Below are 239,937 nucleotides of genomic sequence, written 5' to 3'. Positions count from 1 at the left end.
AGTATTTTATTTTGGAAAATACACATTGATCAGAATATTGGATATGTATATATTTTATTATCAACAAGTTGGGCCCCAGGCTGTTTAAAGAAAACAGAGATAACGGAAAGTCATCTTGACTTGTGCTTCTATATGTTCTGATCTGTACTGGTTGGATGTACACAGAAATAATAACTAAAGGTTGTCATAGCAACACTGACCCCAAAGACTTGTGTTGTTTACCGCCGCCTCTCTTTTCTCTTTACAGTTCAAACGTCGATGTTTCTATCACAGCTGACTTTTATACAGCGCCTGCTTTTTCCTTCCCTTATGTCAGAGTGCACACAAAGATGTATACACTCAGTATTAATGGACTGATGCATGTACCTCAGATACTATAAAAGGCCCTCGTACTCTGTTAGCATGATTACAGTTGTATCATAAGACATTTGCTTTCACACCTAAAGCAGAGGACCTGCAGAGCTAATTTAATATCTGGGGTTGCCAGATGGTTGTGGGAGAAAAAGAATAAACTGACTTTTTAAAAATGACTTGGTTGATTGATGACATCACCTCTCCAAGTGGCTTTATTTGTCATAGCGCTGTCAGACTGGCATTACACGCCGTGTTTGTCAGTGTGAGATACTGCTGGTAGCCTGTCTTTGATTTCCCTTTGATTAAGGCCATCACGGTCAATTAAGACATTTTCTTTGCTGTTTAGCGTTCCTGTACAGGGTGGTTTTGAGGTTAAGCTTTTAAAAAAACAATTGTATTTACATCCCTAATGTACATCCAGTACAGATAGAGACAGACGGAGAGAGAGGAGGGCATCACAGTGGAAGAAATATCTCCTGTGAGCTGATGACGATTACGGTAATGTTAAAAGAGAATCATGGCTCAGAGGATCCACTCGATTACCTCTAAACCAAAAGGTCGGGGGTTCAATCCCGAGCCACATGCAATGTGTCCACTTAAACCAAAGTTGCTCCCGCTGCTTCAGTTGCAGAGTATGAATGTGTATGAATGGGATCAGTTCCTTCTGATGGTCATTTTACACAGACGACGCTATACAAGTCCATTTACCTTAAAGCCCTACATCGTTTATGAATTCTATTTCTGCACGTTATTTTGCAGTGTCTCGGGATGCTAAAGATAGTTGTACAGATTTTTAGGGTTTAGGTTGTCAGAATATATTATGTGAAAACGGGTGTGTTATTTGCAATCATACACCAAAACAACTGAATGCAAAGATGCAACGAATACACAAAGCCGGATACAAACCAGGTCATATTTTTCTCAATTACTTTTACATGCACACACCTCCATGCCACTCCCATAGTTACAGAGCAATAAAGGCTAGAGACAAGCAGTAAAATCTTTGTTTAGTTATAGAACCAAATAAACGTACATGTACACTCATCGGCCACTTCAGTAGGTACACCTTGCTCGCATGGTGTTGGAGACCTTTTGCCTTCAGAACTGCCTACTTCTTCATGGCATGGATTTAACAAGGTGCTGCAACTTTCCCCTGAGACTTCGGTCCATATTGGCGGGATGACGTCACACAGTTGCTGCAGATTTGTCGGCTGCACATCCATGAGATGAATCTCCCGTTCCACCACGTCCCAAAGGAGCTCTATTGGACTGAGATCTGGTGACTGTGGAGGCCATTTGAGTACAGTGAAATCATTGTAATGTTCAAGAAAGCAGTTTGAGATGATGAGCTTTGTGACGTGGTGTGTTATCCTGCTGGAAGTAGCCATCAGAAGATGGATACACCGTAGCCATCAAGTGAGGGACTACTCAGGCAGGCTTTGGCGTTTAGACGATGTTCAATTTGGCCCAAAGTGTGCCAAGAAAGCATCCCTCTCACCGTTACACCACCAGCAGTCTGAACAGTTGATACAGGGCAGGATGGTTTCATGCTTTTGTGTTGTTTACGCCAAATTCTGACCCTGCCATCAGAATGCAGCAGGAGAAATCGAGACTCATCAGACCAGACTGTACAAACCACCCTGATTCAAAAGTCGTATGAAAGACTGTGGAAAATATAACTGGGTTTTTTTTTTTAATTAATTGCCAGCTCTATCTGCTCCAGCACATTCACAGAGCATGTTGCATAAACCCTTTTTATTCAGTTGCTTTTTTTTTCTGCACCCCCTCTCAATGCTTCAGAAGCTGCTCTGAGCTGAGCTCTATTCAGTCCACATACTCTGGAAGAAGACAAGGGCCATCATACTGTAATTGTCCAGATGATTATTATTCAAAACGACAGGATGCACATTCAAATGAATAAACTGAAGAAGTCCAGACAAATGTAATAACAGGAACACATCGCAAATAAGAAAAAAAATAAAACACTCCTTTAACATGAAATGACTGGTGATGTTGTTCTCTTTAGCAAGATGCTCTTTGTTTCATAAACTGATCTCCCATACACTGGATGCATGATAATACATGTATCATAAACGGTCTGTTCCTGGTGTTTCTGAGGTTGGAGCTGTATGGTTAGGCAGTGTGAGAGAGAGAGAGAGTGGGTGGATGAGTGGGTGTAAAGTGGATAAAATAGGCAGGTTGAGGAAGAAGTGTCTTCCGCATTGCTTTTATGAGTGCAAATGTAGGTGAGATGCCAAAAATTCAAAATAGACAGAGAGATGGATAAAAAAAATCTCTCTCCTATTTCCCAGTCTTCAGACTGCTAAAAGCTGCTATTACATTGTATGTCACACTCCCCATACAGACAGTGATGGAAAAGGCTGCTCAGTTTAGAGCCTGGAAGCGTGTACTTGTAAATGATGGGGAGAAAAAAAAACATTTTTCTCAGAGTTGTTAAATGAGTTTAATTTAAAACCATATGAAATGTTTCTATGTATAAAAAAAAAATGTTAAGACATGTAATTGCTATAATAATGCTGCTATCGTATATGAAGTCCTAACCAATCAAATCAGAGCACTGAACACTGCCCAGGCTTGTAGAACAAGCGCAGGTGCACAGCCATGTTGCTCAGCAGCTGATGGATTCATGCAGGTCGCAGGGTTCTGTTGATTTGGAGAATGATGCTTCACCCAGCAATAAAATTCAGTCCATTTATCAAAGATTCATGTTCATCTTTCTGTTAGCGACAGTGAACGCTCCTGCTTCTAGTGAGTCATGCCTAATTCATTACAGCTGACTAAAGAAACTAGAAAAAGGTGGGTCTGTTTGTTGTGATCTGATATTTGTTATATATTTCATGTCTTCACAGAGTGCTGAAGTTAGAAATGGAAACATTTTTAACTTCTGTGTTGCATGCTACACATTTAGGAGCTACAGATCCTCCCTACCTGCCAAAAGAGGTGGACATCTTTTACAGAAAAGTCCTAAAGAGAAATATTTTGCGACACCTCAGAGGAAGCGTACCGCTCTGTGACGGGGGAAAGTTGTATTGCATTGCCACTGATGTATCTGTAATGTGTTTGGCCAGTAGTATTGTTATTCCTATATTAGCCACTACAGGAAGTGGGGCAGCTCCAGAAGGGAAGTAGTGAAATGTAAGAAAATAGAGATTTATTATACAGTACACTTCATTCACACACCTATTACTACCTCCCTCATGCCTCATTGTTTTTAATGGTCTTAGTGCTTCTTTGGATGCTGGGGGCCTTTTTAACAGTAGTGCAATTAAACGTATGGCCAGTTAAAGGTCATTCCCATTTAAAAATGCAGAAAAGAGTATCAGTAATGTATATATTCACTTCAGATCATAAAAAAAGGGATGCTACCTTCAGCTGTTTGGCAAGAATGTTTAACTCTCTTTTTAACATTTTCTTGGATGACTGTATTTCAAAGTTTTCATGAATCAATAAATCCACTGGCTGTTTCACATGTTCCTTCATTTGATTCTCATCTTATAACAAACTTTAAAATCACAATTAAAGAAATACCCTGGATGAGAGAGTTTAGGTAAGGAGGAGCATTTTTGGGATCTGAACAGCAGAGATACATGTGCAGGGTAAAGACCACTCACACTGATGCATATTTGGATCAGCAGACGTTTGATTGTGCATGCTGGCAGATCCCTCTATAAGGAGATGCAATTGTCAATGTGTACAAGAGTCTGTAGCAGGAGCTGTGCAGCATGCTCTGACGGGTAAGGTCTGCTCTTCCTCATGTTGTACAGGGCAATCCAGCCATATATTAAGCTTTTTTTTTTTCCTCAGCTGCCCTCAGCTGGTCCCTTTGCTCTCAGACGACCTCAGTAAGCCATGGACTACAGCTGTAACGAGTACTGTAAATATATACTCCCCTTTCCAGAACCCCTCACCTGTTATCAGCCTCCATCCAGAACGGACGGGTTGGAGTATAGGTCTCTTTCATTTGGGGAATGATCAAGGATCATTTTTCAGATCCAAGTACACACTTTCTCACAATCCTAAGTAAAACCATATCTCAGGCTTTAGCTGCTTGATTAAGGCTCAATTCTACTTCTCACTTCTCTCTAGTACTATAGCGTTGCTTGTAAAAAATAATAATAATTTGACTTGTTTGAATGAATATGAAAAGGAATAGAGAGGTTGAGAGGCAAAGCCAGGTTGTGGATAGCTGTTGAGGGTAAAGAAGAGGAGGGGATGGTTGAACTAATAGAAGGATGGTGAATAGTGTGATGTGGTGCATTGTGGGCCTGCAGTTCCAGCTGCCCTGCTATGTGTGATGCTTGGCTCACCCAGTGTCTGGCAGGCAACCAATAGCAGCTCAAGGAAGCAGTGCCACTTCAGTTCAGTGTGTCAGAGTAAACAGGGAGGGAAAGACAGAGAGGGAGGAGAAACAAAGATCTAAGGATGAGAGGGAGGAGGGAGGGCGTCTTGAAGAACCAGATGGGGGGGAGGATGAGAAGTGGAGATAGATATGGGTGGAGGCAGGAGGAGAAAAGGGAGGGAGAGGCACACACAGATGCATCCTAACCTGCAGAACCTAGCTCACGGCGTGCACCATCAATTCAAGTTCTTCGTTGTTATCTGGAGACAAAACAACCACTTTTCATATTCCTAGTTTAAGGGTAGAAGAATAATTAGTCAAATGAAGAATACAAGGAGGACCGAAGGCTGGTGTTGTTAGCAGTGCTCACATTAGCCACGCTGGGCAAACCGATTATACATTTATTGTTTATTCTGAAGTATCTGTCCAATTCAACCAACAGTAGTTGTAGTGCAGTTTCTTCAAAAAAAAGGAGAAAAGAGGAGAAAAGGGAGGGAGAGGCACACACAGATGCATCCTAACCTGCAGAACCTAGCGCACGGCATGCACCCTCAATTCAACTTCTTCATTGTTATCTGGAGATGCTTTACAAACGAGCATATGGGAGAATATGCAGGAAGGATTACTCTTTTGTATTCCTCGTTCTGGTTGTCAACACTTCCATGTTTTCCATCCCTTTGTCGTCTGGTAACCTCAAATCAGAAAGAAACCAACATGCATCTGTTTTGTTGACTTGTTTTAATATTTGATTCTGCTGGCTCTTCATCAAATTTTTTTTTTAAATATGTTATTTTTATTTGCTGCATTTCGTGAAAAAATCATTATGTATATTTTCGCATAAAGTTGCTTCCTTTATTGGAAATGTGGGGCTTTCAGCTGATTGCATCAGAAATGTAGAAACCTCTAAAGAAAAACAAAATTCTGGATGCTTGTGGTGCCAACTGTACGTAATGTAATTTTGTTTCATGTTTTGTTTTTAATCTGAGTGATGGCATTGTAATTATTCAGTGTACTTGTGACCTGTTACGTGATTTTATCCCATATCAGGGTTTTTGTCTTTTTTGTCACAATGCTGGCGAATAAGGAAAAAGACAAATACATGAAATCTACATTGAATACCTTTAATAAAAGTAGCCAAAGTTGTGTCTCCTATTTGGTGTCTCAGTGATGAAAATGAAGCTGAGACATTTGGCTGCCGTCATGTTGTTTGTCAGGAAACATTTGGAGGAGAGTGCAAGTGGAGAGGAGTGAGTGGTTGTACGAAAATAATTTATCCATGCTAAACATTCAACACCCGCAGCTAATTCATTAGCTGGTGAATGAGTTGGTTTATCATCAGTGTTACGCACAGAATGAGACTCTTTTTCTGGGGCTGGCAGCCTGCAGCTGTTTATTCGTCATTTTTAAGGAGCTCACAGACAACTGCGAGCTCTCAGGGGAAAATTCAAACAGAGAAACAAGCCAGATATGCTGAGCACACTAACTTTCTTACAAGTACAAACATACAAACAATACTAGAATTTGGCTCACTGAAAAGGCTCGAGTCCAGACTTCTTGGACTCTTGGCTCTGATGATACCACAAACAACACAAACACAAAGAGGTCAGGTTCAGTGACTTACATGTCTATGTTGATGTCAAACAGAAAACAACCTGTCACTCAAAGCAAGCCACAAGTAACAGGACCTCAAGCGTCTGTAGACACTGTACCACAGTTAGCAGGTAACAACATTACGTTATTAAACGTGTATTTCAAGCAGTTTGGATGTTTGAGAAAAACTAATGTACATTCTCTTCACTTGTAGCTTATGGCTAACGTTACAGCTACTACAACAATACTTCATTTCTCTCCTGTCATAATGTAGGGCTACTGGGATTACAGCAGTATCATCCTGTGATTGTACTGTGATCACACACACAAATCCTTCATTGTTTTAATCTCCATAATGCATGTTTTGTCACATACAGCACAAAGTAGAGCTGTAAAGCTTCTTTATGCTAAGTGGACTTGAGCTTTAAAGTGCTTTTCTAGTCAAAGTGCTTTTACATCGCATGTCACACCTAAACATTCTCACCTTGAGGGTAGAGGCTGCGGTGTAGTAAGATCATCAGAAGTAACTAATCCCATTCATACACATTCAAACACCAGCAACAAAGCAGCGCGAGCAATTCGGGGTTAAGTGTCTTGCCCTAGAACAAACCGGACATTATGGCTCTCTGGTTGAGAGTCGACCTACAACAGAGCCATAGCTGCCCAATGAGTGAAGAATGGCCCCCCCGGGGACAAATAAAGTTTTTTGACTTGAATTGATATTTGGGAAGCATGGCTTGGGAATTTTCATCTATTTATGACAGCGGATGGTGGCAAAATGTTGTCGAGTGAAATGGTCATCAGGATGGCTGAGTGAAAAAGGGAGAGGAGAAGTGTATGCATGGGGGTTTTATAGGGACGGGCTGTGAGTAGATAAAAACTGTCTCAGGGGGCCGAGGCAGAGTCTTGAAGGTTAAACCAGCAAAGCCCATTACAGAGCGGAGCACGCACGAAATAGAAGGTCTAAGAGGAATAAATAAATAAAAAAAACAATCCTCAAAAACTTCAAAAAATAAAGATGTTGAAAATCTTTATTTTGAATTGACAAAGACAGGAAATTTGTTTGTGAATGTCGATAAAACTTTTAAGAATCTTAAATACAATCTTTTTTTTAAAGGTGTGACAAACATGGGGGGAGGGGATATTTTATGTTTTTTTCAGAGGGACACACTTCCTCACTATGTAAAAACCTTGTAAACAACCCTGAGATGCAGCAAGATAACTGTGTAGTATGTATGTTGTTGTGTGGGCTATATGAGGTCAGAGTGTAGCAGAACAGTGTGCAGACAGGCTTCTCTGTATCCTGTGACCTGCTGTTGACTGTGACCCAGTGTCTGTCGGCAGCCCTGCAGCTACAGTGCTGGCAGAGCAATCACTAAGCCCTGTCTGTCTCCGTTGCTCTCTGGGTTAGACAAGGCTAAGCTTTTCTTCCTCTCATTAAAAGGCATGCGGGTAATCGCCTCTAAGCAGCTGGCTCACGCCTAATACAAAACAACAAACATCAGCAATAAGGCGGCAAACGGCGTCTATCTCGGCTTAAGATAGAGCACAGGGCCACACTCCGGGCCTCTGCTATGCCACTGGAAGTCTTTCAATACAATCAAATGGACATGTTTGATCATGGGTGGAGCAGTGAACTGGAAATACTCAAACAGGCACTAAATATTTTATATTTTTAAAAACGTCTTCAGTTGTACGTCATTTCCTCTTAGCCACTCTGATCGGACTGGACAATCAAGGAAGCAGTCGTTTAACGTATGTGGAATTATTACTTCTGAACAGGCTGCACTACAGCTTCAATAAACTGTGCTTAAGTAGGATATGGTGGTGTGACTCAAACCTGGGGAATGGGTCTAAAGATGGCTCCTATTCAGTCTTGATGGAATTGCTTGCCTGACAAATAAACCCATAGATGTGTTGGTAAAGCCAACCAGAGTTTTAAAAACATGAGACATGCATTGTGATGGGCCTTGAAGTGGCTGTGAAAAACGGGCTAAAGTAACAGCTAAATATGAGCTAAGTTGTGTAAAAGGGGCTGCCAGAAATGTTGGATTATATTCAGGAAAACAGTCAGCAGGAAAACACTGCAGTTACCTTTTTATCTTGAGTCGTAGAAAATGAGCTCAAAGGTCATGGACACGAGGTCCACCAGGTGTTTACCTCGAAGCAGACAAGAACAAGCAAGAGACAGTATGGGACAACAAGGACAGTCTTGAAAGGCAGATACTTTCTCTGAACTTATGACTGCTCAAACACAGACAACTGGGTCATTGTCAGCTGGTGTAAAAGCCCAAATATTTTAGTGTTTCTCACAGAAACTGCATGACTGACTGACCTTTGGTTAGAAAAGTACAACAGAGGAAAAAAAGCTATTTTATGTGGCTGGCATGAAACTTGTTTTATTTTCTGAAAACAGTTGTAGTTTTTTTATGATTTTTCATTTTGGTTTAATCTGTAAAACAGAAATCACATATATGCCTGGGACAGGCTGTAGGGCACACAACAGGCAACAAAGCATTTCACTATTGAAAAAGATGTTGGGGGTTTGCTGGCAGATAAGACCTGATGGTCCAATTCCATCACTTCCTTAGAGCCGTTCCTCATTTGCATTGGCTTTGTGCTCTTGGAGTGAGATGACGAAGCAGTGCTTCTGTTCTCAACGGCTTTGAATTGGCATGAAATCTCCTTTGTGTTTCATCCCATTCACACACACAAACATCCACACAAGCCACTCCATTACACCCCCACCCTGCCCAATCATTCTGCCTCTCTGGTCTAAGACAGGCCACAAATGCCATCAACACTGCAGGGTCAGAAGTGTTCTTCATGTTGTTTTTTTCCAAACAGGCTGTAAGGTTTGTCACAGTTTTAACCTCAGTGTTAGTGCCTCTGCAACACACACAAAAAGCATCCCATAATAAAATGAATAATATACAGTATTATCCTGAAGATCATTAAATAAATAATCACTTTCAGAGGTCTCTTCATTGAAAGTCAGTAACAATACTTATCCAATAACTGGACATATAGGCAAAAGGAACATTTTACAAAAGGACTAAAAAAATATTTAAAGCAAGACTTTCCAAAACATTCAACTAAGTCTCATTCTCTTGTTTGGCCATTGTATCAGTGCTTGAATCACTCGAAACAACTCTTTCATATAATAATTAAAATTAGATATTTGCAATAGACAATACAACTAAAGGGTGCACATGAATAAAAGTGTTTCATTTTGCATGTTGCACACATGCATGCGTATCTAAGAGCCGGTGCACTTCTTCATAATCGTAATGTTCTGTGCTGAAGTGAGTTAAAAAGCTGGATGTGTTATTTTATGTTCAAGGAACCTCTACACTTATCTCTTTAGCCTCCCATTAGCTGTGTGGTGAAACACAGCTTTAATGACACATTCTGGCATTACCGTTCCCTTTCCAGAGGAACAGGGAGGTCTTATTTTGTAAATTGTTAAAGCTGCACGATGTAATGAAATTTGAAAGTTGGAGAAGTGGAACAATTTTTTTGTTATATTTTATGAACTAAATACACAAATTTTACTCAAAGAAGAAATTGGGTCCTTTAAACACTGTTTGGAGCTAAAAAGCTACCAAGAGAGTTCCTGTTATAACTTCAGTGTTACAGAGACCGAATGCTCCTCAGAGGACAGTTTGTGTAAAAAGTTATGAACATATACCACAGAATCTGTCCAACTTTTTCATTTCTCTCCTCAGACTCCATAGTGCAGCTTTGAGTTGCTGGTTTCAGACACATGGTTTTGAAGGATAATTTGATGTGGGTAAGTCAACTGGTGATTTTCAGCTGATGATTATAGCTTTAATATTTACTTGTTTTGTCACTTAACAGCACTGAAGTAAGCCACACATCATCATCAGTGTCTATAAGTGTTTGAATTAAAAGCATACTGCAAAATAAAAACACAGAGAGAATGAGAGCACAAGGATCCAGCCTCGCCCGATCAACCACCGCTCAGCCAATCAGCTCTCGGATATGCAAATGACCTCGCTGCACCGCATCTTCCCTACCCTGGAGGTGACGTCACCCGAACATATCACGGTCTGGCTCTGCAAGGAGGACTCAGACAGAAGCAACAGAAAACCTGAAGGAAGTCAGCCGGGGAGGGGCCTTTTGTCTGGAAAAAAAAATATGATAATTATTTCATTGCCGGCCCTGCGATAATCCGCGTTTTTCTTCGCAGCTTTTCTTTCCGTGTGACGGAAAAGCCTGGATCGGCACATATACATTTTCCCTCTGGAGACAAAGGAGTGAATGTTTTTTTGTTGTTGGAGCTCCTGTAGTCTACGGGTTTTCTCTTCCCTCTCAGCTGCACTGGCTCATATGCTCTGACCAGTTGTTGAGTGCCTCTCCCATTCTTCCTCCCCTGACCTTTCTTCAGGCTTTCACCACCTCCCTTCACTCAACCCTTTGTCACTGCAAAGATGCCCAGCTCTGTCTTCACGGATAACAGCGTCCAGGGAGGCACTCTGGACGACCAGAGAGCCCTGCAGATCGCCCTAGATCAGCTGTCCCTGCTCGGCTTGGACAACGAGGAGAACCCCCTGTTCGACCACCAGGACTCCCGGAGGAAGAGCGTCAACATGACCGAATGCGTCCCGGTGCCCAGCTCCGAGCATGTGGCGGAGATTGTGGGCAGACAGGGTGTGTGTTTTACAATTCTTCAATTCATGTCATGCAAGAGAACAGTAGCCTAGAGGTCGACCATTCACCCAATCCCTCCAGGTAGCACACCACTGTGTGGGACTGTTTATTAAAGGTAGACTAGTCTGTCGTTGTTGTTTTCCTATAACTGTAAACAGGTGGGTGGTAGAGAACAGCATATAACCAGATAGAAGAATATTAGTAAAGTGGGCGTAATTGAAGTGTCGGATCAGGAGTTTCTGCCAAGTGTGAATGCTTGAAACCTAAAACAGCCTTTGTTCACATTAATCTCATGTGAATAAGTCTGTAATACAAGAACGACATAAATAAACAAAGGAGAGTTAGGCCTGCATGGAGGAAGAGAACATGCACCATGTCAAACCCGATTCTGAACATGACGAGTGGGTTTCAAATAGAAAGATCTCAGTTTATCACATGCAGCAAACGTCGATAGCTTACAGACCTTTTTTAAAACAACTTCCAGCTGCAGGGCGGTTCATGCATGCGGACTCGTTCTCCTCACTGCAACACTGCTGCTGCTGCTGTCCCCATGAAAACAAAGGAACCGCTCCCCCAGCTTTTCACTGCAAGTCGGGCATTTGTAAAGAAGATATATCTTCACCACTTAGGTCTACCACAGCCTCTCACACATTTTCTCAGGTTATGGGCAAGCAATTAAATAATGTAGATGGAACCTGGCCTAAATATGCAATGACAGGGATCCTCATAAAGCCAGTATCCTCATTTGACCTACATATGATGACTTTAATTATACACAAGATCCTTTAACAGTCATGCTCGTTCTATGATTATTCTAATGCTTCATCCTGATTATGATTGTAATGTGTGGGTGCATCAACTTCATAACTAAAGCCATTTATTATTGGTTTCATAATCCTAAAAAATGTGCAATCAGAATCAAGAGTCTTACAGCAAGTGTTGGGGTGTATTATTGTCAGTGAAAAATGTTTAAAACACACCAATAAGGGATTTCTCTTTTGCTGTTTTTTCAAAGGTCAAAGGCCTTTTGAGAGACCGGCTGTTTTGAATAGACCCAAAGTGATGATTTAATGTGTGACACATTTCAAACTCTGTTATTTTAGAACATCCATGACCTTTCTGTTTGCCTCCTCAGGTTGCAAGATCAAAGCCCTGCGAGCAAAGACCAACACCTACATCAAGACCCCGGTTCGAGGTGAAGAGCCTTTGTTTCTGGTGACGGGCAGGAGAGAGGACGTCGCTATGGCCAGGAGGGAAATCATCTCTGCTGCCGAGCACTTCTCCATGATTCGAGCCTCTAGGAACAAAAACACCAGCCCAAACCAGAGTGGTACCCCAGTCCCCGGACCTCCAAACCTGCCAGGACAGACCACCATCCAGGTTCGGGTGCCCTACCGGGTGGTTGGACTCGTTGTAGGCCCAAAAGGTGCCACCATCAAGCGCATTCAGCAGCAGACCCATACCTACATAGTCACACCCAGTCGAGACAAAGAGCCGGTGTTCGAGGTGACGGGGATGCCAGAAAATGTCGATAGAGCACGTGAAGAGATTGAAGCCCACATTACCATGAGAACAGGAGGACTTATTGAGGTCCAAGATGACAATGACTTCCATGCAAATGGGACAGATGTTGGTTTTGATCTGCACGGGCATGCCACCCTGTGGTCTAAGTCAAGCACTGGAATGAACCAAACGTCTGTACGTAAACCTTTCTCAAACTACCGTAATGACTCGTCCTCCTCTCTCGGCAGTGCCTCCACTGACTCATACTTTGGTAACAGCAGCTCTCGCATGACAGACTACAGCCCCCCGAGCCCGGCCCTAAGCTACACCACCTCAAACAACAACAACAGCAACAACAACAACAATATCACCAATGGCAACACAAACACCAACTCTTTTGTTTACGGGAGTGAAGTGATTTCACCCGACTGCTGCGATCAGGCGTTCGACTCGTCACCGGGGTTTGAAGCGACACAAACCGCAGCAGGCCTCCTGTGGTCCCATTACGATGGTCACATGACCCCGTCCTCCACTGAAGGCAGCTCCCCCTCTTCCGCATCGGCTATGTTTCCCGACAACACCCTCGGCAACGGCGTAGCTGCCAATCAGATGGGAGTTAATGGATGCACCCCACAGCTAAGAATGTCGCCGCCCATCCACAGCCACACTCGAGTCTCTGCTGAGCACCCACTCGCCCGAAGGGTGCGCAGTGACCCAGGAGGAGGCCCACTCAGCTTCATCGGTTACTCCATGGCCATCGCCTCCCCACCTGGCTCTCACCTCCATGGGGCCGCATTCGACTCCTCTGCCTCCTCTTCATCCTCCTCTACATCCTCCAGCACCAGCCGAAAAGGCAGTCGTGATTGTTCAGTGTGCTTTGAGAGTGAAGTCATCGCAGCCCTCGTTCCCTGCGGACACAATCTTTTCTGTATGGAATGTGCCAACCGTATCTGTGAGAGGAGTGAGCCCAAATGTCCTGTCTGCCACACCGGCGTTACTCAGGCTATACGTATATTTTCATAAGAAGTTTTTCTCTTGGATTGTTTCACAAGTAAGACTGGCTGCAATAGCGCCAAAAGACTCTTCATACTGCTTTAATAGGCTCAGCCAATCATCACTTCGGTGTGTTCATAGGTGTACGCATGTAAAGAAGAGGACACAGTGGCCGGGAGAAGCGGACATCCTGAAGTAGCTCATAATATCCTGTATGGATGGAGAAATATTATCAACATCTAAGTGCATGTTTAAGATATAACGGCATAGTAACCAATAGTTCTAATACATTTGTAAGACAACACTGTGGGGTCAAGATGGAAGTACTCTGAACAAACTTGAGACCGTCAGCAGGCTCGGCCTTGACGCCTTGCTGGGAAACATGAACGGTTCCAGCAAACATGACTATTGAACCGACAGAGATACTGCAGCCAGGATTCAGAAACCACAAGAAGGAGTACGACAACATATCCTTACATACTGCATATGTATCATATATATCCATTTCTGCAATTTGAACGTTTTAAATGGAATTGATACAGATTGAAGTATTTTATTCTCTTTTTTTTTTTTACTTGAAAGATTATATTTCTTATTGCAAAAAAAATTGTTTACAGATATAATTTAAGTTCAGTGAACTTTTTGTAGCTGGGATGAAATATTTATATTTTTTTTAGTATGGTGTAATGGCAATGATCACTGCATTATTTTAATACCCCATGACCGTGGAAGGAAATTGATTTCCGCAAAATGTGATTGCATTTGACAATATTCTGTCTGGATGGAGTTTTTAAAGGTCTGGCGAAAAATGTCTTTTGAAACCGCTTCACCCAGCATATTTTTATTCAGTAACAGAAAGCATATTTTATTCTATATTATCGTAAACATTGAAATGAGTGACATATGTGAGTTGAACATGCAGAAAGCATTTTGGGCTTTCTTAAATTTGTATGAATTAGATTCTAGTTGGATTTACAGGCTTTTGTTGTGCCACTACAGTTTTAGTATTTCTATTTTAATAAGTTTGTTTACCACTTGTTTATGTATATGTTGATTAAGTTGACTTCAGTGTAAATGTACTTTATGAAGCAAAGTTTAAGAACAAAGTATATTTTATTTTATGATAAAGGGCCTTTCACCTCATGATCAAATTTGAATATTATATTTGCTGAAACAAGATTTGAAATGTATGGAGAGTTATATTTTTTTGACATTTAAAGTTACACATAAAAAAGTAAGACTTTGTTTATGGTGCTACTTCACATTTTTTAAAGTGTTTCTTTATAAGTCCAATAAAAAAGGAATGTTCAGGAAGGTCTGCCTCTTGTGTTTTTTACTGACCGGTTTTTCTTCTACTGCCGATCTCAGCAGACTGATGCGAGCGTGTTGCATGTTAAGAACTGTTCATATGGTGTGATAGTTTTCTTCACATTTGACCCCTTTCTCTTCCTTAGGTAAGCCTGGAGGTGGCAGGATTATCACAGTGGCCTCATTTTGAAGTGTAGGCTGCGACGGTCCGACAGACAGGGACTTAGAAATGTGTTATTCTTAAACAGTCTGGTTCAGAGACCATAACCTGAATCTTCTGTGGAGTGATGGACAAACAAATGGGTCCTTATGTAATGTCTGATTGCCATGATGTCATTCCTTGCTGGTTTGAAAGAAAGGCTGGTTCTCACATTGTGATTAAATGATCACGAGAAAAAAATCTTTAAAGATTTTAATCAATCCTTTTTTTTCTATTTAGAAAAGATGAAGAAATATCCTAAGCAGCAACTCCCCACATTCCTGAGTGTAAGATTTGATTCTAATTCATTTTGTGGAGTTCCTCTCTTCATTTTTAATGGTGCCCTGAAGCCACGCCCCCAGAACCTCTGATTATCAAAATAAAAGTGTGCGTCCAATCTGCTAGTTCTCTTTCCTACGTTGTTCTTTTTGGTAACAGCAATCCTACAGTTAAATAATTACCAATAGATAGATAAATATTAATTTTGTTTCAATGACATTTTTTTATTTGATTAATGCAAACAATAACTACCGAGGATGTATTGCAGTAATAAGAGCTACAGCTAAAAAAAACATTAAAAAAAAGAAAACGATTGTAAGTTTAATTTGCAAATTACCCAGTGTTCAACAAACATCTCTATCATCACCTTGTTTATGACCAACAGACTCAGTGACCATCAACTGAGCACAGAGTTACCCCCCTGAGGGTAAATCAACACAGAGCTAAGGGTTTGCTCTTTCTCAAACGAGCCCGTCTCACTATACTGCAATAATAATAACAGTACAATGAAAGCAAATTCAACAAAAAACTGGACTAACATGACAATAGTATAAACATTAGCTATTCCGTTAAACATCACACAAACTGCAGAGGAACAGAAGGAGACATGATTCTCATGACTGCAAAGGCAACTTTAATTACTTCTGCACCAGTGGACACAAACAAAGAAGCATGACGATACAAGAAGAGTAAATAACTGTGAAGTTATTTACACTGTAACTGTAATTACAGGAAGTCTTCTTCAATGTTGTCCTGGAGGTGACAGAGAGGGACTTTGTCCACAACCTCTGCAGATCTGATGCATCCGTCTTGTTTTAATTGTCTTAACCCTACCAACGCTTCACTGAGCTCTGGGTCACCCTCGCTTTGCAATGAATGTCTTATTGATACATGCTACTCAGGCTGAAACACACACACACACACACACACACACACACACACACACAAAACAGGATCCTTTAGACAGGCCCAATAAAGAGACGTCAGAGTGAGGGGCTGCACATGACAGTACACTGAACAGTAGGAGGCAGCCTCTGCCATCACTGGGAGAATTTTCTCTGGTGTTGACACAAGTCAAAGCTCAATATGTCACGGATATGGATATTATTTATGCTATGCACCACTATCCCCACTTTTTAAAACTAAAAAAACCCTGAATTGCTGTTGATTGCTGCAGCTGACAGTGAACAGTGAATATACTTTTTCAAAAATGGCAGGTGGGCAGACAAGGACGACTTCACACCACATGTGCACAGAGTTGTTTTTAAACACACAGGATGCACAACAGTACACCTCCACCGTTTTTTCCAGTGCATTCAAATGGAGTTTTTAATGGGACAGAGAGACGGAGAGCTTTTGTTTCCATTTGTCTCCAAGCTCTCCTCCACACTCACACTGGAGCTGTCGAATACACACATAAAATACATACAGAAGCAGACACAATCGCCCTCTCTAATGCAACAGAGAGTTGGATTTATAATTCATTAATGACCTTGTGAAGATTAGAAAGCAATTAGTCTTTTGGAAACAGAGACACAGCGAGGCTTCCTTTGTGTCTTGCCACAGAAGGACCCAGGGATCTCTACTAAGATAAGATAGGCACGCTCATTCAGGCTGGTTATGTCAAAAAGCTCCAACCTGGAGATGGGTCAGTCTGAGGAGGCATGGTATATTCTCCATAACCTTGTGTGTCACAATAACAAGTCACAGCTAGTTTATTATTTATCTAATTCAGGTACTTAGGTGACTCAATCAACTCTTACTTAGATTCCCACGGGAACCATCATTGCTGGTTGTGCAGCAGTGATATCCTGTCTTCTGCTTCAAGATAGATTGCTCCTCTGGGTCATCTTGAGAGAACTGTGCTGCAAAGATCTACCAGATGTGTACAACGTGTGCCAAAGTGCCAATGTTTTAAATGTAAGGCGAGATGATCCAACAGCTCGGGTCCAAACAGAGGGCTGGGATGATCCCAATTCTACAATCCATTTAGCAGACACTTTCATCCAAAGCAACAAAGATTAGAGAGTAATTACAACACAAGCAGGCTCTAGAAAAGATGAAAAAACGTCAGTAAGTGAAAAAATAAAAAGCTTTAAGTCAGTTCAGACACACAGGATGCTGACAGGCAAGGCATAAAGGCAAAACACAACATCGACAGCCGTTTACGTCTTCAAGGTCTTCAACCAGTCCAGCTGCCTTTGGATCAATCTTCAGATGACTGTTTACAGCTGGACCGATCACAACCTACCTCAAGCTGTCCAGCAAGCCTGGGAGGATGAGCTACAACACCTCAGCAAAGTATCCACTCCTCACTGTTATTCACCAGTATCCACTGAAGGCACACGCCCTGACTATGGCCTACACATCTTTTGCGATGCCTCTGAACTAACGGATGCAGTGGCTTGTCTCACAGCTGGCAGAATCAAAATGGACTTTCAATTATTTTTTGTCCACAATGACAAGAAAACTAACCCACTTGGTTTGCTCATTACTTTTCAAATATTTCATCCAGTCTAACTCACTGCATGGAGTTTGTTGAGCACCAAGCATCGTGTTTTTTTGATGTTGCACATTTGGCCATCTGCTGGGTATTTTTTTGGAGGATGCCATCACCCACATGTTCTTGCAGGTCCATCGTTTTTCTATTCTTTTGTACCTTAAACCTTTTTTTTTTGCCTCAGGAGTAAGGTTCCACTTATTGACAGCAATGTTTCTCATATATGCATCAAACTTCTGTGATTTTTTTCCCACAACTTTTCAAATAAAGTTCAATCCTTTATCACCAATGGCATGATATGAAGGAAGGTTTTCTTACCTTCTGTGCATGAACACAAGCACATAAAGTCACTGCCTCTAAAGCTGAATGAGGAGTCCACCTACACGTTTGCCTGACTCATTTGTACTATTACTCCTTGAGAGCAGCACTGAGAGGCACCAAGTGGGCTGCAGCTTTGTGTGTATCCACTGATTTAGTGCTGAAACCTATGCCTGTCTATGTGTGTGTGCAAGTATGCTTTTGGCAAATGTAGACAGGTGCTTGTCTAGTGTCAGCTCAAGCAGAAAATACAAAAAGAAAACAAAAAACTGAGGGTGCAAAAAGTAGGTCATGCCTCTAATACTAAATACTACAGATGTAAACATGTTGTGCAATGTCTGTCAGCCCCTGTGTGTGTCAGATCGGACTTAAAGCTCTTTGTTTGCACTTACTGACATTGTTTTCTTTTTTTTCCTAGATCCTTGCTTGTGTTGAACGTACTCTCTGATGTACATTGCTTTGGATAAAAGTGTGTGCTCAATGAAATGTAGAGCTAGAAGCTGTCTAAAGAGAAAGTTATATCACGAAAATGTCAAATGTCATACACAATAAAACTCCTCCCAAAGAAATATACCATAAATATACAATCAATTGGAATCATTGACCAGTCAGGGTCCGGGAGGCAGAAACGCGCTGTACTTTTAAAAACAGGCTTAAACACTGTCCTTTTTGATAAAGCTCATGTATGAAATCCTAGTCATGCTGCTATAGGCTTAGACTGCCAAAGGAATCTGGCATCTTGAGCTCCTATTTTTCTTTCTCTCTGTGCATTCACACCATATTGCTGCATGTCACTATCTGTACATCTTTATGGACTATGTAAGTTAATTACCACATATTTATGGGGGCTTCTTAGCTCTCTAGTCTCGTATCTGTTCCTCAGGATCGTTGGTGGGGAAGGCCTGCTGCTATGGACCCTTCCATGTCACGGTCACATTATGCCATTAGCAAGCTTGCTCGTTTGTAGAGGTGTGCAATCTGTTCGGACATAGGGCCCTTTATGAAACCATTTGAAAGCATGGTGATCATTGTTGCCCAAGCATCAGAGATTACAAAAAATAGAAGTAAAACTATTGTTGATCAATAGAAAACAGCATGTGCACTAAAGATAGCAAATGTGAGGACGTCATCTGTAACTTGTCTTTCATTAATAAATAGAATTTTGGGGGAGGGCTTTAATCGCTGGGTTGCAAAACCACAGATGTAATAAAAGGCCTGTATTAATTTCTGTGCACAAGTTATGTTATGCAAATGTTAATTCCACTAATTGCCATAATTTGTCATTGTCTATTTTCCAGTAATTTGTTTCTTAAACTGTGATGCTGTTTGTAATTCTTCGCTTTATGATTAGACTGGTAGTTTGTGTGTAACATGAGTGCCCTCTGCTGGAGCACCAACAGATTTTCTGTATGATAGGCTCCTCTTAGATGTGTTGAAATAATGTATGTTCGTTTTTCTCCAAAGTGCTCTTTATATGGTATATATGAAATCATATCCACATTTAATATCAAAAACTTGACATTTATTTTCTGTAGAGTGATTTTGGTGCCCTGTGTTTACTTCATTGCTATAATGGCTACATCATTAATCAGCTTGCTATCCGCTCTAACCCACACTGTGTTGTAACTTGTATGTTCTTCGTTTTTTTTCTTGTACACACAGGTTTTTTTTTTTGTAGGCTAAACACAAGGTAAGAATTTCTGGGAACACGATTTCCTGCTACTGCAGGACGTTCAGGGGCTTCATAAACAAACTTACTTGACTGGCTGGGTCACAAGAATGCTGCATCCCTGCAATTCTTGGGCCTGCCTGGAACAGATAACTTTAGTAAGGCAGAATTCTCAGTTGGCGTCAGCTTGTCAGGAGAACAAAAATTACAGCAGTCTAGAGCCTGAGCTTTGAAAGCCTGAGGTAGCCCATAATTTAAAGGGAATTTAAGGCCAGCATTCCTGATGGTGGGGTCGCATTGGTCCACAAGACACGTGCAACCTGCACATTTGTGAAGGCACCATTATTAAGGTTTTGAAGCAGGGGTCTCCAACGGGCAACTCTGGAGCAAACAGTAACTTGCCTATAGGTTGACCGACTACATATGGTATACATTATGCACATTTAGCTACATTTTCAGTAACATACTATTTGGCACAATAAGAAGTATAACATTTTTATGTTTTTTCTTGGACCTTGATGTGAATTTAGGATTATTGATATGCATTGGAATTGTAATTTGTGTACAAACAGCAGTTTAATGCTGCTGATGTGTGCTGTGTGAATGTGGTAAGTAGCTCTTTGCCCCTTTAATTTTGTTAAATTAGCTCTCAGATGAAGAAAGGTTGGAGAACCCTGTTTTGGAGCAACATATGCTGCAAAAACAACTTAAACACATGAATTGAACTTGAGGTACATTTGGGTACAAAGCTCATGAAAGGAGGCAATAACAAAACATGATTATTTGAAAACCTAAAATTACTACAATTTACATGTATCTAAAAACCACCCTGAAAGGTAACTACCCTCATTCTTTGTCCTTGCAACTAAGACCATGTTTTACATTCTCTGACTCCAGAAAGAGCCACCCAGTGAGGCGGTGATCAACATATGCAAAGCCCCTCAATCACTGTGTCACCTGCAGTTTCTAGGCACCCCCTTCAACTTCAATGGCCTGGTGGTTATAAAACAATGGAGTGTGGAGATGCTTGATTGAGACTGTCATGAGTCAGACTGCAGGGATGCTGCGTCATGCTTGCTGAAAGTTAAGAGCGCGGTGGAAAGGTTCACGCAAACAGCCACCTTCATCAAAGTGAGAGCTTAAGTCTGCACTAGTGTTAAAGATGAACACCGCCACCTACCGTACTGGATGCGTAACGCATTATGCCAAGGAGCTGAAGTCTGACGTCACTTTCCTGTGCTGTCCACTTTGCCCAGCACAGTTTGTTTGAATTCTTAAGTATTTTACACGACCAGTTGGAAAAAAGCCTAGGACTTTTTCATAGAAATTTTTATCTATGCCACACAATATGCATACATAGAGAGCTACATTTATAATGCACATTGGATAACTGAATATTACATTTTCAATATAGGCCAAATAATGTAGCTATAAAAAGCATTTTGATTTCAAAGTCAGCGGTTTTATTTGAATTATGATACAAATTTAGCAGGGCATTTTTTTGAAAATTAAAAAAAAGCACTTGTCATTTTCTTTTTCATGTTCATTAGGCTAAGTCAAAGATTTTTAAAGTTGAAAACTGAAATGCAAAATCTCTAAATTGATCAGGTTATGAAAGTATAAAACGTTCTTGTCAAATAATACACCCATATTCTGAAAATTAAAAAAGTGTTGAATTACCCTTTTCACATATATTTTGATCACCAGTCGCTTCCTTACTCCGTTGTATGCAGACATATTTATCACCCCTGGTATAATTAAATTGCATGAAGCCCGTAACAGTGGAGAATCAGTGAAACAACTCTTGACCCATCCATAAAACTGACATGCAGGAAGTAGAAGACAAATAGAGACATGGATTGATGATTGATTGTTATAATAAAATCCTTTATTTGATATTAATCATGTAGGCTAACATTTCTTTCATTCTCTATCTGTCTCAAGGTCTGCTTGTCAGATCAATCTGAGGAACATCAAATATAACAAGACCAAGCAGATGAAACGTAAAACACAAAATCAGTCAGGAAGACAAGAAGACATATATTTTAATAGAGTTTGCTCATTTCATACTTCATTTATAGAATAAATACTTGTCATCTTGCTCATCTTATCACCCACATAAAACACCTTTATTCAATATCGCTTAGATTTCCAGCATGAGTATGTGGAAAGCTGTTTATTTCTGGTATACACAAAAAATGGGTTTACTGCTTAGTACAGTTCTTAAGACATTAAGTGCTTGCTGCATTATGGGTAAAAGGAATCTCGGAAAAAACAAGCAACAGAGTTCTTGGCGAGTTTAAGACATACAGTATTTCCATATACCTACTTACACATCGACGAGCATGACTGTAAAAGAAAGGTTGTTTGAAGAGAGGGAGGCTTCCAAAGTAATCGTTAAAAAAAGGCGCGATTCATCCTCGACTGCTGTGAGAGCAACACGGTCATATGAGGAAGGCATTTCACCCATGGATGTCTGTCGTGTGTCATGTCTGGCATTTTTTTTAATAACAGCATCAATAGTCAGCAACACATTCCAGGTGGTTTGCATGAACATAGTCAAAGTAGGCATTTTGAGATTTCAACACCCTTGCTTCAGTCCTACATTAAATAAAAAATCCAGAATGTGATCGCTCCATTGTGTTTCAAAAAGAAGAAGAAATGTAGCACAAATTGGTCTCCTTTGTTATAGCTATTAAAATGTTCTGGGTTTTATTTTTCCACTCCTATCTTTTATTTTTGTGTTCGGTCTGTTTGTCATATTTGTAACTTGTTTTACATGCTGATAATCACGAGGTCTTAATGTGACGTGTAGTTAGAAGCACATACAGTATGTTGCTCTGTAAGCGGATCTGTTAAAAACTGGGTGATTCCAAGACACACGGATCAATCAGATTTAAACATTCAACCATAAAAATTCTTCCCAAACACTTGGAAGTGTACACTTGATCAGGCAGACACTCACAATCCACGCTTGTGCACCTCAAACATCTAAGAGGAGGAGTACTGATGTCGGGCCTGTGATTAGGCCAATAGTTAACATGAACCTTGAATCTATTCATGACACACACCAAATAAGAGAGGGATAAAAGCTCGACTCTTTACGTCAAAGCTTTGAACAGACTGGTACAGCTGACAGCAGAAAAGGAAATTCAACAAATATATTTGGCAGACATTATTTCCAGGTCAAGAAGCACAAATGTTCTCATAATGTTGTACGTTTTGGAAACACTGAGGAATCTCTACACTCATTATTTAATTCCATCTACCAATAGAGAGTTACAATTCAGAGGCCAATGTGTCATTATTTAAAGTGATAGCAACTTATAAGTTTACTCCCAAGCTATCATTTAGCATCAGCTAATGTTTGTGTCCAACCACTTCCCAGGTAACATTACCAAAGGAGCTACAAGTCATTCTTTTTTTTTAAATGGTAAATTCCTTGCTAACTGGTTGTAAATGCTAATTTAGCTGTTCTAACTTATTTTCCTGTCATGCAATTTGTCTGAAATCTTTCAGGTTTTTAATATCTAATAACTTGTTAGGTTCGGATCATTTAGAAAGCAATGACATAACCCCAACTTCAGCACATGGAGAACACCAAGCATTATAGAGCTTTTGACGTTCCCACCCTCAAAGTGGCATCAGAGGGAAATGAATTATTATTTGATAAAAGTTCTGGGGTTGGTTTGTTTAGTGAGTCATTGCAGCATCTCATCACAACTTCAACTCTGTAACATCAGTAAAGTTGTGCTTAGCTTGAATGAGTTCTCAATCCAGGCTTTTTGAAAGCGTCTCTTCCTCGAGTTAAATAAAAACAGAGTTAAGCCAAAGACTCTGTTCACACCTAAATGTTACGTTGATACATGCGTCCGTCTATTTCAGATAACTGAAAGCCAACATATCCATCTTAATATGATAGTAGGGGTCGATTGATAAAAAAGGGCTGATATATGTTTTATCAAGTCCATTTGTTCAATAAAGGGAAGTGTAAATCTATTACCAAGTATTGTAATTGTTTGTTATTGTCATGTTGTAAATATTATTTAAATGAATTGAAAGCTTTGAAAGAAATGTGGTAAACTGATATGGTATGAATTAAATCAATTCTTGTTGAAGCAAACGGTCTATTCAGGATATAAGACACATGATGTACTGAAACTGTACATGCTCATATACACTGGTTTATACTAAACCATCAGACAGAAAGTATTTGGTCCTCCCAGTACAGACAACAATGCTACTTGTTCTCTCCTCGCATTTTCCATAGCAACTCCTATTGACATATCTACACGGAGGAGGAGAATGTAGGTACATGGGGACATTGTCAATAGAGGACAGAATATTTTTTTCTAGAAAATGTTTTTTTCCTCTTAAAATAAGGATCTTCAAATGAAAAATGGCATATGAAAAGAAATCAATCTGTGGGGTAGTCTGTGGGTAAAGAAGATCAGTCTGTTTTACAGTACAAACATCAAAAATCAGTCTGAAGGAGCACCGCCTTTGTGTGCCTCTGTTGAAGACCACCTCCTGCACACAAGGGAGCAGAATTTAAACTAGAACTCAAACATGTCGTTCTGCTTCTTCGCCAGCTTGGCCACCTCCTGCCTGATAGCCTGCACCAGTGCAGAGGTGGAGAGGCTGCTCAGGGGCATGCTGTCCATGTCCTTCACCACCTGCTTCAGGCTTTGCTTCGATGCTGTGCTAGGGGCAGCGGGTGGCGGCTCCAGTGCTGGGTTAAACTCCAGGGGCAGCCTGTTGGGACTCCCCTGCGGGTATCGAGGATGAGGAAAAGCCTCTACATACCCAGGCAGGGGCAACTGGAAAAAAAGAGGGTGCAGGAAATCAGATGAGTATGTCGTATGTCGCTACTGCAATGCAAGGATGGCTGCAATATTTTGAGTGTGGGGAAAAGCTTTTATGTTGTGCTGCAAACTTTCCTCTTGCATGTTTTGAGGAGACATAAACAAATGATGAGTGAAATGTCAGGGAAAGTAATGAGTATGGAGAGCTACTGTCACAGTCTATGACACTAAAATGAGGTCGGTTCAAACTGTATTTGAACTCTAAAATGAACTACCTTTGAATTCTGGTTAAAAAAAAAAGAAATTAAAAAAAAAATCTTTGTTGGCGTCGAATTAACACGATATAATGAAAAACAAAAAAAAGGAAAACAGGTATTCTTTTAGTAAATGTGCTCTACCCCGGTGTTTTGTTGTGTCCACTCAACAGCAGCCATAAATTCGGATCAGCAAAAGGTTTCTATATGACACTGGCTCTGCAAAAAGACACTGCGTGAAGACAACTGGTTGAAACAGTCAAACAGACAAGCAAAAAGAGAACATCCCCAACAAACAAGGTGAGCACTGTGTGCGGGAGGGGAGGGAGGGGCTGCATGGGTAACAACAGACGTGACAAGACAAATGAAACCCATCTTATTTTATTGAAAAAGAGGAGAAAGTCGGTGGATGCTTAATGAGGCCTGTTCAAGGGTAGATAAGGACATTTGCATGAAACAACCAGAATCAATGTCAGTCAGTGATGCTCTGCAGAAAACACTGTTTTAACACAGAATCACATGAACAACATTACAGGTATGTTCAACCACTGATCTTCCTATTCAACTTTTCATCCATTTTCCATTTTAAGTCAATTTAAATCTTTTTTTTTTGTTTTTTTCTAAGCTTTCCATCAGTGGACGGCCCAGAAATAGAGACAGAAACGTCCTGAAAACATGATTCATAACTGGGGTAGAGCAATCACACTCCATAACATTTTACAGTTTTTTTTTTTTTATCAGTATAAAAAATTATTAGTTTTTTAATTAAAAACTTTGAACTTCAATTGCCTTGGCTTGTTCTAATCCAGAAACTGGCCTTTTTAGTCTCTGCAATAAAATTTGATTGCGTTTGACCATGCAACTCTTTACAGTCGAGAGACATAAAAACTTGTTTGTTTCCCAGATAGAGGCGTCATTTCTGCAAGACACCATATTTAATATCCACTGTTATTTTCTCAAAATTAAAGATCTAACTAATCATAAAAAAAGCAAATTCACCAAAACAGGGAGTGACCTCGTCCCAGTTAAATAACCCCGCTCATGTTTTAAGTAAATGAGTGTATGTATCCTTACAGAGTCAGCCCATTGTGGCGGCACATCCTCAGGCTCTGGTGGATAGGACATCCAGGAGGGACTGTGGTAGGAGGTGGGTGGGGTAGAGACAAAGTATTCTGAGTAGCCGGGCCTGCTGGCTGGGATGGCGTAGACGGCTGTTATTGGGTTTCCTAACGAGAACAGAAGAGGGGAGAGGCAGACGTTCGATAACGACATGTATCCATGTGGTGATCACATTAAAAAATCCGGGAGTTTTATTTTATGTTTGAGAATAAAAATGTATGGCAGCATACCAGCGAAGCAAATGAACTGCAAAGACATAATCCCATCATTTGTTACCTGAGTAGTTAGACACAGGCTGCTCTGCAGTAATAGATGGAAGTGCTGCTCTGGTCGTTGGCCCATATGGGTTGTTGTCATGTTGACTCTGCATTTCAGTGACAGATGTCTCTGAGCTCCTTCCCTTAGGCCCCAGGTCAGAAGTGGAACTGTTGGATACAGATTGGGGAGAAAATAAAAAAGAGTGTGACTGATAAACCTGTTCAGCACCGCTAGATGGCAGTGACAGTACATGTGGGGAAGTGAGCACCTGATTAACATTCCTCCCATCTCCCAATGCACTCGTTCAACATTCAAATTTATACAAGGCCTAAAATCACCCTGGCCACAGCACATTACCTAGTGAATACCCAGTCCCTGCATATGAATGTGAATAAATGTGGAATATCTGATGGGCTTTGGGATTCTCCAGACAGTGGGTGTATGTCTGTGACTTATCAGGCCTTACCGCCTTAAGGAGGTCCCAGGAGGAGGACCAGTGCGAGGAGGTAAAGGTGGAGGAGAATGCATGGCCATCTCAGGGAGCTGGGTGAAGTGAAAGGCCTACACCAGGTAGAGAAAACATGTGAGGTTATATAAACTCCTCCATCACATTGTTTTAGAAGGGACCGATAAATTGAATTTTACCGGTTTAGGCAGGCTGCATTGATACACGTCCGAGCCATAAGACGGCACCCACTGGAGGCCTCCCCGTCCACCGGTCATTGTACCAGGGGCGCTGGTCACCACTTCCGTGTAGGGGAGGGGAGGTGGTCCAGGGCTGTAGTGGTCCGGAGGTTGGTGATGATGCTGATGGGAGTGTCGTCCGGATGTGGACTGGCCCCCTGAAGCGAGGCTGAATGCCTCCTCCAACAGCAGGTGCATCTGCTGCCTCACTTCGTCAATGGACGGCTGTGAGCTCAGAGTGGAGGTCTCTGAGTGGCCTTTCAAGCCTCGGCCGTACATGTACCCACGAGGACCCATCAAGCGGTCCACATTCGTCTCCTCGATCAACTCAGGCTCAGTCTAGAACAGAGACAATACAAAAACGCCGATTTGAACTGAATTCTCGACATACAGCTGCAGCACGTATCGTCAAACTTTGACCTGAAAATCCACATGGAGACAGTGTTAAAGAATCAAACATAGATACACTGAAATACTATGAGCTATTTTACAACTGTATGAGCAATATATCTGCTTGATAATGTGTGAACTACATAAATATTAAGCATCTAAACTGATACTGTGAACTCAGTTTTTATCTGTATTGTTTGGTCTTCTTTTGTTATATTGTTCACCTTCATAACAACCTGTAATATTTTAATTGTTACATGTTGTGCTTGCAGAGGCTGAGGCTCTCAGGTTGGCAATCTTTGGGATGCGGGATTGCACGTGTTTAACGACGTCTAAAAGTAGTGAGAGAACCTGGGGGGATTATATCAGGAATTTTTCAATCTTAGATTTCAGAGTTTGAAGTGCGATACTTCACTAAAAGCTAATGAGGAAGTCAGTCTGTGGGCTGCTTGTATGTTAGCAGACACTTTATGTTTCATGACAAAATGAATTAAAAAAAAGATCTCTGTGATATCCAAACATGCAGAGCTGAACTGGTTGTGTTTCTGTAAAAACACAGGAAATGGCTGAATTCCCAGAAGTCCCTTTTTTGGTGCCCGGTTGTTTCACGGTAAGGAAACAACAGAGAATCTATCCTGCATACTTTGACAGACAAAGACTGAGGAGGAAAGGGAGGGAGGGATTTTTAAATGTTTGATTTTGAAAGTTTATTTATAGCTCATTGTCTGATTGATACAGTCATTCTATTAAACCACTGAAAACACTTTAGTCAAGAGCACAAGTGTCAGTGCCGTTATACTGAGGGTTTGTGTGGCTGAATCTGTAGGCACCCCAGGAGGCATGTTCTGATTTACACCTGAATTCAAATAGTAGAAAATGAAGCGTTTCCTTATTGAAAAAGCAGGATATCAACAGAGACACCCCAAGGAAGCTCGAAAGTTACAAGTTCAATAATGTCACCTGTCACTCTCTCAGTGGGTTGTTGACTTCGTGCCAGCTGAGCTTGAAGAAGCTGTTTAATGTTTTTTTCTTTTTTTTCCCTGAGTGTTGGAGACGTCTCAGCAGGAAGGCTTTGAACCAGCAGTGTCACTGCTTGGACACGGTGCGTTCAGCAGCAGCAGCCAGTGTGTATAAGAGCTACGCTGCACTCTTCCATATACAGTACTATCTTTTCTAATCTACATTATAGTATATTGAATCATCTTGGACAACCTGTATAACCATTGTCACTTCATCCTACAGTTGTAATTATTTCCCTGCTGCCTCACTCCATCTTTTCCATCATCTTTCCCACATTTTTTGAAAGTCCCTTCATCTTTTCATACCCTCTGCACTCTCCCCAAGTCTCTGTTTCAATCTATCCCCTCCTTATATTCAGTGATAAATGATCAAGAGTTGAGCCTGCTCTACTTCCTATGTGGATTGAAGGAAAAAATATGAGACAAAGGAGACCTGGCGTGGCACAGCTCATAAATCAACCAGAAGAAGAATCAGTTTCTTTTTGGGTTCATCCCGATGAAGTAATCCGGAGTGGAGCCGCTGTATAACTCATGACTCTAATGCTGATCTGAGAAGCAACAGAAAAACACGCCGCCCTTTGGGATGTTATAAGGATGTTTACGTGGCAGACGTTGTCCCTGCAAGGAAAAGTCTTTGCTGGAAGTCGTTTTATGCTAACTGCTAGCTTCCATAGAATTACGGAAATCATACATCTGATACAGAGATCATAAATCGTCTTTTAGATGTTAAAAGACAATGATGGGTTCCCAGATAGGTTGACAAACAGAGGATGTGTACACACCGAGATGTGCCACCAACATGCAGCTCTGTGCAGCATTATCGAGAAAGGATTCTTCTTAAATATTAAATAAACGTTTTTACTGACATCTTACACAACAGCACCAAAACACTCTCTCCGTATGAACTTTGATTACTTGAACTTGAATTAACCTTGGCTGATGTTTCGCATTATGGTAGCACCGGCTAAGATATCAATCACCGGCTAAGATATCAATCACCTTTCACACAACGACAGAGACACACACACGCACACACACACATGCACACGCACACACATTCATAGATCATTCATCCCTCTTTCATTCTTTCTCGCCCTCTTCCTGTAAAAAACAATTCTTCCTTGCTCGTTTGTTTTTCCCTTTTGGTGTCTTTGTGCTTGTTTTTTCCTTTGTAATATTTTTGCTCATTTGTTTTATCATTGCTGTCTGATTAACGACGCACTATCTTTACTCTCCTTCCCCTCGATGTGTTTTATATTTTACATTTTACACTTGAAACGCTTTCACCTTTTTTCACAATAAAAGAAAATGAAAAACATTTTAAAGTCTATTCTGGCACTTAGCAACACGAGCCCTATGTATAGAAATAAATGCACAAGACGCTATTTTATTTAACATTACACTATCAATTGTAGCAAAAGCACGGGTTCATGAAACATTTATTTTCCATCTCTGTGAGCCGGCACGACAATACGAGCACCAAATACACCTGCCTGTTTCCACACTGTGACTGGTCAAAGTGGCTGGCAGAGAAATATTTCTCTCACTGCTCATATATTTTACAAAAGGACAGCTCTAAATGAAAAACACCCTTTTAGGATTGGTCAGCTCCATTACTCTGGGAGGCTCACATGCTAGTATTCTGACCTCAAGACAGAAAGAGTTGTACACAGAGCCATAATGGAACAATAAAAGAGCCCAGGCATAAAGCAGAAAGCCCGAGACACATCCTATATCAAGACGACAGGAGCTTATAAATCTATACTCTTAATTATGAATGAGACATTTTTCTTCCTTCAGCTTTGGGTAGTGGAATGGGTCAGATCTTTAGCTCAGTGAGTCGACTTTCAAAAGAGGCAAGGAGGCACAGATTTAGGACACTGCCAAGCTCAGATGGAAACATTTTTTTTCTGCTTTTATATTCCACCTAAGAAGGATTGAAAACGTGTCATAAATCACAGCAATTTAATGTATTTAATATGAATTTGGTATCAAGCATTTAAGCATGTAAATTATTTATATTTGCTTTATAAAAGTGACACCTCTGAGACATCATGAATACAATTCAATTAGTACACATGTATTGAAAATTACCAAACATGATCAACACAATGATCTGTAAATCAATATGCTAAAGGAGGTGCTATTTGTTCTACATAGTAAATATTATGTAAGTTGCCCTCTGGTTGGCCGACAGGGTCAGTCGGTGATGACATGTGACTCACATCGTAGCCGCTGTTGCGAATGCCTCTCCGAGGTCTCTCCCTCATAACAAGCAGGTCCATCTCTGTTCCTCCAGGACTGGGACTGCTCAGACTCTGTCTGCTGCGGTAGGCTGTCTGCCCTACCTGGGAGTGCCTGCCAATAAGAGAGGGAAACAGCTTAAGTTCACATCATCACACCTGGGGTAAAGGTATTTGAAACTGAAGTTCTTTGTGGTCGGCTGCTGTCAAGCGGCTTGGGCTGGGACGTGGAGGTTTCGTGGGAACCCAGAGGGGGGAAAGGATTTGATTCCCATTTAAAATGTAAGTTAAAATACATACAATATGCTCAGAGACCTCATAAGATCCTCATGTAAAAGAGCTGAATCAGCAGATTACATAATAATGTCACCATGTATGATGATGTCCTTGGAGTGATACACAGCGATACACAATGCTAATAAAGCCTCCGGTAAAAAGAAAAGAATGATTTACAATTCCAAGGCAAAGATGTATATCAGCAGGAGGCTGGTGTGACGGATTAGCCTCACATTAACGCTACACTAAAAACTGTGGTTAAAAGCCTTATCTTACTCATCGTGGCAGGACATAAAAATAGAAAGTCCATTCAACCCTTCACTAAGTCAACACACAAGCCAAAATTAAAATGTCGCTTTCCGCTCTAAATGCAACATCTGATGTTTATCTCATGTGGAAAAGGTTGTTTCTCCTCTTGACCTGAGTCCCCTCTTTCCTCCTCCTCCTCTTTTCCTCTTCGGAGCTCAGGACAAAAAACTGATTAAACATCATTGACGGGTCTGTCACTGCCTACTGGGACGCGTTATTGGGAACATCAGGAGGGGATATCTAGATACATTTATTTTTTGTATAAGAGGCAAAGCCACACATCTCTATCCTGGTTGAGTAATTGCTGGGGGGGGGAGGGGGGGGTAGGTGTGTGTGTGTGTGTGTGTGTGTGTGTGTGTGTGTGTGTGTGGTAATGTAGATTTACGGTTGAAAATAATTTTTAAAGGTTTACTTTTAAAAAATGTGGACTACATAATATTTTAAACTGCTACTCCATCATTTTTACAGATTTATGTTACGAGTGTCTTGCCTTCATTTGATTGTGTGTAGAGTCTGACACCAGAGAGAGAGAGAGTAGGGAGCCACAGACCGCCCGCTTGGAGGACCATAACCTTCGTATACGGAGCTGCACACTGAGCCATCTGCACCCCGACTCCATGTAATTTATGTAAAGCTTAACTCTAATATTGATTGGAGATTTTTTGCATTTTTCTTCACAAATTTGTTCCCTTCCATGTACAAACATGCTCTGGATGTTTAATCCTCCTTTAATCCTTGAAAAACAAATCCATTAAATAAGACTAACAATTAGTAATTGAGTCTGTAAACTCATTAGGAAATTATTTCTGAGGTCTACTGAGATGTGGTGTAACAATGACCTCATGTGATTTCAAACGATCAAACTTCTGTTTGCAACCAGTTGCCCCCTGCTGGCCATCTAAAAGAATGCAGGTTCAAAGCACCACATTTGTTTGGCTCTCATAACCAGATGAGGTACAGACTTTTAAAAACAGTCTATGTGTCTTTATATGCTAATTGAGAAATGCTAAGGTCACCATAAATGAATGAGAGTCACCTGTGAACTCTGTGGCCTTTGTTGTATCATCCCCTTATATAAGCATGAATTTCCACTTAAAACCCAGGTTCCACTTGCTTTTTCTTCTCTCCCCTCACCTCCTGTGAGACTTGACAAAAGTGGAACCTCGCTCATCGTCAGGCTCCAGTGGTCTGCCATGCTCACCGGCTGCCCTCTCATGGCCGTGCCGCTGTCTCTGCACCACAGCGGGGCCGCTGCTGCTGCCATCATTGGAGGGGAAGTCATAATAACCCTTCCTCTTAGCTTTCAGCCTCAGCTTGTTTCTGTAATGCTCGATATCTGACTTCTGCTTCAGAGCCAAGTTCACCTGCAGAGAAGAGAGCGCAGGGTGCAAAGACACATGTAGAGATCAGAATGTAAACAGACATAAAGATGTTACTGCCGTATGTGCACGATACAACTTTTTCAATAAATGTGTGGGTAAACGATCACCGAGTTCATGGGATTAAGAGGCTTTGAAAAGGACATTGCTATGCAATAGGCATTAGAAAGACATCACACACACTATGTATGTCACTCAAAGCCACAAAGAAAACAAAAAAGACAGAACACTGAGATAAAAAAATCAAAGGTGTGTTGCATCACATTATTAAACCCAGTTCTTTCAAGCTTTCTTTGATCTGATGATACCAAGTAGCTTGCTGCAGTGATTGTATTTCATCCATTTTATGTCAAATAAACTTGGCAAAACAAACAATAAATGAAGAAAATCACAAATTCAAAGAGTTAAAAATTTTGCAGGAATGTATTAAACTGAAAATCTACAAGAAAAAGCCCTTTCATGCAGTACTTTGTTAACATCATTAAACCAATGGTTTTATAATGGGGTCATCAGAGGTCAAAGCTGTATCAGGATAAATCACACAATTCCATAAATCATATCACTTATTTAAAAGGACTGGGAATTTTCTTCTATTAAAAAAAAAAAAAAAAAAAAAAAAAGAAGATTTTTCTCCACCTAATTGGCATCAGAGTGGAACATCTTTTAAAGTATTTCTTTGTAACATTAAATATTTAATTCATGATGGGCAGCTGGGATAAAAGTCTTTGGTCATTTTTTATTCAGCGTTCGCCTCATCAGGCCTGTGTGGCTGTAGTTTAATCAGATGTGATTGACAGTCTTTGTAACGAAAGCACAAAATCACTATATTGTCTTGATTTCTTTTTTTTTTCTCGCAAAACTCTGATGGATGAAAAGAAGTATGAAACCATTGTTTCACGTTAGAGCTGTCTAGAAAATGGATCAAAATACCACAAAGACAACAAGTATTACTAACGTGAAATGATCTAAATAAGCCTTGTTGTAGAGTGGGGAACTATGTAAATAAACCGTAGTTTAAGTTAACTTGTAAAACTATGCTTGTATTTATAGTCATTCAATTATTAACATTGCTTTTCTATAAGTTTAGAAAAAGAAATCACTAACAAATATTGCTAAAAAGATGAAAAGCTAAAAAGCTGAGGAAGACAATATTTTCTGAGAATCCTTTTTGGACAGATATTTTCTTTTTGAAAGTTTAAGCTCAAACAAGGCAGCAAAGGAAACTGATCAACAAATATGGCAGACATGTAGCTTTGCTTTAGTAGTTTTCTTTTTTTCAACATTTTGTTTAATGATAGATAAACTTGTATAATTGCGTGAATACCTTTCACATATTGTCTGATCATTTAAAAAAAAAAAAAAGCTTTGGCATGGTAGGAGATTTTTGAAAACTAGCATGATTTTAAGAGTAGCATTTCCTCAGTCTGCACCCACCCCCTCCCCTCTGTGCTTTCTCAAAAGCCACGCCCCCTCCTTTGTTCCTTTTTCAGAGCACATGAGTTATTCATTTCTGTCAGAACCTAAAGACAATTTCCACGAAAATCTTAAAAAGTGTATCTGGAGACCAATGACCAAACCTGCCTTTAACTAAACTTTAATTCTTCATAGACTAGCATACTTTAGTTAAACTGATCCCACTGTGAAGTCATTGGTAGCATGCAAAGTAAGTTTTCCAGAGAGCTGATAATTAGTGAGCGCGAGTTTGTGGCTCACAAAATATCTGTCAGAAGTTACACAGTTAGTTAGACAATAAATAATTGTGTATCTGTGCTCATTCATGTGTTTCTCCATAATGACATAAGTGTGTGTATCACCTCTCCGTTGACGATGGCTGACTCGCGGTTGCGGTCAAAAGATGCAGGGTGAGAGTAGTTGGGATTTGCCGCCATAGGCTTTATGGAAATGAGCTGCAGGGAGCCAGAGGAGGTGTCATATGGATCTGAAGAAAAGAGAGGACGTTTATATTCACAAAGAGAATACAAATACCTCTCATCATCCCACTGTCAATCACTCTGTGTCTCTGTCTCATCAGCTCGTCTCTCAGTGGCTGTTGGATTATGTCAAACATCAGTCGCTTGTGTCAGCAAATTAAGTGGTGGATGGAGACAATCGATCATAAAGATAATGTTAGCTTCAAAGCTTGTGCCTACACATCTCTGTGACAGATGAAAGATACTGACTTTGCACTTTGATTCCTTATCAGACATCAGACAAACTTGATTCAGTCCTCGTCTCCTTTAACTCAGCTGATGAATTATTCAAATCCAACCATTAAGAAAATCATCATCTAGAGAGCTGGATGCAATTTGCAGGCGGAGAATCTGAATTAGATTAATTTTACTCACATCCTCACATGTGGAACATTTAGCTTGATGGAACAAGAATGGTAGAGGAAATACTTCACCGTTAAAGCAGCTTTTACTATAACCGCTCTGCATCAAAATGTGTGATAATGGGTTCTTTTTTTTTTTTTTTAGTGACTGTGTGTGTATGTGCATCTGTCAGTGTGTCACAGCTTCCACTAGTCTGACATACTGTATCATGTCAGTGGAGTGTCTCTCATGCATATTCATCTAGTCAATCTGTGCTTACTGCTGAGTGGCTGCTTTTCTGGCTGTTAAAAAAAAAAAAAAAAAAAAAAATCTGCAGTGGCAGAGCGTTTCTCTCACGATACCTGTGTGCACCCAGAGGTGTTTCACACAGGAGAGAAAGGGGGAATGATTCCCTGCATGTGTGACATGGTCTGAAAAGGAGCCGCAGAATGAATGATTTGTGTTTTGCATCGGAGTGTGACCCTCACCATCTCTCTTGCGCGTCTCCTCCTTTGTCAGTTTCTGCTGCGCTGTGACTTTTAGCACCGTCAGGGCCCGGCTGGAATTCAGCTTCTCTGATTCGTTGCTGATGACGGAACCGTCCTCGCTCGGCAACTTACTGCAAGTAACCATAGCAACAGGAAAGGCGGTGAGATCTCCGGAAGCTGGGCTCGTAGCCAGGTTATGTCATCCCTCCTTTCAACAACTCCACCTGCCTCTTCCCTTCTCCAGAGTAAGCATAATGTGTCATTTTTATGTTTTTATTTTTGCTCAACAAAAAATGCATAATCAGTACTAAAACCATCAGTGCATCCTGCCTGTTTGTGAAGAATATAGTCGAAAGACTAATGAGTCCTTTGGGGCTACATTGTTTGCGAAATTATAGCAAATGGAAAAATGATAAATGATTGTCCCAACATGTGGAGATTTTTTGGATAATATCATGCAAACCTTGGTGTATGTGTTTTTTATCTGCATGCTTTCATGAATAAACATGTCTCTACTATGTGCACATAATGGCAGTGCCACACGTTACGTTTACAATCTTATGTTCATTTGTGACCAGAGTGAGAGTGAGGTGAAGTACTGCTTCTTCCATTAATAAGAAAAAACATTTGCTTTATCCAATTCTGGTTTCACTGGCCTGAAATACCGAACTGTGGTTGGAATTAGAGCTGATCAAGCCGTGGCACTGAGGACCACAAGGCTGACAGTGACATCAAAGCTCTTTGGTCTATCCCCTAATTGTCTGGTAAAAATGATAACAGCGGAGAGACGGAGGAACAGTGGCTGCTATGCTGCAGAGAGCGCGCTCCATGCAACAGTCGCAGGCTCAACAAAGACGTGTTATGTGTATTAATTAAATGAGGTGTAAAGACAACATTTGCTTCAGAAAGGATTGTGTTTTTGATCCTGTCGAGCTTACACTGTGACCTTGGTTCAAATAAGAAGATGACAACAATAAGAGGTAATTGTCTTCAGTGTGCCAGTGTGCATGCTTTTACATTTCTTTATATCAAACATGCACACCAGCATCTTAGTCTGGAAATATTAACTTGTAATAATCTAGCCTAATAGCGTTGACCAACAAGTTATGGCAAGTATTATGGGAAGTTCTCACTGGGTTGTCAAATTCACCAAATACTGTCCAAAAGCACTCAGAACATGTTCCACTTACAGAACAGCTGGTTTTATTCTGGCTATATGTTGCAGAGAGGAGAAGTTATCCCCATACTCAGTATGGGGAGACCAGGATACAGTATGGCATACTGTATCCTGGTCTTGCATATCTTCCTCTACACACTATGTTTCAGAGGAAAACGTTTGAGAATAAAATCCCTCAAATCACAGACGAAACATCAAATACCAAGCACAGCACTCCTGACACATCATTTCTTTAACTTCACTGCAGCTACTGTCATGTCATATTTTCATTTTTTTCCCTTGTGTGTTTCCCTTCTATGTTGTCTGTAAGTTTGTTTCCTGTTACTTGTGTTTTAAGGTTCCTAATATGGTGTTTAGTGTTTCTTTGTCTAGTCTGAAGTGTTTCCTGTTTTTTTTTTTGGTAATATCTTGTTTCGGTTGTGTTTGCAGTGTCAGGTTTTACTTTGTAGTTGTCCTCAGTGTTTCTGGTCTTGTGTTCTTTGCTCCTTGTGTGTTTCCCGCCTGTCTGATTTCCCTGATTGTCCTCACGTGTGTTTGATTACTATTTAGTCTGTGTTCATTCCCTTCGGTGTTTGTTGTATGTGTTTTGGTAACCTGTCTCATGTTCCCTGCTCTGGTGTCTTTTCGTTTTTGGATTTTGTTTGATTACGTCTTTGAATAGTAAGTTTTGTTTTGCCTCTTGTCTTGTAGTACAGGCATGTCGAGGTGTTTCACACCTTAACATAGGTTCCTAATTTTGACATGTAAAAATGTCACTTCCTCATAAGACACCGCAGGCTTAACTGCAGGACCTCCAGTCTGAAGATCCCCTCTTCTGTAACATGCAGTGTTGAAAACCTGAAGCTTTTTGCTCTCCTCGATTGAATAATTTAGCATTATTCAAAAGGGGAATTAGTAAGTGTCGGGAAAAGAAAACGGTCAGTTTCACCTGCTCATACAGAGATCTTTGTTAATGACCAATTCTATTATTCAGCGTCCGAGTCTAAATAGGGAGAAAATAGGGCTGCAGGGTTATAATTCCAGTCTTTGAATATGTGAACCAGGAGATTTCTCAACACAGCGGGGGAGGGGGGGGGATTATTGGGAAAGCACAAATATACTGTAAGCAGATGCATTCTTCATATCCTCTGTTTTAGTTAAAAAGGAAGATTTGAAAACGATACTGATTGAGCAGATTATCACCTGTTGGAGGAAGAAGCATGTTTATTTTGAACATGTTCACTAATGGGTTTTTTTCTGCCACAGTCAAAATCGCTGCTTGATTTTTAAAAAAAAATTTCTGAACAGTTTCGTGAGAAGTCGTCCAGCCCCAGCTGGTGAAAGTTTAGGTCTTATGAAGTACACGTCTGTGGATGTGGAGTAACAGAGACAGCATTAAGCCCTCGGAGCTGTCACTGTCTTCGTGTTTGTCTGATAGCACTGTCCATGGTGTTGATGTCACTGTCATGATGTCAGGCTGTGACTGACTTTGTCACGCACTAATAAGTCACTGAGGTCTCAGACTGTTTGTGTATGATCCGTATGAACTGCGCTGTTAGATGACTCGACTTTTTGCAGGGGACACTAAAGATTTGTGTCCAACACATTTCAGTGAAAAAGCTCCAAATATGAACGTCGTTGAGTTCACATTGATGAGTCTGAGCAGTCGCCACTTTCTTCTCAAAAAAAGTCTTTGAACCGCAATGCATGATAGTATTGTTTGGATAGTGACAGTTGAACACCACTTTTGAAAATGCATTGTCTGACACTCAGGACACTATTACAAAATAGCACGATTACCATATAGTGCATTTTATAGTGAATAGTGAGAGTTTTCGAATTCATATAACATATACTGTTCCTGCACAGTGGTGATTCTTGAGTCTGTTGGGGCCCTCAGCTAAAATTATTATTATAGGGGGCTAGGTCCTCTCTGCTCAGGTTGCTGTGGTTTAAAGGTTTTGAGGCCTCAGGGGCCCCTTCTGGTCCTGGTCCTCGAGCGGTTACCCACTTTGCCTGTTGACAAGCAGCGCCTCTGTTCCTTGTGGCTCCCAGAGATCTGTTTTTCCCTTGTTGGGAATTTTTGTTGGACTTTGTTGTTTAATTAAATATTTTTGTGTTTACATAATTTTTTATAAGCGGTAAACGCATCAATCTAAATCGAGTCTCCCTGTGTTTTAATAGTTGATCTGTCCTCTGGAAGTTTGTAATGAAGGCTGTAATTAATGTTTTGTCAAAACTGTTTTGTAAACAGGTTTTTAATTAAATCTGACATTTAAATGATTGCAAACACAAACCATGCACAGTGTTTAATCTCACTCTCAAGATTAAATAAACCAAATCCTCTGTGATTGCAACTGGATATTAATAAATTGCTTTACCTAATAACTCACAGGGAAACTGGAATAAAAGGCCGATATGATAAAAGAAATGGTTAACTTTGTGATTCAATCGCCAAAGACATGTTTTGTACTTCAACTAAAATAAATGTCATCCAAGGTGGGGCGAAGAAATCTTTGACAAAATTAGAAAACAAAGGGGGCGCTGGTGGCGCAGTGCGCGCGTCGCCTTGTATCGAGGCTATCAAGAGTTCATGTCCGGCCTGTCGCTCCTTTCCCACACTCTCTCTCTCCCTGAGTTCCATGTCTATCCACTGTCCCTCCTCTATCATAAAGGCCCCAAAATACCCCAAAATAAGAATAATTAGAAAACAAAATAACTGAGTGTGATTTTAGCAGAAGAGGGCGAGTACATGCACATCTATTCATACCTTTTGTGTTTATCAGAGGTGAGGCTCTTCTTGCTGACCGTTCCATCCTGCTGTAGGGTCTTTTCCAGTGAGAGTGGTGTGTCCCGAATTTGCAGAGACATCACTAAAGTATCCTGGCTGGCTGGCAGGGTCTCTTCATCCCCTCCCTGTTGGCCCAGGTGCTGCTTAGCATAGTCAAAGCCCTGGACTGGCTGATGGACAGGTTTGGAAAGTAGAGTAAGAGAAAGAGAGACAGCTTTATTTAAGGCTGTTTGTTTCAAATACCTCACTATAAACGACCCTTATCCACCGGAGATCTAAAGGGATATACATTCGCCATACATTAAAGGTGTTGCATGGACGTACATCTCTAAAAAGCTCAGTGGAGTATTCTGTATAAGAGATGTCCAGAGGATTAAGGGAGCAGGAGTGGGATTACTGCGCTGTGGTGCCTTGAAATAGATAAGCACAGATTTAACTGAGGCCCTTTCTCATCTTCTTCCAAATTCTTGTCAAAGAAATAACTGGCAGTGGGCGGTGACAAGATGAGATCTGGAGACTTTTAGAGAAATACAGAAGTGAAGTTAAGCCTCAAGATAGATCAGTGGAAAAGAGGGAGGAAGTAATTCAAACCCACACATGTATACACTGAAATATTAAGGGCTGCTCTCATAGGAGTGTCATAAATTGTGAGACACACGTTGTTGCCTCAGTGCAGCCAAGCCATAGAGCAAAATCAATATGTGATACTCCCCCGACTGAGAAACATGCATCGCTCTCTCTACAGCGCACACACACCCACACACAGGAACATAAAGATTTTCTTCTACTTTTCTCACTAACTAAAAGTGTGAGTGTAAAAATCTCCAACAAGTGTATGTGTGAAAAGTGTTTGTTTTACAGTACAGGAGAGGAGCAAAGGGACTTATTTACATTTTCAGAGATCAGTCCATCTTTAACCATTTTAAAATGTTTGTTCTTTTTTTAACTTATTAGGAAGAGTTGACTAAACTATGTGATTTTTGAAAGTTTCTGAAAGCAGCCCAAAAAATAATTTATATCTGATGGAATTGAGCTTTTGGAGGTTTTCTTAAAGAAGACTTTTCAAGACCTTGGATGTTACGTAATAATGACTGCTCTGAAAGTAGCACTAAAGTAGCTCCCACAGTTTAATATTAAAGATTTTATTACTTTCTCTCTCTCTATGCAATTCCATAAATAAAGCAGAGGGGCACGCTGAGTCGTCTGCTCTGCATTTGCATTTACACATCAGCAAAAGAAATACTGAACAAAAAACTTCAACGTGCAACCATGTACTCAAAAATACTTTCAAATCTTTTTTTAGAGGAAGTACACACATGCTCATTCTGCTCAAGCCATTATCATACTTACCATTCTCTTTAAAGGGGACAGACTACGAAAGATCCACTTTTACAGTGTTTTTGAACATATATTTGGGTATTATTATTTGAGTGTCTACCGGCCCCCAAAATGTGAAATAAATCCATCCAGTTGTTTGTTTGTGGTCTGCATAAGTCTTATGACACAGAGAAAAAAAAGCTCAGTTTCAAATCTGCTCTCCTTGTGATGTCACAGTGGGATTCTGGTAAAAAAAAAAAAAATCTCATTTCCTCAGGTATCTCCACCCATGGACTCCAACCCCTGCTTAGAGCAAAACTTTTGTGGAGGTCTCGCTAGAAGGAGTGATGTCTACTGGGAAAACTCGGGGGGGGGGGGGGGGGGGGGGGGGGGGGGGGACACACACACACACACCAAAACGGGCTCACAAACCTCCTCTGGTGCTTGATTCATGTTATATTTGGACCAAAGAACAGCAAAGGGTTTTATTGTGTTATATTGTGTTTTATATGTCCTCTTTAAAGCTTAGTCTTCCAAATGTGCCATCAGGAGAATAAGAAGCAGGCCTAAACCAGTTTTTCATCACAGATAATCTCATTGTAAAAGGGTTGTCGCTCTAAAGTGTAATTGTGTTGGTGGTTGTAATCAGCACAGCAGGATTTACACAAATGTATCACAGGTGACGTTTCCTCAGTATTCATTTAAATCCTTCTGTTGGCACAGTTGAGCCCTGCAGATGAAGACATGGATCAGTAATGAGGAGGAAAACAAAGAGACAGGTACCTGGTGATAGTAGCCCACATCTCGCCGGTACGCCATCTGATAACAAAGGCAGAGGAAAATCAACGTGTGTGTTAAAGTTTAACATTCTGATTGGTATCTTTAAATGCAGTGAGAAGGTCACTCAGATCTTACAGCATAAAACAGGAAACTTTCTGTTAAACTGAAGTTACCAAAAGACAAGATTTATTCAGTGTCTTCTCTACTCACTGACTCTTATTGCATCTCTTCATCTGCTAACTGCAGCTTTAAAGCCATTAATTCTGTTGCTATGGGCTGCAGATAAAGCGATTAATTCACTGATAAGTTTCCAAACAAATTAATTAAACCTGCAGTGCAAAGGTTTTGCATCCATCTCCGGCAGTGAGAGGTGACACAAACACTGCTGAATCATGATCATGTTTATTCCTTTCCTTGACTTTTCAGTGATCCCCACAGAAAGGGTTACACCAGCTGTCCACGTTCGTCATTGCTATGTATTACTTATTTTTGCTTTGATCTTTGTCTCCAAACATCAAGTTTCTTTTTTATTTAGACATCAGAAACGTTCCTCTGAGCTGCTTAGGTTTTTCCACATACAGACGTTGCCATATCCAAGTTGACGTGGTCTAGATCCTCTCTGTGGTTTCTCCTTTCCTCCAGTCTTGCACACCAATCATCACTGCATGACCTACATCACATGACTTCATTCCCAGTTGGAGGAATGACTCAATAGAATGACCACATTTAAAAATGTGACTCTTTTGTAAAATACGGAGAGATTGTCCTGTTCGTAATAAGCTGACTCAGCACCATGTATAAACGTATAAATGTTCATTTATATGCAGAAGGTCTTCACATAAGCTTCATGAGAGTAATGTGAATACAGATATGTGTTTAAATGTTTTGTTTCCCAACCAGAAGTAAAAACCTAATTACAGTCAATTTACAATGACATGATTGAAACGATGAATAAGTTAGAGCTGGTCTTAACTCAGTTTCAGCACAGACACAGAGAGGCAGATACCTTAGCTCGGGGATTGAGATTGCCGATGGCATCGGCTTTAAAGTCATTTTTATTCTTCCTGCACAGCACAGCTGTGATGATGATGATAATGAGTGTTACCACGGCGATGGGGGCCAACACTGCCGCGAGTATCCAAAGGTTGTTCGGAGGATTTTTCACCACAGCTGAAAACAGAAAAGCGCTTTATTAACATCGCTGCATCATTGTATATGATCAAATAGACTCTGGACACAAAATGAAAGATTGTCTAAATTTATTGGAATCACACACAGCCAAATGTACCAGCTAAAACACGCACAATCATTAGTTACACTATTCCTATGCTACTTGGCCACTAACCTGAAAGACAGTGATCTGGATTCGCCTATTGTAGGCAGAAATCTATAAGAGGATGCAGCTCTCCCTTTTCTCTCTCTCACCTCCTATCTTCTCTGAGCAGTGAGCTGCAGCCCAAACAAACACTGTCCTGCCAGGAGTGTTTCAGAGACATTAGAGAGCAAAGAGCTTTCTCTTCTCCCCATACTCCTGCTCTTCTATCTATACTCAGCAGCATGACTCATGTGTTTCAGTCTGCATGTCTGTCTGTGTCTCTGTCGGTTTGGCTGTTTGTCAAAACGATAGAAGAATGCTGTGCTCACGTTCCGCCTGCAGCTGGACAAAGTAGCCCAGGGTGAGCGCCATGGTCTGAGAGTCCACTGTGTTCAGGACCTTGGCAGCTGACGTGCCGGATAAAGGAACACCATTGTGCTGGACGTAGTAGGTCATCTCTGCTGGATTCTTCAGCCCTGAAACTCTGCGGATGCTCACCATCTAAATGGAAAAAAAAAGGAAAGGTGTGAAACATGTTTCCTTGAACTTTAGATGTTAATGAACATCTTGTAAATTGTTCAGAAACAATTTACATTACAAAGAAGAAACACAAATCAAGCCAAGCATCGAGGTGTGGAGTCTCATGTGAGGTTAAAACTGCATGGACCGATGAGAGTACTTACTTTGTAAAACATTATGCTTCTGGTTTGTTTTGAAGAGCAATTAGAAGATGATGAGCTGAGAAACTCCCTAATTATCAAGGGCTGACCGCAAGTTAGCATGCAAGCGTATGCAGGAGTGTGTTTCAAAGAGTGCATCTCATCAAATATTTATACTGCAAAAAAACGAAGCTAAAAAGCTGTTGGTTCATATTTTTAAATCTAAAATATATTACTTTTTTACTCTCTAACCCTGGGCCTTGTGGACTGTTAGTTCTTCCAGAAATAGGTCGGACCAGGCCCTGTACTGTGTTACTTCCTTACCTGAACAGTGTAGCTGTCTACAGCCGTAGCTCGTCTGAAACGATTACCCTGCTGCCCTGCCAACACAAAAAGCTCTGCCAGCCGTTGTTCCATTAGACTGGCAAAGCTTTGGTACTGTCCCTCCAGGCTGGCGTTATCCACGTCCTGGATCACTGGAAATGTAGTCAACAGAAAGGAGATGGGCAGATGGTTGTTGAAAGAGGCAAAGAATTACAGGCAAAAAAAGAGACGAGCAAAAAGACAGAGGTAAAATTAGAAATAAACACAAGTTTCAGAAAAGAACAACGGGAGATTTCTGATTTCCCATGGTGCCCCGTGCTATTATTAGCCATAGCAGCGTAAAGGCTAATAACTCTGTTTGTAAACCCTACTTCCTGGAAGCTTGGTTTGAAGTCTGCCCCCTGGTGGTAAAACATCACCTAATTCAGCTTTAACCTGGTTTCTGTTTGTTAATTGTCTAAAGGCAATAAAGCTGGTCGTACATCTTGTTGAGGTGTGAGTAAATCCATTTATGTAGGGGGAGACCTTGGACTGGCTTGGCCTCTCATGAGAGTGAGTGCAGGGTTAAAAGGCACACGGCCTAATCTGAAGGGACATCCATTAAACAGTAGCACTGTGCCTGCCCTTGAGCACTGTGAAATACATTGATTAATGAAGCCTACCGAGGAGATAAAAAAAAAAACAGCGAACAATCCAGAGGTCATATGCATCTTATTGATGCAGTGAAAGGACTGATTGTAAACATATGCTGATGCATGAAGTCCTTCATATCACATAAGTAGCACTCTGTAAAACGTTTAAGATTGTAAAGGAATTATATATATATATATATATATATATATATATATATATATATATAATTTTATTTTATTTTTTTCAAATTATTTTTTTTATTTTTTTTCATTGTAGTGTTTGTATTGTAGAATATGCACATGTGCTCAAACTGAATATGTGAAGATGCGTTAAAACATGGATGACCTTACCTGTAATTACCCATAAGTCTCTGGTAGCAGCAGAGGTGTTCAGATTGTGATACTCCAGAGCTGCAAATAAAGCAATAAAACATGATGCTGTTACCTCTCAGAGTCCATGTTAATTTACAATATAGAAATGTGAACAAACAGTGATGTTCACTTTATAATCATCACCTCACTACCATATGTTATTCATCTTTTAAATGTAATAATTACATGTTTACTTTATTAAAAAAGAATAAAAAGACCACATAAAAGCAGCCTGCATTAATGTCAAAATACATTTACAAAATAAAAATAAAAGGTCTTTGTGCCTGATATGTAGGCAAGTATATTGTCCCTGCTTCCTTGCTGCTAGCACAGCAACAAGTAGTCTGAGTTTGGTGCATTGTGTGCAATTGAAATATCAGGTTAAAGCCTCATTATCACTGCATTTTAGACAAACACTGAAGCATGGCAGGCGTTCAGCTGCCTGAGTTCTGGTTGTCTCCGTGTTCTCTTACATCTATTTCCTGCCTGATTAAACTTTTGTGGCGCAGGCTGCTGCACAGTTTTTGGGAATGCTGTATCACCAGCCAGTGAAAACAGACTTGCAACAGAAATGTACACTCAGGCATGACATGGGCGAGGAGAGAGAGGTGGAGGGGAGGGGGATGCAGGTTGAGTGGAGCAGTAAGGGCTTAGGCATTCTTAATGGATTGGGTAATCAGTAGACAATATCCATAAGTTCAAATCATGTAGAATGTAATAGTTTTACATAATGCAAGGCTTGGGGATACGACCTTAAAACTAATTTCAAGCCACTCCAAGAATTTGAAATTCACCAACAGGGAGCTATATTTAAAGCAATATTTCATTTTAACATCAGTACTTAGGCTAACTTTTTTTTATTATTATTTCCTAAAACGAGATATTTTTCGATCAGCTTCAGTCATATTCCAACTGAGAGAGACCGGGGGGATAAAGAGCCGAGCATTGGCTGTTCAGCCTGCACATGCCAAGGAGCCATGGGGTTCTCAGCGCTACAAACAGGCACACCGGAGTGGCTTGAGATCGCAGGCCTTCTCTGTCAGAGCAGAGCCCACGGTGGTACGAGAATCTCCCACTGTTAATTATTTACTGCGATAATTGGCTTTGAAGTGAGGAGGCAGCCGCTGCCAGCATATGCTCACACCTCCTGCGAACAGTGTAATATGACTAATGGCGAGCCTGCAAAACAAACAGAGTAAAATCCCTGTCACACTCTCTCGTTCTTTCTCTTACTCTCCTGTCTTACTGAGTTTTTCTCTGTGTCAGTGACTGCTCCCCCAGTGGGTTTCTAATGGCTTATCTCTTTTTCTCTGTTTCCCAACAGATTCCTCCTTCCTGTTGCTAACTTTTATCATTTAATTCAACCCTGACACATAGCTCTGTTTTATCTGAATGTAAACAGTGCGTGATCCACCCCGAACAACAATGACCTCCACATTTCAGGTCTTATATACTGTTTTTGTGTGGCGTCAGTATTGCATAAGTTGCTGCAGGCGGGTAAAGGGTTTACTGAGCTTGTCCATGTATGGCAAAAATAAATCACTAACACCAGGTCCTGGATGGAGGGAGATACACTCAACAGGAGAGACTCAAGAAACATTAAGGAGAGAACTAGTAGTTTCTTTTATTATCTAACCTTTATTTACCCAGGAAAAATCCCATTGAGGTTAAAAACCTCTTTTTCAAGGGAGCCCTGCAGAATCTGTGAATGTTTGAGGACATAGGTGCTGTTCCTGAGGAAAACAGAACAAGGACAACACTTAAGTTTATAATTTCTATTCAAGTAAAGAAGAGTCAGACAAAGGACACAGCAGCCACCCAAGATACCCTGCAGTGTTTATTTCTAAATTCTGCTAAATGCAGTTCAGTAAGGTATAGAGAATATCCATAGCTCATTAACTCGCTTGGGTCAGCAAAGGACAAAAAGTGGAAAAACTGCCTTCAGGATAAGGCCGAGATAGACGGTAACACAGGGTAGCAGGTATCTACTCTGCTGTGATCCTGAGCATGAGCCTGCATAGCCAAAGCTGAGACTTGTCAAATGTACCAATGTGAGATTCATGTACCATTAAAACTAAGCTAGGGAGACATTTCTGCATGAACAGAAACAAAACAAGGGGTGAGCCAGAAAGCGCAGGCCTCTATAATCCACAGCCACTCGTAAAGCCGTCTCCCGCTGACACTACCTACCAGGAAGGAAACTTCTGTTGATCAACAAACACTTGATGATGATTTAGCAGAAATGCTTTGTTACCTTTAAATGAAGAAATCAATCCTTGCATTCAGCAAAACAACAGATTAGCACTACATGATGTCAGAGGAATATGGATGCCTGGGAAAAGGATGAATTGTAATTGTAAACTTTCTATAAAGTTTTTAAGCAAAATGTCTCACACCAGATGTTCTGACTTTACAGAACAACATGTCAGATGCCCCTCATTGCTATAGAACCAATGCAGATAAGAGGCATCTGTATGAAACATTCATCTTTTGTTTACACTAAAAACACATGGAAACTCAAATCCAGAATATACTGTATGCTCGGCTTCTTATTAGTCCAAGGCCTTACACTGATATGTTGGTATTTTCTGGGTAAATCTGTTTGTAAAAGAAATGTAAATCCTCTGCAGGTGGCTAGTTCTTTTGCTGTACCTGCATTTAGAATTTACTGCAAATGTAAAACAGAAGAGATGTTTTTGATCCTTTGGGAAGTGCCATAAAAATGATGTGTCTTATTATATCTTAAGAGTCTTGCATTTGCTGTATCTCCCTCTGCTGAGCAGTTTACACATCATTCCCCAGCTACACTGGCGATAGAAACGGGCTGCACCCTGGAACTGTGGAAGGATTGCTGTTCAGACTCCCGCTGAGTCCTTGTCACTCTTCATTTGTTTTTGTCTAAGTACATCTCTGCCACAGATGGATCGCTAGGCTGAGTATGTCCATGAGTGTGTATGAGGCATGGGCTTTGTTGTATCTCAACTTCAGCTCGCCCTTAAGTGACTTATTCATTACTAAAGCAAAAGAACACTAAAAAAAACATCCAACTACAGACAAGCTGGACTTTAGTCAGACTTGAAGTCTTTTCAGAGACTGAAGTTCTGAGCTGAATTTGTCCAGAAAGACCACCTGTGGGGTCGGCTCACGACTCCTTCTGTTTTCACCAAAAAGTTGCACTAAATCACGCTGCAAAGACTACAGCCGACGGCCAATCACCACGTACCTTCTGTGCATGCGTGAGCGGCATTAACTGTGCCTGCCAGCAGGCGGCAGTAGTCTGTAATGTCTGATGAAAATGGCGTTGTCAGCCCTTGGTCTTTTATAACTTGGGCGGCTGTGGCTCTCTCAATCGGAAGGTCGAGGGTTCGATCCCCAGCTCCTGCGAGCAACATGTCCGATGTGTCCTTGGGCAAGACACTTAACCCTGAATTGCTCCCCCTGTTCTGTCAGGGTGTATGCAGTTCGCTGCTCCTGTGGCCGAATGCTTGGTGCACAATTGCCCCATGGGGATAAATAGAGTTTCAAAAAAAAGTAGTGGAACAAGCACAGAAGAGGCTTTTACATTTTTCTTCTTGTGTACTGGCTCTCCTGTTTCACTTAGCTGAACAGACCAATCAGAGGGAGTCCTGCACTCAACCGCGCCAGTCATTACAGACGCTGGTTCAACATGTGGAATCGGCCAAAAAAAGTCCAACTGGGGCCGACGGGAAGCGATGGAGCTGTACACACTGCAAAAACTAGGATGACCGCTCACTGATGGACCGACGGTCTCCTTGGCGTGTCAGGGCCTTTATGCCGCATTTCACACCTACACATTCACATACTGATGGTAGAGGCTGCTGTGTATTGAGACCATCAGGGAGTAACTAATCCCGTTCATACACCGTTGAATTCAGGATTGCTGCAGGAGCTGGGGATCAAACCCGTGACAATCCAGTTGACAACGACTGTACCCACTGAGCACAGCCGCCCTCATGACAGACCAAATGAATGTGTGAGGCCTCCTTTAGGCTTGTATTGAGGAAAAAGATCAGGACTGTTTTTATTTTTTCTTCATAAACCTAATTTGCATTTGGAGAACTAAATATTCCCGTTAGAATACAAGAACTACTTCTGGTGTCTCTTCTTGTACTACTTTCATCTTACCCCTGACTGACAAATGTAATTCTGAATGCAAATTGTAACTTACGCTCAGCAATGATAAGTGGTGGATAGAAGAGGAAGTAGCCCACCAGCTCAGCTGACAGCTGACCGAGGAGGTTTGAGGCAGCGGTGCCATTAAGGAAGACAGTCCCGTTCTTCAAAGTGTACACCAGCGACACAGCTGGGGAGCCTGCAGCCTGGGAGACACTCAGCATCTGGGAAATAAAAAGGCTCAGGGTAAGAAGAAGGCACTGAAGAACTTTGGTATAACCATAACTGTTCCATGCAAAAACTGAAAAGACAAGAGCACATGAACACAAATCAAATAAATAACAATCATGTAATCTTGGATTAACAAATCATCAAGAAGCAGAGCAAGAATTTGTAAAGGCGTTAAAGAATGGGGAAACTATTGTAACCCACATGTTTTTTTCATACAGGCATAAACATTAAATTGGCTCAAAATAGTTTGCACTTAGACGTGGCAGCTCATTAAAATTAATTCAAACATTGCCTCCCTAAACATAATTAATTTGCATCCCAGAAGCAGCTATGGTTTAAAAGGAAAAGCCCGATACACAGAGGCACAATTATGCACAAACAGCTATCTGTTTTCAGCTACCAAATCAACATGAGACAAACCGGAGAAGTCAAATGCTTTTCTAATATGCTGCAGATTGTATTCAATAAACTGACTTCAATACACTTTAGTTAGCTTAACTGCTGTTTGCCTGATGACTCTGCATCCATCACTATGTCCAAGAAAAGATTACAAAGGTGCAAACTACGAGACACTCGGGCAGATATTGGGCCAGATTCCCCCTCCTGACCACAGTTAGCATAAGTCTAACTGTCTGTAGATCCAAAGATTATCTCTCCAGGTTCTCCTGTGTTGTGAGGTGTGTTAAAAGTGATGTTTAACCTCCTCATGTGCTCGGATGTGTTCAATATTAACGATTAAAAATCCTGCTGTGTGAGGAGAACACTGAAAACAGCACTGACTCTGTGACTTGTCACTTGGAACTGAACAATAACCAATCAGGAAGCAAGATGACTGATGCAGAAAGCATAACAAACCTTTCCATGGTGGAAAACAGCAAACACGTATCATAAAGTCAGATGAATGTCGTACATTTAGGACCAATTTATTGATTTAAGGCAACAATACGTTTTTATTCAACGTGTCTCGTGGAGTTGGGCCAAAAGGTTTTGGATGTACCAGCTAACAGCTAGCCACATGTAGCTCGACCATCATTTTTGTTTACTCTTAAGTCAAGTTTGACTGTGTGAGATGTCACATTTTGATAGTTGAGACGCTCTCTGTGAACAACACACACTACAAGAACTGAATGGGCGTGGCCTCTCACATTTTCCAAATCATTTAAGATTTTAAAAACCTTTTAGTGTGTGCCAGGCCTTAGTCTAGCTTTGATTCAGTTTAAGACCAAGACACAAGAGCTCTACATCACACAAGTTCAAAAACCAGCATCATGTTAAAAACCCAGTACAGCCACTGTAACTGTAAGAGAAACACCTACACAGTGATCTGAGAAGCACAAGGGTTACATCACTGTACCTGAACAGAGAGCCTGCTGTTGACGTTGAGCACTTTGGCCTGCGCTTCACAAAACACCTTTTCCAGCCTCTGTTCCATCATTTGAGAAAACCGACAGGAGCGATGATCATCTCCTGCTCCCACAAACTGCAGCACTGAGACATGAAAACACAAATGAAAACACATAACGTGCGACTACTGTCATGTTTACATTTCCATAGCTAACAAAATAATATTTCTGCTATCTTTTGCAGTATGTGTTTTGGAAACAATTAGAAAATGATATATTATCATAGGTATAAAGACTTGTTTTATGTTTTGTCTCAAATGTAGCTTTCCCCTGAAATCCCACAGTGCACCATCCCAGCAGGGACAAACAACAGTAATTCTCCAGCTGATCTCTGACTTATTATTGTCTTTCATCCCGACTGAACACCAGCTGACCTGTTTTTATCTGGAAGCCAGGGGCTGGGATGGGTCTCCACGTTGTCACGGGGAGGGGCAGCGCTGTTACCATGGGGAGGTACTGTCGCAGGTCTGCAATCATCTTATCACGTCCATAAGAGTTCAAGGCTTCCAGTAAAACAGAGGGAATGTAAACCATGTCCCCTCCAGTCACGTGATAAGCCACTGTCATGTTGGGAGATCCAAATACAGTCTCCACCTGAGAGAGGAAAGAAGGCGTGAAAACAATACATCATCAGTGAAGCGGTTTTTAAGTATATTACAATGTTCACGCCCCATTGTACATTGTTTCAGTGGGCCATAATAATGAGTTACCAAACTCATAATCAGATGGGCTATAATCCCCAGTAACACACTGACGTCACAACAGTCTGAGAATACATTTTTAAAGTCACATGTTAAACCATTTAAGATCAGTGAAAACTAAGATATGAACATGCGCTTTAAGCAAACATAACAAAATGTCATATTATGATATCAGTTTAATAAAAAGTACATTTCAGATGTGACCTGAAAAACTATTTTACAAAGCAAAATAATCGAAAACAAAATGTAGTCTGTTGTCACTCATCTGAAAAGATGGAAATGACAGTGTGGGTGTGATTACTGCTGTAATGATGGCTGAATTACATTTAGATATTCACTTTCAGGGTGATGGTCCACCGTCACACCTGAGCTGACACATCAATGAAAACAAATTATATGAACCGAGATTCATTTATAGTTTTATTTTCATTGAATTCTGAAAAAAAAAAAAAAAAAAAAAAAATCCACTAAATCGTAGGATATTGTCTTAACCTTTCAGGACTCCCATTTTTATGGAGCTGTCTGACACATGACATATGACTATGAGGCATCCATAGTGTACCTTTTCTGTACAGCACACTGTCTATACTCTATAGGCTTCAAGAAACTGAGAGAGATGGATATCTCAAAGCAGTGTTCCTCATATTTCGGGTGTGTTTTCATGTCTTGTAGCCCTCTTAGTGCAGCACACAACTTCTGTTTGGTCTGTTGATCCCTGTAACCTTTAAATATAAGCCAGAACAGAAACTCACTCTGGCCAGAAAGAAACCAGTTTTCTGTCTCTGCTGAGCAGTAAATAATCTGGACCAGCCAAAGAATTGGACTTGAAAGACATTTTGTACTGCATAGAAAATGAGATGTGAACATACAACACATTGAGGTGGCAGTAGCTCAGTCTGTAGGGATTTTTGATTGGGAACCAGAGGGTCGCTGATTCAAGTTCCATTTCTAGTTCAATTCTCTGCTGGTAGCTGGAGAGGTGCCAGCCCACTTCCTGAGCACTGTCCAGGTGCCTTTGAGCAAAATGCTCTGGAGTGCAGCCTCCTCACTCTGAGACATTAAAGCATGTCCATAGGATGGCGTTTGTGCATGTGTGTGTATTTAGGCCCATTTGTGTTCATGTTCATTAAACAGAGTGTAAATTTGAATCTCCCCTCACAGGATTAATAAAGTATAAATCGTTATATAAAAAACATTGGACCTTTATGATAATAAATGAAGGGAATCGACAAAAACACATTCTCGATATGAACTTTTAAGCAGGACCGCCAGATGGAATCAATCCGTCACATAAGCAAACGAGCTGAATGACTAAATATTGAAATGTATTAAATAGATGGAGCGGTTAGAGAGTACTGCAACCACTCGCTAAAGAGGGAAACGGGACAGAGATTTATTATGATGAACAGACACGTGTAGAGATCTGTTAGTGGCCGGAGGGCTGCACGGAAGAGAGAGGAGGGAGATAAGATGAGCGAGACATGGCAAGGACTGTTAAATGGGGAGTTTGGGACAAAGAGGCTTATGTTCCTTCACTTCTTACCCAAGAGGACAGGTACCACTGTGCCCTCATTCTCACAGAAACACAGGGGGAATCTGTGTGTTTCATAAGCATGTGTGATGACGATATTACCAAATGTTGATGTGTGGGAGTTTGACTTATTGACAAACTGTTCACGTAATATGAAACAGAAAAGTCAAATGATGATGGACGTTATATGAAACTAGGTGTGTGTGTTTGTATGAGAGGTGAAACCAATCAGGTCAGTGATCTAAACCCATGTGAAAGCCTGCGCTGACAAGAGGATCCGCTGGCCCAAACACAGAGGGCCTGCAGTCTCTGTAGCACTCTGTCTCCTTACAATTCAGCCTTGTTAAAACCTCTGTGAAAAGAGCCCTTTATTATCACTTCATCCTCTCAGGCTTCAGCCATGTGAAGGTGTTATTAAGAGATTGCATTTCCAGCAAGCCAGAGAGTGAAAACACACCCACTGACTCTGTCTCATAGAGTGTGAGGACTGCCAAAAGATTAACTCCACAGATTTCAGTCATTTCGAAAAACTTTTCAGTCACTGGAGAGGCTTTGCTTCAGGAAAGACAAAAGTTGACGTATATTTCTTGTAATTCAAATGGTTTTGACATTTGGATCAACTCATTAAGTCTATATCTCATCATCTTTTTAACATCAGGACTGCTCATCGCTCTCCTCCCCACCATTTATAGCCTATAATTAAACACAGAAGCAATTTCCCTTGACAACAGCTTGCTTCCCATTGGATGAGAGCGCAGTGCTACTAAAAGGGACCCAAGCAATGTAAAAATGGGTACCAGGAGTGCACCGAAGCAAGGCCCCTCCAGAGACCACATCAGGAGAGAGACTGAACATGTGAGAGCACTGACCTTCACACAGGCAGGACAAACACAAACACAGGCCTCACTCACATTTATCTGATACTTCCACTTTGAGAAATACAATACCCACGACATTTAACAGGACTGTTGATGTGGGAAACACACACACACACACACACACACACACACACAAACATGTACTCGACACTTGCTCAAAATTACAACACTCTAAAGGCACTTCAGCCCACTGGAGAGTAACAGAAAGTATTTTTTATGCAGGAAATGAATCCCATTTGGAGTTGCAAAGTGGTGCAGTGCTTAGCGTAGTCGCCTCACAGGAAGATAGTTCCTGGTTTGAATCCCTGCCGAACAGTTGGCATGTTCATACTTTGAGTGGGTTCTCTCCTGGTTCTCCGACTTCCTCCCATAGAACAAAGACAGCTTTTTGGGTAAAATGATGGCTGTGCTCGAAACCCCTTACTGTCAATCTACTCAATGTAATGTAAGTCAAAGCTCAGCAATCAAGTGTTTTTCATACTAGTATTTAAATGTAAGATATTGGAACACATGGAGTGTGTCTTTATCTGTCTTTTTACATAGATATACAGCTTAGGAGACTCAAACCTGCCCATTTTTATTTCTTCTTACTGGCCGCATTTAAGCACAGCTTTGCATCGCCAAAAGTTGCTCCCGGTACAAAGTCACAGTGAACAGAGGTATAAGATGCTCACTGGAGAGAGAGATTGGTTTTGGCACAGCTGGAACTATGATTGGTTCCACAAACGGCTTATCCACTGACACAAAAATCGTTGTGTGCGCACTGAATGGTTTGTATCACTATGGCAGGGAAAATGTTAAGACTATTTTCCTCCTGCTTTTTTGTGAAACTAAATCTGGTGAGCCCACTGCAATGATAAGATTGTATTCTGTTAAAGTGTGGAGAGATTTTTACGGTGTAAATAAAAGCATGTATGTATGTTGTGAACATCAGGGAATTGGAGCAACACTCATCTACAGCAACTAATCTACATATTCTTTCAGTGTTGGTACAGTTACTCAAATATGTGCCATCACCTGTCATCTGGGACACATTCAGTCAACCTAATTTCTATCTTAGTCCTCATCTCTTCCCACATAGCCTACATGAGAGTCCTTGGTAAGAGTGTATTTTCACGAACACATTATACCTCCAGATTTATTTTCGGAGCTCATGGAGGAACCATTCAAAGTTCCTTAACATTGGAAAAGTGTTGATAATTAAGCCCAAGTCTAAACAGAAGCAACAGTTTGGGTCAGTAAAAAGCAATTTGTCAAACAACATGTTCTAGTAAATAGCTTGAAGGGAATAACGTTGATTTTTCTTTAAAGAGGACATACTATCCCCCTTTTCACCTTTCCAAACATTCCCCCTGGGCTGTGCTTTGGTCCAAATAAAACATGAATCAGGCAGCAGAGGAGGAAACCAGCTCTCTCAGAAGGCTCCATTTTGGTGCGTGTGTCTCTTTAAATGCAATGAATTTTCCTGGTGTACATCACTCCTTCGCAAGTGAGAATAAAAATGGTGGACCTGCACAAAAGTTGTGTTTTAGGCTGGGGGTGGAGTCCATGGGTGGAGATACCAGGAGAGAGGAGGGGATTTGTTTTTAAGCAGGAATCCCACCGTGATGTCACAAGGAGAGCAAATTTAAAAATGGAGCATTTTTCTCTGTGTTGTAAGACTTATGCTGACCACAAACAAAGGACTGGATGGGTTTATTTCACATTTTGGGGGTCGGCAGACACGCAGGTTTCCCAAATAAATGCTCAAAAAGACTGTAAGTGGATTTTTCATTATGTCCTCTTGGGCTGACTAAAACACTTAACATTATTTTGCAATATGTTCAAACATTATTTGTATTGAGTTTCAAAACACTGACTGGCTCCAAAACCTCTAAAATAAAGCTTCTTACAACAACAGTAATTTATTTATATTCGTGAAGTTAAAAAATCTCGAAGGTACCTTGAGAAGTTTTTGCTGTGGAGCATTTTTTAACGTTTTGTTGGAATAAAAATGAATAAAAAGCAATGTGATCATGAATGTGGACAGGACTGACACGTTCCACAGTTCTGCCAATAACTAAGCACAATTTCAAAAAATAAATTGTCACCAATCATCACAATATGTACCAACAAAAACAAGAACGGTGAAGTAAAAAGTGAATGTATTAGAAAAATCTTGAGCAACATTTCATCATGGTAAAGGGATACTGTACTCTATATGGTGATTAGTTTTTTTTTCATTAATAAATCCACAGGATAACAGATAATATTCTTACTTGCGCCTGGGCTGTACTGTCATTCAGAGCTTTTCGCAGGCCTTGACTGAGTCCCCTCCGTAGGTTCTGCCTCTGAATGCTGTCAAGTCTGTTTCTTCTCACATAGATGGAAACAACTAACACACAGAGGCAGACAACAAAAAGGAAAGCCAGACAGAAATGGGACAAAGCGTGTTAAAGGAATGACAAATATCTGAATATCTTTATAAGACTGTTAAAAGTATTTTTATTTTTTTTTTACCTGTTTTTACCCACAGCCTCTCGGTGATGTTGCACAGCTGCGGTGGAGCCTCTGTGGTGGTGGTGAACGGGGAAATAAAGATTGTGGGGGCTGCCCTGGGAGGGCTTGTTCTGGGGAAAGGCTGTGTGAACAGTTTCCTGCTGGTTTGAGTTCTGATACTTGTGGTTGTCGTTGTCCTCCTGGTCACAGGTGTGAGCTTTGACGTGGTCGTGGTGATGGACTGTGTGGTGACTCTAAGAATAGGTACGGTAGTAGTGGGGTCCGTTTTGGTGGTTGAAGCTACAGTTGATGTGGTAACCTCTACAGAGGCCGTATTGGTGTCCTGTTGAGGGGGCAGAGGTGATACCTGAGATGTCCTCTCGGTGGGTCCAGCAGAAAGGATGATTCTGGCTGATTGAGAGGGGGCGAGACTGGAAACTTTTTCTTTGGGGAAAGTGAGAGCAACTGCTCTAGATGTTCCAACGGTCAAGTCGTCCGTCCCTGCCTCTGTAAGAACAGCAAAGGTCTGAGTAATATCCTCCAAGTGATCAGAATCTATTGATAAGCTCAGACTTGGCGATGAGGATGAAAAAGGTGCACGTGCAGGTGCAGATGACGATGCATAGCTTGGGTACATGGTTGGACTGATGGAGAACAATGATGGTGATGATGATAGTGAAGCTTTATTGGACACTGAATTCTGCAATGAGGACGAATGAGAAGCGTTGATACTACTAGTTGAGAGAGGCAAAGTCTCTGAAGATGATGGCACGTGTTCAATTGTGTGTTTGATATTATGAATGCTGGAGATAGAGCGTTGAATGCTGTTTGAAAGTGAGGCAGTAGTGATAAAGGAAGATTCAAGAGAGTCGACACCTTCCAGAAGAAGGCTGTTTTTGTTCTTGTATACCAACGAGGGAGATGGATCATGTGAAGATAATGCAGTGCCGGCAGTTGTTTGAGTGAGTGCCAAAGAGCCATCTGAACCCTGTGCTGATGGAGCGAAAGGGTTCACAGAGGCTCCTTGCTGAATATCGTTGGCCAAAGCAGATCTAAGATCAGCTGCCAACGAATTCTGACTCTGTTCCTCATATCCTGATGTTCCTTTTATATATCCAAAAGATGTGTGTTCTCGAGCAGTTGGATGAAGTGAAAATGGATCAGGAGCGACGACAGTTGAATTAGTTGCGCTCAATACATACAAATTACTCTCTTGTCTGTCTTCCAGCTTTGGATGTTCATATGATGGGCCATCTGCTTGTGAATTAGTATTTGCCCCATCAAAGCCAATGGATGTAGTTTGAAATGTAACGGCAGCGTTTTGAAAAGACCCAGGCTTTGTGGCTTTCCACTTTCTATATGGTGCCATTTGTTTTGTGCCAATGCTGAAAATAGCACCAAATGTTTCCTTGCTGGTTTGTCCATCACTGTAAAAAGAAGCTGCAGCAGAGGAAAGAGTGGATGGGATGGTTGTTTGTCCACTGAAATACAAATTGGATTTATTACTTTTAGCACTGGTGGCTGATCCAGATTGAGAAACCGAGTTTTTTGTTGGTGTTTGGGTAAAATCTGACCAGGAGGAATTCTGATAGTGGCTCATCAGTGTTGAATTATCCTTATGGGACAGACTTGTAAGAGGTTCTAATGCAGCATCAAAAGTTACTGTAGAAGCGGGGATTTCGGTGGGATTTCCTTTGAAAGCAACTTCAGAAGCCTCATTGAACACAAATAAGTCTTTTGCAGCCTTGAAAGAAGAAAACTGTGTCGTAAGCTGCACTAATGGAGCCCCCTGCTTGTAGGACGTAGTCAGGTGTCTGATTGGAGTGAAGGGCACAACAGATATCTCTTTGTATGTCATGTGAACATCTGAGGCTGGAGATGTTTTAATGTTTCCTGCATTTATTTCAAACTCTAAAGTTGGAGGTGAACTGACTCCAGCTTGTTGAGATTCTTTGATATAAGAAAACGTTTCAGTCGTCTGGTGAGACTTATTTGGATCGTGTATTTTGTTGGGAAGGTTTAGTAAAGATCTTGTTTGAAAAGGTCTTTGTGAAGGGGTAACTGGGAGTGATATTGTGGCTCTTGGTTGGTCTGTAAAATTAGCCGGACTACGAGCAGACGGGCTCGTATGAACAGTTTTGTTGTGGTTTGCTCTGTAGCTGAGAAACAAGGGCAATAAATGTGAGGGCTGAGCGGGAGTGAGACTGTTGTTCATGGTTTTGTCAGGCACATCCTTTCCCAGGCTTGCAGGAATTGAACCAAAGAATTTTTTTCTGTCGCTGGATAAAAATGTAACGCTTGGTGTCGTCCTTCCTCTAAGCTCCTGAGTCATGCCCATTGGAGACCCCGATTGAGTTACAAAATCTTCTACATTTCTGCCACTATTACTCTGCAAATCAAGTGGATCTGACACAAATGTGGAGGAGCTCGTTCCTTTTCTGATAATCAAACTGAGGATGGAACCAGTGGTGAGCTCCGACCTCGTCTGTCTGGGTGAAAGTGAGTTATTCAGGTGAGCTGGAGTGGTAATAGATTTGAGTTCTGCTCCTGCTCTGTCTCCCAGGCCGTAATCTATATTGATGGCAGGATCTCTAGGGCTGCCGTGACCTGCTGCCATCAGTAAATCAGCAGGATTAGATGCATACTCTGAGGACACCATGCCAGAGTGGATATTTGTTAGCTTAGTGATTGCCATTTCAGTGAGAGATGTTTTACCGAGCACAGACTGGGAGAAACCTGCAAGAAATGATCCGGTGCTTCTGAAAGACACTTCTGGGAACGCAGTCGGATTTACATCATGTGAACTGAGAGGCGACGTGATTGCATCTCTCTCAATTTTCTGACCCACTGCTGCTATGTTTTCTTTCTTTCCTGCATATGCTGTTGGACTTAACATCTGCTCTGCGACTCGGCTGGCAGCTGAATAGCCTTTATGATCAGCAGACGGCGATCTGAGACTTTGTAAAGCTCCGTGTTGCATTTGAACGGCTCGAGTCTCTGGATGAAAAAGAAATGATGTGCTTAATATAGAGTTCATATTTGGGCTTTGAGTGGGTCCATTCAAAACATCTAGCTTGTGTTCATGGTTAGGACTGGTGTATGACGTATTATTTCTGGCTGCTGGTGTCTTGGAATCTTTTGTGCCTGCACTCCTTGTGTATGTGTCACTCACACCATGGATTGTTTCTGCTGATGAACTGAACAAGCGTCTCGTCACTTTATTGCTCTTTTCATTGCTGGTTTTACTCAACAAGTATGATGGTATGGTTGTTGTGCTAATAGCTGGTAGGTCAACCACTGACTGAGTGGTGGGCGGTTTGGGTGTTAGGCTGTCTGTCCAGCCCAGAGACCCTGCTGGTGATAATGTTGCTGTCTCTGTTTGATGGGCAGGGCTGGATAAAGACCTTTGTGCTTGAATTGAAGCTGGCTGGTTTGTCCATCCAGCAGAAGTGGAAAATGGAGACGGTGCGGATGATAACACAGTGGAAGTGGACAGACCTGATGATGAAAATGGAAGAGCTGATACTGTTGATGAAGACAATGGCACTTTCAGTTTTCTATTCATCATAGACACATGTAAATGGCTCGAGGCACTTGATGCCATGTTAACTGCCTGAGGTGATTTGGCATGTCGGTGAAACATTTTAGAAGTCAAACCTGAGCTGGCAGGAAAGGCCCTTTCTCCCGCAGACGACGAGGAAAAGGAGGACACGTCTGAGCCCTTGCTGGAACTATGTGAAGGCCATTGGGTGGTTTTGGGGTCAACCCTGGTGATAGTCGGCGAGGTCTGACTTTGATCAAGGCTCACTGGATGTTTGACAGTTCCTGCCATGACAGTTAAGACAGAAGAAAAGGCAGGCTGCCCTGATAAGCTTTCCACCTCAGACTCGGTGTCACCATCCGAATGAACGAGTGAGAAAGGCACCTCCTCTGCCACGGACAAGTCAGCCAATGGATGTGCAGAAGCAGCTGTGACCACAGGGTCGCTTGGTAAAGATGAAGAGCCAGAGGCATCATAGGTGGGTTTTTCTGTACAATAAATAAAAACAAGCAAAAAGATAGATTGAGAATAAATGCATGAACATTACTTACAGCTGTAGCTTTTTTCAAATGAATCTTTTAAAATGTTCCTATAAGGAACACAACTTGTTTGTATTACTATTAGTTTGCTTATTTGAGTTAAAGAGATTTTTTTTTTTTTTTTACAATAATGTACAACATTTGATGCTCTGAATGTTGGTGAAATGTGAATAAAATGCATTTGGGCTCAGACTCTCTGCAGCGCTCTTCCAAAAGTTAAATGGTCAAATCCCCATTAGGGGGTCTTCTTCAAAGCTATTTCAAAACAAAAAGGAGGATCATTAGAGGAAGAGATACACCAGCCAATTTTTTTCCACAACCTGGCAACACAAGAGCTGTTCTATGAATGACTCTGAACTGATTTATTAGGCAAACAAAACACAAAAAAAGTCTCAGATGACATGTTGTCTCTGTCCTATTAACAGGCAACATGAAAAATCTCACGGTCTAAACGGTGTGCATATTTATTTAGCCTGCATGTCGGCATAAAATTACGGTCTGTAAACATGACAGATGAAGCCATTATAAAAAGCCAGGTATGGCACACTGCCATTTGAGAAACCTCATTCCAACAGTACACGTTTGCGTTTGGCTCAGGTTTGTCAGGTTTTTAAAATAAGCTGTCAAACGATTAAATGACTTTCAAGGACAACCGCATGATTCACCATTTAGTGGTAAACATTTTTACCTGTGCTGAGGTGACAAAACAAACCTCAAAAGCTATTCACAGTTTGTTTGTTTTCTGATAGTTATAGACAGAACACTTTTATGTATTCCCAAAAGAGAGCGAGAAGAGAAAATCTTCTAAGTGGAACAAATAGAATTATTCAAGAGATGGTAGCTGTGTGCAAAAGTTTGGCCAAGATAACGTCCACTTTGAAAAGCAGACAATGGAGTCATGTTGCAGTGTTTGGAGCCTGTGCAGAAATAATGCTGCAGGAGGAAGAGCTCCTGTGTGCATGTTTACGTTCAAGTAGCCTTTAAATGATCGAGATATTATTAATGCACCAGGGGAAGTTGTCTTTCATCAATTCAAGTCCTGTCCTCTGCTTTTATTCTCCACACATCCCTAACACATCCATATAGGGGTTCTTTTATCCATTTCTAAAGCTCTGCAGTCCTGTCACACCTTCCACCCCCTCAGCATGTTTCTCCTGCTGTAGTTCATCCTGCTTCAGCGTGCAGGAGAGGAACTGAGTTTCAGGGGGAATGTTTTGTTTTCATATACAGTAGAAGGATCGCCACTCATATTTTCTTCTTTACTGCCCTCGTAGCTTACTAAAATGAAAACACACTTTGAACATGAAGCGTATCATTCTGAGATTTGTCCAGCTCATACTGTGGAAATTACAGCGGGCCCTTGAGTCCGTGTTTTCTGAATTACACACAGCACGGTTAGCCTAAGGCGCTCTGCGCTCACACAGCTGGCTCTTTAAAGCTATCTGCACACATTTTCCATCTTCAGATATTTTTCTGACCTTACGTGAGAACTGTAATAGGATTGAACACCTATCCAGTAACACTATCAGGTCACTAACCCAGTATGTATTCCTTAATGTCACCAACACCGCAGAAAATTGCATGAATGCTTTTAATAATTTGTTTTCAGATGAATCTCTGAATATCATTAACCAGCAGAATTTTTTTGAAGATGTGAATTGTGCTGTATAATTCTGCATATATGATTCTGTTCTCCAATTATTTCTCTAATGAGCTTATATGTGATTAATGAAATTGCTACGCTGCAGTTTTTAAACCAGCCATTTAAAAATGTCGATACATAAAACAATGAGTGGGAGGAAGAAAAATGTGTGCCAGTTTTTAACAGAAGAGGTTCCAGACAACAAAGGATACGTTTGCTTCAAGGCCACTAAAAGGTCAGTCAGTCAAACCGCCTTGTCATTGAAATATAAGAGAACTTTCTGGACCCCTTCCCTCCTTCTTAGCGCGCCCAGCAGATACATGAATTTGGGTGCCTGGGATTAAGGCCAGGATGAAGAGAGGTGTGGAGCCCACCCGCGGTTTGCCACCTGCTCAGACTGTGCGGAGCATATGGGAGGATTTTAACAATGGACAACAGAGGACAAGGTGTGCAGATAAAAGGACTAGTGATAGAAACGGAGAGAAAAGGTGGACTGCAAAGTGAGCGAAAAAGAAAAAAAGAGTATGTGCAGCAGTTTGGTAAAAGAGGAAATCTTTCTCCACGTCTGCAGGACTTTTACAATAAAATGAAACAATCTTTATATTCCCTCACACTACTAAGTCTTTAACCAGATTAACACAACTGTTTACTATAATAGGAAAGTTGTTTACTTGGTTGCATTGAATGAGAAAGCGAAACAAACAATAAACAACAAAAAAACATCGCTAGTTTTCAAAAACTGCCAATCCTGCCTTTAAGTGTCAAACATTTATTTGTATTTTATTTCTATGCACCATAAATTAAAAGTGTGTTGTTTTATAAGCTTTCTGTTTGGACAAAGATTTTTGAAAAGGTAACCGTGGGTTGAGAGGACATTGGGGTCGCCGTTTTGGACATTTTAAGAACTGTGAGATTAATGGATTGTGAAAATGATGATTAACTGCTGCTGCGCAAGCAAAAGCTTAAACCAACACCTTCTTCAGCCTGCTAAACCTCAGTGACACGCCGAGGGATCGCTCTTTATTTCACACTTGAGTAGTGCAGCCACAAATTGATCGTTCAAATCCACAGAACTTTGCTGGAAACAAGGCGGAGTTTAAAGGGATACTTCACCCATTTAATGATACACAGCTTCATGCAAATGGGTGAAGTATCCCTTTAAGGACACGTATACAAGGATCGTGCAGCAAACATTAAGCACATCTTAGAGTTAGATATTTTTTTATTTAGTTTTTTAATTTGCAGAAAATATGAGTTCAATCACAATGAGATAATGCATGGAAGAAATTGATACTCCGAGTATGTGTGCTTCATAACATCTTGGTATATATTTCTTTACTCAAGAGAGAGCTAGTGATTCTGATTTGCCTCCAAACCATCTGCAACCAGCTCACACACACCACAGACCTTAACTCCACACAAATCCCCCCCCCCCCCCCCCCCCCCCCCCTTACAGCCGTCACTATCTTTGAGCTACCAGGACACAGACATGACACTGCTGGGTCTCCCGCTGCTCCACACCATTATACACTGCTCCTCTTTCGCTTTGAGCTGTTTTTGTTCTCTCATGTGCGGAAAATGGTAAACAAGAGAGGATAATTCAACAGTGAGGTGGAATGAAGCCTGGGAGAAGAGAAACACATTTCAGAGGTCTGGTCAAATGCTTCTGAGGAGGAAAGCCTCACAAATTCCTCATGACTGTTTATGGAGGCAGCGGCTTTAAAAATGCTCTGAGCTATTGTTGATGTGTAAAATTATAAACGAGAGCTTCAGTGGCGAGGAGGAAAGAAGTCTGGGGGGAGTGAAGTTTGATTGCATTTGTATCTTTAATGCACAAACCCTGAGTTTCCTGTCCCTATGTGGAGGCATCATGTCTGTGCAGGGCTGGAGGAGGACGATGGAGGTGCACTGCTGTGGTTGCAGTATGGATGCCAGCATTTTGATTTTTTTCTCTAAACAGCACAGCAGGCTATGAAACGCATCAGCTGTCTGGAACACAGTCCAGCGGACACTTAACCCTGACACTACGTAGAGGCGTGTACAGGGCATTAGAGGAGATGTTCACTCATTCACTTGTTTATCTCTCCAGACAAAGAGTCAACGTTTACACCTTTCCAAAAAGGTTTAAATTCCCCCTGGTGTAAAGTGAAGCGCTTAAAGAACTCGTTTGTTTGGTGTCCCTGTATGCGTTTTTTATTTCTTTACCTTTGTTATTTCATCTCTCATGCTGTGTTTTTGCTATATGGGTAATGTACAATATATACAGTATGGTCTGTGCCTTTTTGTTTATATGTGCGTGTGGTTTTTCTATTGTTTCTATTTTATGATTTGAGCGCTAAATGTTTGGCAGCACTTTGAGTCCAAATTTCTCTCAGGGGACAAATAAAGTGTATTGCATCGTATCGCACATATTTCCGAGAGCAGGTGGAAGAAAAAGTCTTACATAAACACTGAAGACATTTTGGAGATTTTCTATCCTTGGTTAAGGAATGCACTTAGTGCACCGGGAGCTCTCTTCTTAATAACTCTCTTGTATTAAAGCTATCATCCAAAGTGCACTCCTAACAGCTTCCACATCAAAGCAGTCTTTCTTGTTTCATTGATAAAATGATAGAAAACAAATACCTGAAGGGAAAAAAACAGCTTGGAGCGTTACTCTTACTCGGGAGAAAGTAAGCATCTTTCTTTCTCTTCCCTTTTCTCTCAGTGAATCACATAAAAGTCCGCTTACTCACTGACGCTCATCTGTTCCAACACGACACATCAACACTCTGACTTCTGTCTTGACACAGCTCAGGACGCTGTAGTCATGGCTTATGTTGTTGCACTCTGTCCACTCCTGTTATTTCTCACCCACGTTGTTTTGCACTGTCCTTGTCCTTCAGCTTGAACTAGTGAGGACATGAAGAATAAATACGACGGGAGAGATTTGTTGTAAGTTTGCATAAAAAAGTCTGGTAACTAAAAATAACCAGTTCATTGAACTTAAGAGCCTGGCAGCCGTGCTCTTTCTGTATCTCTATACATAGGGGTACATTAGGATTATGTTCTTATCAAGTGTCTCTTTGTTCTCCTCTGCAGGCAATGGCTCAGTTAACACACCAGAGAGCCATTATTCAGGGCTTTTAGCGAGCGTTTTGGAAGGTGACAGAGGACAAATGCCTTTCATCGTCATATCACAGATCATATATCTGCTAGCTCAAACCTTATTGGCTCCAAACGGACAAACTGCAGCCAAACTTGATTTGTAGGCCTCATGATGTAAATTTAAAAATGAAGGTGTTGCAATGAACAAAGAATATGGACACAGCTCTGCCTATAGCAGAAAACCTCTTCCAGGATAGAGGAATATAGTTTGATGTTAACATATTCAACACTACAGAAGTGCTGTATGATGTTTAGGATGTTAAAAAGAACAAAACTGCACCCACAAATATGGTAACAAAATAATTATATATACACAGAAACAATCTATAAATGTGCAATCAAATGGGCGAAAGAGTAAAAAAAGTGTGCACATCTCTGTCCCACTCTGTAAGGTCTCTCTGCCAGTATTGTCTTCATATTTCTAATCACTGTCTCTCTCAAAAATCACACGAAAACAGGCTTATCAGTAAAACTCATTCTTTCAGTCCTGTCCTCTAACTGCCCCCAATTATTGTCTCTCTGAGCTCCAGTAAGTTGCTGATTTTGATGCAAACAAAACTGAAAGATCAACTGGCAAATACTCTCAAAAACTGTGCTAAACGCATACGTACTTCAAGATCCCCAGAAGTCACATTCACACCACAGCCGAGAGTCAAGTACAGCATAAATGATGAACATGTTTACAGCCTGATTCAGACAATATTGGTGTGATCAGTTTGCGTCCTCGTGAGCACAAACCTGTTTGGATTTTATGAACGACACGTGTTGTTCATTGTTAGGCGTGTCGCTGATATGATTGACAGGTTGACGGTTTGTCAGGAGGCTCCAGCTCTCCGCCTGTCGTTAGGTTGACTTAAAGTCAGGATTTCCAGCATGGCGGCTGCTGCAGATGATCCTGCAGAGCCTCCTGCAGGAACAGACGGTGACATCACTCAGGCTCCGTCCATTAAGATTTACTGTCTATATTTAGTGAGACTATGAAACATTAATGGGAATTGTATTTGTTCAAGGTTAGCACATAAACAATGAAACGATTCAGGAGCATGTCAGCTACAAGGGCTGTAAAATAAACCATCACATCTCAACTATTATATAAGCAGAGTTAGAAAAGTACAAGGAATAAATATGGTGTTAAAGCATGAATGACCTTTAGAGTCGGTCAAAAGCATTGTTTTCATTTTACTCCTATTCTCTCTCTGACAGAAACAGGCCCGCACTAATCCTCTACACTCGATACTGAAACGTCCAAAGAACAAAGAAAACCCTGAAGATGCTGATAAATAAATCTGAGCGTAAAACTCTCCAGGCAGTTTGAAATATCATTTCTAGCGCTGAACACACTAAATAAATTTAGCATGTTTTTGTAGCTTTGATGAAAGCTTTGAAGAAGCACAGACTTTTTGGGGATTCTAAAGGCTGGTTGGCTCAATCAGTGCAAACACTGGATAGACAGCAGCACATTAGCTTCATATGCAGAGAAGTCAAACACACTGTGCTGCTTCACTCTTGGACAGGATAGAGGTTAGATTAGATTTACCCTTTTACTTAACATGTAAAGAAAAAATACACTGAGAAAAAACCCACCAAGTTACAGAATCCTTCACACAATTCAGTAGTTATAAGTAGAGATGGTTAACAGTGATCCTATTCCATGTGTGGAGGATATAGTTCTTCAAGCGGGCGGCCCGGGTTGGAGTCCAGCCTCTTTTCCATCATCCACTTTCTCTCCCTGGTTTTCTACTCATTCAACTGTCCGATTCAATACAGGCAAAAAGCATTAAAAAAAAAACATTTAACCTCTTTATATAAGTGGTTGTACCTCTGGCCATCGTGTTGGCTCAAATCTTTAAGCTCCAGTAAACATATAGATTGTTATAAAATCTCTGTAAGAGTCTAAAACAGCAGCACAACAAATCAAATATCTGCTGGAAAATGAAGTCACCATTAGAGCACCAGGGTCCTGCTTCCATTTTCTGTTTCTTTGTTATTTGTTGCCAAAAACAGTTTGTTTGCATCGTTCACATCCTGTCACGATGATTTTCTAAATAAAACCTTGTTATAATACAAGGAGACCACTCGTCGCTCACCACTCGTAATGCAGGTTCTTCTGATCGAGAATAATGTCTGATAAAAAGTTGAAAATGGCACTGGCGTTGTCAGCCCTTGGTCTTTTATTAGTGGAATAAGCACAGAAGAGGCACTTCCCTTTTTCTTCTCGTGTACTTGCTCTCCTGTTTCCCTGAGCCAATCAGAGAGATCCCTACTGCGCTGGAGACGGCCAACGCCGATTGAACATGTGGAATCGGCTGAAAAAAAGGCAGACAGGGAGCAAAGGGTAGCGACAGAGCCACACGCCGCAAGAACTTGGGCGACGCTCAATCGCTGACGGTCCAACTACAGGGACAAGGACCGATGGTGTTCTCGGTGTTTCAGGGCTGTTACAGGTCCTTGGGGATATATCCACCATTCACAACTCTGTGATCTTTTTCTTATCTGGACAAGAAGGAAGAAGTAGAAAATATTGGTCTAATTAAATCTGCATGCTTGTTGACTGTAGACCTGAGTATCACTTTAGCTGTAGAGCAACGTGCCACAGTATTATTAAGCTTTCCCAAACAACTTTAAAGATCTACGCCGAGGTACGAAGTTACTGCCCCACATCCACATTGACTTATGCTAATTGGATATGTTGAGAGAAATCTGGTGAGTTTCATCACAAGATAACACATGAAAAGCACAGATCATTACAGATTCATGGTATATAAAACTGAAAGAATATTTTTAGGGTGAAATATTCCTTTGATTCATGGAGCGATCAGATGAAACTCGCTCACAGACAGACGCGATGACTGGGAGTCAGACAGCTCAGTCAGGCACTGCAGGCAATCACAGTCCCATTAAAACCACCAAAAGTAAGCCCTATTTGACTTCAGCACCTTACCTAGAGGCAACACCATCCTGTCAGCTGTCAAGGCTGAAAGCAGAGAGTGTGTGCCGGAGGTAGAGATAAAAGCAAAAGTAAATACACGCACTGGCTTGGCATGGGAGCATCATACAAATGAAACCTAAGGATAACGTTTGTGTTTGGTGTTTTCATGTCAAATGTTATATTCTTTTGGTCGTACAAATACAGTGCAGCATGAAAAATATGATTAATATTTGAGCTATAGGTGAGGACGTTTAGTAAATCTTAAGATATGCCTGATAAATGGCCTTGTCCTGCTTTAACCTCACACAAAATACATCAAACTGAGGCCCGTGGACATCTCCTGAGCCGTGCACATGAGCTCAGGCAGTGGAGGAGTTTAGCTGCATGCTGGGGCTGTGATGGGTCGGGGGATTACAAAGCCGTTTGACGTGGCAGACTGTGAGAGAGGACAGGTAGTGATCAAAGAAGGGCATCAGATAGTGACGTGGCCGCTGATAGGACTGCATACGTCTCGCTTGAGTTATGTATCTGCTCTGATTCATTTCAGCACATTCATTGATTGAATAAAGGGGGCGCTTTTTTTTCTCACAGACAGGCAGAATAACAAACAGGCTCGGCAGCTCCCTGTGGAGTTTTTTTTATACCCCTGCTAACAACATGAATCTGTTTTTGTGGATGTAAAGGTCCCCCAAGGATACAACTTGGTGACTCAATACACAGTTATGCCAATAGTTTCACATTAGTCGACTGATCTACAGGTGCGGGCACCTCAGGAAGATGTGCTGCAATGCACCAGCAAAGAAAGGTAAGGTGATGAAAGCAACCTCGTAAATAAACCCCCCCAAAAAACTGTAAAGAGTTCAGCTTTGAAAATGTTTTGGAAAAAGGAATCCAGTAAAATTCTTAAATATCAGGGATATTATATCATCACATTTGTGTGAGTCACCACGGATGTAAAGCTTCGTTTCATGTCATCGAAAACAACATCATTGAAATGTGGAGGATCTTCGAGTTTTTCAAAAAGATTGAAATGACTTTGTTTCACTGTCTGCAATTAGGTTTTATTATTGTTTGATCTATACAACCAGGGGAAGCTAATGATGGCAGTCGCTTTCTATTCTGCAGCATCTGTCTAAATATTGAGTCATGATAGATGAGTGTATGCTGAACAGAAATAATGAAAGTGTAGAAATATAGGCGCAGTGGTTCATGACTTTTCTTCTTATGTTTGGATTCAATATGTTCTTCAGGGAGATGCTAATAGCTAGTGAAAAGTACATAAAAATACTAGATTTTTTTTTAATTTAGATTTTTTTCCATCGACTTTAACTTTTGAAGGATCTGTTCTAAGCCATTGTGTGTGTGTTGTTCTTCTGGATGGCAGGCACTGTTTTTCACAGGATTTCCTTTTTCTATACATGCTCTCTTTGTTTGTTTTTGGGTCTAGACTCTTGTGTTTCTTTGTGTCCGTCACACACATAATGGCAATCACTACAAATCCACTTGCGACCTGATTGATTTCATCCAGACAACAGAGTCCTTCAGTGTAGGAAATCATTAAGAGGGGGCAGAAATGAATTGGATAAAAAGCTATAAAAGGTTAACCTTCGAGCAAGCCTCACATAGTACAGCACTACAATAAAACCATCACTCAAATTTCACAAAAGTATTTCTCTGTCCCTCCAGAATGACCTCTGCAGTCGGTTAAAGACAGGCCAATACATCACAGGGACAGGTAAAGTAGCTGCTGCTTGCTCACCTGTGACAGACAGCGGTGGAAAACCAGACCTAACATAAGAATTGTTATCACTGCTGGAAAAGGCTTTGCTGCAGATGTTTTAATTGGGCCATCAGAGAGACTAAAGAGGTAGTCAAAGCTCATCCTGCCAAGTGACCGACTTACATGTCCCCTTTTCTCCTGCTGCACAATGCCCACGATGTCACGTCTTAATATTGCCATAGCAACACCCTTAAATGTACATGATGGGACCTTTTCAAAATGTGCACATGACAAAGTAATAATAAGATGTACAACCTGCAGGTGCTACTTATAGGAATAGAAACCCCACCTTTTTGATACATTTCAGTTAGTTCTGTTGGAAATGACCTGTTGCCCTTCCATTACATTCCTATGTGACTGCTTTTGTTGAGCATGGAGAACAACGAAAGCATAATAATAACAATACTAATAATGAATAACGACGAGTCATTATTCAGTGAGCTGTTATTGTGCAAAACATTTTTTTTTGTACAACTTTGGTGAAAGCTCAATTGTCAAAGAAGATCATTTAAATGCAGACACATCAAATTGTTAAAACACAATTATACTAATCAGCCCCATTTACTTTAAGTTTGCATGTTTTATATCAACACCTGACTTCTTGACTACTTGATTGTTGAAATTAACGTTATTTAAAAATAAAGACAGGGTGAATAAAATGACTGATTGTGTCGCAGCGATACATAAATCACGCCTCACATGTCAAACTAAATTACACCAGCGGTAAATGAACAGCATACGAAATACGACGACAAGCCTAAAGTGACACAGCAAAGACATATTGCAGCAGTTGTTCAATTACTTTCTGCAATAATTAATAAAGGAAAACATTCTTACGTTTGACCTAGATCAAACATGCAGGATGGGGAGCAGCTCATTTCATCCCATTTGCATGGTTATGATTCTTATCATACATGTTCAGGGGCGAATTTTCTTTTTTCAGTGTTTCAAAGGAAAAAGCTAAATCGTGGTGAACAAAATATAACGAATGATAATTATTCTGCAAACTCCTCCAATAATGAGCTCCTGAGCAGTCATAACTTTACAAAAAGATACTGAACCTGTGACTGTTTGCTGGCTTCAGTGCCGCAGAGGTTAGCCAAGGCAAGAGGAGGATGGAGAGAAGGGGAGGACAATGACGGATAACAAGGTGGGATAAGCCTGTTAAGCCTGTAGGATCCCCTCTGAAATCCACACTCGAGTCAAGCACAAGAATGTCAAAATGTATGCAATGCAATCACAACGGCGTCAGTGCAAGCAGCAGGACACAAGAGGAGGTGCTCATGTTTCACCTGAGATGGTGTTTAGAGCTGAGTTTCTGGATATAATCTGAAATAGATTTGAATAATCACTGTGTCAATAACAAGTGATGCTATTTGTTAAATGACCTTGGAATAACGTTCATAATCGACAACACAAAGCTAAAACGACCATATTTGTGCCGTTCACTGCTGACTGGAAAAAGACCAAAGACTGTAAATATTAATGGACGAAGTCTGAGTGACGTCATCCATCGTCTCTCATCGGCAGCAGCCGTCATGCTGGAAATCCTGTCTGAGCCTAGCTTTCAGTCAACCTGACGACAGGCTGAGAGCTGGAGCTGAGGCGGGTTCTAAGCCTGCTGACACACCTTTACAGTACATCGTGCCCACCTGTCAATCATGTCAGCCATGTTCCTAACGAGATAACACAAATCAAAACAGCCGTTTTAAAATAATTGATACCACGAGAGTGTGCCAGTGAGGAAAACAACTATTAGACATACAGTATTTTGTTTTATGTACCAGGCGGTAAAAAAGTTAATCTATCCTATTAAAACTGATTTTTTTGATCCAGTCATGTGTCTTCCAGTCTTCCTGGAGATAGCCTCAAGCAGACACTCAACAAACTGCACTGTATTTGCAAGTCTGCATTGATTCATATTTCAAGACCGTAGGTTGCTAAGACAAATGATTTAGAAATAATTCTCTGATACAATTTCACACTTTTAACATCATAACCCCTTAATGATTCATCAAGAGAACATCAGGCAGATCATGAAGAAACATAAAGCTAAAGATTAAAGCAGTTAGTCAACATAACTTGAACACATTGGCCTATCACTATACTGTATAATATCAGGGTGTTATTGTGTAATGTAATGTGCTGATCTCTCACCTAACATGGAGAGACATCCATTCGTAGTTGGTCCAGTACATGGCATGCTAATTCCATAGTTTTCCATACTCACAGCACTGTCTGCAGTACAGGTAGCAGATTAACCTGGTTGATAGAAAGGCAATCCAAACCACAATTGTTCGACATGTGTTACAAAGATTGCAAATGAAAGGCTTTAGAGTACCTTTGCATCAACATTTCATCATAATCTGGTTTCTAATCCATTAAGAAAAGTTGCATTTTCATTCCAACTCCAATAATCTCGCTACCCGCCGTCATAAAGTTTAATGTAGTGAGTCCTTTGGCTCTAAAATTAATAACCTGCTGCTCCAGCTCTCACTTCTCCGAAAGCGCATGGAGCCCACACACTGGGAGCCACTATTCAATAAAATGACCACTGATTATGTTCTGCAAGTGTTGGCGAGAAATATTAAAAAAGCTTATAACTTGTTCATGCAGTTCAACACAATCTGCTGTCTTCACTGTTTCTCTGCAGGAGGAAGAGTCAGGCTGATCGCTCCCCTGGAAAACATTAAACATCACACCACCTCTCTTAAGGGCACGCACAGAAGAAGAAGAAGAACACAGGAAGTCGTACACATGCACACATGCAGGTGATAGTAAAAACAAGTCATGACTACTTTATGTCGTTTACTGAATACAAGGTCAAACAGGTTTGAGCCTCAACACTGTTCATGCTTCACCTCACAGCCATCGCACATCGTAGGTTGGCACTGCACAGTGCACACAGTCAAAACAAACACGGAGATCAGCACCTCCTGCAGCAGGCAGCGAGATGGATGAGCTCTCAAACAAAGGCCTCGCTACATCCTCAGTTCAACACGACACTGCGGGGCAACAAAGCTGTGACACACTGCAGCTCCTGTCATCGGTATGGCAGTGAAAGATGCTGCATTCATGTCTTTAATGAGCGTGTTTGTTTGGAAGATATCAGCACCAGGGCAAAGATAGCTTTAGATAGACAGTCACTCACATCGCACAGATTCTTTACTTCTTACGTTTCCTATCAAGCTGCAGTGTTTAAGATTATTGGTTTCATGGGCTCATATTTTTAACTATTCTCGAGGGTTGCAATAAAAATGAAGGCTGCACAATAAGGAACAAATCAACATTTCCTGCCACAATTTTAAACCTCAGTAAAAAGAGTCTAAAGATAAGATGAGATGTGTTGGGCCTTCAATGTGATGCAGGTCTGTGAAGTGCTTCACCTTATTAAAGATGCAGTAAATTGGAATCTGTAAACGGCCATGTTGAACATTAGAATACAATTTAAATGACTTGTGAGCTTTAGCATCTGACTGTGGTGAAAAATAAAAATAATTATAAACCGTTACCTTCAGGATTAATAAAGTTCTGATTATCTAACGTCTTATCTTACGTTAAAACAACTTGTGATTCGACATCTGCAGCAGCTGCAGTGGCATTCGAGGTAACGATGAACATTTGAAGCTCCTCTGCTTCCAGCTGCTGATTGTGAATATCTGAGACAGGCAGTGAACTGAAGGAGGCCAGACTGACCGAGGGTTTGCTTTATTTTGCTGAAGTAGTAAAGATGATGTAGTCGATGGTTTGAAACAGGAGTATAATGCATTTTGGATCTTTTATGATTTGGTTTTCTTTGATCGGCATAAACTGATTAAAATCTTCCAGGATTCTCTTTTTTTCTGTCTCATCTTCAACACAAGTCTATAATGTTTACTCCTTCTCAAGAGTTAACAGCTATGACAACCTTTCCAGACTCGAGCTGTCCTGACTTTAGTCCTTTTAGGGGTTCTTGCATTTCAAATTGGAAGAGCTTTTGGAGAATCTGACATGCGTCTGGACAGATGAGGTCAAAGGCTACAGAAGATTTAAGAAGTTCAACACACACGTCAAAACACAAGCTCTGATCACTTTACAATCTAAGCGGTCCACACACCTGCAGTCTCAACAACACTTTCACATCTTGTCTACAGCGTCAACCTGCTTCACTGGAAAAGCATTAAACCTACAGCTGTACTCTGTTTTGTTCACACGTGCTCACTATCAGCATTAAATGACCAAAGAAACCAAATACACCGTACAAAGCCGAAGGTCAATGTTGCAAACAGACAATTCACCAAAAAGAGCTTCATGTCCTCTGAGGTTTGTTTTACTACCATTTAAGTTCTTCACTAAATAGTCCGCTCTCCTCTTCTTCACTGGTGAAAGCGTCTTCATTTACTCTATGAGGGTTCATATAAAGAAGCAGGTAAAAAAAAAAGAACAACCTACAAGAAGACTTTCTCTGAGTGATTCTCTGAGTCAACTCTTGGACAGAGACTCAAAGTTCACCAGTATAATATATTCAATATATAATTCAGAACAAGCTCTCCCAGACTATTATGGGAAATGTTACGAGCAGAGTGGGGAGAACATTTTTAAAAGTAATAGAAACGTGTCCTCTTGTATGCATGGGGCTCGTTACACTGACATCGTTCAGGACTTGGAAGGAAAATGATGCAAACTGTTCGAAGTATCAAAGTTCACTCGAGGCCATCTGCTATCGTTCAATTAGGACTTTTTTTTGGCCCAAAAAATGTATAATTAAATACAAACCCTTACTTGTGCCCTTTTAGATTTTCAATCAAGATTTAATATCCTCTCACAGTCGTGGCTCAATGTGCTGCTGCAGATTTGATCTGCATTAGTTTTAGGACGGTCAGACAGATACTTTTAAGAGGATTTACGTCCCCACAGGACCCACCAGGAAGTGGAAGTAGCCTATTATGAAACAGGACACATCAGTACACATAAAGTTGATGTGCCACCTTTTTCTCACAGGCCTCTGCAGGTCCATAGAAATGGGAGGAATAAAAAGGCTTAAAGGTCTTTGAGGAACATGGGCAAATAAAAATTTGATTTTGTGGTGTTTGTTTTTTGTTACAACATGTGCTGCCTCTTAATTTTAGTCCTTGTTTGTTTGCAGTTTAGTTATGTCCATATTTTATCAATTTCATTCAGAAACACGTATGCCTCGTTCTCCTTTTCTCTGAAAAAGCTTTCAAATGTGCGAGGGAAAATCTAAAAGCTAAAGTTTTTCTCCTCTTGTTTGAATCCACCTCTTCAACTCTAAAGTGTGTCTGTCTCTTCCCATCGACCTAAAGCTGAACGGGTTTTTTGTCCTTCTTCCTTTTGAATATGATCTCCTGCCAGTCTTCTCATTTGCACTTCCCATCATGACTGCGTTCTGCACGCACAGCTTAATCCGTGACTCAAGATGACGTCCGCTGTCAAGGAGAGGCCGGTCTCCTCGATGACAATGTCATTACCGAGATGTACGTATATATCATGAGGTACCATGATCTAATCCTGTGGACACACGTTTGACCTTCACGTCCTCCACAGAAACACACACACTCTGAACTACAGATCTCTGACTGGAGCAGTAAAAAGATTTTTGGTTGGGTTGGTCGATAAAAAAAAAAAACAGAGGCATTCATTGCTGTAATTGAATAGCTAAGCTCTAAGCCTCCTGTGCAATAAATCAGTACAAAAATAAATAAAGATCAGACACAGCAGCTTCATAATTTCAGAACCCTCATGTTGCTGCAGCAGGTTACAAAGTGCTGAGAGAGGCGAGATGTGACACCCGACCCACACGCACAGACGGGACAGTCGCTGAGGAGACACTGTAATGAGAAGCATGAAATGAACTCTGGAGCTTATACAGACATGTGCTATAGTTGTATATGAGCTGTGGGGTCTTTAAAGGTGTGAGTGAGTTTGTGTGTTCATACAGTAAAGGGTTAATTCTCCCGACGCAGCTGATACACACACGAGGATTATCTGAGAAATAATGGATGAGTCTGTTGGGAACAGCGTCTCATTTCAAGACTTTGGAGGGGACTTGAGATCAAGGTTAGGGCATAAATCAAGCAAAAGCTACACGCTACAGAGCCATGAGTGTCTATGAAAGAGATTGAATCTTAATGTATGGTGTGTGTACGTGTAGGTGTGTGTGTGCGTGAGTGTGTGTGTGTGTGGAAGGGGTCATTTCTGACTTTTAGAAAGGGGCACTGTACATGATGAAAATGCATCCTTACATTCAGTCATCAGCTTTGTTACCCTATGTTAGCTTGTGATTCAGTGATTTAAATTACCTCCAACTGCGATTAGAGTAAAAGCACGCAGACCGGCTTCTTAATTCTGTCAGAAGAACATTTTTTGAAAGCCCTAAGACAGCTTGATTACTGATTAATAAGATAGGCTTCCAAAACTGTTGAACATTTCCTTTAATGCTCTCTGAGCGCAGCTTAGCCCTCCCTGCTCCTCTTGATGCTTCACTGACGCTGTCATCGCTGCCTCCCCTCTCAACCTGCTCCACCAAACGCCAAGAAACGAGAGAGCGAGAGAGTCCCTGGATCTGTGATGTCACCCAGATTTAAAATCAAAGGCTTCAGCACAGACTGCGAGTGGGGCCGCTGATGTCTTCGAGCCGTACTACACCAAAAACAACCTGTCTCCGTCTCGGGCTGCATGGGGGTCACTACGTGTGCTGAATCAGCTGTGAGGCTGAATTCTTGATGACGTCATTGAATCTATTTAAATGATTTTTTCGAAAGGATGAAATAGTACATTCATCATGATATGTCTCTAATATAATAGACAATGGTTTATCCCAGCCTCGCCCCAATTTCTATGCAATCCAATTAGAGCATAGAAAAGAAGGTCATACTCACATTTACATGACAACGTGTAAACGCTTTGATTGTCGTGGACGGGAACAATTCTCAGAGTGATAAAAAGAGGTCAGATCAACAATATGCCATTCATCCAGCACTTCCTGTCCTGACTCAGGTGATTACATGTAGTGTGAGAGAGTTTCAAGCACAAAAAGCAAAGAACGATCCACTAATCTCACAGCTCTACTGAACTGTTCAGCTTTTTACAACTACAGACAATTGTCCTTTTTTTAAGCCGACGGACAAATCCCTGTAAAAGGAAGAAGTAGATTAGCAGCGTGTCATTTTCTAACTTGCATGTTTCACTGAAATGTGCACAAAGGTTGACGTTTTTTAAGGGTCTTTGCAGAGGTCTAATCAGGAGATTATAAACAGCCTGTCAAAAATAAAGCCATCTAATTATCTTCAGATTAAATGTACAACAACGACATCTATTTATGTAAACAATGTCTGCAGCCGAGTGTGTTTTCTGTCCCATGAATCCACTAAACCTACAGCAACAACAACAGTGCAACAAATGACTGGAAACCAAATTCTAACAACAACTCCTACATAATCATAAACACACACACACACACACACACACACACACACATTAAACTGTCTGTCTCCTGAAAGATGTTAAGTTTCGATGATACTCCTACTGCAACAACCAAAACAGCAACAAACCTCCTCCAATGACCTTTCACACAGCAACACAAACACCATACGTAAACGAATATTTAAAAACTTCTTCTCAATTCTCTTGACTCCCTCTCAAGGTCAACGAAAGGAAATTCTGTTATCTTCTGTTTTTCTGATTCTTTGATGATTGTTTTGTTATTGTTTTGTCTTTGTTGGTTAAACCTGTTTATGTCCCGCCGACGTCTGTGTTTTAAACCTTTACTGTCCTACGCTAAGTTGGATTTATGCTTTGTTTTGTTCTGTGTAGCACTTGTAGTTTTCACACTTTTGCACAATAAAGTAAAGTATATAACGGAGTGCAACATTAACGACTATTAGTTTTTTATTTCATATTTGATTTATATGTGACACATGCAGAAGCAAATATGAAAAGAATGCGAACCCAAACAGAACCCGAACATCATCACAATTTAAGCAACATAATAACTTGTTGGTATTTAAAAAAACAGTTTTTAAAATCCACTGTCAGGGGGTTTAAAATTGTAGTTTTACCACGGCAGAGCGACGTCGTTCCCTAAGTCTTTTATGAATTCTCTTAACATCTTTGCTTAACCTCATGATGTTTTCCCCGGGGTTAAGATAAAGAGGACAGTGAAAGGAGCTCGGAGGAGCGATCCAAGTCCACCCAATGTGTTAGTGCAGTTTGTCTGTCTGCCCCCTAGTGGCCAAAAGTAACTAAATACAGGTTAACGTTCACTTTAAAGGTGCACTATGTAGTGAACAGGAAAGTTAGAGAAGTAAAACAATTCTATACTATCTTTTCTGAAATATATACACAAACTTTATAAGAAGGAAAGAATGGTCCTTGAACACAGTTCAAGTTACAGTTTCACTGTTGCGGACCCTCATCACAACTTCTCATCTTCAAACTGTGTTACAGGGAGCACATTTTTCTCTGAGGACAGTTTGTGTCGAGTTATGAACATGAACCACAGCATCCGTCGTTTCTCTACCAAAACTCCAGAGCGCACCTTTAAAGTGCTGCATCGATTGTATTGCAGAAACAAAAAAGATCAATGAGATTTACTGGGTAGCTTGTGTTTCTTGCTTGCTGGATTGTGTGAGTTAGTGTATACTCTGCTAGTTGCTCAGTATGTAACATTTTGACGGGCTCAGTGTAATTAATGTGTTTGTAGGTCTCAGTGATCTCACAGTCGCCCCTCCAGCGGTTCAAAGGGATTAGCTGAAATGCCACAGTCCACAGAGAAATCTGTGTAAAAAAACAAAAAGCCAAGCCTACAGCTACACTTGGCATTACACTTCAGCATTTTAATGTGTTTTATAAAAGTAGACAAAAGCTGAATATGATACAGTGACAGTGACGCCATTAAATGTGACTGATGACCCTGTCTGTGAAGAGCGAATCTCCCTCCCTCTTTTTCCTCTTGTCTCGCTCATTTATGCACATCACAGAACTTAATCCTGGCCTGATCCGGCCTCATTCACTTCAGCTAAAAGTCGTCTTAAATTTTTAACTTCCCTATCTTTCACTGTTGCATGAAATCCCTCAGAGTTAAGGAGAAAGACTTGACTTGTTCAAACATGACAACCACAGTCAAGGCAGCATAGAGAGCAATACATCTGCATTATGTGATCATTTAACAGACTGCCTGTTGGTACACAAAAAAGGTGCCTACATGAGCTTAGCCACACTGCTGCAGTCACACAAACATCGTCCCACCATCATTATTGCTTGTTGAGACTCCGCCCTGAAATGAAAACATTTCAATCTTCTTTGCAGACAAAAAGGAAACAGCAACAATTCTTTTGCATGTTTTGCTCTTCTCTTTGTCTTTAGCAGCACCATTGTAGCCGGCAGGTCAAAAAAACACGAATGCAAACTATACCAAACAAGTCTCATTTTGACTTTAATTTTTTAATATCTGATGTTTTGATCAACACAAATATAAGTGACGTTTAGCTGTAATTCACAATGTTCTGTCTATTTGTTGTTCTTTACATTTTACGCAACTCTGGAGGTGGTCATGCCTCTCTGATTTAATTCATTCAAGGGTAGATGATAGTTAGCTTTAGCTTCATTTCAATGCATGTGATGTCATGGCAACTAAACCCAGACTTCCACCCAAAGGCATGCATTATGCAGAAAGCATTACCTTTTTACATGAAATGATATCTTATTTCTTAAATCCAAACTTTGGTAACGTGTTATGCTTCTCCATAAAAATGAAATTGCAATTGATTGTGCAGCCAAGTGTTTACTTCGGGACAAATTATCCAAAAAGCTCTCTCCCTCTCCACAACGAACCATTTTAAAATCAGTGTTAAACACTACATCAACCATTTCTTATTCAAATCAGCTTAGAGCCACAGAGCCAAAGGTGCCTTTATGTGAACATATTAAGCTAAATTTGATTCGACTGACAAAATGCAGTCAAGCTGATTAAAGCCGCTCCGGTCACATTCAGGGACTCTATGTTTTCCTCCAGCCTACAAACCTTAAAGCCTGGATAAATAAAAACATCTATTTGGAAAGGCTGGACCTGTAAACACTAAACTATCATTGGAGACTGTGTGTCTTTCCTTGTTGAATTATTGGTGTTTAAGATGAGAAAAGCTAAAGGAATATCTATCAAATCACAGACAAACTTGACAGCATCATGGAGAGAGTAGGGCGTTTTTGTTTTTTCGCCTTCAAGGTACATTGGACTTCTTTTTGTTCGATGTCGTCTTCCCTAAAGACAAAATGTGTCCAAATGACAGACGTTGCCTCCGTGTCGTGGATTGGATGTGTCGTCACGTGACTCCGCCCTGAAAATAATTGAAATAATCAAGATGGGCAAGATTACGTCGGGTAGAGGTTCTGAATGTCGGTTTTGATTCACTGCCATTCCTTAACAAAGCGTGAATACTTAAAATGAGACATTCCTACATAGCCCAGAGATTTGGACCTCATCATGTCTTCTGCTGTGGTCCAGTGTGATGCAGTGTGCTGAGCAGTGGCCTTATGTGGAGCAGTGTGGTGTATTATACAGTGAGACCCAATATATCAGGCAGCCTGCTGTCCTGTCCTCAATCTGGCTGCAGAGCCAAGCCTTTGTCCGCCATAAACCTGCACCAGACAGCCAAAACACAGAACGAGAGAGAGAGCAGAAAGGCATGAAGGTGCAGAGAGCTAGCTTATAAAACACACATACACACTCACACACAATATTCCCTGATTGCAGATACAGGGGATAATGCGAGGCAGATGGTCCAGGATACTAATTAGAAGCCTGTTTGCCTCTGATCATTACGTCTACGTGTTGGAGATGTGCTGCCTGATTTGTGTACAGCGGCGGAGGAGAAAATGCTGCAAACCTTTCCACTTCTGTAAAGACCCGATACAAACAGATGCTCAGAACAAAAACTGATAGTAAAGATAGGTAATCAGCGGTCTAATCCATGAATCGCTTGGTAACGCTCCATTTCGGCCCTCTTAGCATTTTCCTTCCCTGGATTTGAGTTACTGCAAAAGATTAAACAGGATTCACACATTCCCCTTTGTCAAAATATCGGAAAAACATGCAAATAAATAACAGATGGAATAACTATGAGTGGTAGCCGATAGATTTTTTTAATTGGATATCTGTCTGTTCACAAGAATAAATGATGGCATCACTGTTGAAACGAATTGAAGACCACCTAAGAAAATATCTTCAAACTGATCGACTGTAGTCAGAAGAGGATTTATCTCTCTGGGAACAATGGGCGACTACTCTGTAATTCTTGTGTAGCATGTGGTGAGCATGCAACTTCCAGCCAAGACTTTCTCTAACATACGCTGCATTCTTGACGCCTCTCTCGATATGTCCGCAAAACAACTTACACAGACAGAGGCTTTCCTCTGATTTATAAAGCTGAAAAATAATTTTACAACAATTTACACCATCATGATGCAGATTTGTCTAAAGTGAAAATCTGAGCTTTTTAACTTCAAATGTGCTTGTTTGTTGGGCGGAGGTCAGTCGATCATTTCTGATGCATTCCAGGGAGACGAGAACTCGAAACATTGATTGGCTTTTGTGACACAGTGTCAAGCAGATCAGTTGCTCAGGTTAAGAGATATCATTCTTCATGCAGAAGGAAAATGACTAAAACCTAGAAATATCACTTCACTTCCATCGTGTCGGAGTCAATGGGATTTTTTTTACACGTTTTCTGTTAGATGTCTGAAATAAGATCTGTGGTAAACACACACCTCAGAGATTTTCAGGTTTTTGTCCACAACACAAAAAACCTCTAAAGCGACCCACTTGTAAATTTAGAAGCTTTTTCACATCTTAACAAAGGCGGTTGCTAACAACTGGCTCACCAGCTATACATGATGTGACGGTAACATTAAATGTCATCATGCAAAAAACAGAAACTCATCAACTGGTCGTCTCTGAAAAACCATGTTGGACAACAGCTGACACAGCCAGGACCAATGACTCGATCAGGTCATGCGTGTCATAGAAGAGCTAAGAGCGTGAAATAAAAGTTGGAAGCTTAGTGGCGGTGTCGTTGAAGTCTGTTAACCATGTTGAAGTCTCTTAATAAACCTTTAGCATTTTACTTAGCCTGATTGCAGAATGCTTGAAAATGTATGCAGTGAAGCTGAGTTAGTTTTTAAAGATTATCTTGATGAAGTGTCATTTTGGCCACAGAGCTTATTGTCCATTTAACACTGGACCCGGCACGATGCTAACTTCCATCTTTGCCTCCATAAATATGTCATCTATGCAGGACTAGACACTGTCTCCTTTTACCCTTTGCTCTCTTTTTCTTAGAGCGTGCTGAAACACAATATTCTTCAATACAAACTTACCATAAGCAGAAACATAAAGAGCCTGAGCACTGATCCTACATTGTAGGGGAAACTTTCTATTCCAGATTAAAATCCATCTTCACCCCAAACACATGCACGCACGCACACACACACATGCACACAAACACACAGACTGTGCACATTTGAAACCCCTCTGACATTGTTTCCCGTAACATAATTAACAGTTTCACACTAAATCGCTGCATCAAGGTGAAACAAGGTAAACAAACAGAGAATTAATATTAGCTGCATGCTCCTGATAAGTGAGTGTTCACACAGATGGGTTATCAGACCATGGCTGAGTCATAGCTGCTGTTTTTTGAGAGGCTATTCCTGGAAGTTATTTTAATGTTAAACGTCGTGACAGCCATGAGAAGGCTTATCTGGACAGAGAGAAAGGAAAACTGCGAGATACTGAAGACACAAGACAAAAGGAGACAAACCAAAGAGACTGCTGTGATGTGCATGTTCACAGTCATTTTGAGGAGTAAAAAGCTCCAGACTGCATCACAAATAGGAAAGCTCTTTGAATCGTACTGTCATGTCTTCTTTCCATGAATTCCTAAGTGGAAACTGATGACTCGCAGTAGCTCAAGGATAGCATAGGAGGTCCTTGAGGTTAACTCCTGTCAAAACCGAGCCGTCAGCACTCATAAGCAAAGGGGCGGGGGGTTGTAATTGTACGAGTAAACAGAGCTGACGTAAGAGGATAGTCTGTTTGAAAGTGAAAAGACCAAAGATGCCTTTGCTCTGTTGGCTCTGCTGTGTGTCCTCTAGTTGTTGCTGAGCATTGATTTCACCAGCCATGTCTTTAAAAAATAAATAAATAAACCAGACAACAGCTCCAGAGAGTGATTACAAGATAAATCTAACTGCAGCGAAAATATTCGTCGTTGCAGCCACAACACTCAGAATGACTGATCCTTACTGTCCTCTGCACCACACTGACCGATACCGGGGTTAAAGAAGGGGGAAATGGTTATTGAAGGGCAACAAAATTGTTGTTTCCATAGAAACCACATGTTGTACTGAGGCCATACATGGGGACTCGGTGAGTCAGGATATTAGCAGTTCACAGCAGACAAAGATGTTTTTCATTCAGTAAATCTCACAAAAACACAGCAGCAAAGCCTCAGCAGCACTGGATGGATTTCTGAGGACAGTTATCGATATCTGATGTTCAAAAAACATTCAACATTTGTCATTCCTGCAATAAGGTGTCTTCTTATTGGCTGATACACCGATACTATTAAATCTAGAATAAACAAAAATATATTGGTGTGACCAATGAATAGGCATAGCTCATGTGATTTAGCCTCTTTCACAGTAAACATGCGACACCAAATGTTACTTTCAATGCAATTACTTTTTATCACGTTTCACAAAAGAAATCGCTCACACTGGCTCTCCCCTTTACACTGATGCACAATCATAAAGTCACGAAACTGATAGCTGTTATTTTGTCTGCCAAAAAACACATCATGTTGATGTTCACTATGGTGAAAAGGAGCACAAGTGATGATATCGATCCTCTTGGATTTATGGGTCTGCAGCATCTAAAATATTTTAAGTATTTAAGTAAATATAATTTAGATCTGTTTATTTACTCGTATATATAAAACATCTGAATGAACTATTCACAACGATCTACACTCTGATGGCAGAGGCTGCTATGTAAAGTGCCCAGCAGTTTAACTAAACCCATTCACATGCAATGGAAGCAATCAGGGGACACATGGACATAAGGCTGCAGGAGCTGGAGAGCCAAGCACAGACCTGGAGGTTGTCGCTTCTTAAAGGTGAGTTTAACAAGTGCTTGAGTAGAGCATGTTGTAAACCCTCTGTGAGGCAACATCAGCACACATAATGTGTGATATTTGGTATATCTGAGTATACACAGGAAGTTAAGAGTATAGCTTCTTCTTTAGACACCACTGATGGTGATACCTCAGTTTAACCTATCTGGGTATCAAACATATACAACTGCTCTCTCTCTCTTACATTAGAAAATAAGGGGAAAATCTGTCTCTGAACAGGACTCATCTGAGCTCTTTAATATGCAAAGCAATATGAGACAGGGCATTACTGTGGCTCTAAAAACTCCCTGGCTGGCCAGCCTTCAGTAACAGATGGAAGAAACACAGATTTTTTTATGGTGGCATTGACAAAGACATTTATAGTTCAGTCACATCCAGGATGATGTCGGCATCGGCAGTTATACTCAGGAAGTCAGATGTGACGATATTTAGGAAATTCTGGCTTTTATAAACACCTTTTTTTTGTTATTGTGTTGTTGCTAAGGAGGGTACACTGTGTGTGTGTGTGTGTGTGTATGTGTGTGTGTGTGTGTGTGTGTGTGTGTGTGTGTGTGTGTGTGTATTCTTATGCTTAGTGGGTTTTTCAATAATCTGTTCTGTATTTAGGTGAGATTAAAGGAAAAGCATGGCCAGTAAAACAGGTATCATGGAACATTTGGGACGTGGACACAGAATCTGTTGAAAGGTTTTCTTCTTCGGGGTTCTTCAGGTCATGTGACGTGTGGATGTTGTTGCTGTCTTTTGTCTTAAATTCCACATGCTTGCACAAAAAAAAAATCAATGAATCAATAAAACGCAGGTGCTCTCTGCTCACTCAATAACTCAAACACATGACAATAACATTTGACAATAAAAAAAAGAACTATATAAAGGCACTCTATACACTATTGTTAATAGCCAATCACGGTGATAACGACTACAGAATCCACGATTCATTGTTTTATATCTCCACATAAGACTGCACAGCACTGTTTCCCTACAAAGATAAATCACTGGTGTGCACTCTTCAGCCAATATGTCCTGAATGGCTCAGGTGCTCTTGCTTCTGCTGGGCTCATGTGTTTAAGAATGGATGTGCTGACTGTCAGGAGGAGGACGAGGAGAGAGAGGGAGGGAGGAAGGAGAGGGAGGAGGAGACTGCTACTGTAGCAGTGCATCAGCAGAGGTGAGACCACAGCCACTACATCACTGTTTGCACACTGGAGAGAAGTGACAGAGCTACTGTGGGAGACACATACAACACCCTCAAACACCATGTTTTTTTTAAGGGGTCCTATCAAAGGACCTAACAAAGTGAGCAGACAGTGGTGTTGTAAACAGAAGAAAGGTGATGCAGCCAAATCAGTGCACCTGCAGAGGCAGGATAATTGAGCCTTTTTTTCCCCTTCAATATAAAGGGCAGCTATTTTTTGTCCACCTTACCTCAGCTGCCTCTTTGCCGCTAGAGACAGACAAACCCCACAGTGCATGGCTACAGTATGTGTGTCATTAGTGCTGACCCAGATGCTTTGGCTGTCCTGTGACTGCGATGCACTCTCAGAAAAACTCCCGGAGAACAATAATAAGCTCGGTGATGTAAATGCAACCACTATTCAAGTGCACAATGTAGGACAAAGGGGAATTGAGACACAAAGTTGAGGCTGAAATGGCCCATAAGGAGTTAAGATGCATGGGATCTTGGTCTGATCAGAGACAAAAGAGTAGACAGGTTTTGGTCTCAGGTGGACATATTCCTTTGGGGTAAACAGAATGATACATCACATAAAGCATAGCCGGCGCAGACCAGCATCAACACGGTCTGTCCAACAACAGATCATGTCCGTGCGGCCAGTGAGGGCATTCATCCTTATAATAGCCAGCCTGTACAGTTTGGGTATTCCCTGACTGCAATGCAAAATAGCCTGCTGCATGCAAACACCTTGCAGATGCCTTTAATGGAAATATTCAAGTTTTTCCTATCCTAAATAATGACAAAGCAGAGGCACTAAGCCAAGCACAGCTCGGTGCATACAGTCTATGAATCATGCATCCAGCAGCAAGAAATGTGCGGATTACAAAACGCTGCATGTGCGAAACAAAAGATCCATTTCCCCCCCTGTATCTTCCAACTCTGCTCAACGGATATTACAGGCAGTTTGGTCTGGACAAATGCAACACAGTAATATGTTTTCTCTGCGGTGTGCTGCTTACCCTCTGCGGCCACAGCGCACCGGACAACAAGTAAAAGCATTCCCACAGACAGCACACAGTTTCCAAGCATCCCCGCTGCTCCGGTTCGCCACCTGGTCCTCAAACACCTCCCCTCTCCTCCGGCATCCGAGCGCCCACCGGGATCCTCTCCCCCGGCTCCCACTACCGCGGTCGACACTTTGGGGTGACCTGTCCGCCGTCCACTCCTCACACAGGGAGCCATATCCAGTGGATAAGTTGCTGAAGTTTCGGCCGTAAATAATACATTTGATCGATCCTCGTGTGTGAACGGGGGAAACACCGCGGTCCCGCGGTCTCGTCGTGTTGTCCAGGGCTGGAGGGGTGTTTGTGGGTTTGGTGGTATCGTGGGGAGGGGTGGACGCGGTGTTGGAGGGGAAATTAAGAAATGCGCCCTATCGCTCCGCTGCGCTCGGTCCACCCAGCATCATCATCGCGGTGTGGCGCAGGGCGGCGCAGAGCAGAGCGCACTTTGCCAAAGGTTTGACATCATGGTGTGGACGATGAACTGGATCACACAGACCCGCCACAGACGGAGCTACAGGTTCCAGTCAAATTTGAAGGATTTAGAAGCTTGAGATGATCGATCATTTTAAGTAACCCGAGTCAAACGGTGCAAATTAGTCTCTGCTATTAATTGAAAGTCACAGCCAGCGGTCTTTAGGACGACCTCTGCTGGACAAATGAGAGCAGTAGGGCAGTTCTATTGCCAATTCAAGTCTTATTAACCAAAAGGCCTGCGGTTTAATTACTATTACTTATTAAGGGGTGTTTTTAAGGTGTTGTTGTCTGAAATAAGGCCTAACGATACAAGCAAAAACCAATGCTAGCCTTAGAGCAGAAGCAACCTGACTACCTAATTAAGCACACGCTACAAGGTCGGCTGCAGTACCCACTTTATGCCGCAAGATGTCACTACAGACCTAGAAAAAAAAATACCAGGCTGTAAAAAGCAAATGGACAAAACGACTTTGCTTTTTTTCGTTTTTCTGACACAAATTACGTATTACTATAATGGCTTTAATTATAGTATACTATATAAAATACTATAATCTTCACAAAGCATAATTATATTTCACATTGTAAGGTTATCATTGGGGTAAACATGCATTAAAAAGATATTTGACAAGGTTATATTTTTGGGTTTATTTATTTTTTTATTTAAGCCCAGCTGATCCAAAGCTTTTTAAATGTACTGAAGTTTAGGGGCTTTTTGGGTCTACATTGGAGATAGATGACGGTGGATAGAGTCAGAAATTTAGGTAGAGGGAGAGAGTGGGGAACTACACCTGGGAAAGGAGCCAAAGGTCATACTCGAACCTGAACCACCCGCCTGGAGGACCACAGCCTCCGCACAAACCGCCAGCACCCCATCATATCTGATCTTAATCAGCTAATTAAATTGAACCACAGAGTCCAAACACCCACACACTGCTTCCCTCTTTTCAGACATGAACCTCTCCTGGGTTTCATTTGAAAATGTGATGTCTCCATTACACAGTTGGCCACACATGAAGATGAATCCTTCGGCTGTAGTAAAATTTGCAGATTTTACTTTAAAAACAAAAGATTTGTTAATATCAAATATTCCATGTGCGGTAGATGACCTCATCTCATTTTGTCTTTTAAAACCAATGGATTAACATCAGTCCTTTAATGTAGTATACAAGTTGTTGGATCTCTAGCTTGACACATTTGATTGTGCATGTCACGCAACTGAAAGTATGAATTAGGAAAAAACAGACAAAGACAAAACAAGCCGCTCCAATAGATTTTTTTTAATTCAAAGTGAATCTTAACAATAATACACCATAAAGTCTTATTTTGACACTCACCAAAAGAGTCACCTGGAAAACCCGCTTAATGTGACAAAGTAGAGAAGGCTTGGTCACACCTAAATCACTGAGAACTAGAGAGGAAACACTATCGCAAACTGTAAATAGACATCACATCCATAGAGTTAGTTTTCCCAGTCCTCATACTGTAAATATTGCACAGTGCAATTGCTACATGGCAAACTAGTGTAGCACGAAATAAAAAAGCAAATAAAACAGAAAACGAACAAACGGAAGAAAACAAAGCCACGAAAAATCTACAGGTATTAAAACAGTAACAGTTCAGATTTCATGATCAAGTCCATTTGACGAGCAATCTAGACAGATGATTCCATAACTTGCAGTGTGAATTAACTCTGAAATTGATACAGATGACCAGAAAATAAGAGCTTGAGTAGAACAAACCTCATCAAATCAAATCAAAGAGCAACACATTAGAACGTTCAGACTAATACAGACCCTGAATTAATATCTCTAAAAGGATAATACCTTAGCCGAGGACTTATTTTCCTCTCTGATATCAAAGCCTTATTAACTTTAAAAGAACGTTTACAAACCAATGATTTATCGGTTAAATCTTACATGAACCCTCAAATCAAAAAAATCAAAAAAATCCATAAACCAAAAAAAGTCAATCATATGGAAACTTAAAAACAGTTTTTAAGATTTCTCTCCTCTTGCATCCATTCTTTTCCTAACATGTATAGGAGAGTTTATGCAGGCGCATTGCTGGTGAATACCTTTAGAGGAATCAAAACACAGAATTACACTTCACATGCTTATTAGTGGGGAACTGTTTCAAGCACTAATCTGCCAAGTGCATGCCTTATTATCATAAGCTTCCTTTCCCAAAAATTATGCTCGAGTATTAGCAGTAAAAGCATACAGGTAAGAAGAAGAAAAAAAGAAGCTTTTTTTAGAAAACATACAGCCACATCCATGTCAGTGTTTTAAATATGGAGTATTGCACTCATGATGGACCACAATAATCTCCTTGACGGAGCGGGTTACATCCAGAGCACAGGAGTAACGTCCACATAGACTATCTCCTGGATTCAAAGCACGGCTCTTTGGATTTTAAAGGCCAGTGTCGTCTGTGCTCCGGCTGCTCCCGCTAAGTCTTAACTTGCACGGTGAAAAAGCCGCTCTGAGAAGACAGCTTCCAGGCAAGACACAGTGAAGCAACTCAGGTGTGCATGCAAGGTAATGTAAAGCATGGAGATGATCTAAGAACACTTGGTGGTGCAATGACCGCACAATGTTAAGTATTGCATCTGCTGTTCAGCCAGAGACTATCTAGAGATCGTCAAGTGTCATATCATTCAAAGCGTGTCAATGTCTTATTGGTTTGTTATCACAGAAGGGAGAACATGAAGTCCTTTTGTAGTATTCCTGTTTTGTGGATGTTAGACTATCTGCTTTACTGGATTCTATGACTTCCTCCATGAATTAGCGGAGAGGTATCACCATCATGAATTCTAACTTTCTGAATCTCAAGGCACATACACAGTGCTGCTCACACTGTCTCAATTTCAGTAAGGAACACGTAACAATGGCCACACTTTTGCACTGACAAAACACTTTGATATGAGACACTCATAAAGGGGAGAGCGATCCGAACACAAGGCAGTTCAGAATATCAAACTGTGAAACGGATATTCCAGCCAGATATAACATTAAACAGGTAAAAGGTTGCAATAAATATCTCAAATTAAAAATCAATTGAAGTGAAAATAAGTTCTTAAAACATTACTTTGGAACAGAAACATTGGGCTTCATTTCTTTTTGGACACACAGGCTGTAATCACCTGAACCCTTCCTGTATGGGAGCTTAGTGCCGAGCGTGTTTGTGTGTAACTGGTGGAAACATTACAGAAGCTCTCCAATCAACACGATGGATTTTGTTTTCTTCTCCTGGCATCTCACAGTGCTTCTGCAACACACTTCAAAGAGTACTGCTAGTTTACCGTTTACGCACAATGAAAAAAGTTAAATCATCCTGCAAGCTACAGCTTTAGATGTGTACAAAACGTCCTTATGAAAACATACAAAAATTAAGTTACATCGATACATCATTTATATGCAGTGATGAGCCCGAAAGGTTAATAAGGATAAAATACTGATGCAAAAAACACACACCCCGAGAAACAACAAATGCAACTAATGTTCATCATCAGCAATACAGTAGTTACAATGACACTCCAAATATGAACGCAAAACACAAATTAAAACCACTTCTATTTCAGATAATTAGGGACCTATACAAAAATAGCAACGCTAGGTTTGAACTCAGAGAAATCACCTAATTTCACAGCTATTGAAGTGGCAATCATCATATAGCAGCTTATCTATGATACATTCAAGAAGAAATGATACGACTTATTAATTGCCCAATAAGCTAGACAAAACCTCGGCTGTTTTTTTTTTGTTTGTTTTTTTTTCCTCTTTTAAATACAATTTTTTTTTTTAAATTGTTTTAATTCAACCCCATTCTACGACTACAGTATAACTGAGGTCTATGCAAACAGAATAGCTACCTTGCTCAGGAAATGAATTACAGTCTTTGGTGCTGCACAAGCAACTTCATTTGAAAATAAAAGACGAAAAAATTACACACGTAACTAGTAAATGAACAAAAAATGCACACACACACACAACACACCTACACATATAAATCATATATATACATGTATATATAGACGGGTGCTACCATCTTATACATGTATATAGGTTTCTATATATGTAGATATCCTCCCTGACGGAATGTATAAAATAAGCAGTCGACACCGATAAGCCTTAAGCCTTTAACAATGGTATAATGTAAAGGGAAAAGTTAACTTTGTCACACATGCATAAATGAGAGAATTGCACACAATTAACTCACACTTTATCAAGCATCTGTACTAAATAGTCTAGCTCTATAATATATGTCCATATATGTGTGTATATCAAATACTGCATGGTTTGCTCAGGCTAAGAAGATTCCATACCGTGAATTAATTTGCAATTTTTCCTTACCTATTCAAAGCCATGCCCACCACACTTCTAAACATCTAAGAAACAAAGTGAAAACACTCAAAAAAAATTAAAATACGAAGACAAGAAAAAAAAGAAAAGAAAAAAAAAAGAATCAACGACTATTTAGATTGTATTGCAGTTTCGTCAAACAGGAAAAATGCTGTTTGTAGTAAGAGTTTCACTAAATAGAAAGTGATTATCAAATATTAAGCAATACTCAGTACTTGCACTTTGTACACTAGTCATTCGGGGGGAAGGGGAGAACGGAAAAAAACCCAAAAACGTATTTCATGAAACAGTAAGCATTCGCAACAGCAAAGCATGCTGTTCTTTAAAAGAACAGAAAAGTAACTCACTACACACTGAAATTTACACCAACTCCAAAATATAAGCACCGCTATTCGCGATACATCACATCAATGCAGGCTATGCATGGACATATACACATGTGCATATATATACTCACACATAGGATGCACCAACTGATTGGAATTTCAAGTGCTGCAGTCCAGTACATTAATATTCATGTATATAGTCATATATAAGTAGTAACATTAACAACCTCAAATATGTAAGGCACTATGGCTGGGGACAGTAATACAATGCAGCGAGTCTTGTGACACGAACAACGAGAGCAACGTCTATGCATCTTTCCGTTAACATTTTTTGCTCATGCAAGACCACATGCAGCGTGAGGAACAACCCTATTTAAATCTGTTAATTGACTTGACATTGCTAACACCAAAAGACACCGAAAAGGTACAAATACTTCAAACGCAGTACAACATACACTGTGGACAACGTGTGCATCTGTCAATCTAGAGCTAGAGACTGGGATGGCTTTACAAATATGGATGTGTCTTGCACACGTAAGAAGGCAATATAGAAAAATAGCTGGGACCAGGGGTGCAAAGTCTAACTATTCAACACCACCCCAATTATTTACCTGTTTTGAGGAGTATTCGTAGAAGATCCAATGCAAAGATATATCAAATGTGCAAAACACATTAAGTGTGAGTTTAACTACTCATTCATTCTTTCATTCAATCACTCATACACTTTTCCTTCTTAATTTTTACCCAAATCATCTCCACCATTGGAACTTTTTTTTTGTTTTTTTTTAAAGCTTGAAGTTCAATTACACCCAAGTCTACATGATTCAAAAAATAGCTTGCTTTCTCTGTGGTTGTGCCATGGTTTTGGAAATGAAAACCATGTTCTTTGTGGTTTTAGACAGAATTCGCCCTGCTCGCTTAGCCCTCAGGTGGTTTGAAGGGAGCATGGGCAGTCTTGCTCAGATGTAAGGGTACTGGTTTATTTTGGTGGGGCTGAGAGGGAAACTGGCGTAGGCAGGCGAGGCGATGTAGGAGTGCGGGGGAAAGAGAGGTTTGAATTGGCCCTGGGGGTGCAGGGTGGGCGAGGGCAGCAGCCGGGGGTTGATGCCCACTGTGACCTGATGCACAATGCCTGCCGGGTGGGAGATGCTGTAGGTGGGCTGGAGGACGGGGCGGGAGGCGACGGGGGAAGCCAGGAGGTGGGCCACGGGTGCTGCCGTGACCAGGGGGCCAGACGGGGGGTAGGACAGTAAGGTGGGCTGGGAGTGCGGGTGGCCCCCAAGGTGAGGGTGGGGGCCTGTGTTGTGGTTTGGGCTGCTGTGGGACAGGGCGAATGTGTGGCCATGCATGGTGGGCGGGATAAAGGCCTGTGGTCTCCGGTGGGCGTAGTTGCCGTTCCATTCCTGATGGCAGGAACCGAAATGCTGCACCTGAATGAGATAGGAATAATATCATTAGGTTCAACAAAAGTGGTTGAACTAAATATTGTTTGGGCAATATATCGTTGTCCTGATTTGTGTGAGCCATTTATCAATACACTTGCCTCGGGTATTGATATATTAATTTAAAAAATGTAGCGCTCTTAACAGATGGACTGAATGCTGACTCGACTCATGTCGATGCTTCATGACTCATCGTAGTGGAACATATAACATAACTGAGAGGGACATGCGCGGGACTTCATCAATCGAAGAAGGTGACAACGGGCTAGAGTTGGACAGCATTGCAAAAAAGTAAAAAGAAGCGCTTGCAGCTCTATAAAGAGCTCAAAGAAGAAAGGCCATTGGAGCTCTTTATGCTGCGATGAGAGGATAGCTGGAGGATGCACTTCAGTCAGCGGAGAGAGCCGCCCTGATCTGTGATGGGTGACAATCACTGCCTGTTTTATTGATGAGAGGCAAACGCAGTCCTATGTGCTACACAGTAGGCTGATGCACGACACTCACACTGGTGCTCAAGTTTTAAGGCATCACAGGAATGAAAGCTGATTGAAGGAGACCCGGTGATGCACCGAGTTGTCGGGCTTTGTCACAAAGTGCTATCATAGCAAAAGCTGAAAAGAGAGGCTATCAATACTCCCCGTTGAAAAACGCTCCCTGCACAGAGTCACTTCGATTTACACAACTACCCCTCTCTAAGGAATATGGAAGCATGTTTTTGCTTTATTTTCTTTGTAATTCGTTTACATAAAACGTGAATGTATTAGCGTAATGACCACAAGCACCCAGGATATTAACTGTGCACATGTGCTGCGCAGAAATATGAAGCGCTGCTTAGTAGCTCATCTCGATGGGCAGCACTATTTGATAGACCATCTATTGTTCACGTCTTCAACATCTAAAAAGGTGCCACGAGACGCTTCCCTTTCCCTCGCCTTCACAGGAAGATTTTAGGGTCACTTTTCATTCATCTTTGCTCATAGATGTTCTTTTTCACTTTTTTTTGCTATTGATGCCGTTTATATTCCCTGTTTTACTTGGGGTTTTTTTGTTTGTTTTTTGAGCTGCTGTATCACCCAAATCAATAAAGTTTATCCTTATCTTAATTTGTGTGCATAATATTACAACATGTATCTGACTGGGAGCACATTAAAGCCCCTGTCAGGCACTTTCAGCATGTGTCCATCTTGACTATCTATGTGAACAAAGCGGTACCTCTTATCCTAGCTGCTTCTTTTAGATGTACATGTAAAACCAGTTTGGAAAACACTTCCATCCTGCTGTTTATCAAGAATTTTACACAGTTCCAATGTTTATCTGCTGCCTTCAACTTAATAAGAACAGAGCTGTCAGCAAAGAGAGCAACTGTGGCAGGAAAGTTAAGTTCCATTTACCCTACTGTGTGAAGTGTGCGCTTGGCTGCTGGTCCACTATGAAAAGGAAATACTTGTACTTCCAATGTTTTTCTGACCTGAACTGACACTGTAGTCAGAACCGGATCAGTCACTCCATCAATGTCACTTTCAGGTACAACTTTCCAAAGTATTTGTTCATGCACAATACAGGAAGCAATGCAGACAAGTAGAAAAAAAAAAGTCTCCTGCTGGGGAATGTACCTTATTTCTTTTCTAAAAATAAAATATAGTCCGCGTTTTTTTCCCCCCATCATCACAAAGACTCTCTGGTCTTACCAGTGCTTCGACAATAAGGTTTAAAATGATATCCAAAAGGATTTGTTTATGTGTTTGTGATAAGTATAATACACGTTTGTGACTGCATGTTCTCACCTGCCCAAAGCCTATTGGCTGCTGCTGCTGGGGCTGGAATGCAGGTGGGATCTTCTGCGGCCTGTTGAGGAGGGGAGTGGAGTGGAGGTGTTGTCGCCCAGGGATGCCTCGCCCTCTGGTATGGCATATAGACTCTAACACTGAAGGAGGAGGCCATGTGAAGATGGAGAGAGGGAGAAACAGAGACAAAGGTTGAGGTGAAAAAGTTACAATACACAATTTGGTGTCTTGTTTTCAGTATCACAACTTTATAGAAGAGGCAAAAGGAGATGGAACAACAGATTGGATTTTACTTCAATCAGGGGAACAGCAACTTTAGTGGCAGGAGGCTCCGTCGACTTATCAGGGCTCTAAGCTGTATCTGATCAGTCCAAAACGTTCAAACTATGTGGCATCTGTCCTGTGAATATGATCTGGTGGATTATTAATAGATGTGTTTGGGGTATCTGGGAGGAGCTTGTAACTAAGCTTGTTGGTGGATCTTATAGTGGGGTCAGACCATCAGCTATTTATACACCTGGTAGCACCAGAATAGCAAGCTGTGCCCTTTTATGTTGGGCTTAAGTTGCAATAGTTTGAGAGTTTGACTTTAATATTAGAGGCTATTTGACTCATGGGATTTAGAGTTTGAAGAATTTTGAAACACCTAGCTTGAATATGAATTCTGCTGTTGAAAGAGACAACGTGTCCAGCTGACTACAGCTGTTATCAAACCTACAACATGCATAACTCCACTTTAACACCTGAAAGAAACATTCATCAGACGTTGATCTGGTTGTGACAGCCAGGCCAATGCTCTCTGGCTGATTTTGAATATTTTAGTCAGGACATTAAATGTTTGGGTGCAATTATGCATGCATATGGAGCCTGAAGAAATGCACACAGAGACAAGGGGCTCTCAGAGTCAGAGTGAGGAGTGTTGACAGCAAACAAATGTCCTCTCTAGAGAGCAGAGCAGACACTTCAGGGCAGGTCACCCATAATCACCTGTGAGAACCTCTGTGGCCTACAAAGACAGCATAATCCCAGACCATGTGACCTGTGGAGCAGACAGCAGCAGTGGTGACTGGACCTTTGAGCTAACATGACCTACTCAGCAGGTCTTCAGAGGGGATAACACCAGTAAACATGTAGCTACTGAGTCTGCAAGAGACCAGTTTTAGTCACTTGATAATCTCGATTAGAGAGTATTTGAGTTAACTACCCCCTGGAGGCTAGACACCTGAAATATATTATGAGGTCCAACTCCAAGTGAGACATACTGAGTGCATTTATGAGAGCAGTGTATTGGAGGTCTAGTTTTACCTGAGTTACCAAGCGTTTCACTGACAGTAGGATTGTTGTTGTTGCTGTTCTGCACCCTCATTGGAGGCACCACAACAGTACGAACTGTTGGCTTGCTGGGCTCGGTCTCCGGGGCAACGCACGCCACACGGGGCTCGCAGTTCTGGTTGGTGTCAGCGATGAAACGTCTCTCTGTGAAGGGACTGTTGCTAGGGCCAGAGGCGTCTGAGGCAGGCGAGCTGTCCACTGTGTCACAACCACTCTCCTGTTCGTCGTCCGACATACTGCGTGAGGGGAAGCAAATGAAGAAGGAAGTTACAGTTGCAGCTGTGTGGCAACTAGATCAAGGGAAACTTTTGCAGAAGCTGAGTTGCCTTTTGGGTACCTGTTGGGGTGTTTGCAGGGCGAGGTGCTGGACTGGGCCGAGGCTGAGGAGCTGGTACTTAACGTGCTGTCTGGACTGCTGAGGGAACAGACTCTCTCCATGCTGACGGTGCTCTGACACGCCTCACAGTCTGCACTTCCCTTACACCTGATTGCACAGAGATATCAAAAAATAAGACATTTTAAGAGCCATTGAGGAGAAAGCTTAGGAGGAAACCTCATGGTCAGTACTCACTCCCCCATCGAGTGTCTTTGGGTGCCTTCCTCTTCATCGCTGCTGATACTGATGACACTCACAGTTGGGCTGGCTAAGTCAGAGATCACCATGGCCTGACGCTGCTCCTGTGAAACTGAATGCTCCTCACACGCTGGAGCCACTTTACAGCAGTTTTCATCCGGCTGCTCTATTCTTTGCTCCTCTCCAGCAGTCTGCCCCTCCTTTGGGCATCTGGTTGCCTCCTCTCGGACCTCCTGGACATTCTTTGCTGTATCGGCCATCTTTGGGGACTGGCATACTAAATTTTGGATATTTGTGTTTTGGGAGAAGTTGCTGCCCCTGTTGAAGAAGGAAGGTCTCTCTCTAAATATGACAGTACTTTTCTTTTTGGTAACGTGTAAGAGAGCTCGATGCAAAGTGTCCTACCTGTTCACACAAGGCTTGGCTCTCTTGTTGGCAGCTGGCTGCGGCCACACCACATGTGCGATGCCGATGTTGATTGGCTGGTGGGCGGACATGGTCATTTGGTTGGTTAAGAATGGCTGAGGATGTGCAATCATGGAGCTGTAATGGTTACCATGGGGACGCACTTTCCTGCAATACGAAAACAGAACATCACAAATTGAGCCAAAAGCCTTTAACACCATTACTGACAAAACGCTCTCAGTCACCGGTCGCAAAGGACACGCATGACTCATCGATCATTAACATTCAGGGGAGCAGCCGCTCTGATTCGAAGCAGTGCAGCTATTCCCAAGAGTGAACATAGCCACTAATGAAGCACTAATATTAATTATCTAATGTGATACTATTTAATCGGATGTGATCAGCAAAGGACAGAAAAAGACGACAATCTTTATTCGAATAGCACCAAAATACAACATTTTTCACTTTATATGTACAAGTACAGAATCTTCAAGGTAAGCCTGCTTAAAACACTTATTTTTCTTCGTCGATAACCTCTTGATTAATGGCAATACATAGTTAAATATAAGCTGCACAAAAGTTGGCACCAGCAGTTAATAGTTCATTAGTCATTATTTTATAAAATATTCTTGAATTTTTATAGATTTTCTTGAAGTTTTTCACAGCAGGAATTCTCCTGTTAACCTACGTTTTTTATTATCCATATACACCGTCTGCACCAATAAAAGAAGAGAGAGTCTTTGTATGTAATTCTAATTCTGGTCCGGACATTTAAACAAATTTCTTACCCCCAGTCACCCAATCTCTGTGAGCCGGCCACAGTGTCAGATGCCAGAGTGGTTGGTGGTGGGGGTACTGATGTCACCTGCTGCCAAGTCGGCACCAAAATTTGCTGTGCACGGTTAGACCAGGCCTGTTGGAGAGAAGCATATTAATTACACGTGAAAGTCCTCTCGATGGCTCTTCAATCTGCTTACAGCTCAAAGATCAACATCCTACAAGTGCATAGACGCACCTGCTGAAAAATATATGGCCTACATACTACAATCGTACCTGTGTTATGACTCCAGGTCTGATTTGGATGGGCTGGATGGGTGGTGCTTGAGTAACCAGAGGCACAGAGGCCTCCATGCGAACAGAGTAGCCAGTTGGTTTAGCTGTGTTGGTTGGGATTCCTGCAGAGACGATGAGATAGGAAAATAATAGACTTTAAGATATTTAGTCTAACCGTTAAGAAGCTAAATCACTTACAGCTCACACTTTACAGCTCCTACCTTGAAGGGTGGGGGGACATAAAATGAGAGCCTGCTGAAATGAATCACTGCATCCAAACTGACTTCCAGTCTGAAGCGGTATCCCAGGGTGCATCACTGAGGGGGCTGATGGAGCTAACCCCTGAAAAACACAAAAGAAAAAAAGGGAAATGACTAGACTTTTCTGAGGTATTTAAATGACCAACAGTAGCAGTAGGGTTCCAGTAGATGGCGCCATCTCTGCCGAGAGGGGGCTGTTTTCCAAGACAAGTCAGAACTCGGGAGCCTTTCTCAAATCAGTGGGTCGGTCATTTTATTTTTAAGACAACCCTGCTTTTCCCCTCTGTGATAGATCACTGTTATAACGCTGACGAAATGCAGGTCTTTTTGAGTTTCACATCCACAATGATTCAAGAACAACTCGCTTACTCATCAAGTCCTCCTCCCAAAGACAAACAATGACTTACTGTGTTCTGATCAATACTTTCCCTCAGTTAAAATGATGCTCGGGATGTGTAAATACTGCAAAGGACATGTCCACTTCGAATGGGATCATGCTAAAAGCTGAATGTAAAGTACTAGGTTTGGTAGCAGACCTATAAACACTAACTATTTTTAAAAATGTGTTGAAAAGTGTTGAACTTAGCCTTTGCGATAGGCTTGTGATAAACAAAGAACAGTCGAGCATGTGCCTCTGCTTCCAAACACTCACGCTGCTCTCGTGTCGGGCCATAATCACATTTATTGAATAAGGAGAACTAGGCTTATATTGTTCCGCAGCAGCTCCTGCCTGTTGCCCTGCCCCCACACACACATGACAGTTAACAACACAAAGCAGCCTTTCACAGGATAATACTAAAGAAGCCACCACACTTTTCTGTAGAAGTCTCTCAAACAAGAATAGTTCACCATGTTCTACGCTGCTGCACAAGAAGAACTTATCTGAGCAGTTGTGTTCTTGCTCAACAAAAGTGGCCAGTTATTCTTATATCCTACTTCTTTATACCCGTGTTTATGAAATGCATTTGTGTCGTCCTAAAAAATCGTCTTTTCATATTTCATCCTCGTGCAGCAGCTTCTGAATAGACTTTGAGATGTCTTCATTATAAAACTCCAATTTTTAAAAAAAGGGTCAGCTCCTTTTCTTCCTCAGCAACAATACTGATTTGCACTGTTGCCATGACCTCAGACACATGACGTTATTTTGTTGCCATGACAGCAGGGCCAAGACGTAATAAGACAGATACACGGAAGCAATAAATGTGGGGAAATTGTCTGCATGATGAGTTTTAGCACGAGCAGATTCACAGAACAACACAGCAGGCGGACAGGAGAGTAAATGTATAGGGTAGATTTTGAGATGTCTTTGAAATGAGAATAGAAAGCTTCTGAATGACTTACTTGAGCATGGACACCTGTGATCTTGCTGAACGGGTGGTTGACAGAGGCAGCAGCGGTTGTGGTCACTGGTCTGACAAAAGGACCTTTATTTCTGTTGGCCGCCTCATAAGCACTAGGACGACTCCAGCAAACATCCATGATGTGGAAACACGACTTAACACTACAGGCGGGGGAGTGACAGGGAGAGTTCAAGTTATGTAGGCAGGTCAAACTAACAACATGTCTGAAAATGTGAGGCCAAAAGGACTCACTGGTTGCTATGGGGAAAGTCAAGCAGGTGCTGCATTGTCACAAACGGGTGGCTGAGAGCTTCGGCGGGGGCGATCCTCTCCTCTGCATCAATCAACAGCATCTTCTTCAACAAGCCCACAAACTCTCTGCGGTCAGCCTTCTCCACTAGCATGTCACTACCTTCCAGATTCATCACCAAGTTCACCTGAATCACAAACATTTACCGTTAAGTAAACTGTAACATGGCAGTATAAACTGTATCTGATGTATCAGCTGGTTCATCCTCTTCACACTCAACAAATTCCCCAAGCATGACAAAGAGTTACTCACAAACATAAATTCACAAGAACCTCTTCTAAACGATAAAAGTACAGACTTGAGCTAGCATGCTTTGTTGGGGAATTTCCACCTGTGGTCTGTTTCATCAGGAATAGTGAGTAAAGCCTGAACGTTCATTTTGTAAATGTAGGTTGAATATTCAAATGCAGGGAAGTTAAGCGTAGGTGACCTTTTCTTTCCCAGAAATAAGACGTACACGCTCTGTTCCGTACAAACAGTTGTAGGTGTACTTCCTCTGGCTTATTTGTGTATAACCTCGAAACATTTGACGTGTAACTTCCTCCGGTGGAGTACATTGTGGTCCACGCAGCTTGAACCTACGTGCGCTATGTCATCCAAACAGCTGAAGATGTACTTCCTGGCTTCCTTTGACTTCATTCCTGTCTCCGTCTCATGCTCGTCTGTTGACTGGAGAAAAGATGGTGATTAGTGGTGACGTCAGCACTGAAATCAGTCTAGTAGCTACAAAGCTCAGTTATGTTGTGATATAAATATGTTACTCGCTTAATTAAAGGTTTTAGGCACACTTTGTAAGAAACCGTTAGATTCAGATTTGCTTGCTGGAAAAAGATTGCTGGCGAGACCTTGGCTGATACTAAGCATGTGACTGGCAAACTATGAATGTAATGTTTTCTTTGACTTTATCTTTGATCAGAGTCAAATAGTTAGCGTTCCGTTTATGTTTTTGGTTTAATCCCAGGAAAGCTATCATTTCTATTTCATTAGGAAGAGCAGTTTTGTTTGCCCAGAGGGAGGAGGAAACTGTTTGTTCAATGAGTTACAGCTGGCCAATGACTTTCACTGTTAGCTTTTAGTGACGCAACACAGGAGAACAGGTGAGTTGTTTTGAACAAGTGATAAGGACCTGATCTGAGATATTTTTTCAGGTGTGTCAAACGTACCTTTAGTCTCCATGCTGCGTAGGGTGAATCAGATTCTTTGCAAAAGAACCGTGCCGTCTTTGTCCCCGTATTCAACAAATGTTCTCCTGGCAAACCCTGTGTCTGAGAAATGTATCGAATCTGTTGGAGATAAGAGAGGAAGGAAGGAAGGATTTAATAAAAGCAAGTCTTATAGGTGAAGGAGAAGACACTCTTTTGCTTTCAGCTGACGTATGTAAGTGAGGGCTGCTTTTATGTGTTACTAATGTCTTTATCATTTCCACTCTACTAAACCAACATATCACAAGATCAGCTACAAGGTCTCAAGAAATAACTGTGAAACACACAAACTGTAACTGTGAAGGACTTCATAGTGTGTGTGTGTGTGTGTGTGTGTGTGTGTGTGTGTGTGTGTGTGTGTGTGTGTGTGTGTGTGTGTGTGTGTGTGTGTGTGTGTGTGTGTGTGTGTGTGTGTGTGTGTGTGTGTGTGTGTGTGTATCTGTACATAGTGGAGACCGCTGCAGAGACTCTGAAGATGGCACATTCCTGAGAAATGACTGGACTCAAATAAGACCCTGTGCCAAGTGCAGCTCGTGTTTATGATCTCTGAAAGCAGTCAGTGTCTTTTCATGTAAACTCTGATAACAAGGTCCCCGTGGTCTCAATGCCAAACGCTTTGCTGGGTAATGGTGCTCGTCAGTCAGATGGCCGTGGGGCAAGTGTGTCACATACAGGTTTATGAGAGGAGGCCGGTGAGAAGCCCGGCTGACGTCAATCACACCCGGGTGTAAAGGACAACAACCATTAGAAATTCAGCGCTGCTAAGAAGCCAGAGCGAGGAGGCACACGGGAGGAGGAAGGTGAGGATCATAAAGCAGTAATTACAAACTTTAAATGTAGCAGACAACAGATTGGCATTCAGATACTGATGACTAGTTTATAAACACACAGCTTGAAATGTCAGGTCGACTAAAATGTAAGTCCTTAACATTTGACTAAATGTTTATCAAGATTGTCCTTCAAGCCGTAAAGAATGGCCTCTTAAATGGTTTAAACAGAGAGAAATGAAGAGATGTCATTTCAGGAAGAGGAACAAGCTTTTAATGCCAAATTCTTCAGAATGAAACACGTGATAGATTTAATATAAGGACACTTATTCCTGTCAATGGGAAGAGTCTGAATCCAGGCCCAGCAGATTTCATTTATTTGTGTAATATCGGTCCAACTTATTCCACAAGGTAAGCATAGCTGTAGTGGCCATTTAAAACCTCAGATATCAAAAGACGTCAAAGGGAATGTTGACGTGAGAAATCTGGCCTTTTGACAATTTATACATCAAAACACGTCAGTCTCCTTCTTTTTTTCCCTTTTAAGACAGTTGGCCCGATCACAACATACAATTCCTGCACATACAAAGACAACAGGCTGCTAAACGTGAATGAGTCAGATTGCAAGTTGTAACTGTGTGTTTTCATTGGAAGCTTCTCATGTGTTGATCTTCGTGTTGCTCTCCTTGATCCTGTCTGTCCTTTACTGCTATACAAACACTGCAAATGTGTCTGTGTGGGTGGTTCAGACCTTTGACTCTGGAAGCTGGCAAAACATGAAGCTATGATAAATCTATGTATTTATTGGGATTCTGACAGTACGCGTGATGACTCAAACCTCATCTTCTGATTAACTTGGCATGGTGGAGATCCCTTGCTTATATCAACGCAAACTAACAGCCAACCATTGTGAAACAATCCATTTCTCGCTTCAGAAATCAAAACCTTCCTCAATTAATTCTTGTTCTTCTTAAAAAAAAAAAAAAAAAAAAAAAAAAAAAAAAGAACAATGTGAGCTTTAGATTCTCTTCCTCTTTTTCATTTTCTGTTTGTCTTTCACATCAGTCCCAGATTACTGAAACTGCAGATTCCTACAAACTCGACCCTGGAAGTACACACACTAAAATCCCCTCCTTTCTTCCCCATAATATGCTGTAGTTAAGCAACAACATGTCAACAGCAACAGAAACAGCATCACAATCACTGTGTGTGGGTGGGAACATTCTTTTGACGGGAAAACCCTCATTTTTCCCGGAAGGCGTGTCTCTGCAGAGATCTCACAAACCAGTGAGATCACTGGTGCACAACTCGCGTGCTCACAAAACAACGATCAAGCGAGCCTGGGCCTGTTGCAGAGCAGACAGGAAGCACACACAGGCCCCGTTCATTTTATAGTCATCCAGATAACAATACACGCCATAAAAACTGCATTTGAATGATATGCCTCAACGCAGAACATAAAAGTACATCTGAGCTTAGAATGCCACACCCTCCCGGTTAACTTACGTGTAAATAATAATTTCCATTTGGAGACATTAGGTCTCTCTACAGTTTTGTTCCCATTTACACTCAGGAAATGTCCTTCTTTGACCTTGCGTTTCTAACCCGAAGCTTTATTGCTCCCACTGATCCTGACTATATCCTCTTATTCTTTTAGCTCCTCCATGTTGCCCGCTAGGTCGAGTTTAGAAGATAAGAAAAAACAGAAATCACATAACTTTGCTGTCTGCAAGTGTGTGCACTCACTGCACTGACCCTAATGGTTCCACCACTTCAATGGTTCCCAAGAAAGCAAGAGTCAGAGAGGGTAAGAGGGAATAAAGAAAGGTAAAACAAGTATAGGGAAGGCACTGATACCCAAGATTACAACTCTGGGGCTTATTATAGCATCTCATAATGATACACGGGCTGAACTGTTCGGTTTGCCAAGTCAACAACGTGAGCAGCCTGCCGCTAGTCCTGGTGAGGCAAAAAAAAAGGTGGCGAGCCTAGGGAATGAGGTAAGGCAAGAGGAGAGCAACAGGGGCCGACAGAAGAGGAGGAGCTCTAGTTATAAATACAACATGCTTGGTGGCATGGAAAAAGACCCCCTGCAGAAAGATAAGAAGAAAAAAAAAAAAGGGGGGGTGCAGGAGCTCAGTCAGCCACAGCCAGACCACCCTGTGGCCTCTAGATGACACCTCATACCAACAGTCAGCTGCCTGGCTGTTTACTGACATACAGTCACTTGGCTATTTATTTTAGGAGATAAAAATTTACAAGCTTTCTATTTTCAAGCTCTGGAATATTAATATATCAGACTGATAGCTCAGGGAATGCCCATTTAAGTTTATCCACGTCCTCAACCTCACACAACCAGTCAGCAACGCCAAATGTTCTCTTAAATGATTTAAATACTAGAAAGAAGTATTCCAAAGTGTTAAAATCAGAAGGAATGTGATGGTTTGGTAAATCATACGACTCCTCGAGGTGCAGCACATCTTTCTAGCCTCTGTAGACATAGGGAGTCTAGTTTGTGGTTTCTGTCCTTGATGCTATCGTACTTCTTTAAATGAATCATTTTTTAGTTTGTATTTTATTTTAAAATCATCTAAGAGAACATTAACTATCTGGGTGTGTATAGTTCTTTATTATTTACTATTGAGCCACCAGAGAGAAAGAAACACTTCTTTTATTCATAAAAGCTCCTGCAGTCTGTTTTTCATTATGCGCTGGGCATTTCCCTGACCAAACCGAGCACCCTGCATGCCAGTGGGCAGACTTGGCAGAGGGAGACAGGGTTGGTTTTTTTTGTTTTTTTTAAATGGAGGGTGGACAGGCTTGTGCTTTCCCCTTACAACATATCCATTCTGCTAAAACTGTCCAGGATGGCATTCAGTCATCCCATAGAAGATCCTTAGCTTAAAATTCACTGCTGTAATTTTAATCAGCAGATAATAAAAGACTGTAAGATGAGGGGCGCGAGATTCAACAAGTAGCAATCTAAAGCTATTAACTCTTGCCAGTGTTAAACCCTCATTTACATACAGTGGGGTTTCAATTTCTATCCGTTACATTCCACAGGTTCCTTCTCCAGCATTTCATGTCATTGTATCTCACACTCCCTTATCTATGCCACCTTTTCCTCCCCACCCTCATCATCCCAGCAGTTCCAAACAGGCCCTTACTAAATTGAGGAGTCAGTCTGCTCCCACATATCTCTAAATCAGCTCTGCGACTCTCAGACTGGTTCCTGCAAAAACAGATTCATCATATTCAGACTGGTGGCGCAGCGATCAAGTCAAATCTCTTTCGGAGGTCTTGAGTTAGCTCTCCTGTCTTAGTTTTAGGGGAGAGTGAAAAATGAAGCCAGGCTATAAAAATACCCCGGTATGAGAGCGATGTGCAGAGGGGCTGGAGCTGTAATGTAGGGTTCCACATAGTGCAGAGGAGGATCTGACTGTTGGCAGGCTTTGAGTAGACAGTGCTCTGGGGCTCAACATAAGCCCAGATCAGTTTGGTCCTGGGAAGACACTGTGAGGGCTCCGCTGGGAGGGGCAGGCATCCGACAGCTCCAAATAGACAAAGCATCAATCACATAAAGATGCCATTCTGCTGTCCCACACTGCAGCTGATATTATCCTCAGGGCGGGCACGTCACCAAGGAGGCCATAAATACAGCATTAATTTGTTATTGTGAATCCCTCGAGAAGTATGTCTCTTTCCTCCGAACAACAACCATCTTTCTTTACGAGTGTAATTATGCAAAAAAAAAATTAAAACAGACAATTGCCCTTAAGTACCCTAAAGACGGCATTACGCCTGGATCCCACTAGAAAAGAAATAAACTTTAAAAAAAACAATGGTACACACTGACAATTGTGTATTATTGTCCTAGCTTCAATCCATCTGTACTGAACTCTTCTGCCGAGTGTCCCCGTCTGCCCTTTAAAGGCTTTGTAAGCGTCTCCTCTGAAATGCATCTTTGCAATCCTTCTTTTTGGGAGCTTCAGACTGAAGTGGCAATGAATCACATATTCCGCAAACTTCAACAGTGGGAGCCTCGTCTGAGTCAGTACCCTGAAGGCAAGCCTGTAATAGAAAGCTTGACTGAATGCAAACCCAAAAAAACAAAACACACGGAGCCCACTCCTCTGTGGGCTGCCTTGATTGGAAAGTGAAGGGGACGAAAGAAAAAGAAGGAGAAAAGTAAGAAGAAAGGAGGGACAGCAGAGAGCAGGAAAATAACTGGTTTGGTGGAAACAGAGGGTGTAACTCTACCCAGACAGCCACACAGGCTGTGTGCAAAGATAAGTGTGTGTTGTGCGGTATGTGGCTGACATATGGGAGAAACGGCTGTACTGAGAGAAAAACGTATAAAAGTAGGAAAGGCCAGTGAAAAATACAGCGCCATATGAAAGCAGTTTCCATGTGGCTATGGTACAACAAGGAGGGACTTAGTCATGGAAGTTGAAAGTAGGAGATGTTGGAATAAGTTGCACATCGAGCCAAAAGGAGGGGATAGGAAGTACAAAATGGAGGAATGGCTGAAAAGTGGAAACCTAAAAAACAGAAGAGAAAACGCAGCAAGAACCAACGGCGGCTAAAAAAGAGATGTGTGGGTGGATGGTTGTTTACCTGGTCGTACTCCAGGGCCCCCGGATAAAGGGGCCAGCCCAGAAAAAGTTCAGCTATCACACAGCCCAGGGACCACATGTCTATGGCTTCACAAAACGGCAATCCCAAAATGATCTCTGGAGCCCTGCGGAACAGACAAAACACAACCACAGTTCAGCCAGGTCCAAACAATGGTGACTTTTTTTAACATTATTTATTTAGGAAAAGCATTCTTCATGTGTTAAATACACGGAGCAAAACAACTGCTAGACTCCTCCCTCATATTTTAAATACTGGAGCACTTTCTTTGTAGACAGAGGCAGTTATGAGACTCCATATTCAAGTCAAATAATGGTAATAAATAAAATAACCTACATCATCTTAAAGAGATAAAGATAGTTTTATAAAACTTGGGCATTTTTGACTAAATTAAGACTTTTGTTTTTAAACAAGAAATTCAAACAGTACATCTCTGTTAAACATGATAAGAACTTCTCGTGGCATGCCAACTTTAACACCGTGTTGATTCACTTTAAAAGGCTTTTGATTGTAAACACATAGCCGATTTATTCACTAGGAACACCTTTAAATGTTTATTATTCACGCTGATGCCCTCTTTGTTCTCAGGCTTTTGAATACAAATGATCACTAATTTGATGGAATTCCTGTCCCTGGCCATTCAGATTGTGTTGTGCATGTGTTTTGGTGCCAAGTGACTTGTAAGCCAGTGTTGTCGCCAAGCGTCAGCAGGCTGAGTCAGTGGGTTAGCAGGTCAGCCAGGCCGGGATCAGACCTCTGACAGTATCTGCTCTGGGCTGATGGGAAATAAGGAGCACAGTCACGACGTAGTCGCCTACGTACTGGCCCAGAGTTGCCTTAACCAACTCCATAATAGCACTGTAATACCATGTTGCAGGGATGGCTAGTGGTGACGCAGGCTTGTCAGCACCAATACAGGTAAGACGTGCTGACAACTGTCAAAGAACTCAGTGTTTAGGACACCACAAAGCCTATAAACTGTGACACTGCCCTGACAGCATGATGTAGTCTGAGCTCGTCTCTCTGAGGTAAGTCTGCAGCAGGAGCGGCCTCCTTAAGTGTAAATACAGCACAGTGACGATGTCGCACACAAACACACCAAGAGTGTCAGAAAATCTATGTACATATAAATATCTCAATGTTTGGTTAACTGTCTACTTTACCTGCATAAGAGAAAAGTTCAAATTATAACAGTAGAGCGATGATAAGTGATATTTAAAGATGAATGCATATCCTGCTGTTTTAATTCCATTAAAAGCTCATTTTCCCACTGAGTTATTCACATGGTGTTATGTATAATAGACTAACACTGTTTTTTTTTTGTTTTTTTTAAAAGGCATTACATCTCATTTTTTTATATTATAACAAAATACTGAAGTATACTTAAGCCTGAAATCTGTTTTGTGATATTTATTGTTTAGCCTTCAAATACACAGCCAAAGACTAACAGGATATACCTTTTAAACTAAGCACTCCTGAAGGCAACTGAAAGACAAAGGAAAATGTCCTCTCAGTGAATATTAGTGAATGTCGATGATTTGAGTTTTCCACACATTCCGTTTTTAGGCAACAAAATTTCTGGGTCATAATTTTTATTGAATGTCATTATAATTGTATCAGTATTAATGTCATATCACAGTGTGATAAATATTTAGCGAACGAGTGTGGTCGTTACATACGTGACCACATTGCTTAGACTGACTCAGCGCTTAAATTATACACGAGAGAAACATGAGAAACTTGTTGCTGAGTGACGAAGAGATATTGTTTCACTTCCGTTCAGCTTATAGACGAGATACACCCTCACAAATCTATTTACTAACACAGAAGAATGCGGATGATTGGAAGTAAGATTTCAAGACCATTAGCTCAGACTGCTGCCCTTCAGACAGCTGCACACACCAGCCGGGGCAAAAACACAGAACATATTCAAAGGGGATCCTGCAGACTTTGCTATGACGTCTTTGGAGTTATATTGGACTGAATGGTGTGAAACATATGGCTGGCAACAGCAAACTTTAGAAATGCTGAAATAAGTTTCTGACAATTTTAAAACAGTCTAAACAAATGCCCACAACAGCTGGTGCAGCGGGCAACATAGCAGCAGAGAAGCAAGCAGGCCGTTATTCCAAGCATGTCAGCCTCTCAGGCATGTCCTATTTATAAGGAACAGGTTTACCCTGGAGGAGTGAGGAGAGGAGCTACACATCAACACACACACACTCTCATCAGGACACAGGGCTACTATAGCAACATAGTGTATTGCTGATTGGTAACAATCGAGCAGCACTGTGGCGTCATCATCCAGTTGGTCTTGTAGTTGGATACTACCCTGAAACCCAACACTCACAAGCCTACCTCCTGCAGCAGCCGATGCATTAATCCCTCAGCAGCCTCAAAACTCCTTTTCTCTCCTATACTTCAGTGTTTGGCAGCCTACAGACCAAATCCACTGGATAACAGCTAGTACACAGGCCTCCATAATCTCCTAGAATGAAAAACAATTCTCTTTCCAAAAGTAAACAAGCCCACTAATCAGGTCTCAAATAAAAGATACTATGACAGAAATGCTTCAGTCTGGTCTGGCTTTAAAAAAAATACATTTTTTTTGTTTCGTATCATATACAACAACTTTGAGAGTCTCCTGAGCTATTTTTATAATGTTTCACTTTGGAAGAGATGCACACCACCAAACTTCAAACACGTCTATGTCTAGGAAGTTTACAAAGAGAAACATTAAACAGAGAAATCGAGTTATAGGAGTCAGTCATGACCGTGATAATTATTCAAGTGTTCCTTGGTAAGCGCTAAACCTTTTCACGCCAAGTGCAGGGAAAGACAGGCATTGAAATAAGCATTATCATAGAGTGAAATTTAGAAAGTCCAACAGAAAAACAAAAACAATAGGAAACAAAATCGGTTTTGGGGTGGAGCAGCGGTTGTTGCCATGGCTGCACAGCTCTGTCCTGATCAACGCAACCCAAGCCTCACCGCCTTCATGTGAAACCAAATCTATTTTCCATCCTGAGGATGTGGCGTACAAACAGATGGGCCATTGAACACTAGAGGGGCAAAGCCTCGTGACTGTTTACAGCCACGTGCAGGAGCATCTCAGGAAACGGACAGGTAGGACAAAAAGATGAGCCGGGTGATGGACTACTATCCTGCCTTTGCCAAGAGCATGAACAGGCACTCGACCCATGTAACAGGAGGAAGTGAGAACAGACAATGGATGAATGAATGGACGCAACTAAACGAGCATAAAGTCAGTCAAACAGAGCACTTGGTCAGCACCTGCATACAAGACCCTGTAAGAGGGAGATTTTGGAATAAAATAACCGTGGTCACGTTTAACACAAAGAAAAAACTAATAATGCTTCAAAGAGGCAACTAAATGGGCAATTCCTCATTTTAAGGTAAGTTAAGTTGTATGGTCACACATGTAGCTGCAAGTAGCACAATTCATAAATGTCTTTGCAATCGCAAAAACATTCAGAAGTGTAGACTCTATACATGTGTTCCTTCTATTACCTGCAGTAAATCAGCGTCTTATCGTTTAGTGCTGGGAAAAAAAAAAAAAAAAAACTTTCTGAACTGTTTTTCAGTCACAAGGCTGCATATCAAGTCTGTTGACTGATAACACTCAGCGTTCATAGGTCGGAAATAAACGACTAAAGCCCTTTTTATATATGCGCTCCTGAAAATGTAAAGCTCCTTTGAGAAGGGCTGCCCCTGAAATCTGCAACAGGATCTGCCATAATGATAAGGTTTGCCTTTATATCAATGCTGTATGTAGTTTAAGAGAATCAGAGTGTGAAATACTGGACAGCATAAAACTTAATGCAGCGGGTTAATCACATGCATTGAGATCGCAGTGGTCACATGCATACAGTCTATGGTCATTTCTAACATCACAACCCATCCCACATGCTCGAGGTGTATTCTACTTATTGTATCTTGCCGTGTTCCCATATCAGCTCACTGGCAGGAGAAACTCTGGATAAAGTCCGAGTAAAAAGTACGGCTGTCAGAGTTCACACGTCTCAGTCAATCAGTTCACAGCATTTTCAGGAGTTTTGTGCAGGTGTGAACACGGCTTCTGAGTGAAGTTATCTTGAAAGATGTCTGCGTCTTAGAGCAGCCTTGTCAGACACCTTTTAAAATCATTTTCTCTCACTGTCTGCCACAGTTTTAAAGGAAGCCCCATGAAGTTGAGCATGTTTTATAATAATTTGGACTTTCATTATTTTATGCAGAAGTATGATGAAACACAACATTTGGTGTTCATGAGGTCAATACAGAACAAAGCCTGCTAGAGAATAACAAACTCTGCATCGGCTGCCAGCTTGTCTTTAATGGAAACCATCAGTAACAAACCCATAGACACTACGCTGAGCACAGCAGTAACAGCAGGCCCAGCACACGCACACCACACTGCCAAGTATAACCCGCCCTCACTGCAGGTATGATATTCAGCAACAATCACTAAATAAAAACAGAACAGACAGTAGCAAATTATTGGATTTGGTTGACATTTTTTCTTCGCACAGCGTGAGTCACTGGCCATGTTTTACTGCTCTTCTGTGGATTAACTGACCAATGAAAACAACTCTCTCCCTGGTCAACAAGTTCAACAAGTGTGCTGCTTCCCCTCAAACAGCTGCTTCCCATCCTCCATCCACCTCTTCTCTTCCTCCCTCTCAGTTAGTCTGTGTCTAATCCACAGAGAGGCTCAACACAAGGCAATGTTGTGTTAGTGGAAGCATCAAAAACATGATTTATGGACAGATTCCCAAGGGAACCGTGCACGTCAACTGTTGACCTGAAGTTTTAAAAGAAACATGACAAATAAAATAAACATGTTTTTCTAGTTTGCTTTTTTGATTCTTCACTGCATATACATTTGAATAATTATTAATCTACTTCACGTCTTTCATCTTTCAGCTGAGCTCTACAGGTCTTCAGTTACTTTACAACAACTAAAGTTGGATTTCACAAGAACGCAATTCAAGCTAAAAAGCCACGATTAAAAAAAAAAAAAACTAAAAAAAAAACGCAGGCTCAAATATAGCACTGTCCCCAGAGTCAGATTCCCAGCTTTGCACTGTCCCGATTCTTATCGGTCTCACGGCTGTATAGGTGGCTGATTTAAGACAACAGGCTTCCACTGAAGTTTTTTTTTGTGGAGATGTCAGATGACTTTATTTCAAGTATTTGAGTTAAGTATGGCTAAGTATATCCCAGACACATCTTTGTTCTGCACAGTAACTAAGTGATAACATTCTTCAGCTCTGACAGTCGGTTGATAAGGAACAAGCATGTAAATGGCATCGTTACCTAGAAATTCAGATATGGTTATCCGTTTATGAAGCTGTGCCTTGTTTTTAATCTAACCTGAATATAAAAAACGTGTGGTTACATGACTAAGCAAGCAGGGTCCATGGCAGTGCAGAGAAATTATCTCCATCTCTATTTCTTATTCATGGCCATTATCTCACACTCCAGAAATAGTCGTCTGATCCTCCCTGCTCTGTCCGCACAGGGAGGAACTGTGAGGTGGCATCCTCCCAACTCACGCTGAGAACAGTAAATAAAGGTGGCTCCACACAGGGAGGGCACCGTTGTCCCTGCATGCTTACACAGGCCTTTCAGTAAGCTTGTTCCGATAAATAAAACGATCTGGACGACACTGCAATTGGCATAAGCTCACCCACAAAGGCGAACTGTCGACGCAGTGACTCCACGATTGAAGAATGGAGTTTTACCACACATCTCTTCCAGGAAGTGTAATTCCACACACACTCCGAGCACTCTGCATTATTCAGTGAAACACACGGGCGCAGGTTGTACTGCACTCTGATCTTCCCGGACGTTAGTTTAACTGTACAAGCCTTTAAACATACTGTACAGATGTTAAGTATTGACCAATGTGCTGACATGGAGCCAGCGTTAAAGAGAGTTGTTTTCTTTAAAGATCCGGTGAACCGAGCTTCTCGACAGCCTTGATGTTTGAATTGGATAACTTTGAAATCAGCTACATAGGGTTTGAACAAGATAACACGAGCTCTTGCCCAAGGGTAGTTAAACATGAGGGGCGAGTTCAGAAAACAAAACAATCTAAGCAATTAAAAACATTTGTTTTCCACTGAAGCTATATGGATTTCCCTGAAAGATGGAAGTAGAAGGCCCAACCTAATTATTTAGATTATGAGTTGTGCATGACTTTGCAGTTTTATGAGAGGAAATTACTTATTCTAATATCAAAACAAAAGCTTCATACAGCTGCGCTTGCCTCTGAAAGGAACCCACGGATTACTTATCAAATTAAATCTTCTTTCAGCCGAACATTGGCCAGAATGAACCGCAAACAGAGTGTGCTATCAGCAGCTTACAGCCTTGACTGCAACATATCTGTGCTTGTACTTGCCAACTTCATGGCCTCAGTCATGAAGGATGCCGTTTTCAAGGTGAAGTCAATAATTCAGGGAAACAAGAAAAGGGACCAGCAGACTTTCAGGATCCCAAAACTGGCCTTGGATTTGAAGAACTTCTTATATTTTTCATTTCCTGCGTTTATTGTGTTTGAACCATTTGTTTTGCTACCAACTCAGGCAGGCAAGTCAGAGAGTCCAGAATTCATTAGGAAGTCGCAGAATCACAGCACAACATGTTACTAAGCTTTGGTATTTTCAGAATATTCAGTCAAGAAATATTTTTAAACAGAACAGGCCGGAAAAAGGATAAAGTGCTTTCTGGGTTAAGTTTTGTGCACACATTGATTGTAACATAACAAAGCATTTGCAGCAGTATGGCCAGCACTGGTAAATGCAGGAACTGTGGCTGTTCACAGCAGTGGGAACAATAGGTTGTATTTAAAGCAGAGTATTCTGTAGCTGGAAAAATGAAGCAGGCTGAGTCGGAGGGACCTGCTGATGGACACATGACAACAATTGGCACATGAGATCATTTGAGGTGATCGGAAGCTTAATCTCCAGCATGTGAGCACATGTTTGAGATATTGTGATGAACATCAAGGGAAGTGATTCTGTGTCAGATCAAACATGCTCCAACAAGTGTAAAACAATCTGATCACATCTTGATCTTGTAAAAAGGCACAGGGTGTTACAGAAAACATCATGAAAACTAAACTTGATGCTTACCAACATAAATAATGCTCCTTCAGTGGTAGAAATACCTGTGAACACGATCAACACGGTTCATACAAGGGGACAAGCTTGTGTGCCCACAAGTTTCCACACAGAAAACATGCGTTTCTGACGTTCTGTGGGATAACTGGCTCCTTCTGTAAGACTGCCAGAGCTTTTTGGGCTGGAAACTTAATCCTGTAGTTCACATTTTTCCTGCGTGGAAGGGTGAAGAAAAATCACCTCATAGTTAATAAAGAGGTAACGGACCACTGTAGAAAACAGAGAATTAAAATTGTACTATAGAACATGCTAAAAAGCTTTATAGTAATCCTTATTGTTGTAAAAGAGATCAAACTCCATATAAGCTTGAACATCAACACGTTGTAGTACTTGGTCTCAAATCCAGCTAATTTGAATTTGCATGAATGATATTTGTAATTACTTTGTTAGATTTCAAATCTGAAAGGAAGAGCATAAAATCACATGCTTGTTTAAGGACACTAAAGTCTCCAGGATGTTTTTGAGGATTACTTCCTGTTGCTAATACTTTCTTTTCTATGTGGTAAGGGACAGTTAAAAAGGACTTTATGTGGGAGTGTGTGATTGGACAATGTTAGGGGACAAGTCATGAACTACAAGTCCCCGGATGAGAGAGCTTTAAGGCAAAGGTTTTATTTTAACAATATCTCTGAGAGAAACTATGAAGTGCGTTAAAGGGCCCACTTAAATTGTCAAAATGTTCAAACTTGCTGGTAACCAGTGAAGAGAGGCTCCAGCAGGAGACTATGATCCGTTTAGCTGTTAAAACCAAGAAGCTGCCTGTTACGAGCCAAATGCATAATACAGCCGAGGCAAGGCAGCTTTAATAGTATCATACATTTCATGACACTGAGAAGTGTATGAAAGTCATGAAGCAGAGTAGAACTTTTTAGAGGGTCCATGGGGATTTAAAACACGCTTAAAGAACTTTAGTTCCTTCATTTCAAACAAAAGTTCTTTAAGCGTGTTTTGAGTAGTGTTAATATATACACGTCTGAAAAGCTCAACTCAGTGAGATCCAGCTCGGCTGACTGTGCAAACAAGAGCAAGAAATTACAAGCGACCTCTGGCCAAATGCTTGTAAATTGCGTCAGTGGCGGGTATATCTGTCAAACTTATTGGTTTGAGTGGCTGATAGATTTTATGTCCACACCAGTCACTTTGGATAACTGGCAAATAAATGTGCTGCGTGCTGGGCCCTTTAAAAATACAACATACAAACACAACTTGACATATGAAAACCAAAATAGCTGACGTTAGAGCTGGTTGACCTTGAACAAGTAAGCGAGAGCTCTCTAGTATTTCAAGCTGTCCGTCTTTCATTCTGGCTGCATATGTGCTTCACCATCTATAGAAGTCAAAGCCCACTGGCCAGCGTCCCACGAGCTATTTTGAGCAGCCCTTCACTCCTGGCCTTAGCAACGCTGTCCCCTCGCACACTCCTGTCCAACAGGGAGCACCGGCTGAAGATGAACAACATTTTTATAAAGCAAACATGCCTTAAACCAACGAGACAGGAGAATTAAATCATCACATCAAAACATGAGGAAAAAAAACCATACTGGAGAATTTCCTGGAGTCCAAAATCTGTTCATTAAAGGTTTCCATGCAGATGCATTATAACTTCACACGTCTCTATGTAACTATTAATGATTATTAAGTCAATCTTTTTTTCCTAAAGAACAAAAGGCACAACTTGACTGAACACTTTCACTGTCAGCAGTTTAACATGCAGGGAAATTGACGTTTTCTACGACTACTTTATTTTATCATCATTTTGCTCTTTCAAATCAGCAGTGGAGCTGCTGTGAAATGTGTTCTGTCAAAATAATACACATGTAAGACCTGGAAGAAACTGTTAGCTCGAGGCCGACAGAACTGACAAACAGTTGAAGCAGCTGCACTCTTTCACTTCCCCCCCCCTCATACGACACTTCTATTTTGAGTCGCTTCCTGAAACAAAGTGCGTTTACAACAACACGACAATCTTCACAAACTGACGGATCCATTCATGTGTGGGATGAAAGACAGTTTACTTATTTTGTCACTGAAAAGTATTTTTAAACTGCTTCTACACAAATATGGCCTAGGGCAGTAAGTAAAGCAACTTATCTCCTCACTTTAGTCGGTCAGAATACCTGCATTAATGCAAATAGAGACAGATATCAAATCATCTATTTTCATCAGCAGTATTTTAATTCCTGTCAGAGCACACTGCTTCACTGGCTCAGTGTGCAGGCAGTGAGAATTATTCAAATGCCATGTAAATGCCTTTCACTAAAAGAGCTCACGCTGGCCTGAATGTGGCTCATAAATCCTGCTTGCTTCTTCCCAACCCCAGAACCCAATGTTCAAGACAAATCCACTAAAGTTTGAATCAGTCTGTCAGAGTCTCCATTACAGGATTATTTTTAGGTTTGCATAAAGTCCTAGTTTAGATTCAAATGTACTGTTTGTCGCTCTGATGATGCTGATTTAATTGGCAGGCCAGCTGTGTTTTACAAAAAATAAAAATAAAGGGTCAAAGTGACTAAAATGTCTCGCAATAATCAGAAGGCCAACTAGCTAAACACAAATCTATCTTCTGCCGGAGTAAAACCTCAAACTATCCCAATCATTCCCCAGCATCAAGCTGACGCAGACATTTCATCATACTTTTTGTAGTGTTTCATCATAGAGGAAGACGTGGTAGAAAGAAAACACGGGTAACTTTCCACTTCTGTCAAATATGGCCTGGTACAGGGAGGAGTTTGTGCAGTCAAGTGAATCAGATCATAAATGTAGTTTAGTCAGTAGTGCTGCTCCTCCAAACCACGATGATTAAAAACTACACAAACAAACCAGCATGCTTTACTTCCTAATCCTGATCTGATAGAGGTTATAGTGTTCTGCATTACCAATATATAATATCTGGGATATTATCTCAGCATGCTTTACAATGATTTGTTCTATAATTCCTGTTTTAATTTGTATACTCTGGCACTCAGTTGTTTGTAGTTAGCATGCCCACATGTAACTGTAAAAAGAACTTTGAGTTGAAGTTGCGTACGTTGAGCTTGATCAAAGTGCAAGTGATGCATGCCACATAACATGGCAGGCCTAAACAGGTGCTGTGGTTAACTAGAAACAGTTGCGTCAGATGGAAGACTGACAGCAGCTGGCACAGACACGTTGCTATTATAAGTGTGGCAAGATTTAGTTGAATGTGCCCTTTTGCTGTTAGCTCAGTATAGCACATGCACATTAAAAAGAGCAGATATCCTGCACAAAGTAAACAGTAGGTAAGCTGGCAATATACATTTACTGTGATGATCCATTCCATGTGTCCTGGGAACCGTTCAGAGAAAGTACGATGGTGTCCCTGCTAATGACTCATTTAAGACATGAATTGGCTGAATGACTCAGCTGAACGAACCAGTTGCCAAGGTTTGAATTCAAATCATTTCACCACCATTAGTCACACTATTTGTGCACCGAGCAAGTATTGGCATGATGAGATCAAAATCTTAGTCGATCGGATTAACTACGCTAAGCTCTGGGTGGAAATAAGCGTCTCATCTCTCAAAAGATTGACTAGTTTAACTGTGGGAGATCATGGAAATGATATGTCATGGTTTCATTTGTTTGACAAGAAAGACAAGTCCATATTACCGGTACTTATTCATGTCCCCCTGAAAGAAAATACAGAAGGCATGAAACGTCCTCAATTGTAACCTATTAACAGTGACAAAACTCAAACATGAAAAACACATGCATGAAACTATGCATAACATGCTGTCAGGAAAAAAAGCTAATTTTTTTTTTTTAATCAACCCAGAGTCTATGTATCCAGGGTAAGGTACAAACATCGTGAACTGGGTCACTCCCTTCTCTTATGCAACAGTTGATACCATTTCAGGCCTGTTTTTTTTAATCAAACCAAAGCACTCACAACACATGTATCCTGCCAGATTTGCTAGTTCATAATATCTAAGACAATAAGGAGACACAGGCATCCTACTGAACTATACACATGGCATGTTACCCTCGAGCCCCGAACAGTTTAGTTAAGTTTGGAATGGCATTTAGTTATTTCTCACTGAACTTCTCTTGATTTGCTGGTAGTCAGTTCTCAAATATTTGATTTGTTTTGCCCATGTCTGTAAACCCTATCATTCCGAAAGCCAATGCCCCGAATGCATATCCGATTTTTAATCAAGGCCTTTTTTCTACTTTTCTTTTTTTAATCTCAGAGAATGTTCTTTCCCAGGCAGCGGAGACATGGACAGTAAGCCAGTAGTCTGCTTGCAAACACTGCAGGGTCACATTTTTTTCAGAGGCTTTGGTATGTGGCTCCTAAATAGGCAGGATGTTGTGCAGTATGGAAGACATTTCCTTGTGTTTCTAGAGGAAGGACAGTTTCTAAACCTGACTATATCAGTCTCGAAACAAACAGACTGAAGTTGTTTTGAAATCCACAGAAGTCAAACCCTCTTTGTTAAAATTGACAAACATTTCTTCTGTTTTTTGTACTTACCTATAGTACCGAGACTGGAGGTACGTGGAGCACACTGCTTTGGACACATGACTGGCTGAGCCAAAGTCTATCACCTTTACCCTATAGGGCTGTCTCACTGGGTCCACCAGCATTATGTTCTCAGGCTTGAGGTCTGCATGAATCAGACCCATACTCTTCAGCTTTTTAAGAGCTGTGGCTACTTGCTGTAGCACTGGTCTGATCACTTTCAGGGGCAGCGGGCTGAACTTATTCTGCTTCAGGAAATCATACAGGTTCTGCTCCAGCATCTCAAACACAAGACAAGTGTGGCTTCGGTGCTGGAAGCATTCAAAGGCCCGCACCAGGTTGTGCTCATCTGCATTTTCCCCACTCAGACGAGCTAGGATGCCCACTTCTATTTGACCCTGTCGTGCATACGACGGGTGGTTCTTCAGGATCTTCACAGCCACGACCTCCCCCGTGCCCCTCTTCCAGCACTTTACAACCTGGCCAAATGTGCCGCGTCCCAAGAAATCCAGCACTTCATATGTATTCTTCATGGAACACAGAACTTCATGCTGTACTACCTGATAGTCCCCATCCCCTGCTCCTGTCCCTCCTGCTGCACCTACACCCTGTTTTGAAGGACCCCCTCCAGCACCCACAGCCGCAGGTGCGGTCATGGCTGCGTTCCCCACATTCGTAGTTTGCAACATGGCAGGCAACATTGACAGTTCCTCAACAATCTGCATGGTGCTCCCTCGGTTATCCAGCTCTTCACTTTTACGTTTCAGCCCACATCGCTGAGAGCTGTCAGCTGAGTTCAAACCTCCACAGTTCTCCTCTTTGTTGCCCTCCTCCTCCTCTTCAGCTCCTTCACCTCCTCCACAGCAGCCCTCTCCCCTTCCCCCTCCTCCTGCTCCTGTTGCTCCACTGCTGCCCCCACTTGCTGTGTCTGTCTGCTGCTGCTCCTTGCCCTGCAAGTGGACAACCCCTGCGTCCTGTCCCCGCTGGGCCGCAGCTGGGCCTGCTGATGCTCCTCCTCCTCTTTTACCAGGCTGCTGTCTCTGTACGCCACGCACAACCACTGTCTGCACCGGGTACTCTTGTCGTCCACGCACTTTCACGCCCACGGCCACGTCTCGGCTCGCAAATGAGTGGGCTTGTTTTGTTGGGTGCACAATTCCAAGGGTTCTGCTGTTCAGATAAGTCCGCGGGTGTGCCCTCTCATGGTACAAACAGCTACTGGGCTCGACTTTGAGTTTCTTCACACTGCTAAAGGCACTTGTCTGGGTTTGATAAATGTGTGGTGGGTAGACCAAGACTTGTGAGGCCATACCTTCAAAAAAAGGAGAGAAGAAGAAAATGTGGTTAGGTTGCATCCTGAACAAATAAGCTAGTTTTCAAATTTCAGCAAATTGGGATTTTTTCAGGAACACTGATAAAAAAGATTAGAAGTTAAGCATCTTCACACAACAAATATTATCAGCATCAGCTGAAAAACCAAACCCCTGTCCAGATCTGGGGTTTTCAAAAGGCCCTAGGTGAGTGTATGTTACTAAAAGACTAAAACAACTGACCAAAACATATTTTTGCTTTAATTACACCTACTAGATGACATTGAAAGGAACAGGGTCCAATTTCCATCCGTACCCGGACAACCCCAATTACAATCGACACATGTTGTTGAGTGCTTGAAAACACCTTCATCATTCAGCCCTATCCACTGCAATCCCACCAACACCTCCACACAGTGGATGACTAACTTCTCAAAGGTTTGCCTGACCTTTTCCTGCCATTTCACTGCATCCTACTGTGGGTCTCTAGGCAACCAATAGAGCGGGAGAGTGGATGAGAAACACACAAAGAGAAAAATAAAGCCACATCATCAGGCCAACGTGTCCATTTACCTAAGACATGGCTTTATTTTTCCCTCTTCACCACCATGCATGCACTTTTAGATTTCACATTCAAATTGGCATTATGACCTTATCAGACCCTGTGCGTGCCAAAGTGGTACCTTTGACCTATTTAAATTCTGGGGTATTTGTCATTTGATAAGATAAAAGCAGCTGGTCTCCAAAGGGTTTCTGCATTTACTCAACTAAGTTATAATAAGAAAAATCAATGTTCAAAGTGCTCTAAACAAAAGCCAGCCTATCCTGAATCACGGTCAATTTTTAGCCTTGTGTCCCCAAATTCTTAAGCTCTTCTCCAAGCAGACAAGTCAGAGAGGTTTTGGGCCGTAAGTGGGCCTGTAGAGTCTCCTAAAATAAATATCCCTGATGGAAAACACACTTGTGTTGTGATAACACAAACTGTGAGCCACCGCGATGACTCTATTCTCACCAGCAAGATAAGGTCAACCAGTTCCCTTGACAGCTCTCTGCACAATCAAACACTGTGTTACTGTCTGTTTACCATCTTCTCTGATAGAAGCGTGACTTTAAAAGGCCACCATTTTAGCAAAGAATGAAAGCACAAATTGGAAGTATTTAATTGTGAAATTGGCAACACTTGAGTACCAAGAAGTAAAAGTCCGGACCGGACTCTGCGTCACATTGTGTTTACTGGGGATGCAACAAATCACAATTTAATATCAAACCGTTTAATATCAAACCGCACCCACTGTTTAATAGTTTGTGAATTGGGGTATTTCGGTTTTGTGTACTACCATGCATTGAATCCCTTCCCAAATGTAATCTGTTTGTGTGTGCCTGTGAGTCCATGAACTGAGATAAGGAAACACCCCGGAGATAACATCCAATCACGATGCGCTAAAGTTGGGGGAAGCCGACAACACTGGTGTCAAATGTAGGTTTTACATGACGAGCGGTGGAGAGGCTGCTGCATCAGGGAGCGCAGCCATCTTTCAAATCAGTGGATGTTCTCAGCCGAGAAATGGTAAACAATTACACTTGTGACCTACACCAACCTTTTTCAGCAACAGACTGCTGCAGGCTGTAGCGTAACTAACATAAAGCTGCTGATTGTTTGACCTGTTGCCTGCATAATGCAGACGAGCTAAGAGTGAATAGAGTAAAGACAACGCAGCAACTGAAACAAAGTTACTCAATGAAATATATGAACTATGTCTTTATGGAAGTTAACAAACTTCATAAATAAAAATGTGTATTGTACAGTGGGCCTACATGGAACTATTTTAATGGTGCCTTCTTTTCACTGAGACTTAACACCATACATACAGAAATGTGTATGAATAGAAAAGTTATTATGCTTAAAATTAAACATAGCATAGAAATAGTTTTAGAATAAAAATCCACCAACCTGGGCCGTCAGAACCAACAGGACCAATTCTACATGTTAATTAAACATTTAACACTCAAACTGGGTGGACGATTTCACATATGTGTGCTGTCATTCTAAATGCACTGTAACTGAGGAGCATGGATTTTCCTAAATTGTTTAAAGGCAGGGGCGGTGACATGCTCCGAACAAAAGGTTTTTCAAACATTTGTGTGCACTTTGAAGCAGGGCAATAACCCATCATGTGCCTCTCTAAATCTGAAACATCACGGTCTGAGGTTTGGCCAACTGTGCATGGATCTGTGGTGGTGACTAGCTTGCTGCAGTACACTCTTTTTTCTGCTTACTTAAAAACAAAAAAACAACCACTCATGTAGTTTTAATAATGGGGACAAAACAAAACCAACAGAAAACAACGCTGACATGACATTGTTATGATTTCATCACTGCTCACTTTCATTGGCCTTCTTGATTCGTCCCACCACAATGCAGAGGAATGGCAAGTTTAAAGAATAACTCATTAACTATAGTGGAGATTGGCACGTACACAGTGCACTGAAGATGTCATGTCTTTTTTCCCCTCAGGGAGCATGTAGAGAGCTTAAGGATGGTTCTCAGGGAAGGGCAGCGCCTGGAAGGTCATAGGTACATAGGACACACCCAAGACAACAGCAAGAAACTGCCATTGCGGACTCTGCAGTGCAGACAGAGCTCAGTGTAGGGATGTATACTGTCAACCAGCTTATTGGCCAATTCAAACAAGTCTTTTCCCTGTTCTTGCTCTTTGTATTTTTAAACCACATAAAAAAGTAGACATTACAATACATGACAATGTGATTGGCCCCCAAGTGTTTACATGCTCCTTATAGCATTAATTCACAATGCATTTCAAACACCAGCAACATAACCATTCATCGGGAAGACTGTAGCTTTACAATATGGAGGCTCACTGTAAACAATCCTTAGCAGCTAGTATGTGCTTGCTGTGCTGCTCCGGATTGTTTACAGGAAAGAAAACATGAGCCAAGTTGAATAAATGCTCTGTAATTTTCCACATGAAAATAAATACCACATTTATAAAATGAGTTTCCTGTCAGTGCCAGGCGACTGACCATGTTCATTTACTGCTCTGGAGACGGTTAGCATGCTTTATGGTTGCAGAGGCAGCCTGCAATTGGAAACTGTAACCAATTGAGCAATCAAGATGTCTAGATTGGAATATCAGCTTAGTGTTATACAACACCCAAATCCGATTTAAAACAAAACGTAACTTGGGCATCTGTTAATCCCCCCCACCCCGATGCAATCACTAAATGGCCAAGAGAACTCTGAACCAAGGAAGTAAAGTAGACAGCCTCAGTTGTTTCAAAGGCAGAAGAATGGCAGCCACAGCTATTATTACCATCTGAAGCCATACACTCCCTCTGTTTGCCGTCAGGCTCCTCCTGCAGTTTCACATTACCTTCAAAGCTATAGAAGCTCTCCAGCAACCTTGGGCAGCTAAGTAATTGCTTTCTGTTGAACTTTTGACCCAAGCCTACCACATTTTAAACTGTAAAGAAAATAAACACCAGACACCTGTCTACAATGAACAAATGGTACAAAGTGACAGATGTAATAGTATTAATTGAGGATGAGCAGGTGATGACAGACACACCATGATGTAGAGAAGAAAAAAAACGAAATAAAGAGCTATCTCTCCATCTCGCTCAACATTAGCAGCTGAAACAACAATTTACATCCCTGTTTCTTGCAAAAAGTCATTTCTGTCTTAAATATTCAAAGGTAAGAGACAATAGATGTCTTAACCAGGCCGGTGTGCTGCATACATAAACCCGTCCTCCACAGCTGTAGGACCTATTCATAGCAATGTGCTTTGACTTCAAAGCTAAATCTGAAACACGGTTGCTGCGATCAGTGCAGCTAACACTCTGAACATGTGAGCTCAAACCATCCTACAGAATACCAAAACAGATGCATTAGGCATTCACACAGTCCACATGATCACAGTGCCAGCTTGGCTGACATCATCATCTGTTAGGTAGCTCTGCTTTCTCTACAAAAAGCAAACAGAACAAAAAACAAATATGAAGCAGTTTAAGTCTTTGTGAATATTTCTCTTTTATAAAAACATGGACTTTATAGTTTTATTATGCCTCTGAAAAAATCAAATCTGTATAACCCCAAAATGTTTTGAATCACATCTAAAACAATTGGAAATGATGGATATTTATCAAAGCCACAATGCGTTGAATTAGAATAAATTCACCATACCATATTATCTTATTTCCATTTATTGGGGCTAGCTGTTAATGTTTAAGTGATCTGGGACATGGATCTTCACAGGCTGCAAAACTTATTTTCTTTTTTTACATTTAAGTACAGCTTTTCTGCAAGAATTGGGTATGCAATCATTTATTTTAATTCCTGTTTAAGAGAACAAACATCGAAGTCACAAATCATAATGCTGTTACTATCCCTTTGGTCTTCACTCACAGTCCCATATCCTCCCTGCAACACGTGCGTAACATGAACATGATGTTCTACGCTCCTAAGATAAAAAGACCCTCTTCTCTAAGACATGTGACCACATGGTATTTGGACTGTGAACTTATGACTATCATTTAGAAGAAGTTTAGAAGTTTTGTTTAGGTGTTCTCTTAACTCAGTGCACTGGAAGCTCAGACAAAAAAAAAAGAATCATTTTGAATTCACAGCAACTACTTTCTCACCTCTATCATGTTTTAACAGCTGTGATCTAGCACTGCATGCTGAAATACTACACGTCCTGACAAGGACTTTTATCGATCAGTAAAGCGCCAATCCTCGAGCCACGCAAGCTGTTACACAAGTCATGAATACAGGTGCAGAGTGAGCCGTTTAAGCTAAAGGTATTTATTTTCCCCTCGCCAGTTCCACAACAAAAGCATCTACCGTGTTATTAAAAATCCAGGGGCTCTGACCAGATCACTGGATGGATAAAAGTAATTATGTACCGTACTGTGTGCTGGAACAGATGTTTACTTCTTGAGATATTAGATATTTTACACCACCAACAACATCTTCTTGTTATGGTGTTCTCCAAGTCTCTGTGTTGTTCTGTTTTGTTCATTACTTTGAGTCTACGTGGCCACTCCAACAATACTTCATTTGAAAACCAGTCTTTAAGTTGGCCACAATGTGATAGTGATAACCAGCTGCCCTAAGTATAGCAGATCAGTGTGGCAGGATGTTACATAACACAAATGTAAAGAAGTCACATTGCCTCCACACCCCTGTAAACAACCATTAATATTGTTTATTTACTCGCCACAACACGCTGACTTTCTTCTGGAATTACTGGTATGATATGATCATTATCCCCCACAAACTCACTTATTTGGCCTTTTCACTGATAAGGCTAGGAATGTGACACATGTAAAGCAGACAGAAGAATCTAGACAAACATAACAGTACAATGCTGCTCTGTACTCAAGGTGTGCAGACTGTAACTCATTGATTGCCACAGTGGGGGCCTGGACCCCTGGTGGGGTTGGGGGTTGGGGGTTGAGGGGGGGGGGGCAGGAGTTATGACAGGGGTGACCCAGCGGAGCTTAAAAAAACAATACATACAGTTTTTTTAGTTAACAGCAAAGCACGGCAGAATTTGTGACTGGACTTCCCAGTAAAACTTCAGCCTGAAATTTAATCTACATCTGACGCCACAGATTTGGAAATTTCATGCTACAGTATTACTTAGAATTAGTTCCTCTTTTAAAAAACAAACTTGTTAAGTTGTTCTATTAGTTTTCACACTGAAGTTGCTATTTTGTACTTTTTGCCGCCCATGTGTGAGATCAATTCTAAAAAGTTAGGAATTTGTTAGCAAAGACTGTGACTGACAGTGTGATTACTACATGCTGATAGTGATGTAATGTGTAAAGTGGGGGGCTTGAAAATATTTTAATCTACCAAAGTGAAGCCTGGCAGAAAAAGTTTGGGAAACATTTCTGTAACTGGTTCATTATCATAAGTGGTGTAAGAGTCAACATGTTGTTAAACCATACATTTAGGTTCTCTGTGCTTAATGGCATATATTTAAATTATGATGTAACTTGGACAGACCCTTGTTGATAGTCTCTTGAATGTGTAAGACAGAGGAGCTCTTTCAAAATGAAATCAACTGTGACCGTTGCTCCGAACCAAATCTGCCAAAATGTCCCTTATTTATGTGCCATCTCATTGATTTTATTCAGCCTGACAGAAGAATGAAAACAAACTATATTTAATTTATCTTTATTGTAACCAGATCAAATAGGAAGAAGGAGTACTACAATTATAGATGACCAACTAAAAGGCTTGGAAAGTACATTGAGTACTTTTCAGGTCAAAGGGCCACTACATTTCTTGAATTTCTATTTGCAATTTCCCTTTTGTTGTGAGTTTCGTTGAGACCAGGAACACTGTGTGGTGGGTTCTCCTCCCCTGCCATATAAGCAGTTAGATGTGAAAACAAACTTTGCAAACAATAAATAGAACGCCTCTGTTTTGTTTTTCCTGACCCTTGTACATAAGTTTAACTATTAACCATATACTTTTTTACTCTTGGATTGTGGTGAAAGGCCAAGTTGATTATTAAATCCAACTGTTGTAAGACTAACTTAACATTTAGTCTAACGTTCATTGCTTGCATTTCATGACTGTCATCTATTTTATCTGCGAAGATGGCAATGTTAATCTAAAAACACAAGTTTTGTGTAACTTGCAGCAACAGTTTAAGTCTGTGAGTGGAGAAGAAAACACTGACAGAAAATACTTGAAAAAGCAGCAGACAAAAAAATGGATTTGCAAAGTCTTAGTTTTCCACCCTGAAAAGCCAGCTAGATATTACCATGCATTCAGGTTGTGTTTGTGTTATCGGGAAAATTCAGTTCTCTGTATATTTTTGCCTTTTAGGTAGCATATCGTGTATAAACTTAAAGACTAATTTGCCCATTTTAATAGAATAAGTTACAATACGTATCTGTATTTTGCTCTGAGGTTTCGACAACTTAAAAAAAAAATTAAAGCTCATGAACTTTCCGAAGTCAGACACACAAAAAACAAAAAAACTTCTCAACCTGGAAAGTCCGAGTCTACGGGAGCACGTGAATGTAGCCAGCTAGCTTTCTTAGATTAATCCCTCCGTGTTGTTAGGGCGTCAAAGTTTAAACGACGGAATAAAACACAGATGAAAACAGATCCTGAGATCATTTTAACAACGTTATAAATGTAGTAGGTGACGTTGATTAAAATGTTATTACTCTTGTTTTTTTAATAGAAACAACGTGTAATTATCCGAATCCAAAATAGTGTTATTTTTAGCAATAGTTATATTTTTGAAAATTAAATTATCTTTCAAACACGTGATAAAGGCCAGAGGAGTGATTGTCCCTCGGTCCATGTTAGCCCTGTAGGGTGGGTTCAACTCTGCGAGATCAACATGTTTAAACAAGCAAATAACAAACACTGCACAGTGTTTAATACCACCACCATCGACGGCAAAGTTATTTAGACATGCGGCTTTAAAAAAAACAATGTATTTATGTATAAATATATTGCTGGTAATTACCGAGAAGTGCTGACAGAGCAAGCTGCGTACGAAGCAAATGTTCAAAAGCTCGCTAGCTAAGTTTGCTGCTAAGTTATTATGACTTTGCATTACGTCACATACAAAGTAACGTTTCAAACGGTCAAACTTCACACATATAAGTGTTGGCATTTTTATGTATTCATTACTCACCTTCACATAGAGTCACTATAAGTATAATCCAGGGCTTCTCTGAACATGTTATGGACTTATAAATCCACACCATGTACAGTTCGCCTGCATTGCTGCCATCTTGTCCTGGACGACAGGAAGGGAGAGCTCGCGCTCGGTAACGACACCATCTCCCACATTTTAAACATTAAATAAGTCCTGCATACGAGCGTCCAGAAAAACCCCACCGAGCTCGCTCTGTAGATACGCAGTTCACAATCGTCTCCGTCCTCTTTGGGCAGAGTAGCCCATCTCCGAAAGGGTGTCCGTCACCCTGTTTGTACGTGCTGCTGCTCCGTGGCCCTGCCAGCCCCTAACAACACGTCCCTTTTCTCTAGCAACTGCACGCGAATGTTTGTGAACTGACGGCATTGGCAAGACCAGAGCAACCGATACCCGAGCTTCACAGGTGCAACCATGTGTCTAAGACTAAACAGCACAATGCAATGCGAAACAGTTAACGGCTGTTTTATTACAACACATTAGAGACTGTTTTTAGAAAACACTCACAAGAAAAGCCAGAGAAAGATTACATTGCTGCAATATAACATAATCCTTTATTCAGCTCGCAAACGGAGAAATGTACAGTGTTACAGCAGCAAAGCAGGATAGCAGAAGAAAATCACACCGGTGCATTTCAAGATGTAAGTCTGTATAAACTCTATAACCACGAATAGTAGAGGTAACATTGTAGTCTTCTTAGTATAAGCAGTGGTGTAGTGCAGGGTACTCTGTCATAAGGAGTATACCCACTTATTTTACAGTCTCCGTAGGGTATACCCGAATCACAATCAGCTTTATTAGCCAGGTAAGTTTAACGCACAAGGAATCTAACTAATGTGCTCTCTCTGTACAATGTAGACATTAAATGATAACAATTAGCTACAAATATAAACAGGTAATTAAAGACTAATATGTAAAGAACTAAATATCATAATAGTGCAAAAGCATGATGAAGTAACCATGAGGTAGTTATGTTTTACAGTATTTACATTATAGACTGCGTAAATTATCATTTCAATTAAATAGTATATGTACATTCACAGTGACAGTTATAGGGTTATTTCACAGCAGCAGGTCTGACATTCTTTGACTGTATACTTTGAATTCCCCCTGATTCACACAATTGATCAATAATATTCATTATACGTCTAGTATGCTTCAGTTTTCATGATGGTGAAGGAATGGCCCTATCACCTCTCTGTCTCTGATTGACAAGTACGAACCTCTGCTTTTTTAGACTGGGAGATGTCATTATTTGTTTTTAAAAGGTAATGAAAATAAAGGAATCCACTGGCATCAAATGTGAAAGTGACGTGTGGGCTCTTCTGATTAAAAAATGTATCACCTTGAAGTCGATTGAAAAATAATGATGATAAAACAATTCTCCTAGTTAATAAACTAAACCTGAAGTTTCTGCAGTAAAATTCAGAGTAGAAAACTTTATTCTATGATAATGGGAGGTTAAGAAATAATGGTTAAAACTTAATATAATATTTCATAGTTATGAATGAATTATTGAAACAATGTTGTATGCCAATTGTTAAGATTTTTTAATCAAGCCCTTTTACAATATTGATATCTCCAAACTATTGGACTATTTTCTCCAGTTTTCTTGTCATATTGCTAAAGATAAATTATTCCATTTCTTAATTGCTGTCACCCATTGCAGACAGCAGAGTGGTCTTAAGGAAATGAGTGGGGGAGCACAAGCCGACATAATGCTCAGACAGTCAGGAGGCCCCCAGCTGACAAAGTAAGCTGCTCATGAGCTCCCAGTGTCTGAGAAGACCAGCTGTAACCTAATCCACCAAAAGGTATTTGTCTTTCCTCATTCTTCTCCTGCCGCCACCCCAATTACAAACGACAAACAACAAGGCCTGGTCAGCTGGAAAACAGGTGTGAACACCTCTTTTCTAAGCTGATGCAGCAATAGTAAACACAGCTGTGATGGAAGTACAGGAAGCACAGTATCCCACAGGTACAGCCCCCCATAAAGCTTATTTAGCCTCTAATCAAAGACCACAAGAGTGTTTTCTAGAGTATACTGTGATATAATGTCATGCTGAGTATGGCCCCCTGCAACATTGCAAAGCTTATCCTGAAATCCAAAAAGATTTATTAAAAAAACTAAGACAACAATACAACATTTACCCCTCAAAAGTAGGCCTACACTAATAATGTGAGAGCATTTTAATGACGTGGCTCTCCCCAAATTAACAGACCCCTAGATTTCTGGGGATTGTGATGACGCTGATACCCTTATACATGAGTTTAACTATTAACCAACCTTGGACTGTGGTTAAAGACCACGTTGTTATTAAATCCAGCTGGTGTATGTTTAACTTAACATTTAGTCATTTAACATTTGACAAAGGAACTATTTTTTTAAAGCTTAATCTAAAAATACAAGTTTTTGTCTAACTTGCTGCAGCAGCTTAAGTCTGTGAGTGGAGAAGAAAACACTGACAGAAAATACTTGAAATAGCAACAGAAAGTTTTCCACCCTGAAAGGCCAGCTACCGCGTTGTGTTTGTGTTGTCGGGAAAATTCGGTTCTTAATTGGAAATCAACAGAACCAGAGATTTCTGTCCTTTTTCCTCTGCAAAATTGTTTGCTCTTCCAAACTCAAGCAAACAACTTAGACATGCATACAAACATGTGCTTTGTGTCACAGCACAACAACTATACGATCATATAGACACCCAGTGTTGTTCTCTTTAGAAAAGGAAAAGGGCATTTGATGACGTATAAGCATGTTATTGCTCTGCGATCCTTTGCTCTGGTCTGTTTTGAGCATTTTAATGGTCTCGAGTTGTTGACCAGACAGGCAAGCGCGCGCTCGCGGTTGCTGTCATTTGTCTCCCCCTACTGCAAAGCAAAGCGAGCCTGCACAGAAACAGCCTTTACTGGGTTTTTGTTCGCTGCATTTTTATCAGCCATTTAGACAAATGTAGATGTTAATGAAACAAACCCTCACTGGAAGGACTTTTACGTTTGTAGAAAAAACAGCTCCATAAAAAAAGTGTGAAACACCTGAACATGTGCTCGTCATTTCATGCATACACATGACACACTTCAGGAAAGCATGAAGGCTATATGGTTTATTCATGAGGTAGGCTATAGCTTCAGTTTGTAAGTGTAGACCTTGAGTGGCATGACTCATAGACTAGACTACATAATATCATGTTATATCCAGTCTGTGGGATAAACTCAAGGCACCGAGGTTCACAACGTAGTTAGTAGATCAAATGAACACGCTCCTTGTGAATGAAACAATATGAGAACTGCGACATTACAGAGGAAAGTCGTGGTGTCAACGCTCACTATAACTTAAATAATACATTTATGTAACTGCATTCTGCCGAGAAGTCATCCATATTCTACAAAACCGTGCAATATCTACACTGTTAAATGCATCAGTGTATATGTATAAATATTTGTTTATATCCTCAATTACCTGCACGTGTAACGTTACAATTGTAAGACTTTTCGAGCTGAAATCTGAACACACTGAAGTCTGAGGGACGATTTCTCAACAAGTAGACTTTTGACCAGCCGCAGCGAAATGCTGACTTGATTAGGTTTGTGTGAATTTTACAACTCGGAGAATCGTTTTCCCGATGTATCGGATACCACCTGAATACACCATAAAAATAAGTCTAGTTTTGTGGAATTTTTATTATGGATTTTTAAATATTATTCAGCACATGTCAATTAGTGTATATTTAACTGCACACTGTCTATGTATGCTGCATTACTGATCCATATTCATATTCTTATTTCTAAATATTGGATTGCTCTAACCGTATTTCGTTGTACTTGTACAATGATGATAGGGTATGGAATTTTATTTTGAAGGGTTAACGCCGGAAGTATTATTGTTGTAGTAGTAGCTGTTGGCAGAGCGGAAGCGGAACACGGGCTTTACGCCATTTTGAGACACTGTCCAGCCATCGAGCAGCTTCTTGTTTGATTGCAATGTGATCGATCCGTTGGAAGCTATGTTGATATCTTAGTCGTTGTTTTTTTTCCAAATCTGCCAACGTGTTACTTCTCAAACCACGAATCCGCCAATACGACAGTTACCTGCTGTAACGTATCGTTACTCTCACGGCCATGGCAACCGAGGGAGCCGCCGACCAGGTAGCTACATGCCGCTTAGAGACAAGCTAACAAGTTTCTGTGCTCAGATTAGTGTGTTACTCTTAAATGTTATCAAGGGGACTTGATGATTGTTTACTGAATGTTGTTTCTTTTAGACTATTTTTCCACCGTAATGTCGGGTTTTACTCCCTGTTGTTTTCAAGCTGCACGTTTTTACGTCGTGTTCACTGGCTAACTAGCGTTAGCTTCGTCGCTACTCATTGAGCTAACTAGCATGTGGCCTATGTTATCGTGATATAAATGCATAACTTGCGTTTCTATATCCCTGATCCATATTATAACTGGTTAAATTTGTCAGACAGTTGGTGCTCATATTAGTATATGCTTCATGTTTACCAAAAGTCTGAGCTAACATCTCTGCAAATACAATAGGAGAATAATATATATATATTAACTCTCTTTGATCAGTTATTGAGTAGCTTTGTGTTTGAAATATGCTGCCTTGAGTCCTCAATGTACCTTGAAGTATCACAGTGCAATGCAGGTAGTTTTTGTATTTGCATGACCTGTTTTGTGCCTTGTGTTTTTTTCTTTGCAGGCTGCAGCAGAGTATATTCCCGAGAAGGTGAAGAAGGCAGAGAAGAAGTTGGAAGAAAACCCGTATGACCTTGACGCATGGAGCATTCTGATTCGAGAAGCACAGGTTTAGTGACACAGAGTTGCATTCTTGGGTTGAGCAAACTGGGAACACGGGTGGTGGGTGGGATGGAGGGTATGGGGAGGGTTACAGATTGTGAAAATATAAAGCATTTAATCTTTTCCCCCCACTTGACTGCTTCTTTATATTTAGTATGGTTTGTAAATGAATTCTTCTTCTTTAGAATCAACCCATAGACAAAGCAAGGAAGACATATGAGCGACTTGTCACACAGTTCCCAAGTTCTGGCAGATTCTGGAAACTGTTCATTGAAGCTGAGGTTAATACTTTTTTCTTTTTTAAAAACAATTTCTAACGTGTGCATGGCTGGGAATTTTTCTTGACACGATCAACACTGTGATTTTCACACAAGCAAAATGTCTCGTTCTTCAATGGAGTTTAAAGTCACAATTCTTGATTTGACTCAGTAGGCTTGCAGCTCAGGTTCACAGCAGTAATCAGACAAATCAAATTGGTTTATCTCTAATCAACAGTGCCAAAAAATGTTCACTGTCCAAAGCATCTCGCTGCGTAAGGGAGATCCCACACTTTTGAAAAGATCAAAAAAGATGGGGGCTCATGTTGACACTTGAGATTTGCTGGAATCATCAAGAATTGTGCAATTAAACACAACAAAGGGGATATCAGCTCTAACCATTTCTTTTTCAGAGAGTTCTTATGTTTCCAGGATTAAAAAAAATATATGCACATTCTCTGCGTCATATTTAAATGGGGTAAAGTGCATTTGTTGCATGTTTGGTCTGCAACAGTATTAAAACTATTTTAATGGTATTGGAGTGCATTAGCCTTTTGTTCACTTGTCGTGTCAATTTATTGCCTCCTGTGTCATTTCTTTCGGGTAATTTTACAATCAAATATTTTTGTTTTATGGCCCATCCTTTCCTTTAGATATTCCCTCCCACTCCCCCATGTATGTATATATATATGTATGTGTATACATATACACATGTCATATATATATATATATGACCAGTCACCCATTTGCATTGAAGCCCTCACCAGGCTCTGCCTTACTGTGCGTAGTCAGCTCTTGATAGTAAGGATCATTCACTGCACATTATCCTCTTTCTGACCTCTGTAGATTCTGTGATCACTACATCTCTGCACATGACCGCTGCAGTGAATGTTTACACACTGCTTGAAGTTGTCCAAAATGATCATCAGGATGTAGCCTCCTGGTTAAAGTCCAGCGTGTAGTCCTGTTAATAGATCACCTCTATTCTGTGAAGTGAATGTTGTTGTATGTTGAGGCTGCAGTGGTTGTTGTTTGTTGCCGTCGGGTCGTTTACCCCCCCCCCCCCCCCCCCCCTTCGATTAACCAATGCAAGAGAAGGCCAGCTGTCATGTCATGAAGATGTGGTGTATATCTCTGTTTTAGGCTTCTCAGGAACAATCTATAACTAACTCACAGAAGAGCATCAATGTCTCCTCACTGCCAACACACTGTCCGCTCTAATAACGATAGCAGCAGGCAAATCATGTCCGAGTAAGCTTTCCTCTGCCACCAGAGCGGATGTATTATTTTAACATCTAAAGAAATCAAAGAGAATTAAAACATGCTAGTTTTTGTATGGGTGAGACTGATATAAAAATAGATTTGTTTAGATATATTCATATTTTTCCCCTCATGATTTAGGCTAAATATGTTCAGTATACCCTGACTGAGTTGTATTTTAACTTTTGAAAGATAGACGGTGCGTTTTCTTTGTTCAGAAACACATCACATAAAGAGAAGTAGGCTGTGAAAATGTTTTCTAATGACAAACAGTACACCTAATTTCACAACTACAATCCATTCATTTAGTTACTGCTGATCTTTCGTCAGTTTTGGATGAATCCTCTGTAACTAGCCTAAATCTCCCCACTAACCTGCAACCTGTCTTCACACCTAAAGATACAAGCTCTCCGTGTTTGCATCAACTCTACAATTTACTGAAAATCCTCCGAAGTAGTTTGAGTAGCTTTTGTCTTAAATTAATTCTGGGTATTTAGTTCAGTTCTGTAATTACAATTTAAAGTTTGTTTTAATCTCTTACAACACATTTGCATGTCTTAGCAGTAAAACTTCTTGTTGGGTAAGTATTGTAGTTTAGTTCTGACATCCCAGAGACGACAACATAGATTTAAAAAAAAAAAAAAAAGAGCCCCTTGTCATTGTTCATATTTCATCATTTTTGCCTTTAAATAAAAAAACCACTGCAGAACAAAGTGTAGCCTCATGTTTGCGTCCTAGTCGTGTCCTCTTAAGATTGTACACAAAGCCTCGTGTTTTTTTGTTCACAAGGCGAGTCAGCAGATCTTTGACTGCCTGTGACAGAGAACAGCTAACACGATTACTTCATGCTTTATGAGAGAAACTTTTCTCCCTGAGTGGGTGTCCAGCACATGTCAGACATGATGCTGGAGTGAGTGTCCCTCCATATATTAATACAGATGTCTCACACAGTGTGAGAGGCATACTGAGGCCATTCCCCCCAGAAAGAAAAGGGCAATGTCACCATTCTTCTGCTTGTATTTTCAATGGAAAGAATCATTCTGCAGGAAAGAAATGAAGTCATCTCCCAAATGCTCATTTATTTATTCCTGTAAATGAAAACGATCACAGCAGTGTGATTATGTTTTTGTTTTTTAAAAGAGTATTAGATGCACTTACCGTGCAGACTCTATACACTTTATGCTGTACTAGTATTTCACTAATCTGATCTTCCTCTGTCTGACTCTTCCTTCCGTAACGTGTAGAACAACTAAGCTTGTCTTTTGTTGTATGAGGTTTTTTTTATGTCTTATCAAACTGAATTCAAATATGTGTTGTGTCTGTCTGGCAGTAATCAGTAGCAGAGTTTGAGCTTAATGAGGCGATGATGTCCCCATTGTACTTACACCAAAAACAGGAAGTGGAGGTGTAGTAATGCTTCAAAAGAAACCTGTAACCATATTACACGAGCAGTGAAAGCCATGTGTGATCCGTCAGGAAATCATTTCCATATAGAACATGGACATGTAGAACTAAAGGTGCAGAAGTAACGACAAGTGATGACTTTAATATTGTGCAGTAAGAAGAACGCTTTAAAGCATGGTCGCCATATTGGACTCTCTATTGTATTGGTTAGTAGTTTGTTGGTGGATTTTCTGAAAATAAAATATTTTATCAGTTAAATCCAACCTGGTCTTTCTCCTACTTTTTTAGATTTGTGGTTTGTCTTTTTTTTTTTTTTTTTTAACGTAGGTGAAGCTTAGGGAGTCATATGCAGGGTGACTGTTTTCTTCTTTAAAAGGTTTCTAATGGACGCTCTGAGACGACTTTTATTAATGCACAGAAAGTTATTTGTGTAAAATGAAATCACAGATCACTCCTCGTTACCTGAACTGCCAAAATCTTTTGTTGACATGTTAGTTGATGATCAGGGGAAAAAGGCCATAATTGTTTGTACAAATTCAAGCTGCTTCATATAACCGAAAGCTTTTTCTTTTTTTTTCTTTTTTTTTTTTTGTTCTTGGGATGTGGTTTTCCTAATAGTGACAGTAGAGTGGAGGGGCTACACGGGGGGGGGGGGGGGCTTCATCCAGGGTGGACCACTCTGAGTATATGTAGTGCTTCCAACCTGACAGGTACCATGTGCTTTTTTTTTAGATTTAGTGACAGAGGGTCACATGGCTGGTGTCATGTCAGTCTTCAGTTTTGAGTCAATGGTAAAGCACAGAGTTCAGGTTTGTGCTTGTAATGCTAGGATGGTTAGAAACTAGTTCACAGCATGACGCCCTGCAGACGATCCCCTGCAGGGCGTCATCCGCTGCAGGTATTTATCCTGCTGTGTAAACTCTTGTTTCATGTCACTCCCAGGCTAGTTAGAGTCTGCTGGTTAAAACTGAATAGCCCATGTGTTTGAAAAACAAAACAATAGGAAAGGCCCAGTGTGCTAACCCTACCATATAATAACCTCTCCTGTCTGAACTGGAGGCTGCTGTGAGACCACTGACTAAAGCAAAAATGGGACACACTGCTTACAAAGCAGACGCGCTCACCTCAGGCTGCTCTGTTCAGAGTTTCTCAAATGCTGCTTCTTCAGTATGATCCCGAGTTATTGTCCAAACTATGCTGTTTGATGTTTTCTGTAACACCTGCCAGCTTGTGTTTTTTTTCTGGGTTATGTGGTGCAGTTTACAGAAAATAAACCCCTTCTTTAAAAGTTACATCATTCTTGTGTGAATTTCACTTTGTTGATCTTGAGGCTCAGGTCTGTGTGTGTGTGTGTGGGAGCACTTACATTTGCATGATTGTATAATGCCTGTAAAAACAACAAAGAAGACATTTGAGTTAATGTTGCATTTACACTTTTTATTTGCAGATCAAGGCTAAAAACTATGACAAAGTAGAAAAGGTAAGTGTCCATCGCCTGTGAAGCGTTCTCCTTTTACTGTCGCTTAAAATGATTTTTGTGATTTCCACTCTAGTATACACTAAATCTGCTCCAGTGTGATCATCAATGATTTACGAGGGGATTATAAGAAGTGAGAAGCTTGAACTGATCCCCAACAAGCACACATCTTGATTCTTAAACTGAACGGACGGCGCTTGAGATCACTCCCTCGGCTTTACAAGTTCTATTAAATAATTATTTACTAACCTGTTTGTTAAATATTGCAAAAAAACAACCAAAACCTAACGTTCAGTAAATCTAAACATAGTGAAATGTCAAATATGATACATTCTGCTGCATGTTGGAGTTCAGTTTTATGATTTCTAAATTGTTCCAATCCAAATGTTTCAATCCCTCCAACAAGCGTCAAACTCTGCCGTGGGAATACGTTTGGAAGAGTCCGTTGAGCTCGAGGCCAAAAACTGAAAGGCCGAGTCAAATCTGGCACATGGGCTGACGTGGAAACAGTCTCTTTGTTTTCCTCCAACAAGATGTCATCTTCAGCTTGGCTTTAGAAAAGCAGATCAGTGAAACAAACTAAAGCTGGAGGGGCACATGTAGAGAATGGACAGTACACGTGAGAATCGTCTTCCACTTGTTGTAACTTTGTGTATTGTTGCCCCTGTAGCTGTTTCAGAGATGTCTCATGAAAGTGTTGCACATCGACCTGTGGAAATGCTACCTCTCATATGTCCGAGAAACCAAAGGGAAGCTGCCCAGCTACAAGTAAGAGAACATGCTGCATGGTGGGATTAACTCTGTTCGTATTATACTTGTCGAGAGTCTGTTAAATGTATGCATTTATTTTGAACCCGTAGAGAGAAGATGGCGCAGGCGTATGACTTTGCCCTGGATAAAATAGGCATGGAAATAATGTCTTATCAGGTATGCAGATCTGAATGATTTACTTACACCTGTCTTTTTGAGCTGATTTCACCTTGACTGCTACCGTCCTCTCTTCCAGATTTGGGTGGACTACATCAACTTCCTCAAGGGAGTGTAAGTAATCCCCCCCCCCCCCATGTCATGATGCTTTCAGAAGTGTGTGAGCCTGCTCTTTGGTGCTGATGTTTTATTCCCGTCTTGTTGCTTTAGGGAGGCCGTGGGCTCTTACGCAGAGAACCAGCGGATCACTGCAGTAAGGAGGGTGTACCAGAGAGGCTGTGTCAACCCCATGATCAACATTGAGCAGCTTTGGAGAGATTATAGCAAGTACGAGGAGGTGAGTTCCCCACCCACGCTTCGAGCTGCTGTTTAAGCGTTCAAAGAACTGCAAAGTGCCAGACTAACGTGTCTCATTTCATGAACAGGGTATCAATGTGCACTTGGCCAAAAAGATGATTGAGGATCGAAGTAGGGACTACATGAATGCCAGGAGAGTGGCAAAGGTGAGACATTAAATTGAGTGGATCAGTTTGAATCCCAGTTGTGTTGAAAAGTCAGTGTGGGGTCGTAACCTCACCCAGGTTGTTATGTTTGTGTGAATCAGGAGTATGAGACTGTGATGAAGGGCTTGGACAGGAACGCACCGTCAGTTCCCCCACAGAACTCCCCTCAGGAAGCTCAGCAGGTGGAAATGTGGAAGAAGTACATCCAGTGGGAGAAAAGCAACCCGCTGCGCACAGAAGACCAGACACTCATCACGAAGAGAGGTGAGGCCACGATCTATGGAGCATCCTGTGCTGTTGGGGATGCAATGAGTGTAGCCATGTGGCCACTAGAGGGCGTGGGTAGTCTCTTTTTCTTTGTGTGGGGAAGATGTCGTCATTCTGTGTTTTGTGAACACTGCTGTGTCTTTGTTTCAGTAATGTTCGCATACGAGCAGTGCCTGCTGGTGCTGGGTCACCATCCTGACGTGTGGTACGAGGCAGCACAGTACCTGGAGCAGTCCAGCAAACTGCTGGCAGAGAAGGGGGTAAGAAACCCCCCACCCCCATCAGACTTTGGGTCAAAGAGACATTTTCATAAACCTGTCAGGCACTTTACAGAGATTCTTTATTTTCTGCTCCCAGGATATGAATAACTCCAAACTGTTTAGTGACGAGGCCGCCAACATCTACGAACGTGCCATCGGGACTCTCTTGAAGAAAAACATGCTTCTGTACTTTTCATTTGCTGACTATGAAGAAGTGAGTGTCCAACAGCTTCACCGAACATAAACATGGATCGAGTAGGACCAAACAGAGGGGACTCACATCAGCACACGTTTGTTTTGATTTCCTCGCAGAGTCGCATGAAGTACGAGAAGGTGCACAGCATCTACAACAAACTGCTCACCATCGAGGACATCGACCCCACGCTGGTCTACATCCAGTACATGAAGTTTGCCAGGAGGGCCGAGGGAATCAAGTCAGGACGCACCATCTTCAAAAAGGCCCGAGAAGACCTGCGCACACGTCACCATGTGTACGTGACCGCAGCGCTCATGGAGTACTACTGCAGCAAGGTGACTCTCCCCTTCTCACGAGTGTGTGTAAAACTGTGATCACAATCAGTCTTTGTTTCCATCTCTAAACTTTCTTTCTTTCTACAGGACAAGTCTGTGGCCTTCAAGATCTTTGAGCTCGGTTTGAAGAAGTATGGCGACATTCCAGAGTACATACTGGCATACATTGATTACCTCTCACACCTTAACGGTAGGTCACGTGTGTGAGGCGAATACACAGAATGATATGGAAGATATACGTTCCAAACATCATGAAACAATCCATCCAAAGTTTCTGCACTTTTTCAATAATGCAGTGGTGGAGTAATGAAGGCTAACGGTTGATCCCTGTGTTTCTGTTTCTTCTTCTCTCACCAGAGGACAACAACACCAGAGTCCTGTTTGAGCGCGTCCTCACCTCAGGAAGCTTGTCGCCAGAGAAGTCAGGGTGAGGCCACATGTTTGGTTTCTCTCTGTGCGTGAATGTGAGTGTAGTGATAGGATAGCTATGATGTCGTTAGCTAACTGTTGCTGTTCTTTCCCTTCCTCAGAGAGATCTGGGCTCGGTTTCTGGCCTTCGAGAGCAACATAGGAGACCTGGCCAGTATTCTGAAAGTAGAGCGAAGGCGGTTCTCTGCCTTCAAAGACGAGTACGAGGGGAAAGAGACGGCGCTGCTCGTAGATAGATACAAGTTTATGGACCTCTATCCCTGCTCAGCTAGTGAACTGAAGGCCCTGGGATACAAGGTGGGGGATAAATGAACTTGTTGTCTTTTGGTGCTCATGTCCAGCACATGCGTCTTTTCTCTGGCGTTCTATCTGAACAACCTCTGCTGCGTGTTTGCAGGATGTGTCTCGCTCCAAACTGGCACAGCTTCTTCCAGAAACGGTGGTGACTCCTTCTGCGCCCACACTGAAGGACGAAGCAGACCGCAAACCTGAGTACCCAAAACCTGACACCAACCAGATGATCCCCTTCCAGCCACGTCACCTCGCCCGTATGTAGTCCTGAGCTTCCCTCCACTTTCCCTTAAATCCACTGAAGCCAGCTGAATGTGCTAACAAATCAGGGAAACACTGACGTAAAAAAAAAAATCAGTTCCAAGCAGCTGAGCGGTTGCTTTTCTCTGCACTGATCTCTTCTACAAGTAACATGTGGAAAAAAAAAAAACCTTCCATCTTTGATGTGGCCTCTCATGTTCCCTCCTCACAGCTCCAGGTCTACACCCTGTCCCTGGTGGAGTTTTCCCAGTCCCCCCAGCTGCTGTTGTTTTAATGAAGCTGCTCCCTCCGCCTACGTGCTTCACTGTGAGTAGCAGCAGCTTAACACGATTATGCTCTTATTGACTGGTAATGCATTCAAGAAGAAAGCAGAATGAAGAGAGTCTGCTGCTGTCTGTTTCTGCAGGGTCCCTTTGTTCAAGTAGAAGAGCTCATGGAAACTTTAAGGAGATGCACACTTCCTGAGAGTACGTTGCACTTAAGATGAACCCAGACCATATTTATTATTTATAATCTCTCTATCTGTTTGACATGCCACTGATGTGTTATTCTGTCTGTGCAGCTGTTGACGCCGCTGTAGAGTTGATCACTGGTAGGCAGCCTGACGCAGGAGGGGAGGGCAACGGATCCATGGAAAACCATGCAGTTGCCAAGTCACTCAAGAGGCCTAACGCAGACTCTGACGAGGAGGACGACAAAGGAGCTGTGGCTCCGCCCATCCATGACATCTACCGTTCACGTCAGCAGAAAAGGATTCGATAAAGTCCAACACACTGAACGCTACAAGAATGTAATCTTAACAGATGGTCCTATGGGATTCATGTACATGTCAATGTTTCTGATCCTCAGAAAGATAGTTCCTCCGTTGATCTCTGTACAAAAGATAAGCATACATATATACAAACACACTCACTCACTCACACAGACAGACATACAAACAGTATGTTCACCTGTGTGTTCTCGTTTTTTGTTCTGTTTTCTTTTTGTAAACAGTTTTTATTTTTAAAGACTGACCATTATACTGTACAAAATTTTTAATTCAAGTCATGATTTGACACACAGCTCAGTTTTGGCCTTGTGATGTTCCAGTAATGGCGACGTGAAACCAAGCTTCTTCTTCTTTTTTTTTTTTTTTTAGATAACTGGAAGAAACACAGTTCCTTTCAATAAAAGTTCAAAAAAGAATTTGACTCGAGCTGATCTTTTATTTGACCGCCTCTCTTTCTCTGTGACTGACAGGAGCTTTCAGGAAGAGCTTTGCAAGACGTTCTATAACCACTAGGGGACAGCACAGGACTCAAAGTGTCAATCATAATCTCCACATCATCGGTGGAAAACATCAGAATTACAATTATTTAACATAAGCCAGCTGCTTATTTTTATTGTGGTTTCAGGTTAAGTGCTGCTTGCACAGTTGTTAGTGCTCCCACTTAATGAATGGAGGCTGCGGTTCTCCAAACAGGCAACCCAGGTTTCCTGCAAGTCATATCCTGCTCTCTCTCTTTTCAAAAGGAAACGATTACATTAAACACAACTCAACAAACAAATGTGAATGTGTTTCCCTAAAAGTTTAACAAAAGGGCTGTCAACAATGCAAAGACATCCTCAGCTTGCTTTTCCTCATTTTCCAGTTGTGATTCACTGGCTATAGTTCGAGAACATCATGATAAAAGTCTGTAGATATTTGTATCTAGTGAGAATCAAATTAAATTCTAATATCAGAAACTAAAGTTCCCCTCATTCTCTTATTTAAAATATTGTTCTCGCTTCCCCAGTGGTGATTTTAGAGTCTATAGGGGCCCCAGGACAATCATTCCAGTCCTATAGACCAATCATTCCTCTTCATTTTCCTTGGTAGACTTTTATTAACACATTGTGGTTTTCACTTCAATAATGCATGCAACGCTTTGCAAGATTATGAGACTAAATGCCCCCTCAGGGAGGTTTCCTACTGTCATTGCAAAATGTGACGCTGCTGTGGTTTTGTAAGCCCTCAGGGGCCACCTGCTGGTCTGGGGCCCCAAGCAGTTGCCTGCTTGCCTGTTGAACAAGTAGCGGCACTATGTTTCCCTTTTCCCGCCAACATGTTTCGATGGGAGGCGTTTGAACTGGAAACTCCTTGACGCTAGCCAAGTTAATGAGTGAGAACCACAGGGGGGAAGTCAATCTAAGAGCTCCAACCCGAAATATCAGCCTGACTTCTATAGTCCAGCACAGTCTCAGCAGACGGCCTTTCAACGCGGGTCTGGTTCTGCTCGAGGTTTCTGCATATTAAAGGACGCTTGTTCTTGCCACTGTAACTTTGTAAACGCCAGTAGCCTTAGCAGTAATGGATTTCTCAGATCTACCAGTCTGTTTGCATGCTAGTTTTTATTCCCTGTGTCAGTCCTGTTTGATGGACAGGTAGGAGAAACCACTCAGTTTTGTAACATCTCATACTTTAATATCTTGTGACATACCAGATGCCGTTAACACTTTTTTTTACACATATATTGAGTCAGCAATGAAAACATAATGAATGATTGGACAATAAAGACCTGGCAAAACAAAACAAGCCAAACAAGATGTGTACGGTTAAGAAATAGCCTGGGAATGCTACCATCACGAGGAAATGATTTCCTCAGCTGATTAGAAGACGCACATTAGCTCATAGCTCGTAGCACAGGTTTAAAAAACAGGACTCTGAAGATGCCACTAAAACGCGGTTACAGTTTCCAGTCCGAACAAAGAAAATGTACAAACATCTGTTTTGCTGATTTGTTGCAACAAACAAAAAAAAACCCAGAGGGCTGCATCTCATGAATGCATCTGACTGTTTATAATAGCACGACATCAGACTTTTAAATGTCCAGGTTCAAATATCCGGTTGAGGCTACCTCAGACATAGCTCCACTGTGCATCACTCTGTACACGGAAACCACATGAACGCACAGATTTGTTATTGCCTGCACTGTCTGTATTGCACAAGCACAAATAACACAGCTATTGAAAACTGCATGCAGACACAGAGTGACCACAAGAAGCAGAGCAATGTTGACTTGTCGTGTGTGTGTCCTGCACCCAAGAAATTCCTATGACAAGTAAATATGTCCTTAAATACGTTGAAGCTCTGTACGATTTAAATTCACATTCCAGTTCAGTGTCTAAACGTTTCACATAAAAGCACATTAACTCTCACATCATTCACATTACATCTTATCTCTACATCTCTTCACATCATGATACATGACATATTAACAACAACATAAACATCACTGTAGCAACATGTTGATACTCGATAATCTATTTCCAAAGTACTGAACAAAAATCTCCGGGTGGCCTTTGAAAAACTGCCCCAGCAGCCGCCTCTTCTCCTTCACCGAGAGTTTTGGGTTCTCGTGGACTGTTTGCAGTAAAGACCAGAGCTCCTCTTTCGTGGTTTTCTTTGCATTTTCTGCAAAGTCTTTTGCACTCAGCCTCGTGCAGTACGCTGATCCTGCAGCAAGTAAGACACAGAAGTTAAGTGCAGGAAGAGCTTTGCCTTTTTATATGTTATACTGTTTTTTTATGATAATGAATGGATGGAAATAAGGGAAATCTGCACACCTGCTACCATGTCTGGATCCTTTCCTTTCACAATATTCATTATTCTGTCACTGACCATCTTGTGCAACGAAACAGGAATCTAGTTGAACGAAAGACAAACATAATTAATAGAATCACTTTTTCATGTATTTTTTGGATTTCATTTTAAACAGTTGGACTCATTTGAATATGAATTGCCTTTCAAGTCGTAAGTGATTTCAGATTTGCAGTCCTGCTTCTAAACAGCTCTTGTAAACAGCATTTAATCAACTCAGTGGCTAACAGATGTTGATTATCACATCCCTCTTATAAAACTGGACAAACACACATACACATAGGCAAATTGAGTGCACTCACTTTGAAGAGATCACAGTGGTTATCCATCATGAAGAGAACCATGAAGTCCACCTTTCCTTTGGAGAGTCGACCGCTGTAGACAATGGCACTCGAAAAAGACCTTTTCACTGCCATCCTGTTCTCGATCTGAGCAGAGAATTATTGTGAGTTAACTCAAATCAAACAATCAAACATGCAGACTCAAGCTCCATGCAGACACATGCTCACCTCTTTGTGCAGTTTGACCTCCAGTGGTTTGGCTGCGATGGCCATGAATCTTAATAGTCTGCGCAGCTCCTCCCTGCTGCGACAGTCCTGCAGCTTCAGGCTCAGCTGCAGGGCCTCCAGAGCCTGCTCCTGTTTCCCGTTCACTGATACAGACAACAGAAAGGAGGAAAACATGAAAAAAGCTGTCTTTATAGATTTCAATTAAAGCCATAATGACTTTACATAAAACTAAAAAAGAGATTTAAAATTGCCTCTTCTTACCGAGTAGCTCTGAGATGCCTGAGTGGATGTCGAACACGTGGTTGCTGAGCAGAGGTGGCTGCTGTGTGCGTCCGTAATGCTGATCCAGGACCTCATAGAGCAGTCTCTTACACTGCAGCAGGTCGTCAGCACAACCAGCCAGACCTCGACTGACCTCCACCACCAGCTCGTCAGGCAGAAACTCCAGGCAGTCCACTGCGCCTGACATCCACTCGTCAGCCCTAAGGGAGAGGGGAGAGAATTGATTTTAAATCGGGCAAAAAGATCGAGACAAGTTCAACAACAATGAGAAATGAACAAGGTCAGTTCCAGCTCTTGGTCTTCAATGGTTAAAAAACGAACAGTGAGCATGGTGAATCTTTGGAGAGAAAAAAGGAAGGAAAGATGTTTAGGAGTTGTGTTGCTAATCTCGACGCTCGTCAGCAGCGTTGAGGCTTTGAAAACAACAACAGTGATTATGATGCATTTTAGGTTGCCGACTTTAAACTGGCCGGGGACAACAGCTGGAAATGAGCCTCAAAGGCTCGAACTGCTGCTTTTATTGTAACAGGGGACTGTCCACAGAATAATAAACTAAACTATTATTAAATGAATATTGTGTAGTTTTGGTGTAATAAGCTTAGAGTGGGTAGTTAGGTCTCCATTGGAACCGTCTCTCATGGGCTTGATTATGCAAGATTGTTTTCTCACTGTAACATTTTCAATCAAATCAAGCTTGGCAAATAAAAGAAATCAAATTATGTTTTAATATGCGTGGCATAAAAGCAGCTGATACAGCCTTTAAACTTGGCTTGTATCAGAGAATTAACTTCTTTCAGTCGTGATGATTCAGAGGGGCTTACTGTGCTTCGCTGAAGGCCTTGAGGACTTCTCTGTCCAGGTAGCTTGACGTATACAACAGGTCCGGGTCACTGTCCATACCATGAAGAGGAGGCCGTGGCGTGTGTTTACCCTCTAACAAGTCCTCCAGCAGGGGGAGCTCTATCAACTGCAGCAACCTGAAGACAGCCTGTTGGTGCCACACCTCACCTACAACTGGAAGACATAAACTATAAGAGCCACAGGTACATAAACACGGACACAGAGTGCTAATCTAAAAAAAACACTTTGCCGGTTTGACGTCATTCGACTTACTCTCTTGTGAGAGGCCGAGGTTGATCATCTGAGGGGTGATGGTCGAGCTCATGTTGAGGTTTCCGAGTACCTCCTCCAATGATTTGTCCGTTTTCACAGGGGAGTGGGTGGAGTAGCTCAGCACCTCTTGTCTGGAGAGTCACATAATAACAGCAATCAGTGAAAGTGATTGGGGGGGTCCGACTAATTACACGAACAAATGTGGCATCTGGCAACAAATGTTTTCCAGGAGCTGTTAAAATGTGGTGCTGTGTGTAGGCTATTCAGTTTTTTCATATTAAACAGACACAATAAATGTCCAGTTTCTAGAATTGGTCTTCTAATGAACAAATAGGAAGAACATTTGAATCATTTACTTTGTGATCATTAACTGTACTCCCATAAAGACTTGATTGAACCCATGCTGCAAATCACAAAAGCCAACTGTGAATGAAAAGAAAATGTAACTAGCAAAGAGCACATGTTTTTCTTTGGGTCTTTCATCTCTCATGAGGGACGTCACGCCTGTTCTCTGATCTGCTCTGGAGTAATCACTCTCAAATAGACAAAGTGATAAAGGCCATGTGTTAGCACCACATGCATCACGTACGCCTGTCTTTGCTGCTAACTCCCAGCCTCCCTAAATCTAATTCAACACCTTTAAAGAAAAGCAGAATCGCCTGAGTTTAAAGGAACAGCTCCACAGTTTGAGGGACACCATCATTTGTTTCAGACGAAGATGTTACATGTTTGTTTGTTTTTTTCCAAATTTGAGTATTTTGGGCACATAGGCAGCTTTAGCCAGCATCCAGTTCAAAAGACTAGAGAAAGTTTAAAATCACTAATTGTAATTTGATCTTGCCTTGTAAGACAGCGTCTGTGTCAACTTGCTGTACTACTTTTGAAAGGGATAGGTCTTAAATTTGGTTGGTTGGTCTTTTCGCTAAAGTTTTACGTATAAAACTGTAACAATACATTTCACATACTCTTTTCTCAAATATAGTTTGTGTAGTTAGCTCTTGTCATGCAGATATTTATCCAAATGTTTGTTTGTAGTTGTATAAATTGTTTTATTGGTGTTTTTATGCTAAAAAAAAAAAAAAGGGCAGATGTAACATCATGAATGACAGCTGCAGGGATGAGCAGAGTGGAGAACAAACGAGAGGATTCATTCAACTTTCCATAAAACTTGAGTTATTGAAAGTGAAATTGACACGAGAATCTTTTCTGCTGCCAGACTGTACCGACCTGAGGGAACAATACAGTTTTATTGTGCTTTTATGTAATGGAAATACTGCCGCTGCGACACCAGCCAGATCTCTATCGTGCATGTCCTGGTTTCAAATGACGTCACCAACTTTCAACAACCATCTGTATGTACAAGCAAAGGAGGTGAAGTCGCTCATCTTAATAAACAGTTGATGGTACAGACATGAATGTGGTTTGTCTGAACCATCTTTCTTTCCATGTCACTTCTTGACTTTGAAATGTAATTTTATATTTGAACCTCATAATCTTGGATAATAAGAACGTTTCTGGAAATTAAGAACATAAAGACATGACTGCACAATTGGACTTCAAGAGTCTCAGCTCACGCCTCACTAGTTATCACTGACGCTGGATTTGGGATAAGCTTGGGAGGAAGGAGAACAAAGCTCAACTCAAAAGTGAGATCGGAAGATGTTATGACACCGCTCCGTACCTTTCATGTGACGGACTGTAGCTGTTCTTGTTCCTGTTCATGCTCAGTGAGTCATAGCCGCTCTCAATGGTGCTGGTGGAGTGAGAGTTGGAGTTTGCTAGGGATGAAGGGGAGCTGGTCGCAGGATTCAGGAACCTGTACAGACTGAAACAACTGTCCTCAAACGTCGCTCGCTTCTTCTCCTTCCCAAAGACTTTGATGCCAACCGGCTCAAACACCCTCGAGTCCATCAGGGCCTGACAGAGACGAACAGCTTTGAAGCGTGGTACCACCTCTTCGCCAAAAAAACAGTTGAGGGTGATGTGAGCCAACACCACGTCCACGGCCTCGGAGCCCAGAAAGCAATCATGGTAGGACTTAAGCTTGTGACGCCGGCGCTTGACCTCCACTTGAGTGTGGAGGTTGGAGATGATGCTGCCCCAGATGTAGGTGGCCCGGAAAGGCTTCCCAGCCATGCCTGGTTCTGACAGAGGCAGAGAGAAACAATTAGTGGAAGGATAAAGAGGGGAGGAAGGGAGAGATAATCAGAGAACATGAACTGAAGAAGATGGCAGTTTTCACAGTTTTCTGGCACTTGACAGACTATCTTTTAATAAATCCATGAGCTGCACCCAAAAATATAAATATATAATATATACATGTACATACACATGCAGGTGAAATAAAACCTCGACTCTTTTCAAGTTATTCTTTGTGGGTGTTACGGCACATGATCCAGAACTCCAGAAATCTAATGGGGGAAGTAGCCCAACCCAAAATCCTTGTTTGACGCAGGCGGGTGTACAACCAGTTAAATACACTTACACAGATGATTAAAACCTAACAATCTAAGGCAGTTAAGGTTAAAGACAAAACATCAGATTTTTTTTGCCACAAGAGACACCAAGTGCAATCTGTCCGCTCTATCCGCCACACTGATTCACACACGGATACAGAGACAATGATCACATTGTCAGCCTCCTCCCACAAAACAAATCATGATATGTTCCTGCTGTATTTTCCACTTCATTGGTTTCAGTGCAACTAACATGCACAAAATCACAAGATTATTCATGCAATCCAACACTGAACATGTCCAAAAGTACACCATGCTATCCATTAGAGTCTTCCTCTCACTGGTTCATCTCACAACAGGAACCCTCTAAAGCTTGTTGAGCAAATGTTAAAGGGGGGGTTCTGAGAGACCAAGGGCCATACATCAGGCGCTGTCAGCAGCAGCCGAGCTCCATGTTATGATAACACATCAAGACAAATACTTTCACTGACCCATCTGTGAAACATGACAACAAAAACACTCAGGAAAGGTACCACAAATGTTCAACCACTTCTAAAAAAATTTAAAAAAAAAAATACAACAGCTCGTGGAGCAAAGAGGAAGGAGGGTGAAAGATTTATCTGTGATCAGCTGATTAATGAGATCCTTCTACAGTCTCCCTCTGGGTGGAGGAAACAGTCCTGAACTGAGTATTTGCATTTAAAGGAAGAACAACTGGTGCTGCAGCTAGATAAGAAAAAACATCACCAGCCAGTTTGCAGATATACTGTAGGTAAAGAGTAAAGAGTCCAAATTATTCTTTTGCTTAAAGACTCTCAAGTCCAGATGTGCTGCTTGTCAACAGGCAAGGCAGGCAACTGTTTGGAGCCCCTGAGCCAGGAGGGGCCCCCCAATGGCTGACAAACTTTAAACAAAAGTATTGCCCCAAAATGTGAACATTTTGCAATGACAGTAGGAAACCTCCTAAAAGGGCCCCCATCTGACAGAAGTGCCCCTGCTAACAGAGATCTATACTTTAGATGTGAGGGGAAGTCTTTGTTGGTAAATGGCAGTTTAGTTATAGACCCATTATAATAGGGAGGACTGCAGGAATTACAGACCTTTTGATCTAGATAATTAGTCTAAGTCTAAGTTTAAAAGACTGAACAGGACCATCTGGAGAACCCCATCAGGGGTCTCCGGATTACCAGTCACACAATAAATCCGGATCTAATCAATATCAATGCTTGTTGAAAAAGAAAAAAGAGATGGGGGTCAGGTGTAGGTCGAAACAATCCTGGGAACCCGGCTGTGCTCTGTCACCTCTCGTTGCTCGCCCCAGGCTGAGATTTAAGCTCAGTTTGTATAGTCGACGCCAGACTACATTTCCTGTGACTTTGGTCCTCTTTTTTTAGTGCGCAATAATTCCCATCAGAGAGACCGTGGCACGATGCAACAGGAGCTGTGGCCTGCGTTACCTCCAATGACAACAGTACAGCGTGTGTTTGCACACATCAGTAGAGGTAAATAATCGCAGGGGGAGCAGCTCAGTCAGCAAGCACAGGGGGATCCACCTCCTGGGGTTAACATCACTGTCTGTATTGTCACTGAAGCATAAACTACAGAAAACATATATTAAAGGACTGTCGAGCATGTTTTTGAACTCTCAAGCTGCAACAAGACTTAGAAAGAGGTAATAAGGCAAACTGCACTGAAGCTCTATAAGGAGCAGCAGGTTGTTGGTAGACCTTCATTCCTCTGACATGCTGAGACCAGTAAGATTTTGAACTTATGGAGCCTCAGGACACGTGAAGAAAAAGGAGGGCACCTGCCCGTATGGATTTAAACCCCCACATCCTGTTTCATATAGAGGTGTGTAAACGGAATCGCCCCCCTCCACCTGTGTTTTTACACAAACACTGCATGCAGCTGAGTCTGCACCAAGCACCATGTCACAATACAGCAAAAACAACCGGTGTTATAATTCAGAGCCTTTAAAACATTCATCAAATGTCACTAAAGCAAATTCATTTCACACCAGAAACTGTCTGAAATTTACCCGCTTAAAACTTTACAAAAACCTGAGAAGGCCTATTAATAACAAAATAAATACAGAATAGGCCTAAAAATAGCATTCCCTTTACAGAAAATAAACTGATTAGGCACATTTTCTGTTAAATCTAAGTTTTCACAAACAAATAGACTTCATAATGTGCGTAAAATGCATTTAAACATCCTATTAAAGTAGACTATGTCAAATTATTTTTTTAGGAACAAAGCCTTTAGTCATATCTGTTTTTAGCTACAAGTACAAATGTAATTTCTTAAACTTTCCCATCTCTACACGGCATGTTAAACACCAAATAACCCGAAGTCTTCTCGTAGCCAACCACAGTAATGATTTTAAACACGGCAGGAAACTATCAACATAATGAATAGCCTTAAGTTAAATCACAAACAAATGATTATTACCTGGAGTTCGGTGTAGTAAAACTTCCTCCAGTGACTGTGAAGATAGCCATTCAGTTGCGCGTCCTCGGTCTTTAATTCACAACGTGACGCACGCAGCCAAAAGGAGTCAAGCCCGATACTGTCCCTCCCACTGCCGTACATTATTCATGTCCCAATCAGCGCCCTGTCCGGGCATTAACACGTTAATGAGGATCCCTGAGTCCCTCATGTTTAACAAAAGGAGCTCTAAGTCACTTATTCCTACATGTAGGGACAACTTCCTATGATGAAACTGTAAATTTGAAGAAGAGAAATCCTAGTTTAACAACAGATGAACCCAAGATGCAACTGGAAGTTTCTTTATGGTGCCCCAAATGATTTGTTTTTATTATATTGAAATAATAATAACAATAAATCATAATACATTGCTATTATTTCCTTATCTAAAGCCATTCATTAGAATTCATGCAAATGTTGATTCAAGGTATCATTTTCAAGGAAATGCCAGAAAAGTCCAGGAAGTTTTCACACAATCTACAAGCCTGAGAGTATTCAGATTTATAATCTTTGCAGGGGGGAATTCTGTTTTTACACTCTGTTAAGTCATGCAACACAGATTGATATATACACATGCACAAACAGGATCTAATGGACATGCTCTAATAGAGAAACGTCAGAGTGACTGAGCTGCCCATGGTTGGTGCTGCTGAGGTGGTGGTGGGGAATTTGATGCCTTGCTCAAAGGACTCGGCAATGCTTATAAAGTAAACTGGCACCTCTCCAGCAACCAGACCAATTTCCAGATTTGGATCACACCAGGACTTGAACCCGACGATGGACCCGCTGGTTCCCAATCTAAGTCCCTACAGGCTGAGCTACAGCCATTTACACCTGAGGGATCTTATAAAGACGTAAACCAGAGACTGCTTTGTTAAGAGGAGAAAAGAAGAGGAGAAAAAGTTTGGAGGATGTTTACAGGGTTAATGAAGATGACAAATTGAGGACAGTTTCCTTGTCTCAGCCAAAACAACAGGCGTCATCATGTGTGTGTCAAATGTGTGACTGCCCCACCTTGTTTGGGATCCACCTACACAGACAGTCACTTAAATGACAGCTATACCACAAACAAATATGCACACACACACACACACACACACACACACACACCTCAGAGCAAACACACCTGAGCTGTAGTTGGGACAGATTTCACGGATGAGGCTCTAACCCGGTGCCTCCTTTCTTCAGGTGTACTCTGACAATGGAAACACAGTAAGCTGACACTGCAAAGCTAAAGTTGGTCACTCTGAGAGGGAGACTGAAAGGAAGACAGGTGTTATCGTTGCAAGAGACAAGCATGCTGCTATGGGCGAGGTGGCCAACATAGTGCAAACCGGTTTGATTACTGTTGTCCTCACCTCTTTTCTGCAGAAACATGTGCTTCTTCACAAGAAAGTAAGAATGCATGTGTGTTACAAGAGAGCCCCCTCTTCCAGAACAAAGAGGAAGATATACAGTACTGACACATTAAACATTAAAGGTGAAATGCTCTTGAGCAAGTCAGGATGCTACCAGGAGAGAACAATGAGGGTTACTTTATTTGGGGTATATTTAAATAATTTCACGTTCATTTTATTCATTTTGTCCTGCAGTAAGCTGCAAGTACCATTTAATACACAGACACAGTGCTATAATAACAGATGAAAGTCACTGGCACTTTACCCAACAAAAAAGGGAAAAGAAGAGGAAGTTTGTGGTCAAACATCACCTTATATGAGGATTGCATTCCTCTTCAGCCCTTGGTAAAAACATAGACAATAATGGGCTGCAGGATCCTTTTATCCCATTATAAAGAAACTCCTGTGACAAGAGAGTCCCAGCTGCTTTTGGTGGAAACACAGTTCGAGTTAAACAATGGGAAATGTACGATCCAATGTTTTTGTAGCTTGACTCAATCAAAGGAAATAAAAGAGGATGACTATGCAACAGGAGTTTTCATCATTTTTTTCTGTCTCTCGTGAGTACACCAACTTTATGGAGATGAAAAACTCGATTGAGTGAGATCCTCTTCTGGAAAAGATTGTTCTCCCACAGCCCCAAACAGGGCAGAGAAGGAACGCATTACTATCCCTAAACCAGCAACAGCAAGCCATTTATGATACAGATAAAACTTTGATTTTAGTGCCAGTGCCACCTTTTTAGGCTGAATCAAAATGAAGTGATTTTATTTTGTTTGCATTCAGCCACATTTCCCGTTCTTAACCCGTGTAACAGAAGAGTCTGTAAAATAATAACTCCTGACATTATCGCCACAATAAATCCTTTTTCAGTCAGACACAATGCTTACGAACAGTCACTAAGAACTGAATTCATAGAAGCTTGCCTGTAGCCTGTAACATGTTGTATAAACTCCCGTTTACTATTGCAGTGTGAATAATGTATTTTTATTATTTGTACAGCCGCCAGGAAATCCACTCCTTAACTGAAGGCAACTCGTGCCTTTGGTAAAGAGCCAAACAGGTTCTACAACTCAAACTCAAATGATGAATGTGTTTCGACTTCATGTGCTGGTATTTAGTAAACCTGAAACAAAGCTGACTCTAAAGAGCTGTTTAATGGAAAGTGGTTTACACCAACACAGAGGGAAGAGAGAGAGAGAGAGAGAGAGAGAGAGAGAGAGAGAGAGAGAGAGAGAGAGAGAGAGAGCACCCTGGTTAGTACAATCAGAAACTCTACTCCACAAGGTCAAAGAAATATTGACTCCCCTCTCTCTGCTCGTATGGCCTGCAGGCTCAGCACATTTCCTTTTCTTTCCTCCTCTCTGTCATGCAATGTTAGTCATGTACTTGTTTGACTTAGTTATGACTATGGCAAATACTCCAGTAGATTTTTTTCTAGGATGTGACATGGTAAATAAAAAAAATCTACCATGCTGGTCTCTGGATCCAGTGTGACTGTGGACCTGTTGACGTTCCTTTTAAAAAAAAAAACTCAAATCCATTAATGTAGTAAAAACTACCACAAAGTCAACCAATCTTTACTTCTAGAAATAAAGATTGATTGATTGTATAGCGAAAAATTGATCACAATTGTTATCTCGAGACACTTTAAAAAAGCAGGTAAAAGACCTTACTCATATATTACAAAGAGCCAACATTAATCCATCATGAGCATGAAGCAACATTTAGCACAGTTACAGTGGCAAGAAAAAAAATCCTTTCAACAGGCAGAAACCTCGAGCAAAACTCAACTAATGAGGAACAGCTTTCTGCAGAAACTGCGCTAGGCTTGAAAATGGGACAGAGGCAGATGCAAAAGGATGAGGACAATCAGGGTCGGTGATGGTGGTGGTGGTGGTGGTGGTGGTGGTGGGGGGGGGGGGGGGGTCTATAGCAGCAAGCCGGGCATGCCAACGATCCAGAGGAACCATAAAGGACATAAGAGCAGGAGCTCCCAGGAATATAAGTGATTAATAACTTATACGGTACACGAAGATTTACAGGTAGTGACATGCAGTAATATGATGTGAATGCAGAGAGAGAGAGAGAGAGAGAGAGAGAGAGAGAGAGAGAGAGAGAGAGAGAGAGAGAGAGAGAGAGAGAGAGAGAGATGCAGTCTAAGTCTAAAGCAGCTGGTCCATACCTCAAACATTAAATACAAGTATTCAGTGTCACACATTTTTAAACTTGACCTTTGCTGTATTTTATTTTATTTTTTCTAGATACTCAAATCAAATCAGACATTCAGCTGTGAAAAGAACAACATACTCAGCATTGCATTGTTTAATAGAAAGAGTAATGAGTATTGTTGCTGACTGCTACACAGGCTACATGGACTTTGTTTATCGCTCCCCTGTCACTGACTGATGTGTGAATGTGTATTTGGTTAAGGTGGAGCCAGATTAAACTGTGATCTAACGGGATATTATTTCAGTGCGTCGCCTACTTTGAACTGACAAAATAAAGAAAATATTTGCAGACACAATTCTTTTTCTTAATTTGTCATTATTTTTTATGACACATTGACCTGAATGATCCAAATGCAGCATGTTGGATCTGTGCACATCTTACAAGAAGCAACATCTCGATCCTGCAGTTTTATGAGGATCAAACACATCCCAGTTATTCTATAATAAAAAGTAACTGTTTGTAAAAGTTTGTTTTTTTTCTGATTGTTTTAAGACTCGAGTGAAACTAAAGAAAAAAATAAAATAAAAATAAGCCTGCATTGTGATCGAAAGTAAAGTTTAAGAGTAGATTTACTCGGATACTTTCCACCACTGAGCTCTTTTAAGTCTCCAGATGGAGTGTAAATCTGCAAGTCGTCTTTCCTGCTTCTGACTTTAACTGTATGGTACTCAGCAAACGTGTGACTGGTCAAAACATCACCAAACTTCACCACTGTCACAGAGTACATCATGTTTTACCACAGAACCCATGAGCAGCCTGTGTTTCTTATCCATTTCAATCTGCCTTTCTGTTACTCTCACGCTGCCTCTCAGTCCGTCTCCCACATGTGGAACAATACCATGCATTAAAATTCATGTGCTTTTCATCTGGACTGCAGACATTGAGTATCTGTGTCTTACAGTGGTGCCCGTAGTGGAATCCCAAACGCTTGCATGACAGGCCGTCCTCCGCCAACTCCAAAGGACAGAGGACAGAGGCTTTCCTCACAGAGCCGTCTGTGCGGCACAGAGACACTTTTGTTTTTAGGGGGTTGCCAGTAATTTCACATTGTGGCTGAAGCGACTGGGCAATCATATTTTATTCAACAGGCCAAAGAGCCTCTCGGACGACACAAAGTCAGCCACCCCTTCACAGTGAATAGTTCGGTCATGAGAGCATGGTGGGCGAGCATCGCCACAAGTTTGGCGCCCTGAAACACTCAACAAATGAATAAGAATATGAGCTCATGTTTACTGCAGCGTCCAACAGGCAGGTGAAGTTAAGCTGACCCCTGACGTGGTGTAAACATATTTAAGTAAGTGCCGACTGGGTTGAGAGCAGAAACAATGCTGTGATGAGAACAAGTTAGGAGGGAAAGTGACAGTAGAGACTGAACTGTCCTGGAGTCACCGGTGAAACTTTATGGAGTGTTTTGGCGTCTCTCACTCTGGCCCACAACTTTTCCTTTGAACGTACAAGTCAGCTGCTAACGGTCACACGGTCCTGTGTGATGGAGACTCATGTATAAACCTATTTAAGTTCCTGCTCATCCTCTGCATCACTGCTCCTTGTGAAAGTGTTTCAGATCATTCTCTGACATCCACTCAGATGACCTGCTCAGTATTTAGTTGTATCCCATATCTTACACCATAAAGGATGATACCTTGGATTAGTGTTAAGAGCACTGCTGAGTCACATTTATAAATGTGAGTTTTTGATGCTGTTTAAGCACACTGTAGGAGACAGCTCTGAATGGAAATGTAAGCGGTTATAATTAAGTGTTTAGTGCTACTACAGCAGGGGACAACACTACATTTGTGCCAGCTTTTTTCCCGACAGACACTGCAGTGGCCGGACTTTAAATTATGCTAAGACATAAGCCTGACAGCTCTCCGATGTTCAGAAGTTGGTGTCAGAGGGGAAACCTAATAGCTCCCATTAACCTTATAAAAGTACTTCAGCCCTGTGGTTTTATTTATCATTGAATAACTCACATTTATATTCAGGGGGCCACATGGGAGGCTTTGGGTGGCCTGATGCCTCACACACACACACACACACGTGCCCATAAATATGCAGGATGTTAACTGAAGAGAGAAAAACAAACCAATCTTCTAATACATGCGCCTCTTTATTTACAAACTGCATCTGTAAAGAAAAAGGCCATTTTTTTGATAGCATGAAGTCGGTAACCATGTTGCGAAGAATCCGATGGAGAAGACAACAATGGTAAAGCATGATGATCAAATGACATAACATTTACTTCTGTGAAAATATAGATCTGTTTGTCATAAAATGTGGGCTACATCTGTCAAGGAGTAAAAAGAGAACTCATGATGATTTCATTTTACCCTCGGTACAGTCAAGGTCAGAATATTTGATGAACAAAGGTTTTTAAACGTAAAGTCCTGCAACGGTTCGGACTTTCCTCTTGGAAGCAAAATGCTGTTTGAAGCTCAAAAGTTCAAACAACTGTATACATATAGTAAATAGTTACTAAAAGAATTGTTGTACTTTTACATTTCCAGGTTCTTTTATACAAAATTTACATTATATATAAGTCTGTGCTCCATTACAAAAATGGATCTTTTACAAACAGTATATCTACGGTTATATATAATATATAGTTGTATTTTTTTAATTTTTTTTTTTTTTTTTTTTTACAATAAATCATCCTGGCTGTATGTGAGCGTACTTCTCAAATGATTGAAGAAAGCTTGTTATAACTGCAGGCAATCAGGATCCTGTATTATATTGACTGTGCTCTACTCTCTAAACCGACTGCTTTCTATCTAGTGCTTACTCACTGGTTATGATCTTTCACTGAACTAAAAACAACCGAAAAGATTAAAAAACATTAGAAATCTATGAAAAGGCCCATAAAAAGTGGGCGTGTAACTACAAAATCCTACAAAGACGAGGAGAGGCATGAAAGTGGAAGTCTCCCAAAATGATTACAAAAACATGTCCCGTGTCCTCGGTTCGTCCAGCGTCGGCTTTCTGCTGGGACGCAGCCGTGCAGATCAGAAACTGTCCTGCTGTTCACCTGCTGCCCCTCCACACCACAAGCCATCCAAAGTCTTTCAGGCGAGTCGTCTGACAGGTCCCTGATTCAAATCTCTCTGCGGCTTGAAGGACAGACTCACTCGACTCTTTTCTGCTGGAGGAATCTCCTTGTTCGAACTTGTCTGCAGTCACTGGCAGGCCTGCTGCACCTGACTTATTAGCTCTCCAAAGCGATCAAACAGCCCCTCCACCCACGCTCCGTTCTGCAGACACTTCTGTACCGTCTCCTCCTGCCCCAGGTCCCCGACCTGCAAGCGCAGAGATGCAATCTGGCCAGCAGAGCCGCAGACAACATAGAAGGAGAAAAGAATGGAAGCTTTAAGGCAGAAAATATTCCCTGCTTGTCGGGGACGATGTGACAGCGTCAGTGTTGAGAATTAGCGAAAACATGCAAACAATGCATCTGGTTTGTCTAATGCCATCGTGATGTACATGTTAAATAACAATGCATGTAATCCACACTGACGGATAACAGCAGGTTGCAATGATGTCTTACCTCGTCCTTACACATGAGGTACGTGTGGTACTTGTAGTGCTGCAAAGAGTGGTACAGTGAGAACCACTGAGTTTTCTGCTGGTCCACTGTATACTCCTAGAAGAAAACAAACCACTGCAATATTTACAAGAGCATCCTGGTTTTTTTTATTTCTCATTAGAGACAGTAAAGAAGAGCAGGAACAGTGACACCGTGCTGAACAGAATAAAGGTGACGCACAAATGGTGACACTGCGCCCTCTGCTGGAGAGGCAGTGAAAGTACATCTCACAGACAGACGTTTTACCTGAGGCACTTTGCTGGGCATCTTGTAAGGTTTCATGGTTTTCTTGTTGTAGGCCTTCCCACTGAGACGCACCTTAAAAGCCGGGGTTTCCCCATCCTTTTTAAGTTCAGTCACCACTGAGATCTCCGGGAAGCTGTCAAGAGCCGTCTGAAGACAGAACACGAGGCTTACTGCAGGTTCATACTCCACAGTCAAGCTTCTGATCTTTTCTGTTCTACCCAAATAGCTGGACTCTTAAGAAGAAATTACTCATTTCAGTAACCATACAGTTCAGAGGATTCCTTTTCACTGCTCAAAATGTTTGCAATTAAAGATAAATTATGAAACTTTTTAAAATTGAAAATTGCATCATAAAATAAAAAAATCTTATTCAAAAGATTATTCACACACACACACCTTTAGGACCTGCCCTAAGTGCAGTTTATGAAGCAGACGCTTCCTGTTATCTGTGATCATCCCATCCACTCTTTTCATGTGTGGCAGCAGCAGTTCATCTGAAACAGGAAAAGTTACCAAGTGAAAAAAAAAGTGACGTGACCTTGTTTCCAATCACTCTCTCACCTACATCGAGTCAATGACTCGACGCACAGAGTTAGCTGGAGGCTAACTTACCGTTTGCCCTCTCGAGTGCCGTGATCACGTCTTCGTCTAAGGCGATGCCGATGAGCACTTCCACAAAGCTCCTGAACGTCTCCTTCATGGTTCGTGTGTTGAGGAGCCGTGAAGAAAACGGAGCCGGGGGGTTTAACTCTAAAGGTGCGAGTGTGACAAAGATGAATATCAGGAGGGCATCAAGAGGCGACGAGGGAGTAGGAGGATATATAGAAAGCATCATGTAGAAAACACGCATCCTTCACCATGATCCTCACCGCCTTCTTCTGCAGAGGATCCAGAGGCAGTGGGCGAAAACTCCTCCTTCCACTTCCTCCTCTTCTTAGGCGGGGGTTCTGCTCGGGGCTTGGCCTGTTTGGGTCGAGGCTTTTGGCTTGAGGAGACTGAGGAAGGGGCGGCTGTCAGGCCCAACAAAGTTTTCACCTGAACACCCCTGAGTGGTCGAGAAACAGATGCAGAACCAGCCGTCAATCTCACAACAACAAACGTTATGTGTATATCTGTATCGATGTATGGGCCTTTGTTTTCTGTGTACCCCCCCTCGCTGTGTGTCCCCTGTTAGACATGCTGGAACAAAATAAGGACGAGTGCACCCGTCCACACAGTTAGCATACCTCAGGGAGTTCATAGGTTTGCAGCGCGGCTTCCGACTACAAACTCGCACATACTCTCTTTTGTTAACCGTGTCCAAGAACTTGACGTAGACCCTCTGGTACATGGTCTTGGCATCACCAAAGTATCCAAGATACTACACAGACAACAAAAGCAACACGTCACCTGCTGCACAATTTCATACAGTTAAGTGAACACGACCTCGTCTTAAGGCATTTCTGTAGATACTTACACTGTTTGTAGCCGAGAAGACTCTCTTTCCATCTCTCAGCTCAGGCACAAACTTCTGCAGCAGAGCCTTCTGGACTTTCCAGATGGCTGGAGGCTCACTGCCGACTCTCATGGTCACCTGAGCACATGAACATGCAGAAAACGCTTCAGTGATAGTTGCACAGAGAGAACTGACTGAGCCGTCATAATGAAACGTGGTGGACGACACTATTCATACATGTACAAAAATAAAGAGCACTACGCAGGCACGAGGCCACATGAGCCATGTTCAGCCTGCCGCTTCAAGCACTGATATTCACACCCGGGATGTTTCGTCTTTAATAAGAATGTTGCGGAAGGTGTAATGGGATCTGTAGTAACAGGCGTCAAAGAAGTGAGATCAGTGCAGCCACGGTGTGTGTGTGTGTGTGTGTGTGTGTGTGTGTGTGTGTGTGTGTGTGTGTGTGTGTGTGTGTGTGTGTGTGTGTGTGTGTGTGTGTGTGTGTGTGTGTGTGTGTGTGTGTGTGTGTGTGTGTGTGTGTGTGTGTGTGTGTGTGTGTGTGTGTGTGTGTGTGTGTGTGTGTGTGTGTGTGTGTGTGTGTGTGTGTGTGTGTGTGTGTGTGTGTGTGTGTGTGTGTGTGTGTGTGTGTGTGTGTGTGTGTGTGTGTGTGTCAACGTGGAGCTCCTGCTCTGTGCTTCTGCAATGCCGCACTGTTAATTCACAGACTGGGACGCTAATATTGTTTATGTACAAAGACATAATGAGCTTAGTTAGGGCAGTCTGAAAAGCGTTACAGTTTAGCTGTGACATGAGAAAACTGATTTTATTTCAAGCATCAGCGTCTGAACAACCTTATTTTACCTTTAGGCTTTCGATGTCCTCATTCCTGACGACAAACTCGTCCCTCTCTCTGTACATTCCCTCTCCTCCGCTGTCAGACAGCTCCTCGTCAGTCAGACCCTCGATGGCCACACTGGTGAGCCTCACAGCCAACAGGCCTGGAGGGGTCTCTTTGGACTCCTTACTGCTCACAAAGGCGGTCCCTCTTGACATGGCGATGGTAGTCTGGGAAGGAGTGACGACCTGTGACATGCGGGTCTCCGGGACGAGGAGAGGCATGGTGGAGACCTGCTGTGGCTTCATCATTGAGCCCAGGATCTGGTTATCTGGGGAAGGGGTACAAATACAAAGACTGTTCAGTTCAAACAAAAAACATGACAACTCCACTCATATAAACAATTAGAAAGATATTTCAGAAAATAAACATCTAACTGCATGTTGGTGACGCAAGCTGATTCCCAGGTGACTGACGGCTAAAACTTCTGCTGATCTTTAACAGGCCAATAAGCAACTTCCAAGCCAGGACGTTTCATTTACAAAATATGAAAAGCAGTAACTCTGAACAGAAGCTGGAACCACCGAATTCCTGACAGCTTCCCTTAATTAATCTCCATCCAATCTTTATAGATTACCTATCCTTATAGAAATTAATGTATTCTACTGATTCATCAGTCAATCAATACATTTCTCATTAGTACGAGAGGAAGAAAACTGATAGTGTGGAAGCAGCTCTTGGGGGCAAAAATCACCTGTTCGAGTTTTCCGATCTGTCGACTCATCCAGGGCTGACAGTGCTGAGGTGATGCTGTTCCTCAGGGCCTGGTTCTTCCCAGTGTTCTCCTCTTCATCGGAACTAAAAGACGGCAGAGTCTCCAAGTTCTTTTGCAGATCTTCCTCCAGACGTTTCTGCTGAGAGCTCACTCCTCGACTCTCCGGGGGAATCAGGGGACCGGCTAGAGTCGGCACTTTGGGAGGCAAAGATGGCACAGCAGCACACGGCGGCGCTTTGGACGAGGTGCACGGCTTTTTCTGCCGACTTATCGTTCGTGTGGGACTGGGAGAGTACTGCTGTTTGGGACCAGATTTGATGAAGTCGAGGAACGAGCCGATGAAACCAGTTTTGACCTCTGGCTGTTTCTCCTCCACTTCCCGGATCTTCTGCCTGATTCTTTCCTGCTGCAGACAACCGTCGTATACGTTCTGTAAAGAAGACGGCGAGCTGACGTCACTACCCCTCGAGTTCTGTCGCTTCGCCTGCCCACCACGCTTCAACGCTCTTGCTTGTCCGTTATCCTCCTCAGGACCACCTGGTTTGATCAAGGACTTCGAGCGGGCTTTCTTCTTGGGAAAGTCTTCAACTCCTTGGCTGTCCATGAGGCCGTCTTCTGTTTTAATACATTTTACGTTCCCTTTGACTCTGCTCTGGAGGCCCGAGGGGTCGAACACCTGACCGGCTAAGTGATAGTCGTTCTCGGAGCTGCCTCCATCTCCATTTGAGTCGAGGTCAGAGCTGTTGTTGTGGTGGACAGATTGACCCTGACAGTCTGTGGCCATCTGCGCTCCATTTAGTGTCATGGCCATGGTGTGAGAGTTAGTGTGTGTAAAACTTGGAGACATGTGCCTCATATCCACCGACTGGAAGTGGCCTTTAGAATCAACTGGACTCGACATCACTGTCATATTATCAGCCTCAGCAGAGGACGTCGCTTTGACAAAGTCTTGCGGTGTGACTCCACAGGCTGCCACCGTGGCAGCCAGGATGTCGTCGACATTCGACAAAATATTTCTGTCATCTCCGAGCAGCATGGAGTCGGGGAAGCAAATGGAGTTGAGCGCAAAGTGGTTCTTGGCATCGCCGGGTTGCTGGTTCGTAGACTGGCTGTAGTGCTGTTTGTTTGGAGGGCATCCCGAGCTCTGTTCGGACACCGCTGTGCCCTGATGACCTTGAGTCTCAGTGACGCTGGGACCGAGAAGTTCTCGGTCCATCTGAAGGTACTGAACATGAACGGGACCCAAATCCTGTCCCGGTGGAACGCCTTGCACTGATACCACCTTCGACGTGTTCTGAGCATGATGTACGAGGGACTGCTGGAGCAGAATCATCTGGTTGTGATCAAGGAGGACCTGAGTGCTGGGGACAGTAATAAACTGGGTGTGGGGCGCAGTGGTTTGTGACTGACTATGATGCTGATGGTCTGCTTGATGTGGCTCTGGAGATTTGAGTTGGAGCAAGTGCTGCTTGAGCTGTTCTGAGCTCAGAGGTACATGTGGCGCTATAGCACTGGAGTCTGTGGTTTTGGGGTTTCTCGCATCATGACCATTTGTACTGCTCAGATGAACGTGCTGTTGGCTCAGAGAATCAATCCTCTCATCCTTCAGCTGTGCCGTGTTTGCATGACCCAGGCCCATGAGCTGCTCATCAGAGCGGGAATTGCTTCGGATGACACTTTGGGTTTTCTGGTGATCGTCCATTTTTGAAACGACGTAGATGACGTTGTTGTGCGCGGACATGTTGCTCGCTGCAGCAGACGCTTCCATGGATGCCTGTTGGAGAGCATCTAGGTCCTGGATAGGAAGCTCTTCAAGTTTCTGTTTACTGTATGTTAGTTTGATGTCCTGGATTGAGGGCCGAGCATTGATTTGTAAGGCTTGAGCAGTCGAAGAGTATGTAGGCAATGACATTGTCTGCTGCTGGGACAGAGTGTCATGTGCTTTACTTCCCAGTGATGACTGCATGAGGGTGTAGTCCTGCGTAGAATTTGGCGTCGGTAGACTCCGCACACACGAGGATTGATAAGGGGAGTTTAAGGACTGGTTGAGGGATTGTCCGGTCGCGTAGCTCTGCGACTGAGTTACTGAAGCTTGCACCTGAGAGTGAGATGTAAAAGTCACTATTGGGGCACCCTGAGAGTTGGATGTGGGGTAACTCTCAGAGAGATTCCCCTGACACAAGCCCTGGACCTGGGCTCCATACTGGATCTCCTGCTCCTGGCTCAGCCCAGGACTGGGAGAGTAAATAAGAGCCTGACTTACAGATGCAACGTTGTCGGACTGGCTGGAGAGAGAAGGCAGAGTCTTGTAAAGTGGAGAGAGCTTGCCCGAGGTGGAATTGGAGTTTTGAGACTGGGTGTGGGGGGCGATGTAGGTTTGAGCCAGACTACTGGACATAAGGCTGGAGAGCTGGACTGACTGCTGATTAGCTATCACTGAGTTCTGTTTTTGACCTGGGGGGGAATAATCCTCTGGAGAGCCTGCTGTAAGGCTCTGAGAGTGTCTGTGGCTCTCTTCACCCCCAGCAGAGTGTTGAGCCAGTTTGGAAGAACAGTCTTTAGACTTTGGCAAAGAAGTGGATGAATATGCTTGCGTAACCGAGTCTGTTTTGGGTTGTGGAGCACGACTGACCCCTTGAGAGGAGTCTTGGCCTGTGGTAGGGCTGCAGGACACTTGGGTTTGTCGGGACGGGTCCTGCTCGTAGGACACATCCGCTTCACTGCCAGAGCCAAAGTATCCCTGCAAGGAGTGCTCTGAATTGGACAGTTGCTCGGAGGCTGCGTGGCTACTAGAAGGCCTCTGGTGGTGTTTAATGACACTACATTCACGCTGAAGAGCTCGTTCGATGGAGCCTGAGAAAACCGTGGCTCCGTACGGTTGCGAGGATCCGTGAGGAGCAGGCAGGGCAGAAGGTAGAAGGCTGAACTGGGGTTGTAAAAGATGGGGGGCTGACTCCTGGGCCGAGCGGTAAGTGGAGGACTGGACCGGCAGAGTGGAGCCCAGAGCGGACGCAGAGAGATGATTGAAAGCCAGCGCAGTGGGGAGCACAGTCTGGCTGGATTTGAGATGAAGGAGGGGGTCATGGTGAGAAAACAGGCCGTTGGTGGAAGGGCTGAAGGCAGGATCTGGGAGAGCCAAGGGAGGGTTGGTGCCATAGCTCCTGGGAGGGTAGGCACCAGTGTGCTGATAGGAGGACAGAGCAGCAGGAGAGGGGAAGGTGGCAGTAGAAGGCAGGGCCCCGGTCAAATACAGCTCTGTGGTTGATGAGTTTGTACCTGCACAGAATAAACAATGAACATCCAGGACTGGAAACATGAAGGGACATCATCTTTGGCAAAACAGATACCACTAAATTCCTCGACACATTCCCAACAATTTCTAATCAGATGACACGATTCAATAGTGTGTCCATATATCCATAAACACAGCACATAATCAAAAACAACATGCTATAGTTTATCACTTTGTTTCACATAAAATCAGTACCTTTGGTAAGTTATTCAGAAAAGATACTTTGTAAAGATGGGGACATTTTATTACATCTTTAGAAGTGCAGCGCAATTTTAACACGTTTTTATTCACATATAAAAGTTACAAATGCACTGTACTGTATTTTTCCTTTAAATTACTGACTATATTTTGCATGAATGTAGCACAGACAAGGCTGTGTGTTTTAGATTTTTTAGTTGCTTCTGCGTGAAGAGAAAATCATATAATATAGATGTATTTTGAGTCAACTCTGACATGTTTAAACCTTTTTGTAGTGTTCATGCCTGGTTTTCTCACCAGCAGGCCATGATGGAGGTCTGAAAGGAGGAAGTAGAGAGGCACTAACAGGACCAGCCTGAAGGCTTCTCGACTCCATGGCTGACAGGAAGCTCATGATTGAGGTCTCAGAAGTATTACTGCTCGAGTCAAGCGTTCCTAGCAGAAACAAACAGAAGAAGAGGGATACGGCTTAGTTCTCATGAGTTCATGCAAAGACTGGGCTCAGTGGATGTTCGTTCAATGACACTACTGTACATAGTATGATATCAACATCAACATTAGAGATTTAGTACGAGCTTATTACTCGTGCAGAAAAATGCCAAATATATGTTTTGGAAAAGTGTCATGTGTCGATACTTCAGCCCAGAAAAGTCAGAGAAAATGTATTTTTCCCTCATGCACAGATTATTTCTTGGTAGTAACCTCATCCATATAAGTGGCTGTTTAACTCAATAAATAATTTTAACTCACAAATGTCAATATCAGTATTAGAAATCCTTTATCTGTCAAAGTGGAAGATGTAGTCGTCAAGCTGAATTAAATATCTGCATGACCAGACGTCACGGGGGAGGTGACGGCATGTGTCACCTGTCATCTGAGTGAACTGACCCATAAACAAACAAACAAACAATGGATTAGGACAGCAACTACTCACCTGCTGCAGCAGGAAGGTGTGATGTAGTGTAGGTGGGAAGCTGGTGGGTTGAAGTGTAGCTTTGCCGCTGGAGGAGCTCTGCCTCAAGGTGTGCTGCACCATAACTGGAACTGCATAAACACACAACCCACCTTCAGGTTTTAGTACAGCAGAGTAAACGGCTTTACTTGAAACACGGCATTCTTGTGTTTTCTGTCTGTAAATGCTTGTCTCTCTACAGAGTGACACACTCAGAAGGCCAACACCCAATCTACAGAAAATGCAAACATGGCTATTTGAAGCGTGCACTGAAAAAAATGCCAAATGTCAAAAAAAAATAAAAAAGGACTCCACACAAAATGCTAATATTTGTTAACTGTAGAATGAACCAGTTGTCTTGGAGTGAGACACTTAGGTAATGTTTGTCCGGGGCCAATTAGGAGGGAAAGCTTAATTTGTGACATACGAGTCTTTACTTATCCCAGGAAATCCTGGGAAACAGACATAAAACCAGAGGTGGGCTAATCGAAGGCAGCCAGTCTGACCTAAAATGTTCCCGCTTTGCCAGAAGGAAAACATCTGTGCAAGGACTCAAAGCAGAAAGGGTGTCATCGGCAGCTTATTCTCCTTCCTTTCACAGATGTTCTTTCTCTCGTCTCCTCGATTATAAACTCCTCATTCTCTGAACGACAAACAACACAACAGCTTCCTCTCTCTGAAAAAGATCAGAGCGTGTACACGGTGACACTGTCACAGAGGTATATGTTGTACCATCAATTCACACCTTGCTTTATTATCATCATACTGGACCACATCATGTGTTTCTGATTAACCTTTGTGTTAAATGGTAAATGGAACGGGTGAAACATTGGAGTCTTTTAATGTAGCGCAGCCCAGTACAACAACACTGTAAACTTGTACATGTCGATTATTTTGATTATTTTCAGGGCAGAGTCATGTGACGACACGTTCAATCCGTGACATGGAAGCAAAGTCCACCGTTTTGGACACATTTTGACTTTAGGGAAGACGACAGCGGACAAAAAGAAGTCAAATATAAACACTGCGGTTTTACTACAGTTTTAGAGAAATTCATTTCTACTTTAAAACTAAAATGTTCCATCTTCGTTTCAAGCAATGCTTTGATTTCAGTTTGAAATATTCAATAAAAAAAACCACAAAATAGTGTGATCACTCTTTCATTATAAAACGTATCCCTGCTTTAACAGTTGAGCATATTTACAGTAGAGACCATGTCAGGGAACTATGAGGCAAAAAACTAATCATTCACTAATCAAGGTCAAATGCTCAATTAATCTATTGATTTCAGGTCAGACCGTGCAGTCCTCACATATACAGGTAAATATTTAACTCTCTAAGACTGACAATCAGGTAAACAGTATAATATTTTTAATAGACCTTGTGTTCGTTTGCATTGAATTTTAAAAGGACCTAAACGTGATGACAGAGCAAGTTTCACAAACAGAAGAGGCAAACTCCTCAACAGCTAAAAAAACTTGGTATGTGGGTCAACCAGATATGACAAGAAAACTCAGATAACCTAAAGCTGCTTTTCATGAACCTGTAATCAGCACACACATGGTATATTTACTACTGATTGTTTGCAGTGCAGAATGCAATGATTTTTTTTTTTTTGCCATGCAGCAGATAGTAAACACTTCTATGTGATGAATGTAATGAATCATGTTATCTGTTTGACCTTGCTCTATATGCTTTAAAGAGGGTTTTAAGCAAGTTAACCTAGGTGCTGTTATAAAGTCTGCACAGTCTGACTTGTATGTACCAAACACTAAGGCATGATCTCATGTCATCATTAAATGTGTTGCAGAAAACAACAAAAAAAGCAACACTGGCTTTGACTGAAGTTTTAGCTCTGCAGGTTACGTGGGTGAAAAAGTGAAAGACTTCAGTGAGAGAAAGTCATGAACATGCAACTTTCACAACTTAAATAGTGGCACACACACATATATGCAGATGACGACACGTCGCCTCTTACCACTTAGGTAACAACACCAAAAGCTAAATACCTCTCATTTGAAGTGCCATAACTAGCATTTGAAGCTAGTTACCTATCTTGTTTTAGCTACCTAGCTGGCCGACTTGCATATCACACATTTTCCCCATTTTGTAGTATCTCTGAGCATGGAGCCATGGAGGGGAGCTGCTGTGTTTTGTTGGAGACAGACACGAGTAAAGCCTCTCCGACGTTCACTCCAATTCCCTGCAAAAACAACAACTTCTCCAACTCTCCCCCAAGAAACCTAGGCCCTCCCTCCATCACCGGTATTTCCTTGGGAATGTGCCCTCTCCTGCATCCTTTACCTTGGCTTGACACTAGCCGCGCTGCTGCGGTCATAGGCCCAAGAAGCGACGGGCTGTGCTGGAGCAGCCAGCGCGTCCGCGAAGCTCGAGGTCGGGTAGTTCCTGTCCATCATCCGGTGAAAGATTCACTTCCCCGACGGAGCTTCGTGGAGCAGCGGACATGCATCGTAGCAGCCAGGGTTAGGGGTCCGACCCACCAACAAACCGACAGACAGACAGACCGAGCTGGAAAGGCGAGGCAGCCCCAGTAGGAGCACTCCACAGTCCGCAGAGCCGCCGTGAAGCTGCGCGGTGTGCCGGATCAATGTGCGCCGTTCGCCTTTAGGAGTGATTCTGTTCAATTTTCTTCTTCATCTCTCGTCATGGAGAGACGTGAAAGCCCTGCATGGTTTCACGTACCCATGTTAGTTTATTTCCCAGGATGCACCGCACACTTTGGCTGGAAGTTTTGTAGTTTTCCCTCTCTGCTCTGACTGACCACCTAAAAGTTCAGCTCTTACAGTCTCTCTGTCTGTTGTTTGAGATAGTTTCCAGATATCCAAGTTTTTATTTTATTTGAAAAGAGCAACACAAATTACCAGTTGAACTGGTTTGTTGCAGCCTCTCATTTGATGCATGAATAATCAGAACCACTCCAAAGCCTCAGGTAGGTGTCGGCTACTATGATTCTGAGGACATCAATTATGCATTTGTTGAATCGTTTACACGGACTAGTTTAAAACCTCCTCAGACAAAATAAAAACAATGCAAACTATTTCGAGAGATTTTGAATGAAGTTTATATTATAAGTAGCCACACTGTCTATTATGTTGTTAACATGTTGGGACACCAAGCTGATCACACCGAAACGTCACATGAAAACATTGGAAAGCCCAACTTCATTCATTTTTTAGGTCCCAAGAGCTTTATAGATGGACACAGTTCTGAACACCCTGATTTGTCACTTTTGTATTGGTTGTATTGTACATAAACCTATTTTTGGGTACTTAATAAAATAGGCTTTTAAAACCATTTAGGTATCTGTGTTATTATATTAAATTATTTCCATGTGGAGCTGGAAACCAAATCCACCACAGAAAAAAAGTACACATTTATCAAATACCACAGCCATAAAAACAAAGGGATGATCACATCTAGGGCTGGGCGATATGACTTAAAATCAGTATCACAGTTAGTTGAACATTTGACCTCGATGTTGGTGAATGAACGATTATTTCGTATTTGTTTTTTAGCCCTCTCAGTACATTTGACTTATTTTTATTCGGCGGCGTCCCTGAAGACAGAAAGTGTCTAATCGACGGCCATTGCTTCCATGTCGCAGATTGGTCGTGTTGTCAGGTGACTCTTCCCTAATCACATCTCCATGACATGTAAAGTGTGAAATGACTACCTCACAACCTCAGTCATAGTTGAGAGATGAGCCAGATGTATATTAAAATATCCATTTAATTTAAAACATTAAAAAACAAGATGCTCATTTTAAGTATGCTTCAGAACAGTGTTAAAGAGTGGATACATTCTCACATCATGTTGAAACTTTGGTTAGAACTGATCTTGTGTTCCCCTTCATCTAAAAGACAATAGCACACAACCAACTTTTTCAACAATAATTTAAATCACAATTAGTAACAGTGTTCTTCTATCATATAAATCACACCTCTAATGTTGGTCTACGATTGCAAAATGGTGGGATCTTTGAATCTTCCACCGTTGTCTATATAAGGTCCATTTTCTAATTTAACACATTGTTTGTACGTGAAGTTAAAATCATAATGAAGCAGAGGAATATCTGTGCATGGAAAGAGACGATAATCAGACCAAAGTGATTCTTAACAAAACAAGCCGATCGGCTGGTCGTGCATCAATAGTTACTCTTAAAAACATTGTCCTTACAGATACACAAACCATACTGTCATTAAAAGCAGGTTAGCAGTTTCTATTTTTCCTTCTGAGGGAGACAGAAAGCTGTAGAGCTATGAACCGCTGACTACCTTTCTTCATTTGAAATCAATACTTTTCATGTAATAAAACATACTGATGATGCTCTCAACTAAACTGAGTCAAAAGCAACACTCCCCTAAGGGCTCAAGTAATCCCTTTAAACTTCAAGCTCTGAGGCTAAAAACATGAGCTTCATTTTCATTAAGGAAACGAGCAGCAAACTAGGTATTTAAAGCTTCTTTAGCAAAGGGTTGCAGCCACATTACTAAACATAACAACAGCTGTGAAAACAACTCAAAGAGGACCTGTTTTGACACATGCATTTAAAAGAAAAGATGATATTATACTGCAAAGGGAAAGGAACACCAATAGACCATTCGTATTATAAAAATACAAAAAAATAAAGCTTGATCAGAGCAATCACAGAAGGCACCAAGGAGACTTCTTAAACCTTTTGAAGATGAAAAATGTAAGCAGTAAGCATAGCAGCACAGTGAAAACGGGAGTCGAATGCTGACATGGTTTCCTGAAGATACTACCGCCGAACACTTCCAGTTCTTGAGCTGAAAGCAAAAACAAGAAAAGAAGAGTCAATATCCTTGAATCATGTTTCTGTGACTGCATCATGAATAGTGTCCATGTGCCAGAGTGCCCAAAAGTGAGCCATAAACTAACTTCTAATTAATATTCCGTTACCCAGGATATGGAGGAGGTGGGGCATCATGTTGTCCATGCCTTGCTATTGCTTGCTCATATGACGGCAGCCCCGGGGGGTCGAGGTCCACCATCGGGATCGGGGGCGGGAGCACAGGTTGCAGGGACACCTCCTCTAGCCGTCGCATTATTAGAGAAGCGTTACTTCTCCTTGGTCGAGATCGAATTGAGCTGTGAAAGGAGTGCAGAAAATAAGTTTACATCATGTCATTTCTACGTGACCCCTAATCAAAGCATTCAAATTACGAGTTCTTCTTTCACCATTTTTCCTCCCTCATACTATTTCTAGAACCTTATTCTTTAGCCTAACAAATTACCCTCACAATACCAGTGCAATAAAAAAAACACATTGTTATTATTAACTCGTCATTGTTATATGTCGTTTCTCGGTACGATGAGTGAATCACAACCTATGAGGAAGGCTTTACCAGTAACCTCCATCTTAATGAATGGACAGGCTGTCGAGGTAGTGAATTGCCCCTCAGTGATAATAAAGTTTACCTTGAACCTTGAACCTTGAAAAGACACTTTGCACCTTGAAACAAGCTAATGTTAGCAACAGCTCGGCATGCAGACGCTGCTGTCCTGTATTTTCCCATTGTGCTTGAACAGATTAAATTCAATACAAGTGTGAACAGAAATCACTGATGCACTTTACACTCTCCACACGCAGCTTGTTTACTATCATCATATTTTAAATAATATACTGCTGATAATGCTACTGTGATAATGTGCACCATATCTCTGTAGACTATACTGTTTAAGAGAAGAAGGTATCAATGTATTTTTAGGAGGGTATAGTCGATTGCTGTATTGAATAATATGTTGACTATTGTTCTCAACATGACAGGCGCTCAGAACCAGAATCAGCACATCTCAATTAAAAGAAGAGACTCTACAGTGCTACATACATGTACCGGTACATATTAAAATGATTAACCTGAGTGCGTTGACCATCATGTCATGACAATTTCCAGGAAAATATACTAAAAAATGAGTTATTATAGACCCTCTTACTCACCTTGCACGGCTTGCGTTGTCCTTACATTTGCCCTGACAGAAATACCAAACCAAAAGTCCAACAATAACAATGGACACTCCAGCAGCGATCAGTCCCACTAAAAGAGCCGTCACGTCCACCCGAGAGGGGCGCTTATCCTGCTCTGTGGATCATCAAGAAATAGAGTTAGCAGCAAGGACATGGTTGTTAGATTTGACTCAGTGCTCATTCCTGATGCACTTGGTATTTCAGCCGCATATTGGCTTGCAGACATGGTGATAAATCTAAATGTTACTGTGTAGTTGAAAAGGTGGTTTAGCAGGTTATAAAACAAATGCATTAGCTGTAGGCATGCTTACGTGTTAACGCACATAGGCTACTGTATCTGTACATGAAAGTGTATTTGATAACACAAAACAGTTAATTTAAGTATTAGTTTCTGTCTCTCTTACCTGAAGTATATTTCTTCCAAAAAGCCTCCTGCAAAACAGAACATTATTAGTATGCTATATTTAAGTCCCGAGCCCGAAAGTTGCCCCTTTAAAGGTAGTTTTGGTAGAGAAAATGTTGAAGTTGGATTAATCTACAGATTCTGTGTTATATACGTTCATAACTCTATACAAAAACTATCCTCAGAGGAAAATGTGGTATGGAGATGAAATGCAACGAGAGAAGTTATGGTACAGTTTTTAACTCCAAAGATAATCCAGGGACCTGTTTTTCCCCTTTGAGTAGGCTAAGTTTGTGTATTTACAGTAGTTCAGGAAATATAGCAGAGAATTGTTTCACTCATCCATCTTTGAAATTTCACAACCAAATATACATAGTGCACCTTTTAATTGTAATGACAGACCCTCAGTGAGCAGCATCACTTAACTGTAGCTGGGATGTTTTCAAAGACCTCTCTTGCTTCCTCGTAATTGCAGATTTCTTCATAACACTCCCTTTCCAGATCCCCAGGCACAAATATCTCAAAGTCGAACCGGTTGAACAGTAGATGACGACCAAGGAACGAGTTTGCGTCCCCTTCATCTACAAAAACTAACACATTGGGAAAAATATTTTTATTATGATTTTTTTTAAGGGTAAAAGAAATATTGAGGATTCTTTTTAAAAATTCTTCTAAAATGATAAATATCTCACCTTCTTGGTCTCCTTCTTCATTGGTCAGTAGCCTCCTCATACATGTTAAATCTCCACATGTCAGGAGTTGGAGGAGAATAAACAGATGTACAAACATGGTCATATGAGCACCTGCGCGAGGACAGCCGGGCGGGGCATGAATCGGCAGTCCAGAGGGCAGAGTGTGGCTCCAGTTAAAACACACCCCTCTTTTTTAAACAACTATACACTTAACTCGAAACAACCGGCATCGGATAGGCCTACCTACAGTATATCCCACATTACCTATTACACAGAGTGGCACATAAGGCTTGGATAAAAGGTGAACAGCTGAATGAAAGCTTGAGGAGCGGCGGAGACGTGTCCGAGCCTTGACGCTGATAAGATGAGTCAGGAAATGTTCACTGAGTCACAAACAACAGCAATGTTCAGCAGCTTCCTCTGAAAAAGTTCACCACAGCTCTTTGTTCACAAGCAACACACTGGAAAGTTGTAGTTTGAAGCCGGTGAAAAGAGTTCCGGGAGTCCAAAAAAAAGGTGTTTACTCCCAACATATGTGACCTCAGCTCTGACCAAACCACCTGTACAGACCCGACCAATCGATCCTGTTACCTGGAGAACACGATCAGGTCTAAAGACGCAAGTGGACGCTAGATGGCAGCTGACACCACGGAAGTGAAAGTGCTGTCTGAGCCAAAATGTTCACGTGCAAGTGTGACATATAATTACACATTCATCATGTGAAGTTCACTCCACCCAAGGCCAAGTAATTTACTGACGAGCATTTAGTTATCAGTTTTCTGCAGCTATTGACTTGCTGTTTGTGCACATTTTTTCTTGTCTAATTTAAATTGCAAATGCTCTGAATTAGGTCCATAGCAAACTAAATTCATTTTAAGATTAAAAAATATGTAGGCCCACCCGTAAGAAGTGGATCAGATGTAGGTGGGCCTACAAGCCTACAGATTAAAAAAAAACAAAAAAACACATCCAACCCTTCAAACACGTCTTTAATACAAAATCCTATAAGGCTTTTTAATCACTCCTCAAAACACGCATCTGAAATTCTACGACAGTGTAGATATGATGTTGTTACTCTAATCCTATGCAATATATGCTACTATTTCCATTTTAGACACTTAGCTTTATTTGGACTTAAAGGGTCATCTTTCTTAAATGACCCCTTAAAAGTGTCAAGTGCCATAATTTTGCTGTAACATCTGATCCACTTCTTACGGGTGGGCACAAATTACAATTGTAACACAATGCTATATATCCTCTGGGATGCTTGACTCTTTTACAAGCACTAAACCTCCTCTCTCCGAAGCTTGGAAACCGGTGACTACACATCATGCACAGGCCTTGTATGGGAAAAGGTTAGGATATGGGCGGACGAGTCATTCAGAACAAGAAAAGGCAAGACTGAGTGATACAATTCACTTAGCCTTGATTCTTACTCCACAAAGACTGATGACTGCAGCAAAGTTAGAGGCACCACATACAGAAAAACATGCAGCAATGCAGTGATAATAAAATCTCCCATTCTGTCTGTCTTGCAAACAGTCTTGCACAGAAGTGTTTACGTTACAGTCTGTCCATACACATATCTGTCTCTGAGCCTCTGGGCCTCTTGGTCAGTGTTTATGTAAAGCAGAGATAGGATGCAATTGAACATTATCATTGCTGACTACTGGATGGTGCTAATTGAAACACAGTGAGAGACTGTCTCTTGTATGTGACTCTGGATTCTGTCAGAGCCTTAGATTCACCAAGAAGAATGTTGATACGAAGAAAAGGGGCGAGGGGAAGCAGGAGTAGACTTCGGATGACATTGTCACCTCGCGCAGCACACTGCCATTTGACTGTGAGAATCTTTAATAGTGCCTCACTCCTGCAAAATTCATTCTGTCCTGAATCAACTCACATACTGGTGTTGTGCTTCTTTAAACAGATCTGAGACCGGTGATGCACAAAGTATCCAGGTCCATATTTAAAGTCAAACTTTCTGCACCATTTCTTAATGTTTTCTCTGTTACGTCTTGGATGTAAGCTATCTTAAACTTTAAGCTTAAGCTCTTCTCCTATACTTTAACAGTCACATCTGCTTTATAACACAAGATAATGGCAACATTAGCTTAAAGTTAAAAAGATACTAAAAGATGATTTATATAAAAATCTGAATTTAAACTAAGTGTGCATGCAAACTCTTGTACACAATCTAACTTTCAAAAATACATTAATTGGAATTTTTTAATACATGTAAAGAAAAATACTAGCTGCCTTTACAAAAAAACAACATCAACCTTATAGTTGGTTTTACTACAAGTCCCGCTTCTGACAGGAAAATTAGCAGATGACAGTTTAGGATGTTTGGGGTGGCCACTGGGTTATCCAATCAGCTTTCTAGGGGGAAGGCCATGCCACCCCTGTCCACACCCCTCTCTAAAAGTACAAACGTTTGATCAACAAAAATCCCAATAACATCTTCAGTAATGGTAATTGCAGAGAAAAAAAAAGCATAATTTGATTATTAAAATTGCAACAACAATAAATTGCAATAATCAAAATTGACAGATCAAAAAGCCACACCCAATATTCATGGCTCTATGATAGTTTTCACTTTATGTACAATCTTTTATATATATATATATATATATATATATATGTGTGTGTGTGTGTGTGTGTGTGTTCCTTCAGGGTCTTGAGATGTATCCGATGGGATGTTGATAGACAATTTATGTGGAAGGAAATACAATCATGTCCACTTGTTCTCACTCGTTTTTTTTTTGAGGATTAAAATGTAGAGGCTGTCTTTGGTTACACTCAGAAACATCTGACTATAATAACGTGCACCCGTTGCACTGTTTTCATAAAAAGTCACTAGCGGGAAAAGTTTTGAATAATTAAAGGGACACATTCCACAAGCTTGCAATGTGTTTTTCAGTGTTGAATCTTAATGGTAGCTATTATCTGTACAACACAGAAGGCTTAAAAAGTGAATTACTGTTCACTGAAGCTCTGTCTGTGAAGACTGGAACCTAAAGTTAAAGTAACAGAAAATGGAAATAAGTCAAATATATGCAAATGAAATTTATAATACTGGAGTCGCTTCTGCAGCGTCTGATAACCCGAGCTGCGTATGCAAAAGCAGGCTGAGCTCCCAACTGGAATATCAACTCATTTGCTTTTCCTCACTGAACAATTCAAAGCCTCCTCTATCTGTATAAGATAAGTCCAGGTCATGGCATTTGCTGCAGATAAACCAACGGCAGCATGCAGTATTTACATGTGTCCCACATCATGGGTCGTCCACAGAACCGTTTCTGTAAGCCAGTGAGACAAATTGGAGACGAGAGAGAGCGAGAAAGAGCTCTGCACAGAATGAGAAAAGAAGCTGGAAAGCCTCTGTCTACAGATAAAGAGATGCATTTGCTGAGAGATGGAAACCAAGACGTTGGGCTTTGCACACGTTTTGTTTAGCTTCGATCACATGAGTTTCTATCTTCTGTACGCTCCACCTTGCAGGGTGGCTGTGATGAGGTTATGTTCTTGAGAATGTGTTTAGTGATTTACACTTGCTGATAAGAGTTGGAGATGCTGCTCCTCGTGGACAACCGGACAGAAGTGAGCGGTGAGCCTCTGCAGACCTCTGCTACGATAGGAGAAAGAACACACTGCAGCAATAAATGTATACCTTTAATGCCCTTTTAATCTGAGAGAGAATATTTTAGTGGCAGGGTCTGAAGTGATCAGATTACTTGATACACTTAAAGCAGTAACCAGGATGAGCTCTAGCTTTATTAGACGTATAAAAAAGCAGCACGTATTTGGGATGGGGGTGGGGATTCATTGTCAGTAGTCTGCTCTTCGTCAGTTTGTGCTGATTTCATCACAGCCCCAGAGGGAGAGAACTCTAACAGACCCCTTTTACACCTAATGCCTCGGCCATATATCATTAGAGTTCACAATCTGCCGTTGGACCAGTGCCTGAGAACAGATTTCTCTGGGGGATAAATAGCACTTTAGTTTACATCATGAACGAGGGCAAGGTGAACTATTAAGTGGATGTTAGAAGTCTTGTTTTCCTAAGTTTTAGGCACACAAAGAGACAGTGAGTCATGCCGACTACAGCTGAACTGGATCTATTAGCCCGGCGGACAGCTTCAAATTTGCAGTGGCAGTGACTCAGCCCACACCGCGAGCTCAAAGTGTTGATGCCACAACTCTGACCTCGGCAGACAGGGTCGTTCTAAGTTCACTTTCCTATTGTCACCTCTCATGTGCGCCCAGACAAGTGACCCTCTCACTACAGGCTATTTCTCAGCCAGAGTCACAGCTCATCTAATACTGACATGTTGTCCTTTAACCAAAGCCAGATGTTGAGGGTTGCTGGAGGACGAGTCCCCATTAAAGTCAATGTATGGCTTTGTGAAAAGATAAGGCAACTGGTGGGGTACTTGTCAGAAAGACTGATTACACTGTACATCCATTGTTAACTAATAGCACAGTAAAACTTCTCACTTTTCCACAAGTTTTTAAATGTCCTTAAAGTTTATTTTCTTGTTTTTATGGCATTGTTTGACTTAGAACAGCTCTAGAAACAGTTTATATTAAACAACAAAAAAAGAACCATCACAGGTGATCTCCAGTGATCTTTTATTGGAGAAATATAAAAACTGATCATTTCAGCTGTGGTATTTTGGAATCCGAAGAGAAAAGAGGATCGCGCAGTCTAGAAGGTTGAGTTATGGGGGGACTAAGCAGAGGGGGACAGGGCCTGTAGGCTGGTCTTGACGGTTGCGAGGTTGGCCTTCCAGGCAGTGAGACTGTCGTGCAGCTGCTGCCACTGCTGCTTGCCAAAGGTGCGGTGTGTGCTGTGGCTGGTGAGTGGAAAAGGAAATAAAAAAGAAAGAATGTGTTAATAGACGCATTTGACAAAGCAAAAGTAATGTCTCAAATCTTTCAGGCAAAAATAGTAAGGGACAACTTTGCCTTATGCTCTTTATGAGGTCTTAAATCACAGACAGATAGAGGTGGAGGTACATTAAATAACTAAAGACTGTACATTATGTCTGGAAAGAGAATTTATTCACACACACAATCTTTTTTATTTTCACATTTCAGAACTAACAAACTTCTGTCGTCCGTGACCTTGAACAGAGACGAGGATGATTCAGGAAAGCAAACTAATCCCCAAAACAATAAAATCAGTCTCACAAGAAATCTGAAGTTCATTTAACGTCCAGTTTAAACGCCTCAGTTTGTAACTGAAGTTGGTATCTTTTTTAAAACTTCTCTCACTGATGTTTATGCTCAGTCACTTCACAGCAGAGACGAGGGGGTGTGCGACTCGCGGTGAAAAGATGTCACTCTATCACCAGATTTACTCCACAGTTAGACAAATTCATCATTTGATATTTTGGCCTACAATGTTGAACATCGTGCTCAAACTGTGACGCAGCCACCAGCTACTATCTGCAGCCATAGACCGGCCATCACCGAATGACTGACTGTCGGGCGAATCCGGACTGAGGTGCCATTTTTTGGGGACCCATCTTTATTTGTGCGCACAGTACGTTACTCAGTCAATCGAATCTTTACAAAGACCAGGTGGTGAGTGAGATGATACAGAAACGTATGAAGAAGAAGTCAATGGATAGAAAAAAAGTCTGAGAAACACAGACTGAGTGAGTGAGGGAGGGAGAAGTAGGCATGGTGAAATTTAAAAGTAGAAAACAAGACTTCGACAAAAAGCCGGAATTTTAACCAAGAATGGACGTCTCCTCCTCACTGACAGTTTAATCCTGAACATTATTTAACATGTTCATGAAAAGCGTCACTATGGGAGAAAGCTCACGTTTTGAGCCTCTGAGGACAAAGAAAATTAACTAAGAGCTCAATGTGATCGATCCACCAGAATCCTGATTGAACAGAATCAGACCCTGCTGAGTTAGATATAAACGGATTTAGGTTGGACTGGCTCACTGGAGCAATGCAGGAACCACATTTAGCACAGGCATGTGGATGTTTACCTGACAGGAGGAGCAAAGGCTGCTGCTGGTGCTAGCACTGTTGTTTCCCCGCAGACAATATGAACACCTTCTACACCTAATCTGAAGTTAGTGAGACAGAATGAAGCCGTGTTTAATGGCGTGGAGAAAGCACTTACCTTACAACAACTCTCTGCTGTGTCTGATCAATTTTGCAGTACACCATCTTCGTGCGAACAGCTATAAAGAGAAGGACGACACGAATGTGATCAGAGTACCAGCAGAATGAAGACAGGACACTTAAAGTGTTGTTCTTGGTTTTGTGCCGCGTTAAACCCTACTCATGTCACCATTTTCTTTTTCTAAAGAGGGAAAAATGAATCTCGTGGCGTGAAGTGCCTGTACCGTCAATCACGAAGGCCTCGACGTCCTCCGCTCCGATCTGCAGCTCCTGCTGCATGGTGTCGAAGGAAATCTCCTTGAATTCCACCGCCATGCCCATGAAAGTCAGCAGACGCATCTTGGCCATGTTCTGCTCGTGAGACAGGCCTGCAGAGCAACGAGCAGGGATCATTAAGCACAGAGCTGTCACAGTCAATTACCCTCCACACCGGGAGTTTCCCTGTGATAGTTGTTACTACATTTAGGAGCATGCAGTCAGGGAATCTTCTCATTAACACAAACATCACTCCACATTGTCTGTTTGGAGAGTCCATCCTACACACGCTTGTAATTGCATCCGAGTCTTTTAGCAGTGAGAAAGAAACACGCTGCTGACACACACACATTCCTGCACTGTGTCAACAGAGCACGGTGCGTGGCTCAAACTGTTGTTAAAATCACGACGTAGTAAACCATAGAGCTGCAGATGAGATGTGTTTTCTGTCCTGCACAAACAGCAAAAATACGGTTTTAATATTCAAATAAATCAGATTCCATTCTTGAGTTTCCCCTCTGATTGTTCCCGTCTGCTCCATAGAAACAACTGGATTTATAAGATGGTGTTTTAAAATAAGAGAAGAAGTGCGTCACACATCAGGTCCTTAATAATGGGGGAGGGGGGGGATCAATACAGCCTAGTACAGCGTGGTGATATTATATAGATTCATGATCAACAAGTGTTGATATTTTTATACATTTATAGTAAATGTGTGCGTGTGGTTTTTTTAAACTGCTGGGGGGGCTGAACGATTCATTTCGTGTCTTTTTTTCCTCTCATGAATTAAACAGCGTAGTGTAAACATGGTCAGTGTGTGCATTTCTGTTTGTGCAGAACTGATGCAACCAACATCAATGCAAAGCCAACTTACCAAGAGAGTCGATGAAGTCTTTGTTGCTCTGGTAAAACTTTACGTAAGCTGCGAGCTTGCCACTCACGAAGATTGTTAATAGCTGCAAAGTAAGAGAAGAGGGAGAATTCCCAGTGTCAGAAGAGAAACACTTTAACATGCTCAGTCTGAAAGTTGTACATTTAATCAAGTCCAAACTATTGACAGGTGATAAAGAAAATGAGGAATGACATTTGTTTTCCCTCGATGAGGATTTGGCTTCACTTTTCATTTCTTCAGGAAGGCTAGCCTGTTGACCCGAGAAGTCTCTTTTACAAAACTGTGCACACACGTTTGTTAAAAAAAATGTTTTCATTGTCTCGAACTGTTCAGCTGGTGATGTGCAAACATTCCTGCTGCTCACCATTCAAAGTTTATGAACCATTGACTGGTCCGCAATTAAACATTGGGTCGTGTTTCTCTTGGCTGTGCTGACTCTGTATATCAGGAAACCTGTGATAACACAGACGAGAGGCCTCCACATCACTGTGACCTTCAATTCTTACCATGTACCCTTAAATGGCATCCAACAAATACAAGAACAATAGAGTAGTCACAATGACAAAGGGATCATTTGTTTTCAAAAAATATCTTTGGTGCACTTTAAAAATCACATTTTATGCAAAATACACTTTGCCATGTTTCTAACACTAATGTGTCTCTAGTCCATCTACAAAGCCCCCAATGATGAGTAAAGTCCATCCTCTTCATCTTTTGCCTGATCCACTTTTCAGAAAATATATGCTCAAACTCTTTCCCTTCATGAAATCACAAAGGGCAGTAGCCCCTCCCCCAGGTGGGTCACACTCCCACAGCTCAGTGTTTGTTTCTGCCCTCTGAGTCTGCCTTCTCATTGTAAACAAGAGATGGAGCGAGAAAGTCCGAGCCACCTGAGCCCTTATAGAGAGGGGGCGTGGTCATACACAGCTCATTTACACATTTAAAGCTACAGACACAGAAACAGCCTGTTCTAAGCAGGGCTGAAATTGAGGGGTTTATAGTTTCATACATAAACCTGACACCGGTTAAAAGGCTTCATGTCATTCATTACTTACATCATGGATGAGTTCTCCCTCAAGGAAGCGGACAGGTTTCAGGGTGAGCAGGTGGTCGATCAGGAAGGTGTTGGGGTCTTTGAGAGCACGCACAATACATCTACAGAGAAGGTACACAGTGCAGGATGCATGAATGTACTCTACTGCCTGAGAGATTAAAATCGAAGTTCAACAGGATGTCCGCGTTTACCTGTGGGCATCGACGCGTGCTTGTGAAGCATTGTCTTCTGTGTAACTTCCCAGAAGCTCGACCATCACTTTAGCTGCAGCCTCACTGTGAAACAAGCAAAGCAGTTCATGAGGACTCTGTTGTAGCGAGATCATCTCTCATCAACAGGGACCAATATGATGTTATCTTTATTTTCAGCTTTCATTTCACACACATCTTTAAACACTGAATGAAGAGGATGCTATGTGAAAGAGCAAACAGTAATTCATCACAATGTTACCGGGAGCACGTTAGGGTTAAGCGTCTTGCCCAAGTACAGGTCAACATGCAATCTGCAGGAGCTGGGATTTGAACCGACACTACGACTGAGCAACAGCTGCCCGTGAGGGTTTTCATATCTGACCCTCTTGGTAGTTACCTTTTTTTGCAGTCGACCAACGCTTCATACACCAGCCTCAACAGTGTGTGCTTCTTCTCTGTGGTCAGGTTCCAGTCGATAATCCATTTGCGCACCTGATAAGCAACACAAACAGGCATCATAAATCAACTGCAGAAGAAAAGCATGCAGCCTGTGGAAAAGCAAGAAATTTTCTTCATTTTTCTGCAGCAGCAATATGCTCAGTTATTCCAGAGTATTCGTGCTGATGTACACGTGTATACCTGATCAAGGTCGGTGGGGATGAAAGAGATCGCATTACAAGTTGCTGCCACCTTGATGAGGCCACAGAAGACAGTGTACCTCACTGGTGCATTCTCGTCCATGCCATGGAAGAGGTTACTCAGTCTGAAACATGAAAGAGATATCAAGGATCAGAGAGTCGATTTTCATCGTTGCCGGTTCCAGGACATTTTTAAACTATGAAAACTAAAAACCATTTCTAACATCAAAGTCGTGTTCTTGTTGTTTCACATGCTTGTGACAGGTGCTCAATGCTCAGAGATTCAAAAACAGGGATGGAGAGAGGCACAGCTGTGGATTTATCTGAAGGTAAAGAGTGAGAAGGACTCACAGCTGCATCCTGAGGGAAGGTCTCTCTCCTTCACGAAACTTCACCAGTTTTTCACATAAACTTTCAATGAGGGCCTCCTGCTTCTCCGTCTCCAGGATCAACAGCAGAGACACGATGCTGTTCATTACACTCTCCACGTCTGAAAAACACGGCCACATGTAGTGAGTCAGCAGCACTTAATGCCGTCCTTGGTAAAAGTATCTGAAATCTTTTATTTTCTATTATTCTATCCATTTATAAACAACTGGCTGGGGAAGATGTCAGTGTTTTCATGAACGTCACATACCTTTATCATCGTCCTTAAGGCACACATCACACGCCTCGATGATCTGAGCCAGATCTACGTTAAGTCCGCCTTCAGAGTTCTCTTCAGATATTTCAGCTCCTTTAGACTTCATGTAGGCTCTCAGCTCTGAGGCCTGGAAAGATTTACAAGAAAAGAATTATTAATAGTAAGTTCATATCGAATTAAAAAAGATGATCTCAGGGTTATGATTGAGGAAAACAAAATAATGAAAATGTTTAAAAACATATTCCTCGATTAAATTAGAGAGAGCTAACTGAAATAATACTGCATGTTTACAAAGTCGGGATGTAGCGATTTACTCGACTCATGATACGATTTTCTCGATTTATTTCACTAAATGAGACGATGTAGATGAATGATGAGTGAATCAGATAACCTGCTTGTCTGCGTGGTTTGGCCTTTGGCAAATAATTAAAAACAATATACAAATTCACAAACCAGCATTAAAAAAACTAAAACTCTGCTGTGAAACTAAACAAGAAAATAATTTAAAAAATACAAATTTAAAGACAGCATAAACAAATCTACTTTAAACTAAACCAAAAAAATTAAAAATATAAAAATGAAACACTAAATGACATCTAACACATGTGTTGTAAATCAGTATTATTTATTATTTTAATAACCAGCTATAGTAACTTGTAGACAAATACTTTAGGGCGTTATATTACTTTTTAGAAGTTTTAAAGTTGAAATGTTTTAATGTCATGTTTGTATTTTTACTGCCTGGATAAGCAGCTAGCATTGTGAGCTAACCTAGCCTTCAGCTTTAACACATGTACAAAATAAAATAAAGAGTTTAAACTAAAAGACAAGCTAAAAGCGTCACCATGACAACGGTGCTGATTGCAGCCCTCTAAGCTGACACACGCAGAAGACTGCACACACACTGTTGAGGTGTGTGTTTCCATGAAGCAGCTTCATCACCGTCAAACAATCACGTTAGCATTTCAGCTAAGCTAGCATGCTAACTTCCCCGGTAGAATGAAATCCATTTATTGATTAATCCGCGCGTGGATCGATACTTAATACTGTTTTTAAAATACTCGGGTCATACCTGATCTTCCTCGGTGATATCGATAAACGCTGGGACACTCATGTTTGGGGATTTTGTGAGCCCCAGATGATGAACTCCACGCTCCGATCACTGCTGAGACCTAAGCGGAAAAGAATCTGTTTCACTTCCGGGTCAGGCTCTTAAAGGGGCAGTAACCTTTCCTGCAAAGTTACAATCTATAGATGTGCCCAGAGGAGATTTCGTTACTGATTGAAAACTCAGTCTATCACGCTTACTAAGACAATAGAGTAGCTATGCACCACCAACCTAAACATATATTTAATCAGTGTGTTTCCAGATGGAAATCCTTGTGTGCAGAGTTCTGCTTACTTTCAGCTTGTGCGACCCCTTCATGCAGAGGGGTCAGACAAACTACTAAATTATATAAATCACTTTCACTTCCACCACCACATCCTCATCTTTCATTCTCTCTTATCCAGGTATCCACTCTGCTCTGTGGGAGATTAACCTCGGGTGTCTTGGAAGAGAGTTACAGAGGTGAAACTGATCCCATCCCCAGGAGAGGTTATCTGATCGAGATTCAGTCCATCTGCAGGGACCACCATGGCTGGCCGGGCCCAGAGGTGCTGTCCAACCCGGAAACACCGTCAGTGTCAGAGGGCAAAACTCTTATACCTCACACTCGCTGACCTATTGGCGTGCTTTTGCGCCTCTGTACCAGGTGGCTGCCTGTGTATTACTACAATGGCAGGCTGCTTGGTGATTGAGGTGAGGGAGGTGAAAAGGGTAAGTGGAGCAGGGGTTCACTCTGAAACTCTGTGGTCAGGTTACTAACATTGAAATGTTGAGTAGGATGTGTCCCAGTGGAGTGTTTTCCATTTCCAACCTGAACTGCAGCTCGCAGTTCATCTGTCACGAAAATATGTGTATTTTAGGAGCTTCACAGACTACAGAGACACTGCATGCCATTTCATAATTCCCTTAAAGTCTGCTTGTCACATATTTCTCTTTGCAGGAACTGAACTCTGTTACATTCAAAAGGATATATTTGTGAAAATAATGTGCTGAGGGAAAATAGCTGATGGAGTGTTTCAGCATAATGCTCATTCAATGCGTCATTCAGATGGGAAGGCAAGTGCCTGGTACCAAATCCAACTCTCACTCTCTCCCTGCCCTCGCATGCTGTCATGGCAAAGAATTTATAGCTGCTTCCACACAAGTGTGCTTGTGTAACTGCGAGGCTTTCATTATCTGATTAACAGCTGGTGTCAAATGCCTGGTGTATTTCAAGTCAACAATAAGAGTTTTGGAGGCTTTGAAGCTCCAGGTGCATAGACACTTTGTTTTTGTCTTATTTAAAGGGTCTTTAAAATGCCACAGTGTATCATGATGCTTAGTTTCTATATCAGTGAATCCCAAACTGTGGTATTTAGATCACTGATTGTACGTGAGCTTTGTGATATGAAAGAGTTTTTCTGAGAGGCCCAACAAGTGCACTCAACATGGCCAAAGTCCTTTAAGTGAAACCTTGAAAAAATCGACAGTAATGTCATGTTTCCCATACTTCAGTAGACAAAAGAGATGTTGGCAGAAACTGTAGCTTATGAAACAACTTTTCACATAAAACTACAAGGACAACTTGCTGCTACTTGGTTGTACAGGGAAAACAAGTTCCATACATTGTATACCAAATACAAACCAGAAGGACCACCGTTTATTTGATTCTATTAAACAGTGAAAACCTTAGTTTTTATTTCTGAAATCACTGTTCTTACACAAGTTTAACTAGTTTGAAGATGAACATTAATTCCTTGTATTTATTTTGCTATTGAAAAAAAGTCATCTTCTGAGTTCCTAGCCCAATAATATTTAAAAAATACAACAGAAAGTTTTTTTTGTGCTTTTTATGTTGTTATACTGCAGTGATCTCGATTACATTTGTTTTTATAATTGAAATGTTTAAACATTTAAATTTAACCACACTAAGAAGACATGATGCGACTGAATCTGAAATACTTTACTTATTTTGGGGAGGGGGAGATTTGGTTCATATATCATCAAATACGAATGTTGACCTTTAACCAGTGGGATTTGAACTCTTCAGTCGTTGGTTAAGATAGTGGATAAGATGAGTGGACTACAAGGTTAAAAGTTCGGGAAAAGACAAGGGGTCAGCGACAACGATGACATCGCTTAATGAGTGTATTATGTCTGACATTTTAAAAAAGCGGCAGAAACAGATTTGTTTCTCTTACTTGGAGGAGGTTTTGTTGTGAGCTTGCTGTGTCATTGTTGCATTGTAAGTGTCTGCAGTGGGATATGATATCGGGAGATTTGGTTTGGTACATTGTGATCTAGAATTGGCTATGTTCAGGAACCTCTAGCTCTTTAGATTTGTAGCAAAAAGTTATGAAAATAGCGAGATTTCACTTGTGAAGAAAGAAATGTGTAGCCTATAGGATGGTCTTTTTTTTTAGATCACTTTGAATCTAACCCGGCAATGTAGTCAGGACAAGACACACTCAAACACACAAGGCACGTGTAATCCTTTAGCAAACACGGTCAACGTTTCCAGGATCAAGCACAGATGTCTAATTGGGTGCTTGTCAGACACCCTGCTCCTTGAAATCCCAGCTTCCCAGAGGTTGTGAAATCATTCAGATATTACCGAAGCTAAATCATATTCTGTTGCCTTTTCAGAGAAGCGTAATGTCCTGTGTCCAATCCCAATTCTCACTTCTTCTTTTTTTTAGGATTATTGCAACGCACTTCAGTCAGAGCCCACAGAATACTGAACATCTGCTTCATACACTCTGAAGTGTAAACTGAGGGCACTTTAATGTTTTTGTTTCACTTGATTGAAGTTCCCTGTAAAGACTTCAATATTCTTTGCTGTCTTATGGTTGAATATGGATGGATTAGGTTTTTCCATCATAGTCAAAGGCATTTAAATAGAATGTTTGTGTTTCTTGTTTTACAGTGTGCAATAACATAACGTCAGATCCAGGACAGATGAGAGAGAAGTCTACTAAAGCTATTCAAAAATGAATATATTTTCATGTTAAGTGTGGGTTTGAAATATTTATGTCGTCTGTTTGTCTTGATTGACCTCATCCATGTTTGTTTGATATGAAACAGCACATGCTCTTCCTAAACGGTTGGCAAGTTGCCTGCTCAGCCCCCTCAAAGATAAATGACTGTGTTAAGAGTTGGTCGAGCCCAGGTGTCTGTTTTCTCCCTGTCAGCCGGCCAAGTTGTGAGTATCCTATCCGTGTAAGCCAGTTTCATGGTCATCATCCAACATGGCTGCCTACCTTCCACCCACTAATTGTCTGGTTCCCACAGTTCTGCCTGCCTTCACAATCTCTGAAAAATCCCCTCGCTCTGGCTCATCTATCAGCCAGTGACCTTGTCAGGGAGCATCGCATGAGTAACTTCCCTGCTTCCCTGGGTGGAGCAAATTGCTTGTTAATTACTTATAAGCTGAACCACCCTCCCCCCACACTTACACTCAGATAGTAGAAACAAATAAATAAACAAAGTGAAGGTATTACCTTCGGTGAATCGAGACTCCATATTGGTTGAAGTCACAACTCCTCATGGGCCCTTCTTCCTTTTCTATAGAGTATTCCTGAGAGTATTCTCAGTAAAGGCTGGTTATCTTCCTGTTTACGTCTTGTCCTACATTATCTTACATACATTTACATTATGCAAGTGAGCTCATAACACTTATTGATACCAGGTAGTTCATGCTGAGAACAATACGGACTTGTAAAGCAGCTTTCTCCTTTGATTCACTCTCAGTTCGGCTCTCTTCATTGCACTAATTACATTGTAGCTTTTTTGACTTTATAATTTTGCCCTGTTTAAAAATAAAGCCAAAGGTCTAAAACCGGTGGTTGATGAATCCATGGTTGGTGAAGAAAAAAAAGTGTTGTGTTGTCAATTTTGTTTTTCATGGAGTAATTTTAACATTATTTTGATTTTCAGGATTATTTATGCTGCACTTTGCACAAAAGAAAAGGCTTTTATAGCTTCAATTTTTTTCTTTGGAAAATGGCAATTAGCAATCCAACAGGGAAGAGAGTTCTCAGCTTAATACTAGGACCGCTGTGATGTCTTCATTGGGAAGAAGAGAACAACAGCCATTAATCATCTTTGATCTTAGTTGTATACAATAGTTCTACGCCGATCCTAACCCATAATGTAGACTCATCTGTATGCATCATGTAACCAGTGGAGAAGACTCTTTTTAAAGTATATTTGACATGTGTGGTTCCTGGATACAGGTCTAATCGATGAATACCAAAAAATAATGTAATTTAGATTCAAAAGGGGATGATCATATTCATGGACATGGAACAATACAGCACAGCAACATGTACCAGCTCTACATGTCAATCATCCAACCTTACTGCAGCCCAGCAGCAAGCGGCAGACACTAATACGTATAAAGTGGGATGGGATGGTAGCGAGAATATGAACGACTCAGGAGTCTCTTAAAACTAGCTGGAAACCAACCCAGAGCTAAATGGAGACTTAATCTTGTACCTTATTATTGTATATGTCGGGTGGTTCTGTGTCTTCAGGCCATAAAACGCAAACCATAAAACTGCAACATCTAACTTCATTAGCCTGCACTAGTCTATGATGCAGTCGTGCATTTGTGGGGCGCTTTGTTGTTGTTTTCCCTCAGTGTCACGTATTACATTATTTGTGTGTGTGTGTGAGTGTGTATTTTGGTCTGTGTGTGTCAGTGAGTGTGTGTGCGTGTGTCCGTGAAACCAACTTATCCAGCTAACGGCCTGATAGCTGTTCAACCCCTGTGATCACTTATCTTCTAAACGACCTGATAGGGGATCAATCACACTGCACAGCTGCACACCTCCAGCGTAGAGTCATTTCATTGCTGTTTATTTTGCCCATTCAATTAAAAAGTCATCGTTCTTTTGGCTGCCTCCTCGCTGATGCTGACTCGGTTGTACTGTACAAGACGAAGGTTGGTACATGAAATACCACTGTTATCTTTTCATATCACTCCATGACCAGCTCCATCACTGACGACCGCAAGCAATCAATCAAAGCGAGCTCACATTCGTGGTGTTGAGCTATCTGAGGTCATTAATCCCACTATGTGGAATGTGTGTGCTCTGTTTAAACCCTATGGAAGCAAAAAAACAAAAAAAAGAAGAGGTTTAGTCTTTCAGGAATTCTTCGGTCCCTGTTCTGGTTGGATCTCGTCACTGCCGTCTGGGTCGTGTTGGAGCACTCTCTTCACTCTCATCACTAAGTGTTTATACCAAGCACACTCAGAGGTGGAGCTAGGAGGAGAGATGTGAGTTTAAAAGTCACACTCAGGCAAATAAGCACTTTTATTTTGATTGGGGATGAATTGCACAATTTTTGACTTGAACCATTGCATGCCAGATCTTAGAAGTACCAATAAGAGGCATGTGTAACTGTGTAACCCTTAGCTACTAATACTTTTAAGATGTCATTTACACTTTAACATTGGCTAGTAAAGAAATATGATACTTCGTCTTATAGTCATTGAAGCACATAACAACTGTGTCCTTTAAAAGAAGCTCTACGGTTTACTCAACCGTTTCTCTGTCTGAGATTGAGAAAGCTGCAGGATTCCTCTAAAGGGTTGAGAAGCTAAATTCTGTGTGAATTGTGGTCATTTGTATATTTCCCATCATTGTTGCTTCTATCAGAGTCATCCCTTAAACCTTTTTGCTCGTCTGGACTCACAATGAGACTCAGGGTTATGACAGCAGGCAATAACAGCCCAAGATATCTGAAAATGTTTTTCTGATGACTGTTGAGGGTGTGACAGCGTGGAACAGGCTGTGGTTTACTGTAAAGAGCTGATAAAGGCCGGCCTTGTTGCTGACACACAGGCACCTGCTGGGATGAGACTCAATGTGTTCCTCTTTTAAATACAACACATCAGCAGCTCCTCAGAATTGAAAGTTTCTGCTTTTCTGGAAGACAGTCAGTCATGCCACACAGTCGCTTGTAATCCAGCTGTTATGTTTAGTTTGATGATGAAAATGTGTCATCAGCCTGTTATAAATTTAGTAACTATCCAGATATTCCTCTGTGATACCCCTTTAAAAAAGAATTAAATAAACAATTATCCCTGAGACCTGTACGAAATCTGATCGACCATCCTTAAAGATAGGTGTATTCACTATCTGATGTGCATGATGTGTTTCTGAATTGTAATCTGTGATCGAGACTGTCTTTTCAGCTGTAGTTGTTGTTTTTTCTGAATGTATTTTTCAAAAATCTTTCTATATCATATGATATTTATAATGGCAGGCACTGCTGCTCTCCTGGCCAGGTCGCCGTTGTGAAAGAGACCTTGATCACAATGGGTTCATCATTCATTATTTAAAACAATACAATAAAACTTAACTTGTGAACAAGTTAACATTAACTTGTCTCTTTAGGCTTAAAGGTACTCCGCTATCATATATTACAAATTGTACTTTTCCATAACACTTTTTGTACATGTTTATAAAAACAATATTTTCTTTAAAAAGACAGCAGCTGTTACTTTTTCCCGTTTCAGATTCTGTTTCTTTGTACATTGCATTAGAGGAAATGAACTATTCTGCATCTGATTCAAATTCATGAGATGTGTGATAATAAGCACCATTTGTAAAAAAAAAAAAAAAAAAAAGTAAGAAGAAAAGCTCGTAAATATTCACACAGCTACAAGGAAATTTCTTAGAACAGCTTTGAAATAGAAACATTTGTAAATTGAGCTTTCATGAAAGAATGACGTAGTTTTTATTTAATGTTATCAACAAAAAAATCAATTGTGCTATGCAACTTTTTCTCTTCAGCTTTTTCCATTGTTGTCCAAAAACTGAGCCACGCCCATGTCCCTGCATGACAACAAACACAGACACACAAATCAAAACACACATAGACTGACACTCACCAGGACATTGGTTAAAGTCGGCTGGAGATAGTTCTTGATGAACAAGCTTCGCTTTGCTTGAGCAAAATATGCTGAAAAAGCAGTTGTTGAAGCTCATTAGTTAACTTTCTTAAAAGTGAATGAAGTATCAATTTCCTGTTTCCAAAAGTTTACAACAACAAAAGATAAGCTGAGGAAACGTCAGACAGAATTACACATTGGGTTTTTTCATTAGAGTTGTTGATAACAACAGATTTTGAACATCACTAATGTTGTCCTTTGAGAATGCAGCCACTCTGCGGTTTGATCTTGGTGTTTATATTCCTCGGTTTTTAATTATATCCCTGAGATTTGATCCAGGAGCATCCGGCTTCGACTGTATATAAATACGTCTGAGGGAGGACTCTTTGGTTTGCTGATAGAGGAGAAAGGTAACAGAAAGAAGAGATCGGGTGTGTGAAAGATCAGTGGACCAGTGTTGTGTCTGACACATGAAGCATGGAGATGTCCGCTCTCCCACAGATCTTTTTTTTTTTTTCCTCTCCGGCTCTTATCTGCTGTGTGATATGCTTCACTTTGAAGATGTGACGGAGAATTAAAAACTGACGATTGTTGTTTTTCAAGTTGAACAATGAGCACACTGTTTATAGCTGCGTTTGATATACACCTCCACAGTAATAATGAATTTTACGTATAGTCAAAAAGTTTCCAAATGTATCTGTGCCTGTATGAAGCCATGTATGATAAGCACCAGTGCGTCTTTGTTTTCTCAAAGAGCAGAGGCCTGGCTGTCACAAACTTCCAAACAGAGCTCTGAGAAAGTAGCGAGGGAAGAAAGAAGAATATTGTTCTGCCTGTGTTTTGTTTGAAATTGTAACCATTTCCTAGAGGCCACAGGCAGATAGGGGAAAAGATGAAACGTAACAACACACTGCTGTTTGGCTTTTTATCTGTTTGTTTCCATGCCCACACAGGAAAGTGAAGGACTGGGCCTTATTTTTAATGCCTCGCTCAGCCCATAAAAACCACACCTGTTGCTCTCCTGTAGACGGTTTTGTCCTCACATCACAGCTGTCTTGATGCTGATATCTTAAAATATTAACTTGGCTTTAAAAAAGAGCAAGCTCAACAAACTGTCCACCTTCAGACGCGGTAGCAGGAATACCGATGTTTATTAAAATGGAAAAAGTCACTTCTTCTTCACGTGTCCTTCCTTGCCAGGTCACATGTCTGCGCAGTTTATCAAACGTCTCTCAGGCTGAAACAAAAGCCTTCTCAAATTTCCTCGTAACGCATCTCGCTGTAGAAAGTTAAAGTCTTGTGTATTTCTTGTTAAGGGTCACAGGCAGTATTGACCATTACCCTTCCTCCACACAGCCAGTCTTGTTGTTTTAAACCCTGAGTTAACCAGAGATTGATCTGAAGAATGGGTGTATTCGGGGACCGCCATCCGTCATATAGGGGCTGAAAGGGTTGTTTTCTCCCGGCCCCGTCACCTTTGATGAATCCCTGCTAAAGACTCCACTGGGGAAGGCACGGCCAGCATTTTCTTGGCTCAGATGCTCTGAATTTCCCTCAACTCTCTCTCTCTGTTTTCTGGCGGAATACTTTCAATTGTGCCACAACCTTTTGTACACACAGTTCATTATTTAAGATGTTGTTTGTTTGCAATGGGCGGACCACTGGAGGTTATTTTAAGTAGTTTTGGGAGAAATGAATTATCTTTGCTACTATTTTTAAATCAGTTCGACATCCTCTGGGTGTTCCTCTGGGGTACTGGTCTGCCTTTGCACCACTTTATTTCCCAAAATGAAGTTAAAGTCAGAGAGTGCTTTATCTGATCTGTGCATAAAGATCACACACACAAAAAAGACTGTGTTCGTCCACAAGTGAAATTTCTATGGTAATGACCATTGCAGTGGATGATGCTATGCATGCATACTTCTTTATAGGCGCTGAAAGAAGAACATTTGGACAAACTTTCACAGGGTTCAAAGTTGTTCAGAGACAGTTTAAGGCCCGTGCAGCTTCACCGCGGTAGTGTTTTGTTTTTTAACCTAACATCCAGCTGCTTATATATAAATATATATATATAGTATAAAGTCGACAGCTTTGCACGAACACATTCTGAATCTTCACTTTCTGATCGCACCGTTATCAGTACGTTAAACAGTGTATTAAATGTAGGCTGCAGCAAGTACGACTCCCGGTGTGCTTAAAGCTAGAAAGTCACCAAAACAGTTCAAAAGTTGGCACTGAAAGATTGATCAGTGATATTGAGCAATAATGGCTGATGCAATCTGAGCACTTAGTCAGCTGATTTCATCACTTGTATGGTGACTGTAGGCCTCTCTCTCGCTCTGCTTTTGAGTCCTTTTGTCCTTCTCTATCTCGTGTCCCTCCCCCTCTACTCAGCCATCACTTCTCTTAAGTTGAGTTAGGGGTCACCAGCGTTTTCTGGAATCCTAGACTCATATTCCAGATGGTGACGACAGGAACTGGCTAAAACTCTTCACCTCACAGCATCCTCGTCCCCCATGGTCTCTATCCCAAATCCCTCATCACAAATCTGCTCGAGGTTTTTATATTAAAAAAGGAATATATTAAAGGAATATGTGATTGAATATGAAAAAATAAATACTCTTTGTTTGAGTCAATAACTGGCTGAATAACTTTTTATGATCCACTTCTTTATGGTATAATATTCATTCAGAAATGAAATTTAAACTCTTTTATACTTTACTCTTTTTTAAAAATTCTTACAGTTCACATTCTTGCTAACAACATGTTATAATTAAGCTTGTCCATAAACTTGGTGAGATAAAAATGCTCAGCAGGAAAACATCCATGAAAGAGTTTTTAAAGAAAATCAAATAAATTATTAAATCAAAAAAAGAAAAGTACTAAAGGGGGAGAAGGGCTCTGTCCCAATTACATCAACTTCAGGTTAAGTACTGAATTCAACTCGCTACATTAGGTTTATTTAAATATAGAGTTGAATTATGTATGCATAAATATACATGTATCATTTTTTGGGGGAAACAGGACAGTGCGGAAATCTGGGAGAGAGAGAGTGGGGTACGACATGCAGCAACCCGGGCCGCCTGCTTTTACATATTTATATTTATAAACATATGCACACACACTTATATAAACACACACACACACACACACACACATTAATTTAAAGTAAACGTTTCCTCCTGACCCCAGTCCACTGCTCATTCAGGGTCGCTCATCCTCAGAAGCAAAGGGCTTCTGTCTTTAAAAAGTTTTATCTTGCCTTTTTGTTTTTTTTATCAAGAAATGTCCAACAGATACATGTTTTTCATATATATATATATTTATATTTATATTTATATTTATATTTATATTAATTAACATTGAACATTTAACGAACAAAAACAAAAAAGAATGCAGGCTATAGAAAGAAAATAAATAATTAAATAAAAGAAATAGAAATTAAATAATTAAATAAAAGTAAAGAAGAAGTAATATTAGCAGCAAAAGAAAATGTATACAAAAAAGTATTTTCTTTTCTGAATAAGGCCTAACACAGCTTGCTCTTGCAGAGGGAACAGTCGGAGGTCCATGAGAGGCTCCCGTATTTAAAAAAAGAAAAGAAAAAGAATATGTCCCCCTTTTCGTGAAGTTTTGAGTGTGTTGTTCCAGTCACGCTGTTTCATTCAGAATTAGTTTGAACAGAGTAAAAGTTTGAGGTATTTATTCAGAAGATATGATATTATACAGATGCACTTAAAATAAATGATTTATTATAAATATCACACTAGAACCTGAGCAGTCAGGTTGATCGCCGCCTTCCAGATCTGTTTCATAATGCCTTCACTCCTACAAAACATTGGTGATTTAGCGTATTCATGTTTCACAGCGTCAACGTTTAGAGGAGGTGAGGGTACATTTGAGTGAAACGGAAGGGAGTGAGGTACATCCTGTGCGTAGATTCATAATTCTGTTCAGTTATCTTGTTACGAGACAATGAAGTACAGACATCCTGAAGGTAAATGCAGCTTTATAAAAAGACTATGGTTGTATGGATGTACACAGCCAACGTTAAGGTTATTTATCAACCATGTCTTGGTCAACCACAAGATGTTGCATAGTATGATATCATACATTTTAAAAAGCACCTTAAAAAACACAAGATCCCATATAGCAGTTTAATACGACATTATAAATAAAGACAGGTAAACCCTCATAAATACTAACCATTGGAAAAATGATCATAGAGATAAACTTATTTCACAGTATTCTATGAGCTAATAAAATAGTTGGGTTTATTTTAAATTCACAATGTAGAATTAAGTGAAAGCATCTGATGAGATGTAAACCATGACATGATGTTACACTGGTTTTAAGAGTAATATAAACAGTATGATGAGCTTTTTTATGATCTGGGTTTCGTCACAGATCAAGTGTAAGTGACCGAGACGCTCGACTGACTGCACTGCTGTTTATTTTATTTTTTAAAGGCCTCTGAAAACATGGCGACTTTTTCAAGCTTTTGAAGAAAGGAGAAGTCTGGCTGTTGTTCTGACAAATACAACAATGTTAAAAGATCCACAGCAGCTGCCTTAAATTTATAGACATATTCTAAGTGACTGCATTCCTGTGCAGCTCCACGTAGAGTTAAGTTGGACTTAAGGTCAAAACCTCTATCTCTTAAGCGCACACACACACACACACACACACACACACACACACAGAACTCCCCCTTCTTCTCGACTAATAAATAATTATCCCTTTGTGTGATGTGGCTTTCCTCCAAGGACGTGTGTAGTTTATGTGAGTTACATTTAGCAAAAACAGAACCGTTTCCAAAATGGGAAAAACCCCGATCTGTTGTTGTATCATTTTTACATCTTAAGCCGTAACTCATTTATCTGTGTATTCTTTAAGTGAAGCAGTTTAAATCCGGCTCTGACCTTTTTATTGTCGTCCTAATCTCCTAAATCCTCTGATCTGAAAATGACTCCTCATTTTGAAAATGAAGATTTCATTAGTAAAGGCAAATGAAATAATCTCTACCAAGATGTTCTGGTATCTTCTTACTCATCAAGGGTTTTTTTTTTTTTTTTTTTTGAGGTTGTTGCCTCATCCTTATGGTTAACGTATTTTGAAAGTGGGGTAAGTTTCAGAAAACAGATGAGTCAAAAGAGTCAGAAATGATGAACGTCTCAGAGGACATCAGGTCCAATGTCTGAAGAAAACGAAACATTTCATGTTTTCATATGATTTGAACACTGAGTGTACACACATGTTCCAGCGTGAAGTATTATTTGACTCAAATACTCACATCCTGAAAATGTCATATTTAAGTGTTAGAAATGTGTAAAAACAATTTTAATCTGTGACGACTTTTATCAACTACTCTACTTTCAAACTGGAGTGTGTCGATGTCACACTTTCATGTCAGCAAATTCAGTGTCTTAATTTGGGAAACTACTCACTCCTTTAACAGTCGCGCACCTCCTAACACAAACACTTCATGTGAGCAACCCTTCGAACTTGAATAAAGAAATTAGAGCAACAGGGGCTCATGCAAATGCTATGAGCCCCCCCCCCCCCCCCCCCCTGTGTTTGGTGAGTGCTGGCCAGGGCAGAGCAGGGGAGTCTTCTTCTTCTTCAGCCTCCCTTGCTCCTCCCCCCTGTCCACAGTTATTCACTATTTGAGCTTTCAGGAGAGGAAAGAAAGTCAGACAGTATAGAGACAGAGGGACAAGGAGCTTTAAGCCTCACACACTCCCACTACAAAGACACACCTAACAGCCAAGGAGCGTGAAATTTGGCATCCATCATCACCGCCAGTTTACCTTTTTAACGATAGTTTCATCACTTTAGGGAAAGATGGCTCCGACAGTGAACTGTGACCACTAATGTTGGTTTCCTCCATCATTGTTTCTTTTTTATTTTAGATATTATTTGTGTTAAACGTTCAGGATTTTTTTTTTCTCCCCTCTGCATCTTCTTCTGGAATATCATACCTCCTTACTTGGACTTTCTTGAGCCAACTCTGCCGATGCTGACTGACCCGTGTGGAGCCATGTCCATGGGGTCAGATGTTCGAGATCTGACCCTCTTATCTCCAGCGCCTCCCGTGCCGGCCTTACCAGGAGCTGGTGGCGGCTGTGGGATGTCTGTCGCTAGTGGGGGACAGTGGACTCAACTGCTGGACCTCCACTCCGGCTCTCCGTACAGCTCCCTGCCCTCCCACCACTCCATCATCAAACAGGAACCGGGATGGGGGACCACCGACCCCATAGAGGACCCTCACTGTGGACTCGGGGCCTTCACGGTGCACTTCTCAGGCCAGTTCACAGGATCTGGCCCCTGTCGAGTCGGAGCATTTGGAGAGGCGACTGCAGGTCAACCCAGGATGTTTCCCAGTGGGACCTACCTGCCCGGCTGCATGGAGACTCCTCCTGCACCCAGGAACCAGGGTAAGCATGCTCATCACCAGTCCCACCTTTCTTCACCTGTTTTCACCCACAAAATAAAAATCAAAGTTTTATAGGAGGTCAGTGTTTGTTATACTTCCTGTTGTATGCACTCATGATAGAGCTCCATATTTAGGGTGTTGTGTCTCAGCAGGATGTTTTGTGTGCAGCACTGGGTCACCCTGTCCCGGGTCAGGAATGGGCTTGACAGCTTCCTGGTAACACTCTGGCACAGATCCATACAATAGCTCTTTTTTTTCACAGGAGCTTCAAAGGGCCTTTCACTGGACATGGACATTTTGATTTCTGCTCACTGGTAGATCAATGAATGAGCAGCCCTGTGCATTTATTACTTTGATAGATTCATAATGTCAGAATAGATAATTCGGTGAATCACTTTTGCAGTTTGACCTGCCAATAAATTCTCATTTTAGGATTTATTAGCAGGAACATTTCAGGGGAATAAACACAAAAGCAAACGAGCACAATTATATCAATACGTCTAATTAAAGTGAGAAAATCTCCAATGAAATTAAACTTCTGATTAAAAAAAATCAGTAAATCAATGTTAACCTTACATAAGTCTGTGAAAGCAGCCGTGGGTAGAAAGCTGCCTATTGCAAAGATCTTTTGACCTATAATGTACTTTATTTTATTACTGTAGCATTTTTATGTCGAACCAAAATTGGTTATATTCTATTGTCTCTTTTTGAGGTATATGTGAGCAGATGTGTGTCACAATCAGGGGTGCCGCGTGTTTGAGAGACTGAGGGCCAATGAATTACGGGGCCCTGAAAATATTAAAACATTAGTAACATTTCTTTTTAATTGGGCGCAAAATGACGATTGATGATTGATGATGACTATGATGCGTTCAACCTCTGTAGAAATGGTCGTCATGTGCATTGTTTCTATTTAACAAAGAAGACATTTGTTTGGAGTTAAACTTATTCGAAATAAATTTGAGAAAGAAAGAAAAAGAAAGACACTTGAGCTTGTGAATCATTATTAGTAATATAAGAATAAAATACAAACACACATATGTATGACCTTTTGTCCTCTAACAGTGATTACTACATCACTTCATTTATCTAGATAATTAAAATTAAAGGCAAAAATCTCACACACAAAAAAATGATTGTTTCCTTCTAACTTATTTGAAGAACTCCTACGTATTAATCAAAAGAATGATAAAAGAAAAAACACAAATACAAATATTATAATCATACACTTTACTTACTAGTCAAATCATTTCGTCTGGGATTTTTTTGGGGTCCCAGCAGACCTGCACAGAACTCATCACTGAGAGTTTAAATGTTATTTATCTTGAATCCTTTTCGGGGATTAACTTTATGTTACAATTTCCTGTGAAGTGCTTTCATAGATGTGATGACTCTGCCTTTACTGTAAAGAACCCTTGTGTCTGCTGGGCTTCATTACTCAAGAGATCAGAGACCTGCACGGGGTCTGCCGGTGTGACTGTCAGAGTCAGGATTCAGGAAGTCTCATTGCTCAGTGTTTTCTAATGAAATAATAAAAACAGTCAGAGTATTTGGTGCTCGGCTGGTTTAAAAAAAGAAAACCATGAGTCATTTTCCTCTGAAACTTTTTAACATCTCTCTCGGGCCTGATTCAGTCCGCATGCCACTGTGTGTCAGCACTTTTCAAGAACTCATTTACGAGGACAAGATTACAAAGCGTGAAGTATCAATGAACCAGACATTGTATTGCTTTTCTCCTGTTCCTTTAAAATCGTAAGAATTTAAACATGTTGAGAATTTAAACATGTTGAGAATGCACCTCTTTTATCAAGAAGACAATAAAAACGTTGTTAGATTTAGCATCTCCCTAAAAGGCCTTATAATCTGTCTGATATAATAAGGTCCGGGTTTGCTCTTCTATGCTGTAAACAAACAGACAAATTATTTGGCAAAATAGTTTTCTAATCCGAAGACGCCCTTGCAGTCAAACAACGTGCTCGTGATGGAACGGATGTATATGTCTGCTGCATCAACAGCGCCAGTCTTACTGCAAGAACTGTTTTGATGCTTTTTTTAAATAAGTTTAAGTTTTCCTTTCATAATAATTCATTGATTTCACTCTTTTACAGTCACAACTAAAATCATCAATCAATTTTCAGACTTTTGTTCAGTTTTGTTTTTTAATTAGGGTGAAATAATATTTCTAAATAAAAATTGGAAAATCAAAAGAGTGATAGAATAAAAAAAAATCTTTGCTGCTTCCTCAAAATTTAAAATTTTTCAACATTTTCCCACAATTTCTTCCACATGTTTTTTAATCATTTAAATTCAGGGTTGAGGTTGGTGAAGGGCATAATTGAATACAAATTGACTATAACCTTATGTGCATGTAACATTAAAATCATTTTCACTCTCAAATGTAACATGTTTCTTTAACTGAGCCGTCATGCATTTCCTTAAATAATGCAATAAATCACGATGCTCTCTGTTTCTTATAACTTTAATTAAGTTAGCATACATGCAATTCATCACTTCCCAGCCTGGTTGTTTTTGTTCACTGAGCACACTACAGCAGCTCGTCTCAGTCCGTCTGTGGTGTGTTTGCCAAATTTCTTTTTCCACCTGCCATAAATATTTCAACCACAAGGCCAAAGATAGATGGGGGGAAAAAGAGCATGTTACAAGGAAAAGGGATTTAGTTGTTTAATGAATGTCTCTCTGTGGTGACCCTTGCCAGAGACTGAGAGCAACTACCAGGGGGATTCAGATAACTGACCAGATACTGGAGACTCTGCAGACTTCACCATGTTACACACGTATGCAGGATGGTAATCTAATGACTCCTCCACTAGGCAAATAGGATTATTGAAACGTTCCATTGCTTCCTACTTTGGTTCTCAGGTTACGGCGCGCTGAGTTTCGACAGCAACCCCAGTTATGGTCACACTCCATCTCACCACACCCCTCAGCTCTCCAGCCTGTCCTTCAAACACGAGGACACGCTGTCACCGCCAAACAACATAGGTAAGTGTCTGCATCCTGACATTTCAGCACTTAATTGACTTGCAGACTGGAGGACTGTCATGTCAAAGCAAGGTTATATAAGTAACCTGTTATTTTTCATATCACAACAGAATCGCTGTCACCCATTGTCCTTCATCTCCCTCCGTCTCTGTCTGCACACACATTCATATAGACTCAGGCATACACACACACCCACTCGCTCCCTCTCGCTCTGTAAGCACACGTATGGTTAATGACTCTGATAACTGGAGGAAACGGCTTTATGTGACTCTGCTGGAATGTCAAAAACTGCCAGGGGAGTAATATAGTATATGAGGCTGAAAAGGACCACTGTTCCTGAGTGACCCGCGCGTGGGCCCTGCAGACGTGCAGGAGTAATCCTTTGAAAATCACAGCTTTTCATTTGAAAGTAGTTCTTTCAGTGTACTTTAGTGTGTTTTGGGTTGGTTCCAAAGAGAGCATGGAAAACAATAATACATTTATTATTATAAATATCCTTTTTTTTTTTTGCGAACATCAGTGAGTGATTTTTAAACATTGAAACTCAAAAAGAGTGTCTCTGATTTTATTTGTTTTGGGGTGTCTTTTTTGTTCTGTTCATAAAATCAACAACTCGTAACTGTGTTTTTAAAGATCCTCAATTATGTTAATCAGTAAAAAGATATTCTCTGATATTTTGGATGCCAAGAAATCATTGTTAATGCATATCATAATTTGCAAAAAAAAACGTTTATTAGTTGCAGCCCTTATTTGAAACATTTCTTTAATTTTCTACTTTCAGTTGAGCAGCAGTACCCGGCTCCTCCTCCCATGTTCGGTTGCCACAATCCCCCAGAATCCTGTCCGAGCAGCCAAGCCCTGCTGCTGAGAAACTACAACAGGTACAATTATCTCTCTCTCCCAGCATTCTTTGTCACTTCATTTGACTCCAGCTACCTTAAATCCCCTCATGGTACAATTCCACTCGTCTCAAAAGTTTTCAGACACATCCATTAATGTCAGATACTTTCCACTAACATCGCATGCAGCTCGCTCACTCGCTATTCGTTTTTTTTTTTTACGTGTGAACTCCCTCTGATCCTGCCTCGGCAACTGTCTGGTTTGTGAATCCTAATTTGTTCTGAGGTTAAGTGCTGCCCACTGCTGCTCAGCAGGCCAAAACAAACAGAGAGTGATCTACTGCTGATGTGTCCGAGTCCACCCTGAGGAAAAATGAGGAGAAAAGTAAAAGAGACAAGTTCAGTTGAAGTGAAAGTTAAGTGGTGGTTGAGGCTGGGAATCTTCCTCTGCTAACCTCTGAAATGGTTTCCAAGTTGTTGTTTCATTTTTGATGCAAACCATCTGAAAGGGAAATTAGGATGAAATTCTTGAAATGCCGCCTTGTGATGTTTTTGTAGAAAAGGAACATACGCTACCCAAACACTGGAACAGTGTTTGATAAGAAGAGGGAAGACTCAGCTGTTGTTAGAGCTTATGGCATGAGCTGGAAATCCTCAAACAAACACAGAGACATGTACACACACACACACACACACACACACACACACTGAATACATGTCAGATATCAGTGAGTTTTTCCACAGTTTAACATATCTCAGAGCTGATTAGCGAGCCATCACCATCCTTCCCTCAAGGACTTCTCAAGGAATGCTGTCCAGAATTCCCCCAAAACGGTTTCTCGCTTTTTAATGATACTGAGGACAGAGTGATGTCATGCACTGGTGCGTGGTGTGCTAGGCACGGAGGCACTCACCCCGCAGGGTGCACCATCGCCTCTCCAAGTTTGCATATGTGTGTGTGTGTGATCTGCCAAGGTAAAGAATGGCTCTGAGCCCATGTTTTTTAATGAAGCCAGTGAGGAGTGTGCAGGGTGGACAGGATGTGATAATAGGCGAGCAGTTTGGAGTTCCCCCCTGAATGAAACGTCTTCATTTTCCTTAAAAGGGAAGAGGAAAGGAGCAGCGTGATTTGTAACAATTCTTAATTTCAAGGTTTTTTCCCAAATATAGTTAGAAAATTAAAAAAAACAAACTTCTGTGTGATTCTCAGAGCTAATCGACTGAGGAACTTTTAGCATTGTATTTTCTCAGATTAAATGAGGGTATTTATTTTTAACACCAAGGTAAAACGTTTCTAACTTTTCTGTATGTTGTATTCAGTGATAACCTGTACCAAATGGCGTCTCAGCTGGACTGTGTCACATGGAACCAAATGAACAGTCTGGCATCTTCCATAAAGAGGTGAGCCATGTGTTCTGTTTTCATTTGTTTTAAATTAACACACTGTTTCCTTTAGTTTTGAGCTTTTCTGTGACAATGCAGAGGAGGGGGATTTGACCAGATGGCTGTTGGCTCTCTGCCTAAAGAGATCAGGAAATGGAGGGGAACATATTCACATGTGTGTGTTTGTGTGCAGCCTTGTGCTTCCCTGAGTGTTTGAGAACTATTTTAACTCTCTACAAAGTGGAGTGACTTTGACTTCTTCAAGTATAGTCGAGCTTTCTGTATTTTCTGTAATTCTTCCTTCTATGCTCCTGCCCTTCAGCGGACACGCGACCAGCTACGACAATGACCCCACAGTCCCAACTCCATCCATGCTGGTCAGTGCCCAGTACCACATACACACACATGGAGTCTTAAGAGGACTTCAGGTCAGTAAGACTAACATCACAAACAAAACAGAAAAAAACAGAAATCATCCATCCTGTAAATCTTCTTCATGTCTTTCTTAAAGGATGTTCGACGGGTAGCGAGTATCGCTCCGCCAGTTATGAGGTCAACTGAGGCCAATGAAAAGCGTCCGTTTGTCTGCGCTCATCCTGGCTGCAGCAAGAAATACTTCAAACTGTCACATCTGCAGATGCACGGCCGCAAACACACAGGTGAGCTAATGTGACTCATACTCCCCTTTTCCCCCACACACACCTCAAACTGCTGCTATCTTTCAAATATCAGCAGAAAGTCATAGTGTGAAAAAACAAGTTTTAAAGTTGTTAAAAAACACACTTCATTTCTGCTAGTGCACTGACTAATTATAAGAGAAAACGGTTTGTTTCTTATATTTTTAAAAGACTTGTAAACTGGATGATGAAGATGAAGACGAGGCCTTGTTTGTGTTTTCAGGAGAGAAGCCTTACCCGTGTGACTTCCCCGACTGTGGACGCAGATTCTCTCGCTCAGACCAGTTAAAGAGGCACCAGCGCAGACACACAGGTACACCAGTATACTGAATGAGCGCCCCCCCCCTTCCACTGTCTATGGGAAGGTTTTTTAACCAGAGGAGAATTCATACTACACTATACAAAAACCTTTCTACAAAAGCTTTGTATTATACACACACACATTGGTATTTCCAGACCCAGTATATCAGAATATGCTGCCTTTAAGCTATTTAGAAGTTCCCTGATGATGTTTTATTCCTGGCAGTGTGGAGAAGTCTTGGAAAAGGTAATAAAAGATTACAACCAAATTGAACTGGATAGGTTGCTAACTAAATCAGATATTTTATTTCTGGTCCGAATGTTCTGAAGGAGTATCATCTCATTGGAACAAAGCAGTGTTAAATCTTGTCCTGTAAAATTCAGTACGATACGAGGACAGTTCAAATGACAGAATTATAAATAAACTTTCTAAAGCGGCCCTATCAAGGCTTCAGCATTTATTTACTACCCGGCTGGTAATTTATGGACTCCTTCTTTAATATGTGTTCCTGTGCACGCTGGCTCTGCTTCGTTTCACTTGATGCTTTTAGCTTTTTCATGGGGCCAGTTTTCGTTAAATTACATGTGTATTTTTAATTTATCTGTGCAATTAAAAAGTGCAATAAATTTTCATCTTTATGGGGGACTGGATGTTGGGGCCTGAATCTGCCCTCTGTATATTTTCCCTGTTTTTACTTTCTCCGTAACTAAGAAGATATTTTGTATATATTAGATTCCATTCCTGTATTTATCATTTATTACAGTACATGGCATGACTTTGCAGGAATACAATTTTTATTACAAATGACTTTAACACCCCATAAAGATCATAATTATAAGAATGATAAAAAAAAAAAAATAAGCGTACATGTGAATAATATCTGACAATTCTAAATAACCTACAGAAGTCAGTTTTATTATCAGAAACCACATTTAAGAATGCATATTCTCCTTAATAGTTTAAACATCAGCGAATCAGTCTGTATTTGTATAAAACCAGTTCATAAGAAACGTTATTTCATGACACGTTTTTCACCCTTGACACTTACAGCTCCATCCAAAGACGCTGTTAAACATTTGACTCTCATCCTCCTCTCACTTCTGTCTCTACCACAAAAAACTGTTATCATCTCTGTGTAGGGGTGAAGCCTTTTGAGTGCGAGACATGTCAGAGAAGGTTTTCACGTTCAGATCATCTTAAGACGCACACGCGGACTCATACAGGTAAAACAAGTGCGTATACCTTTATTTTCTACCTCTCCATCTTTTTCCAGTGAATTTTTTTGGTTTTAATAGAAGTTTGCGTGTCATGAATTGAATATGCTCTAAAGGGATCATTTGTTTTCTGTTTTCGTTTTTCGTCCCCTGGTTGTCAGGTGAGAAGCCTTTTACCTGCCGCTGGTCCAACTGTCAGAAGAAGTTTGCCCGCTCTGACGAGCTGATGCGCCACCACAGCATGCACCAGAGGAACCTGAGCAAGCTGCAGCCTGCCATCTGAGCTGCCAGAGGAGGACGATGAAGAGGAGGAGGAAGGTGACGATATGTTGTGCCAGCTAGCAGACAGAGCTGCCGGAGCCTGGTCAGCGACTGTGGTTCTGTGCCAGGCTCGATGAAGTACAGCACAGCTGATGCCTCCCTTGACCGGCCAGAGAAAAGAGACTCTGATGATCCTCGAGATCTCTGAGATGTTGTCTGACCGAAAAACTCGATCTGAGCCAAAGATTATTTTTAATCGCGGGATGAGAAAGATGTTAATACACTATGTTGGATATATTTTAGTACACTTGCACTGGCTTCTTTTTTTTAATCATTTTAATTGTGTCACTCTGAAAATGTGCTGGACGATGTAAACTGGATTTAGGAATTGGACAATGTGTCTTATTTTTGTCCATGAAGTTGAACACCCAGAAGTTTAGCTTCGGGAATGTGAACATTCTTTATATTAACTTACAGTATACATGATACTTACCTACTTGCTTTGTATATATGTGGTGCATTTGCTTCCAATTATAGACATTCCTTTTGTACTTTTATGCTTTTTTAAATGGATAAAATTTGGAGTCACTTCTTTGTCAAAGAGTGGTTGATTGGCTGTTTTTGTGAGAGAGAAGAGGTGTTGGTGCTCTTGGGTTAAGAGGCCACCTATGAGTGGTTGGGGGTTTAGCGGGGGGTGACAGACAGTAAAAGAGCACCCCACTGTGACTCTGACAGGGTGCAGGTCTCACCCTTCTAAATCTCTGACACACATCTTCATAACCAGGAACATCTGGAGCCAGATAAATCTCATTAGAAAAGACACATACTTCAGTGTCAGCTGGCTGTACTTCACCTTCTGACCTCCCCGCCCCCTTCTGCTGAGACTGGGCCCCAACACATGCACACACAGACACACACCCACACACACACACGCACACACACACACACACACACACACACACACACACCTCTTAACTCCATATCGTAAATAACAGCCTGAAGTTGAGACTGGCGTCCACATCCTCCAGCCGCCACATGATGGCAGTATCAGTCTGCTTTGAACCTTTAACACTGACTATTCTTCACACTTAAACCTTCATAAAGTCCATGTCCACTCTTGTCTTACCCTTTGAGGTCTGAGAGGTAACAATGAATATGCTCCCATCAGCGACAGTGAGAAACAGGAAGCCACGTTCAGAGCGTCCCCACCGGCTCATCAAATATACATGATGTGGATGGAGTTGTGTGTCAGCTCGTGTGCAAGTCTATAAGAGATGAGATGATTCAGCTTCAGCAGGTGTGTTAATAAAATATGAGCGAATGTGGGAAAACAGAGCTGTTGCATGGCTCTGTGTGTGCTACTGATGTCACATACCTGGAGAAGTGATGTAAACACGCACATACAGGCACGGTAGATTTAGCTGCTGTTCTATACGTTCACACATGGTTCACTTAAGGCATTCACTTAACAGGAACACACACACTCCTCTCGTTTCATTTCCTAAGCAGAACTTTATAACCTACTTTGCAAACCAAAGCCGTATTCACACAATGGACAAAACACCTGAAAATCTCTGAATATCCCGGCTAAGCTGCATGAGAAAACACATTTGGCAGAATTTTTCAACCCCATTCTTACAGACTTTTTCCACCAGCCCAACAAGTGAAACGTCCTCAAGAAGTGAGCAGATGTGTGAACGCAGCAGGGGAAAATTTAACGTAATATCATCCCATCAGCATGTGACCATGCAGTGCGATCTTCGTGCACGTAATGGATGTGCTTCACATGTGTTTTCTGATAACCAGTTGTTTTCTATTCCACTCCTTGGTTTAAAGAGGATCACAGTCACAGACTCTGTTGCTCGTGTGCCACCTTGGCACGTCTTTTTAATCTCATGTTTTACCTTACGAGACCCCCCCTCCTCCTCCTGACGGACAGGGACGACCTCCTGCTGTGAGAGACGTGTGTTCAAGGCACAGGAAGTTTTCAGGGCCACGCCGTCTGAAATTTTTTGCAAATATTTTCTGAAGTGCATGTGTGAAAACATCTTAACAGAAAGATTAAAACTCTCCTGTTTCAGGGTCACAGACAGCTTATTTGAAGTTGTGATTCAGGTTGTTTTCCAATCCACTAAATGGCTGCAAGGTGGTATCTCTGTGATGTTCTGCTTCTTAATCCAATGCACTTTGATTAGGAAAGGCTTCTCTTTGTTCTCTCTCTGCAGGGGCACCAGAAGCAGAGGAAGATCAGATGGAGCATGAAGTTCAACTTTACTCACTCCAGTTCATTCTCTACTGGGAAAGGCTGTACCGGACCAAGAGAAACCCATGCTTCAAACCAGTCACAGAGACAATGACCTCATGATGCACCTGACTCTCATTCCTTAGATTGTTTCTGATTTGAGATAGGTCAAAACAAGTTTAATATCTGAAAGAACAAGATCTATAACAAAACAAATGACTACACACACACACACACACACACACACACACTCACATGCACACGCACACACACACACACACACACACACACGCTCACATGCACACATGCACCAGATGCCCCCTCAGCTGTACTGCTGGCTGTTTGCCTTTAAGGGGTGTCGGCGTGGGTAATCTCAGGTGACGTACACCTGGTAATGCACAGCCCAAGACATCTGTAGTACAGCAGGCCTGCTAGCTTCACAGCCTCCATGTCCACGTGCAAATCTTTTATATGCAACGATGAGCTACAACATGATCTCAACAAAAAAAAGGCAATCGAAAAACACAATTATGTACAATTTCAGTCGGATAAATGAGTCTTAATTTCAAAAAACATTGAAACTCAAAATATAGATGTAGATGTAATATTGAATAATGAGTCTTTACATGTACTTAGCAACCATACTATTTTTCAGTTTGTACTGTATTTCTGTGAAGTCCCAGGTGCATCCATCATTATCATCACAAAGCTGAAACTGTGACACTTAAGGCCTAAAAGACGCGATTAAACCCTCAGGAACTGTAAAGGTCAGTGCACATGTAGCACACACGCAGGCCTCAATGAGCCCCGAGGGATCGCTAACAAGGTCAAGGCCCCAGAGAGGAAACTTAACGGGGTTACAAGGAGGCCTGCGTGCAAAAACAATGCTGCACCAACAGGAGGCGCTGTCAGGGATTGTTGTAATGTTAAGTGAAGCATGTTCGCAGTTGTATTCCCAGACAACATCCTCCTCCTCCCCTCGGGCTAACTCTCTTGTGCAGGGCTGCTGCTGCACAGTCTGAGGGGCCTAAGGGGTTCTTGGGGGTATTCCCTGTGGTTTCACAGGGAGCCTGAGGGGCTCCGGTGTGAAGGAGCTCTGGGAATGCAGAGGCCTTGGGGGCCTGGAGCTCAGATGGAGCCTAGAGGGTAAACTTTCTCACTCAGGGAGCAGAGATGGAGCGGACAGAGAAAGACAGCGACGAGGAAGAAAAAAAAACACCTTGAGAGGAATCTGTCAAATACACAGGCAGCAGCCGGGAAGTTCCCATGAGGATACACGGAAAAAACACACATGGATGTATACTCTAAACAAAACCAATATGTAGGCCAGCTTTTTAACTATTCCCCTCTCTCCACGACCATCGTGTCTTTCATCTTCTCCTCTTTTCCCCCTCCTGCTGTCTCCTCTATCCCACTGTAAGATATTAATGCCTAACAGGATTAGATGTGTCTCTATCATGTGAGATCCAAGATCACAAAACAACCTCAAGCCCCCCTGGGGAGCAGCGGGATAGGAGGGGATGAAACAAGGCCTCTTCTCCCCTCTACCCTCCATCCCAAAGGTATCCAGATGCCGGGATGTGCGGAGAGAGGACCAGAAAATGAGTAGAGACAAATGTTGACAAATGGAGCAAGAGAGGCGTTTTGTCCAAAGATATCAGTCTCACTGGGAAAACGTTGTCTGCAACCTCACTCCATGAACTCCAAAACAACTCCACCGTGGGCCGATTTGCCCACTTTTTAATTAAAACTTGAAAACTTTCTTTTTGCGTACATCATTATAAGATATGCAGCAGCCTGTCAGAGTGAGTGGGCGACTACAGCAGCCAAGTAAAAGCTGTTTGAAGCTGATTTTGAGTCATCCTGACCTCAGTTCAAAGGGCCCCCATTACTCCAGAGGCACTTACAATTAGTTATCAACTCACTAGGTTTATGTCTCCTAAATTGAAATATATCGCCCTTTAAAGCCTCCTCTCTAATTGTGTAGTCATTAATGGCTGATTCCATATCTACAGCGCGTTGATGAGGACATAAAACCTCATGATGATAAATGAGCACAAGTGCAGTTGTTTAAAAAGAGAACGGGCTGACTCCTCATCTTGTTTTTTTTTTAATCATCACCACTAGGAGGAGTCGAGCCCTGTGGTGACAGAGAGGAGGGATAACAGCTCTCTCTGAGATGACATGAAAGATTGATGTATTCTTTCAAGCTTCATTGTCCAGGAGTAGAAACATGCAAGGCGCTGAATTAGCCTACATCCACATGACACGCACATACGACCACAGCTCTCGCACGAAACACAGAACCAATGGTTTGAGCTGCAGATAGCATTTTTGGAAAATACCAAGGTCACAAAGTCCAACAGGCAGAGGGTGTTGACCTCAATCTGGAGAGGGTCTCTCGTGTTTTTCTAATCTGTAAACCCCCCCTAACTTTTAAACTTTATATTCCATTAAAGTGAATTTTCTGTATGATGGATAAAATGCTGAGCACGTCACATTTATATTTGGTCATTACAGAAAAGACTATGGTGAAATGTACGATAAGTCCCATAGTTTTTCTGTTAATTATATGATTTCAGTTCAGCACATTTTCTGGATGGGTTATAACAACTTAAGGTTTGATTTGGAGGGAAACTTAGCTTGAACTGGTTTTAATTAAACAACAACAGAATTTTGCTTGCAACGTCGTACATGATCTTGTTTGACAAATGTTTCAACACAGCAAAAGCTTTTATTTGAGGGATTTATCTAAAAAAAGGGGGGGGGGAGAGCTTGTATGTGCATGACACAACAAACGATATGACAATCGTACAGGAACCAGTCAGTGAGAAATCCTCCATGTGAAGGAATTTTAATGTTGGATGTTAACGTCCTGGTTAAGGCTAATAAATGTGCACAAAACTATAACTACAACATGTTGATCATGAAGTCACATGACCTTTGAAAGGAAATAGGGACAGAAAAGTTACTGTTTGCGGTTGCAGGATGTTTTTTTTAAGATTCAGTGAATTTCCACATTAAGAGTAGCGTTTGACCTCCAAGAAGAGGAGAAAAAGACGCATGAGCTGCAGCAAAAAGAAACATTCAAAGGAGCCAATTTTTACTCTGAAAAACTTTCTTTTTTTTTTTTTTTAAACGGCCTGAAATGATTTAACAATGATTTACTTTTTATTGTTTTAATGCATGTCATTATATAATGGGCAGAGAGCGTCAGCACACGATGGGTCAGATGTCCCAAAGATCATTAGAAACAACACCCAGGGCTACAAATCCCAAAGGGATAAAAGGAACAAACACAAGAGATAAAAGACAAAGATGAGGGAGTTCAGAAATATTCAGAGGAAAACTAGGGCATCAGAGTCAGTGGAGGGGGAGGAGGAGGAGGAGGAGGAGGGGGGGGGGGGGGGCTGGATGCAGTATGTAGTTTGTTATGCATGCAGTTTAATTGTAGTAGTCATCCTAGGTTTGCTGCTGTTAATTGCAGATATGGAAATGGCAGTGCAATATAAAAAAAAGCTCTTTAAAAGGAGATTGTTGGTGGACGAGGCTAAGTGAAAATTACACTGGATGGGGGGGGGGGCTTATAGTCTTAGACATTAATATTCTTCACTTTATGACCCTCTTAGTCCTCCGTCTCCTCCCTGTTCTCACCCAGAGGGCTCATTATTATCAGTAGAGAGGGGTTGATGTACACAGACACTCATATGAGAGCTGTCTGAAGGCATTACCGCGCACACACCCCCAGTGTGAATGATTAGGAAGCTATCATAAACAGGAGGGGCAGGCTGTTAAACATGACCGCGAGGCAGGCCGCACAGTGCCCCCATCCTGCTCAGGCATTTTGGTTCCCTTACATCTCTGTGCACTATTACACTCACCCACCTCCACTCACACACACTGACCCCGGACACACAGATGCACACTGACACATGACAAACCTCATATCTTATTTGCAGGAAGTACATTGAGCTACTTAGTGTTTCAGGCCTCCCAATTATTCAAATGTAAGATGCTAGACAGACTGCACTCTTTAACAAGGCAATTGAGCAAATATTAGATTATCAAATGAGTATAATGAGGACCAGAAATAACTGAAAACTTGAAATGTCAGTACAGGTAACACCTCTACTTTGAATTCCCCCTGAGACCTGGACCTTTTAGTCAGATGAACAAAGAAGGAAGTCATCTGCAAAGAAGTTTATTCTCTTGGAAGTCAATGGCCAAATGGAACCACGCCAGAATACGGTGACCTATTTTTGCTAATTTTTTATGAAATAATTCTTGTTTTTGTCATGTCACCCTCAAACTAAGTTATTCAAACCTGAAAAATGTCAAAGAAATTATATAAATGTGAAACTAACATCTGAAAACCTGAATATTTATTAGCTTTCCAGACATTTTCTGGCCTCCTCAGTGATTGTCTGAGTGTGTTTGAAGAAGATCCTACATCACAACACAGCCCACACATACATCGCCCTGTCCCCTTGTTCCTAATGAGCTTTATCGCATTGGTCCCGCTTGACTTGTCTTGCTAACTGGCACACATATATCCATATGTTCCACATGAGCAGGCAGAGGGGACAGGCTGGGTGGCAGCGCTGCTTTCTCAGTTACATCTGAGAGTTTTAGTGCAACAGCCAGCAGCAACGGCAAGTCAGCTTAACTCCGTCTCTGCTGTGAGTGTGTGCACACTGCAATTAGTCATGAGAAGTGTTAACAGCATCCGCTTGTTCCTGATGTTCGATGAGTCAAATATGCAGACTCAAACGTACGAAGGACTGACAACCAATATAGGCACCTGGAATACATTAACCCTTTAACGTTCTGGTCGACCATATGGTAGAGCACATTTTGAATCACTATATCTTACTGAAAAACATGTTTTACTTAATTCCACCTGTTTCAGCCATCTCTACCAGTTGTTGAGGTACGTTATACTAAAAAGGTCCACTAGATGTCACTGCGTTTTGAAATAGCATGCAGAGGAAGTTAGCCTCCTCACAGGAAGTTAGCTAGAGCAAAACCACTCCTGACATGAGGCCTCTTTTTGCCATAATTTTCAAATGTATGCTCATGTTTTCTGACATATTATCATGCCTGAGGAGTTACTGAACAGAACTGTGTAACTTGAATGATAAAAAGAAAGACGAAAAAGGGTCAAATAATTTTTGCAAAACGTGCTCGACCAAACGGTTCATTTGGCGCTTTATGGTAAAGGTAGTGAAGCTAAGCAAATGTAATTAAAATTGACTATTTGCTAAAAATAATAAAACTTCTGATCATTAATTGATGTTCATATGATACATTTTGATATAATATCATTATATATGATGAAATGACTTTAGAAAGTTGTCTAAAAACATGCTTGACCAAATGGTTCAGTTGTCCTTTAGTTGTAAGACGGTACATTAAAATTTTTTGTAAAATAAAAATAATTTACAATTTCTGTGAAATTAAAACACTATTACTGTTGATTTAATGTGATTTCATCATGAAATATATCAGTATGGTATTTCACTTTCATTTTTGCAAATAGTAGATGGATGCGAAAACATTTTATGGTGCTAGGCCGCGCACCTTTCTGGCCCTTATACCAGAAAATCCTCAAGACTCTGATGCTGATCTAAGTGATGATGATGATGACTGTACAGAGGATCCTGATTATCAGCCCACACAAGTAGAAGAGACTGGGGATTCTTCTTTTGACTCTCTGGATGAGGAGGAAGTTGCTTCAACAAGCACACCTACCAAACCAACGCCCCATAAGAAGAGAAGAGGGAAAAATGTCCTCAAAACCATTTCCTTGGAAGAGATAAAGGACAGCCCTGACCCTAGTTCTGGATGTCTGGGTGTCAAGTGCATTGGCACTGCTTCCTTGATGACAGACAAAGAACTGATGAAGAAAGGTCGTGGAGCTTTTGATTACCGGTCAGCTGAAGGGGTGAAATGGTCTGACAACAAATGTGTCAACCTTCTCAGCAATGCATGTGGGATCAAGCCTCTTTCAACTGTCAGACGGTGGAGCAAGGAGGCCCATGCAAAGATCTCCATCCCATGCCCATCATTCATTCTTGCCTAGAATGAGCATATGGGAGGCATTGATCTTTCTGACATGCTGGTGCACTTGTACAAGACTCCAGCCAAGTCAAGGCGATGGTACATTCCTCTGTTTGGTTACATCCTTGACCTGTGCATCTCAAATTCCAGGCTGGTCTACAAGAGGGACTGTGGCCTACTGAAAGAGAAGCTGATCCCTCTCAAAAGGTTTCGACTGGCAGTTGTGCACAGTTTGAAGCAAGTCAACAAGCCTGCATCCAAAGTTGGCCGACCATCTACCTCCTCCCCACCACACGAGCCATCTCAGAAGAAACGCTACTGCCCAAGACCCTCACAATCACAACCAGATGTGCGGTATGACAACTGTGGGCATTTGCCACTTCACTGTGACAAGCGGGGACGGTGCAACCTCTGTCCAGGTGGAAGTGCCAGAAATCCATGGTTTTCCTGTGTTTGAATGCAAACCAGCAATGCTTCGTAGCATACCACCAGAAATGAATGGATCCAAAAACATTTGTGCAGTTGCACCACCAGATAGCTGAGCAATTTTGATTTATTTCTACTGTTGTCTACAGTTTATTTTATTTTTTCTACATTTTCTGTATTTGTCAATGTATTTTGATACATTGGCTGTTTTAAGTTATTCAATTTTGAAAGTATGTTATAATTTTCAGTTGTATATGTAGTCATGTTCATAGAAAGAGTCATCTATGCATAGAAATATCTTTTATTTCAGTTAAATGCATAAAAATCTATGCAGATTATTGAAAATGCACGTTTACCATGAAGCGACATCTCAACCGTTTGGTAGAGGTCAATATTTCAAAAACTATGGGGTCTGTTCAAAAAAATTTTTTTAATTGTTGTTATTAGTGCCCCAAGGAAATAGAAAATATAAAGAAACATTTTTTTCATTGCTTTTTTCTTGGTGAGGACTTTAAAGGGTTAAAGCTATTACAAACTTTGAGGTTGAAAGACCTTGCAGTGGGAATAAAACCAAGTGTCGGGAAAACCAAGTCATGCAAATAGAGAAGAAAAATAACACCAATAGAGTCTCATTGGGAGCCTTGTTATCTATAAAAAATTGCAGAAGACAATATGCTGAGAGAGTAAGGAGTTTAAGCAGGAAATGACCTCATTGTATCAGCCTGCAGGCCTCACAGGGTGTTTAAAGTATTATGTGTTGTAGGCTGGACTCCAACTGCTATAAAAGGCCAGTGAATGGACAAGTGTTTCCATGCTCGGTAACAGCAGGAAGGCAAGGAAAGTAGAACACGGCTTAAAATAGGACACAAGAAGGACAGTATCTTATCTGTTATCATGTCTTATTTATGTGTTTATATTCAGATCAGTCAGGTGACAGTATATTTTTTTTTTTCAAAACTCTATTTATCCCCACTGAGCCACAGCCGCTGAGCCACAGCTGCCCCAAGTATGGAACTCATGAATAATATTTAACATAGTGAAGAAGCTTTAACTAAACGTGTTGTTGTTGTTTTAACTGCATTGGCAGGCGGAGGAGGCCACAAATGGGCTGATGCGTAATGAATAGTTTATGCATTCATAAATAATAATCGTCGACAAGTTAAATGAAAATAATATAACTTGTTCAAGAAAGTTATATGAGGCTGCAAATACACAGCGAGCTAAGATGAGCAAAACGACTTGAAGCAGCTAGCTTAGCTCTGTCCAAGGCTAATGACTTGTGAAGCTCTTAGATTAAAACAGATGACCCTTTTAAAAAGTCCAGGGTCAACACGGGGTGGAAGTCACCTGCTGTCACTGACACTTCTCCTTTGATAATGGGCATAAATTAAAAATGTTCCATCTCATTTCTGTACAAATGTTTTTTTATTCAGTTTTAACCTAAACCTCAACCATCAGGGGGGCAGAAAAAGGTTTGGTTTTCTGTGGCTGTGAAAAACTTGTCATGTAGGGACGATCAGAAATTTAAATTATGCCAAGAGGAAATGTGAGAGGAAAGAGGAAACACTGAGGTTAAAGGAGTAATATTTCTAGTATTGTGAGTCAATGATGTGCCAATACTATTTCCTTTGAATTTCAATGTGCACGTTTTTATTTTATTTAACCAGTCAGAAAAAAGTCTTTGAGATTAAAAATCTCCTTTTCAAGAGTGTCCTGGATAAAACAATGCTAACTTATTTCTCTTCTGCCACCTGATGCCCATTATTCTCATGATGTCTGATCTTGTTTGCAGGATACAGCGCTCCAGTCAAAGAGAAATAGAGAAATGCGAGGAGACGGAGACCATGTTCACATATTTGCTTTTTTTTTTAACAGCCTATGGATAAAACAATACATCATAAGTGTTTGAATTGGTACACAACGAGGACTTCTTTTTTAGGTTGCAGGGAAAAACATGCAGCAGATACTAAAGTGAGGAGCTGGTGCTACGATAAGCAAACCATCTTCTTGTAGTCGGGATCTCTTCTGTTCTCAGTTCTGACAAGAAAACAGTTAAACATGTTATAAAACGTTTCCATTTTCCTTGTCCCAATTCCTAAATAATAAAGAAATGGTTTGATATTCCACTTGTTTTATTTTGGAAATGCACACAATCTGATCGTGCTTTGCATCTTAATGAACAAAATACACAAAATGTTATTCATTATGAGACAACTCACCAGCATCTGCAATGTGGAAATAAAATTATTGTAACACATTGGTGAAAGAAAAAAATAAAGATTATTTCAGAAGCGTGAAATACACCAGGCTGTAACAAATGATCTAAACCAGTGGAAAAAAAAAAATCAGTACATGCTTCAGAAGAGATGACCTTGGAGTGATGTAACAGGAAACTGCCATGAAAAAGTAACCAATGGAAACTTTTCTTTTGTTCTATGTATTAAAGGCAGAGAACAAAAGAGCATCTTAAATTAGACAGTTGTACACAGCACAGCTCAAGATCAGTGAAAGTCAATAAAACACTTAAAGGTCACATAAAAACACTAATATGTCCCTAATCTGTCTACAAAAATTAATCCTACTCCACTTTTCAGAAAATGTGTGCTAAAACAGGCAGTGTTGACATTTTCCCTTAGTGACATCACAAAAGGCAGTAACCCCCTCCCCCAGATGGGCAGGACACACAGATGTAGGCGTTTGTTCTGCCCTCTGAGTCTGCCTTCTCATCGTAAACAATTGGACATAGTCCAAGACAGGCCAAGCAACATCCCCTACCAGAGAGGGGGCGTGGTCAGACACAGCTCATTTGCATTTAAAGCTACAGACGCAGAAACAGCCTGTCTGAGCAGAGCTGAAATCGAGGGGATTATAGACATGATCAAATACAGGATCAGAGTGGGGTTAGAGCAACAAACTTCACATATGTTTTGGGGAGCTCTGAGACTTATTAAAACTGGTTGAAAAGAAGGATAACAGGTGACCTTTAAGATGTAGCTCACTCTTACGTAAAGCAATAAATATATATCAAACTAAAATTTTACAGGCACAAAAACAAAACAAGGCGTGCAAAAATCATGCCACAAAACATTTTTTAATTAACAGTTTTAAAGCACTCAACTAAACAGAAGATAAATGATAATGGCATAACAAATAATATCATTTGGCGAGAAAAAATGTAAACAAAGAATCACTTATCTCGTTACAAATCTTGTTCAACGTAAAAATCTTAAAGTTTATGTGATGTTTGATCAATAAATAAAAATCATAATAAAATGTCCTTATCTGCACTGTAGTTTCACATTAACATTGCTATTTAAAAAACTGTTCCTGTATCTGATTATCCACGTGAAGTTCAGTCTTTGTTTTACTGAAGACTAATGCACACAGATCTGAGGCAGCAGAAGGCACGCAGCTGGAAGGCACCATCGATTGGAGAGTTGAGTTCACTTGGCCTGACTTTGCTCCTGAATGTCAGAAACAAAAGCAAGATGGACCTTTAACAGTTACTGATGGGACTGACACTCAGCCCTCCTCTAGTTTGGTTTCTACAGTGTTTGTTCACAAGGTCCGTCACACTGACATCTGCCCTGTTATCATGAGGAGACGACGGAGTGCAGGGTGTTAGTGATGTCAGTGAGGTGTTTTTAAATTCTGTCAGTTAAGACAGAGATGTTTAACAGCCCTCCTCACACAAACACCCACGAGCACTGAGAGCTCAGAGCTCGTCGTGGTTCTTAGTGAGATCCTCTCCGTAGTTGGTGGCCTGACTTCCGACAAACATGTTCCAGTTTTCTAGGATCTCCTCTTTGGTCAGCATCTGGTCCTAAGAAGCGAAGACAAGGGAATGGTACGTTAAGTAAGACACCTTTATTTCACGGTAGTCGTATCAGGTAAGACCTACAACCAATCTTAATGCAGAGTTTAAAACAAAAGGTTGTTTTTTCAAACTGTTGTAAAGGCATATATCTTATAATTACAGTATTTTTAGCAATGAATGCAATTGACAGTTACATTAGGGACTGTTATGCAGTTTGCAAACACATTCAGTTCTTCCTTATTGTGCTCAGAATCCTAAAACAATATGTATTAACAAACCAAAGTGGGAGAGGAAGCCTGCTCAGGTGTCAGACATTAGCATCTCCATGTAAAGGCTATCTTCGCAGAACTGTAGTCCCAGTGTAGAAGATTAGACATAACTTTTTTCAGAGTGGACCAGACCTACTACATCCATCATGACACGGTACAAATCTTAAACTTGTTAATGCAGCACAGAATAGGTACCTTGTCTTGGTCAGACTCGTACACTAGATGTCTGGCCTCGGCCTGGGCGTGGTCGTAGTCTTGTGGCATAATCCAGTGGCGGATTTCATCTGTGTCCATCTTACCATCTTTGTTCAAGTCTCTGAAGTCAGAGAACTGTTCCCTCTCAGTCTTGACCCAGTCGGGCTCTGGACCCCCATCCTCGTGAGCAAACATGTCAGCTGAAGAGTGCAAACAAATGAGCATAACAACTTGAGTCATATGCTGGTGATACACTGATACTGTATTTAGCTGCGTCTGTGAAAAGAGGCCAGTTTTACCAACACTTACCAATATACTCATCTTCATCCACGTGTCCGTCACCATTTCTGTCAATGTCCTCCAGGGTTTCCTGCATTAACAATGAGTTTATGATGTCATTAAAGGGGGACAAACGGGTCAACCATGATGGGACTTTCACTCTGAGTAATAAAATGGAGACTTGTTGCCCCGGGCAGAAAGAGTGAGTGTAAGAGGGTCAGGTTACAGCCAGGCTGGCAGACTACCACACACATCACAGGACCATCCTGGTTGTGACAGTGTGTGAATTTCATAAAATGGTTATTTAATGGCTTGCCGTGTGGAGCTGATCATTATCCAACAAGCAAACACATACATGTGCAGTAAGTGAAATGTATCTGGGTCATATCACATGCACCCAGCGACACTGATTCAAATCACTGTATGCATCCTTTCCTGCAGGTGAGAGGCCTCTCTCTGAGCCCTGCTAAATTAATCATAAGCATGGATCTTCTCTGCTGACTAATAATAAACGTAAGCGGCCATCTATGGGGTTTCTATACCCACTTAACCTGTAAAAGGTTGCATGTAATCAAGAATAGATATTCATTAAAAATATAAAACCACTAACAGAGCAACAGATTTGCTGAACATTAGTATGTGAGAGGATGCAGATTCACTGGAGACAGTTTGAATCTCACCAACAGGAATCAACACCTGCTTCAGTTTGGCACTCATTAACAGAAAGGACCAAAAACATAGAAGCTAATAATGAGAGAACTGTAAGGTGTCTGTGTGGAGATCAGGAGTCAAACCATCATCGATGCATTCAGCACTCAAACCCTTCACAGACTGAAGCAATCACTACAGAGGGAGTGTGGGATATGTCACGACACACAACCAGGCCAGGATGTACCAAAGGAGTTCATCTCCAGCAAATAGACGTAGAGCAGAGAAATGTCTCGTTATTCTTTAAGAAATGTGATAGAAGACACACACCCACGTCATGCAGGTTTGTGGCTCGTTGTGTGAATAGCATAAATGATGAAGGAAATCAGAATAATCCTCTTGATTCTCGTCGGCTTAAATGATTTTGTTCATGTCCAGGTTTCTTCGGAGATCCCTGTGTGATGGTGCTGCGAGGTCCAGCCTTTCCATGTCTTTTTTTGTTTTGTGTATTTTATGATGTTCTTTTTATGTTTATTGTCTCCTTTTGATATTGAAGTCCTTGCCTTCTTTGTATCTGGTGTACACTGGTGTGCTGGCGCCATCACCATGTATGCCTTGTTCTGTTTCAGAGAACTCATGTGATTGTTTAGCTGTCTCCCCATATTGAAAAATATCCAATGAATATTTGATCACAAGAAAAAGAAATGTAATAGGGGAAAAAGTTGCACGTGATTGTAGACAATGAAATACTTACTGACTGAAATACAAGAACGTTAACTTCTAAGTAGAACAAAGTGAACAGCTCCAGTAGCAACACACTGCACATGTTTACAAGCCCTATCAGTGATCCACCCTGCTAATCTATGTCAGTGTTCTTTCTAAAGCAGCACAGTGTCCCCATTTTCTCCTCACATGACGACCGATAGAATCAATACTTCTGTTGTGTGGCTGTGTGAGAGATTTGAATCTGCCCGGAGTCCTAACCATGACTGTAAGAAACCCGGATGGACAACAATCACAGAGGATGAACATCCTGTGACATCATCAAAAATGAGAGATGAATTATTAACTCGGTCAAATGGGTGGTACAACTTTTATGAACGGAGCGGCATAGTGCATCGCTGCTCACATTTGCCACGCAACTGTTCCATGTAGCCAAATATATATTTCAGGATTAAGTCTTAAATGGGACGGTGGGGTGCCATCCCACCGGACCTGTTCCCAATAAAATACTGAATTTCTATCATTTCCTGGACATGTTAATGTTTCATTAAGGAGCTATCCAAATGTATCCCATTTACCTGCCCGGGTCGTCTGATTTATAAGAAGAAGTCAAATCTGTTCGATTAAACTTTCCCAGAGGTGAAGATGACAAAACTCTTTATTTAGAGGGTTTTTATTAAGTCACTGTGCCAAACCTCCATGAGAAAAAAAAAATCTGACTAGTTTCAACACCTCTTTCTAGGCATACTTAACTACTATGTGATTACAGAGGGCTTACCAGAATCACAATATCTTTCATGTGCTCGAACTCCTCGGGGTGGAGGAAGGATGTGAACTCCTCTCTGTCAGCTGCCTGGTCTCCGTTCAGATCGGCTGTTTTAAACCTCCTCTCGTCACGAGGGAGCATCTTCTTAAAGCTGAACTGGTCGGTTGCATCTTCAAACTCCTCTGGGTTGGCTGAAAGGGGAAAATTAAACCAGGTTATACTAAAAAATACTGGATACACATGATCGTTCATGCGTGAAACACACGTACCGAGGTAGTATCCATACGTGGCTTGCTTGTATTCATCCCATGAAATCTTGTTGTCTTTGTTCAGGTCATAGTCCGTCCACACCTTTGCCACGTTCTCATACACGTAACGCTTCTGGACACGCTTTATCCAAGCCTTGAGTTCAGCTGTGGTGATGTAGCCGTCAGCATCTCCGTCTATCCGCTCCACTATTTTACTACAAGGGAAGAGAAAAGTAGCATTTGTTAAGACATCTCACTTTTAACACTAAAACGGGACACGAGGTGTCAATATGTGTCTTTTAAACTTTTATAACAACTTTGGATAAGTTGAAAAAAAATGTAGACTGAACAGTTCTTAGTAAAGTCGACGTGGCTTTAATGAGTATACTTAAGTAGGAGGAGAAGACAAACTCATTTAAGGGTATGTATAGCTGAGGTTTATTCCTGGAGCTGGGTTGCCACGTTGTGATGTTACACGGCCCCTCCCACTCTCAGCACCACGGGAAAGAGGATTTCTTCTTCACGTTTTACATGGTGTCAACTCTCCATCCAAACAGAACCACGTAGCACATGACGTGTACTGCAGCCAGTGACAGCTCCCACACTGTTGGACTCAAACATCGCCTACAAATGCTTCTTTAATGACGATGTATAATTAAGATTTCGGCTCTCTATGAGTGTGTGCGAACAGGAGTAGTGTGCCACAGGTTTATCCAGCCTTGTAGACTTGCTGGCATGCAGGTCTCTCTCAGGCGTTTGTTAAATTTTAATGCGCGCAGCCTGCACAGATACACGCACCAGCCTCCTGCACAAGAGGAGTGAGTGGCAGTGATTTATACTCAATGCTGCTGCAACAGAAGTAATGATAACACAAAGACTATGTCAGATAACATAAAGATCTGGTGATGTGTGAGGGGGAAGGAGGCCTGTCCTTACCCAAGCCTGTCTCTGCTCTCCTCTGGTGTGAGCTGATCAAATGTCCTGGCTTCCTCTTTGCCCAGAAAGGCCTCATGGTCGTACTGGTAGCTCTTATTGTCTTCGGGGCCTGGCCTGCTTGCCAGCTCTGGTTCATGATGGACTCTTTCTTTTCTTAAAGTGGGCTTGCTTTGCACCGCAGCAGCGCACATGAGCACGGCACAAACGAAGCCGAGGACGTCCATCAGTCAGGGAGGATGAAGATCAATCCCAAACACTTGTATCCAGACAGGCCTGTGGCTCTACAATGAAACAATAACAGGCGGCCGGCGACACTATGTAGCCACTTTCACTGTTTGTATCGACACAGTACGCCAGGCTCCTCTCTTCCGCGTGGGTTTCTTGAATCTGCATCCACCCACGAAACCTGACAAAATATCACCTGAAGTCTACTGAGGGCATCCACACTCCCCACTCAAACGAATTTAGTCATTCCTGTCCGCTTTCCCCGAGGAAAGGATGCAACCAAGCCGGGATTTTTCTGCCGCCTTACGTACAGCCAATCAGAGGGTCCGTTTCAGGCAGACCCGAGCCTCTTTCACTAAAAGAATCACTGCCATTGGTCAGTGGGATGTCAGTAACACGAGAAGGATTCCGGCGCCACGTTGCAAGCTGACGCTCAAACTCAGCCCACTAAGAACCGGCTGGAGAGAGAGAGAGAGTTACTAGAGAGGAAAGAAGGTTACATACTGAAGAAGGTTTTGATGAAATAGTTGCAGCTCGACATCCCACAGTGTTGCTTCAGTAGTCCAACAATGCTCGTGCTTGTACCGACATGCACCCGCCGTGACAGTGAGGCCTGTGTGTTCATGTTTGCACAGGTAGGCTGTCTTCATGTGTAAGACAGAAAGATGCTCCAAACCCACTTTGTCTTTATGATATGAAAATACCAATATAGAGGGAGTCTTGTCCCTGCTGTAACCAAAGAAACACAGTTGAGACTTATAATGTAAGTTTTCTTCAGACTGAACTGAGTTAAATGCTGGAATATCTGCAGTCAGCACATTGTGCAGGGATAGTTTTATGTTTGTTGGGAGTGTGAGAGTTATTTTGCTTGATTCACAATAATAGCTGAAGCATGGGGACTTGGCTCCACACACAGTACAGGCCTATTTTAAAGTTAAGGACTGCAGGAAAAATAATATTTGTCAGAAAAGCAGGACAAGGGGCTTTTACATTTTTCTCAGCCCATATTTCTATTCCACTCACCATTTCTATCAGCGCCATTTAAAAGTAAAGTGGAAATGTTAGCAGCTCATGACCAATATACACATTAACAAGTCTGCGGTCAGCAGATCTTCACATGTCTCCAAATGAAACCATGTCATTAAAAAAACAGGAACGAGTTAAAGACCTACTCCAGATTAAAGTCACGCATGATGTAGTGACGAATGTGAGAAGAACTTGCACTAAAAACAATCGCAGAGTGTGAATGCTTAAATGAAGGCGTGTTATATCCCTTTATCATCACTAGTGCACAACTGATGTGAATATAATAACTCTCATTTCTTCCTTAAATGAGTTTCTCACGCATTTGTTGTACTGAAATGCCAGAGCTTATCCTGAAGTTACACTGCCTCGTGTCACACGCCCTATAGTTGTAGGTCTTATAAATCTTGGGAAGGTAACTAAAAGAGCAATGAAAGTGTATATCTGGACAGATTTTGATCCATATTTCAAGACAAACAACAAATGTATTAACCAATCAGCTTTCAGTATCAAACTATAGCAGTCAACCCTTTCCTATCAAATATAAAGGCCCAAAATGTAAGATATCCACTGAATTAAATGCTAAAAGTTAATGAGTCTATCCTCAGACATTAAAGAAACAGGCTGTGTTCAAGTGCTGGCTTCTTTGTCAACAATGCAGCAGCCAGCACGTCCTCCTAAATGTGAGGTTAGGAATGGTTTGTTTTCGGTGGTTTTATGGCACAACCACGCAGCCTTTTTGGACCAGCTCAAACGCAAAACCAACAGCAGTGATCTCAGCAGGCAAGCTATTGGTTCAGATAGAAGTGATTGTACCCGGCCTAAAAAGCCTCTGCATGTTTCTAATAAACTCCAGCAGCAGAAAGCTGCCCAAACTAGGATCAATGTTGGAGGTGCTTTTGAAACATGGAGAGAGGTTAGAACACATACTTGTTTTAGTACCTATGCAGAGCTGGTTCGTGTCCACGGCACGGCAAGAGGATGTAGCCTACCAGCGGCTGTCTGTGATTGATCTACATTTCTATGTAGAATCTGTAAACAGACAACAATTCTGCCACATGTACACAACGTACAGAGAATCAAAATGTTGTCTTCCCAGACCTCAATGAATCAGGGAAACTACATTTCAACAGTCAGAGCCAAGAGGCACAAACAGGAAAAACAAAAAAGACAAAGGTGCAATTTGTCAGTGGACAAATGTAGGTGTTGTCAAAGCATCAGCAGTCATGTTGCTCCTGTGGCTTCTGAAGGAGAAAGTGTCAGTGCATGGCCTTCTCTGTAAAGTGTCCGTCCTTTCATGGATAGGTGAAACACGTCAGAGAGAGTTCAGCTGACAGCTTGGTGAAGGAAACTGTTTTGTGGTCTGATGCTGCCCGTGTCTCCATGTTCAGACAGCAGGAGGCTGAAGAACAGCTTCAGAGATGGATAACAAGGGGGGTCATTTAGCAATTAAGCACGTCTTTATTAGGCATAGAGAATGGCTAATAAAGACCTGAGTCACATGATCCTGTTGTGGTGTGTTAGGTCAGAGTGGGGAAATATTATCACTACTGACTAACAATGACTGCTCAGAAGGACGGAGGAAGATTACCAGAACTCTTTTTGACATAACTTTGCTTCATCTGCATACGTTTGTATTCAGCTGATTCGTAGAGACATTTAGTATGTTTGCCAAGTCCAGCTGTAATACATGAACAGTTTAGCAATAAGTCCAGGGAGAAGAGATGATCTGACACTTTATATGATCAACTTAATGCACATAAGGCTGAAGCAGTACCTGTGACTGTTTCGTACCATCATATTCTCAAACAGTGTTAGAGTAGCTTCAATAACACACGGGGCCAATCCTTTGGATGTACAAACTATGCATGCAGGTAAAGTATTACACCTCTCATGTTCTCGTGTCTGTCACAGGCATCAGGGTAAAAATAAAAGGACTGTATGATAATATGAAGATGACGTTGCTGAGTAATGCTAAATATTGAAGGGCAACACGAGTCTGTTGTCAAAGAGAGACACATCCTGAAGGAGGACAGTCGTACAGGACGTCAGTGTCTGCTTCGCTCTGCTGCTTTAGAGAGCTAAGTCATTCAACAACATCCAGTCCCAAACAAACTAGACACAACCAATCCTAAGACAAATCATCAAATGACTCCAAGCCCCCCTGAGAGACTTATAAACAGGATGGTTGGATGTTTATAAGGACCTTCAGTGTTGACTTCTCTAAAGAAGCTGTCTTTTATCCCGTAGGCTTGGAGTGAACTTTCTGGCACCACCGAGGCTAAAGGACCACTTTGTTATATTTCTATGAGGTATTATGACCCTGTACCCGTCATCTCCGTGAATGCTCATCTTAACAAGAGGATGTACCATCAGCTATCAGTGATGGATCCCCATCAAGTGTGTTTTTCCTTGGTCAGTTTGGAGACACACAGAGATAGTCAGTCTCATATTAGCCAAAGGGATTTAAAGTTAAGAAAAAAAGAGCACTGGTGTCAGTTAGTGGTGGGGAAAAGATGCATCTTGATGCTTGTTGAAAGATTCTGCTTTGATGCCATAGTCGATTACTAACGGCGTGGACTGGCTCCCTTCCGGTTCCGGGGTCACTGCTCTGTAGGTGCGTGCGCCGTTTATTTGAGATGGAAAATGGGAGAGCAGCTGCAACCGAGAAACTATTTCTGAGATTCTCTTGTTCAGTGTTATCAGGAGGACTTTGAAAAAGGATGTTATAATTTTGCAAAGGGGCAGCTGTTTGTGAGATTTATTTGTCAACAAATGTTGCATAAAAGGGTTTAAATTCACCTGATTGTTTGTATTGATGAGTAAAAATGAAGCATGTATATATATCCAAAACTGAGAAGCATCGAGAAGCGTTTAATTATCCAATCGTGAGGTAACTGACGATTAATGTCAGACTGTATTTCTAGATTACTCCCAAAGAAAAAGTTTCATTGGTGTATCTGAAAGCACTATTGAGTCTGCAGTAGGTGTTTTTATACTTATACTTTATAGTAGGTGTTTAAGTGACTTTTTGAGCGTGTTTGAAGCACTTTTGTTAACTTGCAACCTGATAAATTATTTTAATAAAGACACAAAGATGGTTGGGAAGGGGGGGCGGCAAGAAGAATCACATTACTCAGACTCATCTCAACATGCTAATGTGGACGAGCAGACTCTGTACCCTGGAAACAACTTGCTGACACTGCCATGCCTAATCCTCGTTTGTGGGCAGGAGAAACATGTACTTTGCCATTCATCAGTGGCATAATAAGCCAGCACATGGCACTTTGCTGTTTTGCATAAAGAGTACACCCCAGTTTATGATTATAAAGGGGCCCTGGGGCTAACTAGCCTCTTTATTCAATGAATGAATAGTTAATGTATTTAAATTAGTCCTGCCTGGTCAATTTGAATCAGTGTGTTGTACAGACAAGAAGAAGCACAAACGTGTTTTTCTTAGTAAGATACTTCTTAAAAAATGTACTCAACAAATCCATAAATCATCTTATATTGGATGAGTTCTGTACAATATCAAACCTCACAAGAACAAAAGTTCTGTTTTAAGCTTCACCTATAGGTGCTTTACTTGCTTGAATTAGAATATATACCGTTGTGTCGGCTTCGTCCCAGATAAAAGGAGACATTTTGGGACCGCACGGCCTGTATGCTGAAGGTTATAGAGCAGTTTGGATTAAACAATAGAAACATGGCTTAACTGCAGGCTTTAATATGTTGGAGAGAGGAAGTGGATGAGAAATGTGGCTTTCAACATGAATATTTCACTGAGGAGGAGAAAGGGGAGGGGGCTGCAGCTACAGGGGTGTTCAGTTAACCATGAGATTACACACACTGCAGAAGGCATTTGGTTAATGTAATTAAGAAAACCCTATGGTGGGAGACACAGAGCATTAGTGTCCAGCATGTACAGTTTGCGTTGTGGCCACTCCCACCTTCCCGCACACAAACTACATTAATGTACAGATATTTTCCTTATGTGCCATAAAAAGCTTTTCTGAAACTTGATCATATTTAATATCTCACAAAGAACTGAGACGGCACATTATGGAAGTTAATTTAGGGATATAAAAGATTAACCATGAGTAGAAGAGCGCCTCATTAAAAGATAAATGTGCACCATTTTAACAACGTTTCATATAATAAGTGTAGAAAAACCTGCAGTCTTCTCGAGGCTTTAGGTTAAAGAGAAATCCACAATCTGCTGGATGTCTACGAGGCCTTTCAGAGTTTAGATCTCTGACCGACTGAGATAAAGTGAAAGACCTCTCGCTGCTCAGCTGGAGGCTAAAAGATTATTCGGCTCGCTCTTCCTGTTTAGCTGAAGCGGCCTTGTTGCTGCTCTGGAGGGTAAAGAAGATAAAACTATTCAAACTTGGATTTTTGTGTCCTATGTGAACTTTCTTTGATACCGAACACACAGAGAAAGTTAGGGTTCAGGATCAAGACTCCTGATGTGTAAGCAGCTGTGTGTGGCACATTCTTATCTATACTTTGGTCATTGACACTACAATATATGACTGATTGAATTTATTTTCCTGTTATGCACACACTGCCCAACCCTCATGGGCTTATAAGACACCGGAAACCTCACTTGCAGTGGTTCAACATTTTACAACATTATAAAGTTGCATGCTTCTGTCACAGTTCAGTCTTTTCCCAGGCTTCACAAATCTGATACAACAGAGGTTCCCTTTTTAAAACACAACTCAAGTTTTTCAGTCATCTAACCAAAAATAAAAAATAAAAATCAACATAAATTGAAGATTTTTTTTTTTGAAAAGGACATCCTTTATGTTTTCATCTAAATCATAAAACAAACAAACTCTCCTCTGGGGTATAGCATTAAACCTGCCGGTCTCTAAAGCTAAAGGCAAGGTTCCTGAATGTAACTGTGTGCAGAGGGATATAAACGTTTTAACATTTTTTCGATATCGTCTTTATTTTCTAAGGTTAATTTTTGTGCCTTTATTTTGATAGGACAGTGGAGAAACCAGAGTGTGGATGATGACGTGTGGGAGAGCAGCCACACGTCAGATTTGAACCCGGGCCGCCTGTTTGGAGGACTACAGCCTCTGTACATGGGCTGTGTGTACTAACCACTGGGTTACCGGCGCTCTGGTACCATTTATTTTAAGATGAGACATTCTCTGTTATTTTAAAGATTGATAGGCATAGCAAAGATGAAAAACAAAACAGATCTTCAGTCAGTTTTTAAAGGACAAAGCTTCCACAAGCCAAACCAAGAGAGCTCAAAATAGATGGTGTGCCCAGTGATCAGGAGGTTTTCGGCCATTTTTGACCCTTATAAGCAAGAAATTCACACAAAGTCTGATATCGAGGCAACTCGACAGAGATATTTAATCTATGCTTGATGCTTACTTTTCTCAAGGCAACTCTTTTTTTTTTGTCGACGTGTCCATGGGCTTTTTTTTAAATTTCTTTTTCAGTAGTTTTTTAAAAACCTTTTTTCAGCAGATTTTCATCCAGTTTTAGGGCATTGTTGGAGACGATGTTGAATATTGATTTGGCTTGACAATAATGGCTAATACAGAGCCCATCTTCACACAATTACTTCCCACAATTTCCCTCTTCTCTTGTGAATTTTCATAGTTATAATAACTCACCGCCCCTACTATTCTGGATAGATTAATAAACTTCTCATTGCTGCCACATAGGAGAAAAGAAACCTTTGCTCTGTTTAATGACAACTGTAAAGTGGAGGCAATCATGGGATGCCTCCCATGACATTTCCCCGTTCCTGTCCGCTCCACTTATCTTAGACAAATGGCCGTGCCAGGCCACTATCGAGATGAAGCGTTTTCCCCGAGTCATTACGTCTGTCACCGGGGCCATTTCCATATTGAAAAATCTGAAACAATAAACGACGCCTGAGCCTTTAATAACTGTGAAGGAATCATATTTGGAAAATTGCATTGAAGCAATAACCTTTTCTCCCTGTAATTAGATGACAGAGGGGTCCTGGTTTTAATTAAGTCAGCAATTTATAGCCGCACAGCCATACCTCAGCGTGCTGATTAGTATAGGAGGGATCACAGAACAGCGTCGGCTCCATTTGAACAGATTTGATCTAGTAATTACTGTGTTATATGGCAAAGGCCGCTGCAAGTCTCAGACTCCAGACTCTGGATGCAGCACTCCGTGAAGCATGGCCCTTCTTCCCATCGTTACTCAGGCTGCAAATATGTGGCGAGCAAGTGTCTGTCTGAATAGGTCTTCAAAGGGGGTCATCAAAAGAGGACATAATGTTTGAGGAGGCATATTAAGGTGGGATTGTGAATGTGAGGCTCTGTGTGTGTGTGTGTGTGTGTGTGTGTGTGTGTGTGTGTGTGTGTGTGTGTGTGTGTGTCAGAGGGGGATTTGTTTGGGCGCAGCATCTTAATTGATCCCATTGGTCACTGTTAAACGTTAACATTTGCACGAGGGGGCAGAACAGTTAAGGATGCTGTTTCTGTGCTGTGTTAATAAACACGGCAATTTACTGTCAATTTATGTCCTGACAGGTCGTAATGAAGCCCGTGAAAAGAAGATTAGCTGGAGCTGTTAGAGCGGCCCGTCTGGGGACCATCATCACAACACTGTGGGGACCAGCTCTTGTTGTGTGAGCTGGCTCCCTGCAGGCGTCCACATGATTGACATTAATGTTCCAGTTTACAGAAAGAACGGTAGATTTTTGTTCTTTTTTTTCCTGGGTGGTCACTTTTTACAGACCTGTCTGTAGGCGATCAGGACAATAGCACACGGCAGACCCCCGATACATCATTAGTGACATCAGGCAGATGCTTGTAGTCTGTACTAACACTATTGTCATTACCTTCTTAGGCTACGAGTGCTGCAACGAGGTAAAGGCCGATGGTTTTGTTTTTTACCATAGGCCTCACTTTTTGTTGCTAAAACAAGGACGTGTTTCATAGTTGTCTTACGTGGTGATTAAGGCGTACAGAGTCATGTCCTGCAACAACAACACACATTTGATTATACTGTGATGCATTAAGAAACTGTTATTGGTGCCTTTTGATAAAAGAACAGAAAGTGCACACCTGCATAAGTAAGCATAAAATCGCCTCTTCCAGGACCTCTCCCAGGACCTCTCCCAATCTAAGAGATGCAAAACCCAGAGGCCTAATGGGAGAATGGGGTTAATTAATCCCAGAGGACATCTTAGATTGAGGAGAGGGGCTCCTCATTCCCCCAGACCTCCCCTCTGTAAAGGTCAGATTTCACAAGAAGAGTCCTATACGCATATGTTGCCCCACTGTGGACTGCTCATCCTCTCCCTCAAAACACTTAATTCGATCTCCTCCCTTCAATCAGTGTAACTATATCGCCCAAGAACAAACCCTGGAACACACTGGGACATTAAGTGCTGAAACAAAAAGCTGCTCTTGGGCTTTGAATCATCCATAGATCTGTGACAAAGAGCCCTCAGAGGCGATGGAGTCTGGTGCTAAATGTCTGCCACTGGCTAAACATCATTTGTGTGCTGACGCTAGATGCTAAAGACTGTCTCCGGGCCTTGGCTGCGTGACTGCGGCCTGTGATTTATGGGTCATCATTTGGGTGACATTTTCCTCTGGTGCAACATCCTAGTCAGTTGGCATTATGATACTTTTTTTGCACCTTCTCTGGACAGTTTGAGGGAAAGGGTGCACAAGCCACGGACGTCATTTTTCAGTCCCTATCCTGTTTCTGCAGAGTTCGTCTGCAGCAGAGGACACACTTTGATATACTGACTTATTCTTTGGGATGTTGAGAAATGTTCTCTCCATAATCTAATGGACCTAATTCTTCTCGGTGCACCGAATCAAGAGATACATTTCAAATAGTTCTAAAAAGGTGGTGTTATATTTCAAATTGCTCTGATCCTGATACTACTGTATGTTGGTTTCAGATAACTTATCATTGGAGAATAACAAACAAGTTTAGCATATTCTTTCTTTTTGCTCCAGTTTTAGGTGGGCACTCTGTTATGAACAATGCTTAAGTGAAGGTATCAGGAAGGAAAACATGTTACCTGAACATCTCTTTAGATCATTAAAACCCCTCAAGAGAAATCAAGACAATAAATATCTGTGATTTTGCTCGCTACACTTTCTTTTACACTTTATCGACGACATCTTTAAGCACTTCCTCCTCCATCACATCCAGCAGATTTAGAGTGGTGGGTGTTTTTTTTGTTTTTTTTGGCTACAGAAAGTGTGTCTCCCCTGGGTTGCGGCGCGGCTCCTGTCCCCCTTCTCTCCCTGCAGCTGGAGCTACCAGAGCCAGATGCTACATAGCAGCACCACCCTCTGTCCCCCCATCTCCCTCTTCCAAGAGGATGGTGCCCAGAGAGGAGGATGACAAACGCCTCTGCCTCCGCTTACTGACGGATTTGGACGACCTGACTCCAGCCCCGCACTGTTCCAACCGCCAGCACAAGATGTTGACTTAATGGAACGGGGTTTGGCTGCCGATTGGCCCATATGTGTTTGTATTGGGAAAATATGGCGGGGCGGTGTGTATGTGTATCTGTGTATACAATAGGATTGTGTTGGCGTGCGCGTGTGTGTGTGTGTGTGTTTTCACCTAGCCCAGACTGCCTACATCCATCATGCCATGGCACTCTGGCAGAGAGTGGGACTCAGACAGCTTCACTAACACACGGTCAGTTAAATTGCCTGTTAAATTGTCCTGCTCCGTGGCTATCTTAGGTGTAGATAAAAACACTGCACTTAAAGGCAGAAATTGTCAAGTAAATGCCAGCCTCCCTCCATGCATAGAGACGAGCAGAAAGGGAGCGAAAGAGGGAGGGAGAGACAGAGATCCTCTGAGGGAAACATTTCCATTACAAGACAAAAATCTGCTGCGAAAACATCCACAGGAGAATTTATGTAGCACGACTGTGAGCTTATTTTAGAGTTATAATTTCACACTAAAATGTCTCACCAATGTATATAATCATCCCATTATGCTACTTTTACTTAGAAACAGTCAATTACAAGATCTTAAATGTATAAAGTGTTAATTTTTGTCTTTGAAAGATGCATACAATTCATCAAGAATACATAACCAAAAGAGCACAACCTGATCATTAAGGCCAACTTCTGCATGTGCAGTGAAACCTTACGTTTCAATCAAGCTTCCCCGAGTGCCTTTAATGATTAACAATGGTCTCAATCCAATACGTTTGACATTTTCTCTCCATGCAGCCAGATGGAAAATTAAGTCTCATTCTTTTAACATTACTGGAATATTAAGCCTAATTGCCTCTATCTGTACCACTTGTGTACCTGGATCAGAGAGCTGCAGAGGACTGCTCTATTCCTGTGTTTTAATTATAAAGACTGAGTGGTAGTTATAACTAACCCTGTTTTTGTTATCTTTATATACGACACTGTATAGATCTTCCATGAGTTTAGAATCTGAAGATTTGTTCCAGTTTTTAAAATAAACGTTAAAGATGCTGCATTGCATGGACCCTGAAGCAGGTTTTTAGAGGTTTTATTTTGACTCTGGATCTGACCCAAAACTCAGAATGGAAATCTTTCTTGTTTCAAATCAAATCTGTAAAGACTAATCGTGATACATTATTTACACTAGTTATATATTAATGCTTCCTGAAATGACTTTATTATTAAATGGATCTGGAGAATTCTGATTCATGTACACAGCTGGTGCGTGATAACCTGACACTAAAGAATTGCAGGTCTACCACATGCGAGTCTGTTTTATTAATTATGACTTAAATCATCATCTTTTTTTTTTTTTTTTTTTTACAAATAATAAAGAAAGAGACTTTGTCAATAAAAGCTCCTTACCTCTTGTTATCAGATAATATGTTTGTTATTCGTCAATATTGAAAATCACACAGTGACATTTATAGCAGAGATACAACCTTAGTAAGTAGGTCGACATGCTGCCCATATATTCTCAGGGTTTTGAGAGGTGATTTGAATAATCAAACCAGTAAACTATAAACACTAGTTAATGTGACGTTCATCCATTTTCATATTAAATTATAAGATAATACAAAAGGTAGCTACGCCCCGGTTATTAAAAACAAGACATTGAAAAGAGAATATGTTTTTCATAAATAAAGTTAAGTTACAAAAAAAAGTCCTATCCTCACAGTCTGTGCTCCCACCTGACCCTAAACATAACTCGTTTCCTAAACTCATTTTCCAAGGCACAGCTATTGGACTCAAACTGTGAATGTAACATTCATCCAAATGTTAACCAGTTCACCTGCAACAGTGCCAGGTTACTTTTGTTCAACAAAGTGCAAATTAACCCAGCAGCGTGTTTACAAATCAAACTTTGTCTCCAACGTCTTCTTTCTTTTCTTTGCCTGTGTCTTTAGTTCACCACTAGGGGGCAGAAAAGCTCCACAAGTGACGAAGATGAAGCTCTGCGCGGCTGACGGTGGCACTGCTGCAGCAGCACACAGGTCGAGGTTTCTTCTGTATGGTAGTTTTGTCTCATGGTGATTTTAAAGATTTAGACATTTATTTGCAAAAAGAGATCCATTTGTTTTGGATTCGAGCTGTTTGTCATTTTATTTTTCCACACGCCTTATATGCACATTGTACGCATTGCTCACCAGTTCGGTAAGTCTACATCATTATGTGGGAGATGTAAAATTTAACAAATTAATACAATTAGCAATTTGAACCTGTAGAAATAAAAACATCTCCCGTTGTTATCATGAAACTTTTTTGTAGGCCTCAGTTAGATGTTAAAGTGGCACATTAGACCTCATTTCCCATAAGCCTTCGCATCAGAACAATTTTGTAATGAGGTTTACCCTCCCAGTCCTGACTCTAGACCCGTTTTCAGGTCTGCCATTTGTTCAGGCAGCGCGCGACGAGGTCGACAAGCCAAAGTGCAGCCTTCCTGTAGGCCCTCTCCAGTGGTGGCTGAGCAGCCAGCCTACTTTATGGGGGTGGATTTTTTTTGGCTAAACATCGACCCATCTGCTTGCCCATCTGAAGAGGGGCAACTCTGAACTTCCACAATGCAACTTACGGAGGAAGTCTCTTAGTGTGTGCGAGCGCGCGCGTGCGTGTCTGCGTGCGTGGGACGAACATGGGATGAGTGGGGACTGATGAAGAGGATGTGATGAATATTCATAAGCACACACACGACACACTTTTATTTCATTTTGTATGACGTGGTGTGTGTTTGATTTGGAGTAGGCTCTGTAAGAAGCTTCTGTGTGTATCCATGAGGCGCATTTTTACGCAGCAATCATACAGAAATAATTCCATAGTAGACATGTTTTGCAGGTTTGGTAAAGCAATAGAGGTTATTTGTATTTATTTATTTATTTATTTTTACCAATGCCTAAACTGAAACCTTGGATCAATCATGTCTGATAAATATGCTGTATCATAACTTCTGTTTAAAACTGAATATTTATTAACATCTCGTCAGCTATCGTCAGTCCGACAGCTCCAATTAGGAAATAATAATTACCTCTAATAAATAGGCTCTATAATACTTCCTGTTTATCTTGTCGCTTCTTAAACTAAAACAATATAACGTGTGATCCAACTTTTACGCGCGAGTTGAACCGCACTCCCGTGTGTGTCCAGTATATAATGATGACATTGTCCAGCCCCCGTCTTTCTCTGTTTGGCCCCTCACATGTCGGGCTATAGTGCGCAGGCATCATACTAATGCAGGGTGACCGGGGGCTTTCTCCTGCGACAAAACTCCGGAGCTGTCCTCAAATCAATACATGACAGAGAAATATGAAAACAAACACCGGGAGCGCCTCGACTCCACTCACTAAACAGGAATGTTCCTGGGATCTCACAGTCCTATTTATTGTTAAGTGTAAAGTACGCGCTGTGAACCTGCTGGCCTGGTGGTAACCTTGTTATCGAGTTTGATAGATTTGACTCCCCTTTTATAATCTGACATCAGGCTAAATATAGCTACGCTAAATCTGGCTAAATGTTCACAAGAAAAAAAAGGTTTTGTTTGAATCATCAGCAAACGCGAGTCTTGGTTTAACCATCATTGTATATTAAACATAACATCTCTGCACTAACGGATGTGTGCGTCTTGCTTTGTGAGCTCTCTTTTTTTCTACTCCAACGCAGGAGGAGGGTTGCATCTGTTAGGGTCCAATGTTAGTCTTAATTACTGGCCTTCATGTTCTCCATAGCCCTCAACCGTCTTTAATTAAAACCTTGATTAGGAGGGAGGAGGTCTCGGGCAAGGCTATTACCAGATGGGTTTTCTGCAATAATAATAAAGACTTTATCCGCTGCTGCCTAGCGCACAGCTCTCCGCCCGTCCATATCAAAGCACAGCGAGCAGAAAGAGGCTGTTAATTACGCCGGTAATTACTTGTCTAATTACGGTTCGTTTGTGATTAGATTTAGAAACGTTTCAGGTCTATACAGAGGCTTTCTGTAGCCACTCTGTAGGCTTAACACTGTATAGGCTGGAGTGTAGTGTGTATCCACAGCGGGGTGCTGCTGAATAACCGGCCAGTGAGGGATGGAGTGAATAAGATCAATAGTGACGCGCTGACCCGAAACTTATCTTTATTTTTCTCACAGAAGTCCTCAATGATCTATATGTTCAAGGCACAACAAAGTGCCTCCAGAATAAGACACAACATGTTGTCAAACACTCCTTTCAATGCCTTCTCCTTTCTCCTTTCCACAGTTTTTTTTTCTTTTTATTCTCTTTTCTATTTATTTTTAAATCCGTGCACTTCCCTCAAGAGTTTGGCAGTCTTTAGTGAAGAGGTCAGCGAATGTCGCCTTTTAACGACCAGCTTTTTCTTGACCTTTGGGAGACACTGTATCCCCAAAAGCTCCTTAGATATTAGGGTATTTTTTGCAGGGGAAATAAAAAAAAAAAGAAGCAAAAAAAGATAATGTAATCTGACATACATTGAATTGTATATTAGTGTTTTAGAATTTGCCATATCATGAATATAGACCTTATATATATTCCTAATGGTCTGAAAGTCATTACCATTGCGCAAAGGCACGCTGTCGCCTTTATATTCAAGACAGAGAAAACTTGCAAATAACAATCAGTTCAATTATCCTCAAAATATTTACTCAAGGAAAGGATTTGTCATCCGGATCCAGAAGAGGAGGGAAGAAGACACGAGAAGTGATTTCTCGCTGCACTGTGTGCTTCCATTTTCCAGACGGTTTGTCGTCGTTATTGCCTGATTTAGTGTGTGTTGTTTTACATCGCCCAGTTATCTGTGTGAGTTCACGTTCAGCGCTGCGCCGCTGCATCCATTTATAAACATCACACAGATGTGCGAGGAGTTTGTCACATTTTCTGTTTTATGTTCTGACTCCTCTACTGCTGGGAGTATCTATCTATCTATCTATCTATCTATCTATCTATCTATCTATCTATCTATCTATCTATCTATCTATCTATCTATCTATCTATCTATCTATCTATCTATCTATCTATCTATCTATCTATCTATCTATCTATCTATCTATCTATCTATCTATCTATCTATCTATCTATCTATCTATCTATCTATCTATCTATCTATCTATCTATCCATCTATCCATCTATCTTTTCAATTATTCTATTCCCTCTCCTCTCGCTGCTTCTGCAGCAGGTGCTCCTGCCTCTCTGACCCTGCACACACAAACTGCCACAGGCCAGGTGATAACATTAGCGAAACGTTCTCCTGTGTATTTGTACATATCCTCCTTTTAAGGACAGAAAATGGAGCTGGGCAAAAAAAAGGATCTTTCCAAATGTTATCCTTTTATCTGTCAGCTCTTGTCACCGCTCTTGTTGAATGCTGCCTGCTTAGGTTAGCTTGTGTGTCGAATTATTACATCAAATGCAGAACAGACTAACATGCAGCAGGCTATAACTATATATATATTTTATCTTATGTTAATGATAGTATAACGTGTTTACTTTTAACGCTGCTTTTTCAGTGGGATATTCAGATTTAAGTCATTTGTTGATAGTCCTGTTTAATGTGTTATTATTTTGTCCTTAGTCTCCCCAGCTGATTAAAACAAAATGATTGGTTGTTTATTTGTCATCGAAAAAAAAACATTGATTCCGGTCTCTGTGAGTCAGCTAATTACACAGAAAGCATCATTATGAGTCAACAACATAGAAACCAGGAACGAAGATCAGATCATCCTGTGTGTTCAACTGTGGAAACGAGGCTGTTTCAAATGAAACAATAATTATCCGAAAAATTAAAAAGTAGAGACAATAAAATGTAGAAATACTTGAAGAGAGCCTCTATTAAAAACCCACAGCACTGTGAGGGTTTGTTAAAGCTCAACATCAGCCCTGCCCTGGGGATCATGTATCATGACTATAACTACCATACCGTGTGTTGGCGATATCGCGCACCATGAATTACACAGAAGAGTGCACAACCTCAGCGCTCAACGGTACTCACAAAAATCAGTCACATCACAGCCCTTAACACGTGTGATGATGGGGAAACCCCAGTTAGTGCAGACCACTGAAAAGACTGTGACACGAGGACAGAGGGACATTTCATCCAAACGTTTACGCATGGAAATCAGTCTGGTTTTAGATGCAGGGGCATATGTCTATGTGCATATTCAATAAAGTACATATTATCCTAAAATATTGTTTATCTTTAATTTAAGTTTTGCTTAGCTATTGTGTTATCTTTTGTACGGCTTTAAGATGAAAATAAGTAGGAGAAAGTCGCGACCATAATGCAGCCATTCATTTAAAAACATCTGAGATCTTGACTTGTTTCAAAATTAATTTATTAACCAGTTATAAATAGGTTTTACCGATTCAAAGTGCATGCTTTACCGGCCATTCTTCATTTGAAATGTAAAATTGTTTTCCAATTATTGCTATGATAAGCTCTGGAAAGACATTTTGGGACCAAACTAACCACGCGCGAGAAAGGCATTTATGTTCAATTATTTGTTAGAAAAAAGGACTTTAATACCAACACAAAAATTCAAGTTCATACTAAATGCACACCATAGGTGTAACGTAGATACACTCCTCTTTAGTGGTGCTGAATCCAGGCCAGCACCCTTTAGTTGATGCGTAATTTACCTCGCCGTGCGTAATTAAGTGCGTCGCCGCCAGACCCCGGTATGTGTAACACTTTATTTTGAACGGTGCAATACGTTTCCATTAAACGTTATTAAAGCGCAGGGAGTGACGAGCTCTCATTTGTCTTGTCAGGACATCTGACAACCTCGTTAGCTCCCATTTTCCCCTGTCAGCTCACAGTGCGACACGGACACTGACTTCAGCCACTCCTGGCAAGCGAGTGATAAATGCGCCTACTCAGCCCTGCGCAAAACAGCAGCATTATTGTTGCCAGCAAGAAGCATCACAATCAATCACAGGGAAGTCTGCATGGCAGGTGTCAGTCTTAGGTTTTTTTTTTAAAACCCAGCCCACTGTCAATCTTTAATCTAATTTAAAGGGTCATAGATTTGGGGCATAATATCCCCTCGTTTGGGCTTTCTCTCTCCAGTCTGACTCGGTGGACTGACCATGTGCATCACTACAGACACAGCCCGCATTAAGCCCTGCACAAAGGCCTCACTTGCAGATTAGAAGTGTCGCAAATGGAATTATTATGAATGTATGTGCGCCAATTTAAGGATCTTGTTATTTTGGGAGAAAAAAAAGGAGGGAAGAAGAACACTTAATGGTATGGGATCTTTCCGCTCGCTGCACTTTCAGATGCAATTGTAGATCGAAGTCAGACTTGTCACGTTGAGCCAGAGTGAATTCCTAACATCCAGGACGTGCCTGTCTACTCCGGACAAATTGCATCCAATCACCCCGGGGGAATTCGGCTAATGTCTCGATCCAGGGCCGGGAAGCATGGAGAGAAAACAAATCAAACTCTGCACACAGAGCGTGTAGGGCTTATTAAAACATTTCACACAGGGGAGAGAGAGGGAGAGAAAAGAGGAGTGTGTGTCTGTGCATGTGTGTGCGTGTGTGTGTGTGTGTGTGTGTGTGTGTGTGTGTGTGGGTGGGTGGGTAATTATGCAGTATTATCTGTGGACACTATCTTACATTGAAAACATTAAATGACCAATTTGTACATCTCTGCACACGACATGCCCGCTGAGTGAGTGGCAACAGTTACAGTCGTGACAGTTGTACACACTCCTTGAAAAAACAGGCTGCATGTGGACTTACTTTGGGATTTCGTCGTCACACAACCAATAATCAAAGTCCATAACTTTACGCATAGAACAGTGTCAACCCACCTGAGGACCCGTTTCAAACCGGTTTAAACTTCAAGATCAGATAAAAACCTTACCTCCCGGTCTCCCATGTACTTAATCCTTCTTTAGATGGATGGTGGATCCCCCTCATTTGGACGCAGCCCTAGCTCTACACTCAGTATAGGCGACACCTTTTGCTTTCTGCTAACGTGCTCGGTCAGTCCTCTGGACATTTTTCTCTGTCTGCTACAGTGGCAGTAAACAATAAGCTCATGAGGCGTGCATGGCTAGAGAGGGGAGGTCGATCATTACACAATTTGTTTCAAATTTGATCACTAAGATCAGACCCCCCCCTCCCTCCCTAGATTGGAGACAAGAAGTTTTTATCCGTGTTTTCCACGACTTATTCACGTGCACGTGTAACTGAGTATTACGTCAAATATTTTACTCTTATTGAAATGGCTGTGATTGATAAATATGCATGAGTGCTGGGCATCGGGATTTCATGCAAATCTAGGCAGATATATACCGCCATTTCAGTTGCAAAATAGTTTCCATATATGCATAAAATTCCTGTCAGTGTGGTTCAGAGTGAGTATGTGTGTGTGGGTGAGAGAGGGAGGGGGGAGAGGTGGCGTTGTGCAGCAGCGTGGTGACGGCAGAGGGAAAACCGGCTGGACAGATTTGCGTTCACGCCTGATCTGCTTCTGGAGAGCGCGGCTGTGTGGGAAGGGAAAGGGAGCACCTGGCCCGACCGCTGCATCCCATCTCGTTTTATTGACAGCCTGATAAGCAGGGACCAAGCCGTGCGGTTTCCAGCACGGATGTCGAGCACCCTGCTGCGTTGCACAGTATCGAGGCCTCTTAATGGTTGTTCCCTCCAAATAATGGCCCCAAACACAGCCAGTCCTGACCGGCCCGTACCTGTGCCCTCCGCCCCGGTCTCTTCCTGAGAGACAGGCGGTGGCGCGGTTGCCCATTTACTCACAGGTCTTGTTCAAATTGACACAAACATCAGAGGTTGTGAAAGAGGCTCGGAGGCTTTTAGCCTCAGTAAAAGGGACACTGAAGCTCCATTACGAGCAGCGGATGACAACTTTATAGAGCTGTGGAAATAAAAACGTTTTCAGGTGAAGCCTATTGCAACACAATTTTCTTTTATGAGCTAAAATCCCTGAAAGAGAACCGAGCCTGCATGTGTTTTAACGTCAGATTTCATACTTACTTGCAGGTCTGCAGAATGGGCCATGTCTGCACCTGTTCTGTTCACACCTGTTGCACACCTAGCATGCTCAAATTATAAGCAAAGCAACAAATATACAGGCCCACTTGCGCATGCCGTTATAAAGCTTATCTGCCTCTTTCCTTAGTGACTGTTAATGTACACATAGAGTGAACGGGAAAACGCTTGTGGTGTGATGGAAATTGTTGATAAATGTAAGGCCAGTCTATGGATATCTTGCAAAGGTTGTAAATACGTGTCTCATGTTAATGGAACAAAAGTGGGCTGCAACAGTTAAAAGTCCAAGTTGTTCGTTGTACATTGTTGTATTATTAGTATACTGAGACCTCTCTAAGTTCCAGAATAAGCTTACAAAACTACCAAATGTAGGACTTTTATTTTTTAAATTATTCATAGGAAGAACTTTACTTCCGGAGAAACTAGTCAGTGGATAATGAAGAATAATAACGTTACTAAAACAAAACGAAACGAATGTTAAACTGAAAATCAATATTAGGAAATAATGTTCATTAAGTTAAACATGCTTATGCTTAGTGT

General features: G+C 41.4%; 10 protein-coding genes and 1 long non-coding RNA gene across 14 annotated transcripts; 4 read left to right on the top strand and 7 right to left on the bottom strand.

The window, feature by feature from the left end:
* The first annotated feature begins 10,387 nt into the window (after positions 1-10,387).
* On the top strand, positions 10,388-14,807 carry mex3b (mex-3 RNA binding family member B). Its single transcript, XM_079339053.1, has 2 exons — positions 10,388-10,978; positions 12,114-14,807. Exons 1-2 carry the CDS (start codon positions 10,759-10,761, stop codon positions 13,502-13,504), a joined length of 1,611 nt encoding a protein of 536 aa, XP_079195179.1. The 5' UTR covers positions 10,388-10,758; the 3' UTR covers positions 13,505-14,807.
* A 6,817-nt stretch (positions 14,808-21,624) lies between these two features.
* On the bottom strand, positions 21,625-86,509 carry LOC306821196 (UPF0606 protein KIAA1549L-like). Its single transcript, XM_079339472.1, has 22 exons — positions 85,943-86,509; positions 59,643-60,014; positions 56,007-56,492; positions 55,766-55,881; positions 50,772-50,991; positions 50,349-50,482; positions 48,819-48,987; positions 44,609-44,668; positions 43,626-43,777; positions 42,972-43,143; positions 42,334-42,497; positions 41,331-41,366; positions 39,210-39,400; positions 35,284-35,414; positions 34,298-34,422; positions 32,239-32,468; positions 30,502-30,634; positions 26,829-27,206; positions 26,650-26,744; positions 26,202-26,350; positions 25,881-26,032; positions 21,625-24,567 (listed from the first exon to the last, which is right to left on the bottom strand). The coding sequence occupies exons 1-22, from the start codon at positions 86,163-86,165 to the stop codon at positions 24,304-24,306; spliced, it is 4,152 nt and encodes a 1,383-aa protein (XP_079195598.1). The 5' UTR covers positions 86,166-86,509; the 3' UTR covers positions 21,625-24,303.
* Positions 86,510-87,723: 1,214 nt separating this feature from the next.
* Positions 87,724-127,297, bottom strand: hipk3b (homeodomain interacting protein kinase 3b). Its single transcript, XM_079338695.1, has 16 exons — positions 126,945-127,297; positions 117,956-119,255; positions 106,235-106,358; positions 100,812-100,931; positions 100,231-100,317; positions 99,591-99,775; positions 99,340-99,499; positions 97,960-98,080; positions 97,739-97,860; positions 97,474-97,598; positions 96,686-96,853; positions 96,278-96,598; positions 96,044-96,190; positions 95,680-95,942; positions 94,375-94,514; positions 87,724-92,578 (listed from the first exon to the last, which is right to left on the bottom strand). The coding sequence occupies exons 1-16, from the start codon at positions 127,015-127,017 to the stop codon at positions 92,108-92,110; spliced, it is 3,927 nt and encodes a 1,308-aa protein (XP_079194821.1). The 5' UTR covers positions 127,018-127,297; the 3' UTR covers positions 87,724-92,107.
* Positions 127,298-130,826: 3,529 nt separating this feature from the next.
* On the top strand, positions 130,827-140,822 carry cstf3 (cleavage stimulation factor, 3' pre-RNA, subunit 3). Its single transcript, XM_079338696.1, has 20 exons — positions 130,827-131,108; positions 131,668-131,772; positions 131,951-132,046; positions 136,134-136,166; positions 136,834-136,931; positions 137,024-137,090; positions 137,170-137,204; positions 137,301-137,427; positions 137,516-137,593; positions 137,695-137,857; positions 138,011-138,120; positions 138,218-138,334; positions 138,433-138,651; positions 138,739-138,841; positions 139,009-139,078; positions 139,182-139,377; positions 139,478-139,628; positions 139,844-139,938; positions 140,039-140,099; positions 140,195-140,822. Exons 1-20 carry the CDS (start codon positions 131,082-131,084, stop codon positions 140,392-140,394), a joined length of 2,151 nt encoding a protein of 716 aa, XP_079194822.1. The 5' UTR covers positions 130,827-131,081; the 3' UTR covers positions 140,395-140,822.
* A 1,316-nt stretch (positions 140,823-142,138) lies between these two features.
* depdc7a (DEP domain containing 7, paralog a) lies at positions 142,139-150,174 on the bottom strand. The gene is made up of 9 exons (XM_079340213.1): positions 150,063-150,174; positions 146,837-147,299; positions 145,156-145,286; positions 144,864-145,056; positions 144,022-144,242; positions 143,761-143,903; positions 143,554-143,679; positions 143,218-143,296; positions 142,139-143,107 (listed from the first exon to the last, which is right to left on the bottom strand). Exons 2-9 carry the CDS (start codon positions 147,289-147,291, stop codon positions 142,884-142,886), a joined length of 1,572 nt encoding a protein of 523 aa, XP_079196339.1. The 5' UTR covers positions 147,292-147,299; positions 150,063-150,174; the 3' UTR covers positions 142,139-142,883.
* A 5,644-nt stretch (positions 150,175-155,818) lies between these two features.
* Positions 155,819-167,685, bottom strand: qser1 (glutamine and serine rich 1). Of its 2 annotated transcripts, none has more exons than XM_079339301.1 (13): positions 167,345-167,685; positions 165,023-165,132; positions 164,386-164,523; positions 160,578-163,874; positions 159,850-160,154; positions 159,010-159,126; positions 158,780-158,913; positions 158,411-158,598; positions 158,166-158,303; positions 157,950-158,047; positions 157,554-157,700; positions 157,269-157,364; positions 155,819-157,041 (listed from the first exon to the last, which is right to left on the bottom strand). In XM_079339301.1, exons 1-13 carry the CDS (start codon positions 167,455-167,457, stop codon positions 156,901-156,903), a joined length of 5,022 nt encoding a protein of 1,673 aa, XP_079195427.1. In that variant the 5' UTR covers positions 167,458-167,685; the 3' UTR covers positions 155,819-156,900. The 2 variants fall into 2 exon arrangements, with proteins under 2 accessions (XP_079195427.1, XP_079195428.1); XM_079339302.1 differs by having other exon boundaries at positions 158,423-158,598.
* Positions 167,686-168,772: 1,087 nt separating this feature from the next.
* Positions 168,773-172,780, bottom strand: prrg4 (proline rich Gla (G-carboxyglutamic acid) 4 (transmembrane)). The gene is made up of 6 exons (XM_079339802.1): positions 172,143-172,780; positions 171,877-172,040; positions 171,452-171,479; positions 171,021-171,162; positions 169,982-170,170; positions 168,773-169,848 (listed from the first exon to the last, which is right to left on the bottom strand). The coding sequence occupies exons 1-6, from the start codon at positions 172,243-172,245 to the stop codon at positions 169,821-169,823; spliced, it is 654 nt and encodes a 217-aa protein (XP_079195928.1). The 5' UTR covers positions 172,246-172,780; the 3' UTR covers positions 168,773-169,820.
* Positions 172,781-176,760: 3,980 nt separating this feature from the next.
* Positions 176,761-183,165, bottom strand: eif3m (eukaryotic translation initiation factor 3, subunit M). Its single transcript, XM_079339116.1, has 11 exons — positions 183,038-183,165; positions 181,960-182,092; positions 181,674-181,812; positions 181,324-181,447; positions 181,082-181,176; positions 180,685-180,768; positions 180,495-180,594; positions 179,422-179,503; positions 178,517-178,660; positions 178,291-178,351; positions 176,761-177,001 (listed from the first exon to the last, which is right to left on the bottom strand). Exons 1-11 carry the CDS (start codon positions 183,077-183,079, stop codon positions 176,878-176,880), a joined length of 1,128 nt encoding a protein of 375 aa, XP_079195242.1. The 5' UTR covers positions 183,080-183,165; the 3' UTR covers positions 176,761-176,877.
* A 100-nt stretch (positions 183,166-183,265) lies between these two features.
* Positions 183,266-186,014, top strand: LOC306820986. The gene is made up of 3 exons (XR_013778734.1): positions 183,266-183,399; positions 183,478-183,784; positions 185,752-186,014. It is a non-coding gene; the product is annotated as an uncharacterized lncRNA (long non-coding RNA).
* Positions 186,015-195,612: 9,598 nt separating this feature from the next.
* wt1b (WT1 transcription factor b) lies at positions 195,613-204,656 on the top strand. 3 transcript variants are annotated; one of them, XM_079338996.1, is made up of 9 exons: positions 195,613-196,390; positions 199,270-199,392; positions 200,174-200,273; positions 201,552-201,632; positions 201,937-202,042; positions 202,126-202,273; positions 202,515-202,604; positions 203,732-203,815; positions 203,968-204,656. In XM_079338996.1, exons 1-9 carry the CDS (start codon positions 195,970-195,972, stop codon positions 204,087-204,089), a joined length of 1,275 nt encoding a protein of 424 aa, XP_079195122.1. In that variant the 5' UTR covers positions 195,613-195,969; the 3' UTR covers positions 204,090-204,656. The 3 variants fall into 3 exon arrangements, with proteins under 3 accessions (XP_079195122.1, XP_079195123.1, XP_079195121.1); XM_079338997.1 differs by having other exon boundaries at positions 195,614-196,390; positions 201,937-201,991; positions 203,732-203,824; XM_079338995.1 differs by having other exon boundaries at positions 195,615-196,390; positions 203,732-203,824.
* An 11,211-nt stretch (positions 204,657-215,867) lies between these two features.
* On the bottom strand, positions 215,868-221,347 carry rcn1 (reticulocalbin 1, EF-hand calcium binding domain). Its single transcript, XM_079339316.1, has 6 exons — positions 220,677-221,347; positions 219,762-219,955; positions 219,505-219,683; positions 217,386-217,446; positions 217,077-217,276; positions 215,868-216,618 (listed from the first exon to the last, which is right to left on the bottom strand). The coding sequence occupies exons 1-6, from the start codon at positions 220,898-220,900 to the stop codon at positions 216,511-216,513; spliced, it is 966 nt and encodes a 321-aa protein (XP_079195442.1). The 5' UTR covers positions 220,901-221,347; the 3' UTR covers positions 215,868-216,510.
* Positions 221,348-239,937: the final 18,590 nt, after the last annotated feature.

Source organism: Symphodus melops, assembly GCF_947650265.1.
Source record: "Symphodus melops genome assembly, chromosome: 3".
Classification (NCBI taxonomy): Eukaryota; Metazoa; Chordata; class Actinopteri; order Labriformes; family Labridae; genus Symphodus; species Symphodus melops.
Note: the sequence above shows the minus strand (reverse complement) of the source record. Positions and strands in the feature narration are given on the sequence as shown.

Excerpts from the sequence above, each read along its gene's own strand:
- prrg4 (XM_079339802.1), bottom strand. The coding sequence starts at position 172,245 with ATGACCATGTTTGTACATCTGTTTATTCTCCTCCAACTCCTGACATGT. Across the intron at positions 171,163-171,451 it reads TTGGAAGAAATATACTTCAG|AGCAGGATAAGCGCCCCTCT; the intron begins GTAAGAGAGACA and ends GATGATCCACAG. Across the intron at positions 170,171-171,020 it reads GACAACGCAAGCCGTGCAAG|CTCAATTCGATCTCGACCAA; the intron begins GTGAGTAAGAGG and ends CTCCTTTCACAG.
- cstf3 (XM_079338696.1), top strand. The coding sequence starts at position 131,082 with ATGGCAACCGAGGGAGCCGCCGACCAG. Across the intron at positions 131,109-131,667 it reads CCGAGGGAGCCGCCGACCAG|GCTGCAGCAGAGTATATTCC; the intron begins GTAGCTACATGC and ends TTTTCTTTGCAG. Across the intron at positions 137,428-137,515 it reads ATTATAGCAAGTACGAGGAG|GGTATCAATGTGCACTTGGC; the intron begins GTGAGTTCCCCA and ends TTTCATGAACAG.
- depdc7a (XM_079340213.1), bottom strand. The coding sequence starts at position 147,291 with ATGGCTGGGAAGCCTTTCCGGGCCACCTACATCTGGGGCAGCATCATC. Across the intron at positions 145,057-145,155 it reads CCTCGGCCTCTCACAAGAGA|TTGTAGGTGAGGTGTGGCAC; the intron begins GTAAGTCGAATG and ends TATGTCTTCCAG. Across the intron at positions 143,297-143,553 it reads ACCACTGTGATCTCTTCAAA|ATTCCTGTTTCGTTGCACAA; the intron begins GTGAGTGCACTC and ends TCGTTCAACTAG.
- qser1 (XM_079339301.1), bottom strand. The coding sequence starts at position 167,457 with ATGATGGACAGGAACTACCCGACCTCGAGCTTCGCGGACGCGCTGGCT. Across the intron at positions 164,524-165,022 it reads ACACCTTCCTGCTGCAGCAG|GAACGCTTGACTCGAGCAGT; the intron begins GTGAGTAGTTGC and ends TGTTTCTGCTAG. Across the intron at positions 159,127-159,849 it reads AGGACATCGAAAGCCTAAAG|GTGACCATGAGAGTCGGCAG; the intron begins GTAAAATAAGGT and ends TCATGTGCTCAG.
- rcn1 (XM_079339316.1), bottom strand. The coding sequence starts at position 220,900 with ATGGACGTCCTCGGCTTCGTTTGTGCCGTGCTCATGTGCGCTGCTGCG. Across the intron at positions 217,447-219,504 it reads TGAAAGATATTGTGATTCTG|GAAACCCTGGAGGACATTGA; the intron begins GTAAGCCCTCTG and ends TTGTTAATGCAG. Across the intron at positions 216,619-217,076 it reads ACGAGTCTGACCAAGACAAG|GACCAGATGCTGACCAAAGA; the intron begins GTACCTATTCTG and ends TTCGCTTCTTAG.
- wt1b (XM_079338995.1), top strand. The coding sequence starts at position 195,970 with ATGCTGACTGACCCGTGTGGAGCCATGTCCATGGGGTCAGATGTTCGA. Across the intron at positions 201,633-201,936 it reads CTGGCATCTTCCATAAAGAG|CGGACACGCGACCAGCTACG; the intron begins GTGAGCCATGTG and ends CCTGCCCTTCAG. Across the intron at positions 202,274-202,514 it reads GCACGGCCGCAAACACACAG|GAGAGAAGCCTTACCCGTGT; the intron begins GTGAGCTAATGT and ends TTGTGTTTTCAG.
- LOC306821196 (XM_079339472.1), bottom strand. The coding sequence starts at position 86,165 with ATGGCTCCCTGTGTGAGGAGTGGACGGCGGACAGGTCACCCCAAAGTG. Across the intron at positions 43,778-44,608 it reads AGACTTATGGGTAATTACAG|TGATCCAGGACGTGGATAAC; the intron begins GTAAGGTCATCC and ends CTACATTTCCAG. Across the intron at positions 26,351-26,649 it reads CCTGGGACCTCCTTAAGGCG|TTCCACTTCTGACCTGGGGC; the intron begins GTAAGGCCTGAT and ends TGTATCCAACAG.
- mex3b (XM_079339053.1), top strand. The coding sequence starts at position 10,759 with ATGCCCAGCTCTGTCTTCACGGATAACAGCGTCCAGGGAGGCACTCTG. Across the intron at positions 10,979-12,113 it reads GGAGATTGTGGGCAGACAGG|GTTGCAAGATCAAAGCCCTG; the intron begins GTGTGTGTTTTA and ends TTGCCTCCTCAG.
- hipk3b (XM_079338695.1), bottom strand. The coding sequence starts at position 127,017 with ATGGTGTGGATTTATAAGTCCATAACATGTTCAGAGAAGCCCTGGATT. Across the intron at positions 100,318-100,811 it reads ACGCAGCATGGAGACTAAAG|TCAACAGACGAGCATGAGAC; the intron begins GTACGTTTGACA and ends TCTTTTCTCCAG. Across the intron at positions 92,579-94,374 it reads AGCCAATAGGCTTTGGGCAG|GTGCAGCATTTCGGTTCCTG; the intron begins GTGAGAACATGC and ends TATCTCATTCAG.
- eif3m (XM_079339116.1), bottom strand. The coding sequence starts at position 183,079 with ATGAGTGTCCCAGCGTTTATCGATATCACCGAGGAAGATCAG. Across the intron at positions 180,769-181,081 it reads TTGGTCGACTGCAAAAAAAG|TGAGGCTGCAGCTAAAGTGA; the intron begins GTAACTACCAAG and ends CTTGTTTCACAG. Across the intron at positions 179,504-180,494 it reads AGGGAGAACTCATCCATGAT|CTATTAACAATCTTCGTGAG; the intron begins GTAAGTAATGAA and ends CTTACTTTGCAG.